At 44.6% G+C, this 288,358-nt stretch overlaps 7 protein-coding genes and 1 long non-coding RNA gene across 18 annotated transcripts in view; 5 read left to right on the forward strand and 3 right to left on the reverse strand.

Moving 5' to 3' along the window:
- Positions 1 to 30,666: 30,666 nt before the first annotated feature.
- Positions 30,667 to 61,572, forward strand: LOC116944548 (sodium-coupled monocarboxylate transporter 1-like). Its single transcript, XM_032958231.2, has 16 exons — positions 30,667 to 32,590; positions 35,171 to 35,319; positions 36,951 to 37,016; positions 42,051 to 42,102; positions 43,308 to 43,375; positions 44,037 to 44,191; positions 45,278 to 45,418; positions 46,172 to 46,301; positions 47,896 to 47,984; positions 48,383 to 48,504; positions 49,489 to 49,556; positions 49,715 to 49,801; positions 50,428 to 50,642; positions 51,703 to 51,806; positions 52,221 to 52,315; positions 53,286 to 61,572. Exons 1-16 carry the CDS (start codon positions 32,383 to 32,385, stop codon positions 53,382 to 53,384), a joined length of 1,848 nt encoding a protein of 615 aa, XP_032814122.2. The 5' UTR covers positions 30,667 to 32,382; the 3' UTR covers positions 53,385 to 61,572.
- A 9,944-nt stretch (positions 61,573 to 71,516) lies between these two features.
- Positions 71,517 to 108,500, forward strand: LOC116944546 (anoctamin-5-like). Of its 2 annotated transcripts, XR_012942465.1 has the most exons (22): positions 71,517 to 71,862; positions 73,823 to 73,968; positions 74,855 to 74,971; positions 75,695 to 75,763; positions 76,721 to 76,807; positions 78,208 to 78,414; positions 78,713 to 78,823; positions 80,155 to 80,270; positions 80,905 to 81,039; positions 84,323 to 84,428; positions 85,048 to 85,108; positions 85,951 to 86,093; positions 88,034 to 88,108; positions 89,422 to 89,647; positions 91,111 to 91,277; positions 91,923 to 92,020; positions 95,002 to 95,132; positions 95,881 to 96,086; positions 96,835 to 97,040; positions 97,335 to 97,440; positions 107,884 to 108,017; positions 108,381 to 108,500. XR_012942465.1 is itself a non-coding variant. In XM_032958228.2 (21 exons), the coding sequence occupies exons 1-21, from the start codon at positions 71,808 to 71,810 to the stop codon at positions 99,071 to 99,073; spliced, it is 2,898 nt and encodes a 965-aa protein (XP_032814119.1). In that variant the 5' UTR covers positions 71,517 to 71,807; the 3' UTR covers positions 99,074 to 100,216. The 2 variants fall into 2 exon arrangements, 1 of the variants encoding a protein (XP_032814119.1); XM_032958228.2 differs by lacking the exons at positions 107,884 to 108,017; positions 108,381 to 108,500 and adding an exon at positions 98,744 to 100,216.
- A 41-nt stretch (positions 108,501 to 108,541) lies between these two features.
- On the forward strand, positions 108,542 to 123,242 carry LOC116944552 (organic solute transporter subunit alpha-like). Its single transcript, XM_032958241.2, has 8 exons — positions 108,542 to 108,946; positions 113,192 to 113,346; positions 114,657 to 114,730; positions 115,536 to 115,694; positions 116,769 to 116,880; positions 118,504 to 118,650; positions 119,167 to 119,272; positions 120,011 to 123,242. The coding sequence occupies exons 1-8, from the start codon at positions 108,661 to 108,663 to the stop codon at positions 120,184 to 120,186; spliced, it is 1,215 nt and encodes a 404-aa protein (XP_032814132.1). The 5' UTR covers positions 108,542 to 108,660; the 3' UTR covers positions 120,187 to 123,242.
- Positions 123,243 to 125,157: 1,915 nt separating this feature from the next.
- Positions 125,158 to 146,292, reverse strand: LOC116944549 (scavenger receptor cysteine-rich domain-containing protein DMBT1-like). Of its 5 annotated transcripts, XM_032958232.2 has the most exons (16): positions 145,896 to 146,292; positions 144,480 to 144,500; positions 143,914 to 143,934; positions 142,452 to 142,472; positions 141,599 to 141,619; positions 140,554 to 140,673; positions 139,111 to 139,155; positions 135,048 to 135,092; positions 133,748 to 134,062; positions 132,242 to 132,423; positions 131,958 to 132,091; positions 131,622 to 131,748; positions 130,563 to 130,672; positions 128,890 to 128,986; positions 128,000 to 128,174; positions 125,158 to 127,222 (listed from the first exon to the last, which is right to left on the reverse strand). In XM_032958232.2, the coding sequence occupies exons 1-16, from the start codon at positions 146,047 to 146,049 to the stop codon at positions 127,065 to 127,067; spliced, it is 1,746 nt and encodes a 581-aa protein (XP_032814123.1). In that variant the 5' UTR covers positions 146,050 to 146,292; the 3' UTR covers positions 125,158 to 127,064. The 5 variants fall into 5 exon arrangements, with proteins under 5 accessions (XP_032814123.1, XP_032814127.1, XP_075924481.1 ...); XM_032958236.2 differs by lacking the exon at positions 141,599 to 141,619; XM_076068366.1 differs by lacking the exon at positions 139,111 to 139,155.
- A 12,421-nt stretch (positions 146,293 to 158,713) lies between these two features.
- LOC142925520 (uncharacterized) lies at positions 158,714 to 165,168 on the forward strand. The gene is made up of 5 exons (XR_012942466.1): positions 158,714 to 159,373; positions 161,312 to 161,341; positions 162,043 to 162,063; positions 163,373 to 163,390; positions 164,597 to 165,168. It is a non-coding gene; the product is annotated as an uncharacterized LOC142925520 (long non-coding RNA).
- A 3,930-nt stretch (positions 165,169 to 169,098) lies between these two features.
- Positions 169,099 to 179,293, forward strand: LOC116944550 (CUB and zona pellucida-like domain-containing protein 1). Its single transcript, XM_032958238.2, has 9 exons — positions 169,099 to 169,235; positions 170,212 to 170,356; positions 171,924 to 172,105; positions 172,911 to 173,044; positions 174,337 to 174,463; positions 175,028 to 175,137; positions 175,744 to 175,840; positions 176,886 to 177,060; positions 178,016 to 179,293. Exons 2-9 carry the CDS (start codon positions 170,215 to 170,217, stop codon positions 178,171 to 178,173), a joined length of 1,125 nt encoding a protein of 374 aa, XP_032814129.2. The 5' UTR covers positions 169,099 to 169,235; positions 170,212 to 170,214; the 3' UTR covers positions 178,174 to 179,293.
- Positions 179,294 to 185,994: 6,701 nt separating this feature from the next.
- Positions 185,995 to 231,149, reverse strand: LOC116944551 (uncharacterized). 6 transcript variants are annotated; one of them, XM_076068360.1, is made up of 32 exons: positions 230,884 to 231,149; positions 229,373 to 229,390; positions 226,672 to 226,689; positions 225,056 to 225,073; positions 220,893 to 220,910; positions 220,743 to 220,760; positions 220,365 to 220,382; positions 219,399 to 219,413; positions 217,819 to 217,953; positions 216,917 to 216,931; positions 216,165 to 216,182; positions 215,787 to 215,804; positions 215,247 to 215,264; positions 213,641 to 213,658; positions 213,099 to 213,116; positions 212,584 to 212,601; positions 211,599 to 211,616; positions 209,493 to 209,510; positions 208,038 to 208,172; positions 207,090 to 207,104; positions 206,345 to 206,362; positions 205,970 to 205,987; positions 198,128 to 198,262; positions 197,352 to 197,369; positions 195,374 to 195,490; positions 194,929 to 195,110; positions 193,837 to 193,970; positions 192,137 to 192,263; positions 191,461 to 191,570; positions 190,552 to 190,648; positions 187,976 to 188,150; positions 185,995 to 186,943 (listed from the first exon to the last, which is right to left on the reverse strand). In XM_076068360.1, the coding sequence occupies exons 1-32, from the start codon at positions 230,924 to 230,926 to the stop codon at positions 186,786 to 186,788; spliced, it is 1,899 nt and encodes a 632-aa protein (XP_075924475.1). In that variant the 5' UTR covers positions 230,927 to 231,149; the 3' UTR covers positions 185,995 to 186,785. The 6 variants fall into 6 exon arrangements, with proteins under 6 accessions (XP_075924475.1, XP_075924478.1, XP_075924477.1 ...); XM_076068363.1 differs by lacking the exon at positions 226,672 to 226,689; XM_076068362.1 differs by lacking the exon at positions 225,056 to 225,073.
- Positions 231,150 to 273,183: 42,034 nt separating this feature from the next.
- The window catches only part of LOC116944308 (scavenger receptor cysteine-rich domain-containing protein DMBT1-like), a 21,192-nt gene continuing 6,017 nt past the window's right edge, over positions 273,184 to 288,358 (reverse strand). The window contains exons 4-9 of the mRNA XM_076068650.1: positions 288,131 to 288,358; positions 282,718 to 283,032; positions 281,121 to 281,435; positions 279,522 to 279,836; positions 278,720 to 278,737; positions 273,184 to 273,869 (exon numbers count right to left, since the gene is read on the reverse strand). The exon at positions 288,131 to 288,358 is cut by the window's right edge and continues 84 nt beyond it. Of these exons, the coding sequence (XP_075924765.1) occupies positions 273,184 to 273,869; positions 278,720 to 278,737; positions 279,522 to 279,836; positions 281,121 to 281,435; positions 282,718 to 283,032; positions 288,131 to 288,358 (1,877 nt within the window). The remainder of the gene's footprint in view (positions 273,870 to 278,719; positions 278,738 to 279,521; positions 279,837 to 281,120; positions 281,436 to 282,717; positions 283,033 to 288,130) is intronic.

Raw genomic sequence — 288,358 nt, forward strand, 5'->3', positions numbered from 1 at the left:
CACACAGTATACCCTATAACACACAGTGTACCCTATAACACATAGTATACCCTATAACACACAGTATACCCTATAACACACAGTGTACCCTATAACACATAGTATACCCTATAACACACAGTATACCCTATAACACACAGTGTACCCTATAACACATACTATAACCTATGACAAATACGAAATCATGCACGGGAGGGCAGGGTGGAAACCGGTTACCGTTTTGCCACGCACACTTCTAAATGTTTATCGAGCAATAAACGTAACTTTTATTATTTGTTTAACTGATAATCTATGTTAAACTCAGTTTAACATGTAGGATATCGCGACCAATATCATCCATAATACAAGTTTTTTTTTACCCAAAAAACGCCTGTATGATGGACTATATTAAACTATGCATGTGTAGTGACACAGCGCCAACTGCTGTACAGCAGCAACTGCAGGTAGACACAGTTGAGCAAATAGACGGCGTGTGTGTGCCGGCAGGGTGGAGAAACTGGGGCAAGGGTCACAGGAGACCTCGTGGGGAGGCCCCTGGAACCCTCTGGCGGGTTCGAGAAGGGAGGTGTGGCTAGTGCGAAGCCAAGCCGTGCTGAGGGGAATAAAAGCAGCGCAGAGTGAGAGCTCGGGGCTGCCGGTTCTGGGAGTGGACTCGCCTTGTCGTCATTGTCGCCTTCACCCGATCGTTGGGCGGCCAGACAGCGGTTGGGTGTCTCGGTCGACGGCGTCGCTGCCACACGGACAGGGTCCTGTCTGGGCCGGGCCGTATGGCAGCGTGGTCGTGAGAGAGGAGGCCGGAGTTGGTGGTGTGAACTTTAACAAAAGAGAGACGGTGCCTCCTGCGACGACCTCGTCTCGGACTGAGTTTGTGCGCCGCATGCCACCCGCACCCACAAACGCCTCGGGGGAGAGAAGAAGAAGAGACCTATGACACTACACATAAATAATAGGTGATGTTTTGGGCCAATGGCCATTCCTTTACGGTGCACTTTTGGACATCTGTGAAAAAGAGCTTTACATCTTGACTCAAAGCTTTCGTGACTGCAGGAATTCATATTATTTGGGTCTTTCGGTAAAGTCACATTTATTTCGCTACTTTCTTCCCAATTATGCAATCTAGCACTTGTGCAGGCAGGTAGGAGATGCCGTTCATGATGAATTACGTCTGATTGACCGTATTGATTTAGTCGCTAAGCCGTCTGCAATTACCAAGGTTAATCGGTAAAACACACACACACGCTCCGCGATCCTCGACATACGAGGTTGTTTTTTGTTAAATCATGGTTACTCGTGTGGGAGCACCCAGAGAGAACTGCGACGTACGTGGGAGGTGCCATGGTCCGAGCCCCGAGACGAGGAGGAGGCCGAGTCGCCGGCTCCTGGCGAGCCCAGTGACCCCACCGCCTCGACGGCCACGGGGAGGGAGTTTCCGAACATTTTTCGTGCGATCCAACAACCCTCGATTGCCGCTTCCACAGTGCTGGATTACAGGCGGTCACGTGCGTAACAACCACCACGATCAACAGCGCCCGACAGGCGCATTGTATTTGTGCTGAATGGGTGGCCAACGTATGAAGGCCATCAGTAGAACTTGCTCTACCATGTCGAGGATGAGGCTGCTGGCCACGGAATGAGGTGGATTTGTGGTGCCACGACAGCGAAGTTGCTCCGTAGGAGCCGTGCCTGCGGCGGGGGTGCTGCAGCAGAGAAGCCACCCGGCCTCCGTCACAGCGCTTCCCCCACCACCCCCCACATGAACACACACATGCACTCACGTAGGGCCTCGTGGGGGGGGGGGTCACTTGCCCCTGAGTTTTTACCCAAGGGCCCCCCTCATGGGGGTGCTCCACGGTTTCTCAGGGCCAGAGAATTGGCAGACCCCCCCGAGGCCGATGACACTGCGGCGCCGTGGATTAACTTAAAATTGTATGGCCACGGGGAACTCACTGAGAACCGCAATGAGGAAACATCCAAGGCTCACGTGGATCGACAGGCAGGAGGGGGTAGGGGCGGTACAAGAGGATGCCGTGCACGATGTGTGCAGTGACCGCGAACTTACACACGTTGGGTAAACAATGAGGGGCAGGCGTCGGAGAGGGGGATAACCCGATTGGCCAAGAGCAGAAAATCCGAGACTCCAGATTGGACGAGAGGCCAGCGGGTTCACGACGCATTAGCTTTGAAATAGGGGGATAAAAAGGGACGAAAATGTGAAGCAAGCTCTCTTTTGCCCGGGGTCTTTTGGAGTGAGGGACCGAGGAGTGATCATCCCCTGCTACTCGAACGTCCGTGAGACGGGTTGCAGAGCAGCCAGGTCCAGCCCCCAGAAAAATCCACGTGCAGCCTCGCCTTTCTGCGACTTCCTACACCTCGAGAGCGGATCGTAAGTACAGAGCAGAGAGGTAAGGCCAAGAGGGAATATTCGTTAAGGAGAGTGAGTAGGGAGAGACGGGACAAATTGGGTCCTAGACCGTAGAGAGATAGGTTAGATCTGCCCTGCTGGTCCACACTGACACAGGTTGGCTTCATTAATCGAGGAATAAATTGCCAGTAGACATTAAACCTTGTCGTGTTGTTTCTGCGAGTACGGAGAGGGGTGCACGGTGTTGTGAGCCTGTTCCTTGTGGTTTCCTGCGTTTTCGCACGAGCGTATATTTTGCCCGCGCGTGCGCGCTCGCCGTGCACGTTAACTTGCGAGCCCGCGCGTTGTGGTGTCACGTGTATTCTGCCCGCGTGGGTACTCTCGCCGTGCACGTTAACTTGTGAGCCTGCACGTTGTGGTGTCCTGTGTATTCTGCCCGCGTGGGTACTCTCGCCACTGCGCAGCTCGTGGTTGGCGGGTACGAGAAGGGCACAGCGGTGTATTTGCAAGGTGGTTAGTACAGCTATTTAAATCATGCCACGAGGGGCAGCCGCAAGGGGGGGAGAGTCGGAGAACGGTGGGTCACAGGAGAACGGGGAGACGGGGGGCAGTCTCCCCAACAGATTCACGGCATCAAGGAGGGCGACAGGAAGCGATTGCGAGCCGGTCTTGACTCCTTTGTTCACCAACCCGCACTGATGAGCGTGGTGGCGAAGTATGGACAAGTGCTACCCCCGCTTAACCAACACAGTGTAGGGAGTTTAACACGTTGTTGTTGTAGTAATAGGGTTTACACGACCAATGTCACCCAAAATATAGGTTTATTTTGGGTTTGATCGCGTAAATATAAATGTGTTGTTAAACCCTCCACCACCCGACACAGCCAATGAGTAAGTAAGTCACACAAACAGAACATGCCAATGCGTTACTAGTACAGCACACCGGTGTATTGGCGAGTGGCGGGTTTAACGACATATTTATATTTTCGCGATCTCACCCAAAAACACCTGTATTGTAGACGGTGTAGAGAGACGTTCATCCAGCGGTAGTTTGGCAAAGGGCCATTCAATATTTCATTATTATACAAAGGCAAATCACACAAAGATGACCCGCATAGCTTTCACAGACTGTTGGAGCGAGTGTTGTTAGTGAGTAGCACCTATAGAGGCCGGCACGGCACACAAGGAGGTAGGTGGTCAACACCACGCCCGGCCGCCTTTGTCTCCTCAGTGCCGATGTTTTACACACCGAATCAGGTAGCCATTTGAGGCTGCCCGACCTAGGGGAGGCCCAGGACCGGTTCAATTATTCGCCACAGTTTTTGATCGTGAACGGGAACTGAACTCGGCCCCTCCGAGTTCGTAGCGTAGCGCGCCAACTGCTGCACCACCACTCCCCAAATATGTAACGATGAGATGCAGATTAAGACTCACAGCGCACACAGCACACGCATGTGAACACGTTAATAGACGTCCACATATGCATGCTAGAGTGCACGTGAACATGTCTGAGTATATGACAGTGACGTGCAAAAAGGCTCGTGCATACACACGGGTATATAACCACACATAAGTTCTTAGAATTCAGAGTAATTAGCGTCATGAATTACTAAAGAAAGGTCAGCCGGATTAAGACTGAACCGATAAACACGCGCAGGCAGATATTAACGTGCGACTCTCAAGTGTGGCAATATCTCACGCATTAAGTAACATCACAACAATCAGTACATCTGTTTTTAAACTGCTGCTATTTTCGGCATCCATGTGCAAATACTTTTTTTTAACAGCGCTTGTGAAGAACATTGCGGTTTGCGACTTGTATGGGAAAACACGTTCGCAGTTTTACAACCACCACGACCCTGAATCCTCCGTGCAGAGGTTCAACACGTGTTTATTTCGTCTCATTCGCAGTTATATTACATTTCTTATGCAAGGTCATAAACGTCAAAATACGAATTCCGATCCTCTCTTATCTACGTCGGTTAACACTATTGTTTGAACGTCCAAGGTCCGGAAGAGGTTGGCTCCATCGCACCTCATTGATTCCTTGAAAAATTACTCCGGTAAACAGCCACTCTGCTCCACCGAACCCCGGGTACCTGCCTTGTGTGCCTAGGAATAGACCTGGGTTCAGTGGGTAGCATTTTGCTGGAGAACGTTCGAGACAATTCCAAACGAGAGCCCCGACAAGGCAGGGAAGTGAGAGTGGACAGTTGCCTGTTTGTTGGGTAGTGGAATAGGGTCGATAGAGGAGTTGAGTCTCATCAACGCAGCAGTAACGGTCAAAAGTATATCTACGACGGTGATTTTGTCAAACGGGGGGAGAGGCACTGAGAAAATAATAGAACCACGGAGGAGACCCTGGTTGGGACACCATTGAATTTTGCGAGGGAGACAGCCTCTGCATAGAAACGTGGGAGGTGCCGTCAGCAGCCTAGTATCAGAACCAGCAGAGCATTGTGCTGGAGACACCTACGTGGTTACGTGTTATTATGATTGGCCATTACCCGAAACGTTATGTATTTTATGTAGTTTTGTATTGACCACGGTGTTACTATCATTGAAAATGTCGAGTTGTGTTTATTGTTATTTGTGCTTGTGCGCCACTATCAAGGCAGCAGCATCACGGCCGCATACTGTGTTTAGACGGTGATGGAGGTGCTCGTGGATGACAGGAGTTGTAGATGGTATGGGGAAGCAGTTGGAGAGACAGACAGAAAGGTCGAGGAGAGGGATCCATGCTCTTGAAGGGGCAATGTGGATTGACTCACGGGTAGGAGAGAGGGGGCAATGGCTCTTCAGCGGAATGCTATAAATCGCAATCGATCGCACGGGCGTGCCACGAGTTCCTCGCGGCAGTTGTACAAATTAAGAGGCTGTGCTTCAAGTGTAAAACTTAGCACCGTAAACGAGAGTAAAATCAAAAATGTGTTAATGATTTTCTTCCCCATACCCCGTGTAGAATCGGTAACATTCGGTTCCGCGCCTACTTAAACAAAAAACATGCGTAAATATATAAAATATATAAAGAGCGTGCACACAAGAGCGCCATGGGCAGACGAAAGGTAGCGCAGGTCTTTGCTTTTACTGCTGCTGTGCACGCAGCACACCGGGGGGAGGGGGGCGACATCAATTTAACGACGGCGAGTTAAAACGTGGCAACACAACCACTTCTGCGTTGAGAGAGTTCCATCATAACTTGATTAGGTGCTTTCGTGACTGCAGGAATTACTCTTTGGTTTTTTCGGTAAAGTCACGTAGAAATAATAATAAAAAAATATAATAGCATACGACGTTTCGATTGCAACACAAGCAATCATCATCAGGTACAGAATTAACACAGACACATCAGGGGACACAGAGAGAGGCGGAGGAGCACACTAAATCAAACAGGGTTTAGCAACAATTATGAAACTATATAAAGCAACACAGACGGTCGGTTAAAACACAATTAACGCATGGTCTGGTTGATTACGCTATTTCAAAGATTGCTAAATTGTAAGTTAAGTGTGAAATTTAAGAGAAGTGATAGAACACAGATCGCAAAGAGACATATGGTGAGAGACACGCACACAGAGAGACACGCACACAGTGCATCTATGTGCCGAAGCCTTATATAGACAGAAACGGCGGAGCTGGGACTCAAGAGACAATGGGACACAAATTAGCATGAGGAGAGCACATATCAAAGGAAGGTGCGGGTGGAAACGCGTGGTCACATACACAGGCAGAGACAACACAGTGATACAGACCCAAGTCAAGACACAAAGGCAGATACACCAGCAGAAACAACACAAAGACACAAACTTCATGCCTCCCCGTAGAGGTGATTCGAACTTGATTAGCAATCTTTGAAATAGCGTAATCAACCAGACCATGCGTTAATTGTGTTTTAACCGACCGTCTGTGTTGCTTTATATAGTTTCATAATTTTTGCTAAACCCTGTTTGATTTAGTGTGCTCCTCCGCCTCTCTCTGTGTCCTCTGATGTGTCTGTGTTAATTCTGTACCTGATGATGATTGCTTGTGTTGCAATCGAAACGTCGTATGCTATTACATAATTTTATTATTATTATTTCTACGTGACTTTACCGAAAAAACCAAAGAGTAGAGTTCCATCATGGCCTACGCGCGAGGGAGAGAGGGAGGGAGGAAGGGCGCATAGTGGTGCATGTTTAAGGGGGCCTTAGACTCTAAACAAACATAACGACAGGCCGTGAAGTGGCTGCACTTTGAAGTTGGCCCGTACGGACGATCTTCAGACATTGGTTTCAAGCCATGACGCCATTTCCGCCCAGAGGCTCCAACCTGCAGCCTTGAACTTCACTCGCCGCTCCAGCAAGTGAAGCCTTTACCCATAACCCTTGAGCTTCACATTAGCCACAGCACTCACTTGATGGCTATATTTGCAACTTTGATGAGAACGCGAACCTTTGGCTAAACAATCACGAGCCTCGTTTGTGGAGAACATGAACAAATAAAAAAGCAGACATCATTTTCGCGTAATTTATCCCTCCACATAAACAAGTAAAGTGTTTCTTTACACAACCAATCAGCAGCACGGCCTTCTAGGAGTGGACCATTTCAGAAGCAAAGTTTCGAGACAAGCAAAACTCTGGAACCGTTTCGGCACGCGTTGTTTCATCAGTAGAATCAGGCTTGCTTGGTAACGATCATGGGGAGAATGACTTAAGTATGTTATTACGGAGCAGTCACGTGGCTCAGAGGTCCGAGTTCTCAGCCGGCACCGCTTGACACCCGAGTTCGAATCTGGGTTTCAGCCACCCGTGTTGAAACTGGTTCTCAAGTTCAGCGAGTTTGATGGTGCGATCCCAGTCACCGATGACTGTAGCAGGCAAAAACGCAAAATTCGTCACCACATTAAAGTTCGATTAATAAACAATCTGATCATTAACAACATCGGGACGACTGTTTCAGTGTTAAAGAGACTGAGACGTTGTATAAATACCCTCGATTTAGGATTCATATCTCTCATCTCGTTATCACCACCATCGCTTGCGGTCCTGCAATGTTCAAATTGATCTCCACCAGTGTTCGTCCTCTCTCTCGTGTGTGCGTTCTCTCCTTCACACCCCAATTCCGTCACCAAATCCTCATCCATCAGCCATCGCCATGTCAAACCAATCACCAATACATCCAAGATTTGTAACGTGATACGTGAAGCAGCAACAACAACAGCTGGGACAGCACTCAACAATTATTAAATAAATTGAGATGAACTCAAGAGAATATACAACACGTTGAAGTCCTGACTGAAAACCACCGATTGTCATGGTTGAGTGGAATTGAGTTGAAAAAAGACTGTCCCAGGCCACTGTGAGAGGTGAGAAGATCCATTCTTCGGTCTCAAGTCGAGTGGATCTGACACTGCAGCAAGTCCGCCATAGCGGATGAGCGCAGGTATCGTGATGATACCTATGGGTGGACGGCATCGCTCAGGTCGGTTGTTGTTGATTGACCGTTCATACCGGATGAATGTCGGTATCCAGGGCAGGCCCCTATCTTGAATTTATCAGAATCAGAATATGTATTTATACTGGAGGAATCCGATGAGCTATGAAGCTCTTTTTCACAGATGTCCAGTAGGGGCACGGGGTAAGAACGTTACAATAAGAAACAAAACGAAATATTGCAGTAGTGCAGAGTACAAGCGAGGTAAACAAACCACCCAAACACAAACAAATACAACAACTAAACCAACCACATCCTACCAGGCAAAGCCCACTGAGGTATTAACTTATTGTTCAGAAGCTACCTGGCCACAAATTATAACTCAATAAATTGGCCCATCATTTGGACATTTATAGCACGAAATTATCTAAATAATCTCAACGCGTTTTTCTAACTATGGAGGGAAAACCCGGAAGACTCGGAGCAAAAGTCCGCGCGCTACGACCACTCTCGCAAAAAATGTAAATATGTAAAGATATATACATATACGTATATAACAGCGAAGTTCATCATTAACCATCAGCAATGTAACGGCACTTAGGGCAGGTCACCCTGGTTTACATGCGGTTCTAAAGCCCCATAGTTGCTGTGACGCGGACAGCACCAACTTCACATATTTGCATTTGGATTTGCGGAGTTTTCTACATCGGATACAGCGGTTATGTATTACTTACCTGGTAATCCATTACTTGCTGGTTACTCATTACTCACCGGTAATGAGAGCTAATTAGGTGTGCGAATTCGCACGACCGTGCGTGGTGGTGGGTGATGCGGTGGATCACGCACCTTTCGAGCCGAGCCACTTGAGTTGGAACCCCGGCCACGGCGAGCAATCAATCAGTGGCAAGTGGTGTCTGAATTGGTTCTGGGTCTTCGTGAGGTGGGCCCAGCTTTAAACGAGAACTTGGTGCGGTGTGTTCACAAAACAAATGTGGCTTTGCGGGTCTGTTGTTGGCAATACCACTCACCCGTGCGCCGAAGTTGCCTTAATAGGTGCTCGCTAATTGCACCGATCCATAGGGGCACGTGACTCGGGAGGGAGAAGTCGTGGTTGTAAGTGCATGTGTTTTTTTTTTTGCAAGTGGTATCCAGGACGTGTTACTGGCCTCTCACAGGTCGACTCAGCCTCAAATAAGTATCCCGTACAAGCGGTTGAACATTAGCACTGGGGATACAAAGGCGACCACGCGCGCAATTCCGACGACCCGACAACACCCTCATTGCCCCACCGGTGATGTTTGTATTTTTATTAAGCTCCTGGTAACTCAAATTACATTTTCACCACGAATGGGAGTTGTAAATTGTGAATGTGTAGACTTGTCCGCAGCCTGCAAATTCAACATACTAGCTGCTGCAACTGCATGCGGTCCGTACTGGAAAGACAAACACGGCCCGAACAGAGAAGACCATATATTACCAATCCCTCATTTAACTGAGAGTGTATTTTTTTGTATTCAAACTGAGAGTAAAAGAGAGTATATTTGCTAACATAAAGTTAAATTACACTTGTAATTTGCTATGGTCTATATACACGGGTACACAGTAATAGTTTACAGCCCAATGACAATCCACTGCTGGATGAAAGCCTCCGCACGCCGTGTCGCTCACGGAAGTTGCATGACCAAACTTCATCATGCTGGGAAGTGCGATGCCTCCACCCTCAAACAGTTTTACAAAGGCAAAGATTCCCCGTATTGCCTTCAACAGACTGTTGGGGCAAGTACGGTTAGCGAGCGCCAATAAAGGCCGGCACGGCACACGAGCGAGTGGTAAACCCAACAACTCCAGGCCCTGCCGTCTTTGTCTCCCCAGTGGCGATGTTCACACATCCAACCAGGCACTCGTTTAAGCCTAAGTAGACCTAGGGGGAAGCCCAGGCAAAACAAGAGCCTCAAGACTAAAACTGGTATTTGGCTATATGTTTAAATAAACATTCGTGTTTCCCTGACTAGAATACGATATTAACTAAATTACGTCCAGAGACAAAGACTTGACTGGGCTAAAACTTCGCCTGGAATAGAGTAAAGAAATAAAAAGACTCAATAACTGCTTGACAATGATGACGTCGAGAGGCAGGAAGAGAAACCCGAAGATTACAGGGAACACGCGCAGGAGTTAAACTCCTCACGGCTTTGGCGATTACGAGCTCAAAGAGGTGAACTCGGTGGGGAGATGTTAACTCCCTCGCCTGGTTAGGGTTAGGGTTTTTTTTCTCTCTCCGCCTGATGAAGACCGCTTGTGTTGCGATCGAAACGTCGTGGGTTTTTTGCTTTCATTTGTAATTTTATTTTACTATTTTATTTTTTATTTTCTATCTACGTGACTTTACCGAAAGAAACAAGAATATGGTATGCAGGAGGTGATGGGTTCGATCCCGAAACTGACGCCTGCTGCTGTATATTTGGAGTTTGCGATGTGTCTCTTTCCCCGTGGTCGCGTGGATTTTTCTCGGGGGTCCTCCGGTTTTCCGCTCCACATTTAGAATCAACATCACGCTTTCAGAGTATTTGATTGACATACATTTCCACGTGATGATGATTAGCCACTTCGTTGAGCTATCTGTTGTGGTCAGGTCGCTTCTGAAAAAGAGCTATATATAGTTCAGTGGGCTTTACCTGGTAAAATATTTTTTTTAATATAGTTTATAGCAGCACACATTGTGAGTTTTAAAGTTAATAATAGTTTATATTTGATTTAAAGCTTTCTTGACTGCAGTAATTCATATTCTTAGTTCTTTCGGTAAAGTCACGTTGAAGGGAAACAATAAAATAATAAAATATATATAACAATAAAAATTCTCACGACGTTTCGACCATAACACAAACGGTCGTCATCAGATGTGTCGGTTTGCATTAATTTATTTATTTTAAAACGGTGTATTTATTTATAAAAAAAAACGTCAGCGCCACGCGCAGCGATTTGGCAGTTTATTTAAAAGGACTAGTCCATCTATGTTCTGAAAAGAGGAGGGGGGAGACGAAAAATTAATGTATGCTGTCTGAAAGCCACTGTAAGCATGAACAATCAATTAAGACCTGAAATGGTTAATCAAATCTTTCCAATGATTACTAAGCCAGAATCCATCTTCTTGGTTGAAATTGTCTCTATGCTTGTATATGTGGATAGCCTCATGAACGAATCTCTCATGGTAGCCAGATGGCTTATAAAGAACCTCTGTCTTGGAAAAGTCAATGTCATGTGAGCCTATGAATTATAACAATGATCTGCCACGGCCGAGGTGTTGGTCCTACCGTTTTTAAGGTCTGCATTGTGTTCACGAATGCGGACCGAGACATGGCGTTTGGTTTCTCCAATATAACTACTACCACAGAGGCAACTTAGTTTGTAGACACTAGGGTACTGTATGTCCGGAATCACATCTTTTACAGACGGAACCAGATCACGGATTTTATGTAATGTGTTGAAACGGACCTGGATCTTGTGTTTATTCAAGATTTTGGAGATCTTTTTTGTGATCCCCGCAATGTAGGGTAAAGTGATGGTTTTGAAAGGTTCCTCAAGAGGGTCCTTTTCATGGTTTGAGTGATAGCTTTGCGGATTGTAGAGTCGGAGTAACCATTAGCCTTAAGAGCTTGGTGTTCGTGCTTGAGTTCACTGCCTATGTGTTCCTGGTCGGATATGCATTGGGCTCTATGATACAGAGTCTTGATGAGAGGATTCTTCTGTGATGGATGGTGGTGGGAATCCGGTTTCAGATAAGCATCCGTATGGGTAGCTTTCCTGTAGACAGAGTGGCTCATTGAACCATAAGGTCTCTTTTTAATTAGGACATCCAAAAAAGGTAGCTTGCCATCTTTTTCGACTTCCATGGTAAATCTGATGGCTGGGTGTATGGAATTGATGTGGTCGAAGAATTGGTCTAGAGCAGGTCGGCCATGTGGCCAGATGACAAAAGTGTCATCCACGTACTTCTTCCATAAGGTTGGGCGCAGAGTGGCAGTCTGGATGGCGTCAGTCTCAAATTTCTCCATGAAAATGTTAGCTATAACCGAAGATAGGGGGGAGCCCATTGGGGTGCCCTCAGTTTGTTTGTAGAAAGTTCCATTTAAAGTGAAGTACGTATTGGTTAAACAGTGTCTCACCAGGGGGGGGTACCTCAGTGTTTAGTCCTTGATGAACCAAGTCTTCAATGATTGTGATGGTGTCAGGTACAGGAACCTTGGTGAATAAGGAAACTACATCAAAACTGACAAGCAGGTCGTCTGGGGATAGGGAAATACCCTTGATTGTCGATACCAGGCTTACCATAAAATACATAAAGTAGATACACCCCTTCGTCCCATCGTCTCTACTATCAACTCCCCCACCTACAAACTGGGGCGTTTTTTGTCTGAAATCCTGCGTCCTTTCACTGGAAAAACCACCTCTGCGGTATAAAATTTTACTCACCTGGTATCGACAATCAAGGGTATTTCCCTATCCCCAGACGACCTGCTTGTCAGTTTTGATGTAGTTTCCTTATTCACCAAAGTTCCTGTACCTGACACCATCGCAATCATTGAAGACTTGGTTCATCAAGGACTAAACACTGAGGTACCCCCCCTGGTGAGACACTGTTTAACCAATACATACTTCACTTGGAATGGAACTTTCTACAAACAAACTGAGGGAACCCCAATGGGCTCCCCCCTATCTTCGGTTATAGCTAACATTTTCATGGAGAAATTTGAGACTGACGCCATCCAGACTGCCACTCTGCGCCCAACCTTATGGAAGAAGTACGTGGATGACACTTTTGTCATCTGGCCACATGGCCGACCTGCTCTAGACCAATTCTTCGACCACATCAATTCCATACACCCAGCCATCAGATTTACCATGGAAGTCGAAAAAGATGGCAAGCTACCTTTTTTGGATGTCCTAATTAAAAAGAGACCTGATGGTTCAATGAGCCACTCAGTCTACAGGAAAGCTACCCATACGGATGCTTATCTGAAACCGGATTCCCACCACCATCCATCACAGAAGAATTCTCTCATCAAGACTCTGTATCATAGAGCCCAATGCATATCCGACCAGGAACACATAGGCAGTGAACTCAAGCACGTACACCAAGCTCTTAAGGCTAATGGTTACTCCGACTATACAATCCGCAGAGCTATCACTCAAACCATGAAGAAGGACCCTCTTGAGGAACCTTTCAAAACCATCACTTTACCCTACATTGCGGGGATCACAAAAAAAGATCTCCAAAATCTTGAATAAACACAAGATCCAGGTCCGTTTCAACACATTACATAAAATCCGTGATCTGGTTCCGTCTGTAAAATATGTGATTCCGGACATACAGTACCCTGGTGTCTACAAACTAAGTTGCCTCTGTGGTAGTAGTTACATTGGAGAAACCAAACGCCATGTCTCGGACCGCATTCGTGAACACAAAGCAGACCTTAAACACGGTAGGACCAACACCTCGGCCGTGGCAGATCATTGTTATAATTCAGTAGGCTCACATGACATTGACTTTTCCCAGACAGAGGTTCTTTGTAAGCCATCTGGCTACCATGAGAGATTCGTTCATGAGGCTATCCACATATACAAGCATAGAGACAATTTCAACCAAGAAGATGGATTCTGGCTTAGCAATCATTGGAATTATTTGATTAACCATTTTAGGTCTTAATTGATTGTTCATGCTTACAGTGGCTTTCAGACAGCATACATTAATTTTTCGTCTCCCCTCTCCTCTTTTCAGAACATAGATGGACTAGTCCTTCTAAATAAACTGCCAAATCGCTGTGCATGGCGCTGACGTTTTTTTAATAAATAAATACACCGTTTCAAAATAAATAAATTACTGCGAACCGACACACCTGATGACGACCGTTTGTGTTATGGTCGAAACGTCGTGAGAATTGTTATTGTTTTATATATTTTATTATTTTATTGTTTCCCTTCAACGTGACTTTACCGAAAGAGCTAAAAATGATTGTTTATATTATTTGGGTCTTTCGGTCAAGATTTTATGTTTTTATAGAGTGGGATCGAGCAGGACGCATCGCGAGTGGGCATGATTCGTCTTCTAAGGCATTGCGCTTGATGATAAAAAAACGAAAAGACGCTTGCATTTTTTATTTTGTGAGCCATTCCACGGCACACGGGGTAGAGGCTGAGTGGTTGAGTCCACTTGTTCCACCGGAATACGCGTGTTGCATTGGGGCAGTCTTCGGTGATACACGCCCGACGGTTTACACCTCACCGCGTTCACAGTTCAGTGGAGTCATTGACCTTCCATATATGGAGGAAATATCTTCACACCTTCATCCACCACGTGACGGAGAGTCAGCCAGGGGCCAGGAGGGCACCCGACAGCGAGCACACGTCTCACCACGGTGTGCCTGCCTTGCATTGTTCTTCGCATCGCACGGCCCAGGGCGATGGTGACAGCTCGGAATCGTCTTCATTCACCACAGTTCTGAGCTTTGCGTATGATGATGATGACGATGAGAATGACACATATAATTATGCAGCAGCACAATCATCACCATCAGCACCGCCTGGCCCATGAAAGCCCCCGTTGCGCCAGCCAAAGTGGCCCACGTGTCACCGCGTATTAGAAGGAGGCCTCCTGCCCGGCTCGGCCCGCGTCACGAGAGATCGGACCGAGCCACGGGTCACACGCGGACGGCCCGCCCGAGGACGAGGCGGCGATGGAGTCGCCCGAGGTCGACTCTGTCGCCCGGGTGGACGGAAGCAGGGCGCGGGGTGCTGGACAGTCGTCCCTCCGCTCGGCTTGCGACGTGGCCACACAGATGGACTCGCCTCGTTACGCTTGCACCTGGACGTCCATGAACAGTGCTGGATCCAAACGTGGCGTCGTATCTGCCATAGTAAACATTTTGCAGGTTGCGTTTATGAACAGATGGACACTAAAGCCCATAGATATGGGAGCGAAGGCTGCTAGCAGTTACTCAATAGCAATATAGTACAGAGCGTGTGTATTAATAGAGTTGGTCAGGTGTAGTGTTCACCTGAATCCTACCCGGACCTTCACCCCAACCCCCTCCGCCCCCACCAGCGCCGCCCTTCTCCGAGCTCTGTCCCTCCAATGCACCATCGCTGTCTTTAACGCAATGACCTCAAAGCCCCCTGTGGACACTTACTACGCCCCCCGCGCTAACCCACAGTGGTACTAACCAAGAGGCAAGCGATCGCGGACATGCTGTACTCTCACGGGGGTCAAAGCGCATCCAGCTTGGAGAGATACTGCCGCTGTTGCTGCTGACACTCTGTGTGACTATCTAGTGACTGGGGGCAATAAAGGCTTCGCTTTCTCATGGCTTGACTGCCCCATCCACAAATACGAAGGCGACATCACGGCGATGCACGACTCCTTTCTGCTCATGACGCGGTTGTCTGGCTTGACCACGTGAATGTGAAATTGCAATCGTCGCTCTGCATCTACATCAGCCGTACAGAAGAACAACTAACCCCCCTCCCCACCGGCGTTTATAAAAAAAAACAATAAGACACTCATCTTGTAAGATTTGAATACAAGCCTCCGGAGTCAATAATGAGCACAATGCAATTATTTCCAGCAATACAAATGTTGTATTGTTGTTGGAGATGTGTCCACGCGTCGGAAAATGCGAAGGAATAAAATTTACAACCTCAAAAATGCAGCTTAAAATGTGAGATGTTCAAATATCGTAATACGGTCATGGAATCATTTACTGCACGGTCCATCGTTTGGGCTACGTGGCCACAGGCGTCGCTACCGTGGCTCTGTCTTTAATTTGCCATTCATGAAGCAGATGCGGCGCATCGGCCTGCTGTTGATGTTCTGATGCGAGTGATGGTTCCACCACGACCAGCAATCTCTGGTCTAACCCACCACGACCATCGTCCTCTGGTCTAACACCGTCTGAGACGAGGCTCAAAAAAAAGCTGTCTCTGGTGTGGACCAATCAGTTTCAAGGACAATGCCAATATATTCTCAGAGTATGTTTTTTGTTTGCATTTTGACCCCAAGTATTGTGGTTAATGCAGACATGATTCCTTATAAAAAGGTATCAGTTTGGTGTTTTAACATCTTCACACCTGTTTTGTTGCCAGAAAAAAAGGGGAAAAACCTATGATCACATCCCCCCTTGCTACACGCACGCATTTGTGCGTGCCATCTACATGGCTATGAATACCAGAAGCACGGAATTATTTAGGACAGGTTCGCAGTCTGTCTGCTTTCAGTCCCTTAAAAAAATTTTGGTGGAATTTTGTCCTTGAAATACAAAAAAAACATTTATACACAACAAAAACACCCGCTTGGCAACCAACTCTCATGTAAACTGTCAGTCGCCCTGTCAACCCAAACACGTGAGCAACACGACTCTGGCGCACATCAACCTGGCCGCGCTCTGGTGGCACCTCCCTCCCTCCCTCTCTCTCTCGGAAGAGAGTCAAACAGCAACCCACACATCGCCTTGCGTAGCTGCTGCTGTTGCTGCATCATCACCTGCAATTCTGGAACGAATTATCTATAGCCACGTGCACGTGAGCCTTGGGAAAACCCTCGTGCACCCTCTGGTTCCGACGAGGCATCCTTACAAGGCAACGATATAGGTAGAGAGCGAGACACGTCCTGGGTCGATCGGTCTGACACATGCTTTTGAGGTTTGTAGATTTTGACCACCACGTGTCCCTTGGGGACTGGAAGGCTTAGACCAGGCAGGGGTCGGTAGCCTGCGGCTCTCCAAGGACCGCTTTTGTGCCGTTGTTCGCGTGCATTGCGGTTCTTGAAATGTTGCGGGGTTTTTTTGCACAGAATTCGAAATAAATGTCTCCTCTTGTTATTTTCGTTGCCCACCGCTGGGCTATAGGCTTTAGTTATGAGGCATGGTCAGATGGCGCATAGCCTGGTGTCCTCACAGCTGGAGATTAGAGAGGGTTTACTGCGGCTCGGCTATAAGCGCTTGTGGGGGGTCGGGTGGGGTCAGGCGGCGTGGAAAGAACCGCGTGGTCAAGGATCGTTTGTCTGTTATGATAACATCTGCCCGTTATCAACATTGGCATGATTAAAAACGCGCCGAGTACACACATATGCATGTGACAGCGATACTCCGATTTACGTCTCCCTTTCAACGTCGTTTCGCAAGTACGTCGTCACTTTGTTGCGTCGTCTCAATCCACACTTACGTCGCTGACAGCATCATCATCCGTCCCCTCTCGTATCAGCCGCCTCTCAGCCTTCGCCTCCACCTACGACCTTGCATTGCTTCGATTTACATCGTTTCGAAAATCCTCGTCGCACATTTGAGGAACGTATCCCTACGTAAACCGGGGTATTATTGTGTAACAAAAGACAAAGATTCTCCGTAATGCCTTCAACATACTGCTGGGGCAAGTGCTGAGAGTGTGGGTGATCACGACCACGCCCGGTCGTCTTTGTCTCCCTAAATGGCGATGTTTATACACCGCACCAAGAATTAATTCAGGTTGAGTGGACCTAGGGGAGGCCCATAGCAGGTTCATATAATCATTACTGGTGTTGGCCGTGAGTGGGAATCGAACTCGGGACGCCGATTTCATAGCGCAGCGCGCTAACCGCAATACTACCGCTCCCCATTACAAATTATAACGCAACGCGTATGTGTGTGTGTATGTTGGACTTCTTTCGCACCATACGTAGCCAACCGTGCTTATCGGAGGCGTGTGAGTAAAGGAAAACGCAACTACTCACTTCTACGACGCGTTCCATTCGAGATTTCAAGCGGAGCATTTTACTGCTGACAACGTGTGTCCTGAAAGATTCCAAATCATCTTAAAACCCACACAACCGTACAGTACAACCAAATGTTTGTGGGTTTTTGTTGGCCCATGAATGAATAAGTCTGCCGTCCATTTTTTGCCGTGCACTGCAATAACTGGGTGCTCGCCAACAGCATTGTCCCACAGAGGCATCGCGCCCACAACACTAACGTGATAAACACACACACACATCGTAGTAGCAGTAGTTATTGGTGTCGTCACAAGTATCATACGAAAGAACGCAAAGCGACTATTCAAGACGGAGGTCGGCCCTGCAATCTGCTTAACCCAATAGTTCAGCTGAGCATTGGGCAAACATTACGAGCAGACGTTCAGTCAACGTAACCCGCTGAGCACATACTGTAGATATTTGCCCATGCAAAATAAGCTACCAGTCAATGGATGGGCGAATGACTGAATCAGCACAGAAGCCAACAAGCATTGTGCTCAAGGGATAGCTTTTAACATAATTCTTGGGGCAAGTGCTGTTAGTGAGCACCTATGAAGGCTGGCACGGCACACAAGGGAGTGGAGGGCGAACAACCACGCCTGCCAGCCTTTGTCTTCCCAGTGCTGATGTTTACACGCCTCACCAGGTACTAATTTGCGGGTTGAGTTGACCCAGGCCAAGCGTGCCACGCTAACCTCTACAGGTGTGTAGCTGCTGCTGTGTGTATGGGTTGTAGCTGCTGCTGCTGCTGCGTGTATGGGTTGTAGCTGCTGCTGCGTGTATGGGTTGTAGCTGCTGCTGCGTGTATGGGGTTGTAGCTGCTGCTGCGTGTATGGGGTTGTAGCTGCTGCTGCGTGTATGGGGTTGTAGCTGCTGCTGCGTGTATGGGTTGTAGCTGCTGCTGCGTGTATGGGGTTGTAGCTGCTGCTGCGTGTATGGGGTTGTAGCTGCTGCTGCTTGTATGGGGTTGTAGCTGCTGCTGCGTGTATGGGGTTGTAGCTGCTGCTGCGTGTATGGGGTTGTAGCTGCTGCTGCGTGTATGGGTTGTAGCTGCTGCTGCGTGTATGGGTTGTAGCTGCTGCTGCGTGTATGGATTGTAGCTGCTGCTGCTGCGTGTATGGGTTGTAGCTGCTGCTGCTGCTTGTATGGGGTTGTAGCTGCTGCTGCTGCGTGTATGGGGTTGTAGCTGCTGCTGCTGCGTGTATGGGGTTGTACTGTAGCTGCTGCTGCTGCGTGTATGGGGTTGTAGCTGCTGCTGCGTGTATGGGGTTGTAGCTGCTGCTGCGTGTATGGGGTTGTAGCTGCTGCTGCGTGTATGGGTTGTAGTTGCTGCTGCGTGTATGGGTTGTAGCTGCTGCGTGTATGGGTTGTAGCTGCTGCTGTGTGTATGGGGTTGTAGCTGCTGCTGCGTGTATAGGTTGTAGCTGCTGCGTGTATGGGTTGTAGCTGCTGCTGATGCGTGTATGGGGTTGTAGCTGCTGCTACGTGTATGGGGTTGTACTGTAGCTGCTGCGTGTATGGGGTTGTAGCTGCTGCGTGTATGGGGTTGTACTGTAGCTGCTGTGTGTATGGGGTTATATCTGCTGCGTGTATGGGGTTGTAGCTGCTGTACTGTAGCTGCTTGTGTGTATGGGGTTGTAGCTGCTGCTGCTGTGTGTATGGGGTTGTAGCTGCTGCTGTGTGTATGGGGTTGTAGCTGCTGCTGCGTGTATGGGGTTGTAGCTGCTGTGTGTATGGGGTTGTAGCTGCTGATGAGCGGGAAATCGAACTCAGGTCGCCGGGTTCGTAGCGCAGCGCCGCTAACTGCTATACTACCGCTCCCCACACTCACATACGAGTGTACACACATGCGTGTACATAGACAAACGAGTGTACATAGGAACACGAGTGTACATACACACACGCGTGTACATAGACACACGAGTGTACATAGGAACATGAGTGTACATACACACGTGTGTACATAGACACACGAGTGTACATAGGAACAAGAGTGTACATACACACGAGTGTACACACACATGCGTGTACATAGACACACGAATATACATGCACAGCAATGTACATACATACATACGCGCACGAGTGTACATACACACACATGCGTGTACACGGACACAAACGAGTGTTCACACACGTCAGTATACATACATAATCGAGTGTGCGTATATATACGAGTGTACATACAATCATACACAGCATTCCAATTACACACAGAGCATTCTGATCACACACACAGAATTACAATCACACACACAGCATTCCAATTATACACAGCATTCCGATCACACATACAGCATTCCGATCACACATACAGCATTCCAATTATACACAGTATTCTGATCACACACACAGCATTCCAATCACACACACAGCATTCTGATCACACACACAGCATTCCAATCACACACACAGCATTCCAATCACAAACACAGCATTCCATTTACACACAGCATTCGAATCACACACACAGCATTCCAATCACACACACAGCATTCCAATCACACACAGCATTCAAATCACACACAGAGCATTCTAATCACACACCTATCATTCTGATCACACACAGCATTCCAATAATACCCAGCATTCCAAAAACGTACACAGCATTCCAATCACACAGAGCATTCTGATCACACACACAATATTCCGATCACACACACAGCATTACAATTATACACAGCATTCCGATCACACACATAATTTCCATTATACACAGCATTCTGATCACACACACAGCATTCCAATAACACACACAGCATTCTGATCACACACACAGCATTCCAATCACACACACTGCATTCCAATGATACACAGCATTCCACAAACACACAGAGCATTCCAATCACACACACAGCATTCCGATCACACACAGAGCATTCTGATCACACACAGCATTCCGATCACATACACAGCATTCCAATCACAAACACAGCATTCCAATTACACACAGCATTCCAATCACACACACAGCATTGCAATCACACACACAGCATTCCAATCACACACACAGCATTCCAATTATACACAGCATTCCAAAAACACACACAGCATTCCAATCACACACACACAGCATTCCAATTATACACAGAGCATTCTGATCACACACACAGTATTCCGATCACACACACAGCATTCCACTTATACACAGCATTCCAATCACACACAGAGCATTCTAATCACACACACAGCATCCCGATCACACACACAGCATTCCAATAATACCCAGCATTCCAAAAACACACACAGCATTCCAATCACACAGAGCATTCTGATCACACACACAGCATTCCAATTATACACAGCATTCCGATCACACACACAGAATTCCAATTATACACAGCATTCTGATCACACACACAGCATTCCAATAACACACACAGCATTCTGACCACACACACAGCATTCCAATCATACACACACAGCATTCCAATGATACACAGCATTCCACAAACACACACAGCATTCCAATCACACACACAGTATTCCGATCACACACAGAGCATTCTGATCACACACACAGCATTCCGATCACATACACAGCATTCCAATCACAAACACAGCATTCTAATTACACACAGCATTCCAATCACACACACAGCATTCCAATCACACACACAGCATTCCAATCACACAGAGCATTCTGATCACACACACAGCATTCCAATTATACACAGCATTCCGATCACACACACAGAATTCCAATTATACACAGCATTCTGATCACACACACAGCATTCCAATAACACACACAGCATTCTGACCACACACACAGCATTCCAATCATACACACACAGCATTCCAATGATACACAGCATTCCACAAACACACACAGCATTCCAATCACACACACAGTATTCCGATCACACACAGAGCATTCTGATCACACACACAGCATTCCGATCACATACACAGCATTCCAATCACAAACACAGCATTCTAATTACACACAGCATTCCAATCACACACACAGCATTCCAATCACACACACAGCATTTCAATCACACACAGAGCATTCTAATCACACACACAGCATTCCGATCACACACACAGCATTCCAATTATACACAGCATTCCAAAAACACACACAGCATTCCAATCACACACACAGCATTCCAACTATACACAGAGCATTCTGATCACACACACAGTATTCCGATCACACACACAGCATTCCAATTATACACAGCATTCCAAAAACACACACAGCATTCCAATCACACACACAGCATTCCAATTATACACAGAGCATTCTGATCACACACACAGTATTCCGATCACACACACAGCATTCCAATTATACACAGCATTCCGATCACACACAGCATTCCGATCACACACACAGAATTCCAATCACACACACAGCATTCTGATCACACACACTCAGCATTCTGATCACACAGAGCATTCAGATCACACACACAGCATTCTGATCACACACACTCAGCATTCTGATCACACAGAGCATTCAGATCACACACACAGCATTCAGATCACACACACTCAGCATTCCAATCACACACACAGCATTCCAATGATACACAGCATTCTTGTCACACACAGCATTCCAATAAAACACAGCATTCTGATCACACACTCAGCATTCCAATCACACACACACAGCATTCTGATCACACACTCAGCATTCTGATCACACAGAGCATTCTGATCACACAGAGCATTCAGATCACACACACAGCATTCTGATCACACAGAGCATTCAGATCACACACACAGCATTCCGATACTAATGACGGGCGAGCCGACCTATACACACGCACACGTGGACATTTGGAAGAGGCATGGTAAAGCAGGCTCATGCTTGGAAACCGATTATTGAAAAATAAACTAAAACATATGCTCTGCTGTGTGTGGATTTATTTACCGAGCAAAGCATCACCGAACGTCAAAACTCCGTGTTGTTACGAGCCTCTTGAGTGATATTTCTGTTTGAAAGTCAATTAATTCATTCATTCGCCCACGAATGATGGTTTGCCGTGGTCACGAATCAAACTCACAATCCGTGGGCCAGAGCGGATATGTGTACCACTTCAGGTAAAACACTTTTAGACATACCGATTTATATTCATTTGGCGAATGATCAGAATCAGAATATTTATTTCTACTGGAGGAATCCGATAAGCTATGAAGCTCTTTTTCACAGATGTCCAGGAGAGCGAATAATTCAATTATCAAACTCATTTCAATTGGTAATCCCATCATTCACTATTATTGGCGATGCATGTAGACATTGTAACCGGGAAAGTGATGTCAACTCATGTGATTCCGGCAATGATGCCAAACGCCTGGTTTGGCATTGTGGTCTAACAGATGGCAAGGGCTCACTCAGAGCGCACCGTACAGACAGACCCCTGGTCTATTGAACAATTACCGTGTCTACAGGAAAGCTACCCATACGGATGCTTATCTGAAACCGGATTCCCACCACCATCCATCACAGAAAAAATCTCTCATCAAGACTCTGCACCATAGAGCCCAATGCATATCCGACCAGGAACACATAGGCAGTGAACTCAAGCACGTACACCAAGCTCTTAAGGCTAATGGTTACTCCGACTATACAATCCGCAAAGCTATTACTCAAACCATGAAGAAGGACCCTCTTGAGGAACCTTTCAAAACCACCACTTTACCCTACATTGCGGGGATCACAAAAAAGATCTCCAAAATCTTGAATAAACACAAGATCCAGGTCCGTTTCAACACATTACATAAAATCCGTGATCTGGTTCCATCTGTAAAAGATGTGATTCCGGACACACAGTACCCTGGCGTCTACAAACTAAGTTGCCTCTGTGGTAGTAGTTATATTGGAGAAACCGAACGACATGTCTCGGACCGCATTCGTGAACACAAAGCAGACCTTAAACACGGTAGGACCAACACCTCGGCCGTGGCAGATCACTGTTATAATCCAGTGGGCTCACATGACATTGACTTCTCCAAGACAGAGGTTCTTTGCAAGCCATCGGGCTACCATGAGAGATTCGTTCATGAGGCTATCCACATATACAAACACAGAGACAATTTCAACCGAGAAGATGGATTCTGGCTTAGCAATCATTGGAAAGATTTGATAAACCATTTCGGGTCTTAATTGATTGTTCGCGCTTACGGTGGCTTTCAGACAGCATACATTAAATTTTCGTCTCCCCCCTCCTCTTTTCCGAACATAGATGGACTCGTCCTTCTAAACAAACTGTCAAATCGCTATCCATGGTGCCAATGCTTAAAAATAAGTAAATGCAAACACCGTTGAAAAATAAATAAATACAAACCGCCACTTCTTTCAAATGTTTCTTGACATTGGTTTTCACACCTGATGATGACTGTTTGTGTTACAGTCGAAACGTCGTGAGAATTTTATTGTTTTATAGATTTTTTTTATTATTTTATTGTTTCCTTCAACGTGACTTTACCGAAAGAACCAAGAATATAATACCGTGTTGTTTAATATCTTCTTATTATCACGAAGTCGTAGGGAAAAAAAACTGGCCAATTAAATTGGACGATATTCAAACTTCACAATACATATATAACATATTTCTTAGTAATAGGTTTTTACCCTGCCTCGTGCAGGTTTTACCATTCGTGTCTTTCGAGTGGGCGCCCCGTTAAGGTTCCATTTGTAAACTACTAAAAACTATTTTATATCGCCAAATACATTGCACTGAGTTGCTCGCTATTTTGGAGAGGCGTGGAGCAATGATGATGATCATCATTTTTGGGGGGTGCAGCCACATCCCAATGACGGACCCTGCTGGATGAAGTGCCGTGCAGGTTCATGCGGGAAATAACCCCAACATGACCGACACGACCATCATCCAGCAGTGGATCGATGACAATGGACCGTAAATTATCATCGCAATAAAACATATATACTGCGGCTTCTGTGACGTCGAGGGGCACACGGAGAAGGGCAATTCCCTCCTTTTAACGCGCGACTGAGCGCAATGAGGATTTTAATGCTCGCAAAGTGAAGGGACTGCGTGCGAGATTGCGTTTATGAGTTTACCCCGCGGCCTCGAGGCGAGTCGCGCTGTGCCACAACAGAATTAGTCCGTGGTATATGGAGGGCGACGTTATGAAATGATGTAGGTGTGTGTGTTGTGGCCAAATAAGGTTATCGGGGGGAGGGGGGGCGTGCCATTGGCCCCTAATAAGCAGTAATTCAACTGGAATAATCTCGATTTCTGAACTTGCGCTCGACCACATGCTCGCTCCCATGCTTTGCACTGGTTGGCAATTGTACAGCAATCGCTTCCCATGAGCGAGGTGGGCGCCACGGTGGCGAGACGTTAACTACCTCGCCTGGTATACATCGAGGCCATGGGTTCGATCCCGACCCTGACATTTTGTCCTCCAGTTTTCCCCTCTACACTTAGAATCAACGTGCTTTCAGAGTATATGGCTGCTATACATTGCCACGTGATAAGCCACTTCGTTGAGCTATCATTTGCGGCCCGGTCGCTTCTAAAAATGAGTAAAATAGCGCTGTGGACCTTATCTGGTGAAAAAAAATTGTTCAATAGTTATTTTTTTTAAGTGGCTCATGCATGCATATTCCACGGCGTCTTTCTATTCGCCCCAGTGCCCTGGTTAAATTTGCAGGGAGCTAATCGGGGTCCAATCGGTCTCCTTGATTGAGAGCCCCCCATTATATTTAGGGGACAAAGCACCCCCCCCCCCCCAACGACTGGCTGATGCAGGCCTTACCGAGTCGTGAATCGTGGTGGATGTGTATTGTGTACAAGATGGCTTTGCATTAGCACCCAGAAACAAAGTCTCGTTCCGAATTCAATTGAATTCGGAACGCGTTTGTATATTCCCACAAAGCCCCTTTAAAATCTGGGCTATGTTTCCAAAGTTTCGGCCACATCTTTATCAATCCGGACTTTTTCCAATCGGATGAGTCGCTATAATAAGCAACACACCACGTCGTCACCCTACTGGTAACCTTTACGGGAGTGATCTTGTCTGCAGTTACGGACACAGAGCTAATGCATAAATATAATCGCAGTCACCATCAGTAATGGTGTGAACGCGTTAACATCTAACGAAGCGAGTGAGGGCGTATCGCAGGAGCGTGTTCAACAGTACTGGGTCGTGATGTTCACTTCTCGTTACTTGACCGAGCCACGAGTGGACATCTGTGAATATTGGATACCTCTAATAAAGATCTTCAGAGCTTCTCAGATTGTTCCATTCTAACTAAACACTCTGATTCTGGCTGTGACACTCACCTTGTTACAGGCGTCTATTAATTGTTAGCTGGGTACGTTTCTGTTATATACATGTGTATGTTTTTTATGATATTGTACACGGGTGCGGTGCATTTTCGAATGTGTGAGTTAGCGATTGTGTGTAATACTTATAGTACATTGCACTTTTAAATCGGTAAAGTTATGAGTTCGATTTACGGTCACGGCTTCAATTAGTGGCAAGCTTGAACCGGTTCCCGGCTCCTCCGATTTTGGGTGTTCGGGGCGGGGGTAAAACTTAGTAGCTGATTAATAATGTGCGGAAAAAAATAAAATATGACTTTAAAAAGCGGAGCTTAATGGTTAACGTTCCGTATAGCGGGATTTATTAATAGTTAACTTTCCTCCCGGCACATCGGGTTCCTCCAATTAAAGGAAACTGCTAAATATCCCAAGCCAGCTTCCAAGTGAGATGGATTTACATTGTCGGTCACTGCATTGTGCGCTTTCAGAAAATAATAATAATAATTCAAATTAATAATGCGCATTCCATCCATGAAAAGCAGGAAACAAAAACAGAACCAGGGCAACCGACCAAACTAAACAGAGAAGGCCACTTTAAAGAATTAGATTTTCAAAGCTTACTTAAATATATCTACCGACTCTGATTGCCTGATTTCAAGTGGCAAGGCGTTCCATAGCTTGGGTGCGATGCTCACAAACGCCCAATCACCAAAAGAGCGCAACCTCGACCTGGGAGTGCTGAGCAGTTGGAGATCATACGGTCTTAAGCACCTTGATGGAATATATACATGTATTGGTTACTGCAAGTAATGTGGGGTGAACCCTTTTAAAGCCTTATAGGTTATTAGCAGTATCTAAAAATCCACTGAGAAATTGACTGTTAGCCGATGAAGAGAAAAGAGGACTGGTGTAATGTGTTCACGGAATACTGTACGTGGTGTGTGCACTCTAGCAGCTGCATTCTGAACAAGCTGGAGTATGCCCACTACTTTGCTCGGTATCCCAGCCAGTGAGGCGTGGAAGTGGTCGAGTCGGGACAACACAAAAGCATGGACCAGTCTCTCCATGTCAGCAGGTGACAGGAAGCGATGCATTCTGGTAATATTTCTCAGGTGGAAAAAGGAAATGTTAACCACCTTAGATATATATATGTGCCTCAAAGGACAATGATTGGTCAAACTTACCACCAAAGTTTCTGACCTGCAATGTGGGACTGACGTCATGACCATCAATCAACAAACGAGGTGAACCATTTTATAAAAAGGCACAGGGGAGCCGATGAATATGGCTTCCGTTGTGTCGACATTAAGTAGCAAATAGTTTTAGCACAACCATGAATTCACTACTGTTAGTGATGCAGATAGCGCAGAAGAAGCTATTACATAGTCTGGTCTTAACTGGATATAAATTTGAGTATCATCTGCATAGCAATGGTAGAATAAGCCAAGATGTCGGAGCAAAATATCCAATGGTGCCATGTAGATGCTAAAAAGTGATGGGCCACCACAGATAACCGGTCTTATTGGTGACTTGAAGCCTTCTTTTGTGACGAAGTAACTACGTTACTTTAAGAGTGATCCCACAACAAAGCTATGCCAGAGATCGCCATTGAAACTTCCAGTTGCGCAAGGAGAACTCCGCGATCAGTGGAGTAAAATTCTTCCCTTATATCGAGTAGAATGAGGAGGCTGACAAAGCCTTTATCTGCTAACAAAAATAAATAATTGACCACCCTTAACAGAGCAATCTCGGTGTAATGACCAGGTCTGAACTCCGATTGAAAGTGATCAAATAGATCGTTTGAGGCCAGGTGCTTATGTAAATAAGTGACCACAGCTCTGTCCAGAATTTTAGACAAATACGGAAGGTTAGATATTAGGCAAAACATTGCTGGTAGCTCAAGATAAAGACCCGGATTTTTGTAAGTGATGGTAACTGCAGCCATCTTAAAAATGTCAGGAACTGTGCTGGTTTAGAGTTACCTGTTGAGAAGACTGAGGATTCACGGCCTCCGTATAACGGAATGGTCCCGTAACAGCCTTGAAGGGAAGGGATCCAGTTCACAGCTGGTAGGTCGAGAGACTTGCAAATAAAGAGATGAGTTCTGCAGTTGAAGTTGCGGAAAACTCGGTCAACAATGTGTCCTCGAACTGAGCTGGAGGCAAGTACGAAAGAGAGGGAACGGAGGGAAGAGAAAATAACTCGGACCGAACAATGGAAATTTAATCATGAACATAATGTTGAATTTTAGTACAGAAATCAGCAGAGGAGTGGCAGATTACATTTGGTTCCTTATTCAAAAGTTGACTGATACAGGAAAATAAGGTCCAAGAATTGTAAGCACTATTTTTAATGTGATCAGCAATGTCGGGTCATTTATGGTAAGAAGCTATTATTTAACAGGTAGCGGGTAGTTTGTAGTTTGTGATAAACTACCTCAGGGCGTGACGACCCTGCCTTACGCGAGTCCCAGACACAGCTGGCCCGGTTGTCAGTACCTGGTAAGGGCCCCTCCCAGGGTTACGCGGTTTTCTCACTGCCTTGTGAGTGTCTCGGGAGAGTCAATGGCTAAGGGAGTAAACCCCGACAGAAAATCAGGAGTGGGGCCCCTCAGGCGGTTTTGTGACGCACTGCGGCACATTCCCAGCAGCCCTTGCAGCCAAACTGGTACCAAACGTCGTGCTACGCACTCCTTTGGACATCACCAGCAAGGCCGAGGGGGATCCTGACGCATGGGCAACCCAGGATTTCCAGAATAACCTGCCCGGGCTTTGCGCTAACAAGAGGTGCAAAAATGGGGAGAGGACACTCCTCGGCCACCTAATCATGGCCAAGAAACACGGATGGCAGCAGTCACGGGTTATAAGCTCATTTTAGATTGGCGTAAAAAATGGGCGCCACGGGTTGCCATCGTCGGTGGGAGGGGTCATTGCACTCCAATAGATAGCTACCGCCACCCGCCTCAAGCTGGGCAGCCCCCGGCCAATAAGGTGCTTTCCCGCCACGGCTCACCTGCTCCAATGGGTGCTTGGGGCTTATGGTTCATCACCATATTTGATGAAGAATAGTGATAGCCATTTTCTCCAAGCACGTTCTGCTTAATCGACAGTAGATTTTTGTGCCCTCAATCTTGCAGTGGACCATGACGAAGGGCAATGGGAAGATAACCAACAAGTTCGGACGGGAGCCAAATAATCCACGATCTCTGACAGAACAGAGTTATATTATTGAGCAGCTTCTTCAACGGGAAGCTCGCACTCATTAGCTACAAAAGCCTCAAAAGAGTACCGGGTGTGGTGTATAAATATCGTCACTAGGGAGACAAAGCCCGCCTGGCGTGGTACTGGCCACCCACCCCCTAACAGGACTTGACGCAAAAGTCTGTGAAGGCTATATGGGGATCTTTGTATTTGTCCACGTGCTGTGAGTGGGCTTCCTCAGGAATTGAATTAAGCAAAAACGGAATGCCCGAATTTAGGAATTCCATCACGCTTAGCTTCAAATCGTATTGCGTGTGCCCTGTATGCATTGATCGGGGCTGACATCTGTCGTTCACAGACTTTAACCCTCCGTAATGTCATACAATATATTGCGCAACATGCCGGAAGGTTCATTACGATTATAACCGAGCAAAAATATAATTAACCGAATTTTCCCTAACCTACAAGCAAGCACCGCTATTTACACACTCAGATATATATGTATCTGAAAGACGCCTATATACCGACGCGTATACACAGACATGAAAGAGGTCGCATGCTCCACCCTGAAATAAATACGAATACACAAAGCCAACACCGCAAGGGGGCAAACAGGCGCGCGATCAGACACCGACCTCCCCGTTTGGCCTTTGACATCGGGGCGAGTGCTTTCTGCGAGCAGCTATGAGGGGATGGATGGATAGCACCACGCCCAGCCGCCTTTGTCTTCCTCGTGGCGATGTTTATTTGAAGATGAGTCAACCTAAGGGAGGCCCAGAACCCGTTCAATTATTCGCTAATGTATATTGGTCTTGAGCGGATGAACCCGGGGCGCCGGGATCGTAGCGCAGCGCGCGAACCACTGCGCCACCGCTGGGCGCACACACAAGACAAAGACTCTCCGTATAGCCTCCAACAGACTGTCGGGGCAGGTGCTGTTAGCGAGTAGCACCTTTGAAGGCCGACGCGGCACACCAGAGAGGTGGTTGCCAACGCCACGCCCGGCCGGCCGCCTTTGTCTCCCGATTGGGGATGTTTGCACACCGCACCAGATACTCATTCGCGGCTGAGTCTATCAAAATAACTGACACGGTCACGGACACACGAATACACAAACGCACAGACACACGCTCACGATGCGGACTTTGCTATGCACAGATTAGCAGCAGTGCCGAATTATCCCAGTAACACTAGCTACTACACATGTAGCTACTACACATGTAGCTACCACACGTGTAGCTACTACACGTGTAGCTACTACACGTGTTGTAGCTACTACACATGTAGCTACTACACATGTAGTAGCTACTACACATGTAGCTACTACACATGTAGCAGCTACTACACATGCAGTAGCTGCTACATGTGTAGTAGCTACTACACATGTAGCTACTACACATGTCGCGACGGAACCCGCACGTTCAAGGGCCCCGCGCTAAACGCTTTCAAGCTATCAATTCAGCTTCAGTGATTCTGCACTTGTTCTATTACTATAGCACTATACTGCCTTCAACTTTTATGGACGACTGGGTGTTTAAGGTTAGCTATTTGTCATATTATCTGGTTGTGTAGCAAATGAAAAAATACAGTAACTTTACTATGCAAATAAAAAATATATGTGTTTTAATATTAATGTGTTTTTTTTTTATTTCGGGCCCCTTTATATCATATGCTACAGGCCTAGCACTAGCTTCATCCGGCACTGATTAGCAGTCCGCTCGGTGTTACTGCTGGGCTGATGAGGCGAGGTCGGCAGGCGTGGCAGGAGGTGGGGTGATTTAAAGTCGGGAAGGTGATGGCCATGCTGGCCGAGGAGCGGGCGTGGTGGGGAGGGGCGGAGGGGGGACGGGGGCAAGTGGCGCTTGTTGGAAGTGGCCTCGAGTAATTGGCGCGCGCGACCTCCCTCGCGGGTACTTAACGCGCGGACCACGATCGCAGTCGTAGTAGTCACAGGTTCGCTGCGCAAGATCCTCTGCGTCCATGCCAGGGAGTCGTCAGTCGCCTTCCCCTCCATCTCTCTCTCTCTTGATCAGCGGCGGGAGCGCGAATCGCCTCCTCGCTGTGCGGCTCCTGGCGCTGCGCTCCTCGGAGTCACGCCGGGGGAATCTCGGCGCGGTCACGAGCCCGTGCGTAAAGTGACAAAAACATCGACAAACATCGGCGACGTCAACACCATCATCATCATCGACACGCTTGCAGATGCGTGTCTTACGATAAGAATGATGTAAATGTTATATTCGTTTGAAACATCGATATAACCGCTATATCATTATCATCACAACGAGAGCCGCAGCATTTTAAAAGTGGATAACCGCGGACGCCGGAATATAAAATAAAGAGAACATACAGATACTAATCGATATAACATACTAATCGATATAACATACTAATCGATATAACATACAGATACTAATCGATATAACATACTAATCGATATAACATACAGATGCTAATCGATATAACATACTAATCGATATAACATAAGATACTAATCGATATAACATACTAATCGATATAACATACAGATACTAATCGATATAACATACTAATCGATATAACATACAGATACTAATCGATATAACATACTAATCGATATAACATACAGATACTAATCGATATAACAGGCAGACACGAGCGCTGACGCTCACGCTCTCGACTCCGCATGTGCACGCTGCCTTTCGGAGGCTTTGTGGCTCGCACGCATTCGTTAGAAAGTCTCTCTGCCCTCACCCGTACCTAACCATACCCCGACCATCACCAAGAACGAGAAATTACCACAATCAGCACCTCGTTATCAATATAACCACGACCAACACCTCATTACCAACGAAATCACAATCGATACCTCATCGGCAAAATCACCATAACCAACTCACCGACAAAACCACACGGCCAATAAAGACCGGACGAACCTCCCCATTGACCGTCGTAAAACTTGGGAGGGGGGGTCCTAACCATCAGCGGCGCTCGTGTCATCTAGTCGTGCGGACCGCCCGCTACCGAGAAGCGATCATCAGACTCGTGATTGAGAGGGACACTAAAGGGAGCTTCAAGAAGCCGAGAGACACACACAGAGAGAGACGACCGCTACCGAGAGGCGATCATCAGACTCGTGATTGAGAGGGACACTAAAGGGAGCTTCAAGAAGCCGAGAGACACACAGAGAGAGACGCCCGCTACCGAGAGACGATCATCAGACTCGTGATTGAGAGGGACACTAAAGGGAGCTTCAAGAAGCCGAGAGACACACAGAGATAGACGCCCGCTACCGAGAGGCGATCATCAGACTCGTGATTGAGAGGGACACTAAAGGGAGCTTCAAGAAGCCGAGAGACACACAGAGAGAGACGCATACAGCAGCAGCAGCCAGCAGGAGACAGCGGCAAGAATGGACGGCGGAGACTTCCACTCTCGCGGCTCGTTCGGCGCGTGGGACTACGTGGTGTTCGCTGCCATGCTGCTCGTGTCCACCGCGATCGGCATCTACTACGCCGTCTTCGACCGCTCACAGCAGACCGCGGGGGGCTTCCTGGTCGGAGGCCGCCAGATGTCTGCGGCCCCCGTGGCTCTGTCACTCACGGCGAGCTTCATGTCCGGTGAGTGACCTCTCTGCCGAGCGCGCTCTCGCTACCGTGCGGCCACCCCGCATGGGGCACCGCTCTCGTTGTCGGCATTCTCATCGTCGTCACTGTGGTCGTCGGTCATCGTTAGTATCGTCGTCGATTGTTACTGCCGTAGTCGTCATCATGAGCATCATCATCATCATCAATCGTTACTGTCATCTTCATCATCAATCAGTGCTGCGGTCATCATCATAATCAGTCGTTACTGTCATCATCATCAATCGTTCCTTACATCGCTGTTATGGAGATGATCGATATTGTCACTTAATTACGTGAGTTATTAATCGTATCGATAGTGCAGTCATTATTAATTCCATCATCATCAGTCGTTAATATCGTCATAATTGCTGTTACTGTAATCTAATTTTTTTTTGTCATCGTGAAAATTGTTATCATCATCACGGCAGATATTGATCATCATAAACATTGCTATTATTGCGATTATGTTAATGTTGATTATTTCGCCATAATGATATACGCGATCCTTCTTCTCATTTTGGTTCTTGAATAAGCATAATAACAACATATTTCAACACATCGAAATTAATGAGGAGTAGCCCTTAAATGATCAATACAACTTAATGCAGTTTTCAGTAACATTGTGGCCTGAAAATAAATATATAATCAGCGACGTTTCGGGTAATGGTCCTTCAGATCATATTCATATCACACAGTCCTATATTATAACCTATAGGAGAGGCGTTGCCAGTCGTAATAGCATGGCATAAAGAATCATCATGGCTGATGTCGCCGTGATTATGGTAACCTTAATGAGTGACACGGCGTGGTCAAGATCAGCAGTTGGGCCATAAACACGCGAGTTTGTGATCCCTCCACCCACCCCCTCCACCCCCACCCCACTCCTCACCGTCCCGCCTGTCATACCAGCCCCGATCCGTCTTCTCCGACTCGATGAACCTACTCCTAAATCTTTCCAAAGCACTTCGACCAGGGGTCGGCAACCGACATCACAACACGAGCCGTTTATTTAGAATTCGCCAACCCAAACGAACTGAATATCTTCAGAGCCGCAATGCACGGTGGTGGTGAATGCGAGAGACGGCGGTGGTCCTCCATAAAGATCGCGTCACCACGACGCAGTCCTTCAAGAGCCACCGCGTGCGGCTTCGGAGTTCGAGTCTGCCGGCCCCTGACTTAGATTTACAAAAGAGGGCGCAGTGGGTCAGCGTGTTACGATGGTCCTAATGAGTTCGATTCCCGTCCACGGCGATCAACAGCGACGAGAGGTATCTGAACCAATCTCTCTTCCGCACACCTCCCGAGTCTTCACCCGAACCTAGACTCATCAGCGCGGCGAGTTCGAGCCAGAGATCCCGCGCTGTGGGAGCCAGCCGTCATTCAGCAGTGGATTAACAAAGGGCTGTAAATGAATGATTGCATTAGGGTAGCTTATTTACAAGAGGCGTTTACAAATTGCATAGAATAGTGCGCTTTGCGTCTTTTTTTTACGCCACTTTTTGCAAAGTCGTAATTTGAACACAAATTATCTGCTGCTGCGTTGGGCAGTGATGCACAAATAACACAACAAACAAAGCTCAACACATTGGTCAATAACGCCGCGGTCTTAAAATTAAGTATATGTACGTACAGGGTGGCCTAAAAGTGAATTAAAATTATATATTTTTTACGAAAGACGAACGAGATAAATTAGTTAAAATATATATTCGTTTATTTATGTGTGCGAAAGAAGGCAGCTATCATCGTCAGAAAAGTCCGACAGTGATTTCCAAAGAGAATGCATGCATCGATGTTCATTGAAGTCAATTTATACATTTGTCAAAATAAATTCTATGACCCTTCGTGAGACAAAGACGTCCGGGCGTGGTACTTGCAACCCACCCCTTCATGCGCCCTTCAGGACATGATAGGCGCTCGCGAGTAACACGGTTGGCTACCTATTGTACACTCTCATCGTTGTAACGGGTCCCTTAATAGCTCATCGGATTTCTCCTCCAGTCTTAATAAACATTCTGATGGTCTGTGCTTTCCCCCTATTTCCTCCTGATGACGATCGCTTGTGTTGTGATCGAAACGTCGTCGTTTTTATTATTATATTCATTGTTTTTATTAATTTGTACCTATCTACGTGACTTTATCGAAAGATCCAAAGAATATGAATTTCTCCAGTCACGAAAACTTTAAGTCAATATTTTATGTTTTATTTTACCAGGTAAAGCCCACTGAGCCTTTTCTCAGAAGCGACCTCGCCGCAATTTATTACTCAACGAAGTGGGCTTCTCACGTGGGAATGTCTAGCAGCCTCAACGAAGTGGGCTTCTCACGTGGGAATGTCTAGCAGCCAAATACTCTAAACGCACGTTTTAAATTGTGGAGGGAAAACCGGAGGACACAGAGAACAATCCACGTGACTACGTGGAGAACATGCAAACTGCAAATGCACAAGCGTGAGCGTCGGGGTGGAACCCACGACCTCCTGTATACCAGGCGAGGGAGTTAACGTCTCCTCGCCACCGTGGTGCCTACGGTGCTCGACTCGCGTTGGGTGTCCGTGTGTGATCGCGCGGCGCGCAGGGGTCACGGTGCTGGGCACCCCGGCCGAGATCTACCGCTTCGGGGCGATATTCTCCTGCTTCTCGTTCACCTACCTCCTGGTGGTGCTCGCCACCGCCGAGGGATTCCTGCCGGTCTTCTACCGCCTCGGGGTCACCAGCACATACGAGGTACGTCATCATCAGCATTATCATCAACATCATCATCATCACCAACAGCAACATCATCATCACCAACAACAACAACATCATCACTGTCGTGATCGCCAGCATCATCATTACAGAGCTATTCTTCACCGTCATCATTGCCTGCGAACAAATGATCCTGAAAGCTGCCGATATCAGGAGGCGAAGCAGGTCTCACGCCTGGTTAGTGCTTTGCCGTGCCGGTGTCTATAATGGTGGGGCTGCAAGGTATGTTGACTGTGGTCTGGATGACGGCCTTCACCACGCCGTGTCGACCACGTGTGGGGGGGGGGGGGGGTTGAATGACCATACTTCACCACGCTGGTGGTCGGTGCGGTAAAGGGTGCACGTAAGACCGGTCCTGGCATTCACTCGCGGTGCGTCAACTACATTGCCACCGCTCTCCTCCCTATATTATATAGCCAATACGACTAACTTCATTAAATAGTTAAAATAAAAAACGCTAATAGGTACGTATGCCGCACGTATGGACATCTCTCGTCATAGACACAGCGTAACGCGTCTTCCAATGGCTGGTAGTTCAATCAATGGGCACGTTTCTCAAATCCACTCGTGCCCCCGCCCCGCACGCCTCTCCCCACCGCCCACCCAACGTCCACGCGGTACTCACCATCGTGGTGCGGTAACACAACAAACAGCCTATGCCCGACGCGTATTTCACACCGGGCCTTCCACACACGAGCAACACGTGGTCGCGTCTCTCCGTTTCTCTGTCGCCTCAGTCTGAATGAGCGCCACTGCTGGGGGCTTGCGCACTATCGCCTGCGATCACAAATTGTTACCCGGTGGTGCAAGTGGCTATAGCCCTGCTGCTGCTGCTGGTGTGACCCCGAGCAGCCATGGATGACACCAGCGGGAATTCTCTGAACCGGCCCTGGGCCCGCGTTCCCGGTCCTTTACGTAACCCAGCGTGGTGAAGTATGGTCGAACAATCCCAGTGACCGACAATGGCCCCAAGAGGCCCCTCCCCGTGCAGCAGTGAGTTGACAATTCGCTCTGCGCGAGGGATTCGGCAGGGAGCACAGTCAAGGGGGTAATGAAGGGGAGAAGGTGAAAGGGGAAGGTAGAAGAAGATAAAGAATGGGGAGGGTGATTGAATACGAGCTGAGGCGTTGGAGCAAAGCGTCGAGAAAGAGATGAGGAGGGAGGAGGAGGAGGAGAGGCAGGAGTAGGCTGCGTCAGGGCCTCAACGCTGCTGCTGTAGCACGGAACGGCGTCTGTTCTCAGAGTGGGCGGCAGTGAGAGGGGAGGGGTTTAGAGTAGGGGGGGGGGTCACATATAAGTCACGTGATTCACGGGAGGCTTGAGGTAATTCAGACATATCGATTATTATTGCCAAGTGTATCAGTCATATGGCATGCTGAGCCGTCAGTGACAATCTTTCGTACACAACGGATATCCTGGTCCTCGCCATGGTAATGTGGACATTCTACCGTTGACTCAGGAGCGCCAGTGGAGACGAGCGATTGCTCGCGCTCGTTTGAGTATAGCTTGGGTACACTTCGAGATTCTCTTTAGTCTCACGGCGATGTTGCTGGGAATGACGAAGCACGTGTGTGTCTGTGTCTGTGCTTGCCTCTCGTCCCCGATCGCAGTACTTGGAGATGCGGTTCGGTCAGTCAGTTCGTCTCTGCGCCACCGCGATGTACATCGTGCAGACGGTGAGACCCCCGCTGTCAATCACCCCCCACGCCCTTCCCAGACTCCTTCTCGCCTCTCCCCCCTCCTCGCCTCTCAGCCTGCATCCCCACTCAACCCAACACACAGCGTTGTGGGATGCAACTAGCATGAACCACGTTATGAACAATGAAATTATGAATATTAACCCACGATTGTCTACTTATATGTAACTATTAATAAATATGTTTAAAAGCCTTAACACACTTTTGGGGCAAGTGCTGTGCTATGAAGGCCGACACGAGACACGGGGCTGGGTGGGGTGGGTGGCCAACAGCATGCCCGGCCGCCTTTGTCTACCTCGTGGCGATGTTCACACACCGTACCAGGTACTCATGTGAGGCTGAGTCGATCTAAGCGAAGGCCCAGGACTGGTTCAAATATTCGCCACTGTTATTGGTCGTGAGTGGGAATTGAACTCGGGTGGCTGAGTTTGTAGCGCAGTGCGCTAACCCTTGCGCCACCGCTCCCCAACAACACCGCCACCGACACACGCTCACGTGCCATGACCGTGCCTTTGTCGGTGCTCGCTAATAACGGCACTCATCCAATACAATGTACCCAATACAATGTACCCAATAGAATGTAACCTATACAATGTACCCAATACAATGTACCCAATACAATGTAACCAATACAATAGTACGCAATACAATGCACCCAATACAATGTACCCGATACATTGTACCCAATACAATGTACCCAATACAATGTACCCAATACAATGTACGCAATACAATGTACCCAATACAATGTACTCAATACAACGCGTCCCGTAATCGCTGAGTTCGCACGCAAGCCTCATTGGGACCAGCCCCCCAGCCCACCGCTCCTGGAAGTGACTCTTCAAAGCTCACGCCGCTTGCTCTCAGAGAATCTCGACGCCGTTAGGGTTACGAGCGAAGGCATATATGGGCTTTATTACGCGTTACTTCCGCATGTTATGTAACCGGGGCTATTGTGATTTACGGGATCTTTGCCAGTCAATCCACTGCTGGATTAAGACCCTCCTTATGGTGTGTTGGGCATTTGGGGGGGGGGAGGGAGTTATTTGACCATACTTCACAACGCTGGTCATTGTTGATTGGTGAAGGAAGGGATGGGGGAGGAGGTTGGAGCAATGGCTCACTGAGAGGACTCGTCACTCGCCAATGAATGTTACATCCGTAGCCAGGAATCGAACTCAGGTGGCCGGGTTTTGTAGCGTATAGCGCTGTAACAACTGCGCTACCACTCCCACTCAACGTGTCTGCTGCTGCTGTTGCCTTCAAGACACTGGCCGATGGGAGCGCAGTGCGAACTCGTGCACGCGGACACAGATGTCAAAAAAATACACAGGGTGGCCCACATTTGGTCATTATATTTATTTTAATAAATCACAGAGATTTTTTTTTAAATGGACAATTGTTCACATTGACTTCCATTAACATCAACGCATGACGCACGAATACATTATCTTTTGAAAGGAATGTAGGATTACGGATGCAATCTTTGAAACGTTCATCAATTTTGTTTTGTCATATTTTTTTTCAATTCATCAGGGGTTTTGGTCGAGGTTAGTTTAATAATTGCGGGGTAGACGTCGACGCGTCCATTACATTGCGTTGCGTGAATACATTTAGAACGTGGGCAATGCGGTTTAAGTTTAAATAAGCTGATAGATTCGTAGCAAATTCCACAGTTGAGTCAAGCAGCTCTGTTGCAAGAACGATGAGCACAGCCCAGTGGACAGGACATCAGAGTCATATAGAGATGTATAGAGTTACAGAGAGACTCAGAGAGTTACATCAAGATCAATAGCGTCACATAGAGATTTACAGAGTGGCCTCGAGATACATAGAGTTGCATCGTGATCAGGTAGCGTTACATAGAGATCCATCATGTTTCACAGCGATTCCCAGAGTGACACAGAGATCCACAGAGTAACACAGAGATTCACAGTGATACAGATATCCAAAAAGTTACATGGATATCCACAGAGTTACGTAGATATCGATGGACTCAAGAGTCGGACTCAGCTGGTAAGAAGGCCCCGTTCAGCTAAGTAGCTCTTCTGTTACCAGGACTACAGCCCAAGACTGGCTGCAGTGGCGAAAACGCCAGGCTATCATTGCAGAGTGGAGGGAATGTGCTAACTTAACAAGTAACAACAGCAATAGCACATGGTTTACCGCCAGCAGTTGTCAAACAACTCGTGTAACACACGCACAGGGTACAGGGCACCAGATAGCGGGAGAAGAAATTCCGCATTGGACTGTGGGCAGTTACTCTATTCGTGTGTAAACATTTGCATTTGAAGACGTTGAGTTATTTCTGACAATGCGGAATGATAACCTTCCCCCTGCTGTGATGATAACGCCCTGGAAATCACTGAGTGAAGTACAACTTCGTTGATGTAGGGGTCAAGGTTAAGCTGGATGCGTTGATTAAAAGTGTGCGCGATAGGTCTGGATTTAATAGCTAACTGATTAAGAGAACTGTAAACATGGGGGGGGGGGGGGGGTGTAGGAGTGATGGCGCAATGATAAGCGCACGACGCTCTGAGCCCGACGTGGTAAAACAAGCAGTGGCGAGTTTTATTCGAACCGGTTTTTCACCCAAGGCCCTTCACAAAACCTCGCACTGACCAGTGTGGTGAAGTATGGTCAACCAACACCCCCACGACGGCCGCCAGGGTATGCGTAGGCCTTCGTCCAGCAGTAGATTTACAGAGGGCTCTACAAGTAAAACGGCATGACTGTGCGCTTTTTCGCCTTCTACAGTGAGGGAAAAAAGTATTTGATCCCCTGCTGATTTTGTACGTTTGCCCACTGACAAAGAAATGATCAGTCTATAATTTTAATGGTAGGTTTATTTGAACAGTGAGAGACAGAATAACAACAACAAAAATCCAGAAAAACGCATGTCAAAAATGTTATAAATTGATTTTCATTTTAATGAGGGAAATAAGTATTTGGCCCCCTCTCAATCAGAAAGATTTCTGGCTCCCAGGTGTCTTTTATACAGGTAACGAGCTGAGATTAGGAGCACACTCTTAAAGATTAGGAGCACACTCTTAAAGGGAGTGCTCCTAATCTCAGCTTGTTACCTGTATAAAAGACACCTGTCCACTGAAGCAATCAATAAATCAGATTCCAAACTCCACCATGACCAAGACCAAAGAGCTCTACAAGACCATTGCCAAGCAGCTTGGTGAGAAGGTGACAACAGTTGGTGCGATTATTCGGAAATGGAAGAAACACAAAAGAACTGTCAATCTCCCTCGGCTTGGGGCTCCATGCAAGATCTCACCTCGTGGAGTTGCAATGATCATGAGAACGGTGAGGAATCAGCCCAGAACTACACCAAGAAAACAATTAGAAACACACTACGCCGTGAAGGACTGAAATCCTGCAGCGCCCGCAAGGTCCCCCTGCTCAAGAAAGCACTATACATGCCCATCTGAAGTTTGCCCATGAACATCTGAATGATTCAGAGGACAACTGGGTGAAAGTGTTGTGGTCAGATGAGACCACAATGGAGCTCTTTGGCATTAACTCAACTCGCCGTGTTTGGAGGAGGAGGAATGCTGCCTATGACCCCAAGAACACCATCCCCACCGTCAAACATGGAGGTGGAAACATTATGCTTTGGGGGTGTTTTTCTGCCAAGGGGACAGGACAACTTCACCGCATCAAAGAGACGATGGACGGGGCCATGTTCCGTCAAATCTTGGGTGAGAACCTCCTTCCCTCAGCCAGGGCATTGAAAATGGGTCGTGGATGGGTATTCCAGCATGACAATGACCCAAAACACACGGCCAAGGCAACAAAGGAGTGGCTCAAGAAGAAGCACATTAAGGTCCTGGAGTGGCCTAGCCAGTCTCCAGACCTTAATCCCATAGAAAATCTGTGGAGGGAGCTGAAGGTTCGAGTTGCCAAAAGTCAGCCACGAAACCTTAATGACTTTGAGAAGATCTGCAAAGAGGAGTGGGACAAAATCCCTCCTGAGATGTGTGCAAACCTGGTGGCCAACTACAAGAAACGTCTGACCTCTGTGATTGCCAACAAGGGTTTTGCCACCAAGTACTAAGTCATGTTTTGCAGAGGGGTCAAATACTTATTTCCCTCATTAAAATGCAAATGAATTTATAACATTTTTGACATGCGTTTTTCCGGATTTTGTTGTTGTTATTTTGTCTCTCACTGTTCAAATAAACCTACCGTTAAAATTATAGACTGATCATTTCTTTGTCAGTGGGCAAACGTACAAAATCAGCAGGGGATCAAATACTGTTTTCCCTCACTGTACAAACAAAATCGCCGCACTTCATCGAGTCGAGAGTGACCCTCGTACTCTCTACCCTGCAGAAAGCCCTTCCAGAATGACAGATAACCATCGCACTCCCCTACAAATAAGATAACGACACAATGGGTATGGACACATCCAACTCGGCAATGTGCTCGGAGTGGATTGGTCAGTGCTGGTAAACATTGCCGATGCATTTGCTTGAGTTCACCCTGAGTGTAAAGATTGTTGTGGCAAGCGCCATCAACATAATTGATGTCGTGTTTATGTTTGGACAGCGGTGTGGCTATCGAGTAAGTGTGCAGGCGGTGCTGTTAGAACGCACTTGACTCGCCCTTCCTCCGGGCCTGGAGGGGCACCGGGCGCCGAAGAGGAGGGAACCCGTATAGGGGACCTCACTTAATCCCGAGTTACACCCCACGGCCCGTGCCTAGCACGCCAGGTCACCATATGCTGAAGTAGAGTGGCGTCACAGGCCTGAAGTTTCGTCATAGGACTGCCAATGCCAACTAATTGAATTGGCACGTTTTTTCGTAGCAATTTGATTAAAGAATCGACTTTGTTGTTATTTTGTTCTGAAATTTTCTGGCAATGCTGACAAAAATCTTGGTGTGGACACCTCGGGTCCTTCCAGCTGAAATTAAATGTCTGTCGTTTCATTCCACTTGCTTGAATGTGCTCTCACGTGGCACGTCACTCAGCACGTGTTGTGTGTGTGTGTGTTACCACAGATCCTCTACACGGGCATTGTGATTTACGCACCGGCTCTCGCATTAAACCAAGGTAACGCAACAAATACCAGTCTGAAGTGTTGTTTGGTGTAAACCAGGTGGCAACCAAAGCGACCGGGATAGGTCTCACCTGGCACGTTACCAATAACTCGATAAGACATTTTATATTAGCATTGTGATTAATATAACGTCTTCTAGTGGCTGGAGGAGGCGGAGTGAGCCCCATGGCATGCTCGTGAATCTCGCGAGACGTGTATAATATCCAAAAATTAATCAGGCGCGCTCTCTGACACACGCCTGTGCGAATCAGCCGAAATGCGTCCAATGTCGCATTATATCGGAGGCTAAGCAGGGTTGAGCCTGTATAGTGTGTGGATGGGTGACCACCACCGTGCATAGCAGGTGTTGTGTGCTGCTGCGGGGGGCCTACGTTGTCACCAGAGGGCAAGTATGTATGTTGAACTTGAACTTTGTATGATGAACTTCTTTCGTAGCCAACCGTGCTAATCGGAGGTGCTTGAGAAGGGCAACGAACTTAGTGCAGCAACATCCATTGTTGTATTGTATTATGGTACGTCTATGCGCCCCGCTCGTGTTGACCAGCATGGTGAAGTATGATTAAACCCCCCCTAATCCCGCAGTGGACTGACAATGTGACATACGTGTGCATTAGTCCATAGGCCAGAGCAGAAATAGGTGCCACTGAACGCAACAAATATTGCGTCGTAACTTGTACGGCCAAAACGAGTTGATTACTTCATAACTCCACTCATTTGAATTATTTTTGTTTTCATAATTCACAAGCATTGTCCACATCGGGCAATTGGAGCCTTCCATGTTACACCACCTCGTGTGGTACTGACATGCCATATCTGGTCTGGACTCCTGGACCGACATTTACACCTGTGCGTGTGCACACACAGGTGCGGGCGCCTTATTACGGGCCTGTCACTCACTATAAGCCACTATTGGTGTCATTGTTTATTGGCCTATTTGTAAAAAAACAAACCGGTCAGCAGAATTTTTTTACAATTCTAATTGTCAATCCATGATGTAAACTGACCTTTACTCGCCACTCTGCCTCTTTCCTGGCCTCGCTATGTACGTGCTATGAAGAAGGACAATTGCCAGAAGCGTGGGCTAATATATAGTGGGGGGTGATTTGTTCTATTAAGGCCACATGCATCGTGTCGGTATTTGCGGACGCGTTGAGTCGTGCGGACGAACGCGCTAACGCGCGCCTCTTGTCGCGCGCAGTAACCGGCTTCAACCTGTGGGGGGCGGTGGTGGCGACGGGAGCTGTGTGCACTCTCTACTGCACCCTGGTGAGTCGATAAATACCAAGACCCCCTCGATAGCCTCCAACAGACTGTGGGGGCAAGTGCGGCTAGCGAGCAGCAGCTATGAAGGCCGGCGCGGCACACAAGGGAAGTAGGGGGCCAACACCACGCCCGGCCGGCCGCCTTTGTCTCCCCAGTTATGATGTTTACACACCTGCATCGGATACTGTACTCTCACTTTAAGGCTGAGTCGACATAGGGGAGGCTCATGACCAATTTAGATATTCCGCCACTGATATTAAGCGTAAGCGAGAATTGTAGCGCAGTGCGCTCCCCACATCCTTGGCGAGATCACACACGCACGCTTGTACTGTACATCTGTGACAAAGAGTACTATGGCTCATTTAGTTCAGTGTAAATGGCTCGAAAAAACGTAAACCTGGACGTATATAATTTACACAAATGTGCCATGTGCTAGAGCAGTGTTCTTCACTTATGTTAAGAGGGGGGCCACTTTCGCCAATAAGACGTCAGATTGAGGGCCGCCACACCGCCTGGCAGACAAAATCATGCAATCCTGTGTCGGGGGCCGCACTGAAGGCCACTACAGGCCACCAGTGGCCCCGCAATGAAGAGCACCGCGCGAGAGGAAGAAAGGAGGAGCCCAGGGCACCGTCTGCTGTGCTGTGTGCGCGTCGCTCCTCAGGGCGGCCTCAAGGCGGTAGTGTGGACGGACGTGTTCCAGTGCGGGGTGATGGTCGCTGGCTTCATAGCCGTCATCGTGCAGGGCACAAACCTGGCCGGAGGGATCAACGTCGTGTGGGAGCAGGCGGCCAACGGGAGCCGACTCAACTTCTGGGAGTAAGCGCTGGCGTGCGTGCACACACATACAGAAAAAAGATCCCCCGTATCGACTTTTATAGACTGTTTGGACAAGAGCACCTATTATTATTAAGGCCAGCATGGCACGTGAGGAAGTGGGTGGCCAGCACCATGCCCGGTCGCGTTTGTATCCCGAGTGGCAATGTTTACTCACCACTGCTCCAGGTACTTATTTGATGATGAGTGGACCTAGGGGAGGCCCAGGACAGGTTCAGATACTCGTTACTGGTGTTGGCCGTGTGCAGGACTAGAACCGCGTCGCTGGGTTCGTAGCACAGTATTCTCATCACTACGTGACCGCTCCCACCACGCATCGCGCACACAGGGGTAATGATTCATGCACGCGATCTTCCGTGTGCTGAGATTCTCACCGTTTACAGGAAGTGTTAGGATCGGTTCTCTGCTTCGTGGAACACCTCACGGGTTAAACCCCTACCTCGGATAAAGATTATTTGTGTACCCATCCTCTTTGGCTAGAGAGTACCTCTGCTGAGTGGTGTTTTCCAAAAATATATTAAGCTATTTTTTCTTTTACAGAGGCGACTTGGCCACAGATAACGAGTTGCTCATCGAAGTGCTTTTAATGATCAACATCACACGTGGGGATTTATAGTTGCAGTCAAATAATCGAAGCGCGTGTTGTTTCTAAACGTGGAGGGCAAAACCGGAGGAACTCAGAACAATCCACGCTACCACCATGAGGAGGAAGAGAACACGCAAACTCCAAATATCCACGAGACATCGTCAGGGTCTGGCATCGAACCCACGAGCTCCTGCATAACATGGTGAGGGAGATAACATCTCCCCACCTCGAGATCTGGGGATGGGGAGAGGGAAGGGATTCCGAGTGAGAGTGGCCACACAGGTGTCACGTGATTTACGGGAGGCACATGCACACACACAGACACAAATACATGGCCCATAGATTGCAACTTCAAATCTTCACTGATCTCACTTAACTCGCTCTGGTTCCCATCCCCTATCCATTAACCCCCCCCCCCCCTGTCCCCCACCCACCCCCTTTCTCACCCACCCCTACCCACCCCCCCCGGGCCACCTCTCCAGTTTCGACCCGGACCCGCTGCGCCGCCACACGTTCTGGACGATCTTGGCGGGCGGGTGGTTCACGTGGCTCGCCGTGTACGGCGTCAACCAGTCGCAGGTGCAGCGCTACATCGCCTGCCGCTCCATGCTGCAGGCCAAGCTGTGAGTGAGGCTGCCGCCAGAGCTCGTAGCGAGGGACAGCACCCCCATCCGTAGGGAGGGGGGGGGGGTGTTCACGGGGTGGGTGCCACATTGTGTTTATGGCGGGCAGTGTGTGAATGGAGGTGGGGGGGGGGGGTGTGAATGGGGGAATCGAATGAGCTATGAAGTTATTTTTCACAGATGTCCAGTAGGGGCGGGTCGGAAAGTTACAACAACAATCAACAGCGACCAGTCACTGCTGCTGTAGAAGGGTCCCGACGCTACTGCTGCTTCACGGAGCAGCGTCTGTTCTCCCAGGGGGCGGGGAGTAGGGGATTCAGAGTGGGGGGTGGCCACACAGAAGTCACGTGATTGACGACAGACTTGAGATGATTTCGATGTGTAGATATGGATTACAAATGCGTGCATGCTTGTCCTTGATACACCTTCGCTAATACGCGTGTGTGTGGCGCTCTATGGAGCGGCGCTTCAGTGGTTTGCGTGCTGGACTACAAACCAGACAACCTGGGTTTGCTTATTGCTCACAGATAAAATCAGTCGTGAGTGATGTCTGAAATGGTCATGGCCCTCAAATAGGGTACCTTGTGCGGTGGGCAAGTATCGCCACGCGGAGACAAAGGCGACCGTGCATGGTGCTGGCCACCAACCAAACCACCCATTCGGTTACCTTGCCGGCCTTCATAGGTGCTTGCGAACAGCACTTGCCTGAAAAGTATGTTGAGACTACCCGGGGGGATCTTTGTTTGTTTGCAGGGCTCTCTATTTAAACCTGGTGGGGCTGGTGTTGATCCTGTGGTGCGTGGTTCTGTGCGGCCTCCTCATCCACACCTTCTACAAGGACTGCGATCCCTTCACCAATGGAGAGATCAGCGCCCCTGATCAGGTACGACACTGGGCAGAGGATTCAGCAACGTCGATGCTGTGGTCAGCTTGTAACTTTTTCACAACCAGGAGTGACAATAACCCTACCCCCAGCATGGCAATAAATCCTGACCATAACTTTGGCTCTAAAATTTGTAGATTTCTTTTTCTCCCACATGTAAACCCTCGTGCATTGGCTGAGAGTACCTTAATATGTAGAGGACAGCAGAGCTTGATACACCGTGCCGGGTCACCATTTGGCTACTGCTACTGCCGCCTTCTTGCTGGTCTGTGCATCCTCCTCCTGGCGCATCTGAGTCGTTCTTTATCTCCTTGAGTCGTTCTCACTGAGTCGTTCTTTATCTCCCTTAGTCGTTCTTTATCTCAGTGAGTCGTTCTCACTGAGTCGTTCTTTATCTCCCTGAGTCGTCCTCACTGAGTCGTTCTTTATCTCCCTGAGTCTTTCTTTATCTCAGTGAGTCGTTCTCACTGAGTCGTTCTTTATCTCCCTGAGTCGTTCTTTATCTCCCTGAGTCGTTCTTTATCTCACTGAGTCGTTCTCACTGAGTCGTTCTTTATCTCACTGAGTCGTTCTTTATCTCCCTGAGTCGTTCTCACCGAGTCGTTCTTTATCTCACTGAGTCGTTCTTTATCTCAGTGAGTCGTTCTCACTGAGTCGTTCTTTATCTCCCTGAGTCGTCCTCACTGAGTCGTTCTTTATCTCCCTGAGTCTTTCTTTATCTCAGTGAGTCGTTCTCACTGAGTCATTCTTTATCTCCCCGAGTCGTTCTTTATCTCCCTGAGTCGTTCTTTATCTCACTGAGTCGTTCTCACTGAGTCGTTCTTTATCTCACTGAGTCGTTCTTTATCTCCCTGAGTCGTTCTCACCGAGTCGTTCTTTATCTCCCTGAGTCGTTCTCACCGAGTCGTTCTTTATCTCACTGAGTCGTTCTTTATCTCAGTGAGTCGCTCTCACCGAGTCGTTCTTTATCTCACTGAGTCGTTCTTTATCTCACTGAGTCGTTCTCACCGAGTCGTTCTTTATCTCACTGAGTCGTTCTCGCTGAGTCGTTCTTTATCTCCCTGAGTCGTTCTCACCGAGTCGTTCTTTATGTCACTGAGTCGTTCTCACTGAGTCGTTCTTTATCTCCCTGAGTCGTTCTCAGCGAATCGTTCTTTATCTCAATGATTCGTTCTTATCTCCCTGAGTCGTTCTCAGTGAGTCGTTCACTCTCTCTCTCTCTTCGAGAGCGAGCGAACACTGCTCTGCAGTAGCGTGTTACGAGTTGAGACCGCCAACTTATGATATTCGTGAGTGTGTGCGTTTGGGGAGCGGTGGTGCAATGGTTCAAACCCGGCGATTCAGGTTTGAGTTCCACGAACGACCAATAACAGTGGCGAATTCAGTTTCAAATGAGTACCTGGTGCGATGTGTAAACATCGCCACTGGGGAGACAAAGGTGGCCGGACGTGGTGCTGGCCACCAATCCTCCTCGTGTGCCGTGACGGTCTCCATAGGTGCTCGCTAACAACACTTGCCCGAACCGTCTGTTAAGGCTACACGGGTGATCTTTGTCTTTGCACGCGCGTGTGTGTTGGTGACTCCCCTCCCCCAGGTGCTTCCCTACCTGGTGCTCAGTTTGTTCCGGGGATACCCCGGGCTGCCCGGTCTCTTCGTGGCTGCTGCTTACAGCGGCACGCTCAGGTGGGGGACACGCGCACGGCACGCGACACTCCATTTGTACACGTGCACGTATCACGCACGCGTATCACACACGCGTATCACACACGCGTATCAGACACGCGTATCACACACGCGTATCACACACACGTATCACACACGCGTATCAGACACGCGTATCACACACGCGTATCACACACGCGTATCACACACGCGTATCACACACGCGTATCACACACGCGTATCACGCACGCGTATCACACACTCGTATCACACACGCGTATCACACACGCGTATCACACACACGTATCACACACACGTGTGTGTGCAGGGGATTTTGTCAATCCGCTGCTGTGCCCAAACTCCCCCCTCCCTCCCTCCCTCCCTCCCGCCCCCCTCCCCTCCCCTTGCCCCCACCCCAGCACGGTGTCGTCCAGCATCAACGCCCTGGCCACCGTCACGCTGGAGGACATTCTGAGGCCTCGGCTGCCCTTCCTGCGCGGAGCCTCCGAGAGGAAGCTCTCGTGGACCTCCAAGGGCCTGAGTATGCACAACAAGAACACGTGCACATCTTCTTTGGTTCTTTCGGTAAAGTCACGTAGAATGAGAATAAAATAATAAATTGAGAAAATAAAATAACAATCAATTTATTATTTTATTCTCATTCTACGTGACTTTACCGAACGAACCAAAGCAGATGAATCCTTGCAGTCACGAAAGCTTTAAATCGAAACACGTGCACACATAACAACACGTGCATACACAACAACAATTGGTTACAGATTCGTAAAAAAAAAAATTCTACGATGGATTTCGATGGTGAGATTTGCTGACAAGTGCTGTCATCGCCCATGCAGTGTTGGGGGCGAACGAGCACATGGCAGTATCAGGGCTCGGTTCTCTCCGTGACGTTCTTGCAACGTGAGGATTCTTTATGAGTTGGCGATCTCCTGTCGTTGTATTCTTTGGGATGTGTACACAATGATAGAGCTTGATGCACTGCCCTCTGCTGCCCACAATGCACCCCTACAGCCGCCTCTAACTCAGTGTTCTTCATTGCAAGGCCCGCGAGCCACTGGCGTTCCCTGATGTGCCTGAGTGCGACCCCTGACGCACCCCATCGTGGTGCTGTCAAACCCCCTATGGTTTCAAACATGTGGCGGCCCTCAAGCTGATGATGTCTTATCGGCTAAAGTGGCCCCCTCTGAAAATGTGTGAAGAAGACTGCTCCAACACCTGTCTTCTGCACGGTATGCAGCAATCCAACAGCAACGTGTCCTACCTATAGCTTCTGAGATCTGGTTAAGACCGGGCGCGTTTGTCTGACGATCTGTTCGTAGGAAATATCTTCACAGGCGTAGTTCATCGTAGATGGCCTTAATTTGACCGAGGCCGGAAAGGCCAGGAGATGATGCGGAGAGTAACACTTGTTTTTAGTTTACGATGACAAGGTGCAATGAAGGGAACGACAACGATGAGAAGTTACCGGCCGAGCAGCGTGACTCTGCGTGCTCCGTGCGTGTGCCAGGTGTGTTCTTCGGAGGGGTCTGCATCGTGATGTCCTTGGTGGCGTCGCTGTTGGGGAACGTGCTGCAGGTGAATGGCTCGCACCCGTACGTCGCTGCCACGCGCATTCTCTCCCTCGTGCTCTGTGACACTTCCTCAGGGTCACCGGTGACTGGACTGTGACCAATCACGTTCGCGACAGCAGCGTTCGCATCTGCATGTATATTTGACTGTGTTTGTGTGTACAGGCCGCGCTAAGCATCCTGGGCATGATGGGAGGGCCCTTGCTCGGACTCTTCATTCTCGGAATTTATTTCCCGTGGGCCAACGAGTTGGTGAGTGCACACACTGCACCACACTTTCCTCCATCACCACAATGCACCACACTACACCGGACCACACCACAGTATACTGCACCGCACCAACACCGCACTACACTGCACCACACCAAACTGCACCGTAACATCGCATACCACGTGCACCAATGGCAAAACATTTATTCTCACATCCGATGTAATGCATTAGTAGGATAACCAGGCAGGGTTTCTCAAACTTCGGTCCTCACGACCCTCCACCACCACGCTCCCCATTCAAATGCAAATTAACTCGTTCCACTGTGCACGCGCCCGATAATTGTTTAGCACGTGGGGGCTCCAAAAACTTATGGGAAATTTGGACAGGGTATTCCACCCCCCCCTTCCCGATGTCATTCCCCGGGCCACGACTCAGGAACTCCACGCTACACTACTGGGTAGTGGGAAACTAATTTTGCTTGTGCCAGCAACTATTAATTCGGGAATGAGAACAAATAATGTTGGGAATCAGTGTTCACGTGCACCCAGCTCAGTGCTGTGACACTGAGCTCCCTGGGCCAGGACACTCACGAAAACCGCCCAGCTCCACGGTCTCATCATCAGCTGCAAATCACCGCACCCATGACGTGCCACTCCGCTCCTGGCAGGGTGCGCTGGCTGGGCTACTCGTGGGGCTATTTCTGTCCCTCTGGGTGGGCATCGGTGCCCAGCTCTACCCGGCCCTGCCCATCAAGACGCGACCTCTACCCCTGACCACGGCGGGATGCAACGTGATGAGCAACTACACCACAACCATATTCACCCCGACGGGATTCACCCCGACGGGATTCACCCCGACGGTGGCCGACGTTCCAAACATGCGGTGAGTGATGGATCACCCGCACGTTCGCCTTTGCTCGCCTATGATCGCCCTCGTTTGACCAGTCTCACCTCACGTGCGACTGTGCCTCTCTGAGGGCGCTCTATCTCATAGCAGTGGATTGGCCAACTGTCCTCAGTGGCTCATTTAGCCAGCATTCGTAACCTTTCAGTCACTTCAAGAATCAATGACAGTCTGTGGACTTTGATATGCAATTAAATAATGATTGTAAAGTGCCTTGGACTAAGGTGCGATATAAATCAAACACCGACTTACAAACACTCGCACTTACGAACCAGTTTATTTGTTTTTTACATTGACTTAAAACGCGAACTCGCACTTGCAAATTGAACCGCGGAACGAAATTGTTCAGCTAAGCGATCCTCCACTAGATGTCATGCGTCAGCCTCGCGCTGGGCTTCCCCAAGGTCGACACACACGTGTGTGTGAAAGGGAGCGGTGGCGTAGCGGTGAGCGCGCTGCGTTACAAAAAACAGGTGACCCAAGTTCTATTTCTGCTCACGGCCAACACCAGTGACGATTATCTGAGCTGGTCCTGGGCTTCCCATTGGTCGACTCAGCCTCAAATGAGTCCCTAGTGCAGTATGTAAACATGGCCACTGGGAAGACAAAGGCGGTCGGGCGTGGTGCTGGTCACCCACCCCCTCGTGTGCCGTGCCGGCCTTCATAGGTGCTCGCTAACAGCACTGTTAAGGCTATACAGGGGATATTTGTCTTTTTGTGTGGGGAGCGGTAATGTCGCGGCTTGTGTGTTCTGCTATGAAAGTGGCTACCCGAGTGTTCGATTCCTGCTCACTGCCAACACCAGTGACAATTATCTGAACCGGTTCTGGGCATCCCCTAGGTCGACTCAGCCTAAAATGAGTACCCGGTGTGATGTGTAAACATCACCACTCAGGAGACAAAGGCGGCCGGGCCTAGTTTTTCGTCACAAACTCCCTCATGTACCGTGCCAGCCTTCGTAGGTGCTCGCGAACAGCACTTGCGCCAACAAGTCTGTTAAGGCTTTCGGGGAGATCTTTGTTTTTGTCTTGTTCCCCAGGCCGACCATCGCCGAGGAGTGGTACTCCATCTCCTACCTCTACTACAGCGCCGTGGGCTGCATTGGAGTGGTCGTTGCCGGATTCATCGTCAGCATCATCTCAAGTACGAGTCCCGTGTGCGCGCGCGTGTATGTGTGTACTTTCGTGTGTACGCATGTGCGTGTACGTATCTGGCGTAATGGGAGCGGTAGTGCAGAAATTAGCACGCTACACTTCAAACTCGACGGACCCGAGTTCGATTCTCCACTCAAGGCCACTAACACCAGAGACGATTGTCTGAACCGGACCTGGGCCTCACCCTGGATCGTCTCAGCCTCAACTGAGCTTCTGGTGCGGTGTGTAAAGACATCATCACTGGGGAGACAAAGGCGGCCGGTCGTGATGTTGCTCATCCCCCACCCCCATGCGTGTCGTGCCAGCATTCACAGGTGCTAGTCGCGAACAGCACTTGCCCCCCAAAGACGTCTGTTTAAGTTTATACGGGGGATATTTATCTGTGTGTGTACGTGCATTCCAGGTCGTGGGCGGGTGCGCCCCGTCAACTCGCGTCTCATCCACCCGCTCGTTCAAACCCTGCTGCGCCTGCTGCGTGTCCACAGCCTCACGTACACGGTGAGCATTGCCCCTCTCCTACATCTCCGCGCGGTGTACATGTGTGTGTGTGTGTGCGTTGAGCTTCCTTCGCACCATGTGTGGAGCCAACCGTGCCAATCAGAGGTGGGTGGACAACAAACTAAACACAGCAAAGCCGTTCTCAAGAAATAAGTTTTCAATCTGGAAGATTTCAAAGTGCATAGCTCCCAGTGTCTTCCTCATATCGGAGGGAAGAGCGTTCCAGACGGCCGCATATGCGCATCTGAAAGCGCACCATGCGGTGACCGTCTTCCTGCAGCGACGCGTCGGTGGTTGTTGCTGTTGTGAAGAGTAAATTGTAAAAGTGCGATTTTGGCAGACCTCACGGAGGCTAAGCTGAGTTGAGCATGGCCACGTGTTTGGATGGGCGACCACTACGCGTGACGAGCAGGGGGTGTGTAGCAGGTGTCGTAGGCAGCAGAGGGCAGTGCAGCAAAACCCATTGCTGCCCTCTACTTCTCCCGTGACCAATACGGCATGTGTGAGAGGATTTTATCCAGCAGTGGATTCACAAAACGGCTGGGAATTAATGTATCTGGTCTCGGCCAATCTGTTTCAAAGACAACATTAATTACCAGAGCATGTTTGTTTGCATGTTCACCACAAGTACGTGTGGTTAATGAGGACTTGATTCCTTGCAAAAAGGTATCATCTATTCGTTGTTTGAACATCTTAACACTCCCTGTTTTATATTCTTGGTTCTTTCGGTAAAGTGACGTAGAAGGGAAACAATAAAATAATAAAAATATAAAATATAAAACAATGTTTCCCTTCTATGTGACTTTACCGAAAGAACCAAGAATATGAATCCCTGCAGTCACGAAAGCTTTACATCAAAACTCCCTGTTTTATTGCCAGAAAGGGTAAAAGCTATTCTTATTTTTTCATAGATCCTGGGACGTTTGGGTGATGTCGCGTTGCACGCGTGTGGCCATGTGTGGCTTTTCAGGACGAGGAGGAGGGCACGGAGAAGGAAAATGCGAATGGATTTGTGGAAAAAGACGGCATCCCCGCAGCAGACATCTCTCTTCACAGCACCAAGCTGTGACGGACGTCCATCACAGTTCGCATCTGGGGGGCGCTCCAAATGTTGTCTTTATGTTTTTACTTTTTACAACGATTCTTCGAAAAGGTGATGTCCAAACAAGCTCTATCGCCGTCATTGTTTTTGCTGTTGTGTCCGTAGAAGTATCATTCTTTTTTAAAAATTATAATTGGACAGCATAATTAGCTAAATTCGTTAAAAAGACGAAGACAAAGACCCCCCGTGTAGCCTTAACAGCCTGTTGGGGCAAGTGCTGTTAGTGAGTAGCAACAAATTCAGGCCTGCAGGGGACACAAGGGGATTGGGTGGACACTTGGTCGTGTCAAGATGTCAGAATCAGAAAGGGTATTATTCACCATGAAAGTTCGCACAGACAAGGAATTTACTTTGGCAGGAAGGTGCATACATTCAACATATAGGAATCTTAAATCTTAATATAAAGTAGCTATAAGATACAATCTAAAAATACAAAAAATACAAATAGGGTAACATAGTGTAATATATGGCAAGGTGCCATTTTGTAGATAAAATGTTAAAGTCAGTGCAAGCCCTTGGCCTTGTTGAAGAGGCTAGCAGCGGATGAGAAGAAACTGTTTTTGTGGCGTGAGGTTTTGGTCCTGATGGACCGCAGCCTTCTGCCGGAGGGGAGTACCTGGAACAGAGAGTGTCCAGGGTGGGAGGAATCGGCCACAATCTTCCTCGCTCACCTCATTGTCCTCGAGGTGTGCAGGTCCTCGAGGGTTGGTAGATTGCAGGCAATCACCTTCTCAGCAGTGTGGATGATACGCTGCAGTCTGCTCTTGTCCTTGGCAGTGGCAGCAGCGTACCAGACGGTTGTGAAGGGGGTAAGGATGGATTCAATGATTACTGTATAGAAGTGCACCATCATTGTCTTTGGCAGGTTGAATTTCTACAGCTGCCATAGGAAGTATATTCTCTGTTGAGCTCTCTTGGTGAGGGAGCTGATATTCAGTTCCCACTTGAGGTCCCGGGAGAGAATAGTGCCCAGGAAGTGGAAGGACTCTACAATTTTGTCTGGGGAGTCGCACAGGGTGATGTGGGTGAGTGGCGCTATATTCTTCCTAAAGTCCACAACCATCTCAACTGTAATATAGAATTGAAGCTTTCGTGACTGCATAAATTACCATACTCATTGTTTTTTTCGGTAAAGTCACGTATGTAGAAAATCATATTAAAATAATAATAAATCACGACGTTTTGATCGCAACACAAGCGATCATCATCAGGTGTAAAACAAATAGTGAGGGAGCACATAGGGGAACATCACGTACATAGCACATAGAGAACGTTAAACTGTACAAAGGCAAATACAACAAGAAGATGAGAGACGAGAACTCAACAAACCTCAGAAAAATAACGTGATGCAAAACCAGTCGGCCAACAACACAGTTAGACACTGACCTGGTTAACCACGAATTTCAGAAGACTGCTAAATTTCGTGTTCATCCTCTGGGTTGAACAAACCAGCATAGACAGAGTGAACAAATACGAGGTACAAGGTAGCAGAGATACATACATAGGGAAGAACATCCAAGGAAAGATATATTGGGCAGCACAGATGGACAACCAGAGTAACACCACACCAAGAGACAAAAATAACTGGAGGGATGACGGACAGAGACTTAAATAAGCTGCAGAGGTGGGGGGCGGGGGAAGGGTTGAAGACAATGGGAACCTACGCAGAGAGAGCACATGGATGAGCAAACAACCCGGACAGCAACTCAACTGTCTTTAGAGCATTTAGCTCTAAGTTGTTCTGGCTGCACCAGGTCACCAGGTTGTCAGCTTCCCACCTATAGTCAGACTCATCCCCACCAGAGATCAGCCCAATGAGGGTGGTGTCGTCTGCACACTTCAAGAGTTTGACGGACAGATGATTGGAGGTGCAGCTTTTGGTGTACAGGGAGAAGAGCAGTGGGGAAAGGACGTAGCCCTGAGGAGTTCTGGTGCTGATGGACCTGGAGTCAGATACTTGTGTTCCCAGCTTAATGCACTGCTTCCTGTCAGACAGGAAGTCTGTGATCCACCTGCAGGTGGAGTCGGGCACGTTCAGCTGGAAGAGCTTGTCCTGAAGCAGGGCAGGGATGATGGTGTTGAAGGCAGAGCTGAAGTCCACAAACAGGATCCTGGCGTAGGATGCTGGGGAGTCCAGTTGTTGTAGGGTGAAGTGTAGGGCCATGTTAACTGCGTCGTCCACAGACCTGTTGGCTCTGTAGGCAAACTGAAGGGGGTCCAGAAGAAGTTCTGTGATGGCTTTGAAGTGTGCCAGGACCAGGCGCTCAAAAGACTTCATTACCACATAGGTAAGGGCGACCAGTCTATAATCATTTAGTTCTATTGGCCTTAGCTTTTTGGGCACAGGGATAATGGTGGAGGACTTGAGACAGGCTGGTACATGGCATGTCTCCAGGGAGGTGTTAAAGATGTTGGTGAACACCGGAGACAGCTGGTCAGCGCAGTGCCTGATGGTGGCTGGAGAGATAGAGTCCGGCCCAGCTGCTTTGCATGGGTTCTGCCTCTTGAAAAGTCTATTAACTTCTCCCTCCTGAAAGGAGAGAGTCGTCTCTGTAGTAGGGGAGTGGGATGGGGCCTCTTGGGTGGAAAGGGGTAGTTCAGGACAGTCCAATTGTTTTTCAAATCTGCAGTAGAACTCGTTCAGGTCGTTGGCCAGGTGGGAGTCGTTAGTGGTGTGGGGGGCTCTGGGCTTGTAGTTGGTGATCTGCCTGAGCCCTCTCCAGACAGAAGCAGAGTCGTTAGCAGAGAACTGGTGTTTTAGTCTCTCTGAGTACAGTCGTTTAGCCTCTCTCACCGCCTTGCTAAACCTGTTCTTCGACTCCTTGAATCTGTCTCTATCCCCACTCCTAAACGCTTCCTCCTCCAACCTCAGCCTTCTGAGCTTTGCTGAGAACCAGGGCTTGTTGTTGTTGAAGTTCACCCTGGTACGTGTTGGAATACAGCAGTCCTCACAGAAGTTGATGTACGACGTCACAGCCTCTGTGAGTTCATCTAGACTTTTGGTAGCAGTCGTGAACATATCCCAGTCAGTACAGTCCAAGCATGCCCGCAATCCTCCACAGCCTCACTGGTCCACTGTTTAGATATCTTCACAGCAGGTTTACAGAGCTTTAGTTTCTGCCTGTTTGCAGGAATCAGGTGGACCATGGCATGGTCAGAGTGTCCCAGTGCTGCTCGGGGGACGGCGTGGTAGGCTCTCCTGACTGTAGTGTAGCAGTGACCCAAAGTGTTCCCTTCTCTGGTAGGGCATTTAATGAATTGTATGTATCTGGGGAGTTCGTGGCTGAGATTACCTTTGTTAAAGTCGCCAAGTACGATAACCAGCGAATCTGGATTTGCTCACTCCACACTCAGAATCTGGTCGGCGAGCATGCGTTGGGCCTCTTTAACCTGAGGACCCGGCGGCAAATGAACTCCGACCAAAATGAGCGATGCGAACTCGCGAGGCGAGTAGAAAGGTTTACAGTTTATAACAAATTATTCAAGGAGCGGAGAACAATGTTGCAGAGTCACTGTGATATCTACACACCAGCCACTGTTAATGTAAAAACAAATACCACCGCCTTTCATTTTGCCGGAGAGTGCAATGTCACGATCCGATCTTACAAGATGGAATCCTGCCAGTTGTAGCGCAGTGTCCGGAATCAAATCACACAGCCATCTCTCCGTGAAACACAAAACAGAAGATGAAAGAAAGTCTCTGTTTTTCATCATCAGTAGCTGAAGTTCGTGCATTTTGTTGCACAGTGAACGTACGTTGGAGAGGAAAAAGCTCGAAAGCACTGTTCGGATCCCGCGTCTGCGTACCCATACTAGAGCCCCCGACCGTTTACCCCTTGGGCGGCGTTTCGCTGCTTGAGCAAAGCCTAGCACAGCTTTGACCAGAATGCCCACTAATTCTGCCGCTGGAAGCAGAAAAGTGGGAAATAAATCCACAGGAGTTGTTTCCCTGATGTTTAAAAGTTCGTATCTTGTTAGGGAACTCCGAAAATCTTGGCAAAACACTGAATTAACAGACAAAACAAGACAAAACATGGCGCACCGACCGGCTGAGGCTACGATCAACGGCACCATTTTACTGGTAGGAACGAAGTTGTAAACTGAGTGTACCAGCCTGCAATAGATTAATGTGTCCGTCCGTCCGTCCCCTTTCAATACTTTAACGAAGTGAAATCTCGTGCTGTTGGGTGTAAAATCAGCAATAGACAGCGCAGAGACTTGTCCTACCAGCCCACCCTGCAGGGACCTGTTCTCACCAGCACGCGTGTGCTGAACAGCAGGCCTCTCTCACCAGCACGGGTGTGCTGAACAGCAGGCCCCTCTCACCAGCACAGGTGTGCTGAACAGCAGGCCTCTCTCACTAGCACTGGTGTGCTGAACAGCAGGCCCCTCTCACCAGCACAGGTGTGCTGAACAGCAGGCCCTTCTCACCAGCACAGGTGTGCTGAACAGCAGGCCTCTCTCACCAGCACGGGTGTGCTGAACAGCAGGCCCCTCTCACCAGCACAGGTGTGCTGAACAGCAGGGCTCTCTCACTAGCACTGGTGTGCTGAACAGCAGGCCCCTCTCACCAGCACAGGTGTGCTGAACAGCAGGCCTCTTTCGCTAGTGTGTTGAACAGCAGTCCCTTCTCACCAGCACGGGTTTGCTGAACAGCAGGCCTCTCTCACCAGCACAGGTGTGCTGAACAGCAGGCCTCTCTCACCAGCACGGTGTGCTGAACAGCAGGCCCCTCTCACCAGCACAGGTGTGCTGAACAGCAGGCCTCTCTCACCAGCACGGGTGTGCTGAACAGCAGGCCCCTCTCACCAGCACAGATGTACTGAACAGCAGTCCCCTCGCTGAACAGCAGGCCTCTCTCACCAGCACGGGTGTGCTGAACAGCAGGCCTCTCTCACCAGCACGGGTGTGCTGAACAGCAGGCCTCTCTCACCAGCACGGGTGTGCTGAACAGCAGGCCTCTCTCACCAGCACAGGTGATCAAGCGAAACAAGACAAAACCGGACAAAACAGGGCGCACCAACCGGCCGAGGCTGCCATCATCGTCACGTGATGTTCATGTCGAAAGAAAGAGAACGCGCACCTAATTAATGGCGCCTCTTGAACTGTTGAGAAACACTGAGCGGCAGCACTTGGGCAGGACATGTTGCTCGAAATGGGCTCACGACAGACGGTCACAGATAACGACGGAGTGGATACTGACGGAGTGGATACTGACAGAGTGGCAGCCAGAAGGTGGAGCGACCACATCTGGTAGCGCGATGGATCAATGCGTCATCACAGTAGCGTGTGAGGCTAGCAGCGTAGTACCCGTGGCTCCAACACCACGGGGAGGAGAGCAGAGTCGAGGATGAAATGAATGTGAAAGGAGAAAGAGATTGGAAAGGGGAGAGAGGAGAAGAGAAAGAAAGAATGGGGAATAAGAGGAAAAGGATGTAAAATGAACTGAGAAACGGGAGGAAAGATGAGGAGAGGGTGGAAGATGCTGCATGGAGCAGCGTCTGTTTTCGCAGGGGGTGGCGGGGAAAGGGGGGAGGGATTCAGAGTGGGAATAGCCGCACATAAGTCACGTGATTGACGGGAAGCTTGAGCTGGTTGAGGTACAGTATATAGCTGATGGCTGCTTGGTGAAGCCATGAATGGTGATGATGGTGATGACAATAAAATATCCACATCTCTGATGAACTCACACACGCCTGGTATGAGTGTCCCCCGTGGCATTGGCGGCTCGTCCTATCGTGACTTCAGAGCCCCAAGATGCTCACCACCACATCGGGTGCGATCGTTTTCATTGGTTCGGCTGATAGTGCTCGAGCCTTATCGAATATACGCAAGCAGAAAGGTGGACAGGAGAAGATGCTGCCATCGTTTGAACCACGCACTTCAACCTGCTGTCTCTCATTATAATTCCTTCATGTAACATGATACCTCTATGGACACCCTGTGTAAGATTTATATGTCATTTGTCGTCTTATTGTTTTCACTTGTTGGGTTGGAGTCCTGCAATTCCATGAATTGTTGCAATTCAAACTTGAATTCTGGCAACAGCCTGATTATGCTGCTTGTAACTTACCAGCGACACGTGGTACGAAATCGAATCGTGTGTGGATCGCTCACAACAACAATGTGTCGTTAGTGCTGCTGAAGCGGTAATATGGCACGTTTGTTCATCACGTGACGACTTTATGCATTGGCTGTGTCGGGTGGAGGAGGGTGTACGACACAACATTTTACTCTACGGGACCTGATCCTCAAAAATCAACTCTGAATCGTGTTGCAATTCAACGTCATGATTGTATTCAAGAATCGATTCTAATTTTAATATTGTGGTGAATGTAACGGCCACTAGTGACTGCAGAAAGGGGACTGGGTGGGGGTTCACTTGAATCTGTAAGAAGAATCAATGACACACCAATTCTAATCGTGAGCAGTTCGGCGCACGTATTTGTGGAGCTTAAAGATCGACGATAATCGACGACTCGATGCAACATTTACACCTCTGTCTTTAACCGCAGAAAATAACATCGCAATGCACGATGCTCTGAATTCGGCTTTAGCCGAGCTACGAGATAAATATGACATTTGCAAATAAAATGTACATTGGGTGACTAGCACATGCCGTGCTGCTCTTCGTAGGCAAACGAAGCAGAACCACGTGGCTTTTGGCTGAGGAAAGCGTGCGTAGAAGTGATGGGCCATAATGTCCACCACACGACTGCGTATCGCTTTTCTCGCTGGCGCTGTACAGCTCTCCGATGCGGTTCTTGTAAAAAAAAGAATTGTACCACGGTGTCGTTGAGCACGATACATGTCCGACGTCTCGCTCCACCAACCTGCTGCAGGGCTGTGGGGCGAAACTTCGGACACCGTGCCGAACGACAACGTGGGCAAGACCTCGAAGAACACTCGGGCCGAGAGATGAGGTTCTCCAATTATAGGTTTGATGAACGATGTCGTCCTGTTGGTGAAACCTTAACTCCACACTCCCTAACAGGACACGTGTGCTTACCTTGTGACATTACTAAACTTTAAACTATTTGTTTTATTTTACCAGGTTAAGTCGACTGAGCTATAGCTCTTTATCGAAGGGGTTGAGCCACAGATGATAGCTCAACGAAGTGGCTTGTTATGTGGAAATGTATATCAACCAAATGCTCTAAACGCATATTTTAATCAGAATGGATGCGGAATAAGTTGTTTGCAAGGAACCACTAACACGCATCAGATGTGTTATAGGCTTCGGGGATACGTGAAGTAAATACTGTAAGTAAAAGCGCGATTATTATAACCGAGGTTTTCACGAGTAAGCTATATTCATCAGTTCTGTCTTGCATGTTTTACTGAACTGGTTCAATGTCTGTGAGAAGTCTCGAACATCGTGCAGCGGCAGTGAGTTCCGGGCCGATGTACCCCTGAGTAGGTGAGTGTGTGGGTGAGTAGGTGAGTCAGTGGGTAGGTGAGTTCCAGTCCGATGTACGGCTGAGTCGGTGAGTGTGTGGGTGAGTAGGTGAGTCAGTGGGTAGGTGAGTTCCAGGCCGATGTACCGCTGAGTAGGTGAGTGTGTGGGTGAGTAGGTGAGTCAGTGGGTAGGTGAGTTCCAGTCCTATGTACGGCTGAGTCGGTGAGTGTGTGGGTGAGTAGGTGAGTCAGTGGGTAGGTGAGTTCCAGGTCGATGTACCGCTGAGTAGGTGAGTGTGTGGGTTAGTAGGTGAGTGAGTGGGTAGTTGCAGGCTGATGGACCGCTGACCGCGAAATGATCAGGTCGGAATGAACTGCCGAGGGCAATTCAGCTAAAACTCCACCTGTTGTGCTGCACTTCTATGCTGCCACATCTATGCTCATTGCCTTAAACGGACCTGCACTGATCAGCGTGCATGGTGAAGTATGGCTCCATCGCCCCTACGACCCACACGGCGTGGGGAGGCCCTCATCCAGCGGGGAACTCATAACAGGACTGCGCACGTACACGCACCCTCTAATTGAGGAAGATGTATACGTTGTGGGTGATGAAGTGAAATCTGGCACAAGCTGCCAGCCTCGCGGTGGACTGCCCACGGTGCCTGCCCTCGCGATGAATGGGGGCCATGTACATTTTGTACTTTTTTGTAGATTGTGCACAAAGTGTCTTGGTTTTCAATAAATGCCGCGAATCTCACAGGTCTGTGCTTGCGCCGTGTCATCAAAACACATCATTCTCATTATTTGTCATCATTATTATCATTCACCTGTTTGCACATGCACATTACGATCGCACACCTGTCACCACGTGGGTGCTGCCTAATTGGGAGCTCACGAGGGGCCTGAATGGCAACGGTGCATGCTCACCTGGCTGGCGTGTCAAGGCAACCTCACCCACACGCACACGACAACTCCCCCTAACCTTCCTCAAAAGATGCCGCGATAGCAAGGTAATACCCATCGCTTTCACACTCACATCTGCTGCTGTATCTTCACCGAGCTTTAAACGGATTTTTTTAGTGCTAGCCTATCACTAATCTCAGAGAAAATAAGAGTACTCCGATTTGAACTTGATAGTTTTGACAAGACTCTCCTCTTTTTCGATTGAAAGCTTTCGTGACTGCAAGGATTCATCTTCTTTGGTTCTTTCGGTAAAGTCACGTAGAATGAGAATTAAATAATAAATTGATAAAATAAAATAACACAATAAAAACGGGGCTCGTAGCTATCCGTAGTGCTAACGTTGAGGGTAAGAATCCACCCATTTTTTCGCCATATAGCATTGTGATATATAACGACTTATTGTTGGTAGCTTAGCTGATTGGAGAATACATATAGTTTATTGATAACATTGTGGTAATTTATATTTCAGTTTTTTATTGGTTTACTATATAGTATTCATTATATAGTGTAGTGTATACCCAGTTACTGTTAATAGCTCAGATGTGTAGGCTTTGACTTTAACATAGCCATTTCTGTGACCAGTCACAAGCTAATCACTCAGTTATTTCAATGCTAATTTCTCCTGTTTGATTTGCACTAGGTGCCTCTGTAGATGTGTAGGCTTTGACTTTAACATAACTATTTCTATGACCAGTCACAAGCTAATCCCTCAGTTATTTCAATGCTAAATTCTCCTGTTTGATTTGTACTAGGTGCCTCTGTGAATGTGTATGCGTTGACTTTAACATAGCCATTTCTGTGACCAGTCACAAGCTAATCACTCAGCTATTTCAATGCTAAATTCTATGCTAATTCCTTTGTCAAGGCGCTCTGTTTCTTCTCACACAGCTTAAAGGTCGCGGTCTGAGCTTGGCTGTGTTCGCTCCAGCGCTATCCTCCAGACAGTCTTGTCCCTTCACCTGATGAAGGCCGCTTGTGTTGTGGCCGAAACGTCGTGAGAATTTTATTGTGTTATTTTTTTATCAATTTATTATTTTATTCTCATTCTACGTGACTTTACCGAAAGAACCAAAGAAGAAGACTCTCCTACAATAACATTTAATGTTAACACAAAAAATGTCCCCTTTGGATTGGAACCACGTTGACAACATGACTGCTGCCTCTGCAGATTCACTGTCAGTCAAATGCAAAGCTAACCTGATCGCTAAATTCAACCTCCTATCAAAGAAGAAGCCAGAACCACACATCACAAAACTGGACGTTAACAAAATCGTTATTAATCAGAGTAACATCCCGATTTCGGACAATCTGAAAACGGTACTGGCTAAAGGGCTAAATTTCGCTGTCACCTCTAAACATATACCAGTAGAGGATATCATCTCTCAGGTCGATGTAGCCCTCAAAGGCATAGGACACATCCAAGCAGACGTTGCGAGAGCTGAAATAGCCACCATTCTTAAGAATGCTAAGAAACCCATTAGCAACATTAGCAAAAACGTTCGCTCTGAACTCGCGAATTTAAAAAACAGGGATGATATAGTCATCCTCTCGGCCGACAAGGGCAATGCCACTGTCATTATGGATAAAAACTCATACAACAACAAAATCCAGGACCTACTTAATGATGGGAGTTACTCAAAAATTAAAAGTGATCCTACTAACAGCCTAACGATAAAAACCAACAAGATCATCACTAGTTCGACTTCCCTAATCGAACCAACCAAACGTCCCTCCCTAAAACCCTCGGCTGCAAGACCTCCCAGATTCTATGGTCTTCCCAAGATCAATAAAGTTAGGCACTGCCTGACCAACACTTACTTTACCTGGAATGGTACCTTCTACAAACAAAATGAGGGAACCCCTATGGGTTCCCCCTTGTCACCAGTCATAGCCAATGTGTTCATGGAGAAATTTGAATCAGACGCCATCCAAACATACACCCTTCGTCCTTCCCTATGGAAGAGATATGTGGATGACACTTTCGTCATTTGGCCACATGGCCTCCCAGCATTGAACCATTTCCTAGACCACATGAATTCCAGACACCCATCCATCAAATTCACCATGGAAGTGGAGAAAGATGGCAAGCTGCCACTCTTGGATGTTCTGTTTGAGAGGAGGACTGATGGCTCTCTGGGACATTCTGTTTACAGGAAGTCCACCCACACAGACTCCTACTTGAAGCCTGATTCCCACCACCACCCGACTCAAAATAATTTTCTCATCAAAACATTATACCATAGGATTCATTGCATTTCTGACCAACACCACCGGGCCAGTGAATTAAAACATGTACATCTGGTCCTCAAGATGAACGGATACTCTGACTGTACTATCTGCCAAGCTGTTTCTCCCACCATACAGAAACAACCACCTGATACTCCGATCAAAATCATCATGTTACCATATATAGCAGGCGTTACCAAAAATATTTCCAAAATTCTAAACAAACACAAGATCCAGGTCTGGTTCAATACAGTACATAGAATCCGTGATCTGATCCCATCCGTAAAGGCTGTCATTCCTGACTTACAGTACCCCGGTGATTACAAATTGAGTTGTATCTGCGGTGATTGCTATATCGGGGAGACGAAACGACATATTTCTGACCGAATTCGCGAGGAAAATCAGATTTGAAACACGGCAGAACGAATTATTCGGCCGTGGCGGATCATGGTTTCAACACAGCGGGTTCTCATGACATTGTTTTCTCCGATAAAAAAAGTGCTCTGCAAATCTCCCGGTTATTACCAAAGATGTGTCCATGAAGCGACCCAGATATACAAACATAGACACAACTTCGAACGAGAGGATGGTTTCAAATTGAGCAACCATTGGAAAGATGTTATAAACCAAGTCAAACTTTAGCTGCCTTATAATTGTACAGCCATTTTCATTGCTCTCAATGGGTTGTGTGTACTCGTGCGTCTCTCCCCCCGAACCCCCTGCAGCATAACAAAAGGGGGTTGTACTCGCTTTCGTGCAGCGCGCCATTGCTTCTCCCGAACCCCCTGCAGCATAACAAAAGGCGGCTTAACTCAGCCCTCCCCCCCCACCCCCCACGTCCCTTTCTGGCTCCTCCCTCCCCCTTAACCTGTATATAATCTCCGTTGTCTCAGAGCTCTCCACTTGATACAGCTTTTTCTGCTGTGACTGTTACACCTGAAGACGGAAGCTTGTGTTGCCTCCGAAACGTCGTGATTTAATTTAGTTGTTTTCATTTATTTTATTTTTATTTTACCTACGTGACTTTACCGAAAAAACCAAAGACTATAACTCCCCCCCGCCGCCCCGCGTCTCCCCCAACAGCGCGTTCGCTGCTTGTTGCTGAGGTTCACGGTTCGAATCCAGTGGCCGCCCTGCTTAATACTTTGGGTGTATGAACCGTTAAAGTAACTACGCTCCGTCTGCTTTACAGTGGACGTTAAAGATCCCGTGACATAGCCGCTAGAGTAAGCGATCGTGCACCGACGTCATGGTTTCCATATGGAGGAAGAAAATTGCCGAAAATTACTCGACTGGGTTTGTAGATATCAGCCATCATTGCCCCCCTCCTCGCCCCCCTCATCGCCCCCCACTGTGAAAACCTTGCAGGACCCTCCTGAAAAAAGAGTCGTGAGACTCAGTGACACTTTCCTGGGTGAACGACCAGAACAAATAATAATTATGAGTTATCCATCACGCACCACCTATGCTAGCCGTAGCAATTCGGAATAAAATTCAGGTGGCCAGCCAGGGTCACAGTGCAGGACACTCCACCACCACACCAGGCCTTTCGCGGTAAAAGGGCTAGACGCCCAGGTTTTAGATGCGGTACGTCCTATTTACGGGAGGTACCGCATATCGCAACGACGTACATCAAAGCGATGTGCAGGGTAGTAGGTGAAGGGGGAGGCTGAGAGGCGACGGGATACGAGAAAGGATGGATGAAGCTGTCAGCGACGTAAGTGTGGGGTTGAAGAGATGCAAACCAGGTAGTGGTGTTAATAATGTGACGACGCATTTGCGAAACAACGTAAAAGGGGGAAACGTAAATCTGGGTATTACTCTACATATACATACTGTATATTTCCGTCCTGTGGATTTGACGAGCCCAAGTTTTCGCTCCAATAAACGGCACTTATTGGCGCAAAAATAATAATAATAATTTTAAAGGCAGCACAAGACAGCATGTGATAGATAGCGTCACTGAGAAATTAGCATTATAGTTATTATAAATGCATCATTAAAATTAAACACCGAGGAGGTAAATCATTACATATCTTTCAAGGTATAAATATGAATTTGATAATTTTAACAAAAGGTTACACAGGTCTCTGTTTGAAAGGAGACGTGTATTATACAAACTGATAAATATTAAAATAAGCAGGTACAGTACAGTAAAAAAACAAAGCGTAACCAAAACACAAACTTGTTACACAGAAGACAGCTAAAGTCACTAAACCATAACTCTGACCCTGACCATAACCCTAACTCTGACCGTAACCATGACCATAACCCTGACCATGACCTTAAATCTGACCCTGGTCTCGCAGGTGCACGCGCGCGTGCGGCCTCAGACACCTCGCGTGACGCACACCTGGTGACGCCATCGGCGGCGTTGGTAACGAGGGCACGTGGAGGAGGGGGGCAGCAGGATGAGGTGTTGGGAGAGACAAGAGAGACATTGCCGCGTTATTAATTTCATAATTAACTGCGGTTGCCAGGTACGGTGGTCCCTTTGGGCGCACAGCCTCTCTCCCGCTGTGCCTTCATCTCCTTGTAGCCGGCTATGCGGGGTGAGAGCATTGCGTTGTTGAACCCGGCAACCTGAGTTCGAATGCAGGCCATCTGTGAAAATAAAAGCTTTATAGCTTATCGGATTCCTCCAGTATAAATACCGATTCTGAACATTAGTGGCGCGTGATACCTGATGCATTCATGCCACCCTACTACCCACCACCCACTCTCGACAAACCCCCAGGATCAACACGGCGTGGAGAGGGAGTTATCCAGCAGTGGATTGACAACGGCTTGGAAATTATTGTTATATTACCAGTAGATAACCCGTTGCTTTGTAAGGGAAAATAAGAGACGACGTTGTTACTGCTGTTCTCACAATCCTCCTGTACTCGCAGAACTAAAAAGCAATCTGATTGTTGTGTAATACAATACCAAGATAATGTCTGGTGAGGTTGCTTTATTTTTTTATTCTATAGGATAAAAAAAAATATTCTGACGAAATAATTGCATTAATAGGAACACACAATAGAACGGTGGAGCAATTTTAAATGATCCGTGGTCTGTCTTCTGTATTCGTTACTTCCACCCTTTCGTCGGTGTCGCTATTTGGTGTTATTATTATTAATATCTTCCGAACTTCTTGTTCCGCCGTTTCAATGCAACTAAATGTTCATATTTGTTACACGTAAAATCCCGTGTAGCCAGTTACCCAGATAGTTTCGGTGGCAACGGCCCACAGCAGTCTCTAACAACAACAACGTAGTTATTGTTGGGGTGGAGAGGAGCCCAGACAGCAGCCAGCCAGGAAACTCGAGGCATCGATTATTTGTACTTGCGGTGTGATTACATTATTGTCAGTGTCAGTATGGGATGTCGCTTATTCTGCCATGTTGGCCACACTGTCTAGAGCTCCCTTGCCCCAGCCACGCGTGGTATCGACTCCCTCCCCACCCCTACTTGAGTCTGCTTTAGGCTGACTCCAGGGTATATGCGTCCACAGTGTACTGCGCTGCCTCTTTCAACATCAGTTCATGACGTTACGCATACAAATTATCATTTGTTATCAAACTTCATTTTATTTAGCACCCTTCAGAATAACATCGTCACAGAGCGCCTCACATGTTAACATAACATTCAATAATTAATATTTGAGAGATACACAAAATAATAAAAATGTGAAAATAAAAAATATGTAAAAGATATTATAAAATACATATTTAGTGGCGCTTGCGTAAATGCCTTGGCAACTGTAAGCTCCTTACATCACATTCCATCTCAACCAATTGAACGCTCTGCGAAAGTGCAGCCAAGGGAGCCCCCCCCCCCCCTCCCCCGTGGCAGCTGCCTCTGTGTTGTGCATCGTGTCTCTATACCTGCACGTAACACCTGTCCGTTTTATGTTTGTATCCCACGTCTAAAATAATGGTGATGATGATAATAATTTATTTTTCTATAGAGTCATTCATGCTAATTGCATCCCACAACGCTGTACACAAATTATATATTAGGGCCAAATGATAAGCAGTTGTGTTTGTTCGATCCGCGACCTCTTAAAACGCTTCGCGCTTGACTTGGATCACATCGCATCTCAAATATTCGAAAGGGCACCCCCAGTGGCAGCCATCCTTGTGTGTCACAAGGTGACCCGCAATCGGGCACGAGTCTTCAGTCGGTGTGGGGGTCATGTTTGCTGCCGTGTGTAATCCCAATGAAGTAACCTGCGGTGGATTTCTTTTCAAACTAGACAAATTTGTACCGGCACACATGGAAAGGCCTGCTATCGTTGAACGACGTCGACAGATCTTGGACGCCCACTGTCGAGCAGACGCGACGCGTAGTTTTTGTGTGGTGAAATACACCGGCAGGAATAACCAGGGCGGCCGCCGAGCCAGATACCGCGAACTTTTGCAACATGCAGCGAACGCGCTACCCCTGGGCCATGCCACAGCGCCCAGGGCGAGGCGAGGAGGGGATGAGTTTTGAAGGGGTCGCAGTGTACCATGGTGGTGGTGGTGACGGTGGCAGGTGTGGGTAGCGGCAGTGTAGTGGTTAGCGTGCCGCGCTACAAACCCGCCCACACGAGTTCGATTGCTGCTCACGGTCAACAATACCAGTGACGGTTATCTGAAGCGGGCCTGGGACTCCCCTAGGTCGACTCAGCCTCAAATGAGTAACTAGTGCGGTGTGTAAACATCGCCACCCCCTCGTGTACCGGAGCGGCCTTCAGAGGTGCTACTCGCTAAGAGCACTTGCCCCAAGTCTGTTAAAGCTATACGTGGGGTCTTTGTCTTTGATGCGAGGTATGTACGGGGAGAGAGGAGGCTTTTGTATACGAGACCCGGGGAGGTAAAGTGAGAGAGGGAGTGAGTGAGATGGGGGGGGGGTGTAGGTGGGGGCGGGGATGCATGGAAACCAAACGAACAGAGCTCGGATAGAAACACAACAAGAGGGAGTGTAAGACAGAGTGAGTTGGTAAAATAAGATGAATCATCATTAAAATCCTTATCCGATATTATAAATTCACTGCTGGATGAAAACCTCCCCAAGCCAATCGTCATCTCCCAAGGTTCTGGGATGTAACAATCCCCCCTAGTATCTTGCACACGAGCCGGATTCATCGCGCCCTGCCCACACAAAGCCACTCGACGTCTCCTAACAGTGCTAGCCATGCCGGGAGGGTTTAGGGTGACTGTCATACAGGACACTTGTAAAACCAGTGAGCGAGGGAGAGTGGAGAAAAGCAATTGAATGATTGCAGAGGGGGAGGGATCCAGAGCTTAGAGAATACAGCTTAGAAATAAGCGGATTTAGCGTTGTGTGTGTATATACACACACACTAGTGGGAAGCGGCAGTGTAGTGCATAGCGCACTGCGCTACGAATTCGGCCACCAGCGTTCGATTCCCGCTCACGAACACGAACAGTGGCGACAATTTTAACGGTTCCTGGGCCTTCCCTTAGATCAACTCGGCCTGAAATGAGTACCTGCTGCGATGTGTAAACATCGCCACTGGGGAGACAAAGGCGGCCCAGCGTGGTATTGGCCACCAACCTCATCGTGTGCCGTCCCAATCTTCACGAACAAGACTTGCCCCAACAGTCTGTTGGAGGCTATCCAGGGGATCTTTGTCTTCGTCAAACCAGGGCATCGGGTTTGGATTTCCAGTCCCAGCTAACATTAGTGGTGAGTGCTCTCAGAACACATCCTGAGCTCCTCCTTGCTCCACAGATTCCTGCCCACAGCACTTAGCGACAGAGAGATCTTTGTACGCAGCAGAGTGCTTGAATGTGTGCTTGCATGCACAAGCACACACTTTGCGTATAGTGTGAGTAATAATAAAGGCAAGGGTTTTGCTAGGAAAGCCTCACAAAGTCTTAAAAGTGTGTGTTTTCCCCAGAAGGGTCATGCATTGGGATGTTTGGGCAATGTCAATGATTAGTGTTTTTTTGGCTTCGTGGTGGCCTTTCGAAACCAAGTGTCCGGGATGGTGGGACTCAGGACTGTCAACTCCCGGCTACACCTTGCAGCAATCACACCTCCTCTGCATGTGCCTATGTGTGTGACTGAATGGTTGTGTGGACATGCAGGTGTGCGTGTGTCTTTGTGCACCCATGTGTGAGTACAGCGTATGCGTTTAGTAGATTTGCAAAGCATCACCATCATCGTTTGTCTAGCGCCACCCTAATAACAATCACAAACCACAAAGCGCCACGGGAGAAAAAGGACATTTTAACAGAATGTTAGGGCTGTTAGAGAGCACCTATTAAGGCCGAAACGGCACACGAGGTAATGGGTGGCCAGCACCACGCCCAGCGCTGATGTTTACACACCGCACCAGGTAGTTATTTTAAGGCCGAGTCGACCTAGGGGAGGTCCAAGCCCGGTTCAGAAAATCGTCACCGATGTTGGCCAAGACGACCCCACGGAGTCGACGCGCGCCCTCCTGCAGAGCGACAGCTGCGATCGCCGCCGGTTGCTGCGGTGATGCTCGCGTGACCGTGAGCGTGGCTGTGCGCACGGGGGTGGGGGGTGCTCGGGGAACGCTCGCGAAGGACGCGACTCTGGAGGAAAGCCGCCCTCGGCACCAACGGAGGAGCGTAGGGGAGCGGTGGGCGGATACAGCACAGCGAGGTGGCTAGCACACGGTGCAGGGCGCGTGCGGTGCATCTGACAATCGTCGCAGTCGGTTCACGCGTAACACATTGGGCCATCTCGTGACCTCCTCCCAACGAGTTCTAGACCCTCCACGTGGCCTCGAAGTGCAACTAGCCTGGCATAAGCGCCGTCCATGGAGGCGTCACCACTACCACCTACCTATATTGGCGAATGGCAGCTGTTGTATGTTACAACATTTTCCGTGCAATTCCAGCCTTAATAGGTGCTCGCCAACTAAGCTTGCATCGACGGTCTGAAATAAAACTTTACTCGAGGAATATTTGTAAACATGTATCATGCGCGTGGGCATGTACGTGTGCGCGCCCCATTGTGAGCGAATGTGTATGGGAGTGAGTGGCTGAGTAGGTACTAAGGAGCATGTGTAGTGCATGTGTAGAGTGCAGGGAGTTGGTGCGTCCGTATGTATCAGTGAGTGCGTCAAACGATGTACACCATATCCTTCATGAAATGAAAATTAAAGGCAGAAGTCACAGGAGTGCGCCTGTGGCCATGCAACCGAAACGTTGGCCCGCACAGTAAACCCACTGTGGTCTGCGATCCTTCAACGGAGGAGGAAAAAACGACACGAACTCTCTCTCTCCTGAAGCCCTCTCGTCGTGGCGAGCAGCAGACCTCGATGTTGACATTCAGCTCATGAACACATTTGCTGCCATAACACAGCATAATTTTAATAGGGAGTACATTAGGTGTGAGTGAGTACCGTGCATAGGTGGGAGTGAGTGCGCGCGTAGGAATGATTAGGTGCGTCGATGCGCGTTGGGGAAAGGGATGGGTGGCGTGGGGGAATTCCGGGGAGGCATGCAGGGGGAGCGAGGGAGAGCTTGAGGGTGGGGATGGGGATGGGGAGGAGGAGTCCGTTGGATTTCCTCGAGAAAAGTGACGGGCGCGAGCCACACTGCCCGATGTTGTTCCGTTGTAAATAACTTGGAAGTCAAAGGAATGAACACAGGAATGCATTGACACGTTATGTTGCAATCTATCACCGTAGCACTTGCATTCACATTGCGCCCGCAACATATCGAAGTAACGTCTCGGAGCGAATTTGTTTGCTTTGTTGAATGCCCGGGGGATGGCAGGCGGTCCCAGTGAACTATCGAGCTGGGACTGAGGCTGCAGAGAAGCGGGGCCAGAATGAGCACGGAGAGGATTCTAGACGGAGACTCCGACGACGGCGTGCTGGTGCACAGTAAGTGCGCGGGATCGTCACGCGCCACTCACATCGCGCGTATGTGTAAGTGTGCATGTATGTATGCTAGTGTATGTGTGTGTCAATGTATGTATGCTAGGGGGGAGCGATAGTGTAGCGGTTAGCGCGCTGCACTATGAACCTGGCGACCCGGGTTCGATTCCCGCTCACGGCCAACACCAGTGACGATTATCTGAACCGGTCCCGGGCCTCCCCTAGGTCGACTCAGCCTCAAATGAGTACCTGGTGCGGTGTGTAAACATTGCCACTTGGGAGACAAAGGCGGTCGGGCGTGGTGTTGGTCACCCACCCCCTCGTGTGTCGTGCCGGCCTTCATAGGTACTCGATAACAGCGCTTGCCCTAACAGTCTGTTTCGGCAATACGGAGGATCTTTATTTTGATGTATGCTAGTGGGGATCGGCAGTGTATATGGTTGGCGCGCTCCGTTACAAACCCGGCGTCTCGAGTTAAATTCTCGCTCATGGCCAACATCAGTGACGATTATCTGAACCAGTCCTGGGCTCCCGTAGGTCGACTCAACCTCAAATGAGTAGCTGATGGAGTGTGTGAACATCGCCGCGAGGGAGACAAAGGCGGCCGGATGTGGTCCTGGCTACACACCCCGTCGTGTGGCATTCCGGCCTTCACAGGCGCTCGCTGACAGCATTTGAGCCAACAGTTCGCTTAGGCTATACGGGGGATCTTTGTCTTACTGCACAGTTGCAATGGTATTCGAACCTGCTCTGGGCAACGTTCTAGGACAGGTTAAGGTTTTTAAAGCTCCAGTCGTAGCGACGCCACCATAACCAAAGTAGCTCCGTTGAATAACAACATCGGGTGACGAGACGAGTCACTGCGGCTCTGACCTCGAGTCACCAGCATGATGCTGCGCTGCAACAACAACAAACTCATCACATTCGTCAATAACACTATTTTAATAATATTCAGATATGTTGCAATAAAATAAGAAATATTTGCATTTAATGTACTAATAAGAAAGGTCATTAACGCAACGTTGCCTACTACTTTATCTATACAAAATATATACGTACCTTTTAAGGCCACAGTTTTTTTGACCAATGTTTTGAGTCTGTGTTGTTATTTGTGCTTTTGCACCACTACTACTAACGCAGCCAGCAGCAGCAGCAGCACAACCACACGTTGTCTTCAGTATTCAAGAGAGGAGATCCCTAACAGCTAACAGATTAGTGCAAGACACACGTCCACTCATGTTTGTTGTCCTTCCCCCGCACCTCCTATTATCACGGTTGGTTACGTATGGTGCGGAAAAGGTTCAATATACATACGTCATCCCTATATCAGATATATAACTTACATTTTCCTCTGACCTCACGTCACTCTCTCAGATTCCCATTCCCTGTCCACTGAACCCTCATACAGCCCCCTTCACCGCCCCTCTTCCTCCCACACATTTACGGACAGCTCGACAAACAGAGCGAGGGTATTTGTGACGGTGCTCCATAACGGCTCCCACATCATCATTCCCCCTCGACGCTGAAGTCGATCTCTGTGTCTACTTGACCAAAGTGACCCCGAAGTGTGACGATCTGTGCTTGGTGGAGAGCGATGAGGTGACAGGTATGGAGGGTGGGGGAGAGAATGGGAGAGGGGACCGTGGGGATAAGAAAGCATTTCGGAGGAGGGACGAGAGGAGAGAGCTGTGGGTGAAGGAGGGAGCTGTGCGTGGAGAGAACTGTGGATGAAGGAAGGAGCTGTGTGTGTAACGGAGGTGCAATGAACGGACTGGAGCCCTGACCTGTCTCGCCATGTCGTGAGGAGAGTGTCCGCTACACATAATCCATTTCAGGCTCATAAAGCATTACAAATGAGTACCTGGTGTGGTGATTTTACCGCCCATTCTCTTTTCCCATACCTGCCCTGTCTCCCCTGCCCCGAATGCACCGAACCCTCTGCTACTGCCCACATCGCCTGACCAAGATCGCGGACTGACCAACGTGGGCGTCGTGAATGAGGGAGCAGACATTGTGAGTGAGGAGCAGGGGGAGAGAGAGGCGGAGCAGAAGGAGGTTGTGCCTGTAAAGTTGCCTCAAGACCTGCCGTCATCTCAATCTTCCCTGCCACGGGTACGATGTAATGATGCCGACGTGGGATTTCATTAAAGAAACATCTCGAGATGCGCTGCGTCCACATTGGTGATGAAGAAGAAGAACCATTGCCCGAAACTTTGACTCTTATTTTTTATTGTAAGGCTACAGAGTTGGCCCTGCGAGGTGCAGCGTGTTATTATTATGATTATATTTTAATATGGTTATAACATTCCATTGTGAGTGACATGGGGAGCCTGTGTATACTGCACATCATACAAATTACACGGCTAACTTCGTGGAATATATTGCCGTTCAGAAACCATGCCATTTATCCGTAATACAGAACCACACTAGCAGTGTTATTGGAGATTGAGATCGGGAGTAATGAAAGTACAATAGATCATGGAGTCTTTGTGATGAGGGAATAATACTCCAATGTTATAATGCCTTTAGGTGAAAGATTATTGCTGATTCTGTGACTTTTGTTGATGTACTTGAGAGAGATGCGGGTTTTTCGTAATGTTTATAAGTACATTTATGTTTGAAGGTGAAGCTACAAGTGAGCCCGTGGCCTCGTTGGGTGTGTAAGCCGCATTCATATCACACGGCATGTGTGTATGTGTGTGCTTGTGTTTAAGGGCGTATGGAGCGGTAGTGCAGCGGTTAACGCGCTGCGCTCACGGCCAACACTAGTGACGATTATCTGAACCGGTCCTGGGCTTCCCCTAGGTCGACTCAGCCTCAAATGAGTACCTGGTGTGAAGTGTAAACATCACAACTGAGGAGTCAAAGGCGGTCGGGTGTGGTGCTGGGCACCTACCCCCTCGTGCGCCATGCCTGCCTTCATAGGTGCTCGCTAACAGCACTTGCCACAACCGTCTGTTGAGGCTATTTGGGGGATATTTGTCTTTTTGTATTTTAGGGTCCTTTTTTGCCTCTCCAAAAGGACACTGTCTACTTCCGCGATGGGATCCGTAGAATCGACTTCATTCTCGCTTACGACGATGAGAATAATTCTCAGGGGGACATCAAGAATCAGGTGAGACTGCCTGCTCCCATCGTTACCACCTCCCTCCCTCCCATATCCGACAGCACACGCATCCAGACACCATCACCCAATCAGTAACTTGCACCCACCAAACCCTCTCTCTGAATCTAACACTTAGTTGTTATAGTTTTAGTTCCCCCACCCCCCCGCCCAGTTTTATCCCAATTGTGCTGTCAGTGACATGTCATGAGATGGAAACTAAAATATTCCAGATGCATTCCGTCATGTGTTAAAGAACAGCCCGCGGAAGTGTATATCACAGGACTACCTCCGATATCGTGATCCCTGGTCGACACAGTGGAGGGAAGCATAGTTAAGGTTGCATGAGTCAATGCTGGTGAACTGCCAGACGTTAAAGGCTCGGGTCCTCTCTTAAAGATATAAGTCTAAGTTCGATTCAAAATTCTATCACACATAACTCCAAATAAGAATTGGAGTTATTGCGGAAAAAAAACAAAGTTGATAAATAGAACATGTCTTCTTCACATATATAACTCTCCTTCATGCACCTGTCTCTCCACATAGGTAGTATTGAAGTAGTTTAGTGATGTTACGTTCCACGAACGTTGTTAGGTGTGATTGCAGTGTGATACTCTGGTGACTCGGAGTATAGGAAATGTATTCACCTCTTGACTCTCACAGTGACAAGAGAACGTGGTTTTTGATATCACATGAGACGTGGTATAACATCAAGTGCCGAACTTTGTTTGGTAGGAGAAGAGGTCCAAGTATCAGGCGAGTCTAATGAAGATGGGTCTGGAGCTGGAGATGGAGCCCAAGGAGGTATGTTGCCTTTGTCTCTGAGCTCAATATTATAAATACAGTACAGTAAGTCCACGTTGAACATGGTACATGGGTTCCTGAAAAGTGCCACGTGAAGCGAAAAACGTGCTAAGTGAAAACCAATTTCCCCATCAATAATGTCAAGATAAAGTTGGGAGACATGCGATGTACACACACATATAAATGGTGGGACAAATCACTGCGGGTACGAAAAAGCCGCGTTACCGTACCATTCCGCGTACTATATCGTACCGCTCATCCGCGCAGCTCAAGGAAGTAGTTCATCGTCAACCGCTCTGAAACCGCGTTATAACGGGGCACGTTCCGCATTATAACAGGCGTGTTCTGTGTTATACGCAAAAAGTGTTCCAAAAATGGAAGAACCAAGTTATAGCTAAAACGCGTTGTGTGAACGCACTTTTTCATGAGGACTTTAACGTTTACTATAGCCTTGGATTGCGTATTCTGGAAATGTATTGTGATTTTGAGGAGTTTTAGTCTCGTTTCCTCTTCGCATTTCTTTTACATAGCTTTCAATTGTGATACAATAAGCAATATAAATCAAATAGGCTACGTTTGCTCTCTAAGACAGTAACGCGGTTTTATTTAGAAAGTGAATACTACTATTTGTTTTTTTACCAGGCAAGGTCCACTGACCTATACAGCTCTTTTTTAGAAGCGACTTGACCATAAATGATAGCTCAACGAAGTGGGCTTATCGCGTGGACATTTATAGCAGCCAAATACTCTAAACGCGTGATGTTGATCCTAAATGTGGAGGGGAAAACCGGAGGACCCAGAAAAAAATCCACACGACCACGGAGAGAGAGACAACTCGAACTCCACGTACCCCGAACCTGAATTAGCCCTGTAGTTGGGCTTTATACGGCACGACCGCGGCAAGCCACGTGCACCGATGTCGAGTTTTGAGGCTGACCTCAGTACGTCGTTCACCAGGAGTCAGTGAGCGGACGCACCACCTACGTGAAGGTGCACGCGCCGTGGGCCTCGCTGAGCACCTACGCCGAGATCCTGCACATTCAGGCAAGGCGCCGACGATGATTGTTACGATGATTGTTACGACGATCGCGATGGTGATTGCGGTACTATTTCTGATGTTTGTGATAATGATTGATGATGAATGGGACGATGGTTGCGATGATTGTGCAGCTGATGATGGTGATAATAACGTTTCGCCTCCCACGTTGTTGACATCCTCAGGCCCGCTGAGGCTTTGCTACTGCTTATATACGTCCTCGTGACTCAGGAATATGTGATAATAAATTGACTCGCAATAACTTATTGTATTGTCGATGTGTATTCTCTGTTAATAGTGGAGATTCGTTGTGATGATGATCAAGACGATTTTGATTATGACGATTCATGAGAATCAGAATCTTTATTTATCCTGGAGAAATCGAATGAGCTATGAAGCTCTTTTTCACAGATGTCCAGTGGGGATGGATTAGAACGTTACAACAACAAACAGTACAAAATACGATTGGAGTGCAAAGCAAAGGAGCGCTAATCAAAGCACTAAAAATAAACACGTTAAATAGATAAAGTATGTAAGTACAAATTGAAAAAGTATATAATTCTGCTTCTGATGATTGTGATGATGTTATTATGATCATAATTGTTACGATGATGATGATAATAAACGTACCGCATTTTGGGACATCGAAATAGATTCATCTGGAAAGAGAAATACATAGCTTAGAAAGAATACGAACATTAGAAACATCACGTTGGCTGTTCATGAAAGTTAGTGGGCGAGGGCAGAACACATTCGTAGAAGGGGCGATGGTTGCTGGCCGAGACTAAAGGTTGAGTGGCAACTAGCAGAGAGACCACTCCCAAATGGATGTCCATCAGAGTGATGTTAAGATGAGACTGGCTCATGTGCAGGTGCCCATGATAGGAGCATCTCGTTAAGGAGCATAAACCATCATGCGAACTCCGGTCATCCTCGCAGCAACTTTTGGTTCACCATTTAACAAAGATGGTTAATGCATCGCACGCTTTCAGATGTGCATCTGGAACGCTCTCCCTTCCGATATTATGGAAGCCAATGGCGCTATGCACTTTTAAATCTAGACTGAAAACTCATTTCTTTAGAAGTGCCTTTTCTGGTTAGTTTTTTGTCCTTCCCCTGTACCTCTGATTACCACGGTTGGCTACATACGGTGCGAAAGAAGGTCAACATACGTACATAGAGGCAAGGGTGAGGCTACGTGAGTATTTGGCATGGAGGCAGAGGAGTAAGTGGTTGGCAGATGCATTGCGGTAACGTACGGTCGTGGCAGATACCACTGACACTGAGATCTTCAGTGGCAGTAGATTGATCGTGGCTGATAATGATTACAATGATGAAATGTAAAAGAGACGCATTATCATGCCACGTGCTCAAAGCAAATGATTTAACCGATTTAACAATCGAACAGGTGCCACTCAAAGAGAGCGACCTCACCCGGGGGTCGCGCTCACAGCATGGACTTCTGGACTACCTGAGCAAGCCATTCCGCCTGAAGCCAGGAGCCGTGCCTGAAGAACCCGAATACTTCACGTCTCCGTTCAAGCATTCGCAGCAGGACTTCTACTCCATCACAGACCACGAAGTCCTCATCCCGCCAGCCATACGTAGCCAAATCGTACGTACAACACGTATCAAGTTTGCCCGAGGTTAGGATTTAGGGGTCAGGTTAAGATGTGGTCCTGAGGGGAAAGCATTCAAATTTCCGGGAGGCTCAACCAGGGCACGTGGTGAGCTAGAAGCCGCTATCTCCGTGAGCCAGGCCTATGCCCACTCAATAAATAAAACCGAGAATGACCGATCTCGTTCTGATATTGGCCCTTTTTACTCCTCTGTCAACCCCTGTAGACACAATACACAGAGGAAACTGTATTCCATGGCTCACACAGCACTGTGTATTATGCGTGCTCATGCAGGTCCACTACATGCTGCTCCAGTGTGGCGTCTCGCAGGACAGTAAAAAGACGTTCAACTATAACCAGATGATGGACAATGGCTGCTACACCGTTGCCTACCCACTGCACGATGTGAGTCGGGAGTCGGCGGTGGTGGTGGTTAAACAAGGCCATGCGACTAGGGTTGGCTGTATATTCTTGGTTCTTTCGGTAAAGTCACGTAGAAGGGAAACAATAAAATAATACAAATATAAAACAATAAAATTCCCTTCTACGTGACTTTACCGAAAGAACTAAGAATATGAATCCCTGCAGTCACGAAAGCTTTACATCAAAATTTAGCGTTGGCTGGTTCCATTGGGGAACACTTTTCGCACAACACGGAACACGCACTGTTATAACGCGGAGCGCGCCTCGTTATAACGCGGTTTCTGAGCAGTACTTTTTGAGCTGCATGGCTGAGTGGTACAGTGATATGGTACGTGGAGTGATACAGTAACACGGTGGCGAACCCTCAGTTATTTGTCCCGCCATCTCACTGTGTGAGTAGTAGTACATCGTATCTTGCCAAACTTTATCATTACCTATGGAGAACTTGTTTTGACTGAACGTATATTTCACCGAACACGGCACTTTTCAGGAAGGCATCTACTACCGCGTTCGACAAGGACTTACTGTACTCGCTCACCACTGCAGCTGTGCCTTAGGGTCCCAGTCATTGATGCCCGTGAAATATTTGTGCAAGTTATAAATCGCATTATTATCATTATTATTTAGAGAGCCCTTCAAATAGATCTCCATCCTGCTCTACCCACAAGACCTGCCAATTGACTACCTGAGGAGGGCCCATTTATACCGCCGGGTGGACAGATCTGCGTTGGTGATCAAAGAAACTTGCTCCATCGTTTCAACTGCCACACCAGTAGACCGAACCGGCCACCTCTGCATTTCCAGTCCATTGCGCTAACCATGTCTCCACGGCCAGGGCTTAGTGGCGAGCAGTGGGGGGTGAGTCGTAACCCTCCACCACCCGACACGGCCAATCAGCAAAAAAAGTGTCACGTTGACAAAAGACAAATAATTCACTACTTCAGCCCACCGGTGTGTTGAAGAGTTAATCCACATTTACAGTTTGAGTACGACGTTTCGCTGGTAAATACTTCCAGCATCATCGGGCAATTCGCCCGATCAACGTGACACTTTTTTTGCTGATTGGCCGTGTCGGGTGGTGGAGGGTTACGACACATTTATAAATAAACGCGATCTAACCCAAAAACCTTTATTATGAATAATATTGGTCGCGAAAGCCTACGTGTTAAAGTGGGGGGTGAGTTGGTCATTAGTGAATGTGTGTGCACCGTGTGCCCATGTTTATGTATGCATGTACAACGTCTTTCGCATCGTACGTAGCCAACGGTGCTGCTAATCGGAGGTGTGGTTAGTGATTGTGATTCTCGTGTCAGAGTCAGTACGAGTACCCGCCAGAGGACTCGAGCAGTCGGGGCGACCGCAACACCTTGTGGCGCGAGTGGGCGAGACCCAGGCGCTTCTTCAAGGAGCAGCCTCTCGATCTTGTGCGGTGAGGTCACGCACTATCCACTGCTGGGTGAAGGCCTCTCAATGCCGTCGCCCTCTCTCGTGACGGCCACAGTGTAGCTTAGTCTCGACCAACGACCATCATCAAAATCCATTTTGGGGACGTGGGCCCACCTCTCTTCAGAGTCAAGATTAAATTCAAAATTAGATGCATTTAAATTGTATTGTTTGATTCGTTTAGTGTGTGACATTTGTATATTAGAAGAGCGTGTAATGGGAATCGGTTTTATTATTCATCTAAATACAATTGCATCTCAAGATAATGTTCATAAACAGCGGGTATATTGATTTTTCCGGCACAGGAGCGGTAGCGCAGTGGTCAGCGCACTGCGCTACGAACTTGGCGACCCCAGTTCAATTCCCGTTCAAGGTCAAACCCAGTGACGATTATCTGAACCAATCCTGGGCCTGCCCTAGGTGGACTCAGCCTCAAATGTATACCCGGTGCGGTGTGTAAACATCGCCATTGGAGGGACAAAGGCAGCCGGACATGATTCTGGCCACGCCACCCCCTCGTGTGCCGTGCCGGCCTTCAGAGGTGCTACTCGCTAACAGCACTTACTCCGAAAGTCTGTTAAGGCTATAAGGGGGATCTTTGTCTTTTGTCGCCGGCACAGTTCGTACTTTGGCGAGCAGGTGGCTCTGTACTTCGCGTGGCTCGGCTTCTACACGAAGATGCTGAGCGTTGCGGCGCTCGTTGGCCTCGCGTGCTTCCTCTTCGGAGCAGTTAACAAAGAGCAAAGCTTCTCTAAGTATTAGCCAAACACGCGCGCATTATCAAACGCATTCAAGCACGCACGCCCATGTACACCCACGTGTGCAGAATACAAGGGTACAGATCTCCTGCGTGGCAATACGCACTGTGAAATGTCAGCAAGCACCTACTAAGCGTACATGTACACGTACATATGAAACATACATATTATGTAATGTATGTTTATTTATAATTTAATGGGATGCTGCCGTGGCGTAACTGTCAGGACACTGGAGTTACAATCCAGAGGTCGCTGGTTACATTTCCCAGCATGGCACTTGAAACAATGGGCAACATTTCTCGCTCCCCGGCTATGTTTGCCAAGCAGTGTGCAATACATGGAGACGCCATGGCTATGCGTTGGCATGTCGTGTGTGGTGTGGTAAAGTGATCACCTCTTACAAGACGTCTGGCTAGCGTGGAAGGGTAGGCCTAATATCCCTCTAGAAGGGTTCTCTATTTTCTCTGCTCGGGTGGAGGTCTTTCCAGGAGCAGTGACGTTGAGCAAGCAATTTAAAGGCTGCACCTTTAACTTTTCCACACTAGACGTACAAAATGCACATACATATAATGCATGTGTCGAGGGTACAAACGGGAGGAAACCTTCTTTGAGGCAACACGTTTATTATAACATTAACTATGTAACACAAAGGGGTAACGGCCGCTTCCACCCAATACGCTAAGGAGGTATCTCCTTCGGGCGAGAGTGCCTCTCTCTGGCACCGTTCTAACCCTACACTGGTGAAGCTTGCGTCTTCACTGGTGAAGCTTAAGCCGACCCTAGCCGGGGTCCGGCTCTGCCCCTTGGGCTCTTCTCTTCGAGTCTTCAGGATGCTCTTCAACTTCAGGCGGAGGACAAGTCCCAGGACCGTTCAGAGGTTCGACTTTTATACAAAGCCGTGGCTGACTCCGCCCCCGGCCACACCTTTCTTCTCGATCCTTCCAGCAGGGCCTGGGGGTGACGTCATCCCCCAGGCCCCCTCTTGGGGTCTGCACCACTTGGCATGCCGTTCCTTAGGGGTTTCCGTTAGGCCCCGTGTGCCATTCTCCCTTCACACTGGGGCTCAGCCCTCTTCCGCCCCCTATTGACACGTGGGGGTACTACCGGCTGAGTGCATTGGAGATAACGCATCGCGCTTAATAATACCCCTACACATTAATACAATGTGTGTATGTATGTGTACAATGTGTGTATGTGTGTATGTATGTATACAATGTGTGTATGTGTATATGTATGTGTACAATGTGTGTATGTGTACAATGTGTGTATGTGTATATGCATGTATATATACAATGTGTGTATGTGTACAATGTGTGTACGTGTACAATGTGTGTATGTATACAATGTGTATGTGTACAATGTGTGTATGTGTGCAATGTGTGTATGTATACAATGTGTGTATGTATGTGTACAATGTGTGTATGTGTACAATATGTGTATGTGTGTATGTATGTATACAATGTGTGTATGTATGTGTACAATGTGTGTATACACATATGTATATACACATTGTATGTATGTATACAGTGTATGTATGTGGAGGAGGCTCGTGAAGGACGCTACTGGAGGCAGTCGTCCTCCAACAACAACGGAGGGCGGAGGAGCGACGCTCACAACAACGAGCGGAGCGCCGGGTGGCTAAAGCACAGCAGGTTGGCACAGTAGGGGGCACAAGTGGTGCATCAGCCAGTCATCTCAGTCAGTCGACCCGTGGCACCTGGGTCTGCCCCGTGACCTCCTGCCAGCGGGCGTTCGACACTCCACGTGGCCTCAATGTGCACATGGCCTGGCACAAGCGTCGTGGTGACGTCACCACCACTTAGTGGCGAATGGCGGTTGTTGTTGATGTATGTATACAATGTGTGTATGTGTGTAAGTATGTATACAATGTGTGTATGTGTGTATGTATAAAATGTGTGTATGTATACAATGTGCGTATGTGTGTATGTATGTATACAATGTGTATTGGGGGAACGGTAGTGTAGCGGTTAGCGCGCTGCGCTATGAACCTGGCGACCCGAGTTCGATTCCTGCTCACGGCCAACACCCAGTGACGATTATCTGAGACGGTCCTGGGCCTCCCCTAGGTCGACTCAGCCTCAAATGAGTACCTGGTGCGGTGGATAAAAAAACATTGCCACTGGAGAGACAAAGGCGGTCGGGCGTGGTGCTGGCCACCCACCGCGTAGTGTACCGTTCTGGCCTTCATAGGTGCTCGCTAACAGCACTTGCCCCTACAGTCTGTTAAGGCTATACGGGGGATCTTTATCTTTAATGTGTCAATGTGTGTATATGTGTACAATGTGTGTGTATGTATGTGTACAATGTGTATATGTATGTATACAATGTGTGTATGTAAGTTGAACTTCCTTCGCACCGTAGGTAGCCAACCGTGCTAATCGAAGGTGCGGAAGGAGGGGAAAGACAATCCCCTACTGACGTACATATGTCCTCATCCAGCAGTGGATTGACAAAAGGGATGTTCCCATTCCTGCAAGACATGCATACAAAGATGACACACTTTTGATGCTAACGAAAATGAATAATAACGTTTCTTGGGTTAGATCGCGCAAGTGTGAATATGTCGTAAACCCACCTGCACACACCGGTGTGTTGAAGTCGTATCTTATTTGCACTTTTTTTGTTTTAGTGACAAACCTTACCAATTTACTGTGTCGGGTGGAGGTAGGTTCACGACACATTTATATTTACGCGATTTAAGCCAAACAACCTTCTTTTGAATAGTATTGGTGGCAAAAGCCTACGTGTTGAATTGAATACGAATTTTTTTATTTAAAGCTTTCGTGACTGCAGGGATTCATATTCTTGGATCTTTCGGTAAAGTCACATAGAAGGAAAACAATAAAATAATACAAATCTAAAACAATAAAATTCTCACGACGTTTCGACTGCAACAAAAGCAATCATCATCAGGTTTGAAAACCACAGCAAGAAATTTTGATGATGATTGCTTGTGTTGCAGTCGAAACGTCGTGAGAATTTTATTGTTTTATATTTTTATTATTTGATTGTTTCCCTTCTACCTGACTTTATCGAAAGAACCAAGAATATGAATACGAAACTGCTGCACATCAGCACTGTATTACAATGGCAAATGCCAGAAGGTGGCACCAAGTCTGTGGCCTGACCTTATTTCAAGGGAGGCGCACGAACATCCAGGGGGAGAGGACAACCCCAGGCGGTGTTCGGCGCTGACGCTCGCCCACGTTCAACTCTTACGCACGCGCGCGTCGGTTGTGTGCGTCGTGTGCGAGCGCAGCGAAGAGTTGTGTGACGACGCGTTGAGCGGGGCCCTGGTCATGTGCCCCCAGTGCGACAAGACGTGCACCTTCTGGATGCTGAACAGTACCTGCGAATCTGCCAAGGTGTGGCCGCACACGCCGCAGGCGTTGCCTGCGCTCTGTCGATTGGGGACGCTCGTTGGTCATTGGCGCTGTACAACACCAGGAGAAAAGAAAATACAAATTTGTTGAGATTGTAGCATCATTAGCAATAATTAAATAATAGCACACCACGCTTTTTACGTGGGTGTAAAAACTATAACGAACCTCCTGCCAGCCGCACAGACGCTTGGGGAAAGTTCTGTCAGCGAGCACCTATTATGGGCAGAAAGGCACACGAGGGGATGGTGTGGCTAGAGCCACTCATGACCGCCTTTGTCTTTACACGACACACCAAATACTCAGTCGACCGAGGGAGATGCCCAGGAGCGGGTCAGATAATTGCTATCGATGACCAGGAATCAAACTCAGGGAGTTGGCTTCATAGCGCAGTGCGCTCACCACGATGCCACCACCACTTCCACTGGGCGTTAAGCACACACACGCCCCAGCTTTTAACCTACACAATTCTACGCACGTACTTCCAGAGATTAATCTATCCGACTCGTTAATTTCCTGCAGCATCATTACTTTGCTGCCACTGCTATTGAAGAGATGGGGATGCGAAGATGGGACTGTGGCATTTCCGCTTGTGTTGTTGCAGAATTCCTACATGTTTGACAACCCGGCCACCATATTCTTTGCAGTGTTCATGGGACTTTGGGGTGAGTGATGCTGAACACTGGCACACGTTTCACGGACACAGTGCCACATTTCAACGTGTTTGTGCTGATGGTGATGAACGGCATTCCATCGTGTCTTGCAACGTCCTTATTCAACGGCCACGTGTATGTATTGGCCCATTTGTCAATCCACTGCTCGATGGGGCTCTCCCACACCATTAAGGTGTTGGGGGCTATTTGAACATACGTCACTACGTGGCGAGTGCGGGTTGATGAGGGTTGGGTGCAGGGTGCAGCACAACGACGTTTTCCCTGCGCAGCCCTGCTTTGATCACCCATAAAGCGCAACCTGCAGATGATTATAATAACCTAGCGTGATTAACACGTAGGCTTTCGCGACCAATATTATTCATAAAGGTTTTGGGGTTAGATCGCGTACATATAAATGTGTTGTTAACCGACCACTACCCGACACATAAACAAAACGTGCCGATCAGTTACTACTTCAGCACACCTGTGTGTTGGAGAGTAAACTCACAACATTTACAGTCTGAGTACGACGTTTCTATGGTGATTACAACCAGCTCCTTCAGGCGAATTGAACAGAATTCTGAAGAAGTCTTCCTGCTTCTGAAATGCATGGCAGCAACCACCAATGCAAGCTATTTCCCGACTCAATTCTGCTGAGTTTCCGAGATCCGATCAGGCACGTCGTGAGTGATTCAATGACCACAGATGAAGGCTCAGAGTAGTCGTGATCCCTGGTGTCCCGTGATAATCAAACTGCGCTTTGAAAAAGTCATGACAGAATGCGTTAGGAAACATCTAAAACATCGAGCATAATCGGTAGTTACGTGACTATTGAAAGTAAACCCTCCTGGCAGCCATGGTGTTCCTGGAGATGTGGAAGCGCTCCCAGGCGTCGCTTGCATTCCGATGGGACCTGACGGCAGCCGCGCAGGCCGGGCCGGCGCGGCCCGAGTACGAGGCTCGCTGCTCCGGCAAGAAGCTCAACGTCGTCACCATGGTAACGCTTTCTTTCATCACCACGGTGACCACCCCATCACACACACCTCTGTCTTGTGCAGTTGCAAGTGTTACAATTCTGTTTAAGACGTAGGCTTTCGCGACCAATATATTCCATTATATAGTTTTTTTGGGGGGTTAAATCGCGCAGATACGAATGTGTTGTTAGATATAAATGTGGCTCCACAAATCTGGCTGTCACCTGATGACGTTAGTTGTGATTACTGGCGAAACATTGTACTCAGATTGTAATGTTGTTGATTTGCTCTCCAACACACCGGTGTGCTGTACGAGTAACGATCTGGCATGTTCTGTTTACATGACAAACTTCACTAATTGGCTGTGGAGGGTGGTGGCTGGTTTAACGACACATTTCTATTTGCGCGATCTAACCCCAAAAAACCTCTATTATGAATGTACAATTCTACTTTATTTATTATTTATTCTTTTCGGACTTTTCCGCCAAATTTATTCTGGTTGTGCTATCGGCGTCTTCTGAACATTCAATGAAACCCCGCCTTAGAGATTGGTCATTTCGCAGTAGATATTTCAGAAATACTGAAGATCCCTTTCAGTGACTTCTGAACATACACTAGGGGGCAGCACGTTCCCACCCACCCGCCTAATTCCTCCAGACGGTCAATACGGTACCGTATAATTTGTTTGGTCCTTTCGCAGTAGATATTTCAGAAATACTGAAGATCCCTTTCAGTGACTTCTGAACATACACTAGGGGGCAGCACGTTCCCACCCACCTATTTCCTCCAGACGGTCAATACGGTACCGTATAATACAGGTTTTTTTGGGTTAGATCGCGTAAATATAAATGTGTCGTTAAACCCGCCTTCCTGCCAAAATAAATTATTTGTCTGTGCGAACTTTCATGGCGAATAAAACCCTTTCTGATTCTGATCCGACACAAGGTCTGTCGGGTGGTGTTGGGTGGTGGCGGATCAATGCCAAAACGCCGTTGAAACGCACGCTGCACCGCAATTACGGATTCAATCTTGCTGAACTGCAGAATGCAAAACGCCCCTTGTGTTCCGGGGTTGCCATCTTGCGAATGACTGAGGCTAGGGGCTGTTTGTGCGCTGGGAGAGGCATCGAGCGGTAATCATTTGAAACTCTGTGCCCCGCCCTTTCAAGTGGCAAGAGTTTAATTCATGGGCGATTCGTGGTTGCAGAGATATCGCGATTTCAGTTTCAGTTTATTTTGGTATAGCCCTGTGAGCCAATCGGCTCTTGAATCGGGTGCAACCACAACAAACAAAAAAACTAAAACACGAACAAGAAAAACATCTTAAAGTGACTATGTGACTGTGCAAACAGAAAATCCATGGAAAAAAATACAGCAAAAATATTCCTGAAAAAAGCACCGTACACCAACGCTGTGTGCAAAAAAATCCCAGTGGGATGCAAGTCAAACAACAACAACCACAAAAACTTAAATTAAGGCCATCAGTCTAACTCCGTACTACAACAAAACAAACATGTCCAAACCAAAAAACTTTTCCAAATCACCAAAAAATAAAGCCATAATTGAAACGTAACAGTGTTCAAATCGGGTCCATATTTTTTAAACACCCTGTATATAGATTTATATTATTAAAGCTGAAATGTAGTCAAAGGACGACTCGTCTAGCCAACCTTAACCGGTGCACTCAGTAATCAAAGACAAAGACCCCCCACATGCAGCCTTAGCAGACGTTTTGGGCAAGTTCTGCTAGTGAGCAGCACCAATGAAGGCCGGCACGGTACACCAGAGGGTGAGTGGCCAGCACCAAGCCCGACCGCCTTTGCCTCCCCAGTGGCGATGTTTACACACCGTACCAGGTACTCATTTGAGGCTGAGTCGACTCAGTAACCACAGTAAAAGTGACGGTCTCCCCTATCCAAACTGGGTTCTCCTCCCATCTTTGCGCGTGTGCACTGCGAGGACAGGAGGAGGAGCCCCATGTGCCCAAGACGACCCTGAGGCTTCGCTACTGTCTGTCCGGAGTCACGGTACTCTTCTGGGTGAGTCCACCCATCCAGCAGCAACAATCACATTGAACCAATCCTCATGATGCAGTAACCTAATGACCAAGTCAACTGCAATGCTCTCGAATCTCATCAGATGTCGGACGCTTATCAGCATTAAGCCTGGGTGCTGCGTGTGATGTATACAATGTGTGCGGGGCTGTGTGGTGGACAGCAAAGGGCAATGGAGCAAAATCTGTAGTTGTGCTGTCGGCATGCTGGAGAATGGGCACATGACCCCCACGACCCACACAGGTGTAGGGAGGCCGTCATCCAGCAGTGGATTCACAAAGCGGCTCTTACAAGTACATTTGTACTTGACCCAATCCCAACAGCCACACTGTCCTCCGCCATCAGGGATGGCTCTCATACTCCTGGTGAACCCCTGCATGACGATGACATGTCAGGGTATAGAACTCTGAATCATTTTATAATTACATTCCTCTGTCAATCCAATCAACTGAAATATTCACGGCTGGCCCAAGGCAATGAATGGCGCGACGTTTTGATTCTTTGTGGTTGCGCCGTTTACTGTGTTGTCATGAGCCATAACTTATCCTCAAAGCTGAAATGTAGTCAAAGGACGATTTGGGGTGCCACAGTGCCGAGATCTTAACTACCTCGCCTGATAGACAGGAGGTCGTGGGTTCGCTTCCGACCCTGAAGCCAGTTAATGTAGAGTTTGCACGTTCTCCGTCTGGTCGCATCGATTTTTCTCCGGGTCCTCCGGATTTTCCCTCCACATTTAGAATCAACATGCGTTTAGAGTATTCGACTGTTATACATTTCCACACGATCAGTCACTTCGTTGATCTGTCATTTGTGGCCTGGTCGCTTCTGAAAAAGATCTATATAGCTCAGTGGCCCTTATCTAATAAAAAAAAGTTTAGTTTTAGCCTAGCCTTGACCTGAAAGGCTTCCGGCCTTGCATTGGGCTTGTGGATTTTGGTCTCAGCCTCGTAGATCCCGGCCCTAAATCTGACTGTGGCATGCCGAGCCAGAAGCAAATAATAAAACTCTGGCATCACAAGACATCTAAAGCTGGCTTGGGGCCAAGCAGAGATGAGGGGGAGTTAATCATTAATGCCATACGTTGTGTCAGTCAATCGAACTGGGGGGGGTGCCAGCGTCATATATTAATTGCGTGTGACGTCTGCAGCATGGCTCGGGTTCTGCAGTGAAAAAAACAAACTGGCGCTTCCTGAACTATCCTGGCACAGCTCCAGTGCGGTTTGGTTGTACAGTGGAAAAAAGAGGTGCAAAGCTAGGGTCAACTTCACCCACTCCCGGATTCCTCGTGTTCCTGGCAGATGCTCCTGATCATCGCGAGCATCCTGGGCGTCATTGTGTACCGCCTCTCCATCTTCATCATCTTTGCCTCGAGTATTCCCAAGCAGGTGTCTGAAATCAAGGTGATCGGCACGTTGCTCACGCCACAAATGGCCACCTCCATCACGGCCTCCGTCCTCAACGTCATAGTCATCATAATCCTCAACAAGTGCTATGACAGGCTGGCTCTTGTCCTCACCGACCTGGGTAAGTGGCATCTTCATCGTGGTTTTCATCAGAAGTTTATTCCCTGACTAAAGCCCATTGAATAAATAAGATTCTTTTTTCAAAGGCGACTCGGCTGGCAGGCATCATCAAAGCATTCCACTATTACATATTTATACGATCAATTATATTTTTTGTAGGTTGCCTGTTATCATCGCCTGTTTAAATAGCTTGCCTTGCCATACAAGTGGAATATTTGTTTAAGGGACTGTTTCATGTCAGTATCTTGGGTTTAATCGTGCAAAGGCTTTGATGGCAGTTGCATCGCTGTGATATGCCATGAACTAACCATGTCCATTTGTATGTGCCAGTGGGAGACAACTTTTTTTAGAACAGCGCCCCCCCCCACCCCCCCCCACTAGTCTCCACACACCTCTCCACCCGCCCAACTAAACATTTTTTTACTTTAAAAGGTAAGGCCCACTGAGCTATGCAGCTCTTTTTCAGAAGCGACCTGACCACAAATGATAGCTCAACGAAGTGGCCTATTATGTGGACATTTATAGCAGCCAAATACTCTCAATGCATGATGTTGATTCTAAATGTGGAGGGAAAAAACGGAGGACTCAGAGAAGATTCCACGCGACCACGGGGAGAACATGCAAACTACAAATATACAGCAGGCATCAGGGTTGGGATTGAACCCACAAGCTGCTGTATACCAGGCGAGGGAGTTAACATTTTGCCAGCACGGCGCCCCTACTACTGTACGGCAATTAAAACTCTCAATTGGTGTGCGTGGGTTGCTCACATATATCAACCGGGCCACAGTGGAGATTCTCTCTGCTGTTAGTCCCTCCTTTGGCTTGCCACTCACTTGTTAGTCTCTACTGCTGGCCAACATCCCTTCTAACGACGCGTCCTGCTGAAGCACACTTTACTGTCGTTCAATATCAGGCATCCCTTCATGTGTTACCATTCTAGCTTAAAATAAAATACTTAACCATCTTTGGAAAGTACTCGTGAATGATTGGAAGGAGGCACCTATCTACCAGTTATTGCCCATGGGCAGTTTTCACTAAGAACCAACCATAATAGGTTAACACTTAAAATGGCAGCACCAGCTGTGGCAGGTATTTTTAAAAAGTATATAGAGTACATCATATTCCGTACAACAGCGGCATACAAAATACAAGTATTGGGATGTCCCTCTGATCCATTCTCGCCCCTACTAGACATCTGTAAAAAGAGCTTCATAGGTCATCGGATTCCTCCAGTCTAACTAAAGATTATGTTTCTGAACATCTTGGAGATTCACTCCACATCTCCTGAGCTGTTTACTGGCTATCTAAACATGTTATACTCTACAATGTTGCAAATCCTGCATATTACATCATCACTAATTTTCTCAGCCTATGTACCAGTACAAAAATAAATGTCAATGTGCATTTTGTACCCCTGTTTGGTTCACGTGTCCACGTGTGACCTTTGCCTCATGCCCACAGAGATGCCCAAGACGCAGGTAGACTTTGAGAATCGGCTGACACTCAAGAAATTCCTCTTCCAGTTCATCAACTACTACTCCGCTTGCTTCTACATCGCATTCTTCAAGGGCAAATTCATCAGCTATCCCGGGGACTATACGTACCTCGGCGTATGGAGAAACGAGGAGGTGTGTGGGTTAGTGGTGTTGGGCCACGTAGTTTCATGCTGTTTAGGTCACATTCAACCACATTTTTGGAGTGTGGCAATGTATGCCTGCGAGACATAAACTATATTGGGGCACCACGGTGGTGAGATATTTACGACCTAGTATGGTATACAGGAGGTCGTAGGTTCGATGCCAAACCTGACGCCTGTTGTATATTTGGAGTTTGCATGTCTCTCTCCCTGTGGTTGCGTGGATTTTTTTCTGAGTCCTCCGGTTTTTCCCTTCGTACCAGATTTTTGAACAAAATAAGACGATAATTAAAAATCTATTCAATATCTTTATTGCCCTTGTAATGGTTTGCCATGTTACAGTACTGTAGACGTTATGTTTATTAATTATTAATGGGCCAATATTTAGTGATAACATTTGGTTTGTGCTTTTTAGTTTTGGTGCCACTTCTTAATTTGTGTATTATTTTTTTAGTTCACTTGGTAGTAGGGTTTTCATTTGTTTGGTGTAGTGGTTGTATATGGGATTTGGTTCTTACTGTATATATATAATTAATGTACATCGTTATGGGATGCTATTAGCATGAAGGACGTGATATAAAATGAAAGCATTATTAAGATTGCTCTGAATCTACTCTACATCCCTACATCCATCTAGTGTTCCCCAGCCGGATGTCTCGTTGAACTAACTACTCAGCTCACCATCGTCATGGGCGTCAAGCAGATCTTGGGCAATTTCCAGGAAATCATCCTCCCGTGAGTAGTGCTTTCGCTTGAGCCGGGATATCTGATCGTTTAAGCGAGTGTTCTTCACTAATTTTCAGAGAGGGGGGCACTTTCGCCGATAAGACATCATCAGTGTGTGTGGGTCACGATGCATTTGAAACCATTGGGTTTGTGACAGCGCGATGACGGGGAGTGTTTTCACATTTGTGAATTTCCGGGGGCCGCACTAAAGGCCACGAGCGGCCGCCAGTGGCCCTTGGGCTTTGCAACGAAGAGCACTGGTTTAAGTAATCAATTACTCCTCTCAGAACATTGGAAATCACAATAATAATTCGAACAAAAGTTGCACATATGTTCCTCCGCATGCCACTCAATGGGAGGTGATGAGAAGGGCTTGCTGACATATTCAGGCGTGTCATGCCAGCCATAGCTTGCAGGGGTTTCCCACCTTCAGGAGGCACAATGTCTGCGTGACCGCCATTTTTAAGTTTCCTATGTACTCATTCACCAACAAAGTAGTCGATTAATTGTTTTGTCAAACAGTCAACTTAATCGACTCATCATCTCAGCTCTAGAAAAAAGAAGACAAAGATCCCCTGGGCAAGCGCTGTTCACGAGTGCCTATACATTTTCAAGTTTTCTTTGGTTCTTTCGGTAAAGTCACGTAGAATGAGAATAAAATAATAAATTGATAAAATAAAATAACACAATAATATTCTCACGACGTTTCGGCCACAACACAAGCGGCTGTCTGACAGTCTCGTCCCTTCACCTGATGAAGGCCGCTTGTGTTGTAGCCGAAACGTCGTGAGAATATTATTGTGTTATTTTATTTTATCAATTTATTATTTTATTCTCATTCTACGTGACTTTACCGAAAGAACCAAAGAAGATGAATCATTGCAGTCACGAAAGCTTTAAATCGAAATTTTCAAGTTTATTTGGTTTAACCAAATGAAAACTCAAGAGACCAGGATATAGTCTTAATTTGCAAGAGCGGCCTGGGTCAACAAAATGACAAGCAAAGGCCAGCACGGCACACGTGTGGGTGATGTGACCAGAAACACGCTTGGCCGCCTTTGTATCTCCACTGCTGATGTTTAATCACCACACCAGTTCTTTTGTAAATCAGCTGCTGGGTGAGATCCTCCCCATACCATGCCTCACCAGTCTGGTGAGTGCATAATAGGTTTTTCCCCTTTTTTCTGGCAACAAAACAAGGTGTTAAGCAGTTAAGATCTTGACTTAAAGCTTTCGTGACTGCAGGAATTCATACTCGTTGGGTCTTTCGGTAAAGTCACGTAGATCAGAAAAATAATAATACAAAATCACGATGTTTCGATCACAACACATTGGGTATCGTCCTCAGGTGAAAAATATTTTCAGGTGAAAAATATTTTTTTTCACCTGAGGACAATTGCTTGTGTTTTTCACCTGAGGACGATTGCTTGTGTTGCGATAGAAACGTCGTGATTTTTTTATTTCTATTTTTCTATCTACGTGACTTTACCGAAAGACCCAAAGAGGAGGTGTTAAGATGTTAAAACACCAAACTGAAACCTTTTACAAGGAATCATGTCTGCATTAACCACAATGCTTGTGGTCAGAATGCTAACACAAAACATACTCTGATAATATATTGGCATTGTCCTTGAAACTGATTGGTCCACTCCAGAGACAGCTTTCTTTTGAGCCTCGTCTCAAATGGTGTTAGACCACAAGTATTGTGGTTAATGCAGACATGATTCCTTGTAAAAGGTTTCAGTTTGGTGTTTTAACATCTTAACACCTGTTTTGTTTCCAGAAAAAAGGGGAAAACCTATTATCATACTTTGGTACTGGCAATGGAGGTCCTATGATATAGATTCTGCTTCTGGTTTAGATACCACTTGCCACTAATCCATGCCCAGGAGATAAAAGTCACAAAGGTTTACAGCACCAAATGAGAACCTCTGTGGTACTGCTCACAACCAGGTGATCAACTGATGTAGCGCCTTTAGAATCATGAGGGCAGCGTCCATTCCAGATGCCAGACATTGTTTAAGTGTGCTCGGGAACACGCTTGCAAATTGGCTGGCATGAGTGATGCTTCAAGTATGCCTACTGCTGCCAAGTACTGACAGGAACAGAACACTGCAGTACTACGCAGTTTTCAGCAGTAATAAATTATAGCCACTGAAAATTAATCATGAATTAGTTACTCATTTAAATGCTCAAATGGGTGTGTGTTATGTTTCGTCCCTTTGAAGACACACTCTGCTACATTTAACCCTAGTCAACAGTACTCTTTGGTTCTATCCGGTAAAGTCACGTAGGTAAAAAATAAAACAACAAAATTCACGACGTTTCGGCCACAACACAAGCGGCCTTCATCAGGTGAAGGGAGCAGACTCTCTCGAGGACAGCGCTGGAGTGAAACACAGCCACGCTCAGACCGCGACCTTGTTTCCTCGCACACAGCTTAAAGGTCGCGGTCTGAGCGTGGCTGTGTTTCACTCCAGCGCTGTCCTCGAGACAGTCTGCTCCCTTCACCTGATGAAGGCCGCTTGTGTTGTGGCCGAAACGTCGTGATTTTTGTTGTTTTATTTTTTACCTACGTGACTTTACCGAATAAAACCAAAGAGTATGGATCCTTGCAGTCACGAAAGCTTTAAACCTAGTCAACTGTCCTGACTATGTGGGTATAATGGGGTTTATCGTGCCAACAGACACTTGCTAGGCCAAGTTGCATTCAGGCAGTTCCATCGTTTTGAACTCGCAAAGCCCGTGATCGACATGGAGAGTCAGTTAAATCGCTACTGCGTAGGCTTTGAGTGGTTGTTCTCTAGATCTCCCTGATGTGGATTTCGGGCTGTACCACGTGTTATTCGGCATAACGTCGGACGTTTCATTGTACGTGCTGGGAGCTTGAAGACGCGGTAAGGAGCTATGGAACAGCTGACCGAATTTGTGCACGTATGCGTGCATTACGCGTGCCTGGGTGTGTGTGTCCTCTCTTCGCCAATCTACAGGTGGTTCATGACTTGGTGGGCCCAGCGTCGAGCTAAGCAGCGCCCACAGGATGTCTACACGCGCTGGGAGCAGGACAAGGACCTGCAACCACAGAGCAAGCTCGGGCTCTTCAACGAGTACCTTGAGATGGGTACAATGAGCTCACGGGAGCATACCTGCCGAGCCAGTGTGTTTTTTTCTCCTTAATTTCAACTGAAAGCAAAATGATTGGGTGTCATTTTTTTTAAATTAAACTTCGAGTTGGTAGAGGCAGGGATTTTGCTGCGCTGTCCACTATCCCGTATGTTGAACTTCTTTCACACGGTACGTAGCCAACCATGCTGATCTTAGGTGCGGGGGAAGGACAACAAGCTAAACACAGAGAACATAAGAACATATGCTACACTTGATCTTAGACAAAATCAGATATGGCAGGACAACTGTTGTGAAATCGCCCATTCAATCACTATCCAGGCTAAAACCTACTTTGCTTCCAAGGTCCATTTAGATTGAGTGCATTCTGAGTTATTTGGTTAAAGGCACAAATCTATGCATATACACCGAAATCGCGGGTTTTCCCCATCGTGTAATTTGACCATTCGCGCCAAATTTAGAGGTAGTTCGCTCGACTATTGACGGTTGATCGCGACATTCCTGTACAGTACGCATATTAACTCTACTGCTCGCGATGATGCAGCCGCAGATAAATACACACGGCATCTTGTCTCCATCTTGTCTCCCAAGTGGCCCATCGCGGGTCCCAGTTCACGTATATTTTTTAAATGTCAATATATTTGAAGGACTCCTTTGACTAAAATCACATTGAACCAATTAGAACATTGGTTTTGCTTTTAATCATTCCTGAATATCTCCCCCCCCCCCCCACAATTGTATCCCAGTCATCCAGTTCGGATTTGTGACGCTCTTCGTAGCATCGTTCCCTCTCTCCCCGCTGCTCGCGCTGCTCAACAATGTCATGGAGGTGCGCGTCGACGCCTGGAAGCTGGTCACGAAGACGCGGAGGCCCGTCGTGTCTCGAGCAAGCGGCATCGGGGCCTGGGAGGACATCTTGGGCGTCGTGGCCACCCTGTCCGTTCTCACCAACGTGAGTCGCACCGATCGTCCGCTCACCACTTCACTCGTTCTCTCTCTCTCCCTTTCGGTAAGCTCGTGGGTGTGACGTGGTACAGCCGCAAGGCTGTCACTTGGGGCAGTTGATGGACAGCCGCGAGGCTGTCACTTGGGGCAGTTGATGGACAGCCGCAAGGCTGTCACTTGGGGCAGTTGATGGACAGCCGCGAGGCTGTCAGTTAAGGCTGTTAAAGCTGTTATGGCGGTTCAGGCAGTTAAGGGAGTTGTTACCAATTTGGGTTCAAACATACACGATTCTCATAGTCTTCTCTTACTATTTATATATTTAATACAAATTTAAGCGACTTGGTGAATGGGTTAACGGGGGGGCCCAAGACCGATTCATATACAACCCACCAGTGATGTTAACCTTGGCTGGGTATTGAACTCGGAAACCACTGCGCTCGGAGCCCATTGCCCTAACTGATGTGCCAACGCTCCATCCGTGGCCGGGAATCAAACTTAGACATCCCGCAGTATGCTCATCACTGCGTCACTGAATCAACTGCAATGCCGGGAGAACAAACCGGCGACCTCTGGATTGTAAGTCCTTGAGTTGATCATAAACGCCGTGGCAGCATCCCCCAAAATTGTACTTGCGGTGGTGTATTAAATTACTTCGGGGTGAGTTTATGGGGAAATGGACGTTGGGAATGGGTGGTCTAGTCGTTGCAAGCTAGGTAACATCGCTGACGCTGCATGTACACGTGCAAATTCCACAGGTGTGCATCGTGGCTTTCACATCGGACATCATCCCACGCCTCGTGTACTACTATGGCTACTCGGCAGGGCATGGCACGGGTTTTCCCACCATGCGCGGGTACAATGAAAACAGCCTCTCCGTCTTCAACATCAGCGACTTCCAGGAGCAGAATATTCCCGACGAGCTGCCGCCCTGGTTCGACCTGGCGATCCACACCACCTGCAGGTGGCTGCCTCTAGGCGCCCTCCCTGACTTTGGGGGGTGCGCTCCTATTCGTCGTGACATCACTTCTGGGTGTGCTGCTCTTATGGGTGTCATGTCTGAGTTGATTAATGCCCTGAAGCGTGGTCAAACATAACCCCCACACAGCCGTGGGAAGGCCCTTATCCAGAAGCCGATTTGAGAATGAAATGTGTGCGTATATGTGCACAATTGTACCTTTTAAAAAATGTACCGCTATATACCTTGCTCAGTACAGCGGGTGCGTCCTTGCTTGTGGTTGCGTTTGTACGTGTGCAGATACAGGGATTATCGCTACCCCCCTGGTCATCCTCAGGCATACTCCCTCAACATGCAGTACTGGCACGTACTAGCGGCCAAGCTAGCCTTCGTCATTGTCACGGAGGTATGTATTTGCATACAAGACACAAAGAGTCCTTGTATAGCCTGAACAGACTGTTGGGGCAAGTGCTGTTAGCAAGCACCTAAGAAGGCCGAAACGGTACACGAGGGGGTGGGTGGCCAACGCCACGCCCGGCCGCCTTTGTCTCTCCACGTGCACATTTGCATATCCCTTAAAAGTTAAAGGTGCAGCCGTGCAATTATTTGCTCACACTGCTGCTGTTAGAATGGCCTCCATTTGAGGGAACTCAAGAGAGACCTTATGAATTGTATTTGGCTTGCTCTTCCATACTGGCCAGATGACTTGGTAAGAGGTGGGATTACCCACACTTAATCACACCGAATGCCCACCGACCTTCAGATCCACTGGTTGAGGTGTACCTATTCATACTATAAAGACAGATGGTCGAGTGACACCAATGTAAACTCTACAAGGACGAGTGACATTAGCGCGTAAACTTTAGAGAAGCATTATCTCGTAACACTAAGGTGTAGACTGCAGAAACTTACAGAACACTGGCACACAACGTGTTTTCACTACAACGCGGTTCTCCCATGAGGGGACACTTTTCGCACAACGCGGAACGTGCGCACCATCAGAACTCGTAAAGCGCGCCGTTATAACGCGGAACGTGCACCGTTATAATGTGGAACGTGCACCGTTATAACGCGGAACGTGCACCGTTATAACGTGGAACGTGCACTGTTATAACGCGGAACGTGCACTGTTATAACGCGGAACGTGCACCGTTATAACGCGGAACGTGCACCGTTATAACGCGGAACATGCACCGTTACAACGCGGAACGTGCACCGTTATAACGCGGAACGTGCACCGTTACAACGCGGAACGTGCACTGTTATAATGTGGAACGTGCACCGTTATAACCTGGAACATGCGCACCATCAGAACCCGTAAAGCGCGCCATTATAACGTGGAATGTGCACCGTTATAACGTGGAACGTGCTCCGTTATAACCTGGAACGTGCACCGTTATAACGCGGTATCTGAGTGGTCGACGAAGAACTCATTTTTGAGCTGCATGGCTGAGCGGTACAGTGACAGTACGTGGAATAATACAGTGACGCGGTGGCGTACCCTCAGCTGTTTGTCCCGCCATCTCGCTGTGCGTGCGTCATTACATTGTTTACTTGGAAATCGCCGCTTAACGCGTTTTTGTCTTCACGCGACACTTTTCACGTTTAGCGCATTTCCGGCGTAAAACGAGGACTTACCCTGTCCTGCTTCTATAAAATACGAAAGATCCTTTTTCCGCGTGACGACGACGACGTGTGCGTGCGCGCAGCACGTCGTATTCCTCACCAACTCCTTCATTGCCTACGTCATCCCGGACATGCCGTCCCACGTGCGCGCGTGCGTGCGTCGCGAGCGCTTCCTCGTGCACAAGATCTTGGAGCAGGCGGAGTTGGGGCGGCTCCGCGACTCCCTGCTCGCCGACGCGCCCGGACCCTCGACGCCGCCGCCGTCGCCCCCAGACCCACGCGTAGGGTCAGCAGACGGAGCCGGCCCCACTGCTCCGCACTCATCGGAAGGAGGACGAGGGCCGGACGGAGGACGAGTAGGGCAGAGAAGAGGAAGGCAAATGGAAAGTCCAGCTCCCCACAAAGAGATGTGAGGAAGGACGGACGACGAGAAGAAGAGGTTGACTTTATTTGCATCTGCTCACTGGAATTCCAATCTCAACAAACTGGTGTAGAGCAGGTGGTCGACCTGCTCGCCGATTTCCATGTGGACAAATACTCACAAAGGACAAGGACAACGATCCCTCGTGAAGCCTTAACACACTGTAGGAGCAAGTGCAGTTAACGAGCACCCATGAAGGCCAGCATGGCATATTGGCGATATTCACACATCGCATGAGGTACTGACTTGAGACTGAGTCCACCTAGAGGATGTCCGGGACCGGTTCAGATAATCGTAGTTGGTGGTGGCTGTGAGCGGGAATTGAACCGGGAAAACCAGGGTTCGTAGCGCAGCACGCTAACCACTACACTTCCGCTCCCCAACACGCATGCACATGTACACACGAAAATGCAGAGATACGTGGAAAAATAAACAGGCACACGAGTACTCTGCACATATGCACTGACCACATACACGCACATACACTCACAACACAGACACAAACATTCATACAGAGGCACATGCACACAGATCCATACACACAAAGACAGGCACACATGCACACATATTTACACAGACCCGACGCAGAAATGTGCGTACATTATACAGAATCCACACAAAGAGATAGCATGCACCCATAAACCATGATAAAGGTTTTTGGGTTAAATCGCGTAAGTATAAATGTGTCAAAACTATCCACCACCCGACACGGCCAATCAGTAAGGGATTTGTCAAGTAAACAAAACGCCAAATAGTTACTACTTCAGCCCACCGGTGTGTTGAAGAGTTAATCTATAACATTTACAATCTGAGTACGACGTTTCGCTGCGAATTACATCCAGCATCATCGGGCGATTTGCCAGAATATTCTGTCGTGGATTCACTCTTCAACACACCGGTGGGCTGAAGTAGTAACTATTTGGCGTTTTGTTAACGTGACAAATCCCTTACTGATTGGCCGTGTCGGGTGGTGGAGGGTTTCGACATGATCTAACCCACAAATCTTTATTATGCTGTTAGGGGTTGGTTGTGGCCAGAACTATCAAATACACCCCCACATTAACCTGACCCTTGTTCCCCTGACGGTGGTCATCCTGACCAGATAACACCAAGTATAAAAACAAGGTTGAGTTTTCATGAAGTCTCTTGTCATATGCGTGTGAGTGTTCATTGAGGTGTGTGAATGTTGTGCTTGTGTACGTCCGTGCGTTGTTAAAAGCTTGGCACTTGTTGAGCCAAAAGCCTCTGTGCATAAACTTGCATACTATTTATATATGTTTATTATCACTATTCTTGGGAAATAATATATGCATCATTGTCACTGTTTCTATTAGCGAACTAGTATTTGAGAGTTCCATTGTGTTATTGTGAAAGATCTGAGCCCCTTTATACTGTGAGCACATCAAGCCTTCTCTCTTGTCTCTGCACTGGCTACCAGTTCAGTATCGAGTTGAACTAATAAGCTCCTGCTGACTTACAACCCGCTCAATGGGTTAGCGGCCCCACAATATTTGCAGGAACTGATCCATCGTTATACTACAATCAGGTCCCTTCTTCTAAAGACTCCAAGATCAAGGTTCTGTTCCTGCAGGGGTAATCAGGATATACTATGGGACAACGCTTTGCCTTTGGTAATGAGACAATCGGAGTCATTGCCTTTGATTCCCGAGTTCTGACCGCTGACCCTGGTTCTGTTTATTTCCTGCTTTCCCTACATGACGCTTTGGAGTCTACGGATGAAATGCAACTTACAAATGTAAATAAGCTTTGTTCTTATTTGTATTAAGCAGGGAAAGTTTCATGCAGGTAGAAAAAGGAGAGGTAGAAAGGGGTGAACGTGGATTCGAGAACACACGCAGGTTAAATACAGCACATTGACTTGACATGAAGAGTAAGTGGGCTCAGGCAGGGCACGTTACCAGTAAGGCTATATAGTAACAACGGAATGGCAGACAAAGGAGAAGACAGATTTAAGGGTGCAGGTCATGAGTGCAATGACCCAGCAGTTGAGCTGGAAACGATTACCCCGAGAGGGCGACAGATCAAAGACAAAAATGCCCCGTATAGCCTTACACAGACTTTTGGGGGAAAGTGCTGTTAGAGAGCACCTATGAAAACCGGCACGGCACATCGAGGGGGTCGGGGGCCAGTACCACGCCCGGCCACCTTTTTCTCCCCAGTGGCGATGTTAACTACACAGCACCACACCAGGGACTCATTTGAGGCTGGGGCGACGCATCGTAGGTCGTACAACCCACATTTACGGCCTCACAGTACTCTCTATCTCTCTCTCGCTGTTGTTTAATGAGTCACCACACCTACGCACTCCAGCACCAACAGCCGATCCACATCCACCCCCCTCGTTCACATAGCGACGGCTGTTCTCTCGGCGCATGACCTTACCCTGGCCATACATCACAGGTGAGGAACACCGACACAGTGACATTGAGTAATATATATTTTTTACAAGTAAGATTTTAAAAAGTGGATGGTGGCTCCGAGAGGTTAGACTGATGAGCTGGCATTGCTGAGATCCTGGGTTTGAATCAAGGCATGATGCCTGTAATTACGGGTTCTCAAGTAAATTGTAGTGATATTCTTAGCTCTTTCGGTAAAGTCACGTTGAAGGGAAACAATAAAATACATATAAAACAATATGTTATTATTTTATTGTTTCCCTTCAACGTGACTTTTCCGAAAGAGCTAAGAATATGAATTACTGCAGTCACGAAAGCTTTAAATCAAAATAATAGTGAGTTGATTATCTCAGCTCTGTCACCGATGACTGCGCCAAAAACACCCCGTTGTAAATTTGGTTAGGTGGGCCAAAATTAAGATTTGATAAATATCGAGTTGATCGTCATGCGAGGAACACTACTGTCATGTGCGGAGAACGTGGGCCAGTGCTGCTCCATACTAGTGTGAACTCGAGGTCACCTGGAGGGATCTCGGAGGGAGTTTGGCGCGGTGGGTCGCACTGCCGCGTGAGTGATCCGAATGGACACCAATATCACTCTCAGGATAAACATTGAGAAAAGTAGAAAATAACACCATGAGTCAAATGAGCTACTGATTGAAATCGTACAGATGCAACATAATTAAAAGTGCCGTTATACTGCTAAGATCTACATGTGCAACTCGTTTCTGTTTACACTGCGGGATGAGGGCCTGCCGGCACTGATTTGACCATTCTTCGCCATGCTGGTCAGTGTGAGTTGAAGGCGGGCAGCATATACATGTTAGTTTAGAAATACCGTGCAACAATCTATGTATCTGAATGTATGCTGCTTACAGCGTAGCACGCGCAGCCTCTAGCACCAGCTTCATGCACGGTAGTTCCCCATCCAAGCGCTATCCAGGCTCTAACCTGCTTAGCTTCGGAGATCTGATGAGATCAGCCATATTTCTTTTTATATGGTTATAGGCACAAAAGCGAATAGAGTCTGTTAAGTACAATAAGACAACACATGGTGAGGTTCATTTTTATTATTTAATCATCCAGGAAAGCCTCACTGAGCCTAAATACCCTTTTGTAGGAGGGTCCTGCCTGGCTTAAATAATTAAATGTTTTGACAACTTTATATTTTGTAGAAAACCACTTGGCTCAACCAACTCTTCAAATTCCAGTAGTCAGTGGATGGATGTTGGGGGATGACAACTCCAAGTCCGTCTACCACGGATCTAGCACCAATTAAGATCAAATATCTCACACAATTGTACTGTGTGGATAGTCGTAATAATTGTTCTTGTCCATCAGCTGGTCTCCCATGTACTGAACAACGTGCACGTCTAGATGTTGTGGAATGTAAAAGGACCACCAAACCAGAGGACGACGACGGTGATGATGACAATGTCGATTCTAACTACAGTGAGGGAAAAAAGTATTTGATCCCCTGCTGATTTTGTACGTTTGCCCACTGACAAAGAAATGATCAGTCTATAAATTTAATGGTAGGTTTATTTGAACAGTGAGAGACAGAATAACAAAAAAATCCAGAAAAACGCATGTCAAAAATGTTATAAATTGAGTTGCATTTTAATGAGGGAAATAAGTATTTGACCCCCTCTCAATCAGAAAGATTTCTGGCTCCCAGGTGTCTTTTATACAGATAACGAGCTGAGATTAGGAGCACACTCTTAAAGGGAGTGCTCCTAATCTCAGCTTGTTACCTGTATAAAAGACACCTGTCCACAGAAACAATCAATCAATCAATCAGATTCCAAACTCTCCACCATGGCCCAGACCAAAGAGCTCTCCAAGGATGTCAGGGACAAGATTGTAGACCTACACAAGGCTGGAATGGGCTATAAGACCATTGCCAAGCAGCTTGGTGAGAAGGTGACAACAGTTGGTGCGAATATTCGCAAATGGAAGAAACACAAAAGAACTGTCAATCTCCCTCGGCCTGGGGCTCCATGCAAGATCTCACCTCGTGGAGTTGCAATGATCATGAGAATGGTGAGGAATCAGCCCAGAACTACACGGGAGGATCTTATCAATGATTTCAAGGCAGCTGGAACGATAGTCACCAAGAAAACAATTGGTAACACACTACACCGTGAAGGACTGAAATCCTGCAGCGCCCGCAAGGTCCCCCTGCTCAAGAAAGCACATATACATGCCCGTCTGAAGTTTGCAAATTAACATCTGAATGATTCAGTGAACAACTGGGTGAAAGTGTTGTGGTTAGATGAGACCAAAATGGAGCTCTTTGGCATCAAATCAACTCGCCGTGTTTGGAGGAGGAGGAATGCTGCCTATGACCCCAAGAACACCATCCCCACCGCCAAACATGGAGGTGGAAACATTATGCTTTGGGGGTGTTTTACTGCTAAGGGGACAAGACAACTTCACCGCATCAAAGGGACGATGGACAGGGCCATGTACCGTCAAATCTTGGGTGAGAACCTCCTTCCCTCAGCTAGGGCATTGAAAATGAGTCGTGGATGGGTATTCCAGCATGACAATGACCCAAAACACACGGCCAAGGCAACAAAGGAGTGGCTCAAGAAGAAGCACATTAAGGTACTGGAGTGGCCTAGCCAGTCTCCAGACCTTAATCCCATAGAAAATCTGTGGAGGGAGCTGAAGGTTCGAGTTTCCAAACGTCAGCCTAGAAACCTTAATAACTTGGAGAAGTTCTGCAAAGAGGAGTGGGACAAAATCCCTCCTGAGATGTGTGCAAACCTGGTGGCCAACTACAAGAAACGTCTGACCTCTGTGATTGCCAACAAGGGTTTTGCCACCAAGTACAAAGTCATGTTTTACAGAGGGGTCAAATACTTATTTCCCTCATTCAAATGCAAATCAATTTATAACATTTTTGACATGCGTTTTTCTGGATTTTGTTGTTGTTATTCTGTCTCTCACTGTTCAAAGAAACCTACCATTAAAATTATAGACTGATCATTTCTTTGTCAGTGGGCAAACGTACAAAATCAGCAGGGGATCAAATACTTTTTTCCCTCACTGTAAATACGCAGAAAAATACACGTGCTTATACAATTCATCCTGTTTGTAGATGGAACATGAATATTCAAACTTACACATGCTGCACTTTCCTCGAGTAATGACGGTCAGATCTCTAGAGCTACTGCTGTTCGAAGTGAAACATTATGAAACTGCAAAACATCGACAAGATTTACACAGTTTACCACAAATACAGACACTGATGTCTCTCACATTGTACAATTTGAATTCCTGACCCCAGAATTTGTACTAATGCATACATTGCTTTCCGTTGTCTAAAATATTCATCCTCATATTGTCACTTTATTGACATGCGTATTCATGTTAAAATACATTTTGCATGCAAAGAGTAGAACAATAACGCTGAAGTTCAAACCTATACGGACCGAAACTGTTGATGTTTATGTTATGTATCGTACGTTTGAAACTGTTTAAGAAACACAATCTTGTTTTAATTGCAACGTTAATGCAAATTTGACAAAAAATACTTTCGAATATTGCAAAAAAAATTCACGTTGTTACAAATTTCATTCGAAAACGAAAGCTCCAAAATATTTGAAATGGCAATACTTGGATTTCTGATTCCTCGAATTAGTACCATTAGATACTTTATTCAGCTACCTTCAGTGAAATTGAATATTGCTGTTTCTGTCTTTCCTTAGAGCCCAAGCTTATAGAGCATTTGAAATGTTTTGTTACCATGATAACTATGCCGTTCAAACGTAAAAGTGACATTGATAAGGGGGGATGGCCGGTGGTCGATACTAACGACGGAATCGCAGCCAAAGGAGGGAAACGGCTGTATGTGCAGAAGCTATAGATTGTCGAGAGGGCCTTCACCCAACAGTGGATAGATTATGGCTGCTGACGCTTAAATCGGCCTGAGAGGCTCACGTTCGACTATTACCTTACATTGCTTGATAATTTAATTAAGTGGATTATGCACGTGCTCGTTTCAGTGAGCTCACGATGAGCAGATCCACCCATAATGCAGTGTGTAAGAACATTTTATGTTACTTTTAATAATAAAAATTACTATATTTATTCGGAGTACTGTTTGATAAGTATTGATGGGTTTGTCTGTTAATCAATAGTTACTAATAGGTAACTATTGATGTGCTTATTCTTGGTTCTTTCAGTAAAGTTACGTAGAAGGGAAACAATAAAATAATAAAAAAGACCAATTCCTCGACCACATCAATTCCATACACCCAGCCATCAGATTTACCATGGAAGTCGAAAAAGATGGCAAGCTACCTTTTTTGGATGTCCTAATAAAAAAGAGACCTGATGGTTCAATGAGCCACTCTGTCTACAGGAAAGCTACCCATACGGATGCTTACCTGAAACCGGATTCCCACCACCATCCATCCCAGAAGAATTCCCTCATCAAGACTCTGCACCATAGAGCCCAATGCATATCCGACCAGGAACACATAGCCAGTGAACTCAAGCACGTACACCAAGCTCTTAAGGCTAATGGTTACTCCGACTACACAATCCGCACAGCTATCACTCAAACCATGAAGAAGGACCCTCTTGAGGAGCCTTTCAAAACCATCACTTTACCCTACATTGCGGGGATCACAAAAAAGATCTCCAAAATCTTGAATAAACACAAGATCCAGGTCCGATTCAACACATTACATAAAATCCGTGATCTGGTTCCGTCTGTAAAATATGTGATTCCGGACACACAGTATCCTGGCGTCTACAAACTAAGTTGCCTCTGTGGTAGTAGTTACATTGGAGAAACCAAACGACATGTCTCAGACCGCATTCGTGAACACAAAGCAGACCTAAAACACGGTAGGACCAACACCTCGGCCGTGGCAGATCACTGTTATAATTCAGTAGGCTCACATGACATTGACTTCTCCAAGACAGAGGTTCTTTGCAAGCCATCTGGCTACCATGAGAGATTCGTTCATGAGGATATTCACATATACAAACACAGAGACAATTTCAACCAAGAAGATGGATTCTGGCTTAGCAATCATTGGAAGGATTTGATAAACCATTTCGGGTCTTAATTGATTGTTCACGCCTGTGGTGGCTTTCAGACCGCATCCATTATTTTCGTCTCCCCCCTCCTCTTTTCCGAACAAAGATGGACTCGTCCATCTGAATAACTGGCAAATCGTTCTCCGTGGTGATAACGTTAAAAAAACCCGCCACTTTTTCAAATGTTCTTGTTGTGGTTTTCACACCTGATGATGATTGCTTGTGTTGCAGTCGAAACGTCGTGATAATTTTATTGTTTTATATTTTAATTATTTTATTGTTTCCCTTCTATGTAACTTTACCGAAAGAACCAAGAATATGAATCCCTGCAGTCACGAAAGCTTTAAATACAAATTTATTGATGTGCTTGTTTAAAAAAACTGTTCAGGACTTTTTTTAATGAATTAAAATCCCAACTGTTGTTTTTGTTTCCACTCAAGTCTACGGTGGTATTTACGAATGTGTTTGGTCGGTCACACATTAGCACCACACATCTGAGCTCGAAACCAACAATTAACAAACAGATATTATATACAGGGCTGACCTGATAACTCACCAATGCCATGCCTGTGTCTGATCTCCTCTCACTGGCACGTTGATGTCGGGTGCCAGTTCCGAAGGATATAAATATATAGACACGTGGCAATGATGTTTGCAGTAGTGACGGATATGATATCGTGAGCTTGCCGGTGTTCGGTGCGAAGAATTCACGCGACCCGGGCCGTGGTGAAATGAAGTCGCGGTTCACGTTCGCCGCCAGCGTGCCGTGCTGTGTGTTCACCCCACACCTCTACTGGAGGAAGTTCACCATCGGGGAAATTGGTTGAGGTTAATTGTTTTTACTGATTGAACATGGATCGGCTTAAAACTATTTTTAAAATGCTTTTAGACACTGTTTTGCCCGCATCATCGGTGAACTCGCTACTCGTTACTCGTGATGCACAGGGGTTTTTTCACATAAACTCGACACCTCCGATTAACACGGTAAGCTACGTATGGTGCGAAATAAGTTCAACATCCATCCATACAACACTTTGGTCACAATCACTGCCTTTAAAAAATAAAAACAAGAGTTTATCCAGTAATGGGCGACTGGAGTTGGGTAGGGGAGGGGAAGGAGTCCCAGAACGAGTTCAGATATTTTTCGCCATTGATACGAGACTTGCGTTAACCACTGCGCCACCGCTCCTACACTCCAATAACATACACACATATTAAGTACATATAACTCTTAATTCCCACACATGGCATTGTTATGGGCTGCTTCTGCCGTATAATGTCTTTACGACGCCTCTCGTGGTTTATTTATTTTTATTCTTTATGGCCAGAGCTGTTAAAGGCTCGGCTTGGCCGGGTCTCTTTACAAGTCGGAGGGCAGCAACGGACGCGCCGGTGAGGCCGAGCGCGCGGAGCGAGGCTTGGGATTGGTGGCGGCACTCATCGCGGCTTTAAAGATCCCACGGTAATCATATAGAGCCGTTCTCGACTAAAGCCACTATCATACAGACTCCCCCTGTGGATCATCAACATTGTCATTATTGACCATCATCACAATCATTATTAGCTCATTGCTCATCGGTACTGTTATATTTCGTGATTGATATATTTTAACGCGTTTGTGTGACTATACAGCAGTTAGATTATATCTTTCAGAATTGTTCGATGTTTTATTTATGTAGAGTTATGTTTGTAGTTTAAATATACCGTGCCTCATTAACGTAGTTCAATTGTGTGTCAATGAGTTAATTCAGTTGGTAAACCAAGTGTGTTAATCGAGACTACACAAATAACGTTTTGATGGGATGTTGTGTTTGTTGTTTGCAAGCACACTGGGCTCTGAGCCTGGCTCCTGATTTGGATTCCCAGCCACGTCTATAACATCAGCTGCAAGTGATTATCTAAACTCGTCCTAACTCCCTTCAACCAACCAACTCGCACTGACCAGGTGAATTATGCAATTTTTATTTTGTTGAGCGCAGACGAATTATGTGGGTCGGATGAGCGAACTGAATTGTTAACTTCATTGTGCGGCCATCTGTGCCAACATCCTTGAGTAAAACATTTAAAATGCGGATTGGGTGGTACATTCAGTTCAGTGTGTGTGCATGTGTGCTTCAGAACAGAGTGCTGTGTGTGGCCTTTTTCGTCATTGTTCTGCTTGTAATCAGTTGCTGTGTCCCATGTCGGCCTGTGCCGGCTGGCGACAGGCGGTGGGAGTGGGCGGCCCTTGGCTCGAGTGCTCAAGGGAAGGGCCGCGCGCTGTCACCCGCGGGCGCCCGGGACGTCGGCGATATCAGCAGCGCCTCGACATGGACGAGCAGCTGCTCGTGCAGCTCAACATCTCCACGTCATGTGTCCACGAGCCGCCCACCACGGGCGAGCTTATCCGAGGTGAGACTCCCCAAGCACGCGTCACGTACGGACGTGGAACCTCTTTCGCTCCGTCGGTAGCCCACCGTGCGTATCGGAGGTCACGCACAGACTTGCAGCCCCCGCGTCCACTCCACCGCTGAAGGAGCAGGGCATGCACGCGAGGAGGGCATGCACGCGCGCCGTGCGTGTCGCTGGAGTCTGATTTTACCGTAATCGATCACGCTCGTTCAGCGCGGGTTGGTGAAGGCATGGAGCGTAGCACACCGGTGGATTCTACTGCACTGCCTCCCTGCTGACGACGTAGACACCCCCCCCAGTCACTCCGTAGAAGCGGCAGCAGCAGCAGCAGCCTTTACAACACGTGGGGTCGCCCATCCAAGCGCTGCTCGATAAGCCCTCGAGACGTGACGCGTGGTTTGGCAATAAGGCCTTCAAGTGCAACGATCCCGTTTGTCACCATGCGGACAAGTAGGGGATCGTGGTTTCTCGGGCTGTAGTACTACCATACGTGTTGATCGGCACGAAGTCCGACGTTTCGTTCCACGTGCTCGGAAGCCAAAACAAGTTCTGCGAAAGAAATCTCTTGCACCCCCGTTGTCCACACGGCGGTCACAATCAACGCTTTGTGAGATTTGAGAATGGATTCTTGGTCTCATGACAAAATGTCGATTATCCGTCGGGAATAATGTCATGGGGGAAAAAAGTGTTTAAACATTCCATAATCATGAGCCAATTCACCAAAAACGATGCGCATCGACTGTTTCATCGAAGCTTGATTAATCTGGTCCCATACGCTGAAATAGAATATACATAAAACGTTACTGTACTCGGGTAAACACGTACACATGTTTATATATACGGATACGTTGGCTTTGCAACGCGCACGCAATACACACTACTTACTGCTGCATCTTGTAAAGAGAAGCCCAACTTACAGTGTACCTAATGATAAAGCCTATCCGGACTTTGAGCAGAAAGGCCGTATACGTCGTATTTGTCTTACAGCCACCTGCACCATAGCCTCAACGTCTCCATAAATTACGTCCCATGCCCGTGTTACATCCCCCGCAAAGACGCGGATCTCCCTCCAGGCGGTACAGATTGTTTAGGAAAGTGCTGTTAGCGAGGACTTATTAAGGTCAGCACAGTACACAAGGGCAGCCAACACCACGCCCTTGTCTCCTCAGTGGCATTGTTTACACACTGCACTGGGGTATTCATTTGAGGCTGAGTCGACCTAGGGGATGCCCAGGACCGGCTCAGATAACTGTCAGCGCATCGTGCTAACTGCTACAATACGGCTACCCACAGTGTGTTAACCAAACACACACTGAAATTGTCATGGATGCACTTTTATCGCAACTTTGCACGAGTAGAATGTAACTAATCTGTACCGCATTAGCACAACGCGCTCTCTCTCTTCTAAGTTTATTTTCGCTATCTGAATTCCACAACAGCCAGAAAATTAGACGCCAACTTTCTCCGTGATTAAATAAGCACATTAATTAGGAATTAATTCCACGTTCAATCGATCATATAAAGGACCAGTCTTTTGCCGAAGCAGCTTTAGCCATGGATTCGTTTCTTAGATGGGTGACCACCACCACCAGGGTTTTCCAGGTGTTATAGGCGTGGGGCAGCGAGGTGTGGCTAGGATGTTAGCAGTGTTACGTGTCACTCCTCTAAGTGGAGCAGATAAGTTAATTTTTTTCACAGGAATCGTTAACATTTTGATACGACTCACAATTGTGTATATTTCTAGAAAAAAATACAATTGCCACTTTAAAAAAATCAAAGATGGCCGCCGTTGTTCCAAGATGGCTTGCATATTTATTGATGCTTAGTTGGCTAACGATCGTTTTTTATTATTAAGCGAGCCTAAGAGATAAGGCGTCCCCAATTTGGTGCTTGTGTAGCGACTTACTCAGAGACACTAAGTGTTTATTAAACGGCCTTGACAGGTCGCACTGGGTAACTACGGTTCCCAGTCAGTACAGCTGGTAGACTGCCTGACTGGCGATGTCGAGATGGTGAAGACGGAGACAGCGGCGAAGACTCCAGCAGTAGCACGACGGGGATCCCACTCCAAACGACAGCCCCGAGGTCCCCTCCCAGCGCCCCTCTTATACTGTCAGCGTGGCCTGGCTCTGCCCCCGGCTACGCCCCCTTCTGGAACCTTTTAGCGGGTTCTCGATGTGTCCGTTCCGTAACCTTTCCCCTACATCCCTCTCTGGTCTATCACGTGACCTGCTGTCAGTCAGGACTGCTGTAGCTGCAGATCCCCTTCCCTGCCAGCAGCCAGGGCTATGCTGCTAAGTGACCGATTCTATGTCACTACACTTATATCACCATTTGAACGATTATTAATATTATCTTCTGCACTATCTTATACCCAAGTAGGGCTTTCCTGGGTAAATAACAATATAACAAAACATTTTTTTTGTTCCTGGGTAGTAAGCGTTATTTTCGAATTGCTTATGCCTCAAAAGTACAGTAAATGAATGTTATTCCCCACAAACCTTGCTTTTGTGACCAAGACAGTGATATTTTGAAATGTACCTGTTTTCAATGAGAAAACGTGGTGTGCATTTATGTCATTCCTTCACGTAAAGTCTTGGTCACAAAAGCAAAGTTTGTGGGGAATAAATAGTAATTTTATATACTTTTGAGGCATAAGCAATTAGAAACTCACACTACCTAGGAACACAAATCGTGTTACATTCATAATGATAATTAGAAGGCTGATTATAATCAGCCTTGTAATTATTATAATCAGCCTTCTAATACTAATTAGAAGGCGAATTATCAATAATAATTAGAAGGCTAATTATCATTATGAATGTAATAATAATTAGAAGGCTGATTATAATCAGCCTTCTAATTATTATAATCAGCCTTCTAATCATGATTATAATCAGCCTTCATAATAATTAGAAGGCTGATTATAATCAGCCTTCTACTGATCATTATGAATGTAACTCAACATTCAACTGTTGATTTGGCTGTGTTACGTAGCATGGCTTGACTAGTTATATGTGGATACTTTTACCGATCCCATAGAGGACATGTTATGACGTTGACCCAAGCAAGGAGATTAACTTATTACATTAGCCGGGGAGCCCTGGACTTTACCAGCTGAGCTATGGGAGGCAGAACATGCATGGCATGTAATTATTAACTTGGTCCCCGTGCCGTTCACCCAGCCAGCTTCTCCACCACATCCTGCACTGTGTTATCTCAAGAGCACGAGTGAACTTTAAACGGAATGCTGAAAATATGACTCATCATTCGAAATTAGCATCTCCATTAAGTCAGTTATCCGACGTTGTTGTTTTCTTTCCTTGCAAATGCGTATTTCATGTCGGGGATTAAACGTGCTCCTCGTCACAAAGTCACCCGAAACACAACCGAATCTCGTCAGATGTCGGAAATTACGCAGGGTTGAGCTTGGCTAGCGCTCTGATGAGTGACCACCATTAAACCACAGGTTATATTACAGTAAACACATTTGGAGGTCACTACTGGACAGGTTGGTGGGGTTCTTTGCAAGAGCCCCCAGTGAAGAGAAGCTGCCAAAGATATGACGCATGTCGAAAGTCATCGTCCTTTCTAAACGGGGCAGAGATCTACCCCTTGTTGCAAGCTACCGGCCAATATTACTGGCTCTCCATTTTGCTTCAAAGGCTTGGAACGTCTGATCCTCAGGTGTACATCACCACAAGTAGAACACATCCTGAGTGTCCACCAGACTGGATTACCATGGGGCCGCAGCATGCATGACTAAGTGCTGGCACTAAGTTCATCGAGGTCGGTTTTCAAAATAACCTGATGACAGGGTTATAGTTTTTTCTCGATCTGGCCGCAGCCTACGACGCAGTCCGGCATACCGACATCCTATTGGAGATGTCTGCCGATAGGTGGTTTATGTCACCAAACTCCTTCTTCGTGGCAGGAGGTTCAGACTAGGCCCTGCTCAAGAGGTTTCCAAACCGGCCAAGGCCTCCTGTGTGCAGCAAACCTGCACAGGTGAGGCTTACGCAACCACTCGACCTGTGATTGTGGTGTAAGACAGATGGTCGCGCCGTGCATTGTTAAAGACTGCATACGCTAACGAAGCTTTAGAAGCGGTCTGAGGACGATACCGCATTGTGCAAATGATGATAAATAAAATAAATAGTAATGACTCACATGTCTATGGACCCCCGTAATAATTATTCTTGTTACTCGTCTCTGGTTCCCTCACTTGTGTGCGCGTGCATGCAGACATGGACGCGCTCAACTGGGCGATAATCGTCATCTTCACCATCATGATCACCATCACCACAGTCGTCTACGCTGAGGAGGTGCTCTATATCTCCAACAAGGTGCCCTGCCCGCGCAGACGGAAGACGCTGATCTGGGTCAACGGAGCCCCGCCGGTACAGTGATGTCACATTTGAGAGAACATTAAAACAACAACACGCAAGACATGTAGAGTCGCCATCTCTGAGGTTACGACGACAACAAGAACAAAAACCTAAACGAAAGGGAATATCTCACAATACCGAATGAGGTGAGAGCTACACGTGAATACGTTGTTCTTAGTGGTGTAATACTGCACGACTGACAAATAACCAGGATTCTTAGTGTCCCTGGACGACTTATAGCGTTCCACCTCGGGCAGCTACCAAAGAAGACAATCCTGGGAATCAATTTAAATAGAACAGATGGCAACCCTACCTACACAGCAACCCTGCCTACACAGCAACCCTACCTACACGGCAACCCTACCTACACAGCAACCCTACCTACACAGCAACCCTACCTACACGGCAACCCTACCTACACGACAACCCTACCTACACAGCAACCCTACCTACACGGCAACGCTACCTACACGGCAACCCTACCTACAGGGTAACCGTACCTGCACGGCAACCCTACATACACGGCAACCCTATTTACACGGCAACCCTACCACACAACAACCCTACCTGCACGGCAACTCTACCTACACGGCAACCCTACCTATACAGCAACCCTACCTATACAACAACCCTACCTACACAGCAACCCTACCTATACAGCAACCCTACCTACACGGCAACCCTACCTACACGGAAACCCTACCTACACGGCAACCCTACCTACACAGCAACCCTACCTATACAGCAACCCTACCTACACGGCAACCCTACCTACACGGCAACCCTACCTACACGGCAACCCTACCTATACAGCAACCCTACCTACACGGCAACCCTACCTGCACGGCAACCCCACCTACACAGCAACCCTACCTACACAGCAACCCTACCTACACGGCAACCCTACCTATACAGCAACCCTACCTACACAGCAACCTTACCTGGACGGAAACCCTACCTACACAGCAACCCTACCTGGACGGCAACCCTACCTACACAGCAACCCTACCTACACAGCAACCCTACCTGCACGGCAATCCTACCTACACAGCAACCCTACCTACACAGCAACCCTACCTACACGGCAACCCTACCTACACAGCAAGTCTACCTACACAGCAACCCTACCTATACAGGAAATAACTCAGCATTATTTGTATTGAGCCTGAAAGGGGATAGCCTAAAGGAAATATGGAAGATAATAGTAACTGTTATCATTCATAAATAGAGGACTCAAATGACTCATTTTAAGATGAATTTTTCAGGAGGACCCTGTCCTAACATGTTCACGTTTTAACCTCACCCGTGGATGCGTGGAACAGGTGGTGGCGCTCACCTCGTGCATCGGGCTCTGGGTCCCACGCTCGGCCATGTTCACCGACTTCGCCTCCTCAATGTGAGGCTGCGTTACCCGCACCCCCCCCCCCCCCGCTCCCCATCCCCCCCCTGCTTAATGCATCTGGCCTGAGGTGGGATGAGAGGGGTAGAGACCCAAATCACAACAGATTCACACGTGGCACCATTCCACACGCGGCACCATTCCACGTTCGGCAATACTGATTTGTAGAGCAAGATAAAAAAAAAGCTAGACCAATGAAATGTCTTGAAAGGTACCGAATTCAAATATGGAAACAACAAACATCTGAAAGTTGACTAAGTTTTAAATTAATTAAGAGCCATCTGTCATTGGTTAAACAGCCACCCCACACCGTATCAGAGTGGCTCGGGCAGGCATCGGGCTTTTTATTTCGTCACTTGCTCTCTATTTGGCACCTCTATTGGTTTTATTGTAACTTGTTGAACCGTCCCTACTGGACATTTTTGAAAAATAACTTCACAGCTCATCGGATTCCTCCAATCTAAATAAACATTCTTTAAAAAAACTAAGAATATGAATTACTGCAGTCACGAAAGCTTTAAATCAAAATTTAAATTCGTATTCTAATTAAAGTATTCTGATTCTACAGGGGCGGAAAAGGGGCGGTGTTAATTGGATAGAGAGCCCCATTTCATTGCTTACACCAGGACCTGATGCCAACCACACTGGGTACTTCACCAGTATCATATTAAGAGTGATGGACACACAATACAATGTAAAACGAGTGGATGGAACGACCCTAAGCTCGGTTTGCGCAACTAACTCTGCCTTGTCTTCCCTATGCCCCCCATTCCCCATGGTTCATACCACTCCCGTGGATCAGATATTTCGCCGTGTGCATTCACCAGTTCATGATTATGATCATCGCTGAGTACGGGGGTGAGGAGGCAATGATTACTCGCTTCAAGGGCATCCCAATAAAGACAAGCACCGGGCCCTGCTGCTGCTGCTGCCTGTGCCTGCCCAACACCACCATGTCCCGGTTAGACTCCAAGACTTGCTTTATTTCGTTTGTCTTTTTTCCACACTGTTTTCCCGATTGTGCAATCGGAGTCACGGTACGAGTCACAGTAACCACTTGGACGTCTCCAAGAGCAGTGCGAACTTTCCACATTAGAGAAGGGCCCGAAGATGTGGATATCACAGAGATACTTCTGAAAACCATTTAAAGAAATCTCTGACTGACACAGGATTGGGACAGCACTTGTCCATGCACTGTGGCACTGACAGCAATGTCCATCATGTGGCAGTCAAACCAATATGTTAAAATTCTCAAAAGTTGGAAAATTAGCCAAATGTAAGTGCACAAATCATTTAAAAGTGATTGTTTTTTTTTGCAGTCATTGGTGATGGGACTGAACCCATCAACTCTCTCGACGGCAGAACACGGATTTAGCACAGGCAGCTGCCTACATTCAAACCCAGGATCTCAGCGGTGCCAGCTCAGCGTTCCGACGTCTGAACCACGCAGTGCCCGTTAGATTTTCAGATTTAGGCTTTACCGGTTCTCGAGCTAGGATCCTGGAATGGAGGTAGGAACACTCTAGAGATTAGGTACCATGGACAGGGCTGTCCATAGGGGGATGTGGGGCCTGGGGCAAATCCCACCGTGTGAGCCCTCGACGCCTTCAAACTAACTTGGTAGTATCACATCTGACACCGTGACGTCGAAGCGCGAGGCCTCCCAAAGCACGGGGCCTGGGGCAGTCGCCCCGATTCTCCGTACCCTAGGGACGGCTCTTACCATGGACATCGAGCCGGTACTTCCTCTTACTAGGGCTACCCTTAGATTCAAGAGTCCAATCTCGTTTTTCACCCTCTTGTTTGCTTTGTTTCTCTTTCTTCTGTCTGGTTTGTGCATTTTTGTTTGCTTCATGAAACATGACCATATCAGTTCACAAATTATTTGCAGATGTCACACGCCACTGATGTTAACCGTGGTCCGTTATTGAAGTGCTTGTCAACATTTTTTATTCCATGGCATTCGGTTTCAAGCAGCTTTCACATTATATGCATTATTTAATTAAATACGCTATGCCCCCATCAATTCGCACAGGCGGACATTGAGGATTCTCAAGATGGGGACGTTCCAAGTGGCATTTTTGAGGCCGGTCCTTCTCTTTCTGGGTGCTGTGCTGTGGACGAATGGGAACTTCATGCCGGGCGTGGTGAGTGGCGCTTGCAAGTGATTCGACGAGCCTTTCTTGCAATGGCCCCCCATCTTCATTCAGAACTAGAAGTTTTTTAAAATTGCATAAATTAATTAATTACAGTAACGTAAGTCCTCTACCACCAAATGGACAAAGGTAAATGTGCAGGCCTGCAATTGCTATGTTCACGCCACTGCTGGCAGAAGGTGCCCTGTGCCAGAGTTTGCTCCAGAGAACTCCTCTGGAGAGCATTTTGGCCTCCTCTTCCGTGCTAGGTCAGATGTCTGTATTATTATTATTAGGGTTCTGGGCCTAGCTTCTTAGAGTCCGGTTAGGGCGACTCGACCACGGTGTTTCTGACCGCATGTTGCAGAGTGAGTTCATGTGGTGTACTGTTGGCCCAGGGCATGGGGGGAGGGAGGTTAGCTGCTACACCACCGATCCTGGCCGGCACAGAACCGGTTGATCCCCCCCTTCCACCCCCCCCCCACCCCCCCCCCCGTGTGACTTATCGCACCAGTTTAACTTCTGCAGTGTGATCAACTGCAGATGCTCCTCCGTGCGGATTCCACAAGTGAATTGCGGACAGCTGGCACAGCTGTGAGGACGATGACCGCTGCGCGATTTCTCTGTTCTCATGAATGCCCCTTTGACTGGTGGTGTGGTCATGGATGATTAACAAAACCTTTGGACCGGGGTCGTTCAAGAGTTTGATTCACAGCAGGACAATGACCCTGTTTTGTGCCATTAAATATATTCTTGTTTCAGGAGGGGCCAATAAAGGCTTCATTGTCAGTGAGTGTGTCGCAATATATGGGCTAACCACTGCGCTGCTAACCCGGTGATCCTAGTTTGATTCCGGCCAACATCAGTGGCGAATATCTGAACCGCCCCTGGGCTTCCCCTAGGTTGACTCAGTCTCAAATAACTACCTGGTGCGGTGAGTAAACATCACCACTTGGGGGATAAAGGCGGCCGGCGTGATGTTGGCCACCCACCCACCCCCTCGTGTGCAGTGCCGACATTTTTTACAGCTATACGGGGGATATTTGCCATTAATATCTGCAATTATATAACAAGAATACAGTAATACCAAATGATAATACGAATAACCGCCTGCAAACAATAATGATGCAGAGTTTAGCCTGCTGCAGAGCTCATTGGCAGTAGTATGTGGCAAAGCTTGAGAGAAGAAATATATGGTCAGCTCTGAGTTTCCCTTACTCTGGTCCACATGGTAAGGCAAGCACCTTCACACCTGCTCTGCCACTCCTGCATGCCAGTCACTCTTTTGGCAGCCATATTCTGATGTCTCAGAGCTGGAATCTAGCAAAATTAAGTGCTCAACCAAATGTATTGGGCTCTAAACTCGCCTCTCAATCGATATATCGACAAAAATTGTGGACTGAGCTCCACTGCCACACTGCCACCTTCTGGCCAGCTCTCAGCTGCCAGTAAAGCCATGCTGGTGTCTGAACACTTTATCCGGAGGGTCCCAATTATATTGGAATATTGAGACCAAACCAGCTATATTTCATTTTTTTTCGCTCTGGGATTAAATGGGAGGACCCACAGCAGACCAACGGAAGAACAAACAAACTCAACACAGCCAATTGCCCGTGGTCTGTTTCGCATTCACAGATGACGGTGGACAACGGATATCTCTGGATCACCATCGTCTCTGGCACCGCCACTGTGTTATCGCTCTACCCCATCGGCATCCTCTTCAACCACGCCCGCTTCAACCTGGCCAACCAAAAGATCATCCCCAAGTTCGTCCTCAACCAGGTGATGGAAGGCGCTCTCGCCCAACCCTCAGCGCTATCAATGTCACGGTCCGTGACCATTGTCATATATTACAATGAAGTCCTCATCGAACGCGGTAGCTGTGTTTCTGGATAGTGCTGCGTTTTGAACGAAAGGTGCTTTCAGTAAAACAGAACCAAGATCCCGTCAGGCGAGCAGAGCAGTCTCTAGGGTACGGTGAATCAGGGTGATTGTCCCGAGCCCCACGCTTTGGGGGGCCCCGTACTTCGACAGGTGGTTAGTTGTAAAGCGTCGGTAAGCCCACACAATGGGATATGCTCCAGGCCCCACACCCCCAATATGGAGGCCCTGCCAGCGAGTACCGATGTCTTTAATTTAGGCTGCTGGAGGCGATGATGCTGGTCATCGTTGGCAGTGTGTGTGTGATGCTTCACCCAACCGCCTGGACTGCTTTGCCGACCCCGACTTAACTCCCTGTCCGCTGCAAACCCCCTCCCTTCCCTCTCCCCTCCACTCTGATCGTCCCGACCAACACAGAGCGTCCTGATCCTGTGCCAGCTCCAAGGCTCGATCTTCACCATGTGTGCCAACATGGGCTCCCTTACCTGTGTGCCGCCATTTTCCGCCAGGGCCCGCGCTTCGTGTGAGTGTCACCTGTACTCCGCGCGTCGCACGCACCGCAGCACTCTCACCTCGTCCCGCACGCAGACCAACACACAGTCTCCCCTTGCGCAAATAGCGGAGCGCCAATTCAGGGGCTGGAATGGCACACGGGGGTGGCGTGACACCAGCACTATGCCCGGCGACCTCTGTCATCTTCAATGCTGTTGGATACAAACCGCACCAAATACTCCTTTCAGGCTGAGTCAGCCTAGAGCGGGGGAGGGCAACACCGCTTCAGACATTCACCACTGAAGTCAGCCGTCGGCCACGGCAAATTTAACTGGGAAAGCGAGTTCATAGTGCAGTGCCAGGGGCACGGGAACCTTTGACCTTTACTTCATAGAGATCTGATAGGGCTTCAAATACATTACCATTGGCGGGCCATACATTAAGACGCACTTTAACAGATATTAACATACGCATTAACACACACCTCATTCATTTCTGTCACTGCAAGGGGCTCTTGCAGTGACAATAGGGACTTAGTGCACTAAAATTAGGTCGAAATTTTCCCACTTCATTACCCGATTAGTGCAGCTAAGATGCTTGCGGGCCGTTTTGAGGTGATGGGCCTCCTGTGTTGTGGACCGTATCCGGCCTGTGGGTCTTAGGTCTTACTACCTATTCAACCACCACCTTCACAACTACCTCCACAACCACCACCACCCAGAGCTTTCTGCCTGTGCGACCGTGCATCCCATAACACGTGGTCTTACAGACATGCATCAGCAGCTGCTGGTGGTGGAGATGTTTGTGGTGGGGCTGCTGGCTCGCTGCTACTACCGCAAGCGCTACGGAACCGAACTGGTGGACGGTCCTGAGATTGAACTCCTCAAGGCAACGACGGAGACCAACGGGGCCATGGGAGAGGCCACCGCCATCCAGAGGACATAACAACGAGCGAGAGATGACGGTGGTGGCAGAGATGATGTCACAGTCAAGATGTGGACAATGGAGTCCTTTATCCATATCGAGCTCATGTTTAGTTGGCAACATGTAACTAACTGAACAACCGTCAGTGGTAACTGATGCTCACGTTTTTCATCCTTTTACATCGTAATGTAAATGTACAGCCGTTTTGTCTATCCACTGCTGGATGATGACCGCCTCCACGACTTTCGAGTCGTGGGGGATGTTATTTGACCATACTTCGCCATGCCGGTTAGTGCGGGTTGATGATGTACTTGTACAGCAGTTGAGCTCGCTGCTTTGCCCTCCTGCTGACTTCTTTCACTTGCCCTTTTTGCCCAAATACGTTTGTAATATTCTTCCGAGCGCGATCGGCGTCGAGCCGAAACATGGAATAACTTTATCCTAGAGCTCGCCACGAGCAGCGCGCCACCCTACAATCAAAGCATTATTTTTTTGTAACATTTCATCGCCGGGATTATTTATTCATTATTTACGTGTTTTTATTAGGACCCAACACGTTGCTTCGGAGCGCCGTACAGAGAAAAAAAAATCTCTAGTGAATCTAACATACCATATGACGTAAGTAGGTTTTTAGTTTCTTTATAAATGGAGAATCTCAGCAGTCAGACGCAGTTCTTTAGGCAGAGCATTCCAAATATGAGGGCAAAGAACCAAAAATTCTGGAGCTCCGAAGAGTTTTTGCCAAGTAAAAAGCAAATTTAATGTGGTGGATCTTTGATCCACTCGCTGACCGCGGAGATTCCCTATTGATAAAGAAACTAAAAAGCTACTTACGTCCTATGATATGTTAGATCAACTATAGATGTTTTTTTTTCTCTGTACAGCGCTACGAACGAAGCCACATGTTGGGTCCTAATAAAAACAGAAATAATAAATAAATTATGCCGGCTATGAGGCATTTCAAGAAGAAAAATTTGCTTTAATTGATGTGGACGATTATTATCAGCGAAGCAAAGACTTCTGACGTAGCTCTGTGACGTCTTCTTTAGAAAGTTTACAGCGATTTGTAAATCTTCGCGTTTGGCGTGCCACGGCGTTTTTTCTTTAAGCTTGCTCAATGTTTCGTTGGATTATTGTGGGTATCCAAGCGCCACCGTTTCGCAAGATGTCGAACATCAAACGATGAGGTTTACAAGCGTTTATAGCAAGGGCGTGGACAGTTTTACTCAACCGAGGTACGAATAACACGCGAGTGCAATTTGTTTGGGTCACACATTAACGCACGCCTGAACAGTTTGGAATAATTACGTGAAAGTAACCTGCGTGTCGACCGAGTGTAAAGAGGCTATTGAAGTGACTGAGAGAAGGGGATGAGAGCGCTAACATTTGAAACACAGTGTTGTTGCTATAGGATTATAATATTCACCACCAGTACCCGAATAGTGCGGCGAAGATGCTTGCAGTGACAGCGTTAAATATCACTGGTCGCTTCAAAGTGGCGGACTTCGTGTATTCATGGGCCGTGTGAAACGAAGTGGCAGGTCATCTCTGGCCCACGGACCGTAGGTTCCCACCACACCTGGTCGATCGGGGTTGGCCGTGACTGGATAGAGGTGGGATGGGTCGAGGAGCCGGGAGTGCAGAGGCGGAGCCAGGATTTTCAGGTAGGGGGGGGCCACCCCTCCAGCAATGAAAAATGGTAGAGGAGTTGTTAGTAAGTAAGGACTTGTCCCCGGGCGCTTCTGCAGCCATCAATCGAGGGTCGAATTCGAACCGTCTGTGATCGTCATCGCGCTCGCTGAAGGTGTTTTCCTTCAGGGAAGTCGCCTACTGTATAAGCAACTGCGCACAATTCTGAGTCACTTATAACTGCTTTGCCGTCATTTATTGCCAAATTATGGACTCAGACTATTGTCCTATCATCTCATAGAGTCCCTAGCACGTAATAATATGCTACACAGTGGCAGTGGGGGTCGCAAAATGCCGATGTATTACTATTAAACCCCAATGATTTGATCGAAATTAGGGATTTCGATCGGATCATTGGGGGGGCATGTGCCCCCCCCCCCTGGCTCCGCCACTGCGGGAGTATACGCAGAGTTTTAAGGCCCGGGAGACGGGGTTCATTGATGGACGTGAAGCTTAGCGTTAGTCAAGAAGCAATTCTTCACCCCCGAATGATTCCATGAATCGTCACGATTTGGGGTCATCAATTGATTTATCAGAGTGAATATATTTACTGTGCACACCATTCTTATAGCGCAATGTTACATCCATCTATAAATGCGATGTGTTTACAAACGGGCATCATCTATCAATACAGGGTGATAGTTCCGATATCTGATGGGGTTTCTAGACAACTGACTTGTCTTTGTCGAGACAATATACATATCGTATATATATAAGCTTCCATGAGAGTAATATACATTTTACTTCGAAGATATATTTTTGAGGAAATATCGACCTTTCCTGGTACGCCAGCTTGTGCAGCCAAGGTGTAACGATGCATCGGTTCATCTATTTACATCGATTATCTGAGCTCTCGATACACCAACGAGGTCCCTGCGATCTTTGGATCGCCTTTTTCGTACTTCGAGGTCAAGGCTCATTTCCTGTAGGGGCTATCGGGCGATTGCGAGTGCACTTCTCAAGATTTGTACCGCTTTGCCTTTGCTAATTAAAACAGTCAGAATCGTTAGATATATTTACGTCTGTCTTGAATACTCACCTCTTTAAACTGGCCTATATCCTATAGTTCCTGGCCCTTCACCCTGCAGATTCTGCTTATTTCCTTATTTCTATAAATGGTGGCGCATTGGGATCTGCGGATGAAATGCGCCTTGCAAATGTAAATTATTATTTGTGTGCATACGAATTGGTGTTGGTCTTTAGACTATTGGAGTGAACAAAGCTTGAGAAGTAATACAAATGAGCCAGTAAAAAAAAAAACCAGGGAATGATCGATTTCTGGGTCGATTGCTGACCTCGAATCAGGAATCTTTATGCCTCGATAATGGAAGTGTAACTTGCGATTATTAAAACGTTTAGTGTAGTAAATTAAATTGTCTTCTCTGTTGCCTGCGTTTGCATCGCTTGTGTTGAGTGTGTTTATTTTTGTAATGCCTCGATTTGTGATTAACACAGCTCAGCCAATTTCACAACTGTGTTAATGAAAATACTGTACAATTACCACGCGCCCATTAAAGCTATCGATTTTCTGGGAGGATCAATGAGGAAACGTGGTGAGCTGTCTGCTCCTCCCTCCATCAGCCCTACCCACTTTTTGCATAGCCACGCCCACACGATCGCTAGCACCGCCCACAGAGCGAGCGGATTGGCCCTGCCTACTCCACTTCCAACCCTGGCCACTACCCGGATAGCCCCGCCCACTACCGGGGTAGCTCCGCCCCTTTCTATCGAGTCCCGAGCATGAAGTCGAAAAATGTGAAGAATAGAAATCGATTCTCACTCATGTTTCGTGGGGAAGAGGGGGACAGCATTTCTAAAACCGGTAAAGTTCCCGCCAAGCGAGCAAGTGTTGTCTCGAACTTTACGGTTGTGAAGGCTGAGAGACAGTATCCTCAAATGAATCATCTAACAATGGATCAATTTATGGCTTAATATTTTTTCTAGGAGCATAGACCACACAAATTCCAGTAATCCTCGCAGCAGATTTTGGCTCACAATGATTGTCACTGCATCGCGTGCTTTCAGACGCGCTTCTGCGGCCGTCTGGAACGCTATTTCTTCCGATATTATGAAGCCACTGGAGCTATGTACTTTAAAATCATCTAGATTGAGAACTGTTTTTTTAGATCTGCAGTTTGTGTTTCGTTTGCTGTCCTTCCCCTGCACCTCCGATTAGCATGGGTGGCTATGTACGGTGCGAAAGAAGTTCAACATACATGCCTATCAATTCTTCAGGTTTACGATTCCAACTAAGAATTCCAACTCATATGCTGTGTAAAGGGGGAGCAGTGGCGCAGTTGTTAGCTCATTACCCCTACCCCAGAATGGTCAAAACACATTCCACGGCTGCCGCCACTTGGGGGCAGGGGCGAGTGTAGCTCATTACATATCCGGCAGATTCGTGTGGTTTTGTGAATAGCGTTACATATTTTTTTATTATTAATTAGATGTTTTTGTATGTGCTCGAGATTGAAATGTCTACTCGATACTGTACCAATTAGGAAGCCAGGGAGCATCCATTTGACTTGATGCCTTTTACATTTGTAAATAACAAGTCGGAGTAGATATACATCTGGTTTTACGGTTGTATACAGGTATCCCTCGATTTCCAAACGATCGGTTTACGAAATTTCACGTTAACCCAATTGACAAATTATGGACACCTTTCCATGAACGAATTCGAATTTCCGCGTGAACGAAATTTCACTACGGTGGGCGCCGTGACATCATCGAGCAAGAGGCCACGGGGAGGCTGCGGCATTCGTCCACGACAGCGTCACGGTGTCTCTACAGTCAACAGCAGTTAACGCCTCCTCAGAATCTATCCAGTCATTGCAAAATGCAGATCTTTTTGGGAGTTCCCTAAAAAGGTGATTTTTTTTTTATCGTTTTAATGTTTATGTTCTTTATTTAAAAAAAATTGTATTGTGAAAATTGATCTTGGTATATATTTTAGGTTAGGAGTTGGAATGACTGTCAGAAACACATCTCTCATATTTAGTATTAAATGAATGGTGAAAGGCCATTCCGATTCACGAAATTTCGTTTGAAGCGTTTTTCTGTAGAACGTATCCCTTTCGTAAATCGAGAGATACCCGTATGTATATGATCCTCGAGTGAGTACAGAACTACATGTCTCTGGTGGAAAATAAACAATACAAGTTTCTTGTGCATCCCCCACGGCCCCCCAAATGTGATTCTTGACTTGAGATGTCAGTAATGGTAATAACAGAACCATGCATGTTGACACAAGCAGCAAACTCGGTTAGACACACCGTAAGCTCGCAACGCAACGGCACACCACCCGATCAATGCTTTTATTTGGTTTTAAGTACTGTTACTATTCACATAAGGGAAAACACAACAGTCCTTAAACCTGCAAATTGTGAATATTAAAAGTCTAACCAGACCAAACCTAGGTAAACAAAAAAAATCAACAATCAGCCATATAGCAAAGATATATAGACATATACATCAATGTAGAACAAATGAAGTCCAGTGGTCAAGATGCTCATCGTAGGACAAGTAAAATCTTAATTACGTAGCTCTTTGTCTCCACACTGTAGCACTTATGGGTGTTGTTTGGCCATACTTCACCACGCTGGTCAGTGTGGGTTGGTGAAGGGGTGGCGGCCCATTACCACTGATGTTAGCCATATCCGGGAATCTAACTTTGGAATCAGGTCTATAGGTGCAGTATACACCAATTTGCTACCATCGACCCCTTTCCTTTACCATCTTAATTCCTCTATAATCTAGGATCAAATTGGTTTCTAGTTAGTTTTACTGTACAACCTATATCGCATCAATCTCCACTCAATAGTCCCCATTTCTATTATCTTTTTGCTTTTATGTCAAAAGTTACAGAGCACACTTGACGTGAACACCGTTCAAAGCTAACTCGATGACAGCCACGATCCTCGTGTCTGTTATCGAGCTACCTGTCTGTCCCGTAGCCTCATGTTGAACTGCAATCGGTCTCGGTGTCACCTAAAAAACACTGTCGTCGACAACTGTTTGAGGACGGTAGGGAGGGGAGAACCACATTCACTACCATCCCTTTCTAGCAGGGTGTATTGTTCTTGGGAGAATGGGGGAGATTTCGAATGAGACAGAAACCGATTAGACTTTTTAAACTATTTGCATTTTTGGGTTTTTCCCCTTTTTCCTGGCAACAAAACTTAAACCTTTTTACAAGGATTCATGTCTGCATTAACCACAATACCTGCAGTCAAAATGCAAACAAAAAACACACTATAATATATGCATTGTCCTTGAAACTGATTGGTCCACACTGATTGGTCCACAAATAAAGCCGTCCCTTGGTGTGGACCAATCAGTTTCAAGGACAATGCATATATTATCATAGTATGTTTTTTGTTTGCATTTTGACTGCAGGTATTGTGGTTAATGCAGATATGGCTCCTTGTAAAAAGGTTTCAGTTTTGTTGCCAGAAAAAAAGGGGAAAATCCCTATTCTTACATTTTGGTACTGGCAAAGGAGGTCTAATGATGATATTTGATTTTACCAAGGCCCACTGAGCTATGTAGCTCTTTTTCAGAAGCATCTTGGCCATAAATGATAGCTCAACGCAGTGGCTTATCATGTGGAAATTTAAAGCAGCCAATTACTATATGTTTGTTAATGTGGGTTGGAAAAAACCGGGTGACCTGGAGCAAAATCCACCCGACCATGGGTAGCACACTCAAAACCCCAAATATCCAGGTGTCAGGGTCGTGATCGAACCAACGACCTGCATATCAAATGAGGGAGATGACATCTATGCATTTGCTCTACATTTTCTGCACCATGCATCAGCTATAACCCTCCAAATAATTGTAGTTTAAAAAAAGGTGAATTATATAGGTAACAAAAAAACTCAACACATGTCAATAACTATGTGGCCTTAAATGTAATAAAAATATAAGAACAGTTTTCGACAATGGCCACAGAAGAATGCCCAATGCCTGAAACGTCACGTATTATGGTTTTCCTTTTAAAGCCACAGAGGTATTATTGACTAATGCGTTAAAGTTTTGCTGTTGCAAGCTGTGCTGGTGTCCCACTGTCAACATAGCAGAATCAGCAGCATCACCAACTAATGAGTTGAAAGTATCGGTAAACTCGTGGATTCGACGATTTAAAAAAAAAAACCAGCACAGACAAAAACAAATTCGTGTCGACAATGGAATCCAACGGCTCCATTCCATCAGGTCGCGAATTCATCGTTGGTGACGACGTGGTGATACTGGGGCCCTGCGGCGCGGTGGCGGTAGACTTTCACCGCGGCCACGCACACGGCTGCGACGGCCAGGGCGGCAGCCAGGGCGTACACCATGCCCGCCAGCGAGCTCAGCACCCCAGAAGCTGAGGTTAGATGAGAGGGGGCGGAAACGCCAGCGGAAGCACACAAGCCAGCCAGCATAGAGATGTGAGACTCTTCATCATAATTTTAATCATATTTATCCGTTATTTTACGTGTATCAGTAATACCCAAAGGACTGCAATTGCACATCTGTTCACATTTTAGCGCGAGAGAGTACCATGATTGTTATTAGATGGGAATTGTAGTGAGACATTTTATAATTTCAAACCGTATTGTACTAAAACTGCCTTGTACCATAAATTATATCTTAATTTCTCTTAATTAAAAGGGTAATTTCTGCATTAGAAATTCGACGAACAATGGCAATTGCATCATAGTTTTTATCACCATCCCCGACAGCAAGCAGTTCCACGCCTTTCCACTTTAACACGTAGGCTTTCGCGACCAATATCATCCATGATAGAGGGATTTTTTGGGTTATGTCGTGTTAGATCGCAAAAAAAAAACCTTTCCACTTGTTTCGTGGACACGGTTTTCAAGTGAATAATACTTCCCATGGCACATTAGCAAGGCCATCTATATGGGATTTTGGGGCCTGGGCAAAATCTCAGTGTGGGCCCCCCAATGCCTTCCAACTAACTCGGTAGGATTATTGACACCGTGACATGGAAACGCGGGGCCCCCCAAAGCATGGGCCCCGGGACAGTCGCCCAAATTCACCGTACCCTAGGGATGGCTCTGCATACGAGTGCAGCGTCATATTGGCAGAGGGCGGCATTGTATTGATGATTCGTTTGGTAAGTAAGGAGGATACTCACCCTGGCGCATCTTGTGGAACCGTAGGGGGCCCTGGGAGAGGCCCACGTTGTGCTCGGCGTACTTTTTCTGGCTGGAGAGGTCGCGCACGGACCGTTTGGAGCGCACACACCCTCGATGGCACCGCGAGTACCGGTTGGAAGAGTCACAAACGCGTACGGAGCACTCCAGGTACACCTACGAAGGATGTAGGTGACCAGCCACGAGATGTTTCAAAGCATGTTACCATTAGAATGTAAGTAAAAATAACGATGATTTGGTTTACCTGGAAATTAACGACGGGATATGACTGAAGAACTGCAAAGTTGGGCTCATGATGGTTCAAAGAAAAACACAAAGTCAGGTTGAGCAGGTTCGCTGAATGAAGATAAACATTTACGTTGCAGGGACCCACAACTGGAACACGGCAGGATACGTACACCCTGGCCAATTGTTTGATGAAAATAAACAGGTGGACGAGAGCGAGATGGGGTGATTTTGGAGTCGTAATTATAAGTGTGGTACCATCATGTCTAAGATGTAGTTACATTTGTCAGAGTTTAAAACTGAGTCCAGGTTGATGTGCTACACTGCCCCCTGCGGACAAGCACTGTTCCCGTGGAGAAATGTTGAACCTGGGGCAAGAAGCAGAAGAATGTTGACTTAAAGCTTTCGTGAATGCAAGAATTCGTTATTTTTTTGTTATTTTCTTTGAACCTATCTACGTGACTTTACCGAAAGACCCAAAGAATAAGCAGAGGAATCCCACGTCAAGGGTGCTGTTCATTGTTCATGGAGGGGTCACAGTCGATAATTCTCTGCCCCTGTCCAAAAGATGAGAGGGAACAGGGGGTGGCAAACCCCCTCCCTCCTTGCCCCCCCTACATTTTTCTGTTTCCATGGGGATGCACACCTGAGAGCCGGCAAAGAACTCAACGCTCTGGAAGCTGAAGTGCTGTCTCTTGTTATCACCGCTGTAGTAGTTGTTGTAGGATGGATCCTCTTGACATCTGCAGTTGGTAGATTCACAATGTAAGTTAACGACAAAGCTCCCCCGTATAACCTTAATAGACTGTTGGGGCAAGTGCTGTTCGTGAGCACATATGAAGGCTGGCACGGCACACATAGGTGTGGGTGGACAGTACCACGCCTGGCCGCTTTTGTTTCCCTCTAGTGGCGAAGCTTACACACCGCACTACTTATTCATTTGAAGCCGAGTCGACCTAGAGGAGGCATAGGATCGGTTAAGATATCGTCACTGGTGTTGGCCGTGAGCTGAAATCGATCTCGGGTCGCCGGGTTCATAGCGCAGTTCACTAACCGCCACAATACCGCTCCCCGTGTAAATCACATACACGCGCATGCACAAAAATGCAGGTTCGTAATCTCATACTCCGAGGTCAAGGAATAATTTGATGGAATCCACTCTAACCTGGAGTGGCATTGCTCTCCTTCAAAGCACACAAGTGGAGAAGTCAAAAGGCAAAGCCAGTGCACCGGAACAACAACACACTCAGGGAGGCTCCTAAAAGAGGCAGCCAGCCCGTCAAGACGACGAGCCACCGACGCTTGCACTTTGCTGTTCTATGGGCCAAATGTGTGTGACTTGTGTGGGAATGATCGGCTCTTGCAAAAAATCCGGGTATTTGTGAAAAATAGGGCCATGAATTCATCGCATTCCTCCAAACTAAGTAAAGATTCTGATCCTTGATTTTAAAGCCAAGTGCCAAACGGCAGCTGCTGATAATCACCGGATGCCTAACACCAACAAATGTGGCCAGACTCTGCACACTAGTTGAAATTGCCCCGCCGGATATCAGGAGGATGGTCACAAGCAATTGCTACATGGCCACACCTCCAGCTGTACGCCGCCTGAAAGTGCAGAAATGGTTCCTAACCGTAGCTGAACCGCAAAAAAGCACACCTATGGCTACACGAATAGGAATATAGCGTGCAGACACGGCTCGACACAAGAGGCAAGGGCGAGTCACGGCACACATTGACACTGCCCAACGCCTCACAGAGAGAGATTGGTCGACCTAGAAATGTGTGAATTTCCCCTTCGCACGCGAGTGAGAAAGTCACAAGGTCATGATGCAGATGTGGGGCTACTCTAATAACACTGACACGTTTGACCGCAGTGAAACACGGGCCATGGAGTGTCTAGTCGAAATACAGATTCTGATAAAGACTCTAAAGATTATATCTATTGCTCTGGCGGTTCCTGGATGAGCCGTGCACAGTGGAGAGGGCCTTGCTCGATTTACAGACTGAGCCATATCATGTGCCATGGTCTATCCACTGCTGAAGATATCACCATCACTATTATGTTCCCATTACTGGATAAACCTATGACTGTGGAGGCAAGACACGAGAAAAAGAATAAAAAACATAAAATGTATGGGTCCTTCAGGTTGAGTCGATATGCAACCAATATTTGAACTCGTGATTGTGAACCGAATGAATTATCACAAGAGTGCCATCCATTCTGATCAACAGAGGTGACAAATGCGTGTTCGCGGCCTGCAGATGGATTCCATCTTAAAAGTAAACAAATGAAGCACAGCTTGGGTTTGCCGCATGTACCCGTTTCTAATGATGAAGTAGGAGTTGCTGTCGTTCGCGCCTATGTAGGGGGAAGCCTTGCACGTCTCTAGGAAGAGCTGCAGGTTGCTGATGAAGGAGACGAGCAGCACCTTGTGAACAGAACAATCGATGCGGGGTGAGATCGGATATAATTTATATGTTTTTATTATTGTTATGTTTTTATTACAAAAAACTCGAGCCTGACATCCCACGCCGAAAAATTCCGGTAACAGGGTACCGAAAATTCGTGATCATCCATTCCGGCACGACGGAACAACACGACAAATGTAGAAAAGGGAAATAGCGGTCCGCAAATTCCATTTTCATTAAAAGTTGAATTTATACAAGAGACTTAGCCGAATAATATTAATGAAAAAACCTTGCCAAATGGATTCAAGGTTTATCCAAAATAAGGTGAAAAAGCCCCCCAGTGATAAAGAGTAAAGCCGTTGCGGCCAAGTCATGATGTCATACAACATCACATTTCACCAACCATATGATGTAATCTTGCTTTGCACCTCGGTATCTAACGTATACTAATTATAGTAATAATGCTAATTCCTTTGTCAATCCCGAAGTAAATTGATACATAAATGTGGGGTTTTTTTTATAACGAACGATTTGGCAATTTTGGTCTAATTTTATTCAACGTTCGTGTCTTTGACACCATTGTAAGCAGTGCTCAGATGGTACGGCTCATGCTTGACCACGTGTGATGTAGGAATACATCCAGAAAAAAGAGGTCCCGAGTGAGACATACATCTGATAAATAGTCAGGCCGACTTCCTACAGATTGCATTGATGACGGTCTTTGGTAGACGGCTATCCTAGCCAGTTTACATTTCTCACTCTAGTCTGAAAACCCCTCCATGGTCTTGCCCCACCTTATCCCGCTTATCTTGTCTCTTACTCTGTCCCATCCCGTCCTCTACGCTCCCAGTCTCGGCTGTCTCTCTCTGATACGCCCCTAAATGGGTCCCTTGTGCCAGCAAGAAGGCTCCTCGTGATAACGTTTGAGGAGGAATCGCCGTGTGACAGCAATGAACTCATCCTACCCACCTCCGTGTAGATGCGGCTCCCGAGATCCACCTCCAGTGGGTATGAGTAGACGGGCTGCGAGAAGCTCTCGTCCATGTACAGCTGGATGCTCAATTCGAAATTGCCTGAGCTGTACCTGTCGTGCACCCTGTAGCGATCGATAGGAACCACAACTTCGCGGTGAGCTTGTTTAAAAGTGTTAAAAGAGCACAATCATTACCACCAGAAAGACATTGGCTGACATTCGAGGAATACCACCACATTGCAGTGAGTACAGTCACCTACTATCTAGGCCGTGTGATAGTTGGATTCCAGGAGAGATTGGAAATTGTTGACGCCAACGCTGCTGCCATTTACCTGGGTGCAAAGCTCGCTATGACGCTGCCCGCAGAGCCGATTTGACAGTGCAAGGGGATGCGCAGTTTCTTGGCCTTGGTACCGGGCACATAGCCGTACACAGTGTTCGTGTAGACGATGGTGTTGCCCTGCACCTGGGTAGAGGAAGAGGGAGCAAGAGAGATATTGAGTGTTGATAGAGCCCTAGGCTTTCGGATGTTAGGTTTGAACAATCTCAGATGTGCGTGTTGTGTGTGTGTGTGTGTGCGGTGGGACGTCTCCAGTCTCGGGTCCCGGACGAATACCTCGACCCTGGTGCCACAGGCATGCAGATCGCTGTGCAGGACCAGGTACTGCCCTGAGATGTAGCCACGGCACGAGGGGTCCTCGAGGTGAATGGAGTATGGGGAGAGGTGTAGTGAGTTGAGCATGCTCAGAGAGATCAGCAGCTCCAGGTGCTGCGACGTGCAGTTGAATTGCTCCAACTCTGCTTGCGAGAGTGAATATGCCGCTTTGTTAACGAGGAGCGGAAGATGGCGGCCTTGACACGCAGGCCCCACTCCGTGAAGCGAGACATCACCACGAATCCCATCGTCAATGCCGGCGACCGCACATCGATCTACGGTCTCCATGCCTGACCCTTCAGAGCGCCGACAATTCAAGCCACCATAAATGGCGCTACAGGGCCAAGAAATACCCTCTCAGATAGGTGCCCCAAACACGGGAAATTGAGAGGGATCTCGCGAACGTTGTAAAGACGTTTAACATCGACGTCCTCACATCTCCGAGAAATCCACAGGTTAGAGTGACCAATGGAACCAGCCGCTACTCATATCCATGGATACAACCTCACGACTACCGTGAAATATGGCCTGGCCCCATATACGTCTGATTATTATGGTACTTTATTTGTAACAATAATTACGATCACTCGTTTGTCTGTCCAGCCCTTAACAGATGCCTTGGTGGAGGTTGTTCAACTTTAACCAAAACGCTCAAGAACTGTAAATGTGAACGTTTTATATTGCGTGTTTTTACAATTAACTTACATACTTAAAATTTAAGGATATGATACGAACAGAATGATTAGTGATCATATTTTATTTCAATTAATTACAAATTAAATTTGTAATGTATCACACAGTATTGGCTGAATCCCAAAGAGAGGGAACGACTCCGAGTCACAAGGAAGAACCACAGATGGTGGTAGTGGTGGCTATACCCGTGGTCTGTGATCCAGCACTGTGGAGGCAACGTGGGTTGGTGGATCGAAAAAATATCAAAAGGTTGCGAGAATCCCTTCCCGTGGGTATCGAGGTGCAATACCCTGGACTAATATAATCTTTCCCTTCTGTATGGGATAGTGTTGCCGCCTCCCATGCCTAGGCTTCCTCCCATAAATAATCACTATAAATACTCACTAAGTGCCTAAAAAGGTCTTAATACGTATAGAACAGCAGATCAATTGTTGGCACCGGCTCACCACCTGGCAGCCTTCCAGCTTGGTCTGTGGTTCCTCCGTGATTGTCAGATGCAATTCGCAACAACGTCGCTAGAAATGTGTTTATCATTATTAGCGACCATCAATGCCGGGTGGGTGATCAGCATCATGCCCGGCCACCTTTAACTCCCCAGATTTGAGGCTGAGTCGACCTAGGGGAGGCGCAGGACCAGTTGAGTTATTCGTCACTGGTGTTGGTGGTCGTGAGTGGGAATCGAACTTGAGTCGCCGGGATTTCCGTAGATCACTGTGATAACTACTACACTACCACTCCCCACAGGGCACACAAACACACGTTGTGACGACGTACCTTCCGAGCAGATGACAGAGGCATCCTCCTGATGGACACAGTTGTGCCTCCCCCAGGGAAGATGCTGACAGGAGGAGAGCTGATGCTCGTAGCCAGAGCACTGGACATCGTCGAGCCAGATCGGACCATTGCCCGGTCCGAAGTGAGCAAAGGACAACGCAGCAACAGCGTAGCCACAGCCCAGCTGGCGACACACGACCTGGGCGTGCTGCAGATTCCAGATGTCATCACACACCGTGCCCCACGTGCCGCGGTGGAACACCTCCACCCGGCCCTGACACGAGGAGCCACCCCCAGCCAGCCGTATGGGCGCATCTGGTTAAAGTAAAAACCATACAATTAGATATGATAATGGCGATGATGATTTTTTGCAAAACCGTTAAGACGCACAACTTTTCCCTCCAAATACACTACTTGATGTGACGAATTGTCACAGTTCGGGGTAGCGATTCTATGTGATGATTTGATCATGTTTGCATTGTGACGAATGCAGTGAACTCGTGGCTGCAGCGGTCACTGCAACAAATTACGTTCGTGTACGGTACACAAATATAATATGCATGCGGTGAGAATTTAATAATCGATTAATCGTCACGTGATGTAAAAAAAGAGATACAGTACATACTCTTTGGTTCTTTCGGAAAAGTCACGTAGGTATAAAATAAAATAAATTTAATCACGACGTTTCGGGCGCAACACAAGCGTCCGTCATCAGGTGGGACAACCACAGCAAGAAACAATTGCTGAAGTGGGCAAAAGGGCTGCTGTGACAAGAGGCTGTATAGGTAAGAAATCTAGATAGATATAGTACAGTCTGTTCTATAACGCGGTAGTTGCGTTCCTGAAGAACACCGCGTGATGGAAAAATCACGTTATAATCTATAATGTAGGAGAAAGAACGGTCCACGATAATGTGTGAATTGCGTATGCAGGCTGAACAAAGACTGAGATGCGTGGGTAGCATCTAGAAGCATACAGCAGCATCCCGCCTTGCGTGATGCTAAACCGAGGCAGCTGTACAGCCGCTTATTCCTACTCCCGTGACATAGTTCCATTCACTCGATCGCGTTATATCTAATTCACATCCGTATTATGAAAAATGTGTTCTCTAACACATTAATCGCGTTATATACAATTCACGTTATGAAAACTACACATTATAGGAGAATAGACTGTACTGTGACAGGATGACAACGCAAAAGACAATGGAAACTAGGCAAGGTGCAGAGAGAGCTGTGTTCGAAGGATGATGGCCTTTACAGGCAATCGTGATGAGGCATGCGAGTGTGAAACTATTTACCAAAACGTCCGGTATAAATCCATGGACTGGTTGTTGGCATTGAATCTGGAAGGAAATACAACAATATGATTATTAAGAGTGCAAGTGTAATTCTATAATTGTAATAATATTGTTAAAGCAGCCACCGTAATCAATAAGAGCTCAGATCTCGAGGGGATGCGCTTCCTGATCGGGGTCCTTGAGCAGCAGGTGTCATGACTTCATCGGAACAGCCGTGCAGGTGAATTGGGATCCATGATTTGGCACAGTGGAGACTACAGGTGGTGCATCTGTCAGTTACCTCAGTCAGTCAACCCATCGCACTTGGGTCGGTCCCGTGACCTCCTACAAGCAGCGAGCCTTCCCCACTTTCACATGATAGCCTCAAGGTGCACCTAGCTTGGCACAAGTGCCGTGGTGATGTCACCGGTGGTTGCTGTTGATGATTGGAGGTGATTGCATCTTGATTGGTTGTAATTTACGGCGTTAAAAAGTGGAACAAGGTGAAGCTATTTAATTGGTGCTAAATATAGGATGTCCTTAATTATATCAAAGAGCACTGTGTTGGTTATAATTTACATTAGATATGATCAAGCTGATTCGTTTATAAAATCACGTAAAAATACGCGACGAGGAATAATTTGTCTCAGTTGTTTTACGTGCAAAGCTGTGATTGTTGTTTACTATATCAGTCAGGTTAATTAAATATACATGTTGATTAAATAACAGATTACTCTAACATAATGGGCTACAGTGATTTAATACAACCTCAAGATGCCACCGACTCCGCTATCTCCGGTGAGTACTCTGTATTAACTTTATTATATTTAAACTTGTTATATACCTATAGCAATGTAATAACGATTTCGCCGAAAAGCACAATTGATCGACACATTCGTCAAGGTGACAACGTGATTTGTCTGGCAGTGTTGGGTGGTGGAGGATGGTACATAGCTCGAATGGACATTATCCCCTCACCACCATATGACCCACAAATTAATTATTAATCATATCGGTAATTAAAATTTTACTCGTGGAATTAACATCAAAGTACAATACATCACATTCGGATCAGCACTCCAAACCATCCAATAAATGAAGATTATTGTTAATGAGTTTTCATGTAAATTAATGGTATATATAACTCAGGACAGACAGTTTAAATTTGGCAAACCACTAAATAGTTAATATGGACAATAAACAGTCCATGTGCATAACTTGTAAAATCTAAAACCTACATTTTGTCATATTCGTGGTTCTTTAAGTAAATTCACGTAGAAAGGAAACAATAAAATAATAAAACATATATAAAAAATACAATTCTCACGACGTTTCGACTGCAACACAAGCAATCATCATCAGGTGTGAAACCCACAGCAATAAAATTTGAAAAAAAGTGGCGTTTATTTGAACGTTAGCACCACGGAGAGCGATTTGGCAGTTATTCAGATGGACGAGTCCATCTATGTTCGGAAAAGAGAAGGGGGGAGACGAAAATGATGGATGCGGTCTGAAAGCCACCGTAAACATGAACAATCAATTAAGACCCGAAATGGTTTATCAAATTCTTCCAATGATTGCTAAGCCAGAATCCATCTTTTCAGTTGAAATTGTCTCTGTGTTTGTATATGTGGATAGCCTCATGAACGAATCTCTCATGGTAGCCAGATGGCTTACAAAGAACCGCTGTCTTGGAGAAGTCAATGTCATGTGAGCCTACTGAATTATAACAGTGATCTGCCACGGCCGAGGTGTTGGTCCTACCGTGTTTTAGGTCTGCTTTGTGTTCACGAATGCGTCATATCAAACCAACAAAATCATTTCTGATTCAACCGCATTAATTTATCAAACCAAACAGTTCTCGTAGAAACCTTCTGCTGCCAGGCCACCAAGATTATACGGCATACCAAAAATACATCAAGTAGATACACCCCTTCGTCCCATCGTCTCCACTATCAACTCTCCCACCTACAAACTGGCTCGTTTTCTGTCTAAAATCCTGCGGCCTTTCACTGGAAAATCCACCTCTGCGGTATAAAATTCTACTCATCTGGTATCGATAATCACGGGTATTTCCCTGTCCCCAGACGACCTGCTTGTCAGTTTTGATGTAGTTTACTTATTCACCAAAGTTCCTGTACCTGACACCATCACAATCATTGAAGACTTGGTTCATCAAGGACTAAACACTGAGGTACCCCCCCTGGTGAGACACTGCTTAACCAAAATATACTTCACTTGGAATGGAACTTTCTACAAACAAACTGAAGGCACCCCAATGGGCTCCCCCCTATTGCCGGTTGAAGCCAACATTTTCATGGAGAAATTTGAGACTGACGCCATCCAGACTGCCAATATGTGCCCAACCTTATGGAAGAGGTACGTGGATGACACTTTTGTCATCTGGCTACATGGCCGGCCTGCTCGAGACCAATTCCTCGACCACATCAATTCTATACACCCAGCCATCAGATTTACCATGGAAGTCGAAAAAGATGGCAAGCTCCCTTTTTTGGATGTCCTTATAAAAAAAGAGACCTGATGGTTCAATGAGCCACTCTGTCTATAGGAAAGCTACCCATACGGATGCTTACCTGAAACCGGATTCCCACCACCATCCATCCCAGAATAATTCCCTCATCAAGACTCTGCACCATAGAGCCCAATGCACATCCGACCAGGAACACTTAGGCAGTGAACTCAAGCACGTACACCAAGCTCTTAAGGCTAATGGTTACTCTGACTACACAATCCGCAAATATATCACTCCAACCATGAAGAAGGACCCTCTTGAGGAGCCTTTCAAAACCATCACTTTACCCAACATTGCGGGGATCACAAAAAATATCTCCAAAATCTTGAATAAACACAAGATCCAGATCCAATTAAACAATTACATAAAATCTGTGATCTGGTTCCGTCTGTACAAGATGTGATTCCGGACATACAGTACCCTGGCGTCTACAAACTATGTTGCTTCTGTGGTATTAGTTACATTGGAGAAACCAAACGACATGTCTCGGACCGCATTCATGAACACAAAGCAGACCTAAAACACGGTAGGACCAACACCTCGGCCGTGGCAGATCACTGTTATAATTCAGTAGGCTCACATGACATTGACTCCTCCAAGACAGAGGTTCTTTGCAAGCCATCTGGCTACCATGAGAGATTCGTTCATGAGGCTATCCAAATATACAAACACAGAGGCAATTTCAACCGAGAAGATGGATTCTGGCTTAGCAATAATTGGAAGGATTTGATAAACCATTTCGGGTCTTAATTGATTGTTCATGCTTACGGTGGCTTTCAGACCGCATCCATTATTTTCGTCTCCCCCTTCCTCTTTTCCGAACATAGATGGACTCGTCCATCTGAATAATTGCCAAATCGCTCTCCGTGGTGCTAACGTGAAAAAACGCCACTTTTTTCAAATTTTCTTGCTGTGGGTTTCACACCTGATGATGATTGCTTGTGTTGCAGTCGAAACGTCGTGATAATTTTATTGTTTTATATTTTTATTATTTTATTGTTTCCCTTCTACGTGACTTTACCGAAAGAACCAAGAATATGAATCCCTGCAGTCATGAAAGCATTAAATAAAAATCTTTTGTCCTTTGGTATCAAATATTACGGTGCCGAGATGTATTGTTTAATTTTTCAAAGGGCATGGTTAGCATACGCTTATAAGTTGCTTCAAGTCTCGTATACTGCATAATAAATAATATATTATAACAATACTACAACATAATTCAGAAGTCACCAAAACACGTGCGATTGTATTGCCTAGTTTGCTTTGTTCCTACAATAACAATAAAGAACACAGTCAATTTCTCAGAAAATGTCCTGCTAAAATCCAGACAGGTGGTAAGCCGACAGTGTCGTTCCGACAAGGGTTCTTTTCTGGATATGCACAGGTGAGTCCAGCCCACTCAGGGCTGTAGATGCAATAGACTGTACTGTAACAGGATGGCAACGCAAATGGAAACGTCATCGCTAGGCAAGGTGCAGTGAGAGCTGTGTTCGAAGGATGATGGCCTTCACTGGCAATCGTGATGAGGCAAGCGAGTTTGAAACTATTTACCAAAACGTCCGGTATAAATCCATGGACTGGTTGTTGGCATTGAATCTGGAAAGAAATACAACAATATGATTATTAAGAGTGCAAGTGTAATTCTATAATAGTAATAATAATATTGTTAAAGAAGCCACGGTAATCAATAAGAGCTCAGATCTCGAGGGGATGCGCTTCCTGATCGGGGTCCTTGAGCAGCAGGTGTCATGACGTCATCGGAACAGCCATGCAGGTGAATTGGGATTCATGATTTGGCATAGTGGAGACTACAGGTGGTGCATCTGTCAGTTACCTCAGTCAGTCAACCCATCGCACTTGGGTCGGTCCCGTGACCTCCTACAAGCAGCGAGCCTTCCCCACTTTCACATGATAGCCTCAAGGTGCACCTAGCTTGGCACAAGTGCCTTGGTGATGTCACCGGTGGTTGCTGTTGATGATTGGAGGTGTTTACATCTTTATTGGTTGTAATTTACGGTGTTAAAAAGTGCAACGAGGTGAAGCTATTTAATTGGTGCTAAATATAGGATGTCCTTAATTATATCGAAGTGCACTAATTAACATTAGATATGATGAAGCTGATTCGTTTATAAAATCACGTAAAAATACGTGAAGAAGAATAATTTGTCTCAGTTGTTTCATGTGCAAAAGTGTGATTGTTGTTTACTATATTCGAGTCAGGTTAATTAAACTCACGTGGATTAAATAATAGATTACTCTAACATAGTGGGCTCCAGTGATTTAATGCAACCTGAAGATGCAATCGACTCCGCCATCTCTGGTGAGTACTCTGTATTAACTTTATTATATTTAAACTTGTTATATACCTACAGAAGTGTAATACTGGTTTCGCCAAAAAGCAACATTTATTGGCACATTCCTCCAGGTGACAACTTGATTTTGTCTGGCAGTGTTGGGTGGTGGAGGATGGTTCATAGCTCTAATGGACATTATCCCCTCACGACCATATGACCCACAAATTAATCATATCGTCATTTAACTCCTACCTGTAGAATTAACATCACAGTACAAAACAACACATTCGGATTAGCACACCGATCCATCCAATACATGAAGACGAGTGTTAATTAGTTATGTAAATTAATGTTATATTTTACTTGGGACAGTTGAAATTTAGTAACACAATAAATAGTTAATATAGACAATACTACGTAGTCCATGTGTATAACTCGTTACATATAAAAACCTATATTGTGACCTTTGGGTATGGTTCGCGTAAGCTCCAAGTTGCTTGTAGTCTCGCATACTGTAAACTAAAAATATATATTACAATACTAAAACAGAATTCAATTCATGAAAGACAAGTGCGATTGTATTGTCTAGTTTGCTTTGTTCCTACAATAACAATAAAGAACATGTCAATGCTCAGAAAATGTCTTGCTAAAATCCGGACAGGTGGTAATCCAACAGTGTAGTTCCAGCAAAGATTCTTACTTGGATATTCACAGGTGGGTCCGGCCCACTCAGGGCTGCAGATGCACTGGTAGAACGGATCGATTGGCAGGTTCACGCAAACTCCCCCATTTTGGCATCCGACCAAATCGCACCAGTAATCTGAAAGCAAACACATTGCAATATTCCGTGCACCCACATTTTACAAATGGCTCAAGCATTCTCTAATGAATAAAACATTTAAAGAAGATGTAATTTTTTTTTATCTGTAGCTCACAAATAGCCAAAAATCAACACCATAGCGATTTTTTGAATATTGATGATGGCATTGTGCCGCCCATGTGGCAAACAGAGCAAAGAAGGGCAGCAAGACCTGGACAGATGGACTAAGTGCCTCGGGAGGAGGACATGGTATGATTATGGGATAAGTTGAACAGAGTATCTATGGTATATCTTCTCGATTTAGATATGAAGACCAAGACAAGCAAGAAGTGGTAACATTTGGGTTATAGGACATTTCATGAGAGGATATTGTGTTTTTTTATAGAGAGAGTACTAAGGCAGAAAATGAGAGGCAGGCCAAGATTGAAATGGTGAACCAGAATATGAACATCTGTAGAGTGAGTGTGGAGGTGACCAGAGCAGGAATCAGTAGTGAAACGGGACCGGGAAGGTACACCCAAAATGCGTTCGGGTTCTGGGGGTAATGCCAAAAATAAGTCATGTAATTGTCACCACTGGCTATGGGCCACCAAATGAGAAGAGCATCACCCAATAAACATACTTGTTTGAGCAAGGAGGTACGTGAAAGTTGAGCAGAAAAACTGTTTTATTCCATTCCTTCGTACAGAAGATGCATGTGGAAATCTGTCTGTGGGGTGTCTATGAAGTGACTGGATGAGGGTTGAACTGCGGGTGTCAGCGAGTTCTGAGCGCGTGTGCTCCCTGCTATGTTCTCGGACGAGCAAATTGTGTCTGTGGAGCACAGTCGTAGACACGCATGTGCTTTGCTTTGGCACGACATCACAATCCGCACATTCGCGACATCACCGCGGTGCAACGCTTCTGAGTGAGAGATGACGCTTACCGTAGATTATTAGATTCGTAGCTGCTCCGGAGAACAGTGACCGAAGAGATTAAAAACAGACAAGAACATACCACAATGAACATACCACAATACTTGAAAAAATAATAAGGGTCACTCCAGATGATCACTTATTACCAGGGATCAGTTTCAGGGCAAATTAACTTGTGCATGGTGGGTGCTCAGGTGTCATGCAATTCTGCGTTAGATTGATAAAATACGAATGTTCAACTTATTTTGCACAGTACGTAGCCAACCGTGAATGATGGTTATAATAGTAATAATGCTCAACAGTTTACTCAGGAAAGCCTCAATGAGCCTGAAGAGAAAACAACTTTGCCACGATCCATTGTGCCAGCAACATTTTGTAATTTTACTCTTAATATAAATTATTTAAATTTCATAGTAATACTTTACATTTTTTAAGAATTTGCCTGGAAATCAACAGCTACTATTCGTGCCACTATTTGTATTCCAATTTTTAAAAATGGTTATCAAAAAACGACATTCTAATCACGCCGCATTGTGTTAAGTGCATTGTTAATTGCTTAGTGCGTCACGTGGGACGTATTTAATAATCGGGCGCGTGCAACGAATACATTTTATCTGAATGTGGAGTAAATTGGTGAATGCGAAAAGACTTGTTCAGTTGGTTACATTGCACAATCCCAAATGTTAAGATCAACTACTACACGTGTGTGGCCAAGAAAGAGGCGAGTGAAGAGGAGCTCGCACAGCAACGGTTCACTCGCTAGGTGCACCACGCTCGTACGCCGGCGCTTACAAGTGGCTCTGACAACAGCAGCAGACACAACAGCAACAACAACCCTTGGTGCGAGTGAAAGCGATTACTCACTCGGTGGGGAAGGTGTTAAAGCTGCTCCACGAGACGACGTCAGCAGTTGGGAGAGAGAATCACAAGCGTGACGTTATACAGTGGACATTCATCCCAAAGGCAATCGTTTTTAACGGAGACAAAATGTAACTGGCCGGGGTGGCGATGAAGTCGCTTTGGATGACGCGGCTCCAGGTGCATTCTGCCCTCGCAATTCGGGAAATATTTGAAGCCGGAATGATTGAGTGGACGATGTATTGTTAGATGATTTGATGTGATGTGACCGCCCCGATGCCCAAACATTTCAACAGCAACAAGAGCACGTGGTAATAATTCCCTTAAGTGTGAAGTGTTCTCTTTGATAATTCCCCAAGGAGGATATTTCATACTCGAGATCGACACATATCAAGAAGCTGGAGAGAGTGGCGAGGAACTGCCTTGAGAGTCCGCAGCCATCATCCAGACAGCATCACTCTTATATGAGTTGTCTGTATCTCGGAGTCTGTGGCCACATTCAAAACTCGTCTCGAAACTTAATTTCTACAATTACACATATTCAACTGTCGGCTAATTCGGCAAACAGCTTTTAACATTTATTTCATTATTTATCCGCTTTTCGTGTTACGAGTTGCCATCACACTGTCTGCAGCTTTGTCTTGTACGGCGCTTTGGGTTCCTTGATCGAATGTGTTTTAAAAATAAATTTATTATGATTAATGCTGTCGTTTACAAGCTGCGGGACCACTCAAAATGTGCTCATATGACCTGCAGTTATGAGACGAAAAGAGGGGGCAAAGGTCGCTGATAATTACCCGACCTGGAGACACGGCACGAACCCTGATGGCCAGGATTTCCTAAACTCCATTTCTTGCGGCCCAACTCCACGCCGACTTCTTTCTGCGTTCACCAATTTACCCCTCCACATTCAAATACTAACTCGTTCCACGCTGTACGCGCCAGATAATTGTTAAACACGTCCCACGTGACGCGCTAAGCAATTAAATCTTTGTTAATCGAACCACTTCAAATGAACATTGAGATAGTGTCCATGTGCGTGCACATGTGTCACGTGTCCGTGTGTGTGTGTACACGTGTTTCACATGAACGACACGGCGTTGATTGCTTTGCGCGTGGGACTTATGTAGCGATCATCGGGCGCGTGTAGCGTGTAACGAGTTAATTTGAATCTGAATGGGGAGTAAATTGGAAAACGCGGAAATATGTCGCGTGGAGGTGGGGCCGCGAGGACTGGAGTTGGGGAAACCCTGCGCGTAGCCACTTGGAGTTCAGTTGGTTACATTGCAAAATCCCAAATGTGAAAATCGCTAGCTACACGTGTGTGGCCAAGAAAGAAATGAGTGAAGAGGAGCTCACAGTAACGGTTCACTCGCTAGGTGCACCCTCATGGTGGCTCTGACAACAGTAGCAGACACAACAGCAATAACAACAACAACCCCTCGTGTGAGTGAAAGCGATTACTCACTCGGTGGGGAAGGTGTTGAAGCTGCTCCACGAGACGACGTCAGCAGTTGGGAGAGAGAATCACAAGCGTGACGTTATACAGTGGATATTCATCACTAAGGCCATCGCTGTTAATTGAGACAAAATATCACTGGCCGGCGAATTCTGCCCTCGCGTCTGGAAATAGTTGAAGCAGGAATTGTTGAGTGGATGATGGTCCGGAGAAGATCTGATGTGATGTTGACGCCCAATGCCCAAACCTTTCAACAACAACAGCACGTAGTAATAAATCCCTTAAGTGTGAAGTGTTCTCCTTGATAATCCCCCAAGGACAATAATTTACACTTCACATCGACACATATCGAGGAGCTTGACACGGCGGTGTGGAACTGCCTTCACAGTCCGCTGCCATCATCCACTTGGAAGAATCTGTCGAGGGGTACTTGGGTACGAATTCTCGTTGTGTGCTGAGAATCGAGGGGTAACACACGGAGCCGCTCGACTCGAGGTGCATTGTTTTTTTATGCAACGGGACTAATACGGTGAGCATGCAACTTGAATGTGAAATATTAGACAAATGGTACTCACCAGCTGTAGTGAGACTCGTATCTTTATCACCGAAAGACATTGGAGACGTGACAAACAGAGAAGATTAGACAAACGCACCGTTGTCAATGTCGTATTCATTTAATGGCATTGGTCACAATCGCTCAACAATGCAATCGGCGTTCAGGGGTCGAGAAATTGTAAATTGCTTCTGAATATTAAGATTCTGATCCCATAATCAACTATTAAACCACCTATATTGGCGAAGTCATGTAGACGTCTTCACGTTGACACAATTGTGTAACACTTCACGCTGCTTTAATGTGAAATGTACTATGACTAAACAAATAAGAATACAATATATATAATTAAAAACAACATTCTTACACATCCCATCAGCCGCACGGCCCTTCTGAGAGTACATCATTTCAGCAGCGCCTGTTCAAATGCAAGAAAACTCTGGACCGGTTTTGACATTCGGGCTCGCTTGAATTAAATGCTGGTGAACTGCCTCGAGTCACCCCATCGAATCCAGGGTGATCCGAAGCGACATGACAAGTCATCAAATGGTACCTCACGGTTTATTGTTGTACATAGACACGTGCAGCAATGTCAAATCCGCTACTGGATGCCTGCCGGTCGTGGGGGTTTATTTGGCCATACTTCAGAAAAAAATATATTGTAATTATAGTACTTTACAACATTGGAATTTGCTTTACTGTCCTCTGCTGCCCACAGTGTAGCCTCACAGCCGACAGCCTATAACACCTGTTATGCATGGTGCTCTCACACACGATCACTACAAGCCAGGCTCAACTCAACCTCGCTTTGCTTCCAGGATCTGGACAAGATCGGGGGCATTCCGAAAACGCATGCAAATTCCATATTACATGTTATGTAACAAAAATAAAACCCGTCTAGCCTTTACAGGCTGTTGTGGCAAGTGATGGTAGCGATCCCCTATGAATGCCGACACCGCACACGAGGGGTGGTTTGGCCAGTATCAACACCCCGCCGCCTTTGTCTCCCCAGTGCTGATGTTTATTTTTATGCACAGCACCAGGTAATTCATTTAAGGCTGAGTCGACCGAGGGGAGGAGGTCCAGGACAGGTTCAAATATTCATCACCGATGCCGAGTGGCCGGGTTCGTAGTGCAGTGCGCTAACCACTGCACTACCGCTCGCCAAGGTTATGTATACTGTACACACAAAACAAAGATCCCCGTGTAGCCTTAACAGACTTTTGGGGCAAGTGCTGTAAGCGAGCGCATATGAAGGTCGGCACGGCACACGAGGGGGTTTAATGGTGGCCACCACTACTCCCGGTCGCATTTGTCTCACGAGTGGCGATGTTAAAACATTCCAACAGATGCTCATTTGCGGCTGAGTCGACGTAGGGGAGGCCCAGGGGCTGTTAAAATGATCATCACACAGAGGCTCACACGTACGCTCCTTTACCTGCCACGGCATGGAACATCAGCAGAGAAGCGAGCAGCCATCGTACGACGCAGGAGGTGTCGTACAGCATCATCATTGTTCTGACCACGCTGAGATGTTTCGAACACAGGCGCGTCTCCCCAAGAGGCGAGTGCCGTGATGGCGTGGGTCGCATCCTTTATATGCCCCTCGCCTTTTAAATGTGCCGCTGCGGGCCCCCGAGCATTGTTCTAAATGTTGATCGTTCGGGAGAAATGTAATTGCGTTAAGCAGATACTTCACATTTCACAATGCGTAGGCAACCTTCACAAAGCTTGTTTGGTAGACAACAGTTCATCTTGCCGTGGATACATTTCACGGATTTCACAAATCGCCCGCGGCTATCAGCAGCACTGAATCTGGCTACCAGCCCTGAAAACTCGTCCACGTGACTTCATGCCAACAATAGCAGAAGGTAATCACTCACCCGAGAACAGGGGTCGGCAAACAAAAGAACAAGTAAGGGCTTTTTTCAAAATTCGGTAAAAATAAACCCCTCAATATTTCCAGGGCCACAATGCACGTCGTGAATACGCGACGATGGTCCTTAGGTTGCCGAAGCCTGCCCAAGAGGGACCTCAAGCGACCTCGCCTATGCTGTACATTTGGAGTTTGCGGTGCCTCTCTCCCCGTGGTCGCGTGGATTTTTCTCCAGGTCTTCTGATTTTTGCCTGCACATTTAGAAACATGCGTTTAGAGTATTTGACTGCTATACATTTTCACGTGATAAGTCACTTCGTTGAACTATCATTTGTGGTTTGGTCGCTATATAGCTCAGTGGGCCTGACCTTGTAAGATAAAAAAAAAAATACTTTCGTCTCATAGTTTGAGCTTACCAGTAGTTCTATTAGGAGTGTTTAGGCCTAAGAAATGGACGGGTGGCTCAGAAGTCAGGGTGCAGAGCTGATGACAATTTAGACCCTGGGTTTGAATCCAGCACCGGCAGCTGACTGAATCCACTCAGCTGCCCGTGGTTAAACCAACTTATCAGTTGCAGAGTTGATGGTCTCGGTCCGGTCACCAATGCCTGAACAAACAAACAAACAAACCTCATCACGTTAAATTGAGTTCCGGGCTTAGTTTGTTTGGCTGAAGTCCAGCTATGAGAATTAATCATATCTCGAAGACTGTCCCCGTGACGAACATTACTGTCAGGAGCAGCACGGAAGGAACGTACCGTGTGAGACTGAAGGTCACACTGGAAGGGATCTGAAAGGTAGTTCTGTAATATCTGCTTCCACGAACCATTCTCTATCACGATAATGTCAGAAAACAAAAGTCCAGAACTAAGGCTCTGGACCTCGAGAAGCACCCTGCGTAATCAATGTGCAATGCTGTCGAAGCAGTGGAGGAATGTGTTTACCTGGGATCTGCACAGATACCACTGATGGACGATGTAGACCTGATGCCATGCGCCGGATTGGCCTGGCCTTAGGGATAATTAATGCTCTGAACCGCATTTGGTCCCAGAAACGGTTAAGTCTGGGTACCAAATTGGGAGGCTACCAGTGCTGCGTTTTGTCAGTTTTGTTGCTGTACAGTGCGGAGCGTGGACGTTGCAGTCCTTCCACATGCAGTGCCAAAAACGCCTTCGTCAGAAATGTTAGCATTGCATCTCTAATATGTCTCCGAAGTGATCGAGAGCCTAGTTGGAGGGGACTGCTGTAACTTTGTGGACACGTCGCCAGTCTTGACGCGCAAACTCCCGCAGCAAATTACAGTCACTTCAGTTGGCGGTCGACGTTCAAAGTGAGGACTGCGACCCTCAAAGGGACGCCCCCCCCACCCACCGTGACCCGTGGATCAAACAAATCACTCGAGACGCCGGTGTATGGCAGCGAGAGCAGTTTATGCGCATGCTGTCGCAAGAGGTCACACGTTTGGCGCAACAGTCTTTCGCTGACTCTACGTGATGGTTGAATGAATAAAATAATCTTGCACTGCAGTTTTCGAGACATTTAAATTTAATCTTAGTCTCAGCACAGTTGCCACGAATTTCTGATAAAAGAAAAGAACACCGTCATATTTAGACTTCCCATGGATGCAAAAACCACTTTGAGGCCCTAATGTTTTTTTATATTATCCATTACTACATTCTTTTGTGACATTCTCGTTATATGCATATTCTCCACAACGACCATTATTATTATTGTTATTATTTTGTGATAAGTGTTATGTTGTTTTGGGACCTTGCCTTCGTAGACAGAAGCAGCAACGCTGTAACCTTGAAGAAACTCCGCAGGCACATCTAGACGACAACAGTCCGAAGAATAACGTCCAGTAAGGCTGTGTAGACGATTCAGTTATCATCAGCAGCCATGGTCAATCCACTGCTGTATGAAGCCCCCCCCCCCAGCCGCCACCACCACTCATGATCCACCACCTTGGGATGCCGCGGTGGTGAGATGTTAACTCCTTCGACTGGTATGGAGGAGGTCGTGGGTTCGTTCCCGATCCTGACGCCTATTGCTGTATATTTGGAGTTTGCCTGTTATCCCCGTGGTCACGTCGATTTTTCCCTGGGTCCTCCGTTTTTTTCCTCTGTATTTATAAACATGCTTTTAGATTATTTCGCTGCTATAAATTTTTCACGTGATAAGCCACTTCGTTGAGCTAGCATTCGTGGTCAGGTCTCTTCTGAAAAAAAGCTATATAGCTCAGTGAGCCTTACCTGGTAAACATTTTAGTGATCCTGCCTGGCCACCCTGCGACATGAACTAATTTGAGATGCCTTTAATTTACTTCAGGATTGGAATGCGCTAATGTTTATACTTTAATTGCGTATCCTGTGTCTGTATCCGGATGTATTTTGGCTATCGGCGTCAATGTCGATCGTTCACCGTTTTTTCGCCCTGTGAACTAAAATCGCACAGTTTGAACGCTAGCTCACTGCAAACATAAGTCCCGGCAATGGTGGGCACTGCACCGTCTTTGCCGGGGGTGAACAATGGGTGCCACGTGATGGGTGAAATCGCGGTAGAATCTTAACAATTCTGGCAATCGCCTGATGAAGTTGGTTGTAATCACCAGCGAAACATCATACTCAAATTGTAAATGGTGCTGAAGTCATAACTAGTTGGCACGTTTTGTTCACGTGACAACTCTTATTGATTGGCTGTGTCAGGTGGAAGTGGATTTATGACACGTTCACATTTTCGCGATCAAGCCTATAAAAACGTTAGTCTGAAGAAGCATACTTTCTTGATTCTTTTTGCATAATGCACATATTACCAAGTGCTATGGTTACTCGTTTTGCATTGTGTTGTTTTAAAAGTATATGGCTGTCCGGCCTGTTCTATAGTTTTCGGTTATGGTGGTGCATGGCTTTGTTCTCGCCATTTACTTGATTGATGAGACGTTACCCGTAGGGCAGAGATACTTTTCAAAAGCAAATAAAGCTTCAATAACGCAATGTGTCTCTTTTCGAATGCCAAGCCATAAACAACATGTTGAGAAACAATAAAATGCTCTCGGCTATCGCTTGCGGCTGCCACCCACGTACTCTGCGTAGCTTTGCCATGCGTCAGTGCACGCACGAAGACAACTTCTTAAATAATCTTCGCCCGGTTGAGGTTGATGGAGAGCAATAGCTCTAATGTTATACTGTGGCGGTTGAGCCAGCTATTTGCATCAGGAGTGGCATAGTGGTTGGGTCGCTGTGATGATGCTTCCTTCGTGTCGAGCTCTGTAAGAGTCTATGGCTCTCTGCATGATTATTTAGATGTCTTCTTCCTGTGGCTGATATTGCTATTGATGAACAGCTATAATTTGACATTGTGGTGATTGAGCCAGATTATTGCGTCAGGATTAGTGGACGGTATCCCTATTATGCCCACTTTGTACGGGTCTCTGTGTGAGTCTATGGGTCTCTGTTTTCTTCCTAAGGCGAGTGTTGACGTAGAGCAACAACTTTGAATTTACATTGAGGTGGTTGAGCCAGATGGTTGCGTCAGGAAAAGCAGAGCGGTGTATCATCGCTGTAATAATGCCGCCTCCTCTTGTATGTTTGTTAATCGGGCATTGAGTCTCAGTTATGTGTTTCATGACTCTGCTCTGGGTGGTGACCATGGTCTCCGTACACTCAGTGGAGAACGTTATTAATTTCTGATGTCTGCATCATCTTTTTCATCAACTATCTGCATCACCTGCTGATGCTGCCATAGTTTGTACAGATGATGCGGTTTAGTGTTGTGGCCCAGAAGATTTGCATGAGATCGGTAATTTTAAAAGTCCAACGATGTCAGGTTATTATTTTTATCGCAGATCTTGCACTTGTTAAGATATTAGGGGTTTTTTTCCCGAGTGGACAGGATGCTCATGGCATCTGTTCAGCACTATTGGCTGTGCTGTACCAATGTTACTGAAATGATTTACTCCCAGAAGGCCGTGTGGCTTATAGGATGTATTAAATACTTGATTATACGCATAGACAAATATGGGAAGGAGGCGTAATTTCTGTGTATTTGTTTTGTAACGTATATTCTCCACAACGACTGGAGTTTCTTGACTCAATTGATTGATATTCTATTCTAGATTTAAAGCTTTCGTGACTGCAAGGATCCATACTCCTTGGTTCTATTCGGTAAAGTCACGAAGGTAAAAAATTAAACAACAAAAATCACGACGCTTCGGCCACAACACAAGCGGCCTTCATCAAGTGAAGGGATCAGGCTGTCTCGAGGACAGCGCTGGAGTGAAATACAGCCATGCTCAGACCGCAACCTTTAAGCTGTGTGCGAGGAAACAAGGTGCCTTGACAAAGGAATTAGCATAAAAATTAGCATTTGATTGGCCGACTTAGCATAGAGGTGGTGTACATGCAGGTGCACATGCCGTTTGGCGCGGGGGGGGGGGAGTTTACCTATTAATGGTGTGAAAAGGGAATTTAAGAGCTGCGAAAGTTTGGGGTACTACTACTTGAAAAATATACTGTACCATTGAAAATTAGTTTAATGTTTGGTTCGATTTAGAACATCTTTCCAATGGTTGCTTAATTTGAAACCATCATCTCGGTTGAAATTGTGTCTGTGTTTGTAGATCTGAATTGCCTCGTGAACAAATCTCTGATAAAAACCCGTGGGTTTGCAAAGAACCTTGGTATCAGAGAAAATTATATCGTGATCACCCACAGCGTTGTAACAATGATCAGCTACGGCAGAAGAATTTGTTTTGCCGTGTTTCAAATCTGATTTGTGCTCGCGAATTCGGTCAGAGACATGTCGCTTTGTCTCCCCGATATAGCAATCACCGCAGGTACAACTCAATTAACCCCGGGGTACTGTAAGTCAGGAATGACATCCTTCACGGATGGGATCAGATCACGAATCTTACGTATTGTATTGAACCAGACCTGGATCTTGTATTTGTTTAGAATTTTGGAAATCTTTTTAGTAACGCCTGCTATATGGTAGTGTGATGGTTTTGACCGGAGAATCAAGTGGTTGTTTCTGTATGGAGGGAGAAACAGCATGGCGGATGGTACGGTCAGAGTATCCATTCCTTTTGAGGGCCAGGTGTACATGTTTCAATTCACTGGTCAGGTGGTGTTGGTCCGAAATGCAATGAGCCCTATGGTATAAAGTTTTGATGAGAGAATTCTTTTGGGCTGGGTGGTGGTGGGAATCAGGTTTCAAGTAGGAATCTGTGTCGGTGGGTTTCCTGTAAACAGAATGCCCCAATGAGCCATCAGGTCTCCTCTCAAACAGAACATCTAAGAATGGTAGCTTGCCATCTTTCTCCACTTCCATGGTGAATTTGATGGCGGGATGTCGGTTCAGAGATGGGAGGCCATGTGGCCAAATGATGAAAGTGTCATCCACATATCTCTTTCACAGAGAAGGTCTGAGGGTGGAAGTCTGGATGGCGTCTGATTCAAATTTCTCCATGAAAATATTGGCTATCACTGGGGACAAGGGGGATGCCATGGGGGTACCCTCATTTTGTTTGTAGAAGGAGCCATTCCAAGTAAAGTAGGTACTGTTGAGGCAGTGCCTAACCAGTGCAGGTGTATCGGGGTCTAGTCCATGTTGGACAAAATTTTCAATTATTTCAATGGCATCAGGTACTGGGACCTTGGTGAACAAAGAGACCACATCGAAGCTGACAAGGATATCGTCAGGGGACAGTACAACGTCTTTGACCATAGAGACCAATTGGGCTAAGTTAAGTACTGTTGAGGCGGTCTTGCCAGTGAAAGGCAGCAAGGTATCTGACAGAAAACGGGCTAGTCTATAGGTAGGGGAGTTGAACGTCCCTCCCTAAAACCTTCTGCTGCAAGACCCCCTAGATTCTATGGTCTTCCCAAGATTCATAAAGAAGGCACCCCACTACGACCCATCGTATCCACGATCAACTCCCCTACCTATAGACTAGCCCGTTTTCTGTCAGATACCTTGCTGCCTTTCACTGGCAAGACCGCCTCAGCAGTACTTAACTCAGCCCAATTGGTCTCTATGGTCAAAGACGTTGTACTGTTCCCTGACAACAACCGTCTCGACCATCACTCATCATCCCTTGTGGTCACGCATCCTGTCTATGCCCACTCTGCTTAGCAGTTAATGTAGCAGTGTTGTTTATTTGAATTTGTATCTGATTGACGTGTTCTGTCTCTCACTGCCATTCCAAACATGCCACCTCTACATTGTTGCGATATCAGATTTGTTATTGATCTCTTCCATTCATCATCTGGTACAGACGACCAATCGTTTCGTGCAGTGACATTTGGAGAGTGTCTGAAGAAGAAAACATCACGATTCGGGAACATGAGTGTGGGCCAACTCTCAAAATAAACAGCGTTTCACAATAGATTCAAGCCTCAAGGAAGGCAATGACTAAAAATAAGATCTAAAGGTTGAATTGCTCAAGAAGGTTTCTGCAATATGCGAGGCGATACGTGCAGTGCCCTAAGCAACGAGCTCGGCCAGAGCCACTATTTGGTTACAGGCGTGGAGACCGATTGGCTGCTTGTCCGTGCGTCGAGATGTTGATGGCTGGGCTCCAATTGGTGGTCGGTAGGGCCGTCCATAGGTTGGATTGGGGGGGTACGGAGCCCATGGAAAATCATGGTGTGCGGGCCTCCCGACGCCTTAAAACCAAGTCACAAGTTATAGATTTAAAGCTTTCGTGACTGCAAGGATTCATACTCTTTGGTTTATTTCGGTAAAGTCATGTAGGTAAAATAAAACAAAATGAAAGAAAACAATTAAAACACGACGTTTCGGAGGCAACCCAAGCTTCCGTCTTCAGGTGGAACAGTCACAGCAAAATCGCTGCATCAATTGGGGAGGCTCTGATAGCCTCGAGCTTAAATACAGGTTAGGGGGTGGGGAGGAGTCAAGTCGGGGACCTTGGTGGGGTGCGGGGCTGAGTTAATGCTTCTGCTGCAAGACTCCCTAGATTCTATGGTCTTCCCAAGATTCATAAAGAAGGCACCCCACTACGTACCCATCGTATCCACGATCAACTCCCCTACCTATAGACTAGCCCGTTTTCTGTCAGATACCTTGCTGCCTTTCACTGGCAAGACCGCCTCAGCAGTACTTAACTCAGCCCAATTGGTCTCTATGGTCAAAGACGTTGTACTGTCCCCTGACGATATCCTTGTCAGCTTCGATGTGGTCTCTTTGTTCACCAAGGTCCCAGTACCTGATGCCATTAAAATAATTGAAAATTTGGCCCAACATGGACTAGACCCCGATACACCTGCACTGGTTAGGCACTGCCTCAACAATACCTACTTAACTTGGAATGGCTCCTTCTACAAACAAAATGAGGGTACCTCCATGGGATCCCCCTTGTCACCAGTGATAGCCAATATTTTCATGGAGAAATTTGAATCAGACTCCATCCAGACTTCCACCCTCAGACCTTCCCTGTGGAAGAGATATGTGGATGACACTTTTGTCATTTGGCCACATGGCCTCCCAGCTCTGAACCTTTTCCTACACCACATCAATTCCCGACATCCCACCATCAAATTCACCATGGAAGTGGAGAAAGATGGCAAGCTACCATTCTTAGATGTTCTGTTTGAGAGGAGACCTGATGGCTCATTGGGGCATTCTGTCTACAGGAAATCCACCGACACAGATTCCTACTTGAAACCTGATTCCCACCACCACCCAGCTCAAAATAATTCGATCATCAAAACTTTATACCATAGGGCTCATTGCATTTCGGACCAACACCACCTGACCAGTGAATTAAAACATGTACACCTGGCCCTCAAAAGGAATGGATACTCTGACCGTACCAGCCGCCAAGCTGTTTCTCCCTCCATACACAAACAACCACTTGATACTCCGGTCAAAACCATCACACTACCATATATAGCAGTCGTTACTAAAAAGATTTCCAAAATTCTAAACAAACACATGATCCAGGTCCGGTTCAATATAGTACTCAAAATTCGTGATCTGATCCCATCCGCGAAGGATGTCATTCCTGACTTACAGTACCCCGGGGTATACAAATTGAGTTGTACCTGCTGTGATTGCTATATCGGGGAGACAAAACGACATGTCTCTGACCGAATTCGCGAGCACAAATCAGATTTGAAACACGGCAAAACGAATTCTTCTGCCGTAGCTGATCATTGTTACATCGCTGTGGGTGATCACGATATAATTTTCTCCGATACCAAGGTTCTTTGCAAACCCACGGGTTTTTATCAGAGATTTGTTCACGAGGCAATTCAGATCTACAAACACAGACACAATTTCAACCGAAAAGATGGTTTCAAATTAAGCAACCATTGGAAAGATGTTCTAAATCGAACAAAACATTAAACTAATTTTCAATGGTACAGTATATTTTTCAAGTAGTGGTACCCCAAACTTTCGCAGCTCCTAAATTCCCTTTTCACACCATCAATAGGTAAACTCCCCCCCCCCCCCCCGCGCCAACCGGCATGTGCACCTGCATGTACACCACCTCTATGCTAAGTCGGCCAATCAAATGCTAATTTTTATGCTAATTCCTTTGTCAAGGCACCTTGTTTCCTCGCACACAGCTTAAAGGTCGCGGTCTGAGCGTGGCTGTATTTCACTCCAGCGCTGTCCTCGAGACAGCCTGATCCCTTCACCTGATGAAGGGTGCTTGTGTTGTGGCCGAAACGTCGTGATTTTTGTTGTTTTATTTTTTACCTACGTGACTTTACCGAATAGAACCAAGGAGTATGATTGATATTCTACCAACAGTCTCGCCCATCACTCATCATCCCTTGTGGCCACGCATCCTGTCTATGCCCACTTTGCTTAGCAGTTAATGTAGCAGTGTTGTTTATTTGAATTTTTATCTTATTGACGTGTTCTGTCTCTCACTGCCATTCCAAACATGCCACCTCTACATTGTTGCGAGATCAGATTGGTTTTTGATCTCTTCCATTCATCGTCTGGTACAGACGACCAATCGTTTCGTGCAGTGACATTTGGAGAGTGTCTGAAGAAGAAAACATCACGATTCGGGAACATGAGTGTGGGCCAACTCTCAAAATAAACAGCGTTTCACAATAGATTCAAGCCTCAAGGAAGGCAATGACTAAAAATAAGATCTAAAGGTTGAATTGCTCAAGAAGGTTTCTGCAATATGCGAGGCGATACGTGCAGTGCCCTAAGCAACGAGCTCGCCCAGAGCCACTGTTTGGTTACAGGCGTGGAGACCGATTGGCTGCTTGTCCGTGTGTCGAGATGTTGATGGCTGGGCTCCAATTGGTTGTCGGTAGGGCCGTCCATAGGTTGGATTGGGGGGGTACGGAGCCCATGGAAAATCATGGTGTGCGGGCCTCCCGACGCCTTAAAACCAAGTCACAAGTTCTAGATTTAAAGCTTTCGTGACTGCAGGGATTCATACTCTTTGGTTTATTTCGGTAAAGTCATGTAGGTAAAATAAAATAAAATGAAAGAAAACAATTAAAACACGACGTTTCGGAGGCAACCCAAGCTTCCGTCTTCAGGTGGAACAGTCACAGCAAAATCGCTGCATCAAGTGGGGAGGCTCTGATAGCCTCGAGCTTAAATACAGGTTAAGGGGGGGGGAGGAGTCAAGTAGGGGGCCTTGGTGGGGTGCGGGGCTGAGTTAATCCGTCTTTTGTTATGTTGAGGGTGTGGGGGATGTGTCACTACACGGGGGCAATGGAAAAGGAAAAAATAGAAAAGATCGGAAAGAATATGCTTAACTATTAAACTAAACTATTGAACTAAGCTATTAAACTAAACTATTAGACTAAACTATTAAACTTAACTATTAATTTAAGCTATTAAACCAAACTATTAAACTACACTGTTAAACTAAAATATTAAACTAAACTGTTAAAGTAAACTATTAAATTAAGCTATTAAACTAAGCTATTAAACTAAACTATTAAAGTAAACTATTAAAGTAAACTATTAAACTAAACTATTAAAATAAGGTATTAAACTAAGCTATCAAACTAAACTATTAAACTAAACTATTAAACTAAACTATTAACTATTAAACTAAACTATTAAACTAAACTATTAAACTAAACTGATAAATTAACCTATTAAACTAAAATATTAAACTAAATTATTAATATTTTAATAGTTTAGTTTAATAGTTTAGTTTAATAGTTTAGCTTTAATAGTTTTGTGTAATAGTTTAGTTTAATAGTTTAGTTTAATTGATTAGTTTAATAGTTTAGTTTAATAGCTTAGTTTAATAGTTTAGTTTAATAGTTAATAGTTTAGTTTAATAGTCTAATTTAATAGTTAAGATTAATAGTTTAGTTTAATAGTTTAGTTTAGTAGGTTAGTCTAATAGTTTCGTTTAATAGCTTAGTTTAATACCTCATTTTAATAGTTTTCTTTAGTAGTTTACTTTAATAGTTTAGTTTAATAGCTTAGTTTAATATTTTACTTTAACAGTTTAGTTTAATAGTTTAGTTTAATATTTTAGTTTAACAGTGGAGTTTAATCGTTTAGTTTAATAGCTTAGTTTAATAGTTTCGTTTAAAATTTTAGTTTAATAGCTTAGTTTCATAGTTTAGTTTCATAGTTTTGCATATTATTTCCGAACTTTTCTATTTGTTTTCTTTTTTCATTGCCCCCGTGTAGTGACTCATCCCCCACACCCTCAACATAACTAAAGACGGATTAACTCAGCCCCGCACCCCACCAAGGTCCCCGACTTGACTCCTCCCCCCCCCCTTAACCTGTATTTAAGCTCGAGGCTATCAGAGCCTCCCCACTTGATGCAGCGATTTTGCTGTGACTGTTCCACCTGAAGACGGAAGCTTGTGTTGCCTCCGAAACGTCGTGTTTGAATTGTTTTCTTTTGTTTTATTTTACCTACGTGACTTTACCGAATAAAACCAAAGAGTATAAGTCACAAGTGTAGTGAGTCCAACTGAGTCACAGACGTTATCTTGGCAGCAACACTATTTATTCACGTAACAATACGCAACATAACACAACCTACGCTCGGGTCTCGAATGCCCATCTAACCACGCTACGGCAGAACTAGACACGGTTCGCTATCCCGGTCCGGACCACAAGCTGGGGCCCAGGACCATGTGGCTAGAGGCTTCTTCTCCCCGACGTGGATCTTCGAACACCAACATTGTGCAAGAGTGCAGAAGCGTGGTCGACACATCGATGCCACTATATAAGGAACGAAACAGGTGGAGGACTTCTCCACAAATCTGGCTGTCGCCTGATGAAGCTAGTTGTAATTACTGGCGAAATGTCATACTCATATTGTAAATGTTGTGGCTTGGCTCTCCAATATACCGGTGTGCTGTACTAGTAACGAATTGACCACGTTGTATTTACGTGACAACCCTTACTAGTTGGCTGTGTCGGGTGGTGGCGGGTTTTAACGACACATTTATGTTTACGTGATCTAACCCAAAAACCTCTATTATGAATGTTATTGATTGCGAAAGCATACGTGTTAAATAGACAAAAATAATGTTACTAAACAAAAACTGGTTTATTTGTTAATTTTAATCATTGGTGTCATGCTATTGTCTGTGATCTTGCATGCTAATGCTGCTGCTTGCTTGACATGTGGATGCACACACTCATGTTGTAAATGTACAATGATCACAGCCATTTACGAAGGGTTAAACAATACACTTTAATTTTATTTGGCCGTATGATTTTGTTTGCCCCTATTGAAACGGCTGTATGCAGTTTGGACCTGAAAACGCAATTTCCCTGTAGAAGAATACGGGTAAATCGTGTTTGGGCTGGCAGCTATGAATTACAATACTTGTAATAGATTTACCCTTCTGGTTGGGCGTTGTGCTGAAAATGTCGGATTACACCGGAGGCTTTACCGTGAGCGAACTCACGTAATGACGACGTTATACGTACGACCACACGGTATAATAAAAGCCGCGGTTTTCAATCCGGTTCGGCGCTCTTCTCTTGCCTTCGTTACTAAGACACACAACGTCTCTCGAATCCCATGGCGTCCGCCCGCTTCCGCGACGTTCGCTGGCTGCTCGTCTGCACTATTTTGTGCGATGCAGCAATCAGAGGTAAAACCCATACACACGGTTTACTTCATGGCTGCAGTATAAGACTGGTGCAGTTATTATTATTCATTCGGGCTGAAGTATCTGTTACCAAAAATAATCAACTCTGAAAACGTATATTTTTTTTAATCGCGAACCCTAAAGTTCTACACTTCAGAATCGGATGAGTGCATGTCGTCTGCACAGGTGTAGATCGTTAAGTTAATATGTGCAGTAGTTTATTCATTTCAATGCACCTTTCACAATTGGAATAAACTGTCGCGGCACAGTCGCGCAGTGGTAACATCGCGTGTTCTCACAGCAAGACGACGTCCCTGGCTTTGATTGCCGACTCATGGCACCTTTTTTGTGTGAAGTTTGTACATTCTCCCCCGTTCTGCATGGGATTCCTCTTGATTCTCCGCTTTTCTCTCACAGCTAATAAAACACGCATTGTAACTGCTATTGCTCAAGATTCGATCTGCAAAACTCTGTTTGATTTACACGGAGCAGCATCGCCCCCTCTACAGCAAAAAAAAATGTCTCAGCATCGTCCTAAAGAGAGTTGTTGAGACTTCCCTGGGTAAACAATGGATTTCACATAATAGCGTCTTAAGAAATGTTCAAGTACTAAACGAGTCAACACCAATGCATATTTGCTTAATTTAACATATTGGGTTTTGAGAGGGGGGGGGGGGGGTGACTGTGATTGCCATTCAAACATTGCTGATCGGAGTGTCGTGTTTTTTTTACCCATTTTGAATGCTTTCAATGATCGCATCCGCAACAGACACCGGTAAGATCGCGTTTATTTCATCCACATTACAGCTCTTGCGAACAATGCACATCTAATTTTCTTTGACGTTATCATTTTTGACCCGTCGATGCGGAATTGTTTTCCAGTTAGAACTGAATATTAACAACGCTGTTTGTTTTCCTATCTATTTAACGTCATCTGAGGCAGCTTCGATTCCTCCTCCACGTGAGAACTTCTACGCACGCACACATCACTCATGTACAATTAACACGATGGAGAAGTGATAAGCGTGAGTCTGGTCGTGCCTAAGTTTATGCTAATATTTATCATCCTATGTTAGTTTTATGTATTACTGTAGGACGGTTTGAAACATCACAAGGAGGTAGGACATGTGATGAGACAGATAAAACATGAATACGCATATATACAAACAAGTCAGAACTACAATTGATTGTGCATATTGTGTACATTTTGTGTATATTTTATCTGTTGGGTGGTGGCTATGCACGTGGCGTGTAACCCAGCACTGTGCAGGCAGCAGCGAGGGTTGGTGGATCACCGCACAGATGTTGTGAAACTTCCGTCCCGCGGTTGTCGATGAAGTGCAACACCCTGTCTCGCCAGAAGGCAGTCGAGCAAATATAGACTCCACCTGTTTGGAAAATAAGAATAGATTTTACCGTTTCTGGCAATAAAACATGAGTTGTGTTAAGATGTTCAAACACCAAATAGAAACATTTTGCAAGGAATCAAGTTCGCATTAACCACACACGGTACTTGTGGTGAACATGGGAATAAACATGCTCTGATAATGCATGCTCTGATAATGCATGCATTTGTTTGCATGTTCACAAGTACGTGTCATTAATGCGAACATGATTCCTTGCAAAAGGTTTTTATTTAGTGTTTTAACATCTGAACACCTATAATCTTAGTCACGTAGAAGGGAAACAATAAAATAATATTGTTAAAGTCACGTATAAGGGAAACAGTAAAATACTATTATTTTATTGTTTCCCTTCTACATGACGTTACCGAAAGAACCAAGAATATGAATCCCTGCATTCACGAAAGCTTTAAATCTAACTCTGAATACCTGTTTTATTGTCAGAAAGGGTAAAAACTATTCTTATTTTTTCATACTTTGCTACTGGCAAAAATGTCCCATTTTCCACAAGTTTCGTCTGTATGGATTGGAGTGTTTCCCCGTCGCACGTGTGAACTTTCTCCGGGTTTCTCCCACATGTAAACACTCGTTAATTGGCCAATAACACCTTAATACATAGAGGACCGCAGAGCTTGGGCGATTGTTGGCGCTGGCTCACCGCGTGTCTGGTTCTTGACGCCTCTACAAGAGCTATTCAATATCTAGGAGAGTGAGTGAATACTGCGCAGTGGATTACAAGTTACATTGTTATTGTCATCATCCTTTAATGTGTAGCGTTTATAATGACGAATAAACTTCTTATGAGGCACACTGTTTATTGTCATTATTTTCTTACACAGTCCCTAACACACAAAGGGGTATACGGTCCCCTCACCCGATACCCTAAGAAGGTACAGCCTCCGGACTTAGTGTGACTTACACACAGGTCTCTTGCTAACCTAAGGAGGTACAGCCTCCTATCTTGGTGGGACTTACTCTCGAGTCTACCGCTATCCTAGAGTCCTCCGGCTTGGACCTAGGGGAGGCTATCTGACTCACCGCTGGCTCGGTGGGTCTTGACCACTGGATACGCCGAGCCTTAGCCCTCAGAAGGGCTGGGAGGCTGGGCCCAGGGTGGTGGCTATCTTCAGCCCGGGCTTTGTGTAGGGAGAGAACTCCCTGCGCTCTGCGCGCTCACCCTTCTTATACCCGTTTGTGGCCAGGTCTAACCAATACCACATTCACACGTGGAACTGTCTGATTGGTTATTACCAAACTGTGGCTATGATCCACTTTACCTCGTCTGACCCCAACCGTTATTCACACAGAGGTAACGCTGCACTGCCCCTTTGATACCTAGTGGCAATGCAGGTTACCGAACAGTGAGTAGTTAGCACCTCTACAAATGCATCGGATGATGTAAGGCACAACGTTACCAACAATGACAATAATGCACATTGATGAGTATCATACACTGATTGACGCCTGTTTGTGTCTGTCTCTTTCAAATGGTTTAGCCCCTACAACAGTTCTCGTCACTACATCAAGTGAGTCCTTGCTCAGTAGCAAATGAAAACGTTAAATCGGCTCATTAAGGTTATATAGTTATATCCTGGGAGAAGAGCCGTTGATCTGCAACTGAGACCGCTGTAATTTGCATTGTCTTCTCAAAATCCTGTACCAGGAGCACTAAAAATAATATGATTGTTTACATTATACATCTAGGATTTAGATAATATTCTGGCGAAAGAATCCTATGAATAGTGGCATAAATATAATGGTTAGAGCTATTTTAAATTAACCGTTTCTGTGTTCGTTACACCCCACCTCTTTGGTGTCGCTATATATTATTGTCTTCCAAACATCGTTTTCCACGCTTTCAATTCAACATGTTTTTTTTTTAAGACACATTACCACCGGAAAGGCGCTGCATTTAAAATCAAAACAATTAATTACATTTTACATTGAAAAAATAGACTGCTGAAATATATCAACAATCTTAATTTGATAGATAATTTGTTTTTATCCAAGTTTTCATAACGTACGCAATGAAGGCCTGGATAATGAGTGTCAAAGTGCACGTGTAAACCGAATTAATAACCTCAACGTATTAAAACACATTTTACCTCGATCAGCGTATTGGTATGTGGGCTCAGAAATGAACGGGGATTATTGATCATCCATCATGTTGCTGAACCGTGTTTGTTTTCTTTTGTCTCATTTTAAATGTCTCCATATACTTGATCAGCAACAGAGATTACGACCACTCGTAAGTGCCTCATGCATTCATCATTAGTCATTACATATAGCGCATAGGCATAGGACGATGTCTTTTCTCCAGTGAACCACACGTCACTGTAATGGTGTGGCCGGAAGGAGGTTGTATCAACTCCTCTTGTCTCAATGTAGATGCCACTGGCATAGTCTATACTCTATAGGTTCATCTGCCTTTAGTAAGTGATATATTCCAGCAGAAACTGTTATGCCTCTTTCGTTGATTATTTGTTAATATTATTACAATTACACGTCTGTGAAATAATCACATTTTATTTCTCAGGTATTAAAATTGTCCAACCAATAAAACATTGTAACTATTCTATGGCATGGTTTTTGTCTTTATAATCTCTTCAACATCATCTGGATCTGGTCGCAATAAATTGATTGAAACATTGCATACATCGCTCATGTAAATAAATACATTAATCACATTTTTAAAGTTACGTTGCCTATTCTTGGTTATTTCGGTAAAGTCACGTGACTTTACCGAAAGAACCAAGAATGTGAATCCCTGCAGTCACGAAAGCTTTAAATCAAAATTTTACGTTGCCTAATTTAGCATTACCACGCGGCTTTGGAATACGCAATCGAGCAGCGGATTGATCGTGGCTGATTGTGATAATGATGATTTGTCGTGTGACAATGACGCTCAGTACTTCATCGAGCATAAATGCAGAGGTGTTTTTTTCATTATTCGACAACTTTGAATGTAAATAACTAGAGCTGTCTCGTGGTGACTCATTTGGCAACCTATTATTATAGTATATAATGACTGAACTGTATATTACTGCTCTAAGATGAATGTTTATCGTCGTGACCCACACCACCACTACCCACTGTCCCTGCTCTCAAATCGTATTATGCATATTTCTTGCGCTCAGTAACAATACCATATAATTTCGATTTAAAGCTTTCGTGACTGCAAGGATTCATCTTCTTTGGTTCTTTCGGTAAAGTCACGTAGAATGAGAATAAAATAATAAATTGATAAAATAAAATAACACAATAATATTCTCACGACGTTTCGGCCACAACACAAGCGGCTGTCTGACAGTCTCGTTCCTTCACCTGATGAAGGCCGCTTGTGTTGTGGCCAAAACGTCGTGAGAATATTATTGTGTTATTTTATTTTATCAATTTATTATTTTATTCTCATTCTACGTGACTTTACCGAAAGAACCAAAGAAGATGAATACCATATAACTCTAAGGCTGTGTTATTAAAATACAGTAGTATTCATAGCAGGCAAAGTATTGATAACATGTCTTTCTGCTTTCACATGTGATCATTGCTTGGAGCAGCTATTATGGATTATCCGAGTAAGTGACTCTTCCCTGACGTCTTGTGGTGGTAGTGGTGGTGGCATGTTGCTGTAAGTCGTGGTGAGTGGTAGTCCCGGGCGGTGGTGGCTATGCACGTGACCTGTAATCCAGCACTGTGATGACAATGTGGGTTGGTGGATCACACACATGTTGGAAAACTCCCTTCCTGTGTGGGGTCGAGCCATGGTGGCTTGCCAGAATGCAGTACAGCAAAATGTGGACTCCACCTTTTCCGTCTTTATGGGATAGATTATTTCCTCCTTACATTCATGAGTTTTCTCGGGGTTGTTCAGTTTCCTCCGAGCTCTCCTTTGTCTAATGTGGTACCGCGAGCATAATTGAGAACCATTGCCCACTGCGCCATAGAATATCCATGGCAAACGAGCATGGGTCTTTTGCCCATGCTTAACTTTTCTTGATTTTACAGAGCATTGAACAGGACCATAGGTTAACTATAATGGGTTGTTTTGCTATTCCAAAGCTATCCTTTACCCACTATAGATCTACATTGATTTGATTATTTGAGCCACACTTTGCATTTCTTTTCAATTGTGATGTTTAAACTCTAGCTGTTGTGTTAACGTTTACCTTATTCAAATCCGAGTATCCGAGATTTATCCTCGCCTTGGTGGTTTAATTATACCTGCCTTTCCATTACCTAGAAACACTCCGTAATCCTTGATGACTACCATTGCGTTTGTATTGTGCAAACCCAAAATTATTTGTTCACCTTGGCCTTTAATATTTTCCCTTTAAACTGCCGTTGCCTTGACGGGACTACTACAGTATGCCGATTCAGGCAAGACGAGCGTGCATTATAGCGTCTGATTTTTTTATACAGTATATATATCCCGTTTGATTTTTGATTGTGTGTGAGAGGGAGAGAGCGTCCTGAGGACGAAATAAACACTCGGTGAGACCAGGGGTGTGAATGGCCTATGGCATATGGGGGTGGCACACACATTTGTCTGCATAGCAGGCGATAGCCGAGACTGAACCTCACAATAATGTAATTCAGTATATTTGTTGTTTAAATGCACAGCATTTACGTTTGCATGTATCAATTTTCCTTGCATTCGTGATGAACGACGCATTGACATTTTGAGCGATGCATTGCAGAAAGTCTCTCGAATGAACACGGGGGAAACAAACACCAACCAGCGCATGTGCATGCCATCGTAATGAAGTTGTCTCATGCTGCAGATTGGTGCTGGATGCAACCATGTCTCCATGGGACGTGCGAACCTTCTTTTGACTACTACTACTACCGGTGCATCTGTACTCCAGGATGGTCCGGACCTAATTGTGAAAATGGTAAGCAGGTTTATATTGTGTTCTTGTGTAAATAGGAGAGAAATAACAACGCTCAAGTAAACGTTGAAGTGCTTCCCTGTTCGAAGGAGCGAATCAAACTCCCAAACAGGTTTTCAAATGGCTGGTGTGCAACCCTCATAATTGGAAGGGGTCGATGTGAACTGAGATCTGTTGCGGGAGGCGCTTCCTTCCTGCACGTGGCATCTCAGGAAGCTACTAAGTACATCGCCAAACTAGACATCTCATTGTCAGGTGCTGTCAAACGGATAAAGAAGATTGTTTAATTATACAAAATAAACAATTTCAGGCGTTTGCGTGAACATGGACGTCTGCGTTACTGTATAGGTCAGAGGTCTGGCCATTGACAATTGCAATTCATCTGGCAATGCTTTTGAATTTTAAATATTTGAACAAAAATTTATGTCTATGTAGTGCAAGAAAATTGGAAACATTACGGCAAAAAGTGGGCGTTATTACGACATAATATTAAACGTACTTAGTACCATTGACAATTAAGTACTTTTTTGAAATGTAAACAGAGAAAATCCAACATTTTGAAGACTTGAGGCTTATTTAAACACATACATTAAAAAGGGGGATGGTTACACATGAAACTAAAGTATTGATATTACAGCTATAATTAATAAATTGTCACAGAATAACTAACTCCTAAAGTCAATATGGGACTCATACTTTTAAAGTTATGAATCAAAACGTAACACATCGTTTATTTATTTATTTATGGGAGTGAAATCTTTGCATTTTTCATCCTGGTATCCAAGGGAAGAGCTCAAGGGCAAGCGATTTGATTTAATTGCAAGGGGAGACCTTGGCGATCGGATGTTGATTACGCTGGGGGAATCTATCACGAGATGGGAAGTAATGAGAACGTCTAGTGGCATGCATACAATTGTAATTATCATTGTACTGACCATTATAACGGTCATGACATTGGTTCATTTCTCGCATATCGTCATCTCTTAACAAAAGCTTACCATGGTAATCTGACAGTTAACACGAATGTATGTTATCGAGCGTATCGGTTGTTTGACTCAACACTTAACATTGTAGTTAAGACATTGCTGCACTAAATATTCTGCATTTGTGTTTTTTTGTGTCTTTTAAATGTGTTATTCTACTTCATCTGCTAAAGAAATTCCCGGTAAGAAAGTTGAATTACTTAATTGATGCTTTAGCTCTTGTAAACTACGCGTCTCATTTCTTGGGCGACACAATTGGTCATTGATAAAAAAAACCCATTGGAATTAATTTAAACGACGAACAAAGTTATAACAATGCTGTTTTTGTCTTTTAAATCTATTCAACGTGAATCTGGGGTAACTTGTAATCTCATTACGGGGGACGCATTGTGTACACATATATACAGTATACACGTGTCGCATGTAAACTAACTAACATTTAAAATGTGATCTTGCCTAACTTCTCAACAGAAGCCAAAAGTTTTGATTTAAAGCTTTCATCACTGCAGGGATTCATATTCTTGGTTCTTTCGGTAAAGTCACGAAGAAGGTAAACAATAAAATAATACAAATATAAAACAATAAAATTCTCACGACATTTCGATTGCAACACAAGCAATCATCAACAGGTGTGAAAACCACAACAAGAAAATTTGAAAAAAGTGGCGGTTTTTTAACGTTAGCACCACGGAGAGCGATTTGGCAGTTCGTTCAGACGGACGAGTCCATCTATGTTCAAAAAAGAGAAGGGGGGAGATGAAAAATAATGGATGCGGTTTGAAAAACACCTTAAGCGTGATCAATCAATTAAGACCCGAAATGGTGTATCAAATCCTTCCAATGATTGCTAAGCCAGAATCCATCTTCTCGGTTGAAATTGTCTCTGTGTTTGTATATGTGGATAGCCTCATGAACGAATCTCTCATGGTAGCCAGATGGCTTGCAAAGATGAGGGTTTTGAATTATATGAATTAAAAAAGAGGGATGACATTGTCATCCTCTCAGCCGACAAGGGCAATGCCACTGTCATCATGGATAAAATAGAATATAACAACAAAATTCAAGAATTACTCAACGATGGCAGCTATACAAAAATAAAAAGAGATCCCACCAACAGCCTCGTCATTAAAACCAACAAAATCATTTCTGATTCAACCGCATTAATTGATAAAACCAAACAGTTCTCGTTGAAACCTTCTGCTGCCAGGCCACCAACATTATACGACTTAAATTTTGATTTTAAGCTTTCGTGACTGCAGTAATTCATATTTTTAGCTCTTTCGGTAAAGTCACGTTGAAGGGAAACAATGAAATAATAAAATATATAAAACAATACAAATTCTCACGATGTTTCGACCATAACACAAACGGTCGTCATCAGGTGTGTCAGTTTGCATTAAAATACACCGCTTAAAAATAAATTAATTAATGCAACCGACATACCTGATGGCGACCGTTTGTGTTATGGTCGAAACGTCGTGAGAATTTTTATTGTTTTATATATATTTTATTATTTTATTGTTTCCCTTCAACGTAACTTTACCGAAAGAGCTAAGAATATTTTACGACTTACCAAAAATACATAAAGTAGATAGACCCATTCGTCCCATCGTCTCTACTATCAACTCCCCAACCTACAATCTGGCTGGTTTTCTGTCTGAAATCCTAAGGCCTTTCACTGGAAAAACCACCTCTGCGGTACTAAACTCTACTCACCTGGTATCGACAATCAAGGGTATTTCCCTGTCCCCAGACCTCCTGCTTGTCAGTTTTGATGCAGTTTCCTTATTCACCAAAGTTCCTGTACCTGACACCATCGAAATCATTGAAGACTTGGTTCATCAAGGACTAAACACTGAGGTACCCCCCCCTGGTAAGACACTGCTTAACCAATACATACTTCACTTGGAATGGAACTTTCTACAAAAAAACTGAGGGCACCCCAATGGGCTCTCCCATATCTCCTGTTGTAGCCAACATTTTCATGGAGAAATTTGAGACTGGCGCCATCCAGACTGCCACTCTGCATCCAACCTTATGGAAGAGGTACGTGGATGACACTTTTGTCATCTGGCCACATGGCCGACCTGCTCTAGACCAATTCTTCGACCCATCAATTCCATACACCCAGCCATCAGATTTACCATGAAAGTCGAAAAAGATGGCAAGTTACCTTTTTTGGATGTCCTAATGAAAAAGAGACCTGATGGTTCAATGAGCCACTCTGTCTACAGGAAAGCTACCCATACAGATGCTTACCTGACACCGGATTCCCAACACCATCCATCCCAGAAGAGTCCCTCATCAAGACTCTGCACCATAAAGCCCAATGCATATCCGACCAGGAACACATAGCCAGTGAACTCAAGCACGTACACCAAGCTCTTAAGGCTAATGGTTATTCCGACTACACAATCCGCAAAGCAATCGCTCCAACGAAGGACCCTCTTGAGGAGCCTTTCAAAACCATCACTTTACCCTACATTGCGGGGATCACACGAAAAAAAGATCTCCAAAATCTTGAATAAACACAAGATCCAGGTCCGATTCAACACATTACATAAAATCCGTGATCTGGTTCCGTCTGTAAAAGATGTGATTCCGGACATACAGTACCCTGGCGTCTACAAAATGTGGTAGTAGTTACATTGGAGAAACCAAACGACATGTCTCGGACCGCATTCGTGAACACAAAGCAGACCTAAAACACGGTAGGACCAACACCTCGGCCGTGGCAGATCACTGTTATAATTCAGTAGGTTCACATGACATTGACTTCTCCAAGACAGAGGTTCTTTGCAAGCCATCTGGCTACCATGAGAGATTCGTTCATGAGGCTATCCACATATACAAACACAGAGACAATTTCAACCGAGAAGATGGATTCTGGCTTAGCAATCATTGGAAGAATTTGATAAACCATTTCGGGTCTTAATTGATTGATCACGCTTAAGGTGGCTTTCAGACCGCATCCATTATTTTTTGTCTCCCCCCTCTTCTTTTCCGAACATAGATGGACTCGTCCATCTGAACAAACTGCCACATCGCTCTCCGTGGTGCTAACGTAAAAAAAAACCGCCACGTTTTTCAAATTTTCTTGTTGTGGTTTTCACACCTGATGATGATTGCTTGTGTTGCAGTCGAAACGTCGTGAGAATTTTATTGTTTTATATTTGTATTATTTCATTGTTTCCCTTCTACGTGACTTTACCGAAAGAACCAAGAATAAGAAGCCAAAAGGAATAATATATCATGTTAGTAATCATGATGATTTAAGTAATCATTGTGCTTGTGTTTGGTAGTCATGCTTGGTTATAAGGGCCATGACGAGGTCGCCACTTTCTTACAAATACATATTCAGATTTTGATTATTGGTGAATGGCTGCAGCTGTTGTTGTAATGTTTAAAATGTGCACTGCGTGGCAGATGTCTATTGGACACGGTGGTATGACCGCGATGACCCATCTGGAAATGGAGACTATGAAACTCTGCAGCAACTGAGACAAGAATATCCTGGTGAAATCTGCCTCTCTCCTTTAGCGATAGAGGTGAGAGGAACGTTGCTTGCAAGTGCCATTATTTTTTTTACTTAACGGCCAATGAAAATGTGCAACACACAGTGGATAATTAAAAGCAATCATATGTTTCTTTTTTATCACGTCTCACAAAGGATTTGAACGATTTTCGACGCTTCAGCCGTCTGACCTTCAGAACATATTTACATTTACAGAGATAAAATGTTGAAATAGTTTCTGTTTGAGGTGTTAGTATATCAAAGCCTGCGATTTTTTTTATTGTAGCCCATTATATATGTTAAGGGAGGTTGAAGAGCACGGTCACCCAAACTTCAGGCCTCACTGCCCACCACCACGCTCCTCCCCACTGAACTACAAATTATCTAGTTCCACGCTGCACGCACCCGATGATTGTTAAACACGTGCCATGTGATGCATTAACCAATCAAGACTGTCTGCAGGACGTGCTTTATGTGTACGCACACACAGAGTACGTGTATACACACACACGTAGAACACGTGTACTGTACATGTACAGACACTGAGATATCAATCTTAAAATGAATCGGCTATGAACGCTGGCAGCATTTATTTCTTTGCCCGTCATGTGGGACGTGTTTAATAATCATCTGACGCGTGCAGCATGGAAGGACTTGAATTTTAACGGGTTAGTAGGACTGGAGTAAAGAAAATCCTGCTGAAAAGGGTAACCGAATTAATCAATTAAATGGCGTACTTGTATATAGTCTGTTTAAATACCTATCGCTTCAACGCAGGGTGCCCAAATTTTCATTGGCCAAATAGGGGAGGGGTGAAGCCAAAAAGGGCGTTCTAGGCACCTTTGAGTGGACGAGGAAGTTTCTCAGAATGCGTTCCTGGCTCAATAAAGAAGCCCTTACGTCCCACCTTTGACATGGACACCTTTACTTTATAGTTAATAATACGTTCGACTGTGATAACGAGCTCATAACTTAAATGGGCAACGTGTACACACGCTGGCGACACACAGGCGATGACGCTGGACTGGATTCCTGCCGATCAGACGGGACAGGTCACCGTGAATGGCACAACAGTCGGGTTTTATTGCGTGAACATTAGGCAAGTGGACAACCAATGCCTGGACTACCAAGTCCGTTTCCTCTGCCAGGCAACCGGTGAGTTTAGAATGCTTGTGCATTACGGAGTAGTACCCATGTAACAAACGTGGAACACTTTCTTTTTTGTATCGATGTTTACAAAAGAAACGTAGAATAGATACATACCACTAGTATAGTGAAAGTAATTGCATATTGTAAAATATGCCATGTTTGTGTTGCATGAATGGATTCATTGTATTAGTTTATGCGAGTACGAAACTTTCAGCCTTCAGTTGTTTTACAAGAATGACCCACGGGATCGCATTGCTGAAAGGTTCCAACTTCACTACAGGGGTTTCTTATTTTGGTTATCATTTAATTTGGAAGTTTTTAACATCAACATCAAGAAGACATAGTAATTTAAATGCTCACTCACACCACCATGATGCACAACAAGAACCTCTCATCTTGGCCCCCTTACATCGGGCAAACAAAGCGTCAGATGATGAACGCCTGAGGCGTGAGCTTAAACTGAGTGAAACAAGCACTGCAATTAAATAGCTCCCCACAATCTAAGAATTAACAGGGCACCTGGTGTTAGAAACAAAGTGGGTAATACAAACGGTGAAAGTGAAAAAGTAATCAAAACAATCAAATACCCGTATATTGCGGGAATTGGCTAGATATTTATAAACTTTGAAAAAATGTCAGTGAGAGTTGGCATGGTACAGCACAAAATACAACACCTTTTGAATCGTACCAAAGAATAATTTAAATACCCAAATTAGGACCGGGTCAGTCTACCTGATTATGTGCACCTGTGGCAAATGCTATATTAGCCAGACGGGATGAAATAGCAACACGAGATTAAAGAACCCCAAAGGGTCATAGAATACAGTTAAAGGACATCCAATCAATTGTGATAACGTTGATGTTCTATGTAAAACTTGTTATTTGCAGACTAATTAGAGAGTAGATTTGAAATCATTGAGCAAATAACAAATTACAATACCCACATCTGAGGGAAGCTGATGTTGCTTTTGTCACTCCAGTAGCGTTTTATTTCTATCATTAGGCATGTTCCTCAGCACAATCTTAGAGATAGATTCGTGTCGACTGTGGCACATCACAAATATAGAGTGTCAGGCCACAACTAGGTCTGAAAAAGAAACTGGAGTGATTGCACAACAGATGCAAAGAAGTGCCAATGTTACGAATCTAGCAGAAAATTATCAAGATTGAGTTAAAACTAGATAGTTTAAAAACGAGAGTGCTTCTGATGTCCTGATACGCTTGCGACTGAAGCCTTCAAATGCGAAATATTTTGAGGTGATGTAGGGCTCATAAATTACACGCACACTTTGCGATGATCAGGGTCCACAACAACTCTGCCCATACGAGGGCCAAAGAAGTGAAAAAGCAGAGTCTGAATTACTGTCATACTCTTTACTCGACGGATGATTCGGATCTACTCCAATTCATTAATTTATCTTGACTCTTTATTTTCTGCAAACGTGTCGCTAGCAATAAACGCCTAGAATTCCTTATGGTTATTGTAATTAATAGATGTAGAAAATGTGCCAACATTTTGTTGGTTTCCGGATTGAAAGAATATCAACCTGACTTTAGTCGCATACATTTGCAGAGTCTCCACAACTAAACTGCACGTCTCAATACCTCGAGCTGAAGATCCCACTGGACAAACTGAGCTCGCTCAACCTCTCACCGTTGGACATCCACCTGGAGGACGCCTCGTGTCGTGGCGTCTTCACGCAGCAGTACCTGATCCTGCACAGTGACCTGCAGTCCTGTGGCACCACGGCCGAGGTATACCGACCGGGACCCCGCGATCTGAGAAGCCTACACACACACCTGGACTATTCTCACTTGACCCAGGAATCGTACCCAAGACCTGCGACTCAGCTTCCCTTTACTATGCTGCTCTGAGAAAGACAAACACAGCAGTAGCTGCAAAGAGCAACACGTTACAGTGTGGCTCTCTATGGTCGTACCGCGTGTTGTTCGGTATGATGTCCGACGTTTCGCTTTGCATGCTGTGAACTTCTTCTGGGACTGAATACATTTCTGTTCTGAAGACACTTCCTGGATATATTACGTTCCCGAAGGAGGTCTGACCACGTGGGGCAAACGTCGGACATCATGCGGACCATGCAATACAATACAAATAAAAACACACTATGGCTATCCACAGTCCAATTGTATGCAACGTCACCAGAACTGTATGAAGCATAGCCATTGTTTGTTGAATCAGGGCTATCTACACAGGAGATAGTTGGTGTAGTGGTTTTGTTTCCCCCCCCCCCCTCCGTTGAAGGAGCACAGACGACAGTGGTTTACTATATGGCCCATAGTTTGGGTTGCATGGTCACAGTCTCACGACTACTGCGGCTTGTGTCTTCATGTCCCCGTTATGAAGGAGATGTGCGCATCGGCCTGTTCATGTTTTGATGCAGTTGATGGTTACACCTGTGTCTGTCGAGGAAGAATGTCAAAGCTACGAGATAGTGCGATGTATGGGTCTCAAATGCGGGGTTAATTCTGGACATGATGCTATTGAGTGGGAGGGATGGAGGGGGCACGTGTACTCAATGTTGTTCTCCCTCTCCCCAAGGCCCATGGCGACACCATCGTGTATTCGAACACGGTGTATGGCTTTGTGTCGGGAACCACCGCCAAGAAACTGCGCATCCCCATTCACTGCTCCATCGATTCACAAGGGAACGTAGTAGCGAGCTACTTGCCCAGGTAATGGAAGCCACATTCCGATATAAATGTAGTTGAAACGAATTTCTTAACTAGGTCGAAAAATCATGCATATGCTTTGGATCTGTAACACTTTCCAACTTTATAAAAAAAATATAGAGAACATACGTAGGTTAAGCATCTACATCATTAGACCTCCTTTGCCAGTACCAAAATGTAATAATAGGTTTTCCCCCTTTTTGCTGGCAACAAAACTGGGGGAAAACCCTATTATTATTATACGTAGATTAAATACATCAAACTGATTAGAAAAATAAGCGGGCTTGGGCGGGACGCCTTGAAAGGAGGCGTGGTCACAGATGGTTAAGAATAGTGATGGAGCAGGAGCTGAGGAATGGACGCCCACCACAGAGATGGAGCGATGAAATTGGCTCCTTGTTCAGGCGACAGGGGGGTTGTTACATCGGAGGAGGATTGTCAGAGATGGTGACTTGGGTACGGCCTTCACCGAGGAGTGGATTGATAATTGATGATGTATAACGTTAGCGTTCGAGAAAGATAAGGTGACATAATGTGACAAGCGATGTTGCGAAAAGACGTCTCATGTAATGACGTCATCCAATCTGTGAGCATGGTGTGTGATGTCATCAGTAAGGGAATAATGGTAAGCCTTTACGTTTGCTTAATTCACAGCTGCCCGCAATCCTAAAAAACCTTTTCATTTAATTAATGTATATTGCATAATCTTTATACATAAGTTATAGGGACACCTCCGTTACCAAAAAACAGATGAACAGGTATTGAAAAGTCGAGATAGATCTCTTCCTCACTCTCAGTCCTAGAATACAAGTTGATGATAATTGTCTTGAGTCGGCAAAAGAGGAAACTGCAGTAATCTTGTCACAGCTACCAGTTATGTACTGTATATATATAAATGGTTGTGATGAAGTCATCATCCACCATATATCCACTATTGGATGAAGGCCTTTACAAGCCTGCCCAGTATCTCATGCCCTTGCAAATTATCTGACTCCTGCACACGAGTTTAATTCTTGTCTTCCACATCCATGAGATCCATACTCCTTCATTTGACCTCCACTGAAGTCGTTAGTCTCTATCACCAGACATTCATCCTTCCAAAGCCGACTTCTCTTGACAGTATATTCTCTAATCCATGCATCTCTCTGCACGTGTCTCAGTGTAAATTGCAGGAATATCCCTTGTTCTCTATACACTTTTTAGCTTTTGTCCTCAAGAGGAAATCCTTGTGCACGAGTGTCTTTTGCAAGATTCTCCTTCTTAAATGTTGGGTCTCTCTCTTTCTCGCACTGCAGAGTGCATGACAAGTACAGCTCGGCTACCTTTGACCTGAGCATGGTGCTCTACATGGACCAGAGCTTTAGTCATCCTATCTACTCGTACCCATTCGAGGTGGACCTCGGAGCCCCGATCTACGCGGAGGTGGGTGAGATGAGCTCATGATAAGACAGTGATTCGGTATCATGTCATGTCACAGTTAAAACATGTGCTACAGACCTATGTATGTGCTCAACCTTGAACAATTCAACCTCGTCACTGATGATGAAGCTTGGACAGCTGAATGAAGTTCACAAGAAGTAACAAACAACAAACACCTCCTCGTGAGAGACACAAGAATTCAGAAAGATCCCTGGCTTTGATCTTCCATGAAGCTTCTGGGCCATGACCACTTACATCAACATCCGCCAATAACACAAGTAAATCAAGAAAAACGTATTTTTATCGCAAAAGCGCAGATGTAAGTTCAATACAGCGCATGCCGTCTGTATTGATCACTCCACACATATCGAGGACACGTGGTACTTTCAGAGAAGCTCCAGAGGCCGTGGTATTCACACCACTTAGAATCTATTCCAAAGTCAATTCGAATACACATTGACCTGCTTGTTACTGTTGCTACCCCTCATCTACTTCTACTTCCTCTTCCATGGAGCACCCCCCCTCCCGCTCCTCCATTAAGAGTTAATCTGTGCGTTTCTTCAACAGGTGCTTCTCAACTCCCCCACCAACGACCTGCTGTTGTTTCTGGAGACGTGTAGAGCCTCCCCCTTTACTGGTGCCAACGACAGCGACTCCTACTTCATCATTAGAAATGGGTACACGGCCGACTTGGCTCTCCGTTTGTGAGATTGAAGGCCTAGAGCTGGGATAACCCAAGCGCCAGCCTTCGCACCTCATCACAAATCTACTGATCCCCAATCAACAGCCATCTTCATTGCTTAACGTGGTGACCTGGACACTGGTTGGTCATAAGGACGGGAGTTTAGGCAAGCCCCTTCTTCGGTGGCCCAGAACTGGTGAGAGGCCTACTCCAGGCTGTTAGCTTAAGACTGAATATGGTGGGGACGCTACCACGTGTATTGACGATTATGCACACACTAAATTTAATTGAGATATGTAAAGCGTGTTGGCGTTATTCTCATAATAAATTAATCTTCACTCAATTTTAAATTGCATCGCTTGTGATGCAATGTGTGAGCAATAAATACATCTCGTTCAATAAACAGGTCTACTTGGCCTGAGACATGTCACCTGTAACACCTCCTCTAATGTCGCCTGTAGCACGGACATGGTGGACCTTCCCTGGCTGCCCAACACATGGCGGCAGGAAGTGATGCAATAGTCTGTGAGCACAAGCGCACAGAGAATGAACACATATAACTTGAATTTGTTTGTGACGGCACGTGTTCGCGGGGCTGTAGATGTCAAGAGGACCCATCCTACGTCAACTACTTCAGTGGCGACAACAAGAGGCAGCATTTCAGCTTCCAGAGTGTGGAGTTCTCCAATGGCTTCCAGGTAAAATGTATTATCCATGATCTGAGATTTCTTTCATTTAACCTCGGTGGCCTGTTCAAGGTTATGATTTGTTCAGAAATTGTATCACTTCAGACAATTTTAAAGAAAGGGGTACCCTCTCTGAAGTCAGAGAGGAGTTATAAATTAGTATAAAATAATGCCCAAAGCAGGAAGACACTCCATAATAATGTGTAATCCACAAAATTTTCATTTGCCCGAAGGCGGCGACCCTCTAGGTAGACCAAGAATCTAAACTACAGGTCTCAAGGTATGTACATGTTATCATGACCTTAAGTGCTAGTCTTGGGAGTTATCACTGTAAATTCCTGAACAACTAACAATCTAGAGCAGACTGAACAGCGGCAATAATAGGAGCAGAGGGTAGCTGTACTTTAATCACTTTAATTTTGTTGTTGAAAATGTTCAAAAAATATCTCGCATCAATCGGTTCCATCATTTACCTTGTGAAGTTGTATTAAATGTAACAGTTTAACATAAAATATTGAACAATGCAGCTGGTCAATGCTTAGTGGTGGAAACAATGTGAGAAAAAAATATACTTTAGCAGTGGTCAAGGCCAATTTATATTTTTTATATGGGACGTAAAGATGTCAACGTCAACAAGGCCCAGATGTCCCTCAACTTTAACCCCATACTTGAAATACCAGGGAAAAAAACACATTTAATATGGATGGATTATAGGAATGCCACATAAATTGATAATAACAACCCATTTTATTTATCACAGAAATGGTATTCATTCTGGTTAACTATATCTAAAAGTTTATATTGGTTTAAATGCAACCGTTAGAGAAACAGCAGTGGAAACTAAAAACAAATTCAGTAATTTCACAAGAAATCGCCGTGTAAATGGAACACTTGAGTGTAATTTGGCCAGGTGACTCGGCAAGCAGCTCGCAATTGGTTAGGGGTTGACAGCCCATGTATAAAATTTGAATTGTGGTCATTCCATTCGTCCAGCTTGGTGGTGGTTACTTTTGTGAAGAAATGACAATGGCGATTTGTTTACCGATGTCCTTCGCAGGTGTACCTGGAGTGCTCTGTACACATTTGTCACATTTCCAACCGGAACTCGACATGCCAGCGAGGGTGCGTGCGCACCAAACGGTCCGTGCGTGACCTCGTCAGCTGGGAGAAGCGTGCCGAGCGCAACGTGGACCTGTCTCAGGGCCCCCTGCGGCTCCGCAAGTCACGGCAGGGTGAGCATCCTCCTTACCGGTCGGCCAAGCTCCATTGCTCCGTCTGACATATGGCACTATGGCACAAATCTGGTTTGTAAAAGTTAGGATTGGGTAGCAGACACCAGACTTTTTGAAAAACGAGAGTTGCTCTTAGGTCATACCTTGATAACTCAAGAGCCCAGGATCGTCTCATTTGCAAGAGTGGCTTCGGTAATTAGTTTGCCAGAAGAGGGTGATGATTTCAACATACATAATGCTAATTGAGTAATTTGTGGATATTATACAAATTTGGACCTCAATGCTGGCACACGATGGCCCACTCTTGCGAATGTCATCAGGGGCTCTTTAACGTCCAACTGTGAAGCAGATTTTCCATAATATTACGGCTATTACACAGTGATAATCCAGATGGCTGCTAGATGTGAACCTGTACAATGTCACATCACCGTCAAAGGTCAGAAGATTAGCGCTTGCACAGGAAATGTTAAATCAATGAAAGATTAAGGATCATGCGAACGTCGTGACATCTTCATCCAGCAGTGAATAAACAATGGATAGTGATACAATTATAACATTTTCATTATTAGTAAAACATTTTTATGTGGAAATGGTATTTTTGATTAAGAGAAGTGAAGATATATTTCCTGCTACAGGGCAGTCTTTAATGACAGTAAATGCAGTTTAAAGTTGTAAAATGTATAGATACAATGCCTTCATGTCAACCATGGTACCATTTCAAGTTTAATGTGAACAAATATGCAATCGCAGTCCACAGAGAAAATATCTTAATCTTTACTTGGACTGGAGGAATCCGATGAGCTATGAAGCTCTTTTTCACAGATGTCCAGTAGAAGCGGGTCAGCAAGTTAAAATAACAACAAACAAAAATAAGATGGAGAAAAGTCTCACACCTCTCTGTTTGCTGGCTTGTGTGCTTCCGCTGGCGTTTCCGCCCCCTCCCATCTAACCGCAGCTTCTGGGGTGCTGAGCTCGCTGGCGGGCATGGTGTACGCCCTGGCTGCCGCCCTGGCCGTCGCAGCCGTGTGCGTGGCCGCGGTGAAAGTCTACCGCCACCGCGCCGCAGGGCCCCAGTATCACCACGTCGTCACCAACGATGAATTCGCGACCTGATGGACACGCTTTTTACACTTTACTATTCGTCATCGCTACGTAGCCTCTTGCATGAATTGCTTATGGATTGTGTAAGTGATTGAGTTTGTTTTAAAAGGGCTTTTACAAGGCTAAGGTGAATTTTTTTTATTGGAACCGTGAGATTAATCTGCAATGTGGATACTGCATGTGCTCTATATGTTTTTTTATGAACTGCAGTAATGTTGAAATTCGTTAATTGAATTATTTAATGGTCGAATATCTTCATACAGAATAGATACTGCATTTTTGAAATGAAGACTATTACAATAGTTTACATATTTGGCACACACAATGAAGACGATCTGTATGCTCTTTTGTTCTTTCGGTAAAGTCACGTAGGTAGAGAAAATAAATAAATAATACATCACGACGTTTCGATCGCAACACAAGCAGCAGAACTGCTGATCTGCTGCTGTGTCTTTCTGGCTGATGACGGTTGCTTGTGTTGCGATCGAAACGTCGTTATTTATGATTTCTTTTTTATACCTACGTGACTTTACCGAAAGAACCAAAGAGTATGGATTCCTGCCGTCACGAAAACTTCAAATTCAGACAATCTATATGCTTTGAGAATGAGATTATTAGTATAATTAAGTGACTTTTGACTTCCAGGGCCTGAATAATGCATTTCTCGCGTTTGTTAAAAACCTTAACCCATTCCCGCAAACATTTACTGTTTTCCTTCGTAGGAGCACAAATGTGTTTTTGCAAAATCTGTCAATGATAAGATGTTATGCGGAAAAATTGTCTAAGTCACATTGCTGTTTCTAGCCAACGAATTATATGATGTAATACTTTATAACATGAGCCGGTATAGCCAAATGCAAATGGCATCGCAAATGCGTTTTTGTATGCTGACTTAAAAATTAAGGGCACGATGGTCTTATTGTTAATGGTTGTTATAATAACTCATTGAAAGACAATTGCATATTGAAGACTTTACAATGATGAACATGATTGCTTCCTACTCTTGTGACAAATAAAACGATGCTATTAAACAAGTGCCCGTTATTCATAATATATCGTCTCATCATCAGTCATGATAATTCACTGCTGAATGAAGGTCTCCCCTAACCATCGCTTTCCCTCACGGTCCTGCGTGTATTTTATGCTTGTCATTCTGTTACCAGTTTTGTCCACCAAAGTGCCTTGCCCAAGCCAACTTGATTATCTAAAGGGATTAGAGAAATTAGATGAAGTTTAGTCTTTTCTAGTGTTTGCAGCCAACAGAGATCTAGGAAATGGATGTCGTGAGTTTAGGAATGAGATTTACTTGATCGTAATGGAAAACGACTTCGCTGGAGACGTTTCTTTAACACATTCAACACTGGAAGCAAACATGAACTGGCGCAGTCCAAGTTGCACTTCAACATAGCCAAAGAGATTAGCAAAATTGTCCTAAATAACAAAATACTTAAATTTTGATTTAAAGATTTCGTGACTGCAGGGATTCATATTCTTGGTTCTTTCGGTAAAGTCACATAGAAGGGAAACAACAGAGGTTCTCTGCAAGCCATCTGGCTACCATGAAAGATTCGTTCATCAGGCTATCCACATATACAAACACAGAGACAATTTCAACCGAGAAAATGGATTCTGGCTTAGCAATCATTGGAAGGATTTGATAAACCATTTCGGGTCTTAATTGATTGCTCACACTTACGGTGGCTTTCAGACCGCAGCCATTATTTTCGTCTCCCCCCTCCTCTTTTCCGAACATAGATGGACTCGTCCATCTGAATAACTGCCAAATCGCTCTCCGTGGTGCTAACGTTAAAAAAAAATCTGCCACTTTTTTCAAATTTTCTTGCTGTGGTTTTCGCACCTGATAATGATTGCTTGTGTTGCAGTCGAAACTTCGTAAGAATTTTATTGTTTTAAATTTTTATTATTTTATTGTTTCCCTTCTACGTGACTTTACCGAAAGAACCAAGAATAACAAAATACTTTTGATTTAAAGCTTTCGTGACTGCAGTAATTCATATTCTTAGTTTTTTCGGTAAAGTCACGTTGAAGAGAAACAACAAAATAACAAAATATATATAAAACAATAAAAAATTCTCACGACGTTTCGACCATAACTCAAACGGTCATCATCAGGTGTGTTGGTTTGCATAAATTTATTTTTAAACGGCACATTTATTTATTTATAAAAAAAACGTTGGCGTCACGCGCAGCGATTTGGCACAGAACCTCCAAGACGGAGGTTCTTTGTAAGCCATCTGGCTTCCATGAGAGATTCGTTCATGAGGCTATCCACATATACAAGCACAGAGACAATTTCAACCGAGAAGATGGATTCTATCTTAGCAATCATTGGAAAGATTTGATAAACCATTTCAGTTCTTAATTGATTGTTCACGCTTACAGTGGCTTTCAGACAGCATACATTATAAAAAAAATTTCGTCTCCCCCCTCCTCTTTTAAAAAAAATAGATGGACTAGTCCTGGGCAAACTGCCAAATCGCTGCGCGTGACGCCAACGTTTTTTAAAAATAAATAAATGTGCCGTTTAAAAATAAATTTATGCAAACCAACACACCTGATGATGACCGTTTGAGTTATGGTCGAAACGTCGTGAGAATTTTTTTATTGTTTTATATATATTTTGTTATTTTGTTGTTTCTCTTCAACGTGACTTTACCGAAAAAACTAAGAAAACAAAATACTTGTTTGGAGTACATTATGCAAGGCGCACTTGAAAAAGAACAGGGTAGAGATGCAGTGCATTGTGGGGATAAACTCAGTACATAACTGGGTGAAGCTATTGCTATTGTTGGAGCAGCCCCACTGCATTCTAGCCAAGAGCGCACTGCATTTTGAGTTGGGATGTGGTGCATTGTAGGTGCGCTATGAACCCGGTGAACCGAGTTCAATACCTGTCACATCAGTGACAATTATCTGAAATGGTCTTGGGCCTCCCCTTACGTCGGCTCAGCCTCAAATGAGTAGCTGGTGCACTGTGTAAACATCGGGCGTGGTCCTGGCCACCCACCCCCTCGTGTGCCGTGCTGGCCATCATCGGTGCTCGCTAACAGCACTTGCCCCAACAGTCTGTTAAGGCTATATGGGCGATCCTGGTCTGGTGCCATGTTGGGAAACTGCAGTGGATTGCTGAGTGAATACAATACACGTGTAAAGGCCTCAAAAGTGCGATGTAAAATCATATCAGACACCCGACAAAATCATTAACAGATATGCTCCCCATATATTGGCAAAAAGTAGGCGTGGCGTTGCCCGAAGGCGTGTGTCTTTGCCCATATATGGTCCTTGTGGATTGTGAGTCGAGTTCTATTGCATCGAATTCTGCTCAGTCGATCCGGCAGCCATCTTGAAAATTTTCTTTTTTTACCTTCGCTTACATTCTGCGGTTCACAGAGCATACAAAACCATACCAATACCTTCCATTCGCCACTAAGTGACGGTGATGTCACCACGATGCCTGGGCCAGGCCAGGTGCACTTTGAGACCACGTGAAGTGTAGAAAGCTCGCTGACAGAATGTCTCAGGATAGACCCAGGTTCCTTGATTTGGCTGACTGAGATGACCGGTAGATGCATCAGCTGTACCCCACTGTGCCAACTTGCTGCATTTTAGTCAGCCGGTGCTCCGCTCGTTGCGGGCGTTGCTCCTCTGCCCTCCATTGTTGCTGGAAGGTGACTGCTTCCAACTGCCCAGCAGCGTCCTTCACAAGCCTCCATAGAGGCCGATCTTGACACTTGCTGGTACCAGTTGTCGGCAACTCCCCTCAGCTCCATATCCTCATGTACTACATCAGCTCATCTCTTCTCCAGCCCATGTCTTGCCCGTTTAGCCCCCTCTATGTGGCCAAACAGAAACTGCTTGGGAATGCGGTGGCTGGGCATGCGGGCTACATGACCCAGCCAACGCAGCCTTGCTTACCAGAGGAGCTCACTGATAGGAATGTGTCCAGATCTTTCAAGGGTTTTTGAGCTCCTCACACAATCCAGCCTGGTTAAACCCAGGATGGATCGTAGGCAATGCAGCCTGAATGTTTCTAACCAGTGCAGATGTTCCATTAGAGGGGTCCACGTTTCACAAACAGAGAAGGGAGTTCATGACTCGCTGAGAAGACCCAAATATTCCTGCGGAGCGACAGACCAGGAAGCTTCCACACAGCATTGTGCAGCTGATGAAAAGATGCCGTTCGACTGATTCGGAGTGAGACCTCTACTGTCAAACCGGAAATGGTCATAAGCACACTGTCCAGGTATGGGAAACTCTCCACTCTATCCACAACTGCTCCATCAGCAATGGTGAGCTGAGGGACTGGAGTTTTTGGTGGCACAAAATACCCAGGCAGGTGCTTAGTTTTCGTGGGGCTGATGGTATGACCCCACCTCTTAGTGGTACACTCCAGATTCAGCAGCAGCGCCTCCAACTCATCCTCTTGAGTGAGCAGCACTCCCTAAATCATCAGCATACATGACGTGGTTGAGCAATAGGAAGCCATCTCTCGACCGCACCCAGGCATCGATCAGCCTCCGTATCTGTACCAGATGGAAATTCCTCCGGGACAGTCATGGAAAGCTTCTCAAACTACGTGGTCAAAGATGATGTTAAATAATGTGGGAGCCAGAGGACATCCTTTTCCCATCCCTAGGTGAACATGGAATGGCTCCGACTCCTGGCCACATAGCTTTACCTTCGTCTGCCCACCATCATGAAGGCCCTTAATGATTTTGAGCTGAGAATCAGGGACTCTGAAAGCACGAATAACTGCCCACGGCCCTGACGCGTTGATGGTATCATAGGCCTTGACCAGTTCAATAAAGCAGAGATGTAGGTCTTGTTTGAATTCCCTACACCTCTGCTGTAGTAGACGGATAGAGAATATGGCATCTGTGCAGGACCGCCCCGGTCTGAAAGCACATTGGGGCTCCGCAAGCCTCAGCGTCCCTGGCCAGGCCGTGTTGAATAATCATTGCCAGGACCTTTCCCGGTACACTGAGAAGAGAGATGCCCCTATAGCTGTTTCAATCTGCGCGGAACCTGTCCTGTGGTCCAGATAGTTGTGATGATGTCATGTAGGGCAGTCTGCACACAGATGCCACCCTCCCTCAGCATTTTGCTTGGGAGATCGTCTCTGTCTGGTGCTTTTCCTGGTCCCAGACTTCAGATCGCCCATCGCCCTTCCTCCACAGATGGCACCTCAGCCAACCATTCAGAATGAGTGGTTACTTCTGCCATTATCTGAGGCACTGCAGCCCTAGCAGGGTCGTCCTCACCTTGTCCCTTGATGTTGTCTGAGCTGAGGGAATTGCCCTCCCCCAAGACCACACAAAAATGCTCTGAAAACCTGCAGACCTGTTTCTGGGGGTCGGAGATCGGATTATCATTCTTTCCCTTAAAGTTACTTTTTTGATGGAATTAAATAGTGATTAGTGATCGTGGTTCTAAGACAGATTCCATCTCCTCAGCAAACCGCCCCCACCACTAATCCTTGCAGCACTGCACGGCTCTCCGAATCTCCGATCGAAGGCAGCGGTAAGCCTCCTCATTCTTAGATGTTGAATTTTGTAGACGACGGGAGTGGGCCTGTCGTTTTCTCCCAACCAGCCGGAACACTTCCTCCTTCAGCCGGGGTCTGTGGGGAGGTCTGTACTGCACACCCAATGCAACCATTGCAGCTGCATGAGACACAGTCCTGAACTTCACCCATTTCCTTTTACCATCAGAAGGAGGGGGGCACAATGCTAACACCAGCTGCAAGCAATCTTGAAATTCCTGCTTGCAACTATCTTCAGCTAGCTGAGACCAGGCCACTGTGGGTTTGAATGGGGTCCTAGATAGACACCCACCATTGGAGTGGAAGAATGGCAAGCGCATCTTACAGATGACAAGTCCGATGGTCAGTGGGCAGATCAGCTCCACGGTAGGTCCTGGTGTCAAGGACATGGGCCCACATCCGCTGGTCCGTAATTATATAGTCCAGCAGATGTTCTTGCTTGGACCCAGTGTACATCCATGATGTTTTGTGGATGCGCCGATGCCAGAACAGCGTATTCATAATTACAAGCCCATAGGCTGCACATAAGTCTAGCAGCCTCCTTCCGCTATTATTGAGCTGATCTGGCCCATGCCTTCCAATTACTCCAACCCAGGTGTCTGCAGGATGACCCACTCAGGCATTAAAGTCACCTCACAGCATGACTCTAACCCGAGGGGCCACTTTAGCGAGCACCTGAGACAGGAGGTTATAGAAGGCGTCTGACTCATCGGCCTTGTTTGGTTCGATTCAATACAGTACACAAAATACGTGATCTGATCCCATCCGTAAAGGATGTCATCCCTGACTTACAGTACCCCGGTGTTTACAAATTGAGTTGTATCTGCGGTGACTGCTATATCGGGGAGACAAAACGACATATTTCTGACCGAATTTGCGAACACAAATCAGATTTGAAACACGGCAGAACGAATTCGTCGGCCGTAGCTGATCATTATCTCAACACAGCGGGTTCTCATGAAATTGTTTTCTCCGATACCAGAGTACTATGCAAACCTCCCGGTTATTACTAAAGATTTGTCCATGAAGCCATCCAGATATACAAACATAGACACAACTTCAACCGAGAGGATGGTTTTAAATTAAGCAACCACTGGAAAGATGTCATAAACCAAGTCAAAACTACAGCTACCTTATAAGCACACAGCATATTCTTTCCGAACTATTCCATTTTTGTTTCCATTTTTCCATTTCCCCCGTGCAGTGACCCACCGCAGCTCCCGCACCCTCAACATAACATAACTTAGCTCTGCACAATATCAATGTGCCCTACTTGGCTCCTCCCACCCCCCCCCCCTTAACCTGTATTTAAGCTCGAGGCTCTCAGAGCCTCCCCACTTGATGCAGCGATCTTGCTGTGACTGTTCCACCTGAAGACGGAAGCTTGTGTTGCCTCCGAGACGTCGTGATTTAATTTTCTCGTATTTTAATTTATTTTATTTTACCTACGTGACTTTACTGAAAAAAAAACAAAGAGTACTGCTCACAATATTTCGTTTTCCTCTGAGATGGCAGCGAGCCTCGGCCAATGCAGCACTCAAGCTACCGCTCGACTTTTGGAAGCTGACACCACTGGCCGATACGCTGCCGGAAGAGTCTTTGAGACACCCTCCAGCAGATATTTTTTTGAGACCTTGAAGAAATCTGGGACCCATGGAGGCCACCTGTTTTCAGGGGTGAGTCACTGGTAGGTCACCGTGTCAGGCCGGTCCCTTCACGCCAGTCGCAACTTGTAAGCATTAGTTGTGACCCGGGATTGGTGGAACTAGCCGTTCCGAACCCCCCCACCCCCACCTGTGCTTGCATGAACTCAAAATTGCATGACACTGTTATGTAAAGCATTAGCTCTTTGTTTGAGGTGATGCCTATGCAGGTGGATGTGCAATGCCAATGTTGATGGCTGTGTGGCTTATAGTCCATAAGTTCCACACTGAGCTTGTCTGCGAATGTGTATTTGATTTCTTATTCCACAAGATAGGTGGGCTTCGGTAGAATGCATCGCAAGAAGCGATGATGGCGATTGGATGAGACAGGCAACAGAACGGCACCAAAAAGATTAACGCAATCCCTAAAGGAGTCCGTCTCCCCCCCCCCCTCCCCACCGTGATGACCGAGTAATGATATCAACTCATGCTAGAGCAATATGGGCCTTGGCATTGCAGAAGCATGTGTGATGTCAATTGCAAAGGGGTGCCTTTGATCCCTTTATTTCAAGCCAAAGTTGTATTACCTTATTTGAGTAAGACAAGAAGCAATTCATTGTGAAGTCATCAAGATTAAATGTTTTATACAAGTCGGTAAAATAGCCATGCCAATTCACGTTTCAAATGTATTTCACCATATCCAACCTTATGATGTGCAATGATTAGCAAAGGACAAAAAGTGATCCACACTCCTACTCAATCATGTAAACACAAGAACCTCAATAATCCCGAATTGAAACCATTCAAGTCCCCCGTTATGAGGATAAGATAAACATGTGAGAACATGTTATTGTATGGCTTACAAAAGGAACTATAAATGTACAAGAAAACGATACTGCTTAAAATAATATAATTGGCAATTTTTAAAATTCTGCTTAAACATTTGGGACATGATTGGTGCATTAGTTGAAAACTGATCACATTTGAGTTCACCCACATATTACCAAAACAAATCAGTCTTCTGGAAGTCAATATAGGCCTGAACAATTAAATTATCTCTAACCGAGTTATTAAAGCATTAAGCCCAAATTTTGTGCAAAGTAACATCACAGGTTGTATTTTTCTCTCAAATTACAGTACCTGTATTGCATCATGATATGTATCAGGTAACATAAATAATCAGCATTTGTACATTCATATGAAACCTTTCAATCAAGGAAGTTTACCAACATTGTACTCCTGAATAAAATCAAATTTCCCAATACATACAATATCCATATTGTAGACTAATCCCATGGCATAGGACTTAAACTGCTAAATGAATATACGCCTTCTGAAATCCAATCTAAGTAAACCCAAACACCTATTTGGTATATATAATGATTTCATGCAAGATATCATGTTGGAGGTGGCATCCATTAAGTTGTGAATTCTTCGTACGTGACGAGGGGTTTGTAACGGGGCCCTGCGGCGCGGTGGCGGTAGACTTTCACCGCGGCCACGCACACGGCAGCTACGGCCAGGGCGGCAGCCAGGGCGTACACCATGCCCGCCAGCGAGCTCAGCACCCCAGAAGCTGCGGTGGAAAGGGAGGGGCGGTAACACCAGCGAAAGCACACAAGTCAGCCAATACAGAGATGTGAGACTCTTCTCCATATATATCTTGTTGTAACTTGCTGAGCCACCCCTACGATGCATCTGTGAAAAAAAGCTTCATAGCTCGCCAGATTCTTGCAGTCTAAAAAAATATTTGCGTGCGTTTGTGTGAATATGACACGGTTGTCCATTTTCACTTTAAATTCCTCCAATGTGTGTGTTACCTGCACATTGCATGATGCTTCAGCAGAGCCCTGCTAATTGTGCACCTGATGAAAACTGAGGAAATCAATTGGGTACACTATGGGCCTGTCACCACACAGCATAAGCGATATGAAATTTAACTGGTTCATAAAGACATTCCGATAGCTTTTCAGTTAATGTGCATATATTTATGGTTCAGGGTTTTTCTTGTACTAACTCAATGCTACTGCATGCATACTCTATGGTTCTTTCGGTAAAGCCACGTAGGTATAAAATAAAATAAATTACGATGTTTCGGGCGCAACACAAGCGTCCGTCATCAGGTGGGAAAGCATGATGGCCTGCTGCTGAGGCAGACTGTTTTAAAAAGTTTTGAAATGGGTGCAGCCCAAGGGTCATAAAGAAGTGACCGGGGCTAGTGATGTTAATGTAATAAATTAGCATGTAACTGTAATATAGAAGGAGAGCGGCGTCCTGTACGAGGGCTACTGTATGAACTTACTCCTAGAAAGCCGTGGGGCCGATGGCTTGTGTAAAGAATACTTTTAAACAATTTTAAATTAACATATATGAAGGAGACATTTGGTACGCTTGTTTATTATGTGAAATATATGGATCACCGCGAATCATTGCACATGGCTGCCATGGGTCAATTAACATGACTTGCCTATCATTGTGTATTATCTTATGGCAACGCTTTTCATCTGTTACCCAATCCTCCCTCCCAGCTTCTACAGATCAGAGTTGTGCCAGTGCCATTTGTCAGAGGGCACATTGGAGATCAGCCGACCAGTAAGGAGGAGCTCACCCTGGCGTGACTTGCGGAGCAGCACGGGGCCCTGGGAGAGGTCCACTTTGTGCTCAGCACGATTATCCCGGCTGACGAGGTCACGCACGGACCGCTTGGCGCGCACGCACCCTCGCTGGCATCTCGAGTTCAGGTCAGAAATATGGCAAACGCGTACAGAGCACTCCAGGTACACCTGCAAAGGACATCGGTAAAAGTATCGGTCATTATCATTTCTTTACAAATGTAAACACCACCAAACTACTTACAAGTAGCGACAGTACAATTTAATTCCGTAAGAAACCATGACCTACATTTTCTTTGACTAACAGTTGCTTTGTACATGTGTTTTTGAATGATTATATATACATTTTGAAATTAATACCTGCAACAAAATTTGTATTAAAAATGTAATGATAAAAAGGCATAAATACAGGTGCTTTTAGATGTTCAAACACCAAATAGACATTTATTACAAAGCATCAAATCTGCATTAACCACACATACTCATGGTAAAAATGCATGTAAATATGCTTTGAAAATGTATGCATTGTCCTTTAATCATCAGCGCTAGGCCAAAGGCCGCCAACTGGCGAACAGTACAGGGACAATGCAAACGCCAAAGCTTTACTAGGCTGTGTTAATCAATTGTATCTGCAAAAGGGTACCATTTGATATTAATTTGGAAATGTAAAAAAGTAATGTGGTTCTAAAGTAAGGGATGCAGCTCCTTGCTACTTAGTTCTACTTTACTGATTGGTTTGTGTTCTCGAAAATGAAGCCTTTGTGTTTATAATGTCCGAATATTATGGATTGTGATGGCATATATGAAGATACACACGTGAAAAACGCATCCATTATGCTCTGCTGTGATGCAGGAGATTACCCAATGCAGATATATATGCATATTACCAAAAGTAACACAGAAGACATCAATCAATCGCTGTGCATTGTATCATCTCATCACTTATTGGAAATGGGCAAATGCATAAATAGCACTGCAAAACCAAATAATGAGGGCAATTAATTGTGACGAGTTAAAAGAGAATCCCCTCCCCCTCCATACAATTTGCTCAGAGAATGCGGCTCTCTGATCTGTTCGCGGTGTTTGTGAAGGAGTGGGTGAGACCATGCTTATGTATTGTATGAATTGAGTGGAAAATCTTGGTGTCGCCCAGCCAAAGTTTCATCCAGTGAGAAGGCCCTCTGGATTATACAAATGAGCATAGGTACAACATGCAATGGCGGGGGGGCTTAATGTTCTGAACTTCGGACTGCTACTTTGTGGAGAGACGACGCCAAGAGCCACGCGTATGCATGGTTGACTACTGGAGATTGTGGAGGGACCACACCAAATAACTAAGCGCTCTGTCTGCTGCTGGAGTGTGAAAAGACGACAACAAGAGCAGGTGTGCTGTAGCTGCTGCTTACTTGAAAAGGCCACATCAGTAACTGTGATAGGCCCTATGAGAGAATCCTGGCTTACGAGTGTCTAGTGTGAAGAGACCACGGTAGTACCCGAGCAGCCGTGTGCTCTATCTGCTGCTGGAGTGTGGTGAGACCACACCAAGGACCCCGAGCGCTCCATCTGCTGCTGCAGTGTGAAACGACTACACCAACAACAAGTGTCTCTATCTACTGCTGCGGTACAGAGAGACCATACCAGAGGCTACACTTGTGCTGTATATACTGCTGTGCGTATATACTGCTTCATGTGCTAAAGGATTTTACCCATCGGCAATCCTTTGATGGCTACTCTTGCACACTGGAACCCCACCTCCCACCATGTACCACAACTACGAAACGTTACAGTAATATTAGACCCGCATATGGTAACCTGTGCCTTCTTTACACTTGTCAACGCATATGTTCAAGCACTGATATACTCAATAATCCAGCTCAGGGAACATTTTCAACACCAGATATGGTGAGGGGGGAGGAATTAGCGATATGAATCTGGGAGAAACTGGCTTCCGGAACGGTTCCCCTTGTTCATATACTCATTTGCCCTTGGATTTATGCCCTCGTGCTCTAGAGTTGTGCATTTTTGTAGCTAAAAATAACTTGCCTACTGTGATATTTTAATTCTAGGAGTAATGGTAAGTATGACCCTCATACAGCAAGTCTGGAATTTAGCAAGCGTTGCTGGAGATGAAAATCCTCCAAGACAAACTTCCCACCTAAGAATAACTAACACAGGGCGCGGTTAACGTGGTGAATAACAGATACATATATTAACATTGGGGTAGGATCAAAGAAACATGTGCGTACGTTTGTTATACGCACACGAGAGCATATGGGACAACCTGGGCCCACAGCAGGTGTGCATTGCCCGTAATATGGATTTGTAAAATATACACCATGGATACATTTAAAATTGTGAGATGCTAATGGGAGCTGACTGGATACCACGAAAAGGGGTTTTCCAGATTATAGAAAGGTTTCCCTGTCATTAAGCATGTTGGTTACATTATTGTTTCACGTGGAAATCAGAGATGTGAGAAAAGGATGCAATCTTTCGATAATCCCGAACGTAAGGAGGCCACAGAGTTTTTTTTTTAATGAAACCTCGGGGGTGAAGGAGTTGGGAACTTTACCTGAAAGCCATTGGAGAACTCAACACTCTGGAAGCTGAAACGCTGTCTCTTGTTGTCGCCACTGTTGTAGTTGACGTAGGATAGATCCTGTTGACATCTGCGGCCCCACGAACATGTGCCGTCACAAACACATTCAAGTATCTATGTTCATTCTCCATGGCCTAGTGCTGATATCAATGATACACCGCTCTTGCCACCACATGCTCATTGTGAAAGGTGGTGTACACCATATCTGCATTATGGAAAACATTAAGGAGGCGTGTTTGTGTGTCAGGCCACGTTGGCAAGTTTTCGTGCTCGCCAAATGAGAAGCACTTAATTTAATTAACAAAATTATTTTAGACAGGTATTCACATGCATTATTGATGGCGCTAGTAATTATGGAATCGGATGAGCAACAGGCATTCCATGAATGGAAAGATGGGCACGTGGTCAAAATAATTATAGTAAAGTAAAATTGTAATGCTCACACTTGGAGAAGAGTGATTGGGGTGTGACGAACTACAGCCATGCAGGGAAAGCAGCCACATGGTGAGCCTACACCAAATATCCCCCCCTTCCCCAAGCTCTGCGGTCCTCTATATATTAAGGAGTTATCGGCCAATTAGCGTTTATACCTGTCCCATGAATACCCACACATGCGAGGGGACAACACACTATCCCATACAGAAAGAAGATATTTCAGTCCACACTTTGCTGTTCTGCTTTCTCCTGGCAAGCCAGTGTATGGCATCTCCTCGACGTCCACAGGAAGGGAGTTTAACAACAGCTGTGTGTGATCCATCAACCCTCGCCTCCACAGTGCTGGATTAGAGGCAACGTGCAGAGCCACCACTATCTGGCTTGTACGTAGCTTGATTAAGAGATACATGGGCTTCAATCCCACAGAGAGCCAAGTCGGCTGTGTACCCATTTCTAATGATGAAGTAGGCGTCGCTGTCATTGGCGCCGGTGAAGGGGGAGGCTCTGCACGTCTCCAGAAACAGCCGCAGGTCGTTGGCATGGGAGCTGAGAAAGACCTGGTGAAGAAACACATAGATTAACTATTAGGCGTGGGGTGGGCTGCATGCGGAGAGGGATGGGGCAGTGTGCTCAACGTCGTAAACAAATCGGTGAACGTGCATCGACCACAAAGACACGCAACCTTACGAATGGCTTGGGCTTTTATGAAATAGAATTAACCATGGGTCAAATTGTGTGCTGTATGAATGATAGATATGTAAGTTGTGCAACGCACTGGCTAATAGCAACATTTATTCTGTTTGCTCCTATGACGCCTTGGCCTTTCCCGTATCCACTGATGATTGTTTTGTCCCTTTTTAAGGATCCACATATGCCAGTTTATAACAAAAATGTTGCTTTTAATATTTAAAAAATCATTAGCCTTAAAAATATGCAACAGGGTGATTGCATTCCGACAAAGCACACTGGGACTTCATGCGTGCTTGTATTGTTCAAACAGTTTTTTATATGCATTATCACTAATTTGAATAACATTTTTTTATTTGCCACCTCAGCAGATTGTGAGGAATCCACCTTGCTACACTGGTTCTTGAAAACACAGCAATTAATTAATCTGTCCCACCTCCACGTAGATCGGGGCACCAAGGTCCACCTCGAATGGGTACGAGTAGACAGGCTGACCGAAGCTCTGGTCCATGTAGAGCACCATGCTCAGGTCAAAGGTGCCCGAGCTGTACTTGTCATGCACTCTGCAGCGCGAAAATGAGAGGGCCTCAACATTTCAGAAGGATAATTTTACAAAATATATACTCGTGCACAAGGACTTCCCCTTGAGAAAAAAAGCTAAAAAGTGTATAGAGAAGAAGAGAGAGAGAGATGCCTGTAATTTAGACCGAGACACATTCAGAGGGTTGCATGGATTAAAGAACATACTGTGAAGAAAAGTCGGCTGTGGAAGGATGAATGTTTAGCGATTGAGACGAACGACCGGAGAGGAGGCTAAACAAAGCTATACATCTACCGTGGATGTGCAAGCCAAGAATTCAACTCGCGTGTAAGAGTCTAGATAAATAGTACAGGCTTGTAAAGGCCTTCATCCAGCAGTAGATAGATTATGGCTGATCTTCACTATATTCATTGATAGTCATAAATATGATTTTTGATTTAAAGCTTTCGTGACTGCAGGGATTCATATTCTTGGTTCTTTCGGTAAAGTCACGTAGAACAGAAACAATAAAATAATAAAAATATAAAACAATAAAATTATCACGACGTTTCGACTGCAACACAAGCAATCATCATCAGGTGTGAAAACCACAGCAAGAAAATTTGAAAAAAGTGTCGGTTATTGTTTTCACAATCCGCAAAGCTATCACTCCAACCATGAAGAAGGACCCTCTTGAGGAGCCTTTCAAAACCATCACTTTACCCTACATTGCGGGGATCACAAAAAAGATCTCCAAAATCTTGAATAAACACAAGATCCAGGTCCGATTCAAGACATTACATAAAATCCGTGATCTGGTTCCGTCTGTAAAAGATGTGATTCCGGACATACAGTACCCAAACGAAGTTGCCTCTGTGGTAGTAGTTACAATGGAGAAACCAAACGACATGTCTCGGACCGCATTCTTGAACACAAAGCTGACCTAAAACACGGTCGGACCAACACCTCGGCCATGGCAGATCACTGTTATAATTCAGTAGGCTCACATGACATTGACTTCTCCAAGACAGAGGTTATTTGCAAGCCATCTGGCTATTATGAGAGATTCGTTCATGAGGCTATCCACATATACAAACACAGAGACAATTTCAACCAAGATGGATTCTGGCTTAGCAATCATTGGAAGGATTTGATAAACCATTTCGGGTCTTAATTGATTGTTCACGCTTAAGGTGGCTTTCCGACCGCATCCATTATTTTCGTCTCCCCCCTCCTCTTTTCTGAACATAGATGGACTCGTCCATCTGAACAAACTGTCAAATCGCTCTCTGTGGTGCTAACGTTAAAAAAACGGCACTTTTTTCAAATTTTCTTGCTGTGGTTTTCACACCTGATGATGATTGCTTGTGTTGCAGTCGAAACGTCGTGAGAATTTTATTGTTTTATATTTTTATTATTTTATTGTTTCCCTTCTACGTGACTTTACCGAAAAAACCAAGAATATAAATATAATTGTTGGGAAAATGTCAGTCTCTTGCGTGCAGTTGCCAGTAACTTTTAGTCGACGAATAAGTCACCAAAGACCATCGACCTAGACGTTTTAAGAGCTTCGTTTCACCCAGGAAAAAAAGTACATTGGAAGCCGGTGCCGTTACCTGGGCACGTAGCTCGCTACTACATTCCCTTCGGACCCAATGTAGCAGTGCACGGGGATGCGCAGTTTCTTGGCGGTGGTTCCCGACACAAAGCCGTACGCCGTGTTCGAGTACACGATGGTGTCGCCGTGGGCCTTGGGGAGAGGGAGAACAACATTGAGCACACGTGCCCCCTCCATCCCTCTCACTCAATAGCATCATGTCCAGAATATACACCGCATTTGAGACCCACACATAACACCACCCCCCTGGCTTTGACATTCTTCTAACACACAGGTTTACCAATCAACCGCGTCAGAACTTCAGCAGGCTGTTGCACACATCTTCATGGAAAATTTAGGATAAGCCACAGTGGTGCGACTGTGGCCATGTGCTCCTTCAACGGAGGAGGAATATCAAAACTACACAAACTCTCCGAAAGCCCTCTCGTTGGGGCTAGCAGCAGATTTTGACATTTGCATTTATCGCCTGTACATATGAACCTTATGGCAGGACCCCGGGGTCCTGAATAAATTGAAGTCAAAAGCGTAATTAGTTAATGTATTTTTGGCGACTCCGTCCCACCGCGCATATCAACGCCCTGACCCACCTGGCGTGGATCATTCTATTGTCATGTCGTCCAAGCGCAGCGAGAACAAATGTGCAGAAGAAACAAAACGTTGAAACCTTGATTAGCGCATCGCATAGAGCTCATCGAGAGGAATAGATTGTTCGTATCGTTCACCTTCATCAGACAAAAAATTACGTCGCAACGCAGTTCATGCGAGAGCCGGGGGATTATGGGACCCTGGGGTCCTGCCATAAGGTTCATATTGCCATGTGAAAGAACAGAATTGAATAGCATCACCTTCTTATGTAACCTGAAACTCGAAACGACGTACGATTGAATATGCTTTACAGCCTTTTTCTGATTTCAAATTGACCTGTTGTGGCTATCTGCAAGTATAGCTGCAGAATTCCCTTTTGGAGCAGCAGAGGGAAAGGTAGCTGAATCGCAGGTCTTGGGTACGAGTCCTGAGTCAAGTAAGAATAGTCCAGGATCCCAGGTGTGTGTGCGGGGTTTATCAGTTCGCAGGGTCCCAGTTGAAATACCTCGGCCGTGGTGCCACAGGACTGCAAGTCGCTGTGCAGGATCAGGTACTGCTGCGTGCAGTAGCCACGGCACAAGGGGTCCTCCAGGTGGATGTCAAACGGTGAGAGATTGAGTGCGCTCAGTTCGTCCAGTGGGATCTGCAGCTCCAGGGATTGCGATGTGCAGTTCAGTTGCGGTGACTCTGCAAAGTGGACGTGCACGAAGAACGTTGGCGCATCCATTTTCACTTCCACAAATGCATCTGACTAAAAACAAATGCTTTAGAACTAGGGGAGGCCCAGGACAGATTCAGATAATTTTCAGTGGTGTTGGACAAGAACAGGAATAGAACTTGGATAGCCGGGTGCATAGCGCAGTGTGGTAACCGCTGCTCCAGCACTCCACACACACGCATGCATTCCGTGTACAATGCCTACCAGAACGCAATACAGGGAAACCTCTCACCAAAATGTTCACAGTTGACGCCTGTCAAGCCTGGGCTGCATCGGCACTTGTAGTAGGGATAGAACTGTTGGGAATTGCAGACTCCGCCATTGAGGCATGGGAAAGACAGACATCCCCCTGAGAAAAGAGAACCGTGCATTATGAAATTACCTTTTCACGATTGCAAAATCCTCGAGGCCAAAAAGGCATTGTTGGATTCCTAAGCCAATCGGGCAATCGTGCACAGTATAATCAACCCACGTGACACTGAATGATAATCATTTAGACTTGTAACTTGCCGCGCAGTATTCGCTCATTCTCCCAGAGAGAGCAAATTAAACGAACAAGAAGGAACCACAGACAACTGGGAAAGGTGAGCTGAAGCCAAATTCTCCCCCAAGATCTACGGTCCTCTATATATTAAGGTGTTGTTGGCCAATTAATGAGTGCTTGCATGCCAGAGAAAACCGAAGCGCCCTGAGAAAACCCACGCATGCAAGGGGAGCAAACAAACTATCCCGTACAGATAGAACAGATGGAGTCCACATTTTGCCGTGTCGCATTCCCCTGGCAAGCCATGGTAATGCACCACCTCGATGCCCATGGGAAAGGAGTTTCACAGCATGTGTGTGATCCAGGTGTGCATAGTAACCACCGCCTGGCTGTTCTTAAACTCGAGGAAGAGTGAAACTGCCACACATGCCTTAGCATTACCTGGTTGCCACATGTTCTATCATTATCCGTGCCCCTGATTAGCACGGCTGGCTATGTATGGTGCAAAAGAAGTCCAACATACAGCTGTAATGTCACAAATTATAGGGCTTGTTTTAATTACATTTTCTAAGATGTTTTAGAAGGTTGCAAGTCTACAAGACTTGAGCCTCCTGTAAAATGTGCAATCGACTTCAACACTTTTGTCAACAATATATCCCTAATTTGTGTTTATACTGCACTCGGATGGATGTCAGAACCCTCTTACAGCCGCAATGAATGCATACACATTCGAGTGTTGTTGTTTGTACTGTACTTGACGTATGTTTGTGTGAACGTTTGCACCCTACGTAGCCAACCGTGATAATCAGACGTGTTCATGAATCTCACTTTATTTAATGTCGTTGATTGATATAAAAATTAGGCGAGTAACGATTCAGTGACTCAAACGCACTGCAATCGTCATGGCATGAGTGAAAATATATTCTTTTCGGTAGACAAGCCATGTGCGATTAGGTCCCATGTCCCCGGGCAGCCACTCGAGAGAGACATTACATTCAGCACAAGCTTTTAAAAAATGTGAGCCTTGAATTTTAAATAATGTTCACAGTACCTAGAATCATCCAGTGCATGTCGTAAAACACTATGCAAGAGTTATCTGGGTTGCTCAAGACTGAAAAAGTATGATGTTATGGATATTATAGTTGTATTAGACGTATTACATTTGTTTAACTAAGAAAGTCTCACTATGCCATGACGTTTTCAAATTTGAACTATGACGCTGCACAGACCCAACCATAACCCTAAACTCTCTATAAAGGCCCCACTTTCAATATGCTGCGTTTACACGAGTTGAGTTGCAAGATCTAACCAGCAGTTGCAGTGGTAACTACTCTATATGACGAAGCATACATATATAGAGACACAAACATCTGACTATGGTGTATTGTGTTGTGGAAATATTTCCTCAATTGGGATAACGTCACGATCCAAAGATCTGTTTTGTTAGTGGTGCGTAATTTATCTCGCCGCCATTGATAAGGATGGCTGTTTGAGATAATGAAATGTGCAAGAATAATCAATCATAACCACAAGGTACTGCATTTCCTTTTAATATAAAATACGAGCCTAACGTTCTGAAAATGTTACGGCATCGTAGAATGCCGAATTAATTAGGTTCTACATCATGTTTGGTGTAGAAGCTAGTCCAGTCCTACACAGCTCCTCATCTGATCCAACTTCACTCGCAATGTGCTGCGTTACCATGAGTTGCGTTGCATGATCTCACCAGGCGGTGGAGTGGAAACTGATCCATGTGATGGTGAATACATATATAAAGATACACAAACACGTTAACATGATGTATTACAGAACTCTTCTGCTCTTCATAATTCATGCTGAACACATGTTACAAAAAATTACACTTTTAATGTAATGTGCAAATATACACAACTCTACAAATTGACACACTATGTGACTGCTTATTAGCACATGCACATCAACGACAACACAGAGACCACGCAATTAAAAGAGTTTAATTATTTTTGATATAGCAAATCAAAATCTAAGTGCAATATTAGATGCCCTAGATTAATGCAATATTATACTCTAAAGGTCCAGGTGTTGTGGCTGTGTAATTTTTTGGTGATCAAGTCTCCTTCACGAAACCTTTATAAGATATTATTCGAATAACAATCCATTGCATGGTTTCCCACATGCTGTGTTAACCATGGCGTGGTGATTGGTGAAATGGGGGCCCAGGAACAGTTCAAATATCAGTCACCACTGATGTTACCCATGGCTGGGAATCAAACTCAGATTGGCCTATTCATAATTGAATTTCCTTAACACTGTTTTCACTTCGTGATCTAAAAATATAAATTAATCATATTTGCAGGCCTATAGTAAACATTGCATCATATTTAAATGTGCGAGTATACATCCTGATTTGGATTTGTTTTTACATCCCACGAAGATAAGTGTGGTGATGGTGAACATGTTTAAAGTTGCTATATATTCACAAAAAGGCAGAAGCACACCAAGTAGAGTAAGAACCATACGCACCAGGATATGCACAATCTGGCCCAGACCAGTATGGAGGGCAGATGCACTGGTAGGAGCGTTGATAGTTCCACCATAACGACCGGGACTCAAAGCAGGTCCCTCCATTTTGGCACGGGTTTGGTTCACACTGCGATCCTACAAATTCCGATATGATTATGCTGTGGATCTGGTATTTTTTTGCATTGCATCAGTCCATGCATTAGGCTCTCTTGAGCAACATCGTATGAAGTTGATAGTGTAAGCCTATTAATAGTAATAATAAATGTCAGCCTTTGTTGCTCCACTGCTGGGTGAAAGCCTCTCCCCAGCATGTCGGCCATAGGGGATGACTGACGATACTCCACCACGCTGATGACTGGTGAAAGGTCACATCAAAGCAATTCAGACATGCATCAGTGATGTTAGCCATGGCCTGGAACTGAGGTGCCTGGGTTCATAGCGCAATCCCATGCAGTTCTCTGTAGTTAGAGCTATGTAAGGATAACAACCAGCAAGTGGCAGCTTAACGAAGTGCTAAGTGTAGAAGCTAGTCCTGGTCTACACGGCTCATTTTCTGATCTAGCATCACTATCAATGTTTACAAGAGTTACGTTGCAAGATCTCACCAGGAGTTATATTGCGCTCTGCTCAATATGATGGTGAAGACATGTGTAAACAGAAACAATGATGTGAGATGGTGAAAGGTGACCCTCGGACCAACGGAGACAACACTAAGCAATGATGTTGGCCACCGTCAGCGATCTCGGGTCGCGGGGTTCATAGCACAATTCTTCAGGCCACTGTGCGACAGCCCCATGCCGTATTTTTTTCGTGAACTTAAAGTCACGAATAAAAAAATATATTAAACTTTCTACAATTGCTTTGAGTGATACGTGTTTTTTTTAGATCTAATGGAAATCCACGTAAGAAAACAACCAGCAAGTGTTATATCTTGTTCGTTTCGAAGCTAGTCCTGTCTGAAATCGCTCCTCAATTTGCTGCATTTACACAAGTTGTGTTGCTTGATCTTACCGGTAGTTGTGGAAACTGCTCCATATGACGACGAATCCATGTAAAGAGACACATACATGAATATGGTGTGGATGATTTATGGAGACTATCCAACAATAGTGCACTTTAGTCACGTGTAACAATTCTCTTGTTGGTGATCAAACTCCAGCCTCTACAAAACTATCAATTTAAATCTCATTACTTTCCAAATATCTGTTTGAGTATGCAAATTACGGCACCGCCATTGATAATGGGTTTTATTGATAATGAAATTAGCAGGAATAACTCGATCATAACAACAAGGTCGTCCATTTCCTTTTAAATAGTTGCTGAATGAGCCTGCATTTGCAATGAATGTAAAGATCCAATGGAATAACACGTAAATGGGTGTCATTACATGTCTATTTAACTGTATTCCGCATCTTGTTTGTTGTAGAAGGTATTCCTGTCCTAGAAAGCCCCTCAGCTGAGTCAGTGTCACTTTAAATATGCTGCGTTTACACGAGTTGCGTTGCAAGATCTCACCGGTAGTGGAAGCTGATCCATGTCATGGTGAACACATGTAAAGGGACACAAACAAATCAATACAGTGTAAATATGAATTGCTGAACTTTTCTGCTCTTCGTGATTCATGTTGAACACATTGTAGAATTTTGATTTAAAGCTTTCGTGATTGCAGGGATTCATATTCTTGGTTCTTTCGGTAAAGTCACGTAGAAGGGAAACAATAAAATAATACAAATATAAAACACTAAAATTCTCACGACGTTTCGACTGCAACACAAGCAATCATCATCAGGTGTGAAAACCACAACAATAAAATTTTAAAAAATGGCGGTTATTTTTTACGTTAGCACCACGGAGAGAGATTTGACAGTTTATTCAGATGGACGAGTCCATCTATGTTCGGAAAAGAGGAGGGGTAGACGAAAAATAATGGATGCGGTCTGAAAGCCACCTTAAGCGTGATCAATCAATTAATACCCGAAATGGTTTATCAAATCCTTCCAATGATTGCTAAGCCAGAATCCATCTTCTCGGTTGAAATTGTCTCTGTGTTTGTATATGTTCATAGCCTCATGGTAGCCAGATGGCTACGTGACTTTACTGAAAGAACCAAGAATACATTGTAGAATATTATACTTTATTGTGATGTGCAAATATTCACGAGTTAGTGATCTAGTTCCCACGACAGAGCTACCCATTGACAAACACTTGAGGCGACTGTGTTTAATAGCAGTATATGTACATGAACGACAACACATAGACCACATGATAAGTTAAATATTTGAATATATATTTTATTGATGATCTTAATTGAAAATCAAAATATATGCTCAATATTAGTTCCCCTCGATTAATGCAATATTTGACTCTTAGGTTCTGGCGCTGTGGCTGCATGTGATTTTTTTTTTAGTCTCCTTTTCAAAAACTTTAAAAGATATTATTATGATAACAATTTGAAAACCCTTGCCAATCCACTGCTGGAGAAAGGGCCTCCCATGCCGTGTTAATCATGACGTGGCGTATGGTGAAGTGGGGGCCCAAGAACGGTTCAGATATCAGTCGCCACTGATGTTACCCATGGCTGGGAATCAAACTCATGTTGGCTGATTGATAGTGGAATTCCCCAAACACTGTTTTCACTTCGTGATTTAAAAATCTCAATTCATGATATTTTCAGGCCTATAGTAAACATTGCAAGCATCACATTTAAATGTACGAATATATCCTGATTTGGATTTGTTTTTACATCCCACGAAGATATGTGTGGTGACAGTCAACTTATTTATGGTTCATATATATTTGCAAACAGACAGAACCACATGTACCAAAAAGTACAGTAAGAACCATACTCACCCAAATACAGTAATACCTCAACTAATGACTATTCGATATGCAACATTTCAGTAGAACAAAGTTTGGATGTATTACCATTATATTAATGGGGGGGAAAAGTCAAATAGTAATACATTGAAATAAATAATGCCTAAAGAACACCTATTTCTTGTGGAAAGGTGACTTCTATAAACAAAAGGAAGGAGCAGCAATGGGCTTTCCTTTGTCTCCTGTGATAGCGAATTTGTACATTGAAGATTTGGAAACAAAAGCAATAGCTTCAAGCACACTAAAACCATCTGTTTGGGTTAGATATGTGGATGACACATTGGTGGTCTGGTCACACAGCAGAGATACACTTAACGAATTTTTAAATAATTTCAACTCGCAAAATCCCATCCATCCAGTTCACCGTGGAAGTCGAAGCTGACAGAACTCTACGATGTATGGATATTCTGGTCGGACGGGGTCGAAATGGTAAAAAAACAGCGTTTACCGAAAGGAAACACATACTGACGCCTATCTGAATGCAGAGTCACACCATCACCCCGCACACAAATCTGCTCTTATCAAAACGCTCATTCATCGGGCCTAGAAAGTTTCAGATGGTGACAGTCTGATGAGTATTAAAGAAGCGCTGCAAATGAACAATTATGCACAAATCAACAGGGAATTGAATACCAAAACCAAATCAAATAACACGAGCATTGAAACTGCCCAAGTAATTCAAACGATCAAAATACCGTACATTGCGGGAGTAACTGATAAACTAGCCAGATGTTTGGAAAAACAAAACATTTGAGTGAGATTTGGCACAGTACATAAAATACAGACATTAATATCTGGTACAAACGATGTATTACCGAAGCTATCAACAGAAGGTGTGTACAGGGTGAACTGCACTTGTGGCAAATGTTATATTGGGCAAAATGGATGAATGATCAGCACGAAATGAAAAGAACATCAGATAAATATTAAATACTCCCAAATACAACTGTCAACAGTAGCAGACACTTAATTGATTTTGATAATGTTGAAGTGTTGTGCAAAACTAACTACTACTGGCCAAGACTAATTAGAAAGCCTGCGTGTTAAACCAAGATGGATATTGCTAGGGTTTGATCTCGCCAGTAGTAGTGGGAGCTGCGCTGTTTGATGCGGAATACATGTAGATACAGTAGACACAAACAGATTTATATATAGAAGTGTTGTTATTAATTGATCAACTCTAGATTTTTTAATGTATGCAGAACATATCAACGAATATTTTGCACAAGTATTGTGCAAATATATTACTCATGCTTATATATTTACAGAAAGTACAGTAAGAACCATACACTAGTGTTCACAGTCAGGGCCAGACCAGTTTAAGTCGTGCGTACCCCAGTAGGGGCACAGAGTGCCCCACCAGTCCACACATCCATACGGCTCCCTCCGTTTTGGCATGGGTTGCATGTGCATGCAGGGACTACAGATACCGGTATCACAATCATGCTGTGGATCTGGTTATTCTTTGCATCTCATCATGTAATGGATTATATTCTCTGTAGTGGCATCGCTTAAACTCGACAATTTCAATCCCTCAATTATTATTTCTGCCATTGTCAATCCAAAGCTGGATGCAAGTCTGACTGTACTCCACCATGCTGCTCAGTGTTGCATGGTAAAAGGTGGGCCAAGGACCAAATTTCAGTATGACAACGATGTTAGCCATGTTCTGGGGATCTAACTCAAGTCAATGGGTTCATAGCAGTCCATCCAATGGACCGTTTCCCCCCTCCACTCCACGTTTTCTTCATGAAATGAACATCTCAAATGTACAGTATTCAAAATAGGACGAGTGTTCTACCGTTGTCTCCAGGAAGAGAGGTAAACTTTTACATCTAATTAAGAGCTATATAAGAAAATTAACTGGCAAATGCCTGCTTAGCGAGGTGCTATCTCTTGTTGGTGTATAAGCTAGTCATGTCCTACGCAGCTCTATAGTTGACCCAGAATTGCTTTCAATGTGCTGCATATACATGAGCTGTGGTGCGTGATCTCACTGGGAGTCGTGGTAGCTGTTCCGTATGATGGCGATTGCATGTAGTGAGTCACAAACAAACTAATATGGAGTGCTTATTCATTCCTGAATTATATAGCTCTTCATGATTCATGCTGAATACATACTCAATAATATTTCACTGCAGTGTCATGTGCAATTATTTTTTTAAACGAATAAAGGTCATGACTCTACACAACTTTCAGCTGAACTATCATTACTTTCAAAATGTCTGATCTACAAGTGGTGTGCAAATTCTCATCACCAGTGGAAATGGGGGCTGTTTCAGATAATTAAATGTACAAGAATAACAAATTCATAACCACAAGGTCGTGCATTTCCTTTTCAGTAACTGCCCAATACGAGCCTCCAGATCACTATCGTAATAAATATAAATGTTAATATCCTGTGGAATGACATGATGCTATTGCATGGACATGTAACTGGCTACTACGTCTTGTTTAGCATAAATGAGAGCCCCGTCCGATACTTTTGCTCAGCTGAGTCAGAATAACTTAAAATGTGCCGCATATGAAGGAGTTGTGGTGCGTGGTCTCACATGAAGTTGTGGTACCTGCTCCGTAAGATGGTGATTGCATGTGGAAAAACAGAAACAGTTTAAATTATTAATTCTTGAATCATACGGCTATACATTATTCATACCGAATACATGTCCGAAAATATTTCACTTTAGTGTTATGTTTAACTATTTTCACCTGATGACGGACGCTTGTGTTGCGACCGAAACGTCGTGATTCATTTGATCTTATACCTACGTGACTTTACCGAAAGAACCAAAGAGTATTTGTAAAAGGATAATCCTTGTGCCTCTACAAAACGATCAGAAAAAATATATTTTTCAATTTTCTCATTTACGGATAGTACACAAATTTTATTAATAGCAGTGGCAATCGTGGCTATTGTAGATCATGAAATGTGCGAGTTAGTGATCAAGTTCCTGCCTCTACACAACTACTCATTGACAAACACTGGGCGACCGCGTTTAATAGCAATGTCTCATGCACTGCTGAGGAAAGGTTTCGCCACGCCGTGTTAATCATGGCATGGTGATTGGTGAAGTGGGGCCCAGAAATGGTTCAGATGTCGCCACTGATGTTACCCTTGGCTATGAATAAAACTCGAGGTAGGTTGATTCATAGTACGGTGTCCCAATCAGTCACTGCATCACCAAAAAAACCTAAGCATCACGTTATTTTCAGGATAAGATTAAACCCTGCAAATATTGCTTAAATATATCCTATTAAATAATTTTACATCCCACGAAGATAAGCATTGTGACTTGTCTATGGTTCATATATATTTGCAACATAATAGAAGCACGTGCATAAATAAGTACAGTAAGCACCATGCTCACCAAAATCTTCACAAAGTAGGCCATAAAAGACTCCGTGGCAATTGCAATAGTAGGGGAGCAGAGTTCCCCACCAGTAAATCCACTGCTCTATGCAGTCTCCTCCGTTAAGGCACGGGTTCGATGCACATGGAGAGACTGCAGATACAAGTATCACAATTATGCCGTGGATCTGGTTATTCTATGCATCTCATCACGTCGTTGATTAGATTCTCTTTAGCGGTATCGCTTAAACTAGACAATGTCAATTGCTCAACACTAATTTCGGCCATTGTCAATCCAAAGCTGGATGTAAGTCTGACTGTACTCCAACATGCTGGTCAGTGTTGCATGGTAAAAGGTGGGCCAAGGACCAAATTTCAGTATCACAACAACGATGTTAGCTGTGGTCTGGGGATCTAACTCAAGTCAATGAGTTCATAGCAGTCCCACCAGTGCACCGTTTTTGCCCGCCCCCCGCCCACCACTCAACGTTTTATTCATGGAATTAACATCACAAATGTACACGATTACAAATAGGACGAGTGTTCTACCGTTGTCTTCAGGAAGAGAGGTAAACGTTTACATCTAATGAAGAGCTATATAAGAACATTAACCAGCAAGCGCCTGCTTGTTGGTGTGGAAGCAAGTCCTGTTCTACACAAAGCATCACTTTCAATATTATGTCTGTACACATGTTGCATGAACTCAACACCTGCATCGAGACCTGCACCATATGAGGGTGGAGGCGTGAAAAGATAAACTTACACGTAAATATGATAGTGAATATCAATGTCTGAACGCTATAACTATTGATGATTTATGCAGAATATTTGTCCTAAAATATTAAACGTCAGTGTATATGTGTTAATATTATCTTGTTAGTGACTAAGGTCCAACAGTTGCAAAATACTCCGTTGAAACATAATTACTTTTAATATGTATTTTTGGAGTTGAGTGGAAACATTTAAAAGTATGCCACATGCTCAATTAACATACAAGTTAGTCCTGTCCTATAAGCTCCTCAGATGAACCAGCAACATTTTCAATATTCTGTGTTTACACAAGCGTCATTGAATGATCTCACCGGGAGTTGTAAAAGCTGCTCCGAATAATGGTGCATATAGAGAGACACAAACACGTTAAAGTGGTGTGATTATTAATTGATGGATGCCACTGCTCTGAATGATATATGCAGAAAACATTTCCTGGAATATTTATCTGCAGTATGATATACATTCTATGTGTTAGGGATCGAGCTCCCGCATTTGGCAATCTATCAGCTCAGATATCATCACTAGATGAACGTCCAATTTCTTGAATGGCGTGAAAATTCTCACCTCCCAAGGAACTGGTGGCTGTTGTAGGTAAAGAAGATACGTGAAATAAACTAAACCACAATGTGGTGCATTTTATTTGTATTCATAGCCAATCACTGCCTCCAGTTCTCACTTTTAATTGACATGACTGGAAAGGTCTCAAAGAGTAACCTGTTAATTGATTATCTTGGTTCCACGTCTTGTTTTGTGTACAAGTTAGTACTGTCCTACTCAGCACTTCAGCGTAGCCAGCATCACTTTCAATTTGCTGCATCTACAGGGGTTGCATCGCAAGATCTCACCTGGAGTTGTCGTAGAAGCTGCTCCGTATGACAAAGAGGACATGTAAAGAGACAAACAGGCATTTTAATTGGTGTTGGATGGTGAAATGGGGTCCTGGGAACTAGAGATCACTCAGGGATGTTAGCTAAAACAGGAATCTTGACTCACTTCTCTAGGTGCATACCATAGCCTTTCAACCCACTCCACCAACGCCTCAAACCATATTTCATGTATGAACTTAATATATGTATATATATTTTTAAAAAGCTTTAATACAGTTGTCTGCAGCCATCATTTTGATTTTAAGATACAATGTAAAGCTACACAGCTCCTTAGCTGAGCCAGGATCACTTTCAATAGTTTGTCTGTACACAAGTTGCACTGCAGGATCTCACCGGGAGTTGTAGTGGGAGCTGCTCCATATGACGGTGAATACATGCAAATATAAACAAACACGTGAATATGGCTGTGATTAATAACGTCTAAAATCGATTACTCCTGCTAATTTATGCAGAATGTCCTAGAATATTAATACAGTGTCGGTGATGGTCCCACAGTTACAAAACCCTCCATTGAAACATTATTTATTTCCAAATGTCTTTGGAGTCGGAAATGAACTTTCCACGGAGGTTGTTGGCTGTTGCAGCTAAAGAAGATGTGAGAAAATATCCATAGCTTAACCACAATATTGAGAGTTCTCTTTTCATTGTGAAATTACCAAACCGCACCTGCAGTTCTCAATAAAAATAGATGGGAATGTTGAGATATAATGGAATAACGTATTTATCGATTTAATTTCATAGGGGTGAGTTTCAGTTTTAAAACGCTTCTGACAGTATTGTTCTTGCTGCAATTGTCTTTGCAGCAAGAATGTTACTTAAGTATTTTATTGAGAAACAACATGACAAAAGTTATTAATTTCACTTCCCTTTCTGGAATAATCCCCAAAATTGAAATTCCACACTATCTCAAAAACGTATCTTAGCATGCTTTTCATATCCCTATACCCTTCCATGCCCATTCAACTTGAATCCAAATTTTGTTAAGGAAAGATGCTCGTCCCGTCCTATGCGTCTGCTCAGCCGAATCACAATAGTTTAAAACGTGCGACGTATACACGATTGTGGTGCGTTATCTCACGAGGAGTCGTGCTTGCTGCTCCGTATGATGGCGATTGCATGTAGAGAGACACAAACAGAATGATATGGATTGTTTAATCATTCCTGAATAATACTGCTATTCATGATTCATACGGAATACATGTCCTAGAATATTTATCTTCAGTGTTATGTACAATAATTTATTGAAAGGGACAAACGTTTATGCCTCTACAAAACTAAAAGCTAAAATACCATTACTTTCCAAATGTCTGCTTTGTGGATCATAAATAAACTATATTACCACTAGTGCAAATGGGGAATGTTGCAGATAATGAAATGTGCAAGTATAACAAAATCATGATCACAAGCTCGTACATTTCCTTTTTTTTTTATAATTGTTGAATGTGAACCTTCAGTTGTCAGTAGTAATACAGGTAATTGTTAAGGTGTTATGGAATACCCAACTAAATATATTCTACGTCTTGTTTAGTGTAGAAGCTAGGCCTGTCCTCCAGTGAATATTCACAAGTTAGTGATCAAGTTCCTGCCTCTACACAACCACTGATTGACAAACACTGAGCGGCCGTGCTTACTAGCAGTCTATGTACATGATTAACACAAATATTCCACATAATAAATAAAACTATTTAAATAAGTATTGTTTGATGATCTCGATAGCAAACAAAAATAATCGATTAATAATGCTAATTTAGAATTAAATCCCCGTGTTGTGGCTGCACGTTATTTTACTGATCACGATTCCTTCTTCACAAACCTTTATAAGATATAATAATAACTTCTCTTCCACTGCTGAGGAAAGGTTTTATTTATATTCATAGCCCTGCAAATATTGTTTAAATATATCCTACGATTTCATTATTAAATCCCACAAATATAACCATGGTAACTGAACTTATCTGTGGTTCATATATACTTGCAACAACATAGAGGCACATGCATCAATAAGTGCAGTAAGAACCATACTCACCAGGATATCCACAATCCGGGCCATAAAAGACTCCATAGCAAATGCACGAGTAGGGGAGCCAAATTCCCCACTCAAACGTCCACCCCTCTATGCAGTATCCTCGGTATTGGCATGAGTTCGATGCACACGCAGGGACTGCAGATACAGGTATCACAATTATGCCATCGATCTGGTTATTCTTTGCATCTCATCACAGAACGGATTAGATTCTCTGTCGCAGCATCGGTTAAACTTGACTGTCAACCTCAATTAATACTGTTGGCCATTGTCAATCCACAGCAGGATGAAAGTCTCAACACCATTTAAGCCACGAGGGTTGTCTGACCATCCTTCGCCATCCTGGTCAGTGTTGCATGGTAAAAGGAGGGCCTAAGACCATATTTCACTTTTACATCAACGATGTTAGCCATGGTCTGGGGATCTAACTCAGGTCAATTGATTCATTGCACCACGCTCGCCCCCCACGCCCACCACTCACATTTACACGATTAAAATAGGACGAGTGTTCTACATTTGTCTCCAATCTAGATTTGAAGTTTTCGTGACTGCAGGGATCCATACTCACGTAGGTATAAAATAAAATAAATTAAATCACGACGTTTCGGGTGCTACACAAGCGCCCGTCATCAGGTGGAACAACCACAGCAAGAAACAATTGCTGAAGTGGGAAAAAGGGGCGGGCTGCTTGTAACAAGAGGCTATATAAGTAAGAGAGGGGGGAGGAGCCAGGGAGGAGAGATAGAGAGGGTGGGGGTGTGGGGTAGGGGGAGTGGAGAAATGCAAGCTCCAACACCGAGCACGACACAATGCTGGGGCTGGGAAGTGAGCGGGGCTGGGGAGTAGGAGGCTGAAAAAACTGGAGATGCGGATATGAAGGCAAACTATATGTCTCCAGTAAGAAAGGGGAATTTGGATATCTAATGAAGAGCTATATCAGAAAAATAACCGTCAAGTGGGTCATTAACGAGGTGTAATCTCTTGTTTGTGTAGAACAGGGGTGGGGAACGTCCGGCCCGAGGGCCGTATAAGGCCCGCAACATCATTTGGTCTGGCCCTGCCAAGACAACCGCAGGCGGGACTCGAAATTCAATAAATCTAGGAGCAAACCTGAAAAAGTAGTTGCGAGTAGCAACATCATCAATACCATCTAACATCACCAATACCAGCTATCATCATCAATACCAGCTAACATCATCACCTCACCAAAGAGAAGCAGTTCCAGCCATCACATTAGGGGCGAGTTAATTAAATGTTTGACCAAATATAACAGGCTCATTTTTAAGTTGATGATTTTGTATGGCCCGCGAATGATGTTATAAATATCCAAATGGCCCTTGGCAGAAAAAAGGTTCCCCACCCCTGGTGTAAAAGCAAGTCCTGTTCTACACAGCTCCTTATCCGAGTTGGCATCACTTTCAGTAATCTATTTGTACATATCGTGTTGCATGATCTCACCGAAAGTTGTCATGGACCCTGCTCCATATGATGGTGAATATATGTGAAGAGACACAAAAAAAATTCAGAACATCTTGTGAATGTGATTAAAGATATTAAACTTACTCCTGATGATATTCTGGTAAGTTTTGATGTGATTTCTCTATTCACTAAGGTTCCAGTGGACGAATCGCTTAAATTACTTGATACACTAGTAAAGAATACCGGTTTACAAAAAGATATTCCAAAACTTGCTGGCCATTGTTTAAATAACACTTACTTCTTATGGAGAGGGGATTTATTTAAACAAAAGGAAGGAGCAGCAATGGGTTCTCCTTTATCCCCTGCTATAGCAAATTTGTACATGGAAAACTTTGAAATAAGAGCACTTGCCTCGAGCACATTAAAACCATCCTTTTGGTTTAGGTATGTGGATAACACTTTGGTTGTCTGGCCACATGGTAAAGATACACTTAATGATTTTCTAAATCATCTCAATGCACAAAACCCGGCCATCCAGTTCACCATGGAAATGGAGGTGAATAACACACTCCCATTCCTAGATATTTTGCTTGGACATGGCCTAAACGGTAAAATAACACACAGCGTTTACAGAAAGCAAACGCACACTGATGCCTATCTGAATGCAGAATCACATCATCATCCAGCTCAGAAATCCTCTCTTATCAAGATGCTCGTACATCGGGCCAAAACAGTGTCAGATGGTGAGAGTCTAGTGAGAGAGATTAAACACGTTAAAGACGCACTACGACAGAATGGCTACAATAATGCTCAAATTAACAGAGCACTGAATGCCAAATCACGATCGCAAAGCAATACTACTGAAAGCGACCAGATTGTTAAAACAATAAAAAATCCATATATCTCAGGAGTAACTGACAAATTAGCCCGTGTTCTGCAAAAGCAAAACATTACAGTAAGATTTGGTACAGTACACAAAATTCAAAAACTAGTATCTTGCACTAAAGATGCATTACCTAAACTATCAACAGAAGGTGTATATCGGATTAATTGTTCATGTGGCAGCTGCTACATTGGGCAGACGGGATGTAACATCAGGGTAAGACTAAAAGAACATCAGAGAAATATTAAATTATCTCAAACACAACTGTTGGCAGTGGCAGAACATGCTTGTCAACAAGGACACTCAATTGATTTTGACAATGTTGCAGTGGTGTGTAAAACTAATTATTACTGGCAAAGACTAATTAGAGAATCCATTGAAATTGAGAGGAACAAGAATAACTTTAATCGCTCTGACAGCTACTGGCTTAGTGCGGCCTGGAAGCGTATTATTAAATAATACACATTACATTTAAAGAATTACTAATCTACAACTCATTACTAATCATAACCAATGACTGATTACTAATCGATTATATAATTACAATACCCCCCCCCTCCGCCTCTAATCACTGCACCTGATATGAGTTAAGTGATGACGTCACCCTGCTGCTCTATATAAAAACCGGGAGCAAGCGAGGGCTTTACCATTCTGGCGAATTGCCCGATGATGTTGGATGTATTTACCAGCGAAACGTCGTACTCAAACTGTAAATGTGGATTAACTCTTCAACACACCGGTGGGCTGAAGTAGTGAATTATTTGTCTTTTGTCAACGTGACACTTTTTTTGCTGATTGGCCGTGTCGGATGGTGGAGGGTTACGACACATTTATAAATAAACGCGATCTAACCCACAAACCTTTATTATGAATATGTGAAGAGAGACAAACATGTAAATATGATACTCTTTGGTTCTTTTGGTAAAGTCACGTAGGCAGATATATATGATGTCTGAACTCTATTACTAATAATGATTTATGCAGAACATATGTCCTAGAATATTACTCATCAGTGTAATGTGCAAATATTACCATGTTCGTGACCAAGGTCCCACAGTTGCAAAATACTAGGTTGAAACATCATTACTTTTAATATGTATTTTAAGAGTTGTGGAAATCTTTAAAAGTATGCCACATGCTCAATTAATTGGGGTCCACATCTTGTTGGACATAGAAGTTAGTCCTATCCAATACAGCGCCTCAGCTTACCCGCACCATTTTCAATACTCTGTGTTTACACAAGTGCCAATGCATGATCTTACCGGGAGTTGTTGTAACAGCTGCTCCGTATGATGGTGCATATGTGTAAAGAGACACAAATATGTTAATGTTATGTGATTATTAATTGATGGATGCTACTGCTCCGGCTGATTTATGCAGAAAACATTTCCTGGAACAAGTATCTTCAGTATGATACACATTCTATTGTTAGAGATCGAGCTCCCGCATTCGGCAACCTATCAGCTCAGATATCATCACTAGATGAACGTCCAATTTCTTGAATGGTGTGCAAATTCTCACCTCCCGAGAAAATGGTGGCTGTTGTAGGTAAAATAGATGCGTGAAATAAACTAAACCACAATGTGGTGCATTTTATTTGTATTCATAGCCAATCACTAGCCTCCAGTTCACACTTTTAATAGACATGACTGCAAAGGTCTCACAGAGTAACCTAGGAATTGATTATCTTGGTTCCACGTCTTGTTTTGTGTACAAGTTAGTAGTGTCCTACACAGCTCTTCAGCTGAGTGAGCACCACTTTCAGTTTGATGCATCAACACGAGTCGCATTGCAATATCTCATCTGGAGATGTTATAGCAACTGCTCCATATGACAATCAGGACATATAGAGAGACAAACAGGCATTCGAATTGGTGTTGGATGGTAAAATGGGGCCCTAAGAAGATTGAGATATCACTTCTCAGTGATATCCACTAATGGGAATCTAATCAGTTCTCTGGGTTCATAGCAGAGCCCTTAAGGCCACTGCACCAAGGCCTCACACCATATTTGATTTATGAACTTAATATCTTAAAGAAAACATCTTTAATACAGTTGTCTAAAGTCATGATTGTGATTGGAAGATACAATAGAAAGCTACGTAAGAGAAAAACATAGCATTGCCTGCTAAACTAGGTGCTATCTCCTGTTGGGGTAGAAGCTGGTGCTGTCCTATGCAGCTCCTCAGCTGAGTCAGCGTCACTTTCAATGTGTTTTATATTCGCGAGTTGCGTTGCAAGTTCTCACCGGGAGTTGTTGTAGCTTCTGCTCCGTACGACAATGAAGACATGTAAGGAGACAGGTCCAATTCAGATATCACTCCTCGACAATGTTAACCATGTACAGGGATCTAACTGACTTTGCTGGGCACATTGCACCAAAGCCTTGTCACCACTTGTGTCAAGTTCATATTTTTTATGAAGTCTTGTTTTCTAGAGTTGCCTATAGTAATAGATGTGCTTTAATAATGCAAAAACAAGCTTTATTAGAAGAAGAAAAAACCCAGCAAGTACCTTCTTAACTAAGTGCTGCCTTGTTGGTGTAGGATCTAGTCCTGTCGCGTAGTCACTTTAAGATGTTTTCTTGTTCATGTTTTTGTTTTTTGTTTGTTGCGGTTGCACCCGATGCAAGAGCCGAATGGCTCACAGGGCTATACAAAATACATTCAGCTGAAAACTGAAACTGTCCTAAACAGCTCCATAGCCGAGTCAGCATCGCTTTCAATAATCTGCATCTATACGAGATGTGTTGCAAGATCTCACCAGGAGTTGTGGTAGGAGCTGCTCCGTATGATGGTGAATATATGTAAAGAGATACAAACACGTTAATGTGGTGTGATTATTAATTGATTAACTCTGTTTCTCTTCATGACTAATGAAGAAAATGTCCTGGAATATTTCACTTCAGTATGATGGACATGTATTTGATTGTTAGGGATCGAGCTCCTGCCATTAAAACCTTTAAACTCATATACCATCAGTCTATAAACGTCTGTATGCTTGAATAGTGCAAAATTTATCTCACTTCCAGAGAAACTGGTGGCTATAGGTAAAGTATATGTGTGAAAGAAACTTAACCACGATGGGGTCCATTTTATTTGTTTTTATAGCCAATCACTAGCCACCAGTTCTCACTTTTAATTGACATTACTGAAAAGGTCTCACAGACTAACCTGTGAAGTGATTATCTTGGTTCCACGTCTTGGTTGGTGTTTAAGTTAGTAACTGTCCTACACAGCTCTTCAGCTTAGCCAGCATCACTTTCAATTTGCTGCATCTACATGAGTTGCATCGCAAGATCTTACCTGGAGTTGTCGTAGGAGCTGCCCAATATAACAAAGAGGACATGTAAATAGACAAACAGGCATTTTAATTGGTCAGTTTAACACGTAGGCTTTCGCGACCATCACCCCACACAGAAATCTACTCTTATCAAGACGCTCATTCATCGAGCTAAGAAAGTGTCAGGTGGTGACAGTCTGAGAAGTGAAATTCAACATGTTCAAGAAGCACTGCAAATGAACGGTTACAACGATGCACAAATCAACAGGGCATTTAATACCAAAACCAAATAAAATAACAAAAGCATTGAAACTGCCCAATTAATTAATACGATCAAAATACCGTACATTGCGGGAGTAACTGATAAACTAGCCAGATATTGGGTAAAACAAAACATCAGAGTCAGATTTGGCACGGTACATAAAATACAGAAATTAATATCGGGTACAAAAGATGTATTACCGAAGCTATCAGAAGGTGTGTACAGTATTAACTGCACGTGTTGTTAATGTTATGTTGGGCAAACAGAACGAATGATCAGCACGAGACTAAAAGAACATCAGAGAAACATAAAATCATCCCAAATACAACTGTCAGCAGTAGCAGAACACGCGCGCCAACAAGGACACTCAATTGATTTTGATGATGTTGAAGTTTTGTGCAAAACTAGCTACTACTGGCCAAGACTAATTAGATAATCTATCGAAATTGAAAGAATAAAAAAAAAACGTTAACCGTCCGGATAGCTACCGCCTTAGTGCTGCTTTGAAGCGAATCATCAAATAACATTATTTAAATGCATTCCGACAAAGGGCAGCCTACTTCAATAGCGATTACCGTTGGTAGGGCTATTATAATAAACACAATAGACAGGAAGTACAAGTTCATAATGCGAATGCATAATGTACGTTGCCTCAGTAATCCCCCACACATTGTGCAAGAGCGCAGAAGGGTGGTCGACACATCTATGCCTCTATATAAGGAACGAAATAGTTCAGACTTCTCCACAAATCTGGCTGTCGCCTGATGAAGCTAGAGCTAAGTACTGGCGAAACGTCGTACTCAGATTGTAAATTTTGTGGCATGGCTCTCCAACACACCGGTGTGCTGTACTAGTGACGAATTGGCATGTTCTATTCCGAAACAACCCTTACCAGTTGGCTGTGTCGGGTGGTGGTGGGTTTTAACGACACATATATTATATTTACGCCATCTAACCAAAACACCTCTATTATGGATTTTAATTGGTGTTGGATGGTAAAATCGGGTTCTAGGAACTATTGAGATATCACAGTGATGTTGGCTCCAGACGGGAATCTGACTCAGTTCTCTGGGTGCATAGCATAGCCCTTCAACCCACCAAGGCCTCACACCATATTTGATGTATGAACTTAATAGTACAATTGTATATATCTTTTCAAATGCTTTAATACAGTTGTCTGCAGCTATCATTTTGATTTCAAGATACAATGGAAAGCTATGTTAGATAGAAAAAAGAGCAAGGGCCTGCTTAACTCAGCTCTATCTCTTGTTGCTGTAGAAGCTAGTCCTGTCCCACACAGCTCCTTAGCCGAGTCAGCATCACTTTCAATAATCTGCATCTACACGCGATGTGTTGCAAGATCTCACCAGGAGTTGTCGTAGGAGCTGCTCCGTATGATGGTGAGAATATATGCAAAGACACACAAACACGTTAATGTGGTGTGATTATTAATTGATGAACTCTGTTTCTCTTAATGATTAATGAAGAATGTCCTGGAATATTTCACTTCAGTATGATGGACATGTATTTGATTGTTAGGGATCGAGCTCCTGCCATTAAAACCTTTAAACTCATATACCATCAGTCTATAAACGTCTGTATACTTGAATGGTGCACAATATATCTCACTTCCAGAGAAACTTGTGGCTATAGGTAAAGTAGATGTGTGAAATAAACTTAAACACAATGTGGTGCATTTAATTTGTATTCATAGCCATTCACTGCCTCCAGTTCTCACTTTTTATTGACATGACTGGAAAGGTCTCACAGAGTAACCTGTTAATTTATTATCTTGATTCCACGTCTTGTTTTGTGTACAAGTTAGTACTGTCCTACTCAGCACTTCAGCGTAGCCAGCATCACTTTCAATTTGCTGCATCTACAGGGGTTGCACCGCAAGATCTCACCTGGAGTTGTCGTAGAAGCTGCTCCGTATGACAAAGAGGACATGTAAAGAGACAAACAGGCATTTTAATTGGTGTTGGATGGTGAAATGGGGTCCTGGGAACTATTGAGATCACTCAGGGATGTTAGCTAAAACAGGAATCTTGACTCACTTCTCTAGGTGCATACCATAGCCTTTCAACCCACTCCACCAACGCCTCAAACCATATTTCATGTATGAACTTAATATATGTATATATTTTTTTTAAAAAGCTTTAATACAGTTGTCTGCAGCCATCATTTTGATTTTAAGATACAATGTAAAGCTACACAGCTCCTTAGCTGAGCCAGCATCACTTTCAATATTCTGTCTGTACACAAGTTGCGCTGCAGGATCTCACCGGGAGTTGTAGTGGGAGCTGCTCCATATGACGGTGAATACATGCAAATATAAACAAACACGTGAATATGGCTGTGATTAATAACGTCTAAAATCGATTACTCCTGCTAATTTATGCAGAATGTCCTAGAATATTAATACAGTGTTGGTGATGGTCCCACAGTTACAAACCCTCCATTGAAACATTATTTATTTCCCAATGTCTTTGGAGTCGGAAATGAACTTTCCACGGAGGTTGTTGGCTGTTGCAGCTAAAGAAGATGTGAGAAAATATCCATAGCTTAACCACAATGTTGAGAGTTCTCATTGTGAAATTACCAAACCGCACCTGCAGTTCTCAATAAAAATAGATGGGAATGTTGAGATATAATGGAATAACGTATTTATCGATTTAATTTCATAGGGGTGAGTTTCAGTTTTAAAACGCTTATGACAGTATTGTTCTTGCTGCAATTGTCTTTGCAGCAAGAATGTTACTTAATGCCGTGTGACAGTATTTTATTGAGAAAACAACATGACAAAAGTTATTAATGTCACTTCCATTTCTGGAATAATCCCCAAAATTGAAATTCCGCACTATCTCAAAAACGTATCTTAGCATGCTTTTCATATCCCTATACCCTTCCATGCCCATTCAACTTGAATCCAAATTTTGTTAAGGAAAGATGCTCGTCCCGTCCTATGCGTCTGCTCAGCCGAATCACAATAGTTTAAAACGTGCGACGTATACACGATTGTGGTGCGTTATCTCACGAGGAGTCGTGCTTGCTGCTCCGTATGATGGCGATTGCATGTAGAGAGACACAAACAGAATGATATGGCTTGTTTATTCATTCCTGAATAATAATGCTATTCATGATTCATACGGAATACATGTCCTAGAATATTTAACTTCAGTGTTATGTACAATAATTTATTGAAAGGGACAAACGTTTATGCCTCTACAAAAATAAAAGCTAAAATACCATTACTTTCCAAATGTCTGCTTTGTGGATCATAAATAAACTATATTACCACCAGTGCAAATGGGGAATGTTGCAGATAATGAAATGTGCAAGTATAACAAAATCATGATCACAAGCTCGTACATTTCCTTTTACGGGTAATTGTTAAGGTGTCATGGAATACCCAACTAAATATATTCTACGTCTGTTTAGTGTAGAGGCTAGGCATGTCCTCCAATGAATATTCCCAAGTTAGTGATCAAGTTCCTGCCTCTACACAACCACTGATTGACAAACACTGAGCGGCCATGCTTACTAGCAGTCTATGTACATGATTAACACAAATATTCGACGTAATAAATAAAACTATTTAAATAAGTATTGTTTGATGATCTGGATAGCAAGCAAAAATAATCGATTAATAATGCTAATTTAGAATAAAATCCCCGTATTGTGGCTGCACGTTATTTTACTGATCACGTTTCCTTCTTCACAAACCTTTATAAGATATAATAATAACTTCTCTTCCACTGCTGAGGAAAGGTTTTATTTATATTCATAGCCCTGCAAACATTGTTTAAATATATCCTACGATTTCATTATTAAATCCCACAAAGATAACCATGGTAATTGAACTTATCTGTGGTTCATATATACATGCAACAACATAGAGGCACATGCATCAATAAGTGCAGTAAGAACCATACTCACCAGGATATCCACAATCCGGGCCATAAAAGACTCCATAGCAAATGCACGAGTAGGGGAGCCAAATTCCCCAATCAAACGTCCATCCCTCTATGCAGTATCCTCGGTATTGGCATGGGTTCGATGCACACGCAGGGACTGCAGATACAGGTATCACAATTATGCCATCGATCTGGTTATTCTTTACATCTCATCACAGAACGGATTATATTCTCTGTCGCAGCATCGTTTCAACTTGACTGTCAACCTCAATTAATACTGTTGGCCATTGTCAATCCACAGCTGGATGAAAGTCTCTACACCATTTAAGCCACAAGGGTTGTCTGGGGATCTAACGCAGGTAAATGGGTTCATAGCACCATGATCGCCCCCCCCCCCCGCCCAAAACTCACTTTAATAGTACGAGTGTTCTACATTTGTCTCCAGTAAGAGAGGGGAATTTGGATGTCTAATGAAGAGCTATATGAGAAAAATAACCGTCAAGTGGGTCATTAACGAGGTGTAATCTCTTGTTGGTGTAGAACAGGGGTGTGGAACGTCCGACCCGAGGGCCGTATAAGGCCCGCAACATCATTTGGTCTGGCCCTGCCAAGGCAACCGTAGGCGGGACTCGAAATTCAATAAATCTAGGAGCAAACTTGAAAAAGTAGTTGCGAGTAGCAACATCATCAATACCAGCTAACATCACACGCCTCAGCAAAGAGAAGCAGTTACAGCCATCACATTTGGGGTGAGTTAATTAAATGTTTGACCAAATATAACAGGCTAATTTTTAAGTTGATGATTTTGTATGGCCCGCGAATGATGTTATAAATATCCAAATGGCCCTTGGCAGAAAAAATGTTCCCCACCCCTGGTGTAGAAGCAAGTCCTGTTCTACACAGCTCCTTATCCGAGTTGGCATCACTTTCAATAATCTGTTTGTACACATCGTGTTACATGATCTCAGCGAAAGTTGTCATGGAACCTGCTCCATATGATGGTGAATATATGTAAAGAGAGAAAAACATGTAAATATGGTACTCTTTGGTTCTTTCGGTAAAATCACGTACGTAGATATATAACTAATAATGATATATGCAGAACATATGTCCTAGAATATTAAACGTCAGTGTAATGTGCAAATATTACTTTCTTAGCGACCAAGGTCCCACAGTTGCAAAATATTCCGTTGAAACATCATTACTTTAAATGTGTATTTTAGAGTTGAGTGTAAATCTTTAAAAGAATGCCACATGCTCAATTCATTGGGGTCCACATCTTGTTTTGCATACAAGTTAGTCCCGTCCAATGAAGCTGCTATAACTATTGATGATTTATGCAGAATATTTGTCCTAAAATATTAAACGTCAGTGTATATGTGTTAATATTATCTTGTTAGTGACTAAGGTCCGACAGTTGCAAAATACTCCGTTGAAACATAATTACTTTTAATATGTATTTTTAGAGTTGAGTGGAAACATTTAAAAGTATGCCACATGCTCAATTAACATACAGGTTAGTCCTGTCCTATAAGCTCCTCAGATGAACCAGCAACATTTTCAATATTGTGTGTTTACACAAGCGTCATTGAATGATTTCACCGGGAGTTGTAAAAGCTGCTCCGAATGATGGTGCATATAGAGAAACACAAACACGTTAAAGTGGTGTGATTATTAATTGATGGATGCCACTGCTCCGAATGATATATGCAGAAAATATTTCCTGGAATATTTATCTGCAGTATGATATACATTCTATGTGTTAGGGATCGAGCTCCCGCATTTGGCAACCTATCAGCTCAGATATCATCACTAGATGAACGTCCAATTTCTTGAATGGCGTGAAAATTCTCACCTCCCAAGGAACTGGTGGCTGTTGTAGGTAAAGAAGATACGTGAAATAAACTAAACCACAGTGTGGTGCATTTTATTTGTATTAATAGCCAATCACTAGCCACCAGTTCTCACTTTTAATAGACATGACTGCAAAGGTCTCACAGAGAAACCTAGGAATTGATTATCTTTGTTCCACGTCTTGTTTTGTGTACAAGTTAGTAGTGTCCTACACAGCTCTTCAGCTTAGCGAGCACCACTTTCAGTTTGATGCATCAACACAAGTCACCTTGCTAAATCTCATCTGGAGTTGTCATAACAACTGCTCCGTATGACAATCTGGTCATGTAGAGAGACAAACAGGCATTCTAATAGATGTTGGATGGTAAAATGGGGCCCTAAGAAGATTGAGATATCACTTTTCTGTGATATCCACAAGTAGGAATCTAGTCAGTTATCTGGCTTCAAAGCAGAGCCCATAAAGCCACTGCAACAATGCCTCACACCATATATGATTTATGAACTTAATATCTTTAATACAGTTGTCTACAGCCATGATTGTGATTGGAAGATACAATGAAAAGCTAAGAATGAGAAAAACATAGCAACTAGTTTAGCAGGCACGTGCTATCTCCTGTCGGTGTAGAAGCTGGTGCAGTCCTATGTAGCTCCTCAGCTGAGTCAGAGTCACTTTCAATGTGTTTTATCTGCGCGAGTTGCATTGCAAGATCTTACCTGGAGTTGTTGTAGCTGCTGCTCCGTACGACAATGAAGACATGTAAGGAGACAGGTAGGAATGTGACGGTGAAATAGGAACACAGGTCCAATTCAGATATCACTCCTCGACAATGTTAACCATGTACAGTGATCTAACTCATTTTGCTGGGCACATTGCACCAAAACCTAAGTCTTGTTTTCTAGAGATGCCTATAGTAATAGACGTGCATGGAAGATGCAAAAAGAAGTTTTAAAGAAAAAGAACCAGCAAGTGCCTTCTTAACAAAGTGCTGTCTTGTTGGTGTAGGTTCTAGTCCTGTCCTATACAGCTCAATAGCCGAGTCAGCATCACTTTCAATATTCTGTATCTACACGCGATGTGTTGCAAGATCTCACCAGGAGTTGTCGTAGGAGCTGCTCCGTATGATGGTGAATATATGTAAAGAAACACAAACACGTTAATGTGGTGTGATTATTAATTATGGAATATTTCACTTCAGTATGATGGACATATGTTTGATTGTTCTTTGCATCGTAACATCTTACCTGGAGTTGTCGTAGGGGCTGTCCAATATAACAAAGAGGACATGTTAATAGACAAAAAGGCATTTCAATTGGTCAGTTAAACACGTAGGCTTTCGCGAACATCACGCCGCACAGAAATCTACTCTTATCAAGACGCTCATTCATCGATCTAAGAAAGTGCCAGGTGGTGACAGTCTGAGAAGTGAAATTCAACATGTTAAAGAAGCGCTGCAAATGAACGGTTACAATGATGCACAAATGAACAGGGCATTTAATACTAAAACTAAATAAATAACAAGAGCATTGAAACTGCCCAATTAATGAAAACGATCAAAATACCGTACATTGCGGGAGTAACTGATAAACTCGCCAGATGTTGGGAAAAACAAAACATCCGAGTCAGATTTGGCATGGTACATAAAATACAGAAATTAATATCTGGTACAAAAGATGTATTACCGAAACTATCAACAGATGGTGTGTACAGGATTAACTGCAGGTGTTGTAAATGTTATGTTGGGCAAACAGGACGAATGATCAGCACGAGAGTGAAAGAACATGAGAGAAACATTGAATTCTCCAAAATACAACTGTCAGCAGTAGCAGAACACGCGCGCCAACAAGGACACTCAATTGATTTTGATAATATATATCTTGGTTCTTTCGGTAAAGTCACGTTGAAGGAAAACAATAAAATAATAAATTATATATAAAACAATAAAATTATCACGACGTTTCGACTGTAACACAAAAAGTTATCATCAGGTGTGAAAACCAACGGCAAGAAACATTTGAAAGAAGTGGCGGTTTCTATTTATTTATTTACTTTTAAAAGTTAGCACCACGGACAGCGATTTGGCAGTTTGTTTATAAGGACGAGTCCATCTATATTCGGAAAAGAGGAGGGGGGAGACGAAGAATGAATGTATGCTGTCTGAAAGCCACCGTAAGCGTGAACAATCAATTTAGACCCGAAATGGTTTATCAAATCCTTCCAATGATTACTAAGCCAGAATCCATCTTCTCGCTTGAAATTGTCTCTGTGTTTGTATATGTGGATAGCCTCATGAACGAATCTCTTATGGTAGCCCGATGGCTTGCAAAGAACCTCTGTCTTGGAGAAGTCAATGTCATGTGAGCCTACTGAATTATAACAGTGATCTGTCACGGCCGAGGTGTTGGTCCTACCGTGTTCAAGGTCTGCTTTGTGTTTACGAATGCGGTCCGAGACATGTCGTTTGGTTTCTCCAATGTAACTACTACCACAGAGGCAACTTAGCTTGTAGACACCAGCGTAATGTATGTCCGGAATCACATCTTTTACAGACGGAAACAGATCACGGATTTTATGTAACGTGTTGAAACGGACCTGGATCTTGTGTTTATTCAAGATTTTGGAGATCTTTTTTGTGATCCCCGCAATGTAGGGTAAAGTGATGGTTTTGAAAAGCTCCTCAAGAGGGTCCTTCTTCATGATTTGAGTGATAGCTTTGCGGATTGTATAGTCGGAGTAACCATTAGCCTTAAGAGCTTGGTGTACGTGCTTGAGTTCACTTCCTATGTGTTCGTGGTCGGATATGCATTGGGCTCTATGGTAAAGAGTCTTGTTGAGATCATTCTTCTGTGATGGATGGTGGTGGGAATCCGGTTTCAGATAAGCATCCGTATGGGTAGCTTTCCTGTAGACAGAGTGGCTCATTGAACCATCAGGTCTCTTTTTTATTAGGACATCCAAAAAAGGTAGCTTGCCATCTTTTTCGACTTCCATGGTAAATCTGATGGCTGGGTGTATGGAATTGATGTGGTGGAAGAATTGGTCTAGAGCAGGCCAGCCATGTGGCCAGATGACAAAAGTGTCATCCACATACCTCTTCCATAAGGTTGGGCGCACAATGGCAGTCTGGATGGCGTCAGTCTCAAATTTCTACATGAAAATGTTGGCTATATCCGGAGATAGGGGGGAGCCCATTGGGGTGCCCTCAGTTTGTTTGTAGAAAGTTACATTCCAAGTGAAGTATGTATTGGGTAAGCAGTGTCTCACCAGGGGGAGTACCTCAGTGTTTAGTCCTTGATGGACCAAGTCTTCAATGATTGTGATGGTGTCAGGTACAGGAACTTTGGTGAATAAGGAAACTACATCAAAACTGACTAGCAGGTCGTCTGGGGACAGGGAAATACCCTTGATTGTCGATACCAGGTGAGTAGAATTTTGTACCGCATAGGTGGTTTTTCCAGTGAAAGGCCGCAGGATTTCAGACAAAAAACGAGCCAGTTTGTAGGTGGGGGAGTTGATAGTAGAGACGAAGGGACGAAGGGGTGTATCTGCTTTATGTATTTTTGGTAAGCCGTATAATCTTGGTGGCCTGGCAGCAGAAAGTTTAAACGGAAACTGTTTAGTTTGATCAATTAATGCGGTTGAATCAGAAATTATTTTGTTGTTTGTGTGAATTGGCTGTTGGTGGGATATCTTTTTATTTTTGTATAGCTGCCATCGTCGAGTAATTCTTTAATTTTGTTGTTATATTCTATTTTATCCATGATGACAGTGGCATTGCCCTTGTCGGCTGAGAGGATTACAATGTCATCCCTCTTTTTTAATTTATATAATTCAAAACGCTCATCTTTGCTGAGGTTGCTAGCTGGCATCTTAGCGTTTTTGAGGGTTGCAGCTATTTCAGATCTTGCTACGTCTGCAGCGATGTGACCCAGGCCCTTGAGAGCAACGTCTACTTGGGCAATGATATCATTAACTGGTATGTGTTTAGGTGTGACTGCAAAGTTTAGACCTTTAGCTAAAACGGATTTCAACCATCGGAAATAGAACTGTTACTGCGATTAATTACGACTTTGTTAACGTCTAGCTTTTTGGTGTGGGTCCAGTCTTTTGTTGGAGAGGAGGTTAAATTTGGAAATCAGGTTGCAGTGAACTCAAGCACGTACACCGAGCTCTTAAGGCTAATGGTTACTCCGACTATACAATCAGCAAAGCTATCACTCAAACCATGAAGAAGGACCCTCTTGAGGAGCCTTTCAAAACCATCGCTTTACCCTACATTGCGGGGATCACAAAAATATCTCCAAAATCTTGAATAAACACAAGATCCAGGTCCATTTCAACACATTACATAAAATCAGTGATCTGGTTCCGTCTGTAAAAGATGTGATTCCGGACATACAGTACCCTGGTGTCCACAAACTAGGTTGCCTCTGTGGTAGTAGTTACATTGGAGAAACCAAACGACATGTCTCGGACCGCATTCGTGAACACAAAGCAGACCTTAAACACGGTAGGACCAACACCTCGGCCGTGGCTGATCTGTTTTAATTCAGTAGGCTCACATGACATTGACTTCTCCAAGACAGAGGTTCTTTGCAAGCCATCTGGCTACCATGAGAGATTCGTTCATGAGGCTATCCACATATACAACCACAGAGACAATTTCAAGCGAGAAGATGGATTCTGGCTTAGCAATCATTGGAAGGATTTGATAAACCATTTCGGGTCTTAATTGATTGTTCACGCTTATGGTGGCTTTCAGACAGCATACATAAATTTTTCGTCTCCCACCTCATCTTTTCCGAACATAGATGGACTCGTCCATCTGAATAACTGCCAAATCGCTCTCCGTGGTGCCAACGTTAAAAAACGCCACTTTTTAAATTTTTCTTGCTGTGGTTTTTGCATCTGATGATTATTGCTTATGTTTCAGTCGAAAGGTCGTGAGAATTTTATTGTTTTATATTTTTATTATTTGATTTGTTTCCCTTCTACGTGACTTTACCGAAAGAACCAAGAATATGTATTAGATTGTTAGGGATCGAGCTCCTGCCTTTGCACCTTTAAACTCATGTACCATCAGTCTATAAACGTCTGTATTCTTGAATAGTGCAAAATTTATCTCACTTCCAGAGAAACTGGTGGCTATAGGTAAAGTATATGTGTGAAAGAAACTTAACCACAATGGGGTCCATTTTATTTGTTTTTATAGCCAATCACTAGCCACCAGTTCTCACTTTTAATTGACATGACTGAAAAGGTCTCACAGACTAACCTGTGAAGTGATTATCTTGGTTCCACGTCTTGGTTGGTGTTTAAGTTAGTAACTGTCCTACACAGCTCTTCAGCTTAGCCAGCATCACTTTCAATTTGCTGCATCTACATGAGTTGCATCGCAAGATCTTACCTGGAGTTGTCGTAGGAGCTGCCCAATATAACAAAGAGGACATGTAAATAGACAAACATGCATTTTAATTGGTCAGTTTAACACGTAGGCTTTCGCGACCATCACCCCACACAGAAATCTACTCTTATCAAGACGCTCATTCATCGAGCTAAGAAAGTGTCAGGTGGTGACAGTCTGAGAAGTGAAATTCAACATGTTCAAGAAGCACTGCAAATGAACGGTTACAACGATGCACAAATCAACAGGGCATTTAATACCAAAACCAAATAAAATAACAAAAGCATTGAAACTGCCCAATTAATTAATACGATCAAAATACCGTACATTGCGGGAGTAACTGATAAACTAGCCAGATATTGGGTAAAACAAAACATCAGAGTCAGATTTGGCACGGTACATAAAATACAGAAATTAATATCGGGTACAAAAGATGTATTACCGAAGCTATCAGAAGGTGTGTACAGTATTAACTGCACGTGTTGTTAATGTTATGTTGAGCAAACAGAACGAATGATCAGCACGAGACTAAAAGAACATCAGAGAAACATAAAATCATCCCAAATACAACTGTCAGCAGTAGCAGAACACGCGCGCCAACAAGGACACTCAATTGATTTTGATGATGTTGAAGTTTTGTGCAAAACTAGCTACTACTGGCCAAGACTAATTAGATAATCTATCGAAATTGAAAGAATAAAAAAAAACGTTAACCGTCCGGATAGCTACCGCCTTAGTGCTGCTTTGAAGCGAATAATCAAATAACATTATTTAAATGCATTCCGAAAAAGGGCAGCATACTTCAATAGCGATTATCGTTGGTAGGGCTATTATAATAAACACAATAGACAGGAAGGACAAGTTCAAAGTGCTCGCATAATGCGCATGCATAATGTACGTTGCCTCAGTAATCCCCCACACATTGTGCAAGAGCGCAGAAGGGTGGTCGACACATCTACGCCTCTATATAAGGAACGAAACAGTTAAGACTTCACCACAAATCTGGCTGTCGCCTGATGAAGCTAGAGGTAAGTACTGGCGAAACGTCGTACTCAAATTGTAAATTTTGTGGCATGGCTCTCCAACACACCGGTGTGCTGTACTAGTGACGAATTGGCATGTTCTATTCCGAAACAACCCTTACCAGTTGGCTGTGTCGGGTGGTGGTGGGTTTTAACGACACATATATTATATTTACGCCATCTAACCAAAACACCTCTATTATGGATTTTAATTGGTGTTGGATGGTAAAATCGGGTTCTAGGAACTATTGAGATATCACAGTGATGTTGGCTCCAGACGGGAATCTGACTCAGTTCTCTGGGTGCATAGCATAGCCCTTCAACCCACCAAGGCCTCACACCATATTTGATGTATGAACTTAATAGTACAATTGTATATATCTTTTCAAATGCTTTAATACAGTTGTCTGCAGCTATCATTTTGATTTCAAGATACAATGGAAAGCTATGTTAGATAGAAAAAAGAGCAAGGGCCTGCTTAACTCAGCGCTATCTCTTGTTGCTGTAGAAGCTAGTCCTGTCCCACACAGCTCCTTAGCCGAGTCAGCATCACTTTCAATAATCTGCATCTACACGCGATGTGTTGCAAGATCTCACCAGGAGTTGTCGTAGGAGCTGCTCCGTATGATGGTGAGAATATATGCAAAGATACACAAACACGTTAATGTGGTGTGATTATTAATTGATGAACTCTGTTTCTCTTAATGATTAATGAAGAATGTCCTGGAATATTTCACTTCAGTATGATGGACATGTATTTGATTGTTAGGGATCGAGCTCCTGCCATTAAAACCTTTAAACTCATATACCATCAGTCTATAAACGTCTGTATGCTTGAATGGTGCACAATATATCTCACTTCCAGAGAAACTTGTGGCTATAGGTAAAGTAGATGTGTGAAACAAACTAAACCACAATGGGGTCCATTTTATTTGTATTAATAGCCAATTGCTCAGTTTAACACGTAGGCTTTCGCGACCAATATTATTCATAATAAAGGTTTTTGGGTTAGATCGCGTTATTTATAAATGTGTCGTAACCCTCCACCACCAGACACGGCCAATCAGCAAAAAAAAAGTGTCACGTTGACAAAAGACAAATAATCTTAGTTCTTTCGGTAAAGTCACGTTGAAGGGAAACAATAAAATAATAAAAAATATATAAAACAATAAAAATTCTCACGACGTTTCGACCATAACACAAACGGTCGTCTACATGGAAAACTTTGAAATAAGAGCACTTGCCTCGAGCACATTAAAACCATCCTTTTGGTTTAGATATGTGGATGACACTTTGGTTGTCTGGCCACATGGTAAAGATACACTTAATGATTTTCTAAATCATCTCAATGCACAAAACCCGGCCATCCAGTTCACCATGGAAATGGAGATGAATAACACACTCCCATTCCTAGATATTTTGCTTGGACATGGCCTAAACGGTAAAATAACACAGCGTTTACAGAAAGCAAACGCACATTGATGCCTATCTGAATGCAGAATCACATCATCATCCAGCTCAGAAATCCTCTTTTATCAAGACGCTCATACATCGGGCTAAAACAGTGTCAGATGGTGAGAGTCTAGTGAGAGAGATTAAACACGTTAAAGACGCACTATGACAGAATGGCTACAATAATGCTCAAATTAACAGAGCACTGAATGCCAAATCACGATCGCAAAGCAATACTTCTGAAAGCGACCAGATTGTTAAAACAATAAAAATTCCATGTATCTCAGGAGTAACTGACAAATTAGCCCGTGTTTTGCAAAAGCAAAACATTACAGTAAGATTTGGTACAGTACACAAAATTCAAAAACTAGTATCTTGCACTAAAGACGCATTACCTAAATTATCAACAGAAGGTGTATATCGGATTAATTGTTTATGTGGCAGATGCTATATTGGACAGACAGGACGTAACATCAGCGTAAGACTAAAAGAACATCAGAGAAATATTAAATTATCTCAAAAACACAACAGTCGGCAGTGGCAGCACATGCTTGTCAACAAGGACACTCAATTGATTTTGACAATGTTGCAGTGTTGTGTAAAACTAATTATTACTGGCAAAGACTAATTAGAGAATCCATTGAAATTGAGAGGAATAAGAATAACTTGAATTGCTCTGACAGCTACAGGCTTAGTGCGGCCTGGAAGCGTATTATTAAATAATACACGTTACATTTTGATTTAAAGCTTTCGTGACTGCAGTGATTCATGTTCTTGGCTCTTTCGGTGGAGTCGCGTTGGGGGGGAAGCAATAAAATAATAGAATATCTATGTTTGTTGTTTTGTTGTTTCCCTTCGGCGTGGCTTTGCCGAGGAAGCTAAGAATATGAATGCACATTACAATTCCTTATAGGGGAAACACATACTAATTAACGGATTACTAACATAGCATATAATCACTAACACACATTACAACTAATTACTAATCTACAACTCATTACTAATCATAACCAATGACTGATTACTAATCGATTATATAATTACAATACCCCCTCCCCCCCGCCTCTAATCACTGCACCTGATATGAGTTCAATGATGACGTCACCCTGCTGCTCTATATAAAACCGGGAGCAAGCGAGGGCTTTACCATTTTGGCGAATTGCCCGATGATGCTGGATGTATTTACCAGCGAAACGTCGTACTCAAACTGTAAATGTTGTGGATTCACTCTTCAACACACCGGTGGGCTAAAGTAGTGAATTATTTGTCTTTTGTCAACGTGACACTTTTTTTTCTGATTGACCATGTCGGGTGGTGGAGGGTTACGAGCCAATTACTGCCTCCAGTTCTCACTTTTACCAAACATGGCTGGTAAAGTCTCATAGAATAATTGATGAATTGATTTATTTACATCCCCATTAATATTGCTTTCACAGCTTGATAAGTGTAGAAGTTAGTGCTGTTAAGCTTAGCCAGCATCACTTTCATTTTGCTACATCTGCAGGAGTTGGTGTGCAAGATCTCAGCGAGATCTAACTTAGTTCTCTGGGTTCATAGCATAGCCCTACAAGCAAATAAACCGAAGCCTCACACCATATTTGACGTATGAACTTAATATTACAAATGTATAATAAAAAATATGCTTTAATACAGTTGCCTCCAGTTATAATTTTGATATGAACATACAAAATAAAGCTACTTAAGATATAAAACATGGTAAGTGCTGCGTAACTCTGTGCGACCTCTTTCTGGTGTTGAAGCTAGGCCTGTCCTATACAGCTCCTGACCCCGGCCAGCGTCACATTCAATATTCTTTATCTACACGAGTTGCGTTGCAAGCTCTCACCAGGAGTTGTTGTAGCAGCTGCTCTCCACGACAATGCAGACATGTAATGAGACAAATAGGCATTTTTTGGTGAAATTGGAACATATGACCAATGCAGATATCACTACTTGGTGATGTTAACCATGGACGGGGATCTAACTAGCTTCGCTGGATATATCGCACCAAATCCCCATACCGTATTTCACAAATTATCGCACAACCCGAGGTACTCTGGATGTCGAAGGTAATGATGATAAGTGAAATAATCTGAACCACAAGGTGATCCGTTTTACTTTTCATAAATAGCCAATCACTAGCCTCCAATTCATACTTTTAATTGACATGATTGACAAGGTCTGATAAAGTAAGCTATTAATATATTATCTTGGTTCCACGTCTTGTTTAGTGTACAAGTTAGTACTGTCCGACACAGCTCTTCAGCTTAGGCAGCACCACTTTCAATGTGATATATCTATACAACTTGCATTGCAAGATCTCACCTGTAGTTGCTATAGCAACTGCTCCTTATGACAATCAGGTCATGTAGAGAGACAAACAGGAATTCTAATTGGAGTTAAATGATGACGTCACCCTGCTGCTCTATTTAAGACCGGGAGCAAGTGAAGGCTTTACCATTCTGGCGAATTGCCCGATGATGCTGGATGTAATTGCCAGCGAAACGTCGTACTCAAATTTTTAATGATGTCGATTCACTCTTTAACACACCGGTGGGCTAAAGTAGTGAACTATTTGTCCTTTGTAAACGTGATAAATTTTTTACTGTTTGGCCGTGTCGGGTGGTGGAGGGTTACGACACATTTATAAATAACGCGATCTAATCCAAAAACCTTTATTATTAATTCTAATTGGTGTTGGATGGTAAAATGGGGCACTAAGAATATTGAGATATCCACAAGTGGGAATCTAATCAGTTCTCTGAGTTCATAGCAGAGCCCTTAAGGCCACTGCACCAAGGCCTCACATCATATTTGATTTATGAATTTCGATTTAAAGCTTTCGTGACTGCAATGATTCAACTTCTTTGGTTCTTTCGGTAAAGTCACGTAGAATGAGAAAAAAATAATAAATTGATAAAATAAAATAACACAATATTATTGTGTTATAACACAATATTATTGTGTTATTTTATTTATTTATAAAATAAAATAACACAATATTTTATTTATTTATAAAATAAAATAACACAAATAACACAATATTATTGTGTTATTTTATTTTATCAATTTATTATTTTATTCTCATTCTACGTGACTTTACTGAAAGAACCAAAGAAGTTGATTTATGAACTTCATATCTTCAAGAAAAAAATCTGTAACATTGTCTACAACGATTATTGTGATAGGAAGATACAATGGAAAGCTAAGTAAGAGAAAAAACACAGCCAGTGCCTGCTAAACTAGGTGCTGTCTCCTGTTGTTGTAGAAGCTGGTGTTGTTCTATGCAGTTCCTCAGCTGAGTCAGCGTCACTTTCAATGTGTTTTATCTGCGCGAGTTGCGTTGCAAGATCTTACCTATAGTTGTCGTAGGAGCTGCTCCGTATGACAACGAGGACATGTAAAGAGAATAACAGGCATTGTAATTGGTGTTGGATGGTAAAATGGAGTCCTAGGAACTATTGAGATATCACTCAGTGATGTTGGCTCCAAACGGGAATCTGTCTCAGTTCCCTGGGTGCATAGCATAGCCCTTCAACACACTACACCAAGGCGTCACACCATATTTGATGTATTATCTAAATATTACGAATGCTTATTTTTTTAAACGCTTTAAAACATTTGTCTGCAGCAATAATTTTGATTTCAAGATACAATGGAACGCTATGTAGGCTAGAAAAAAGAGCAAGTGCCTGCTTAACTCAGTGCTATCTCTCGTTGGTGTAGAAGCTAGTCCTGTCCTACACAGCTCCTTAGCCGAGTCAGCATCACTTTCAATAATCTGCATCTACACGCGATGTGTTGCAAGATCTCACCAGGAGTTGTCGTAGGAGCTGCTCCGTATGATGGTGAGAATATATGCAAAGATACACAAACACGTTAATGTGGTGTGATTATTAATTGATGAACTCTATTTCTCTCCATGATTAATGAAGAATGTCCTGGAATATTTCACTTCAGTATGATGGACGTCGTGAGAATATTATTGTATTATTTAATTTCATCAATTTATTATTTTATTCTCATTCTACGTGACTTTACCGAAAGAACCAAAGAAGTTGATTTATGAACTTCATATCTTCAAGAAAAAAATCTGTAACATTGTCTACAACGATTATTGTGATTGGAAGATACAATGGAAAGCTAAGTAAGAGAAAAAACACAGCCAGTGCCTGCTAAACTAGGTGCTGTCTCCTGTTGTTGTAGAAGCTGGTGCTGTTCTATGCAGTTCCTCAGCTGAGTCAGCGTCACTTTCAATGTGTTTTATCTGCGCGAGTTGCGTTGCAAGATCTTACCTATAGTTGTCGTAGGAGCTGCTCCGTATGACAACGAGGACATGTAAAGAGAATAACAGGCATTGTAATTGGTGTTGGATGGTAAAATGGAGTCCTAGGAACTATTGAGATATCACTCAGTGATGTTGGCTCCAAACGGGAATCTGTCTCAGTTCCCTGGGTGCATAGCATAGCCCTTCAACACACTACACCAAGGCGTCACACCATATTTGATGTATTATCTAAATATTACGAATGCTTATTTTTTTAAACGCTTTAATACATTTGTCTGCAGCAATAATTTTGATTTCAAGATACAATGGAACGCTATGTAGGCTAGAAAAAAGAGCAAGTGCCTGCTTAACTCAGTGCTATCTCTTGTTGGTGTAGAAGCTAGTCCTGTCCTACACAGCTCCTTAGCCGAGTCAGCATCACTTTCAATAATCTGCATCTACACGCGATGTGTTGCAAGATCTCACCAGGAGTTGTCGTAGGAGCTGCTCCGTATGATGGTGAGAATATATGCAAAGATACACAAACACGTTAATGTGGTGTGATTATTAATTGATGAACTCTATTTCTCTCCATGATTAATGAAGAATGTCCTGGAATATTTCACTTCAGTATGATGGACGTCGTGAGAATATTATTGTATTATTTAATTTGATCAATTTATTATTTTATTCTCATTCTACGTGACTTTACCGAAAGAACCAAAGAAGTTGATTTATGAACTTCATATCTTCAAGAAAAAAATCTGTAACATTGTCTACAACGATTATTGTGATTGGAAGATACAATGGAAAGCTAAGTAAGAGAAAAAACACAGCCAGTGCCTGCTAAACTAGGTGCTGTCTCCTGTTGTTGTAGAAGCTGGTGCTGTTCTATGCAGTTCCTCAGCTGAGTCAGCGTCACTTTCAATGTGTTTTATCTGCGCGAGTTGCGTTGCAAGATCTTACCTATAGTTGTCGTAGGAGCTGCTCCGTATGACAACGAGGACATGTAAAGAGAATAACAGGCATTGTAATTGGTGTTGGATGGTAAAATGGAGTCCTAGGAACTATTGAGATATCACTCAGTGATGTTGGCTCCAAACGGGAATCTGTCTCAGTTCCCTGGGTGCATAGCATAGCCCTTCAACACACTACACCAAGGCGTCACACCATATTTGATGTATTATCTAAATATTACGAATGCTTATTTTTTTAAACGCTTTAATACATTTGTCTGCAGCAATAATTTTGATTTCAAGATACAATGGAACGCTATGTAGGCTAGAAAAAAGAGCAAGTGCCTGCTTAACTCAGTGCTATCTCTTGTTGGTGTAGAAGCTAGTCCTGTCCTACACAGCTCCTTAGCCGAGTCAGCATCACTTTCAATAATCTGCATCTACACGCGATGTGTTGCAAGATCTCACCAGGAGTTGTCGTAGGAGCTGCTCCGTATGATGGTGAGAATATATGCAAAGATACACAAACACGTTAATGTGGTGTGATTATTAATTGATGAACTCTATTTCTCTCCATGATTAATGAAGAATGTCCTGGAATATTTCACTTCAGTATGATGGACGTCGTGAGAATATTATTGCGTTATTTTATTTTATCAATTTATTATTTTATTCTCATTCTACGTGACTTTACCGAAAGAACCAAAGAAGTTGATTTATGAACTTCATATCTTCAAGAAAAAAATCTGTAACATTGTCTACAACGATTATTGTGATAGGAAGATACAATGGAAAGCTAAGTAAGAGAAAAAACACAGCCAGTGCCTGCTAAACTAGGTGCTGTCTCCTGTTGTTGTAGAAGCTGGTGCTGTTCTATGCAGTTCCTCAGCTGAGTCAGCGTCACTTTCAATGTGTTTTAACTGCGCGAGTTGCGTTGCAAGATCTTACCTATAGTTGTCGTAGGAGCTGCTCCGTATGACAACGAGGACATGTAAAGAGAATAACAGGCATTGTAATTGGTGTTGGATGGTAAAATGGAGTCCGAGGAACTATTGAGATATCACTCAGTGATGTTGGCTCCAAACGGGAATCTGTCTCAGTTCCCTGGGTGCATAGCATAGCCCATCAACACACTACACCAAGGCGTCACACCATATTTGATGTATTATCTAAATATTACGAATGCTTATTTTTCAAACGCTTTAATACATTTGTCTGCAGCAATAATTTTGATTTCAAGATACAATGGAACGCTATGTAGGCTAGAAAAAAGAGCAAGTACCTGCTTAACTCAGTGCTATCTCTTGTTGGTGTAGAAGCTAGTCCTGTCCTACACAGCTCCTTAGGCGAGTCAGCATCACTTTCAATCATCTGCATCTACACGCGATGTATTGCAAGATCTCACCAGGAGTTGTCGTAGGAGCTGCTCCGTATGATGGTGACAATATATGTAAAGATTCACAAACACGTTATTGTGGTGTGATTATTAATTGATGAACTCTGTTTCTCTTAATGATCAATGAAGAACATGTCCTGGAATATTTCACTTCAGTATGATGGACATGTATTTGATTGTTAGGGATCGAGCTCCTGCCTTTGAACCTTTAAACTCGTATACCATCACTCTATAAACGTCTGTATTCTTGAATGGTGCACAATTTATCTCACCTCCAGAGAAACTGGTGGCTATAGGTAAAGTAGATGTGTGAAATAAACTAAACCACAATGGGGTCCATTTTGTTTGTATTAATAGCCAATTACTGCCTCCAGTGATCACTTTTATCATACATGGCTGGTAAGGTCTCATAGAATAATTGATGAATTGATTTATTTATATCCCCATTAATATTGCTTTCACAGATTGATAAGTGTAGAAGTTAGTGCTGTTAAGCTCTTAAGCTTAGCCAGCATCACTTTCATTTTGCTACATCTGCAGGAGTTGGTGTGCAAGATCTCAGCGAGATCTAACTTAGTTCTCTGGGTTCATAGCATAGCCCTACAGGCAACTAAACCGAAGCCTCACACCATATTTGACGTATGACCTTAATATTACAAATGTATAATTAAAAATATGCATTAATATAGTTACCTCCAGTTATTATTTTGATATGAACGTACAAAATAAAGCTACTTAAGATATAAAACATGGCAAGTGCCTGCGTAACTCTGTGCGACCTCTTTCTGGTGTTGAAGCTAGGCCTGTCCTATACAGCTCCTGACCCCGGCCAGCGTCACATTCAATAGTCTTTATCTACACGAGTTGCATTGCAAGCTCTCACCAGGAGTTGTTGTAGCAGCTGTTCTCCACGACAATGCAGACATGTAATGAGACAAATAGGCAATTTTTTGGTGAAACGGGAACATAGGACCAATGCAGATATCACTAGTCGGTGATGTTAACCATGGATGGGGATCTAACTAGCTTCGCTAGATATATCGCACCAAATCCCCATACCGTATTTCCCAAATTATCGCACAACCCGAGGTACTTTGGATGTCGAAGGTAATGAAGATAAGTGAAATAAACTGAACCACAAGGTGATCCGTTTTACTTTTCATAAATAGCCAATCACTAGCCTCCAATTCATACGTTTAATTGACCTGATTGGTAAGGTCTCATAAAGTAAGCTATTAATGTATTATCTTGGTTCCACGTCTTGTTTAGTGTACAAGTTAGTACTGTCCGACACAGCTCTTCAGCTTAGGCAGCACCACTTTCAATGTGATGTATCTACACGACTTGCATTGCAAGATCTCACCTGTAGTTGCCATAGCAACTGCTCCGTATGACAATCAGGTCATGTAGAGAGACAAGCAGGCATTCTAATTGGAGTTAAATGATGACGTCACCCTGCTGCTCTATTTAAGACCGGGAGCAAGTGAGGGCTTTACCATTCTGGCGAATTGCCCAATGATGCTGGATGTAATTGCCAGCGAAACGTCGTACTCTAATTTTAAATGATGTTGATTCACTCTTTAACACACCGGTGGGCTAAAGTAGTGAACTATTTGTCCTTTGTAAACGTGATAAATTTTTTACTGTTTGGCCGTGTCGGGTGGTGGAGGGTTACGACACATTTATAAATAACGCGATCTAACCCAAAAACCTTTATTATGAATTCTAATTGGTGTTGGATGGTAAAATGGGGCACTAAGAATATTGAGATATCACTTCTCAGTGATATTCACAAGTGGGAATCTAATAAGTTATCTGAGTTCATAGCAGAGCCCTTAAGGTCACTGCACCAAGGCCTCACATCATATTTGATTTATGAACTTCATATCTTCAAGAAAAAAATCTGTAACATTGTCTACAACGATAATTGTGATTGGAAGATACAATAGAAAGCTAAGTAAGAGAAAAAACACAGCCAGTGCCTGCTAAACTAGGTGCTGTCTCCTGTTGTTGTATAAGCTGGTGCTGTTCTATGCAGTTCCTCAGCTGAGTCAGCGTCACTTTCAATGTGATTTATCTGAGCGAGTTGCGTTACAAGATCTTAACTATAGTTGTCGTAGGAGCTGCTCCGTATGACAACGAGGACATGTAAAGAGAATAACAGGCATTGTATTTGGTGTTAGATGGTAAAATGGAGTCCTAGGAACTAATGAGATATCACTCAGTGATGTTGGCTCCAAACGGGAATCTGTCTCAGTTCCCTGGGTGCATAGCATAGCCCTTCAACCCACTACACCAAGGCGTCACACCATATTTGATGTATTATCTAAATATTACGAATGCTTATTTTTTAAACGCTTTAATACATTTGTCTGCAGCAATAATTTTGATTTCAAGATACAATGGAACGCTATGTAGGCTAGAAAAAAGAGCAAGTACCTGCTTAACTCAGTGCTATCTCTTGTTGGTGTAGAAGCTAGTCCTGTCCTACACAGCTCCTTAGCCGAGTCAGCATCACTTTCAATAATCTGCATCTACACGTGATGTGTTGCAAGATCTCACCAGGAGTTGTCGTAGGAGCTGCTCCGTATGATGGTGAGAATATATGCAAAGATACACAAACACGTTAATGTGGTGTGATTATTAATTGATGAACTCTATTTCTCTTAATGATTAATGAAGAATGTCCTGGAATATTTCACTTCAGTATGATGGACATGTATTTGATTGTTAGGGATCGAGCTCCTGCCTGAACATTTAAACTAGTATACCATCAGTCTATAAACGTCTGTATTCTTGAATGGTGCACAATTTATCTCACTTCCAGAGAAACTGGTGGCTATAGGTAAAGTAGAAGTGTGAAATTAACTAATCCACAAGGGGGTCCATTTTATTTGTATTAATAGCCAATCACTAGCCTCCAGTTCTCACTTTTAATTGACATGACTGAAAAGGTCTCACAGACTAACCTGTGAAGTGATTATCTTGGTTCCACGTCTTGGTTGGTGTTTAAGCTAGTAACTGTCCTACACAGCTCTTCAGCTTAGCCAGCATCACTTTCAATTTGCTGCATCTACATGAGTTGCATCGCAAGATCTTACCTGGAGTTGTCGTAGGAGCTGCCCAATATAACAAAGAGTACATGTAAATAGACAAACAGGCATTTTAATTGGTCAGTTTAACACGTAGGCTTTCGCGACCATCACCCCTCACGGAAATCTACTGAGAAGTGAAATTCAACATGTTAAAGAAGCGCTGCAAATGAACAGTTACAATGCTGCACAAATCAACAGGGCATTTAATACCAAAACCAAATAAAATAACAAGAGCATTGAAACTGCCCAATTAATTAATACGATCAAAATACCGTACATTGCGGGAGTAACTGATAAACTAGCCAGATGTTGGGGAAAATAAAACATCCGAGTCAGATTTGGCACGGTACATAAAATACAAAAATTAATATCGGGTACAAAAGATGTATAACCGAAGCTATCAACAGAAAGTGTGTACAGGATTAACTGCACGTGTTGTTAATGTTATGTTGGGCAAACAGAACGAATGATCAACACGAGACTAAAAGAACATCAGAGAAACATAAAATCATCCCAAATACAACTGTCAGCAGTAGCAGAACACGCGCGCCAACAAGGACACTCAATTAATTTTGATAATGTTTAAGTTTTGTTCAAAAATAGCTACTACTGGCCAAGACTGATTGGATAATCTATCGAAATTGAAAGAAATCAAAATAACTTTAACCGTTCAGATAGCTACCGCCTTAGTGCTGAGTGCAAGCGATTTATCAAATAATACATTATGTAAATGCATTGCGACAAAGGGCAGCATACTTCAATAGCGATTACCGTTGGTAGGGCTATTATAATAAACACAATAGACAGGAAGGACAAGTTCATAATGCGCATGCATAATCTACGTTGCCTCAGTAATCCCCCACACATTGTGCAAGAGCGCAGAAGGGTGGTCGACACATCTACGCCTCTATATAAGGAACGAAATTGTTCAGACTTCTCCACAAATCTGGCTGTCGCCTGATGAAGCTAGTTGTAAGTACTGGCGAAACGTCGTACTCAGATTGTAAATATAGTGGCTTGGCTCTACAACACACCGGTGTGCAGTACGAGTGACGAAATGGCATGTTTTGTTTACGTGACAACATTTACTAGTTGGCTGTGTCGGGTGGTGACGGGTTTTAACGACACATTTATATATTTACGCGATCTAACCCAAAAACTTCTATTATGGATTTTAATTGGTGTTGGATGGTAAAATCGGGTTCTAGGAACTATAGAGATATCACAGTGATGTTGGCTCCAAACGGGAATCTGACTCAGTTCTCTGGGTGCATAGCATAGCCCTTCAACCCACCAAGGCCTCACACCATATTTGATGTAAGAACTTAATATTACTAATGTATATATATTTTTTAATTCTTTGATACAGTTGCCTGCAGCTATCATTTTGATTTCAAGATACAATGGAAAGTTACAAAACATAAAAAAGAGCAAGGGCCTGCTTAACTCAGCGCTATCTCTTATTGGTGTAGAAGCTAGTCCTGTCCTACACAGCTCCTTAGCCGAGTCAGCATCACTTTCAATAATCTGCATCTACACGCGATGTATTGCAAGATCTCACCAGGAGTTGTCGTAGGAGCTGCTCCGTATGATGGTGAGAATATATGTAAAGATTCACAAACACGTTATTGTGGTGTGATTATTAATTGATGAACTCTGTTTCTCTTAATGATCAATGAAGAACATGTCCTGGAATATTTCACTTCAGTATGATGGACATGTATTTGATTGTTATGGATCGAGCTCCTGCCTTTGAACCTTTAAACTCGTATACCATCACTCTATAAACGTCTGTATTGTTGAATGGTGCACAATTTATCTCACCTCCAGAGAAACTGGTGGCTATAGGCAAAGTAGATGTGTGAAATAAACTAAACCACAATGGGGTCCATTTTATTTGTATTAATAGACAATTACTGCCTCCAGTGATCACTTTTATCATACATGGCTGGTAAGGTCTCATAGAATAATTGATGAATTGATTTATTTATATCCCCATTAATATTGCTTTCACAGCTTGATAAGTGTAGAAGTTAGTGCTGTTAAGCTCTTTAGCTTAGCCAGCATCACTTTCATTTTGCTACATCTGCAGGAGTTGGTGTGCAAGATCTCAGCGAGATCTAACTTAGTTCTCTGGGTTCATAGCATAGCCCTACAGGCAACTAAACCGAAGCCTCATACCATATTTGACGTATGAGCTTAATATTACAAATGTATAATAAAACAAATGCATTAATACAGTTGACTCCATTTATAATTTTGATATGAACATACAAAATAAAGCTACTTAAGATATAAAACATGGCAAGTGCCTGCTTAACTCTGCGCGACCTCTTTCTGGTGTTGAAGCTAGGCCTGTCCTATACAGCTCCTGACCCCGGCCAGCGTCACATTCAATATTCTTTATCTACACGAGTTGCGTTGCAAGCTCTCACCAGGAGTTGTTGTAGCAGCCGCTCTCCACGACAATGCAGACATGTAATGAGACAAATAGGCATTTTTTGGTGAAACGGGAACATAGGACCAATGCAGATATCACTAGTCGGTGATGTTAACCATGGATGGGGATCTAACTAGCTTCGCTGGATATATCGCACCAAATCCCCATACCGTATTTCCCAAATTATCGCACAACCCGAGGTACTTTGGATGTCGAAGGTAATGAAGATAAGTGAAATAAACTGAACCACAAGGTGATCCGTTTTACTTTTCATAAATAGCCAATCACTAGCCTCCAATTCATACGTTTAATTGACCTGATTGGTAAGGTCTCATAAAGTAAGCTATTAATGTATTATCTTGGTTCCACGTCTTGTTTAGTGTACAAGTTAGTACTGTCCGACACAGCTCTTCAGCTTAGGCAGCACCACTTTCAATGTGATGTATCTACACGACTTGCATTGCAAGATCTCACCTGTAGTTGCCATAGCAACTGCTCCGTATGACAATCAGGTCATGTAGAGAGACAAGCAGGCATTCTAATTGGAGTTAAATGATGACGTCACCCTGCTGCTCTATGTAAGCCCGGGAGCAAGTGAGGGCTTTACCATTCTGGCGAATTGCCCGATGATGCTGGATGTAATTGCCAGCGAAACGTCGTACTCAAATTTTAAATGATGTTGATTCACTCTTTAACACACCGGTGGGCTAAAGTAGTGAACTATTTGTCCTTTGTAAACGTGCTAAATTTTTTACTGTTTGGCCGTGTCGGGTGGTGGAGGGTTACGACACATTTATAAATAACGCGATCTAACCCAAAAACCTTTATTATGAATTCTAATTGGTGTTGGATGGTAAAATGGGGCACTAAGAATATTGAGATATCACTTCTCAGTGATATTCACAAGTGGGAATCTAATAAGTTATCTGAGTTCATAGCAGAGCCCTTAAGGTCACTGCACCAAGGCCTCACATCATATTTGATTTATGAACTTCATATCTTCAAGAAAAAAATCTGTAACATTGTCTACAACGATAATTGTGATTGGAAGATACAATAGAAAGCTAAGTAAGACAAAAAACACAGCCAGTGCCTGCTAAACTAGGTGGTGTCTCCATATGGTCAAGATGGCGCCGATGATGGCAGCCTCGGCCGGTTGGTGCGCCCTGTTTTGTCCAGTTTTGTCTTGTTTTGTCTTGAGAGGGGCCTGCTGTTCAACACACTCGTGCTGGTGAGAGAGGCCTGCTGTTCATCACACCCGTGCTGGTGAGAGAGGCCTGCTGTTTTGGGGCCTGCTGTTCATCACACCCGTGCTGGTGAGAGAGGCCTGCTGTTCAGTACACCCGTGTTGAGGGGCCTGCTGTTCAGCACACCCTTGCTGGTGAGAGAGGCCTGCTGTTCAACACACCCGTGCTGGTGAGAGGGGCCTGCTTTTCAGCACACCCGTGCTGGTGAGAGGGGCCTGCTGTTCAGCACACCCGTGCTGGTGAGAGAGGCCTGCTGTTCAGCTCACACGTGTTGAGGGGCCTGCTGTTCAGCACACCCGTGCTGGTGAGAGGGGCCTGCTGTTCATCACATCCGTGTTGGTGAGAGGGGCCTGCTGTTCAGCACACCGGTGCTGGTGAGAGAGGCCTGCTGTTCAGCACACCCGTGTTGAGGGGCCTGCTGTTCAGCACACCCGTGCTGGTGAGAGGGGCCTGCTGTTGAGGGGCCTACTGTTCAGCACACCCGTGTTGGTGAGAGAGGCCTGCTGTTCAGCACACCCGTGTTGAGGGGCCTACTGTTCAGCACACCCGTGCTGGTGAGAGGGGCCTGCTGTTCAACAGACCCGTGCTGGTGAGAGGGGCCTACTGTTCAGCACACCCGTGCTGGTGAGAGGGGCCTGCTGTTCAACACACCCGTGCTGGTGAGAGGGGCCTGCTGTTCAACACACCCGTGCTGGTGAGAGGGGCCTGCTGTTCAACACACCCGTGCTGGTGAGAGGGGCCTGCTGTTCATCACACCCGTGCTGGTGAGAGAGGCCTACTATTCATCACACCCGTGCTGGTGTGAGGGGCGTGCTGTTCATCACCCCCGTGTTGGTGAGAGGGGCCTGCTGTTCACTCCCATGCTGGTGAGAGAGGCCTACTGTTCATCACACCCGTGTTGGTGAGAGGGGCCTGCTGTTCACCACTCCCATGCTGGTGAGAGGGGCCTACTGTTCAACACACCAGTGCTGGTGAGAGAGTCCTGCTGTTCAGCACACCCGTGCTGGTGCGAAGATGGCGCTGATGATGGTAGCCTCAGCCGGTCGGTGCGCCCTGTTTTGTCTTGTTTTGTCTGTCAATTCAGTGTTTTGCCAAGATTTTCGGAGTTCTCTAACAAGAGACGAACTTTTAAATATCAGGGAAACAACTCCTGTGGATTTAATTCCTACTTTTCTGCTTCCAGCGGCAGAATTAGTAGGCATTCTAGTCAATGCCGCGCTAGGCTTTGCTCAAGCAACGAAACGCCGCCCAAGGGGTAAACGGTCGGGGGCTCTAGTACGGCTACGCAGACGCGGGATCCGAACAGTGCTTCCGAGCTTTTTCCTCTCCAACGTACGTTCACTGTACAACAAAATGGATGAACTTCAGCTACTGATGGTAAAAAACAAAGACTTTCTTTCAGCTTCTGCATTGTGCTTCACGGAAACATGGCTGTGTGATTTGATTCCGGACACTTCGCTACAACTAGCAGGATTCCATCTTGTAAGATCGGATCGTGACATAGCACTCTCCGGCAAGACGAAAGGCGGTGGTATTTGTTTTTACATTAACAGTGGCTGGTGTGTAGATGTCACAGTGATTCTGCAACATTGTTCTCCACTCCTTGAATCAATTTTTATAACCTGTAAACCGTTTTACTCGCCTCGCGAGTTCGCGTCGCTCATTTTGGTCGGAGTTTATTTGCCGCCTTGTCCTCAGGTTAAAGAGGCCCAACGCATGCTCGCCGATCAGATTCTGAGTGTGGAGCGAGCAAATCCAGATTCGTTGGTTATCGTACTTGGCGACTTTAACAAAGGTAATCTCAGCCACGAACTCCCCAAATACATACAATTCATTAAATGCCCAACCAGAGAAGGGAACACTCTGGATCACTGCTACACTACAGTCAGTAGAGCCTACCACGCCGTCCCCCGAGCAGCACTAGGACACTCTGACCATGCCATGGTCCACCTGATTCCTGCATACAGGCAGAAACTAAAACTCTGTAAACCTGCTGTGAGGACATCTAAACAGTGGACCAGTGAGGCTGTGGAAGATTTGCGGGCGTGCTTAGACTGTACTGACTGGGATATGTTCACGACTGCTACCAATAGTCTGGATGAACTCACAGAGGCTGTGACATCCTACATCAGCTTCTGTGAGGACTGCTGTATCCCAACACGTACCAGGGTGAACTTTAACAACAATAAGCCCTGGTTCTCAGCAAAGCTCAGAAGGTTGAGGTTGGAGAAGGAGGAAGCGTTTAGGAGTGGAGATAGAGACAGATTCAAGGAGTCGAAGAACAGGTTTAGCAAAGCGGTGAGAGAGGCTAAACGACTGTACTCAGAGAGACTAAAACACCAGTTCTCTACAAACGACGCTGCTTCTGTCTGGAGAGGGCTCAGGCAGATCACCAACTACAAACCCAGAGCCCCCCACACCACTAACGACTCCCGCCTAGCCAACGACCTGAACGAGTTCTACTGTAGATTTGAAAGACAATTGGACTGTCCTGAACCACCCCTTCCAACCCAAGAGGCCCCATCCCCCACCAATACTACAGAGACGACTATCTCCTTTCAGGAGGGAGAAGTTAATAGACTTTTCAAGAGGCAGAATCCACGCAAAGCAGCCGGGCCGGACTCTGTCTCTCCAGCCACCCTCAGGCACTGCGCTGACCAGCTGTCTCCGGTGTTCACCAACATCTTTAATACCTCCCTGGAGACATGCCATGTACCAGCCTGTCTCAAGTCCTCCACCATCATCCCTGTGCCCAAAAAGCTAAGGCCAACAGGACTAAATGATTACAGACCGGTCGCCCTTACATCTGTGGTAATGAAGTCTTTTGAGCGCCTGGTCCTGGCACACCTCAAAGCCATCACAGACCCTCTCCTGGACCCCCTTCAGTTTGCCTACAGAGCCAACAGGTCTGTGGAGGATGCAGTTAACATGGCCCTCCACTTCACCCTACAGCATCTGGACGCCCCAGCATCCTACGCCAGGATCCTGTTTGTGGACTTCAGCTCTGCCTTCAACACCATCATCCCTGCCCTGCTTCAGGACAAGCTCTTCCAGCTGAACGTGCCATACACCACCTGTAAATGGATCACAGACTTCCTGTCTGACAGGAAGCAGTGCGTTAAGCTGGGAACACAAGTTTCTGGCTCCAGGTCCATCAGCACCGGAACTCCTCAGGGCTGCGTCCTTTCCCCTCTGCTCTTCTCCCTGTATACCAACAGCTGCACCTCCAATCATCTGTCCGTCAAACTATTGAAGTTTGCGGATGACACCACCCTCATTGGGCTGATCTCTGGTGGGGATGAGTCTGACTATAGGTGGGAAGCTGACAATCTGGTGACCTGGTGTAGCCAGAACAACTTAGAGCTAAATGCTCTAAAGACAGTTGAGATGGTTGTGGACTTCAGGAAGAATACAGCACCACTCACCCCCATCACCCTGTTAGACTCCCCAGTAAAAATTGTAGAGTCCTTCCGCTTCCTGGGCACTATTCTCTCCCGGGACCTCAAGTGGGAATTGAACATCAGCTCCCTCACCAAGAAAGCTCAACAGAGGATGTACTTTCTACGGCAGCTGAAGAAATTCAATCTGCCAAAGACAATGATGGTGCAATTCTATACAGCGATCATTGAATCCATCCTCACCTCCTCCATAACCGTCTGGTACGCTGCTGCCACTGCCAAGGACAAGAGCAGACTGCAGCGTATCATCCACACTGCTGAGAAGGTAATTGCCTGCAATCTACCGACCCTCGAGGACCTGCACACGACAAGGTCTATGAGGCGAGCGAGGAAGATTATGGCCGATTTCTCCCACCCTGGACACTCTCTGTTTCAGCTACTCCCCTCCGGCAGAAGGCTTCGGTCCATCAGGACCAAAACCTCACGCCATAAAAACAGTTTCTTCCCATCTGCTGCTGGCCTGTTAAACAAGGCCAAGGGCTAACACTGTTTTTAACATTTGATCTACATAACGACACGTTGCTGATATTAACTATGTTTCCCTATTTGTATTTTAAAATTATATCTTAAAGCTATTTTATATTCGATATTTATTTAATTTTATATACTTCAGCCCCTTAGTGTTAGACTTTTAACCCTTATTATAGTAAGACTTGTTTAAAACTTATTTAAGATTTTAGATTCCTATATGTTGAATGTATGCACCATCCTGCCAAAGTAAATTCCGTGTCGGTGTGAACTTACATGGCGAATAAAACCCTTTCTGATTCTGATTTCTGATTGTTGTAGAAGCTGGTGCTGTTCTATGCAGTTCCTCAGCTGAGTCAGCGTCACTTTCAATGTGATTTATCTGAGCGAGTTGCGTTACAAGATCTTAACTATAGTTGTCGTAGGAGCTGCTCCGTATGACAACGAGGACATGTAAAGAGAATAACAGGCATTGTATTTGGTGTTAGATGGTAAAATGGAGTCCTAGGAACTAATGAGATATCACTCAGTGATGTTGGCTCCAAACGGGAATCTGTCTCAGTTCCCTGGGTGCATAGCATAGCCGTTCAACCCACTACACCAAGGCGTCACACCATATTTTATGTATTATCTAAATATTATGAATGCTTATTTTTCAAACGCTTTAATACATTTGTCTGCAGCAATAATTTTGATTTCAAGATACAATGGAACGCTATGTAGGCTAGAAAAAAGAGCAAGTACCTGCTTAACTCAGTGCTATCTCTTGTTGGTGTAGAAGCTAGTCCTGTCCTACACAGCTCCTTAGCCGAGTCAGCATCACTTTCAATAATCTGCATCTACACGTGATGTGTTGCAAGATCTCACCAGGAGTTGTCGTAGGAGCTGCTCCGTATGATGGTGAGAATATATGCAAAGATACACAAACACGTTAATGTGGTGTGATTATTAATTGATGAACTCTATTTCTCTTAATGATTAATGAAGAATGTCCTGGAATATTTCACTTCAGTATGATGGACATGTATTTGATTGTTAGGGATCGAGCTCCTGCCTGAACATTTAAACTAGTATACCATCAGTCTATAAACGTCTGTATTCTTGAATGGTGCACAATTTATCTCACTTCCAGAGAAACTGGTGGCTATAGGTAAAGTAGACGTGTGAAATTAACTAATCCACAAGGGGGTCCATTTTATTTGTATTAATAGCCAATCACTAGCCTCCAGTTCTCACTTTTAATTGACATGACTGAAAAGGTCTCACAGACTAACCTGTGAAGTGATTATCTTGGTTCCACGTCTTGGTTGGTGTTTAAGTTAGTAACTGTCCTACACAGCTCTTCAGCTTAGCCAGCATCACTTTCAATTTGCTGCATCTACATGAGTTGCATCGCAAGATCTTACCTGGAGTTGTCGTAGGAGCTGCCCAATATAACAAAGAGTACATGTAAATAGACAAACAGGCATTTTAATTGGTCAGTTTAACACGTAGGCTTTCGCGACCATCACCCCACACAGAAATCTACTCTTATCAAAACGCTCATTCATCGAGCTAAGAAAGTGTCAGGTGGTGACAGTCTGAGAAGTGAAATTCAACATGTTAAAGAAGCGCTGCAAATGAACGGTTACAACGATGCACAAATGAACAGGGCATTTAATACTAAAACCAAATAAAATAACCAGAGCATTGAAACTGCCCAATTAATTAATACGATCAAAATACCGTACATTGCGGGAGTAACTGATAAACTAGCCAGATGTTGGGGAAAATAAAACATCCGAGTCAGATTTGCCACGGTACATAAAATACAGAAATTAATATCGGGTACAAAAGATGTATAACCGAAGCTATCAACAGAAAGTGTGTACAGGATTAACTGCACGTGTTGTTAATGTTATGTTGGGCAAACAGAACGAATGATCAACACGAGACTAAAAGAACATCAGAGAAACATAAAATCATCCCAAATACAACTGTCAGCAGTAGCAGAACACGCGCGCCAACAAGGACACTCAATTAATTTTGATAATGTTTAAGTTTTGTTCAAAAATAGCTACTACTGGCCAAGACTGATTAGATAATCTATCGAAATTGAAAGAAATCAAAATAACTTTAACCGTTCGGATAGCTACCGCCTTAGTGCTGAGTGCAAGCGATTTATCAAATAATACATTATTTAACTGCATTCCGACAAAGGGCAGCCTACTTCAATAGCGATTACCGTTGGTAGGGCTATTATAATAAACACAATAGACAGGAAGGACAAGTTCATAATGCGCATGCATAATGTACGTTGCCTCAGTAATCCCCCACACATTGTGCAAGAGCGCAGAAGGGTGGTCGACACATCTACGCCTCTATATAAGGAACGAAATTGTTCAGACTTCTCCACAAATCTGGCTGTCGCCTGATGAAGCTAGTTGTAAGTACTGGCGAAACGTCGTACTCAGATTGTAAATTTTGTGGCATGGCTCTCCAACACACCGGTGTGCTGTACTAGTGACGAATTGGCATGTTCTATTCCGAAACAACCCTTACCAGTTGGCTGTGTCGGGTGGTGGTGGGTTTTAACGACACATTTTTTTATATTTACGCCATCTAACCCAAACATCTCTATTATGGATTTTAATTGGTGTTGGATGGTAAAATCTGGTTCTAGGAACGATTGAGATATCACAGTGATGTTGGCTCCAGACGGGAATCTGACTCTGTTCTCTGGGTGCATAGCATAGCCCTTCAACCCACCAAGGCCTCACACCATATTTGATGTAAGAACTTAATATTACTAATGTATATATATTTTAAATTCTTTGATACAGTTGTCTGCAGCTATCATTTTGATTTCAAGATACAATGGAAAGTTACATAAGATAAAAAAGAGTAAGGGCCTGCTTAACTCAGCGCTATCTTTTATTGGTGTAGAAGCTAGTCCTGTCCTACACAGCTCCTTAGCCGAGTCAGCATCACTTTCAATAATCTGCATCTACACGCGATGTGTTGCAAGATCTCACCAGGAGTTGTCGTAGGAGCTGCTCCGTATGATGGTGAGAATATATGTAAAGATTCACAAACACGTTATTGTGGTGTGATTATTAATTGATGAACTCTGCTTCTCTTAATGATTAATGAAGAACATGTCCTGGAATATTTCACTTCAGTATGATGGACATGTATTTGATTGTTAGGGATCGAGCTCCTGCCTTTGAACCTTTAAACTCGTATACCATCACTCTATAAACGTCTGTATTCTTGAATGATTTATGGAGAATATTTGTCCTAGAATATAAAACTTAAGTGTTATATGCTTAGGTCCTACAGTTGCAAAAGACTCCATTGAAACAGCATTACTTTTAATCTTTTTTTGGAGTCGAGTGGAAAAATGTTAGAGAATGCAATATGCCTAATTAATTGTGTTCCACGTCTTGTATGGCATTCAAGCTAGTCCTGTCCTACGCAGCTGTTCAGCTTAACAAGCATCACTTTAAATAGTCTGCATCTGCAAGAGTTACATTGCAAGATCTCACGGAGAGTTGTAGAAGCTGCTCCGTATAATACTGAGGACATGTAAAGAGGCAGACACTCTACTTGGTGTTGGATGGTAAAATGCGATCCTAGGAACTATTGCGATATCACTCCCATCAGTGATGTTGGCCACGAACGAGAATTTTGACTCAGTTCTCTGGGTTGATAGCACAGGCCTTCAAGCCACTACACCAAGGCCTCACGCTATATTTGATTCATGAACTTATTAATTTAAAAGGAAAAACAATGTTTTATTCTATTGTCTACAGCTATAATTGTGATCGGAAGATGAATTGGAAAGCTATGTAAAAGAAAAAAAAAACATATCAAGTGCCTGCTTAAATAGATGCAATCTCCGGTTGATATAGAAGCTAGGACTGGTACACAGCTCCATAGCTGAGTCAGCGTCACATATAATATTCTTGATCTACACAAGTTGCATTACAAGATCTCACCGGCAGTTGTAGTAGCAGCTGCTCCGTACAACAATGAAGACATGTAATGAGACAAATAGGAATGTGAGGGTGAGATGGGAACATAGTACCAATTCAGATATCATTACTCATTGATGTTAACCATGGACAGGGATCTAACTCACTTTGCTGGGTTCATCGCACAGTCCTGCAGAACACTGCACCAAAGCCCTACACCATGTTGGTTTCACAAATTTAATGTCACAAGTAAAAACAATATTTAAATATTATTTTCTATAGTTGCCTATAGTAATAGACGTGGTTTGAAGATGCAATGGGAAGCTATATTACAACAAAAAACAGCAAGTGCCTGCTTAACTAGGTGCTACCTTGTTGGTGTATAAGCTAGTCCTGTCCTACACAGCTCCATAGCTGAGTCAGCATCAGTTTCAATATGCTGCATCTAAGAGTTGTGCTGCAATATCTTACCGGGAGTTGTTGTAGCAGCTGCTCCACATGATGGTGAATATATGTAAAGAGACACAAACATGTTCACATGGTGTGATCATTAAGTGATGTTAGAGAATGCAATATGCCTAATTAATTGTGTTCCACGTCTTGTTTGGCATTCAAGCTAGTCCTGTCCTACGCAGCTGTTCAGCTTAACAAGCATCACTTTAAATAGTCTGCATCTGCAAGAGTTACATTGCAAGATCTCACGGAGAGTTGTAGAAGCTGCTCCGTATAATACTGAGGACATGTAAAGAGGCAGACACTCTACTTGGTGTTGGATGGTAAAATGCGATCCTAGGAACTATTGCGATATCACTCCCATCAGTGATGTTGGCCACGAACGAGAATTTTGACTCAGTTCTCTGGGTTGATAGCACAGGCCTTCAAGCCACTACACCAAGGCCTCACGCTATATTTGATTCATGAACTTATTAATTTAAAAGGAAAAACAATGTTTTATTCTATTGTCTACAGCTATAATTGTGATCGGAAGATGAATTGGAAAGCTATGTAAAAGAAAAAAAACATATCAAGTGCCTGCTTAAATAGATGCAATCTCCGGTTGATATAGAAGCTAGGACTGGTACACAGCTCCATAGCTGAGTCAGCGTCACATATAATATTCTTGATCTACACAAGTTGCATTACAAGATCTCACCGGCAGTTGTAGTAGCAGCTGCTCCGTACAACAATGAAGACATGTAATGAGACAAATAGGAATGTGAGGGTGAGATGGGAACATGGTACCAATTCAGATATCATTACTCATTGATGTTAACCATGGACAGGGATCTAACTCACTTTGCTGGGTTCATCGCACAGTCCTGCAGAACACTGCACCAAAGCCCTACACCATGTTGGTTTCACAAATTTAATGTCACAAGTAAAAACAATATTTAAATATTATTTTCTATAGTTGCCTATAGTAATAGACGTGGTTTGAAGATGCAATGGGAAGCTATATTACAACAAAAAACAGCAAGTGCCTGCTTAACTAGGTGCTACCTTGTTGGTGTATAAGCTAGTCCTGTCCTACACAGCTCCATAGCTGAGTCAGCATCAGTTTCAATATGCTGCATCTAAGAGTTGTGCTGCAATATCTTACCGGGAGTTGTTGTAGCAGCTGCTCCACATGATGGTGAATATATGTAAAGAGACACAAACATGTTCACATGGTGTGATCATTAAGTGATGTTAGAGAATGCAATATGCCTAATTAATTGTGTTCCACGTCTTGTTTGGCATTCAAGCTAGTCCTGTCCTACGCAGCTGTTCAGCTTAACAAGCATCACTTTAAATAGTCTGCATCTGCAAGAGTTACATTGCAAGATCTCACGGAGAGTTGTAGAAGCTGCTCCGTATAATACTGAGGACATGTAAAGAGGCAGACACTCTACTTGGTGTTGGATGGTAAAATGCGATCCTAGGAACTATTGCGATATCACTCCCATCAGTGATGTTGGCCACGAACGAGAATTTTGACTCAGTTCTCTGGGTTGATAGCACAGGCCTTCAAGCCACTACACCAAGGCCTCACGCTATATTTGATTCATGAACTTATTAATTTAAAAGGAAAAACAATGTTTTATTCTATTGTCTACAGCTATAATTGTGATCGGAAGATGAATTGGAAAGCTATGTAAAAGAAAAAAAAACATATCAAGTGCCTGCTTAAATAGATGCAATCTCCGGTTGATATAGAAGCTAGGACTGGTACACAGCTCCATAGCTGAGTCAGCGTCACATATAATATTCTTGATCTACACAAGTTGCATTACAAGATCTCACCGGAAGTTGTAGTAGCAGCTGCTCCGTACAACAATGAAGACATGTAATGAGACAAATAGGAATGTGAGGGTGAGATGGGAACATAGTACCAATTCAGATATCACTACTCATTGATGTTAACCATGGACAGGGATCTAACTCACTTTGCTGGGTTCATCGCACAGTCCTGCAGAACACTGCACCAAAGCCCTACACCATGTTGGTTTCACAAATTTAATGTCACAAGTAAAAACAATATTTAAATATTATTTTCTATAGTTGCCTATAGTAATAGACGTGGTTTGAAGATGCAATGGGAAGCTATATTACAACAAAAAACAGCAAGTGCCTGCTTAACTAGGTGCTACCTTGTTGGTGTATAAGCTAGTCCTGTCCTACACAGCTCCATAGCTGAGTCAGCATCAGTTTCAATATGCTGCATCTAAGAGTTGTGCTGCAATATCTTACCGGGAGTTGTTGTAGCAGCTGCTCCACATGATGGTGAATATATGTAAAGAGACACAAACATGTTCACATGGTGTGATCATTAAGTGATGAACTCTAGTGTTCCAAAGGATGTATGTAGAAAATACGTCCTGGAATACTTCAGTATGATGCTCATTCTATTGTTAGGGATCGAGCTCCTGCTTTTGCAAACATTTCAAGTCAGATACCATCACTTTATAATCGCCCGTTTTCGAGAATGGTGCACAATTTATCTGACCTCCCGAGAAACTGGTGGCTGTAGGTAAAGAAGATGCAAAAGAAACTAAACCGCAAGGTGGTCCATTTACTTGTATTTGTAGACAATCACTGCCTCCAGTTTTCACTTTTAATTGACATGACTGGAAAGATCTCATCGGATCAATTCAGATTCCACTCATCAGTTATGTTAATCATAGACTCGAATCTAACTCAGTCCTTCAGACCATTCATAGCACAGTCCTTCAGACCACTGCACCAAAGCTCCAAAACTTGTTATTATATCATGGGACCCTTTTGCCAGTATCAAAATAAAAAAAACAATAGGTTTTACCCTTTCTGACAATACATTTGTTAAGATGTCCAAACACTAAATATAAACCTTTTGCAGGGAATGAAGTCTGCATTAATCACACGTTCTTGTGGTGAACGTGCAAACAAACATGCTCTGATAATATATGGCATTGTCTTTGAAACTGATTGGCCTACACCAGAGACAAGCTTCTTTATGGCCTAGTCTCACCAGCGTTAGAACAGAGAATGGGAAAAGGCGAGCAGTACAAAGACAATGCACATATCGGAACATTTATACGTTTTGGTTTCATGCACTGATTTTCTAAAATAATAGTTTTTTTTATTTTTTAAACTATGTCGTATGCAATTGCTTATAGTCAAAGATGTGAACTTGAAGATACAATGGAAAGCCATGTGAACCTTATGGCGGGACCCCGGGGTCCCATAAGCCCCCGGCTCTTGCATAAACTGCGTTGGACTTCATTTTGTCTGTTGAAGGCGAACGATACGAACAATCTATTCGTATCGACGAGCTCTACGCGATGCGCTAATCAAGGTTTCAAAGTTGTGTTTCTTCTGCGCATTCGTCCTCGCTGCGCTTGCACGACATGACAGCAGAATGATCCGCACCAGGTGGTCGCGGCGATTATGTGCACAGTGGGGCGGAGTCGCCAAAATTACATTATTTAATTACGATTTTGACTTCTGTTTATTCGGGACCCCGGGGTCCCGTCATGAGGTTCATATCAGAAAAAAAACAATCAGCAGGTGCCTACTTAACTAGGTGCAATCTCTGGTTGGTGTGGAAGCTCGTCCTGTCCTACACAGCTTATCATCTGAGCCAGTACCACTTTAAATATGTTGTGTTTACACACGTTGCATTGCAAGATCTCACCGACAGTTGACCACGGAGCTGCTCCATATGACGATGAATACATGTAAAGAGATAGAGGCATTGTATTACAGTGTTTAGACGGGAAAAGGGAGCCCTAGGACCAATTCAGATACCACTCGTCAATTATGTTAACCATGGACTGAAATCTCAGTCCTTCAGACCATTAATAGCATAGCCCTTCAGTCCCCCACACTAAAGCTCCAGACCGTATTTGTTTTATGAACTGATTGCCAGAAATTTACATTTTCTTAAAATGTTTTATGCAATTTCAGATAGTTCTCGGTGTGAATTTGAACCTACAATGGAAAACCATGTCAAAACAACTATCAACAGGTGTCTGCTTAACTAGCGATATTTCTTGGTTGGTGTAGAAGATTGTCCCATCCTACACAGCTCCTCATCTGAGCCAGGATTTTCATAAGATGCATTATTGCGTTTTTTATAAGATGCATTGCAAGGTCTCACTGGAAGTTAAATTGAGACCTTCTCCGTAGCATGGTGAATGTTTTATTTTATTTCTAACTACGTGACTTTACCGAAAGAACCAAAGAGTATGGTGTGCTTGCTAATGGATGAAAATACAGTTAATCATTGCTCTGCACGGGTTCTGGATTTGTATATTCGAGAGTTACTAAATGTATACGAATTCATTATGAGACCTCCTTTGCCAGTAACAAGATATAGGAATAGGTTTTGAGTTGTACGACTTTTGGCGTCTTCTGGTCCAACACCAATGGAGACTAGGCTCTAAGAAAAGCTGTCTTGGGTGTGGACCGATCAAATTCAAGGACAGTGCATATTATTATCAGAGTTGTCTTTTTTGTTTGCATTTTGACTGCTTGTGTTGTGGTTATTGCAAACATGATGCCATGAATAAAGGTGTCAGTTTTTTGTGCCAGTTAAAAGGGTAAAACCTCTTCCTGTATACGAATTCCTTATTCGCGACCTGCCAGGCTCGAGTATGCACGAGTGTACGTAGTGCCAGACTACCAACACCGGGGAGATGCACGCAGAGTTTTATATTTGAAACTATCTGCGAAGATTCGGCATGCCTGCTCGGCTGCCCCTTGTCGTGAAGTCTCGCAGTGATCCCGCTCTGAACTCGCTCTTTTACTTTATAGGTACTTACAGTCGACTCGTTTATACATTTTGGTATAAACGAGTCCACTGTGAGGACTATTAAAAATGGGAATGCAATCAAGGAAGGTGTTGCGGCTAGCACTTCCCAGTGTTAAATATATAAGAACTTTGCATTGTTATCAAACACCTGCATCAGTCATCCTCTTGAATTCCTCACCATCACCACCTCCACCGTTTTCAAATCATCATCATCAAAAGTGTCCCGAATACTATGGCACTCCATCTAAAAATCTCAGTTCATCATATTATCTTTCAGGCCTAGAGTAAACATTGCAAGCAGAATTTGTAAATGTATATATTATTTTATTTGGTTTTAATATCCTACAAAGATAAGTATGGTGACAGTTAAATTGTATTTCTTTTTTACGTTTTTACATGACCTCACACAAAATAGCCCAATTATTAATTATGACTCTGGTTCATATATTCTGTACAAGCTTTACTACCCGGCTTCGCCCGGGACTTGAATTCACCACGCCCGGCCGCCTTTGTCTCCCCAGTGGCGATGTTCACACACCACACCAGTTACTCCTTTGAGGCTGAGTCGACCTAGGGGAGGCCCAGTACCGGTTCAAATAATTATCACCGGTGGTGGCCGTGAGCGGGAATCCAACTCGGGTCGCCGGGTTCGTAGCGCAGCGTAGCGCAAACCACTACACTACCACTCCACCGACACACACACGCGAGCGCGTCCATAGGTACACATACACGCGCTTGCTGCAAACACACACAACTTTGAGGGTGCGTACGGCAGTAAACGACTGAAATAATAAAGCAATGCTGCGCGAAGAACGCCTTAGACCTGCAACACATTTTTATTTGACAGTGGTGTGACGTCACAGCTCACTTGGCGTGCAAAAGATATGCATTCTTGCGCCCCCCCCCCCCCCCCAAAAAAAATACAAAAGTCTATTTTTATACTTTTTGCATGGTGTACAGTCTGGAAAGTACCCACATGGCAAAGTTTGTTGCATGTTGGGAAGTACGCTAAATATTTTGAACAAACACATATTCACATATTTCTCTTTTATATATATAGATTTACAAAAAGACAAATACTCATGCACAACGAAGTACAACTGAAAACCATACTCACACCAATATTCACAATCCGGGCCAGACCAGAACATGCTGCAGTAGCACCAGTAGGGGCGTGGAGGGTTCCACCCGAACGTCCACTCCGCAATGCAGGTTCCGCCGTTTTGGCACGGGCTCGATACGCATGCAGATCCTACACGTACCGGTACCACAATTATGCCTTGGATCTGGTAATTTTTTTTAATCTCATCATCAGTTCACGCAGTATGCTCTCTGTAGCAGCGTCATTTCATCTGACAGTGTCAGTCTCTTAACAGTTGGAATAAATGTCAGAGTTTGTCACTCCACTGCTGGATGAAAGCCTCGGGGTTGTCTGACCATACTTCACCGTGCTGATCAGTCATGGTTGGTGACCAATGCAGACATCACTCATCACGGATTGTAGCCATGGTCAGGGATATAACTTAGTTGGCTGGTTTCATCGCACAGTCCTGTGAACCAGTCCACCACTGCTGCCAGGGCTGTCCGTAGGTGGGTGGGACCCGGGAAAATGCCACTGTCTGGGTCCCCCGACGCCTTCCAACTAAATTGGAATGATTACATCTCACACCATGACTTCAAAACGCGGAACCCCCCAAAGCGCAGCGCCTGGGGCGGTCGCCCCTATTCACCGTACCCTAGGGACGGCTCTGCCTGCCACCCCGCCCCTTCCATTACGCTCATATTTGTTTTATAATTCTTGTAAATTAAAACTATAGTAAGCGACATTCATTTAGCACAGCCCCTCAGACCACGGTGGCAAGGCCCTAGAGCGCATTTTTTTCATTAAATTTACATTTAAAAATAGTTTTGGTTTTAGATAGTTACCTATAGTTATACATGCAAATTTGAAGATGCAATGAAGAGCTATGTAAGAAAAACAACCAGCAGGTTCCTGCATAACCAGGTGCTATCTGTTATTGGAGCAGAAGCTAATTCCGTCTGATACACCTCCTCAGCTGATCCACAATCACTTTAAATTATCTGCGTTTACATCAGTTGCACTGCATGAACTCACCGGGAGATGTCGTGGAAACTGATCCATATGACAGCGAATGCATGTAAAGAGAGACAAACACATTAATATGGTGTGATTATTACATTCTGACCTCTACTGCTCCTCATTATTTATGCACCATATTTCTTCTAGAATATTACACTTTATTAGATATGTGCAAGTATTCTCGTGTTATTGATCAAGCTCCTGCCTTCATATAAACTGTCAGCTGAAACAGCATGACTTTCCAAATCCAGGAAAGTCACACTGAGTTGTAGGACTCTTTTTCAGGAGGGTCCTGCTGTTGTATTGGGTTTTTATCAAATTAATGATGAGTTGTGTTTATTATACAAGTGGGGAGTAAACCGGAGAACCCGGAGAAAAACCATGCCTTGCGCAAAGTGACAATGTTCTATCTTTGTACAGATGGAAACAGATGGTGATTAGTCCTAGTTGCTATACTGCCTTCTCCTGGCGAGCTAGGGTATGGCTCCTCCACTCCCACTAGAATTGAGTTTTACAAATCCCTGTTTCATGATGTATGTGCAAATATGCTCACCACCAATGATATTGGTGGCCATTGCAGCCAATTGAGATACATAAAAATAACAAAATAATAACACGAGTCTGTAGTTCTCATCGTGAAGATGTGATTATTAAAGTCTCATGGAATGACATGGATGCCATTACATGCCCATTTAGCTGGCTTCCATGTCTAGTTTTGTGTAGAAGCTCGTCCTCTCCTACACGGCTCCAGATCTGATCCAGCATCACTTTAAATTTGCTGTTCGTACACAGGTTGCTTTCAGACAAATCTGTAACTAACGAGAAAACCCGTCATAGAAACATAGTGTAGGCCAGAAAACCATAAGTAAAAAAACACTCAGAAATATGTAAAATAAGCACTCAGCCTGTATGCACTATATAAGAACTATATCAAAAATTCCTGGAGAACTGCATTGTGATTCTCTTGTTGAGATGTTAACTACCTCGCCTGGTATACAGGAGGTCGTGGGTTTGATCGCGACTAATGCCTGTATTCTAGATTTAAAGCTTTCGTGACTACAAGGATCCATACTCTTTGGTTCTATTGGGTAAAGTCACGTAGGTAAAAAATAAAATAACAAAAATCACGACGTTTCGGCCACAACACAAGCGGCCTTCATCAGGTGAAGGGACGAGACTGTCTGGAGGACAGCGCTGGAGTGAAAAAGCCACGCTCAGATCACGACCTTTAAGCTGTGTGAGAAGAAACAAAGCGCCTTGACAAAGGAATTAGCATATAATTTAGCATTTAAATGGCTGAGTGATTAGCTTGTGACTGGTCACAGAAATGGCTATGTTAAAGTTAAAGCATACACATCCGCAAAGGCACCCCTTGACAAAGGAATTAGCATAGAATTTAGCGTTGAAATAGCTAAGTTAAAGTATACACATCCTCAGAGTCACCCCTTGACAAAGGAATTAGCATAGAATTTAGCATTGAAATAGCTGTGACCAGTTACAAGCTAATCACTCAGCTATTTCAATGCTAAATTCTATGCTAATTCCTTTGTCAAGGGGTGCCACTGCGGATGTGTATACTTTAACTTAGCTATTTCAACGCTAAATTCTATGCTAATTCCTTTGTCAAGGGGTGCCTTTGCGGATGTGTATGCTTTAACTTTAACATAGCCATTTCTGTGACTAGCCACAAGCTAATCACTCAGCCATTTCAATGCTAAATTATATGCTAATTCCTTTGTCAAGGTGCTTTGTTTCTTCTCACACAGCTTAAAGGTCGTGATCTGAGCGTGGCTTTTTTCACTCCAGCGCTGTCCTCCAGACAGTCTCGTCCCTCCACCTGATGAAGGCCGCTTGTGTTGTGGCCGAAACGTCGTGATTTTTGTTATTTTATTTTTTACCTACGTGACTTTACCCAATAGAACCAAAGAGTATAATGCCTGTATATTGGGAGTTTGCATGTTCTCCCCGTGGTTGCGTGGATTTTTCACCATTATTCACTGCTGCCAAGTGTGGAAACAATATATGTAGAGTCCCTACGTTTACACTATGCGGCCCATTAGCTTGTTTGAGAAACGTTATCCATCCTTCTTTGGTTCTTTCGGTAAAGTCACGTAGAAATAAAAAATAACAAATTACATAATACCATACGTTTCGATTGCAAAGCAAGCAATCATCATCAGGTACAAATGAAAGAGAAACAAACCTAGTAAACTTAGAAATATAATGCAACACAGCGCAGAAAGTCGGCTGACACAGTAGTCAACACCCTACCTGGTTGATTACGTCCAAGAGACACAGAACCGGAGACACATACACAGACACACAAGCGGAAAGAGTTAACACAGAGACACAGAGAGAGAGAGAGAGACACACGCATGGGCACACAGAGAAACAACGTATCTGTGTCGAGGCCTTAAATAGCTAGAGAGGGGGTACAGAGAGAGAGGGGGGGGGGTTAGAAGAATTAGCATGTCAATGGGAGATCCCACAATGAGAGCTCTACCGCCAACGCTGAGGGGAGACAGAGACGGAGGCAACACTAAATCAAACTAACTTAGTAAAATTTGGAAATGTAATGTAATGCGACACAGAGTCGGTCAACACACAATCAACACATGGCCTGGTCGATTACGCCACTCCAAAGATTGCTCAATTAGAAGTTAAGTGTGAAATTTGTGAGAGAGACAAGGCACAGACATGGAGACACAAAGACAGACACACAAGCAGAGAGAGACAACAACGAGACACAGAGAGAGAGGAAAAAACAAACTTAAAACATCCCCGTAGAGGTGGTTCAAACTTTATTATGATTATTTTCTATTTTACGTGACTTTACCGAAAGAACCAAAGAATAATTCCTGCAGTCACGCAAGCGTCAAATCAAGTTTGAACCACCTCTACGGGGATGTTTTAAGTTTGTTTTTTCCTCTCTCTCTGTGTCTCGTTGTTGTCTCTCTCTGCTTGTGTGTCTGTCTTTGTGTCTCCATGTCTGTGCCTTGTCTCTCTCACAAATTTCACACTTAACTTCTAATTGAGCAATCTTTGGAGTGGCGTAATCGACCAGGCCATGTGTTGATTGTGTGTTGACCGACTCTGTGTCGCATTACATTACATTTCCAAATTTTACTAAGTTAGTTTGATTTAGTGTTGCCTCCGTCTCTGTCTCCCCTCAGCGTTGGCGGTAGAGCTCTCATTGTGGGATCTCCCATTGACATGCTAATTCTTCTAACCCCCCCCCTCTCTCTGTACCCCCTCTCTAGCTATTTAAGGCCTCGACACAGAGACGTTGTTTCTCTGTGTGCCCATTCGTGTGTCTCTCTCTCTGTGTCTCTGTGTTAACTCTTTCCGCTTGTGTGTCTGTGTATGTGTCTCCGGTTCTGTGTCTCTTGGACGTAATCAACCAGGTAGGGTGTTGACTGCTGTGTCAGCCGACTTTCTGCGCTGTGTTGCATTATATTTCTAAGTTTACTAGGTTTGTTCTCTTCATTTGTACCTGATAATGATTGCTTGCTTAGAAATCGAAACGTCGTATGATATTATGTAATTTATTATTTTCTATTTCTACGTGACTTTACCGAAAGAACCAAGGAATAATTCCTGCAGTCATGAAAGCGTCAAATCAAGTTTGTTATCGATCCTGTGATTTAAAGTAATCATCTGTTTGGATTATTTTGATTTAAAGCTTTCGTGACTGCAGGTATTCATATTCTTGGTTCTTTTGGTAAAGTCACGTATTATTTCGGTAAAGTCACGTATTATTTTATTGTTTCCCTTCTACGTGACTTTACCGAAAGAACCAAGTATATGTTTGAATGATATTCATGATGTCCCTTTGAAACGTTTTTTTTTTTACACCAAAATTTAATCTCCTATCGCTACTCGTTAATCCTGTTATCTGTCTCAGTATGGCTATTTCAAATATTCCTCGCATCTGGTTGACTTCCTCTTTCAGTGTCTAGGGCTTTGCATTGTACAACTGTGAGTTTTAAAGAACACACACAAACGTTTACAAATGGTGCATCATGCAAAAACCATGAGCAGTTCCATTGTGGTCCCCTCTTGTCTGAGGTCACCAGCAAAATAAATTTGAGCAAATGTGACCCGACTGACAGACAGCAGTGATACAGCAACGTAAACTCAAATGTATTGTGATTGTGACCTATTAAAAGCCAACCAGAATGCACTTCTTCAGGAACTGATTATGTTTTTTGCATGATGCGCAGAGGCCGAGCACTCTTTCCACGTTTGTGTTATTGAAACATGTTTTTTTGGCCTGCACAATGTTTCTATTGATGGGTCTTACTCCTCGCTTACAGATAGCATCATTGTACAGTTGGATGGATACAATAAAGATATGATATAGCCTAACGTTTAACGTTCCTCCAATTTCTTTAGCATCCAAAATAACTGCAGTGAAAGTAAAACATTATGTATAGTTCATTTAAGACGTACAAAAATAAAAAAGGAAATGCACTATAATGTACAGTATAAGTGTACTTACCGGGATTTTCGCAATATTGTCCGTACCAATCTGAGGGACAATTGCACCAGTAGAATCCTGCGAAAATCCAGTCTAAATCTTCGCAGGTTGCTCCATTGAGGCACGGGTTTGATTGGCACCGCACGGCTAGAAACGGGAATCATAACAAGGTCAGCCGCTTAATGAAGGTAATTACAGTCACCAATGATGACCAGTTCCCATCGGCTGGTCCGTGTAGCTTGGTTAAGATATCACTGGTCACTGGGTCACTGATGTTGAACGTGGCCTGGGAATTTAACTCATATCGCCGGATATTCATAGTGCAGTGCACTTACTATTATAATGAGTACAGAAAGCTAAAATCAGCCTCTTCTGGACTGACATTGGTGAAGCAAAATATTGTTTTACCACTCGGGACACCAACGCATAAAACCGAAATCGATTAACTCAATTCCACGTCTGCACTCAACAATATAAATCAAGTGGGAGCGTGGGGTCGAGTAAGGAAAGTGGGCGCAGAGGGGGGTGAGGACAGGCGTTGCGTGGATGGCAGCATGGAGGACAAGAGGGACTGGAGACAAAGGAATCATGTGCACGTGTGCACGTTTGTGTGAAAGTGTAAATGTTAACACTTCAATGCAGCATTCAGCGGTTCAATTGTTAAACATTCTTACCCTGCTATATCCCCTGAGCACCCTCTGCTATTTTACCGATCCTGCTGATTCCATGAATGGCAGAACCAGAGATACTGGGAAATCATGGGCCATAGCTTACGTACGATGAAGGTGGCTTTTTATTGCCATACTTCACCATGCTGTTCAGAGCGGGATGACAAACGTAACTTGCTGGCAACGGAACTCACCATGATAGACAAGCCAATCTCCAATTTACCCTACTCGAGTATTAAAGTGTGGGTTATTCTTTCTCTTCAAATCATGTGTTAGTAATAAATATCTCCAAACTATCAGTGATCTCCAGTATTCTTTTTTTACCTTCATTTATTTTACAATGTAGTTTTGTCTTCATGGACTCCCTGTAATCCTTCTCATTCTACTCCCACGACCATTTCGGTCTACACAAACTATCAGTCTTTGTTCAGGTACATCCATGCACTAATTGTAGAAAGGCCTCCATAATTTCAGATTTCTTCTTCACTACAACCTGCCTGCATGGTGCGTAACCTTATACCATATTGAGCATTCCATCTTCAGTATTTAATGTCACCAAAATCAAGCTTTGATCCACCCTCTACATCGACCATATCCTATTTAAGTTACTTGCTTAGTATGACTCCCACGTGATCTCTCCTTGTAACCACATCCTTTACCCTATCTCCTTTATCTAAGCTCCATTCCACCTGACGTCTTGGATACATACTCTTTGGTTCTATTCGGTAAAGTCACGTAGGTAAAAAATAAAACAACAAAAATCACGACGTTTGGGCCACAACACAAGTGGCCTTCATCAGGTGAAGGGACCGTGCTGTCACAAAGACAGCGTTAGAATGAAGAAAGTCAAGCCAGGCCGCGTCCTTTAAGCTGTGTGTGAGGAAACAAAACGCTTTGATAAAGGAATTAGCATAAAATGCTCATGGAGCACCTGACACGGGGGGAGGGGGAGGGGAATTTCCAAATGTACAAATGATGGTGTGCGAGGGGATGACCGTACAGCAACGTAACGGACTGGCACGGGGGGGGGGGGATATGGGAGGGGAGTTTACAAACGTTGTTTTGAAGGAAAATAAGCTGCTGTGAAAGTTTGGTATATCACTACTTGGATAAATATACTGTACCATTGAAAATTAGTTTAATGTTTGGTATGATTTAGAACATCTTTCCAATGATTGCTTAATTTGAAACCATCTTATCGGTTGAAATTGTGTCTGTGTTTGTAAATCTGAATTGCCTCGTGGACAAATCTCTGATGATAACATATGGGTTTGCAAAGGATCTTGGTATCGGAGAACACTATATCGTGATCACCCACAGCGTTGTAACAGTGGTCAGCTACGGCAGAAGAATTCGTTCTGCCGTGTTTCAAATCTGATTTGTGCTCGCAAATTCGGTCAGAGACATGTCGCTTCGTCTCCCCGATATAGCAATCACCACAAGTGCAGCTCAATTTGTAAATCCCCGGGGTACTGTAAGTCAGGAATGACATCCTTCACGGATGGGATCAGGTCACGGATTTTGTGTACTGTATTGAACCGGACCCGGATCTTGTGTTTGTTTAGAATTTTGGAGATCTTTTTAGTAACGCCTGCTATATATGGTAGTGTGATGGTTTTGACCGGAGTATCAAGTGGTTGTTTCTGTATGGAGGGGGAAACAGCTTGGCGGATGGTACGGTCAGAGTATCCGTTTCTCTTGAGGGCCAGGTGTACATGATACTTCGGTCAAAACCATCACACTACCATATACAGCAGGCGTTACTAAAAAGATCTCCAAAATTCTAAACAAACACACGCTCCGGGTCCGGTTTAAAACAGTACACAAAATCCGTGACCTGATCCCATCCGTGAAGGATGTCATTCCTGACTTACAGTACCCCGGGGTTTACAAATTGAGCTGCACTTGTGGTGATTGCTATATCGGGGAGACGAAGCGACATGTCTCTGACCGAATTCGCGAGCACAAATCAGATTTGAAACACGGCAGAACGAATTCTTCTGCCATAGCTGACCACTGTTACAACGCTGTGGGTGATCACGATATAGTGTTCTCCGATACCAAGGTCCTTTGCAAACCCATGGGTTATCATCAGAGATTTGTCCACGAGGCAATTCAGATTTACAAACACAGACACAATTTCAACCGAGAAGATGGTTTCAAATTAAGCAATCATTGGAAAGATGTTCTAAATCATTCCAAACATCAAACTAATTTTCACTGGTACAGTATATTTATCCAAGTAGTGATATACCAAACTTTCACAGCAGCTTATTTCCCTTCAAAACAACGTTTGTAAACTCCCCTCCCATATCCCCCCCACCCCCACACCCCCATGCTGGTTCGTTACGTTGCTGTACGGTCATTCCCTCGCACACCATCATTTGTACATTTGGAAATTCCCCTCCCCCCGTGTCGGTACTCTATGAGCATTTTATGCTAATTCCTTTGTCAAAGCGTTTTGTTTCCTCCCACACAGCTTAAAGGATGCGACCTGGCTTGACTTTCTTCATTCCAACGCTGTCTTCGTGACAGCACGGTCCCTTCACCTGATGAAGACCACTTGTGTTGTGGCCGAAACGTCGTGATTTTTGTTGTATTATTTTTTACCTATGTGACTTTACCGAATAGAACCAAAGAGTATGGATCCTTGCAGTAACGGACGCTTCAAATCTAGTCTTGGATACATTCCACTTTTATTTGACTTCTGAGTACATCCAACATCTCACAATCCTTACCAAACTTCCCACATAACAACTGCAATTTCCAACTAAATCATATCTTTCGGTACATTCGTGACATAACCATGGTGCACATTTTGGTGAGTGATAGCACTCACCGCTGGGGGTGAGACTTGAAGATGCTGCTCCAGAGAATGCAATGAAGACGTTTCAAATAGACAAGTACACAAACACATGGTTATAAAGTTAGTACAGTTTTATTATAACTATCAGGAATCGCTAAAAATGTATAATAATTACGAAGGTTCTTTTTGATAGGGAGTGAATTATTTGTATGTAGATGATAGGTTGTTTGTAAGCCATCTGGCTACCATGAGAGATTCGTTCATGAGGCTATCCACATATACAAGCACAGAGACAATTTCAATCGAGAAGATGGATTCTGGCTTAGCAATCATTGGAAGGATTTGATAAACCATTTCAGGTCTTAATTGATTGTTCACACTTACGGTGGCTTTCAGACAGCATATATTAATTTTTCGTCTCCCCCCTCCTCTTTTCAGAACATAGATGGACTCGTCCTTCTAAATAAACTGCCAAATCGCTGCCCGTGGCACAAACGTATTTTTTTAAAATAAATAAATGCGCCGTTTAAAAATAAATAAATGCGAACCGCCACTTCTTTCAAATGTTTCTTGCCGTTGGTTTTTCACACCTGATGTTGACCGTTTGCGTTATGGTCGAAACGTCGTGAGAATTTTTATTGTTTTATATATATTATTATTTTATTGTTTCCCTTCAACGTGACTTTACCGAAAGAGCTAAGAATATGAATTACTGCAGTCACGAAAGCTTTAAATCAAAATTTGATACGGTTGTTGTCACTACGCGACGACGAATATTGCAATGACGTAAGTCAAATAAATTTAAGGGGAGCAGGTGACTGATATGAGAAAGGACGGATGAAGCTGTCACAGACGTAAGTGTGGGTTGAGGCAATGCACATCAGGTAGTCATGTTAATAAAGTGACAAAGTATTTGCGACACGACATAAAAAGGGGAGACATAAATCGGAGTATTACTGCAATGTATCAAAGCTCAGCCACGCAGCTCAAGAAAGGAGGTCGTCGTCAAAAAAAAATCCGCAGACTACCTGCTGGATCTCCTCTGTTTCAAAGAACAAATTTGACCTCAGGTCTTCGCTCATTTACCAGCTTCACATTCCCTATTGCCGTACAAAAACTTGAGGAAGGGCCTTTGCTATTGATGCCCCCAGAGTCTGGAATGCTGTTGCCAATAAACTGCAACTTTAATCGCTACCAATGAGATCTTCTCTCAAAACTGCTCTCGAGGAGTTGTACACCCCTAGCTGCCACTGCTATTCATTGACGCTGCAAAGTATTATCTGTATTTTGATTTAGCGTGCTGATCTTAAAGGTGCATTGAAAAATTTGATACTCCGACCGATGTTTCTGTTGTTGTGGAGTAACTCATGCAGCCAGATATGGCTCTAGGGTTTGGTGTTAAATGTTATTTACGTAGTTTATTGTAAAAATTCGGTCACAGTCCTTGTGATTACTGTTACGTTGCAATTATGGCTTTATTTTTTGGTGATTTGGAAAAGTTTTTTGGTTTGGACATGTTTGTTTTGTTGTAGTACGGAGTTAGACTGATGGCCTTAATCTAAGTTTTTGTGGTTGTTGTTGTTTGACTTGCATCCCACTGGGATTTTTTGCACACAGCGTTGGTGTACGGTGCTTTTTTCAGGAATATTTCTGCTGTTATTTTTTCAATGGATTTTCTGTTTGCACAGTCACATAGTCACTTTAAGATGTTTTTTTGTTCGTATTTTTGTTTTTGTGTTTGTTGTGGTTGCACCCGATTCAAAAGCCGGATGGCTCACAGGGCTATACCAAAATAAACTGAACTGATAGCTCATAAACCGCATTATAGGGGGGGTGCGTTCTGCGTCGTGTGAAGTGGAAACGCGTTATGTGAACCAAGGGTGGGAAAACACGATTTTTTTGCCCGACAAATCGGGTTATTGGTTTTAATGGAATTAAACCCGATTTTGCCGATTAAAACCTGGTTTTATTATCGGCGTCTCGTGCACACTTCAATCCTGCTCCTCGTCGTCGTCTGCCGCTGCATCGTCGTCGCTCTCGCTGCTGGACTCGGTGTTGTCGCCATCGTCGACTTAATGAAGACGAGCTTCTCGACTGTGTTGGGCGCCAGGCTGTTCCTCAACTTGGAATGGATAAATCCTATCGTCGAGAAGTTTTTTCTCAGACGCAGCAGTCGACGTGGCCATGCCGCCGTGTGCGTGACTCACGCGCATGTCGGCTGAGCCCGGGCCCCGGCCCGAACGCCGCTAATGGGTGCGTGCGACTGAAATCCCGACTTAATTTAATAAAACCGAATAAAACCGGATTTGGGCAGGATCCAGGTGCTCCGGTTTTATATAAAAACCGATTAAAACCCGAATGAATAAAACCGGGCCGTGCCAGCCTTGGTGTGAACATACGTTAAGCAGTTTAACACGTAGGCTTTCGCGACCAATATTATTCATAATAAAGGTTTTTGGGTTAGATCGCGTTTATTTATAAATGTGTCGTAACCCTCCACCACCCGACACGGCCAATCAGCAAAAAAAGTGTCACGTTGACAAAAGACAAATAATTCACTACTTTAGCCCACCGGTGTGTTGAAGAGTGAATCCACATTTACAGTAGTGAATTATTTGTCTTTTGTCAACGTGACACTTTTTTTGCTGATTGGCCGTGTCGGGTGGTGGAGGGTTACGGCACATTTATAAATAAACGCGATCTAACCCAAAAACCTTTATTATGAATACGTTAAGCAAGTACGCACCTTATATATTTATGCATATCCCCCATGATTTTTTTGTTTCTCGTGATAAGCACGTCCTACTTTTTCAGTGTTTTGAGATACAGCTACATTTAGACACTACTTGTATATTAATAAGTATGGTATTGTATTTTCTTTACAATATGCCCAGTTTGATATTCATCCTTAAAACTGCACGCAAACTCTTACCGGTAGTTTGAGCTTCTCCAAACGAAGGAGGATGCATATGAAAAACACAAACACGCATACAGTGATCAACGCGATACATTTATACATTTGAAAGAGCCACGAAGGGAGGCTTTTATATTCTGTAGATACCGTGAAAGCCTGACTCTCAATAATCTGCTTCAGGAGGGTCCTGCCAAGTATTCACAGTAGGTAGCGATGTTGCTATTTGTCATCCTAATTGAGGACGGTAATTTTTGAGCATTGGGATGTTTGACCAATACCAGTTACCTTGTATAGTTTTCTGTTTATACATATGGGAGGAAAATGGAGAATCTGTAGAAAACCCATTCAGAACAGCGGTGGGTGGGGGGGGGGGGCATACAACCCTCTACAAAGAAGGTGCCCAAGTCAGGAATTCAACCCAGGCCCTTCGTATAGTGCCTTATTAATTATACAGTATCCAAAGTGTGTATAGCACTAAGCCCCGCCGTTCAAGTGGGTACCACTTGTGCTCCACTGATCATTGTCTGCCTACTTAGGGGCACTTTGGATTGGTGGGTGCGTGGGTGGGAGACGACGCTGATTAGTTGAACGGTTTAAAAAGGCTCAAAGCACGGGAAATGTAAGCATAAATTGAAGGGTCCTTTGATTGGCTAAGGGTGAAATCTATTGATAAGGTTCAGGAACGCTGGAGACGGTTATATAAGGGTTTGATTACAGCATATCTGGGCTCACTCGGGACTGTACTCCATGTTCGTTGTTAACTACGTGGTTGGGTCTTTGCACATTTGTCAGTTACAGTATGGTGAAACGGTCCTTGGAAAATGTAAGGTTTTACGTAGGAGAGGCCTTCCTCCAGCAATGGATTGAGCATGCATAATAATTATGCCAATGCCACTTTCATGTTGAGCGAATTAAACTACACGAGGATGCGAATTATCGCCAAAATTTCCACCATCCGTCGAAGAGGGGTACATCCCATGTTAAATTACATAATGGTTATGTATCACGTGTGATGAACCTACGGATTGATGGACTTATCCTTCAGGCTCATTGTGTGTACAGTAGTTTCCGCTTGTGATTTAATTACATAAAGTTCCACCCACTACACACAGAAGTCCCGCCCACTACATAGAAAAGTCCCGCCCATTACATACAAAAGTCACACCCCACTGCACACAGAAGTACCACCCACTACACACAGAAGTTCCACCCACTACACACAAGTCCCACCCACTACGAAATTGTGCAACTTATTTCAGTCATTGGGGAGGGATTCTAGACTCGACCTTGGCAGGGAATTAGATTTCACGCTCTTTACGATCTTGATAATTGTGCTCTATCCAAATGAGTAGCTACTGAGCTTACGCAAGAGGGTATGCGTAATGGAATGTATGTGCCCACTGGCGGAGCCAGTGGGGGGGGGGGGGGGGTGACACGTGCCCCCCAATGATCAGATCGAAATCCCTCATTTCCATCGGATCAATGGGTTTATTAGTAATACATCGGCATTTTGCGACCCCCACTGCCACTGTGGAGCATAGTATTATGTGCCAGAGACTCTATGAGATAATCGGACAATAGTCTGAGTCCATAATTGGCAATGAGTAACGGAAAAGCCGATCACACACGATTCGAATTTGACCCTCGATCGATGGCTGCGCCATCGCCGCACACGCGTTGAATTAAAAAACAAGTCCTTAACTACTAACATCTATCATTTTTCATTATACTGGAGGGGTTGCCCCCCCCCCCCTACCTAAAAATCCAGGCTCCGCCATTGTATGTGCCAACATTTATTTCGTGGGATATTTGAAATTAATGACGATACCTCACTGCTGAATTACACCCCTTTAGTAGCGCGCAAAAAATTACGTGAAAATTATCACACAATGTCGAATTCTTGTCGACGGAAGAAATAAGTTATTAATATATGTGTTCGTCTGCTCAGTTGCATTAAAATAGTGCTATGGGCGTTATGTAACGAGACAAACAATCCATTCGGCACACTCGTCTATGAGACGATGAGAGAATGCGCAGTGGACCATTGCACAGCGCTGGTGCTCTATGCTCGAGATGTCGTGCATATGACCCTCATCATTACAGTTACTATGACAACATGGGATCGTTTTGTTATTCCTCCCACACAAGGCAGAGCGCACTTTCCTACAACCCGCCTGCTGCTTGAGTACATACTCTACTCGGATACATTCTCATTTGGGATCCGAACAGATGGTGTGAATTTCACAGCTGTAATGCAACCCATTAAAAAAATAACAATAATAGCACCATAGCGGTTTAATCAGAGTTGACTGAAACTCGCATTTAACCCAGGTAACTCAGTGGTGGTTGCTGATTAATCGCCCTAACTAAACGCTCTGAGCTACACAGGCACCTCGTATCTCAACAGATGTCGACATGCATCTGCATGAATGCTATCAACAAGATATCTATTGTTATATTGCTGCCCGAAGAGGGATTGTGGTCGTCGTTAAGCCGCTCTCCACCCCTACCCCTACCGACCCCGCCCACCGCTACCCCTGACCCCGCCTACCACTACCGACTGCCCCCGCCCACCACTACCGAATGGCCCCGCCCACCACTACTTGCTTGGCCCCACCCACCACTACCTGCTTGGCCCTGCCCACCTATATCCACTTTTCCCTGCCCATTTCTTTCTCCTTATGGGGCCACCATTTAGTATGTACGCAAAAATCAGTCAAAACTTGACCCCTCTCCCTGTATGCTCGCGTACTTTTTACACCCCCCCCCCCCACGTGTACGTAATCCACGCAGAAACGATAATTCCTCAACCACATCAATTCCATACACCCAGCCATCAAATTCACCATGGAGGTGGAAAAGGATGGCAAGCTACCATTCTTGGATGTTTTAATCGAAAAGAGACCAGATGGCTCAATGGGCCACTCTGTCTACAGGAAAGCCACCCATCCGGATGTTATTATGGCAGAACATTGTCCTAGCATAATGCTATGCTTTTAAGTAATCTCGATTCACTTATGGGTTTTGTTTTACAAAGGACATTATACGAATCGTAAAGCGCATCATTTTCATTCACACATGTAACTAATAACGTGTAACTAATAACATAATCTCTAACGAACAGAGAACAATAAATTCACCTATCGCTAATGTCTCGTGGATACTGCACCCATGTGATTGATTGGAAGGGATTCAAAAACACGAGCGTGTCAATCTTTCATTTAAATTACGTACGTTACACATGTATACATACAAGGACAAAAATCCCCTGTTACAGCCTTATACTTTTGGGGCAAGTGCTGTTAAGCGATCACATATGAAGGCCGGAACGGCGCACGAGGGGGTGAGTCGCCAGCACCACGCCCGGCCGCCTTTATCTCCCAAATGGCCATGTTTACACACCGCACCAGGTACTCCTTTGAGGCTGAGTCGACAAAGGGGAATCCCAGGACGGTTTCAGATAATCATCACTGGTGTTGACCGTGAGCGGGAATCAAACTCGGACGGCCGGAATCAAATACAGCGCGCTAACCACTGCACACATATACATATCCACACACAAATATATACACACATACATATATACGTTGTATTGAAGCCGGCAGAAAGTACGCTGTTGTTGGTTCCATATGAAAAGCCATGAGTTGTATGCGGGTGTGTGCGCCTTTACCTGCCACAGCACGAAACACCAGGGCACAGGTGAGAAGACAGCGGACGAACCACATCATTGATAATTAGGAGAGTAGCTGCGTTGCACCAGTCAGTGGTTGTTCGAAGTAAAATATGGAACTGGGTTGAATCTGAGTGCGGCTTTTTTTATATATATAATACCTCACCCCTGCACCCCGCCTCACCAAGAAAAACTTCAAATTACAACATCGGTGTGGGTGCGCGTGGTGCGGGCCACGTTTAAAGGTCTTGGAAGATTTGCGTGAAGTAAAAAAATGGTAACCACGCAGGTAAACGCGATATTTCGAAACCCGTGTAACTACTCCTAATGTGCCGTGGGTGTTCGGCGTGATTAATCAATTGCCGCCGTTTAAACTGCCTCCTCCGCCTTCGGCCGCGAAGTTGAAAGAAATAAAGTCACAGCGCGCATTGCGGCGACAAATTGCGGCCCCTTTTTGCAAGCCCGAAAAATATTTCACGCACGCTTAGTCCACCGCATGGATCCATTCCACAACCTGCTGTGCGAGTCCATTAAAAAAGAAGGCTTCACGACATTTACATCAATACTAATTTAACTATACAAAGACATATAAAACCTTAAAATGTGGGTTCAATTCTGTCCTTGCATATGATGTCGGCAATACGCACAGCAGCTAAATGCCAAAGTCGAGGTCTGCTGCTCGCCACAATGAGAGGGCTTCAGGAGAGAGAGAGTTCCTGTAGTGTCACTGTTCCTTCTCCATTGAAGGAGCGCAGACTGCAGTGGGATTACTGTATGATCCATAGTGAGAGTTGCATGGCCACAACCACACTCTGGCTTGTGTCTTTCATTTTCCACCCAAGAAGGAGATGTGTGCATCGGCCAGCGTTGTGAGATGCAGTTTTTCATGAACGACGCTATTTAAAATGTTATTATAATTATTATTGACGGTTCCACCAGTGTCTTCCAGGAGAGAAAAAGCCAGGAGGTGCGATGTTTGTCTCTTGAACGAGATGTTTAAATTTGTGTTTTCACCCTTATTTGAATACTTTTTCGCTCTGAGAATTAATATATATCGATGGGATTGCCATGTGTAAATCTCCCAGTCGAGTGGATGGGCAAGTTTCGATACCTGCCCTGCTGTGTAAACAATGAAAGGGCCGGTGACAACTCTTCTACCCATGCATTCTACGAACTGCCGCTAGGCATGCGAGATTATAAACATTCCATCCACTTTAGTGGGGACAAATACGTCGACTTAATTGATTCAGAGCATGAGGGCAATTACTTTTAATAATGATAATGTAGTGCAATTACGTTCATCTTGCAGTGACAAAACAGTGTCCGATAATTGTTAACATTATTTCGTGATGTAAGTTTTTTTTAACCAAGGGTGATAGTGGTTCTGGTGATGGCGGTGCCAGTCGTGGTCGTGCCGTCGGTGGTGAGAGCTGCTCCATACAATTATTTACATTTTCAGGAGAAAAAAACACGCAAACACACGCGATGAACTCAATTCCAGTGATAATAGCCTTCCAACCAATCACCAACAGGCAGGGCAGCATTGTCATCCAGGCAGTTATGTTTGCGTGTGTGGAAAATACCACAACAATAATAATCATTCTCAACACTTTATCAATCTACTGCTGGACTCCTTCATTGACGATTACCACTATGTAAAAATAAATAGTGGTCCTATTTATTTAGACGGTGTTGGCTATAGGAAAGTAATAACGTGGAATCTACTCAACTGGCTCATGCGGACTATTTAATAAGTAATGGCCTGTGCTCGTTCGAACACGAAGGTACGCTGAATTATTGGACAGTTGGACAAAGAGTGAGGTATTCATCTACTGCACGGGCTATTTTAACTGTGTGTAGTAGTGGTTGCACAACAGCAAACCGCTCTCTGAAAGCGGCCTCAATTCCATTCCGCAGCCAAGGCTAACACAAGTGGCGAAGTATATCTGAACTCCCCCCCGGCTCTGCCACCACGACGCCCCCCACCTCCACCCAACTTATCAACAACCCTCACTGACCAGCGTGGTCAAAGTATGGTCAACAACAACAACCGCCGTTCGTCATAAAGTGGTGGTGACGTCACCACGGTGCTTGAGTATGGTCTAACAAACCTCATGACCAACAAGTGAACAGGAGGCCGTGATCCTTAACCGAAATGATGGTGTGCAACCAGACAGTGCAGTATTGTTTAAACTTAAATTGCATTGTATTTACTTCATTAGTATTTAAATATATTTACGTGAATGCATACGTTGGGTGTAACCTATACCACATTGTGCTCCAAAGAATCTGTGTAATGTATACGTCATTGTATTAAACTTTTAAGTGGCATCCTTTCTGGCATCCTCTCTGTGTTTGGAGCGAGCGAATCGCATATTTAGATTCCAAGTCTATGATATAAATGGTTACATTTCACAACCACAAAACGGTGTTGCCCAGTATGTGCAGCTATCATTACAACCCTCATGTCAACGTCACTTGATGATAAGAGGTCTTACCGGCAGTGGTTACAGTGCTGCTGCTGGTGGCGGCGACAGTGGAGGTACTGCCAGTGGTGCTGGTGGTGGTACTGCTTGTGGTACTGGTGGTGGTGCTGGTGGTGGTGGTACTTGTGGGGGTGGTGCTGGTACTGGTGGGGGTGGTGCTGGTGGTGGTACTGGTGGGGGTGGTGCTGGTGGTGGTACTGATGGGGGTGGTGCTGGTGGTGCTGGTGGTGGTACTGGTGGGGGTGGTGCTGGTGGTGGTACTGGTGGGGGTGGTACTGGTGGTGGTGGTGCTGGTGGGGGTGGTGCTGGTGGTGGTGCTAGTGGTGGTGCTGCTGGTGCTGGTGGTGGGGCTGGTGGTTCTGCTGGTGCTAGTGGTGGTGCTGATGGTGGTGCTGGTGGTGGTGCTGGTGGTGGTACTGGTGGGGGTGGTGCTGGTGGTGGTACTGGTGGGGGTGGTACTGGTGGTGGTGGTGCTGGTGGTACTGGTGGTGGTGCTGGTGGGGGTGGTGCTGGTGGTGGTACTGGTGGGGGTGGTGCTGGTGGTGGTACTGGTGGGGGTGGTGCTGGTGGTGGTGCTGGTGGGAGTGGTGCTCGTTGTAGTGCCGCTGGTAGGGGTGGATCTGGTGGTGGTGCTGGTAATGGTGGTGCCAATGGTGGTTGGAGCTGCTCCATATGATGAAGATGACATTTGCAAAAGAGAGAAACAGGACAGACTCAATTCACATACTCCTTGGTTATTTCGGTAAAGTAACGTAGGTATAAAAATAAATAATAAATCACGACGCTTCGATCGCAACACAAGCAGTGGTCATCAGGTGGAAAGATACAGCAGTAGAACTGCTGAACAAGAAAGGGCTGTTGCAACAAGAGGTTATATACAGATTTGAGGTGGGTGTCACCCAAAGGTAAGTAGGCGGGGTCAGAGATGGAAAGGAGTCCCGTCGCCGCACGCACGGACAGCGGCTGCGTTAAAGGGAGAGATTGGATACCTGCAGTCACGAAAATTTCAAATCAATTCACATGTTAATAGCCTTCCCAACTATTGCACAATGCAGAAGAATATTTCCATTCTGATAGTGCTGTTGTTCTGTGTGGACATGATCCATTTCGAATGACAACTTTCAGCCAGTGTTAGTCCACTTCTGCAGGAAGCCCCTCCACCCCTTTGCCCCGCCATTGTCGTATTAATCATGGTGGTTTGGTTGACTATACATCACCACGCTGGTCAGTGGAGGGATATCAGTTAAGATCTCAATCTCGATTTAAAGCTTTCGTGACTGCAAGGATTAATCTTCTTTGGTTCTTTCGGTAAAGTCACATAGAATGAGAATAAAATAATAAATTGATAAAATAAAATAACACAATAATATTCTCACGACGTTTCGGCCACAACACAAGCGGCCTTCATCAGGTGAAGGGACGAGCCTGTCTGGTAGGACAGCGCTGGAGTGAAAAAGCCATGCTCAGATCGCGACCTTTAAGCTGTGTGAGAAGAAACAAAGCGCATTGACAGAGGAATTAGCATATAATTTAGCATTGAAATGGCTGAGTGATTAGCTTTTGACTGGTCACAGAAATGGCTATGTTAAAGTTAAAGCATACACATCCGCAGAGGCACCCCTTGACAAAGGAATTAGCATAGAATTTAGCATTGAAATAGCTAAGTTAAAGCATACACATCCGCAGAGGCACCCCTTGACAAAGGAATTAGCATAGAATTTAGCATTGAAATAGCTGAGTGATTAGCTTGTAACTGGTCACAGAAATAGCTATGTTAAAGTCAGAGCATACACATTCACCGAGGCACCTAGTACAAATCAAACAGAACAATTTAGCATTGAAATAGCTGAGGGATTAGCTTGTGACTGGTACAGAAATAGATGTTCAAGTCAAAACCTACACATCCACAGAGGCAACTAGTAATTTAGCATTGAAATAGCTAAGGGATTAGCTTGTGACTGGTCACAGAAATAGATGTTCAAGTCAAAGCCTACACATCCACAGAGGCACCTCGTACATGGACGCCAAAGGGGGCTGCAACAACTCAACTGTCATACAGTAAACCAATGTGAAAAACCTAATTCTAAATTACATCAATATAATAAATGTACTCAATATATTCTTCAATAAGCTGAGCTATTAACATTAACTGGGTATACACTACACTATATAATGAATACCATATAGTAAACCAATAAAAACTAAAATATAAACTACCTCAATGTTATCAATAAACTCTATATATTCTTCAAACAGCTTAGCTACCAACAATAAGTCGTTATATATCACAATGCTATATGGCGAAAAAATGGGTAGATTCTTACCCTCAACTTCAGAACCATGGACAGCTACGAGCCCCGTTCAGTCGGACGAGTCCATCCATGAGCCACTCTGTCTACAGGAAAGCTACCCATACAGATGCTTACTTGAAACCGGATTCCCACCACCATCCATCCCAGAAGAACTCCCTCATCAAGACTCTATACCATAGAGCCCAATGCATTTCCGACCAGGAACACATTACCAGTGAACTCAAGCACGTACACCAGGCTCTCAGAGCTAATGGTTACTCCGACTACACAATCCGCAAAGCCGTCACTCCAGTCATGAAGAAGGATCCTCTTGTGGAGCCACTCTAAACCATCACCTTACCCTACATTGCAGGGGTCACTAAAAAGATCTCCAAAATCCTGAATAAACACAAGATCCAGGTCCGATTCAACACAGTACATAAAATCCGTGATTTAGTTCCATCTGTAAAAGATGCTGTTCCAGACATACAGTACCCGGGCGTTTACAAACTAAAGTGCCTCTGTGGTAGTAGCTACATTGGAGAAACCAAACGACATATCTCGGACCGCATCCGCGAACATAAAGCAGACTTGAAACACGGTAGAACGAACTCCTCTGCCGTGGCAGATCACTGTTATAATTCAGTGGGCTCACATGACATTGACCTCTCCAAGACGGAGGTTCTTTGCAAAACAATCGGCTACCATGAGAGATTAGTTTATGAGGCCATTCACATTAACAAGCACGGAGACAATTTCCACCAAGAAGATGGATTCTGGCTTAGTAACCATTGGAAAGATGTTTTAAACCATTTCCATTCTTAATTAATTGTATTTTACGATGACCTTCAGACCGCAGCTCTTTCGCCAGCATTGACTCTTAATACCTCTCACACCACGGTTAATGGTATGGTTTACAACATGGAGTATAATAGCGCCTCGCAGCTGTCTCTCTCCCCCTCCTCTGTTCCGACCATGGATGAACTCGTCCGTCTGAACGGGGCCCGTAGCTATCCGTGTTGCTAAAGTTGAGGGTAAGAATCCACCCATTTTTTCGCCATATAGCATTGTGATATATAACGACTTATTGTTGGTAGCTTAGCTGATTGGAGAATATAGAGTTTATTGATAACATGAAGGTAAATTTTGATTTAAAGCTTTCGTGACTGCAGTAATTCATATTCTTAGTTCACGCTTACAGTGGCTTTCAGACAGCATACATAAAAACAAATTTCGTCTCCCCCCTCCTCTTTTCAAAAAATAGATGGACTAGTCCTGGCAAACAGCCAATCGTTGCGCGTGACGCAAACGTTATTTTTATATAAATAAATAAATAAATATGCCGTTTTCAAAATAAATTTATGCAAACCGACACACCTGATGATGACCGTTTGAGTTATGGTCGAAACGTCGTGAGAATTTTTTATTGTTTTATATATATTTTGTTATTTTGTTGTTTCTCTTCAACGTGACTTTACCGAAAAAACTAAGAATATAACATGAAGGTAGTTTATATTTTAGTTTTTTATTGGTTCACTATATAGTATTCATTATATATTGTATTGTATACCCAGTTACTGTGAATAGCTCAGATGTGTAGGCCTTGACTTCAACATAGCCATTTCTGTGACCAGTCACTAGCTAATCACTCAGTTATTTCAATGCTAAATTCGCCTAGTTATTTCAATGCTAAATTTTCCTGTTTGATTTGTACTAGGTGCCTCGGTGAATGTGTATGCTCTGACTTTAACATAGCTATTTCTGTGACCAGTTACAAGCTAATCACTCAGCTATTTCAATGCTAAATTCTATGCTAATTCCTTTGTGAAGGGGTGCCTCTGCGGATGTGTATGCTTTAACTTAGCTATTTAAATGCTAAATTCTATGCTAATTCCTTTGTCAAGGGGTGCCTCTCCGGATGTGTATGCTTTAACTTTAACATAGCCATTTCTGTGACCAGTCACAAGCTAATCACTCAGCCATTTCAATGCAAAATTATATGCTAATTCTTTTGTCAAGGCGCTTTGTTTCTTCTCACACAGCTTAAAGGTCGCGATCTGAGCATGGCTTTTTCAATCCAGCGCTGTCATACCAGACAGTCTCGTCCCTTCACCTGATGAAGGCCGCTTGTGTTGTGGCCGAAACGTCGTGAGAATATTATTGTGTTATTTTATTTTATCAATTTATTATTTTATTCTCATTCTACGTGACTTTACCGAAAGAACCAAAGAAGAAGATCTCAATCGCCACGAATTGTTATCTGGTGGCGGTGATTGAACCTGTTGCTGGATTAAAAGTGCAGTTCTGGTCACAATTACGCTAACACCATCGCCCACAGGGACATTGTAAGAAAGTGTGGACTTAGTGCTGTGAAATATTGATTGCGTTAGTAACAGTGGACAACTTAAACTTATTAAATGTCAGGAAATGTCAAACGCGGTTTTTTCAGAACGAGCAATAAATAAATCGTGACTCAATGCTCAATGGAGTCTTGGGTGCAGTTCACCTTCTTCGCCATCCCTGAGGCAATGGTGGACATTTCACAACCCCACACAACAAATTGGTACTCTGCAATCAATGACGACTATTCAGCTGCCTTCTGATTGGTATTTTCAATTTGGAACTTGTAGTTAGAGTTGCGGCGATATGATTTTCCAAAATGCGTCCCGGCATCACATTGCAATACCAGTTTCTCATTACTTTTATAAATAAATATCGCTATTTTATTGCGTTGACTTTGCAGTTTTCTTTGCTTCCAGTACAAATAATGAAAATAATATTGTTTATTTTTTCATATATAGCGGCGTTGTTTATGAAAATTGTATCTCACAATCGCTGAACCATAGACAAGCTGGAAGACAACCAGGCGGTGAGCTAGCGCCAATAATTGCCCAAGCTCTACAAACCTCGGTATATTAAATTATTTTATTTTATTTCTACCTACGTGACTTTACCGAAAGAACCAAAGAGTATGAATGAATGAGTGTTTATACATATGGCAGGAAACCGGAGCAAACCAGAGTATGGCACCTCCTCGATGCCCAGAGGAAGGGAGTTTGGCAACACGAGTGTGATCCACCAACCCTCACTGCCTCCACAGTGCTGAATTGAGGGCCATCTGGATAATATAAGTATTACATACTTTAATGTTCTTCGACTGCAGGTATTTCAATCATCCCACCTATACATACTGAATATAGGTGCCGTTTACTCAGACTTTACCGGAAGTAGTGCGAAGAGCTGCTCCGGATGATGTCGATGATGATGTAAGCCGTTTGAAAAATACACGCACACACAAGCTTGTGTTAATAATTCGCACGAACATTGAGAACATCATCCCGTTGCATTGTGGAAATATTTGCCCTCATTGATCCGCATCCATTGCTCAGGTGAAGGAGTGGCCTCAATGTTAAATAACATTATCCTATGCATCAACCTTAATGCCATGGGTATGATTAAGGTAATAAAAATATCAATACAGTAAACAATATATACAATGTTGTGTATGCAATGAACATTCATCATGCAATTATGATCCATTCATATGTAAATACCGGCTGAATAAATGTGACATTTAAGCTGAAGGCTTGCAAGCTTTCGCGACCAATATTACTCACCTGATAGGCACACATTGATGACATTATTTTGCTCTATTTAAGACCGGAAGTAGGAAGACGTCTTCACAATTCTGGTAAATTGCGTGATGAAGCTGGTTGTAATCACCAGTAAAACGTCGTACTCAAAACAGTAAATGTTGGTTTACTATCCAACACACCAATGTGCTGAAATAATTACTAATTGGCACTTTTTGCTACGTGACAAACTTGACTAATTGGCTATGTCGAGTTGGTTAAGGACTTTATTTTATTTACGCGATCGAACCCAAAAAAAGTTTAATATGATTAAAGGCTTGCAACTTATTTTTTTGTGACCACTGCATGACTATTATTTTGTCGACAAATTGAGTTTTAAATGGCAGTTTCTTATGGATTGTGAACATAAATACATAATTGAAAATAAATACCGTGTGAGCAGACGACGGAAGCATCTTCCACGTGGCTGCAGTCGTGAGCACCCCAGCCGTTTTGTCTGCACAGCGAGAGTTGAGACTCGGAACCGTTGCACTGCACGTTGTCCATCCAGATCCGGCCGCTGCCCGCTCCATACCGAGCATTTCCCGGAGCTGACACGGCCGAACCACAGCTCAGCTGACGGCAGACCACCTCAGCATCCTGCAGCTCCCAAAAGTCGTCGCACACCGTGCCCCAGATTTTTCTGTAGAGCACCTCCACGCGGCCCTGGCATGCGTTGCCTCCGCCAACCAGGCGGACTTCAACGCCTGAAGAAACAAAAACACACACGTTTCCAACGGTTCACATTGAACACAAGGTGCCTGGAAACTAATATAAGCCTCCAAGGTGTCATGCTTGTGGTAATGCCACAAGTTGTGGATTGAAGGATAAAAGAAACAAATAACATGTCGGTAATTATACTTTTATAAGGAAATTTTGGAATTATGTATGGGAAAATCTTTCCCAACGCGGGTTCATGGAATGCGTGTTTCGGCTGTACACAGTTTACCTAATGAGGTCTGTTGTCCGGAACATGCGGGTGATGTTTAGGCTGTGCGTGGTTTCACGCTGCTAAGATTCTCATCTCCGCGTCGAAAAATAGTGCCATGAGGGTGCTGCATCCGTTGGAAGTTGTGAGTGGATCGACTGAGAATTATGTATTAACCATCTATGTTCTGTGTAAGTGTTTTAGTGTGACAATGTAACACACTCAACACGCACAATTGCACAAGGCAAATGTTCACACATTGTATGTATGTATCCATGTTGAACTTCTATCACACCATACGTAGCTAACCGTGCTAATCGGAGGTGCGGGGTTGGACAATACACTAAACACTAAAAGCAGTTGTAAAAGAAATTAGTTCTCAATTGCCACATCCATTTAGCCGTACAGATGTTGAGGACGTTAGGTGGACGCCTAGATGGTGAATCGTTAACATTCAGGTAACGGTGTCAGGAGCAAGCGCTGAGTGTGAGTGCCCCGGTGTAGGAAGAGTAATGGAGATGGGGGTTTTGTGTCAATCTGAAGTTAAAAATAAAGAGTGCGCACACAATAATTGTAGAGCAAGTCAGAATCCTTTAGTACAATAAAAATGGTGGAAATCATGTAGAGTTATTTAAACAAAGACGGAGAGGGTGATCATTTCAGACCCAGGAACACAACCCTATTTTTGCCACGTCTATACTTTGTCAAATGCAGTTTTGCCCAAAACGGTATTTTCCAGGAGCAAAACGCCCACGTTCAGCGAGGCCTGTCTGTAGTAGTCTATGAAGTATGGTCAAGCAACCCACACGACCCACACGGCATGGGGGAGACATTCATCCAGCAGTAGATTGACAAAGACTCTAAATTAGTATAATCGCCAAGATGGAGTTAACAGTTGGCAGGCGGTATTAGGTAGGCAGTATTCTAGAAACTATTTAATGCAAAAAGTGGACCAGTTGGTGGATTTTAATTTCTATGAGGCTTCATATGGTTTCACAAATAAAAAAATACATTTTAAAAGACTTGTGCAAAAATATCTCATTGTCCACGACAATCGCAACACCTCGTGAGCAGATAACGGAAGCATCTTCCACGTGGCTGCAGTCGTGAGTGCCCCAGCCGTTTTGTCTGCACTGCGAGAGTTGAGACTCGGAACCGTTGCACTGCACGTTGTCCATCCAGATCCGGCCACTGCCCACTCCGTAGAAAGCGTTTCCCAGAGCAGACACGGCAGAGCCACAGCCCAGCTGATGGCAGACCACCTCGGCATCTTGCAGGTCCCAAAAGTCGTCGCACACCGTGCCCCAGATTTTTCTGTAGAGCACCTCCACGCGGCCCTGGCATGCGTTGCCTCCGCCAACTAGGCGGACTTCAACGCCTGAAGAAAAAAAAACACACATATGTTTCCAATGGTCCACATTGAACACAAGATGCCTGGAAACTAATATAAGCCTCCAAGGTGTCATGCTTGTGGTAATGCCACAAGTTGTGGATTGAAGGATAAAAGAAACAAATAACATGTCGGTAATTATACTTTTATAAGGAAATTTTGGAATTATGTATGGGAAAAAGTTTCCCAACGCGGGTTCATGGAATGCGTGTTTCGGCTGTACACAGTTTACCTAATGTGGTCTGTTGTCCGGAACATGCGGGTGATGTTTAGGCTGTACGTAGTTGGTTTCACGCTGCTAAGATTCTCATCTCCGCGTCGAAAAGTAGTGCCATGAGGGTGCTGCATCCGTTGGAAGTTGTGAGTGGATCGACTGAGAACTATTTATTAACCATGTATGTTCTATGTAAGTGTTTTAGTGTGACAATGTAACACACTCAACATGCACAATTGCACAACGCAAATGTTCACACATTGTATGTATGTATCCATGTTGAACTTCTATCGCACCATATGTAGCTAATCGTGCTAATCGGAGTTGGGGCGGTTGGACAACAAACTAAACACTAAAAACAGTTGTAAAATAAATTAGTTTTAAATTGCCTCATCCATTTAGCCGTCCAGATGTTGAGGACGTTAGGTGGACGCCTAGATGGTGAATCGTTAACAATCAGGTGACAGTGTCAGGAGCAAGCGCTGAGTGTGAGTGCCCCGGTGCAGGAAGAATAATGGAGTTTTGTGTCAATGTGAAGTTAAAAATAAAGAGTGCGCACACAATAATTGTAGAGCAAGTCAGAATCCTTTAGTACAATAACAATGGTGGAAATCATGTAGAGTTATTTAAACAGAGACGGAGAGGGTGATAATTTCTGGCCCAGGAACACAACCCTATTTTGCTATTTCTATAATTTGTCAAATGCAGTTTTGTCCAAAACGGTATTTTCCAGGAGTAAAACGCCCACGTTCTGCGAGGTCTGCCTGTAGTAGTCTATGAAGTATGGTCAAGCACCCCACACGACCCACACGGCATGGGGGAGACATTCATCCAGCAGTAGATTGACAAAGACTCTAAATTAGTATAATCGCCAAGATGGAGTTAACAGTTGGCAGACCGTATTAGGTAGACAGTATTCTAGAAACTATTTAATGCAAAAAGTGGACCAGTTGGTGGATTTTAATTTCTATGAGGCCTCATATGGTTTCACAAATAAAAAAACACATTTTAAAAGACTTGTGCAAAATATCTCATTGTCCACGACAATCGCAACACCTCGTGAGCAGATAACGGAAGCATCTTCCACGTGGCTGCAGTCGTGAGTGCCCCAGCCGTTTTGTCTGCACAGCGAGAGTTGAGACTCGGAACCGTTGCACTGCACGTTGTCCATCCAGATTCGGCCACTGCCCACTCCGTAGAAAGCGTTTCCCAGAGCAGACACGGCAGAGCCACAGCCCAGCTGACGACAGACCACCTCGGCATCCTGCAGGTCCCAAACATCGTCGCACACCGTGCCCCAAGACCTTCCATAGAGCACCTCCACGCGGCCCTGGCACGCGTTTCCTCCACCAACCAGGCGGACTTCAACGCCTGAAGAAACAAAAACACACACTAACGTTACAGTGATCACCATAAGAGTAGTGAAGTGTATCACTGTGATGGTCACTCATTTAGTTCACACCACGTGAGCGATTTTCATGGTTGCTCGATGGAAAACACAAGGGTACGAGGGCAAATTGCATGGGGTAGGTATTTGGCTGCTATAAATTTCCACGTGATAGGCCACTTCGATGAGCTATCATTTGTGGCCAGGTCGCTTCGGAAAAAAGAAATAGATATCTCAGTGAGCCTTACCTGGTAAAAAAAATATAAGCCCGAGACAGACCTCGGTACAGAGGAGAGCGCAGGAGGCGATACGTGGAAAAGGTGTGGACATTACCTGGAGCTAGAGGTCATGGCCCACGTGAGACCATGTGGACCATCCCAAGAGAAGCGACTGGGTGCAGAGTGACCGTGTGCGAGGAGCAACACCCGAGCCAACTGAGCTGCCACAACGGGTTTGTTTTCTCGTGGGTAATGCACACGCATGCGACTGGAGTTTTTAAAGACTTTGAGTAAGGTAGTAGACACAGCACCGCCTGCGAGGGAATCAAGGATCTGGACTTGGTCTAGACGATTGGGAATGATTGGGACCATTGCAATTTTATGCAGAGTCACATCTGTGTTGGAGGGTTGTGTGTGTGTGATGGTAACGGAAGTGCAGCAGTCAGCGGACTGCGCTACGAACTCAGTGAACGGATTTTTATTTCCCGCTCGCGAATATTTTAACCGCGGTTTCAGGCCACCTCTAGGTCGACTTGGCTACAAAACATCAACACTGGGAAGACAAAAGCGGCCAGGTCTTGTGCTGGCCTCCCACCCCTCTCATGTGCCATGCCGGTCTTTGTAGGTGCTACTCGCTAACTGCACTTGCCCCAACAGTCTGTTGTATGTGTAGTGGTTGAACTTTACACGAATAACTTTTGTCTTTCTTCAACCACTTCTTTATTTTCATCGTTAACACGTCCTCCACACTCCACCGTATCCTGGACACCACGGCTCGCTCGCCGTGCTTCGCCCATCTCGCTCACCACCTTGGTTCCCAGTATCACGTCGCTTTGCTCCGCACACACACGTCTTCAACTCTATTCCTACGCTCTCTCCACTGCTGGCTGTCCTCCTCAGCTCCTCCGCTATACAGCGTCGTCGCACACAGCGAAACCCAATCTCACTTCTCTGTCTCCGCACCCCTCGTCTCCAGCTCATCTATTACTACGCTCTCTCCACTGCTAACTGCTCCGTCTTCTTCAGCTTCGCTATCACTATGCTCACTCCACTGCTAACTGCTTCGTCTTGCTTCGGCTTCGCTATCACTATGCTCACTCCACTGCTAACTGCTTCGTCTTGCTTCAGCTTCACTATCACTATGCTCCAACTCTCTTCTAAACTCTATTTCCGAACTCCACGTCTTCACCGCACAGCTCCCAACTCCAATCTTCCCCTCTCTCTCTGTCTCCCCCCCAATTTATCCCCATTCTCATTATCGCTAATTAATTGGTCCGAGTGCCTCCCCACGCCTCGCGTCTTCAATCACCTGCCTTTTTCCAGACACCTCGACGCCTCCTCGGCCCCAGCAACAGCACCAACCAATCACAGCCCTTCTGGCTTAATTGGCCCGACCGTTACCTCATCACACCAGCCTCTTCACCTGGCTGTCCTAACACGACCCCACTGTTTCCGCCGTCTCCTCAGGCTGACCCCAGATAAACCCCACACTGTCCGTGTGATCAATACACTCGCGCAGTTTCCCCAGCACACCTTCCTACTCCACTACATATGTATGTTGAACTTCTTACGTAGCCAATCATAATTGGAGGTGCTGTAAATCGGAGGTTAAAGGCAATATGGGGGCTCTTTCTCTTAGAGTGTGCACTTTGCACGGATGACACTAGTGGTGGGGTTTCCCCTTAGTGTCAGGAAGCCTTCAGCCGCCCATTAACATTCCTAGCACTTCCTACTCTGTGGCCTCTAAGTTGTTTTATGTTCCGTGGCCTGTCGCGATACAATGTCAGATGCAATCCCACGCAAAGCGGGCACCGTTTCAAGCGTAGGTAACCTGAAACCCTATGGCATTAAGTAATAAAAGATGACGATGATCTATGACCTCTGACCTAGGTTAAAACATCGCGACTGAAATGTTTTCACCATGTTAATCGTACTGGCGAGCGTGGTGAAGTCTGAACAAACAAGTCCCATGCTCGGTGAGGCATGGAGAGGGCTATAAGTTATCCTTCATTGCAATTGTTTCATACGAGTGGGCAGACAAGCAGTATTCTTAGCTCTTTCGGTAAAGTGACGTTGAAGGGAAACAATAAAATAATAATATATATAAAACAATAAAAATTCTCACGATGTTTCGACCATAACGCAAACGGTTATCATCAGGTGTGAAAAAACCAACGGCAAGAAACATTTAAAAGAAGTGGCGGTTTGCATCTATTTATTTATTTATTTTAAAACGGTGTTCATTTTACTTTTTATTAAAAAAACGTTAGCACCACGGGCAGTGATTTGGCAGTTTATTTAGAAGGACGAGTCCATCTATGTTCTGAAAACAGGAGGGGGGAGACGAAAAATTAATGTATGCTGTCTGAAAGCCACCGTAAGCGTGAACAATCAATTAAGACCTGAAATGGTTTATCAAATCCTTCAAATTATTGCTAAGCCAGAATCCATCTTCTCGGTTGAAATTGTCTCTGTGCTTGTATATGTGGATAGCATCATGAGCGAATCTCTCATGGTAGCCAGATGGCTTACAAAGAACCTCTGTCTTGGAGAAGTCAATGTCACGTGAGCCTACTGAATTTTAACAATGATCTGCCACGGCCGAGGTGTTGGTCCTACCATGTTTAAGGTCTGCTTTGTGTTCACGAATGCGGTCCGAGACATGGCGTTTGGTTTCTCCAATGTAACTACTACCACAGAGGCAATTTAGTTTGTAGACACCAGGGTACTGTATGTCCGGAATCACATCTTTTACAGATGGAACCAGATCACGGATTTTATGTAATGTGTTGAAACGGACCTGGATCTTGTGTTTATTCAAGATTTTGGAGATCTTTTTTGTGATCTCCGCAATGTAGGGTAAAGTGATGGTTTTGAAAGGCTCCTTAAGAGGGTCCTTATTCATGGTTTGAGTGATAGCTTTGCGGATTGTATAGTCGGAGTAACCATTTGCCTTAAGAGCTTGGTGTACGTGCTTGAGTTCACTGTCTATGTGTTCCTGGTCGGATATGCATTGGGCTCTATGGTACAAAGTCTTGATGAGAGAATTCTTCTGTGATGGATGGTGGGAATCCGGTTTCAGATAAGCATCCGTATGGGTAGCTTTCCTGTAGCCAGAGTGGCTCATTGAACCATCAGGTCTCTTTTTTATTAGGACATCCAAAAAAGGTAGCTTGCCATCTTTTTCGACTTCCATGGTGAATCTGATGGCTGGGTGTATGGAATTGATGTGGTCGAAGAATTGGTCTAGAGCAGGCCGGCCATGTAGCCAGATGACAAAAGTGTCATCCACGTACCTCTTCCATAAGGTTGGGCGCAGAATGGCAGTCTGGATGGCGTCAGTCTCAAATTTCTCTGGCTACATGGCCGGCCTGCTCTAGACCAATTCTTTGACCACATCAATTCCATACACCCAGCCATCAGATTTACCATGGAAGTCGAAAAAGATGGCAAGCTACCTTTTTTGGATGTCCTAATAAAAAAGAGACCTGATGGTTCAATGAACCACTCTGTCTACAGGAAAGCTACCCATATGGATGCTTATTTGAAACCGGATTCCCACCACCATCCATCACAGAAGAATTCTCTCATCAAGACTCTGTACCATAGAGCCCAATGCATATCCGACCAGGAACACATAGACAGTGAACTCAAGCACGTACACCAAGCTCTTAAGGCAAATGGTTACTCCGACTATACAATCCGCAAAGCTATCACTCAAACCATGAAGAAGGACCCTCTTGAGGAGCCTTTCAAAACCATCACTTTACCCTACATTGTGGGGATCACAAAAAAGATCTCCAAAATCTTGAATAAACACAAGATCCAGGTCCGTTTCAACACATTACATAAAGTCCGTGATCTGGTTCCATCTGTAAAAGATGTGATTCCGGACATGCAGTACCCTGGTGTCTACAAACTAAATTGCCTCTGTGGTAGTAGTTACATTGGAGATACCAAACGCCATGTCTCGGACCGCATCTGTGAACACAAAGCAGACCTTCAACACTGTAGGACCAACACCTCGGCCGTGGCAGATCATTGTTATAATTCAGTAGGCTCACATGACATTGACTTCTCCAAGACAGAGGTTCTTTGTAAGCCATCTGGCTACCATGAGAGATTCGTTCATGAGGCTATCCACATATACAAGCACAGAGACAATTTCTACCGAGAAGATGGATTCTGGCTTAGCAATCATTGGAAGGATTTGATTCACCATTTCAGGTCTTAATTGATTGTTCACGCTTACGGTGGCTTTCAGACAGCATACATTAATTTTTCGTCTCCCCCCTCCTGTTTTCAGAACATAGATGGACTCGTCCTTCTAAATAAACTGCCAAATCGCTGCCCGTGGTGCTAACGGTTTTTTTTATAAATAAATACCGTTTTAAAATAAATAAATAAATAAACAAACATATGCGAACCGACACTTCTTTCAAATGTTTCTTGCCGTTGGTTTTTCACACCTGATGATGACCGTTTGCGTTATGGTCGAAACGTTGTGAGAATTTGTATTGTTTTATATATATTTTATTATTTTATTGTTTCCCTTCAACGTGACTTTACTGAAAGAGCTAAGAATATGAATTACTGCAGTCACGAAAGCTTTAAATCAAAATTCAGACAAAGCAGTGTTTACTTTAATCCAAAATCTGATCACTCGGTGGACTGGGAAACCCAATAAGGCTCCATGTCACTCCATTGATGGCAGTTTTATTAAATTATTGCGAATTGCAAGAAACCCCATCCATATAAACGGGATGGTACCAGCTTGCTGGCACACGTGCAGGGGCACCTTTTACGAGGCGCCTGATGCAAAGATGCACCATAATTAAATTAATTTCCACAGCAAACGCAACACCTTGTGAGCAGATGACAGAAGCATCTTCGACGTGGCTGCAGTCGTGAGCACCCCAGCCGTTTTGTCTGCACTGTGAGAGTTGAGACTCGGAGCCGGAGCACTGCACATTGTCCATCCAGATCTGGCCGCTGCCCGCTCCGTACTGAGCATTTCCCGGTGCGGACACGGCAGAGCCACAGCTCAGCTGACGGCAGACCACCTCGGCATCCTGCAGCTCCCAAAAGTCGT

The sequence above is a fragment of the Petromyzon marinus genome, chromosome 21 (assembly GCF_048934315.1).
Source record: "Petromyzon marinus isolate PM22_M1 ecotype Great Lakes invasive population chromosome 21, UKy_Petmar_22M1.pri1.0, whole genome shotgun sequence".
NCBI lineage: Eukaryota > Metazoa > Chordata > Hyperoartia > Petromyzontiformes > Petromyzontidae > Petromyzon > Petromyzon marinus.

Excerpts from the sequence above, each read along its gene's own strand:
- LOC116944552 (XM_032958241.2), top strand. The coding sequence starts at position 108,661 with ATGTGTGCTTCAGAACAGAGTGCTGTGTGTGGCCTTTTTCGTCATTGT. Across the intron at positions 113,347-114,656 it reads GGGTCAACGGAGCCCCGCCG|GTGGTGGCGCTCACCTCGTG; the intron begins GTACAGTGATGT and ends TGCGTGGAACAG. Across the intron at positions 115,695-116,768 it reads CCCAACACCACCATGTCCCG|GCGGACATTGAGGATTCTCA; the intron begins GTTAGACTCCAA and ends CAATTCGCACAG.
- LOC116944551 (XM_076068360.1), bottom strand. The coding sequence starts at position 230,926 with ATGTCCTCGTTGTCATACGGAGCAGCTCCTACGACAACTATAG. Across the intron at positions 195,111-195,373 it reads CGTCAACTGTGAACATTTTG|AGTCACCGCAACTGAACTGC; the intron begins GTGAGAGGTTTC and ends TCCACTTTGCAG. Across the intron at positions 190,649-191,460 it reads TACTTCATCATTAGAAATGG|ATGTCAACAGGATCTATCCT; the intron begins GTACACAGCCGA and ends GTGGGGCCGCAG.
- LOC116944546 (XM_032958228.2), top strand. The coding sequence starts at position 71,808 with ATGAGCACGGAGAGGATTCTAGACGGAGACTCCGACGACGGCGTGCTG. Across the intron at positions 81,040-84,322 it reads AAAGAGCAAAGCTTCTCTAA|CGAAGAGTTGTGTGACGACG; the intron begins GTATTAGCCAAA and ends GTGCGAGCGCAG. Across the intron at positions 86,094-88,033 it reads AGCTCAACGTCGTCACCATG|GAGGAGGAGCCCCATGTGCC; the intron begins GTAACGCTTTCT and ends CTGCGAGGACAG.
- LOC116944549 (XM_032958232.2), bottom strand. The coding sequence starts at position 146,049 with ATGCGACCCACGCCATCACGGCACTCGCCTCTTGGGGAGACGCGCCTG. Across the intron at positions 140,674-141,598 it reads TACGAATCTAATAATCTACG|ATTACTGGTGCGATTTGGTC; the intron begins GTAAGCGTCATC and ends GTTTGCTTTCAG. Across the intron at positions 128,987-130,562 it reads TACTTCATCATTAGAAACGG|ATGTCAAGAGGATCCATCCT; the intron begins GTACATGCGGCA and ends TACCAACTGCAG.
- LOC116944550 (XM_032958238.2), top strand. The coding sequence starts at position 170,215 with ATGACGCTGGACTGGATTCCTGCCGATCAGACGGGACAGGTCACCGTG. Across the intron at positions 172,106-172,910 it reads CCTGTGGCACCACGGCCGAG|GCCCATGGCGACACCATCGT; the intron begins GTATACCGACCG and ends CCTCTCCCCAAG. Across the intron at positions 175,841-176,885 it reads AGTTCTCCAATGGCTTCCAG|GTGTACCTGGAGTGCTCTGT; the intron begins GTAAAATGTATT and ends TGTCCTTCGCAG.
- LOC116944548 (XM_032958231.2), top strand. The coding sequence starts at position 32,383 with ATGGACGGCGGAGACTTCCACTCTCGCGGCTCGTTCGGCGCGTGGGAC. Across the intron at positions 32,591-35,170 it reads CACGGCGAGCTTCATGTCCG|GGGTCACGGTGCTGGGCACC; the intron begins GTGAGTGACCTC and ends CGCGGCGCGCAG. Across the intron at positions 52,316-53,285 it reads TCCACAGCCTCACGTACACG|GACGAGGAGGAGGGCACGGA; the intron begins GTGAGCATTGCC and ends GTGGCTTTTCAG.